General features: G+C 47.3%; 2 protein-coding genes and 1 long non-coding RNA gene across 3 annotated transcripts; 1 reads left to right on the forward strand and 2 right to left on the reverse strand.

The window, feature by feature from the left end:
• Positions 1-18,830: 18,830 nt before the first annotated feature.
• On the forward strand, positions 18,831-219,567 carry LOC126540824 (2-Hydroxyacid oxidase 1-like). The gene is made up of 9 exons (XM_055075969.2): positions 18,831-19,091; positions 47,272-47,437; positions 64,926-65,077; positions 113,605-113,860; positions 149,782-149,957; positions 157,161-157,252; positions 185,312-185,470; positions 187,249-187,318; positions 219,427-219,567. The coding sequence occupies exons 1-9, from the start codon at positions 19,019-19,021 to the stop codon at positions 219,492-219,494; spliced, it is 1,212 nt and encodes a 403-aa protein (XP_054931944.2). The 5' UTR covers positions 18,831-19,018; the 3' UTR covers positions 219,495-219,567.
• LOC129387214 (uncharacterized) lies at positions 20,724-22,293 on the reverse strand. Its single transcript, XR_011892614.1, has 2 exons — positions 21,851-22,293; positions 20,724-20,897 (listed from the first exon to the last, which is right to left on the reverse strand). It is a non-coding gene; the product is annotated as an uncharacterized lncRNA (long non-coding RNA).
• On the reverse strand, positions 40,424-42,574 carry LOC129387211 (uncharacterized). Its single transcript, XM_055075971.2, has 2 exons — positions 42,340-42,574; positions 40,424-42,161 (listed from the first exon to the last, which is right to left on the reverse strand). Exons 1-2 carry the CDS (start codon positions 42,490-42,492, stop codon positions 41,367-41,369), a joined length of 948 nt encoding a protein of 315 aa, XP_054931946.2. The 5' UTR covers positions 42,493-42,574; the 3' UTR covers positions 40,424-41,366.
• Positions 219,568-233,798: the final 14,231 nt, after the last annotated feature.

Genomic DNA, 233,798 nt, shown 5'->3' on the forward strand with positions numbered 1-233,798 from the left:
ATGGCTAGCATGACACTTGTTTTAAAATGACAATAAGCAGCCTAACTGTCTAGTAATTCTCAACATGGGTAGCTAGTGCTAGGTTCCCCGTGCGTACATATAAGAAAAGCCTCAGATATATCTCCAGCGCTTTTGTCTTTATATTTTGCCACAATCAAGCAGCTTTCTAACAGGTGCATGTGCAGCGAGAGCAGTGCACTACCACTGCTAACTGACACAAGCATCGAGTTTGCTTGGTCACGCTGCCTGTCATTTACACATCGGCCGGTGTAGCCGATGTAGCATCTACTGCACGAAATTGTATGTGATAGACACTGCACCTGTGTACTATACGTGCTTGTTTGCATGCTTTTTTTTTCGCAGATAATGATGCAGGCCTTTTAATTATTTGCATGCCTACACAACAAACCAAGCGTTATCTGTGCTCAGAAAGAATTGTAGGAAAAGCCAGCATGAGGCAACTTTTCTCAGCACGAAACAATCTTGATTTGTTGGTTTTCGTTCATCGGTGCGATGGGTTTTGGAGCCCATGCGGCTTCCTTGTTCACACTAAGGCAGACAAGCGTGTAGGCTGTGATTCTGCAGTTTGTGCAGCACACTGACAGCACTGGTGTGGGCCTTATCTGTGGGCTGACTGACGGCACCTTCCACGGCGCAGGTGACTTATGTTGGGCGAGGCACCACTGTTGATGTTTGTTCCCTTGTGCAAAAGAGCAGCCTTAGGTTTAGAGTAGTTGTAGGAAGACAAGGTAAAGAGAACTTCCATGGCTTGAGTGAGCTCATTTCTCTTGAGGCATCTAGCATTTTTTTCTTGAAACTGTCCAGAGGTGCTTCCCTAGAGTCGGCGTGAAAATGGCAAAGAATTGTGCATTCGGGAGCTTCTGAACATTGATCTGCTGTAGTTAGTGCTTTGCGAAGAATGCACCGTCTACCAATTGGTAGAAGGTGCATTCTTCAGCCAGTGATTTTCTGTTGGCATGCTTGTACTCATGCTGTCAGTAATTTCTTGGCTTGCCAAATTATCTTGAGGCCCCACGCTGATGCTACCGATGTCTTCATGTGCAGACTTTTCAGGGTGAGGTTTTTTGCTTTGCAAGTGTTGTTGAAGGGTAGGTGGCGCTTACAGGTAGCTATTCTAGATACTAGTGAAACGAACTGGCCCATCTCGTTTACGTCTTATCCATAGTTTTGTGGGAGTTAGTCAAAGATTTAGAAAATTGATCTCACTGGTAACATGATAGTCGCTTGGTCAATGACCACAACCTTATCATCATGTTACTAGACTAGATGAATTTTAGTCAAACTTTGACAAAATCTCCTAAGAACTTATAGATAAGACGTGTCGAGCGAGGCCGACTGGTTTGTCTTAGTGGCGCCTAGAATATCCACGTGTATGTTCCACCTTTTCTTCAACCAGAGTAGCAAAGCAAAAAACTTTGGACCGAGAAGTCTAAGCTTGAAGACGTTGGTAGTGTCAGTCTGGGGCCTAAAGATAATTCGGCCAGTCAGGAAGAAATTAGTTGATTCAGGAGTTCAAGGATTCGAACAGAATCAAGGGCTTGAAAACTGTGGCATTCTTAACACGGCGCCAACTAGAGCAGGCCATTGTGCACATCTTTCAAGTGATACAGCTCCATATCAACTTCACGGCAGCGCTAAGGCACCACCTGTACGAACAGTCGCAAGCAAGCTTGACGTATTAAAATCAAAAGAGCCCATTCAAACCAAGAAGTTATCTTTAGCTTGTCTTCTGCAAGCTCACTATATCTGAAACTGCCATTTTGTGCAAAGGCGTGACTTTAACACTGCAGAATGCTTCACCCGAACCTGGAAAACGTAATCTGCACCGTAGAACATGCCACCAGTCAGCTCCTTCTGAAGGAAGAAAAAAGGGCCACGAACTTATGTGCCATGGTGTAACCCAGGAATCTGTCTCTGCTCCGGAACCTGACTTTTTTCGCTTTGGGCTTAGTCAGTGGCCACAATTTCATCCTTATGAAACAATGTATTAACAGGTTCAAACTCGGGTTAATGTTTTAGTCTACATGATTTTCTGGACAAAAACTGATGAAAGGAAACCCTCAGTGACTAGTGAACCTGTACATGGGTCTGTGTCATCAAGAAGTTTGAAACCCATTTGCATAGGATTTGCATAGGCTAATGATCACAAGGCACACTTGTGCTGTTGCTTGAGACAATACCATGCACTTCTTCAGGGAATGGCATAAATATTCTTAGCTGTATTCAGCACCATGGAAATACATTGCCCTTATAATTTTGGTTAAAAGTAATGAAGGTAGGGTAGAATAGGCCATTTAAATCTAGTGCGAGTAATCTTGACATTAGTAGATCGTTGTTTAACACATCTGACAATTTCTTGTTTTGCAAAGTATGAAATTGTAAATTTAGCAGCCGTCAGCTTATTTTCTACAAGCATTTTGTCTTATGAACATAGTATTTGTATTAAAAAAATTCTATCCTTGAGTTTTACATGCTAAAGTCACAATATGATTACGAGGCATGCTGTAGCGGGGACTCTGTATTATACAATAAACACTTCTTAACTCAAACTTTGATATCTCGAAATATGAGTCAAGCCAATTTTTTTTTTTTGCTGGCTTGTTGTTAACTCTATGTATATTTCACTTCTTATCCCAAAATGCTTTGGCACTGTGCTCCCGATATCTAGAAATCTTGACTTCGAAAATGTAGGGAAAAATCATCACCCAATGGTTTCCATACTTTGTGTACAACTGTGATGCTGCCAAAAAGTGGCAAGATCGCAAGTTTGTGGAAAATTCTACTTCATTCTACGCCACCCTTGCCTACTGTTCACGTGCGGCTGCGATATCATTGATAATCTTGGCGGAGTGTTCCTTTGACCACCTAAAAAGTGCGATGAGCACAAGAAACACGTGACCTCCAAAACATGCATGCTCACATGTGCGCGGCTAGTTGCCAGCATGCTGTGCTCTGTGCGGACCGGCGCACTACGCCATGCTTCGCGCTCCGCCAAATATTTGGTATGCTATAGGTATTTTCTTTATTAACGAGTTCAGGGCTGCAGTTTCCTTACAATGCCTTTTCCGATGCCGTTTTTAATCGCACTTCGTCAGAGGTCATAGTGAACTCCACCCGCGTTATCAGTACGCGATAAGTCAGCCAAAAACAGTGGAAGAAAGAGTTGGCACATAATGAAGCGGAAGGCATGGTTACAAAATCTCGGCCCTTGGGCAGTATTGCCAGATGATAGCTTTTTTTTCATACGAGCAGTTTCGCGATATCTTGTGTGACTAGGCTTTCGACGTGTCAATACCTATGTGCAACAGTGTATGCTATGACCTGTGCAAGAATTGCTATTGCCCATAGATGCGCAATATGTCGGGTGCCAAATTGTACAATACGTTGTAAAAGTGATGTACCGAAAAATACCGCCTCTGCTATATTCAGCTTTTGCTAGAGGCTGCTGGTTCCTACCTTGAAAGGCTTTATATGGTCTTCGCATGGCCAAGGTCTTCTACTTTTGTGAGTTTGCTTATCTTCAAATTTCCCCTGGTTTTTATAACTGCAAGTTGACGGGATTCCTAGTCTTCTTTAAAGTGTACCCAATGGACCTTACATAGGGGTTTTTGCATTTACCTGTCATCGAAATGCAGCCATTGTGGCCGGGATTCGATCACATGCCCTCTGCCTGAGCAGCGTAATGCCAAAGCTAGTACACTACGGTATTTACTTTGCTGGCAGAAGGGTTTAGTTTCTGAATAATTCATAATCTCAATCTGTCGGTGTTGTTTTTAAAGGCATTTCATGCTTGTATTCTGTTGCTTCGTTACTAGTAATTGTTGTTAATCAAACAACGTATCCATCTTTTTCCTACAACACTTGTTTCAGTAGCCTGCTAATTATCACAGCTTATTCTCCCACAGTAATCCATGTTCCCTTGAAACATAGGCATTGCATGAAACCACATACTTTTCAATAAAATTTGTTCATTATCTCCTATGATAGGAATGCTGAACCTATCTTATCTGTGCGAACATAGGCACATTTGCCGCCTATGTGTTAACCTGTTGTAAGAGTGAAGATAAATTATTGGCTTTACCTTTTCAGGTGCCCTGCCCACTCTCACCCAAGCAACAGATTCCAGCGTTCTTCTATCGGCAGACTGGGTGCATCTAAGTACCATTATAAGGTCCAATAAACAGTGCTTGTGACATGTTTTACATGCTTTTGCTTAAACCGGAGGACTTCTGCTCTTAATGAAAGCTCAAGTGGGTGTACAGAAATACCTACGCAAAGTATACTTATCTTTTTCACCTACAAGTACATGCCAATACTTTCCTGACATTTTCACACCCCAAAATTGCCCTTTACTGTAGATTTGTGAACAAACCATTACAGTAAAAAGCACTGCAGTAAGACGAGCACAAGTAATCAAACATGAAATAAACTTGCAAGAATTGCATTTGCATACTTGTAGTAAATATGAAAATGATGTGCAGTCTTCTTCAGGGTTCACTTTCTTGTAGGCCATACATAGAGAACGTACTCATGGGTCATACAAAACTCGTTCGTGATGTATCACATCAGTGTTCGTAGTGCTGATAAATTTATGCCGAAAATTGTGTTCATCTTAGTATCAAGCAATGTACCAGGGAAACCTACATGTGAAAGTGGCATTCTTGTTGTAAACATAATGCAGACCTACTTGTCTTCAATGCTGATCGCAAATACAAAAGTGTACAAAATAGGTTTAAGGAGTAAATTATATTAAGCGACATCAATGAATTCTGAAAGCACCTGGTATGAATGTAGCAAAAAATAGGTCTGAACAGGGGCAAACAGGTCTGGGTTAGAGAGGGCAGGATTAAACGGGTCAGGATTAAACAGGACTAAGCAGGATATAAACGGGTCAGGATTAAACAGGATTTAAACGGGTCAGGTTTAAACAGGATTTAAACGGGTAAGGTTTCAACAGGAATAAACAGGATTTGAACAAGTCAGGACTGAACAGGATCAAACGGGGCCCCGTTCCATAACCCTATTTGATGAAACCTGTTTGAAAACAAATAGGATTTCCTCGTAGGGGATACGCTTTACAAATTAGGGAGGGTATCGCAGGAGTGAAACGGCCGATTTACTCTTCAAAGCTTTGTTTTACTCTCGTAAAATGTCGAGTGGAGTAGAATGGATTGTTCATTCCGTCACCAAGGAGAGAGTGAAATGTGCTTTTCAATCTGCCCTTCAGAGCGAGACTAGAATGCCCGTTCTACTCTTGCGGCAATAGAAAACAAAACGTAGCGTAATCTTCTGCGTCAACTGTAGGAAGCTGACCCGGAACATTGCGACGTATCACTCACGCACGTTGAGCAAAGAACACGCCGTTTTGCTTCTAAGAGAACAGGCAGCCACAGTTCAAAGAAACGCGTAGCGAGCGCTCTACCTTTTCACTCGGAGTTGCTACATCGCGTGCTCAACATCGCGGAACAGCAAAGCACCGGAGAGAGGTGATCCGTCCAGCGAGGAGCAACGATGGCCATCCAAGGCAGGGAGATCGTATGTCAGCCATCTAGCGTCGCCGAAAAACACGACAGTCGTTCGTCATTCGTTGGATATAGCCACAAATCATCCGCGGTAAGTGAATTCTAACTTAGGTGCACATACTGCGTATATGACATGCTATCGCCAGGAAGTCATCGCGACGCTTAGCCGACGCAATTGACAACGGACTGGGCAAGCGCGCTGCGTCTCTCGGATGTCAATCAAAAAAGCCAGTCATCGCGATAACTGCATCTGATTTCATCACTTGCCGCTATACGTAAGAGCTTTGAAAATCGCAAACGCTGCCAGAACCCTGGTGAGTTGAATAAGACGTGAGGCGAGAGCACGCTTAAAATGGTTTCTTCGCCAGCCCACGATTCCGAGCCCATGCGGAGCATGCTTAGCGTCCGTTTCGTGTGTTCGAATTTATGCAGTTTGGCAGTCTACTGTGTACGGAACGCTGTTGAAATAAGGAGTCACATAATAGAAGGCGTAATTTATGTGGCGGCATCCTTTCGTTATAAATAAGCCGCGCGCTTGAGGGCGTCTCGGCCATGGCTAATCTGCGACCACTGAAGATACGTGCAGCACCAGTGCCAGTTAAAAACTTTGCCGCAGGCATTCAGTTGCATGGTGCAAGAGGTCAATTTGGCGCGTTATCTTGAACTTACTGAAAACGCATGAGGAATCCATGTTTTATGCTGAATAAAGTATAAACCCCATATCAGCGATCTTGTGCGCGACAGCTACAAGCAATGCGATGGAGATGGCTGTCGCGTTCGCTCGTCGCCTAGAAGTTGTACTCCGTGCGAGCGACGATTTTGAGCGACGCCTCCTCGGTGTTGCCGGTATGAGGGCTGAAAACACGCGTCGAAATTAGCGTGACGCGTGCTTTAGTAAGTTAAGTGGATGTATTTCACTGTAACAAGCAGTATAAAATATTTACGAAGGTCTTGCTGTAGGTTCCTATTCTTGCACGTATAAATATTCAATCGTTTGCTTGTTCCACGCGACAATCGGTAGTATTTGAGCGATGTATATCCAGTTGTGGCTTCGCGCTATTGGCTAGTCGCTCATAGCATTTCCAGAAGACGAGCGACGATTTCTAGATTTCCGGAACCGAGCGATCTGTTCAAGCGACAGCCCGTTTTGTCGCTCGTCGCCGTCGCGCACTAAATCGCTCTAATAGTGTTTAGCCCTAAGACTGAACTGTTTCTGCTCATGTATTGAAATGGTTGATTGCATATCTGATTTTGTCTCCTGTTGCGGTTTTCGAGCACGCTGCGAATCTGAACGGGTGCTTTATGTCTACGAACTCAGGGAATTGTCAAGCAGCGAGTTATGCATCGGCATCAAATATAACGGCTGCTGTGGGGAATTACAATTGCAGGGGCGCTTTGCATACGCTTATTGTTTTGGACATGCTTGTGCATTTGCTAATATGAGTTGGCGTTACAGAGTTATGTCACATGAACAGCTGAATCACCTTTACTCTGGGGGTTAAAAGCGTAATGTGTGCATCTTGATGCTGCATGGCAGATCAAAATGTATTTATTGCTTTAATATTTTTTGTAGAGAAATAAAGTATAAAAATAAGACGTTGCTTTTATTCCGTGTTACCAGTCGTCTGTCGTACCTAAAACAAAGAGTTGGTCTAATGAACTAATAGCTGAGGTCTAACTGCAACTTTTACATGCCTTCAAGAATGTAAAATGCTAGATTTCAAACTGCAGCAGTAGTCGAGTCTGTCCAAAATGAACTCCATTGCGCACCTCATAAATGAATATAAGTTCGTGCCTTTTAGTAAGCTTAGATACAGGCTGCAGTGAACTTTTTTGTTATTATTGAAATGTGGGTAAGCTTACCATAATAAAGCCTTGTTGCGCTTTCTTATAGGCCCATTCAGTCATATCCATTGAACTGGAGGACCATATTTTCATCGCATGTGAACATCATGTTTGCACATCTGATCCTCAAATTATGGCTTGAGCAGTGGCACAACTAGAGATGATGCGGGGGGCACACTGGACACGTGCTTAGGATGTGTCACAAGCGCTGTTTTCGACACACCAGACTAGTGACAGACCGATGATATCTGACAATGACCAGCATTCTGTTTATTAGCAGGAGTATTTTAACAAGGGTGCCGAATGAGGATGAAATGTCGGTTATTTATTTTTTGTTTAAATCTAAAAATTGAAGTTAGTTTAGTAGTTCACTGTTGTAGTCATTTGGATGTTTCGTGCGCATTTCAATAAGAAGGCTAAGAACTAAGACTTTCTTTTAGTTCCATGACCTTGACTGTCTTGATGTTGTTTTGCACCATGTCCTCATGTTGACTTTTGCACACTATATTTTTCAGGCACCCGCTTTATATAACACAAGAAGGCAGCTGCAAGGACAGTCAGTCCAGCAGCAGTGCACTTTGGCATCGCACACTAAATCTACGTTTACTGCCAGATACGCCTACTGCCAATACATCGCTGATGCTGCCTGATACTCCGGAACTGGCATAGTGGGACGTGTTTCCTGCATCGACGACGAAAGATGCGCATCACCAGAGGGCAACGGTTCACCGCTGCTACATAAAGACGCTGCAAGAAAGTCGTCGTCCGCAGTCCGGCAGCAGTGCACTTTGGCATCGCACACTAAATATATGCCTCTATCAGGTGAGAAATTTCCAGCTGCATTTGCAGCAGTTAAACTTTGCAAGCTGTGCAGTGCTGCCGGACGTACTGTTCTTGTCTTTGATGCTTTGCTAGTGATTTCATTTGTGTTGGCTAACTATGTCTAAAATGCGCGCGATACCACCAAAACCATTGAAGACTTACGACGTGAATTGAGACAGGAACTTCGAGATATAAAAGATGCTTTGAAGGAAGTGAAAGACCTCAGAGAAGATATTGAGTCAGTAATGAGGGTAAACGAAGAGCTCAGAGCTGGAAATGATAGACTGCACCGCAGCATAGAGAAGGTTGAGCAATTTCAGCGCTCAAGCAATCTGCAAATTAATGGTGTTCCGCCTGATGTTGAACCACTTGCAGCAGTTAAGAAAATCGGTGTTCTCATTCAAGAAGACATAACTGCTGATGACGTCGATATCTGCCACAGAGTACCGACTGCTCGTCATGACCAAAGCAACATAATTGTCCGATTTGTGCGCAGGACAAAGAAGGCTGCTGTTGTAAGCAAGTCAAGGAAATTCAGAATTGATAGCAGGGACTTGGGCAGCCAGACGTCCTCTGGGGTATATGTCAATGAGCATCTGACGAACAACGACAAACAGCTTCTCTGGTCAGCTATACAGAGAAAGAAGGAAATGCGGTGGAAATTTGTTTGGACATCGGGGGGCAATGTCTTTTCACGTAGAAACGAGGGCTCGCCTGTACTGAAAATAAGAAACGCTAACGACCTCGATAAGATGACTGCAGAAGCAGGAGGAACTACTCGAGAATAAACACGGTATCTGAATACGCCCAAATTGACAGACGCTCGCAAGTTTCATGAATGCTGTTAGAGCAATGCCTAGCGATGATTATCATGACAGCCATTCCTTGAATAGTCTACTTCGGGATGCGCGCAGGCGCATCAAGGCCTTTCATCTAAACAGAAGCAGCATACGCAACAAGACAGACATGTCGTTGAGATCCTTGGCTCCTTTCCATTTAGTTTTGACTTACTATTGTTTTCTAAAACATGCCTATCTGTAGGTGAAGATCCACCATACTTTGAAAATTATATTTACAATGGCCTAGTGCTTCCTTTAGGAAGAGGAGGTGGTCTGGCTATTTACGTTAAGCAGTCATTAAAACATGAAGTTGCCTCCCAATTCCACATTATTACCAAGGTTGTAGAGTGTCTTATGATACGCGTAGAAAAAGCATTTGCTGTGGTCGTTTATCGACCGCCTTCTGGTACTAAATCTGTATTTGCTAAGTTCATGGAAGACGTGCTGGAATATTTGTGTCACACTGGCTTTTCATTTGTGGTAATGGACGACGTGATACCGTTATGTTATCTCAGGATGCATCGTCACGTCAGTTAACAGCACTAGCGAAATATTTTGCTTGAAAAACGTATGTTCTAAGGCAACTTGTCTCACTGCGCAGACTGCGGCTTTGCTTGATGTCTGCTTGACGAATATACACCCGCCGTATTGCGTCGCTGGAGTGTTGGTTGTACAAGTAAGCGATCATTTACCTATCTTTTGTACCCTTCCATCTTCCAATGATAGTCGCGAAGCTAATGAAAAAGTGCGGTCACGCCAGATCAACGCTAGGACACTAGAAATATTCCGGCATCATGTTATTCCAACCGAGTGGAATCACGTGTTCCGAGAAAAAGATCCTAACTTGGCATACAACGTATTCATGTCTAAACGGATAAAATGTTATAAGGATGCTCTCCCGGTATCTGTAAGGTAGGTAAAAAAGCAGAAAATTAGAAAAGTCTCGATAACTAATATCTTACTTTAAAAAAATACAAACGAAGATTAGCATGTACCATGAATTTGTAAAGACGCGCGACATAACTTCATTTATTCAGTTTACAGAGTACAGAAACCAACTAAATGGTGAAATAAGGTGTGCAAAGTTCAGATATTATGATAATTTATTTCGTAAAGTAAGTAAGGATCCCAGGAGAATTTGGTACGAGGTTAGAAATCTTTCCGGTCGAATGACACAAAACCACGTCCCTAGCATTCTAGCTAACTCCAGCGGTCTTGGCTACGGAGAGGTTGCTACTGAAATCAACGATTACTTCGTTACTAGTTGTGGTTACGATGAGATATGTGATGACGATGATCCATGATTATCAATAAATGGCCGTGGTTTACCTAACTCCATAGTTTTGCATTCTATTTCATCTCATGAGACTGCAGAAATAATAACCAAGATTAAAAACAACTGTGCGGCAGGATATGATGACATCAAACCTATGCCAATAAAATACGTTGCTGATGTGATATCGCCCGCGCTCTCACACGTTATTAACTTAACTTTCTCTACTGGGGTTTTTCCTGATCAAATGAAAATATCTCGTGTTTGTCCGGTCTTCAAAGGTAGTAACGACAAAGAAATTGCAAATTATCGACCAATATCGGTACTTCTGATACTGTCGAAAGTGTTTGAAAGTGTTATTAATATCATATTACAATTTTTTAATAAGTATGATATCACAAGTGAGGCCCAGTTTGTCTTACAAAAAAGCACATCCACTGAACTTGCATTACTCGATATTAAAAGCCAGATACTCAATAATTTGGAGGGAAAGCTTCACACGCTAAGACTGTTTGCAGATTTCCGTAAAGCATTCGATACCCTGTGTCATAGCGTTCTTCTACAAAAACTGAATAATTACGCCGTCCGTGCTATTGCCAATAGGTTACTACAAAATTACTTGACAGACCGTTACCAATATGAAGTTATTAATCAGGAGACATCCTCGCATGCTAAAGTCAACAAAGGTGTCGCACAAGGATTTACACTCGATCCATTCTTATTTATAATTTGCGTAAATCACCTGTGTCGCATTCCGGATTCCCCTCAAATAATTATGTATGCCGATGACACTAACTTTCTTTCTACTGGTGCTTCAATTTCTAACCTTCAAGGAAGTGTAAATAGATATCTAAGTAAGCTGTCTTGTTAGATTAAAATTAAGAAGTTACGGCTAAACGCGAGTAAAACGAAATACATATTGTTTGCACCGATTAATAAGCCACGGAAAATAAGCTTGAATGTTTCCTTTGAGAGCCAGACGCTTCAGCAAGGTTCAAAAATTTCAGGGCCTATGGTTCCAGGAAGTCCTGCCTTGGAATGAACACGTAAAGAAATTAGCATTAGAATTAAGTAAAAGTGTTGGATGTATGTACAGATTAAGTCGATTATTTCAACTTTGGCTCAAGAAAGCGCTATATCATACGCTATTCTATTTCATGCTCAATTACTGCGTGTTGATCTGGGGCAGAACGACAGCACAGAATTATACCACATTACTCACATTACAAAAAAAGTACTACGAATATTTGAGGGATATTGTGGTCACCCGCAAGGCATCAGCGCGCGTCCGCTATTTGCAAAATATTTCATATTGCAAGCTAACCAAATTTATTATCTCAAGCTCTTTTTGCATATCCAAAATAATAAGCTATACCACACGTACAATTCTTCTACATGTGTTCAATACTATTTCCGTACACAAAGTATAAGAACACCAAAAATTAGAACTACCTATGGAGCAATGTATGCTCACTGACCTGGAGAGGCAAAGCAGAAGGGTGGGTCTAAAAATTAATCTGTAGAAAACTAAAGTAATGTTTAACAGTCTCGGAAAAGAACAGATGTTTACTATAGGTAGCGAGGCAGTGGAAGTGGTAAGGGAATACATCTGCTCAGGACAGGTAGTGACCGCAGATCCGGATCATGAGACTGAAATAATCAGAAGAACAAGAATGGGCTGGAGTGCGTTTGGCAGGCATTCTCAGATCATGAACAGCAGGTTGCCATTATCCCTCAAGAGAAAAGTGTATAACAGCTGTGTCTTACCAGTACTCACGTACGGGGCAGAAACCTGGAGGCTTAAGAAAAGTGTTGTATTTAAATTGAGGACGACGCAACGAGCTATGGAAAGAAGGATGAGGGGTGTAAAGTTAAGGGATAAGAAGAGTGCAGATTGGGTGAAGGAACAAACGCGAGTAAATGATATCTTAGTTAAAATCAAGAAAGAGAAATGGGCATGGGCAGGACATGTAATGAGGAGGGAAGATAACCCGTGGTCATTAAGGATTACCGACTGGATTCCAAGGGAAGGGAAGCGTAGCAGGGTGCGGCAGAAAGTTAGGCGGGCGGATAAGATTAAGAAGTTTGCAGGGATAACATGGCCACAATTAGTACATGACCGGGGTAGTTCGAGAAGTATGGGAGAGGCCTTTGACCTGCAGTGGGCGTAACCACGCTGATGATGATGATGGTGACGATGGTCGGCAGCATATTCTGCACCAAATACCCATTCTGCTTCATAAACTTGGCAACATTTTACACCTACATAAACAAATTTCCAAAAATAGGTTTAAACAAATTCTTCTAGAAAACGGTATTGAATATGTTTAAGTACTGTTTAAGTGTTGATTACAACTTCCATGTGTATTGACTTTTTTTATCATACTTAACGTGCACTGTGTGTTTTATTTCTGAGCACACATGGTTTCTTTTGTTGCTGCTTGCCACACCATATGTATGTCGATCTGTTTGTTTTCTTTACTCTGTGATATTTCTGTGATATTTTTGTTTTTATATATCTATAGAGACAATTTAGATTGTTCAGTGATTATAATATGTTCATCATTGTATATTGTTGCTGTTTCTCTACTTGTATTATGACTGCGTGCTGAACTGTATCTCGAAGTATAAGCCTCTGTAGGGCTGTATAGCCTTTTGCTTTTGCTTAGATTTATGTTGATGTACAGAAAGAAAGAAATCAATAAACAAACAAACATACACAAGGATATCAAAGAGCCAGCCAACGAGACTTCACGTGGTGCAGAGAAGCGCACGCCAAAGAATCAAAATACATTGCCATGCCATTTGGACCAGAAAACTACAATGTAGTTATATCGGGTGTACCATTTGACTAAATGTCAACAAAATCAAAATATAGTATATCACACCAATATGAAAATTCTCACAATCTCCACACAGCCATCTTAACATGGTATACTTATGTAATGTCTCTGATGGGAAAGTAAAAATCAAGTATGCTCTCTGGAGACAAACACATAGGACGAAGTGTCATTGAAAAGTTAGAAATGTGTTTAAAGAAGCTGATCAGTTGTGGGAAATGACTGCTTTTTGTCTTGCCTATCAACGGATATATCCACGTGATAAAAAATATCGGTACAATGCAATTACATATTTGTTTAGTCACATGATACCTACTTGCGATGTGCACGGTGCCTATGTTTACTATAAAAAGCAACAGCTCATGCTTGGTTAGGTGCTTGCATACATTTAACAGCTTTAGTAGCTTACATTTAACAGCATGTGAACGCAAGGGTGCAAATACAAACCACCGTGATTCGGTATCTTAAACGCTGTCATGAAGCAGGCAGATTTTCATGTCTTCCTTTTTATCTATTTCTTACACCTAATTTTAGACTTATGGCTTCCTTTTAAGTCCCAGAAAGGGGTAGCAATGGGGGAAGGGAATGCCATGTATAAGAAGTCATTAACGTTTACGTGCATGCTCTCGAAACCAGTTCATTAGAACCGCTCATGCCTCCCCAAGCGAAAGCAAGGAGCAATTAAGGCCTTTCACTGCGCACACCGTGGTGCACACCTTACGTCTTAGAAGCCGGAGAGTCACTTGGAATTGAAAATTATTTTAAAAATGTAAAATTTTTAAAAATGTAAAATTGTGGTTTCTCCAATTTACTTGCCAACCAAGTGTGCTAATGGAGGTAGAGATGCGTTCAATGGATACACCTGAGAGCATCTGAGTAGAACACTTGTTCGTGAATTGGCGGATGTGAACATACAATTTTAAGCAAATTAAACGCCCCTTAGTGTCACGGCTTCTGTAGACATAATTCTTCTGGACTTAAGATAGAGTGCAAAGTGAGGCGATGTATCATTCTTCCTAGACACATACGTACTTGATTTGAGACGAAGATTCTGTGAAGTGCGATAATTTTTCTTTAGCGCATCTTAACCACTTCTGTAGGAAAAAAAGCTTTGGTTTCAGGTAGTTGGTTCATTGTGCAAGTATATGCATAGTTGCATGCAAAATCCACGTGCATGGAAGGGATATATGAAACAGGATGCTGCCATTCGCAGTTTGTTTTGATTCTTTGTTTGTCTTTTTCGAGCACTTCCCTGCCTGTACTTATGCTTATGTCGCATTTGATGCATCATATTCACCACATCTGAGTTTTGGGTCACATCTGAAGCCATGCTATACTTTAGTTAGATTGCACGTTCAACGAGTCACAATAATTGATCATGTAATTATGCAAGCTGCTCCTCAGAAGTATAGCATTCTTACCGTAATGGAAATGAAAAGCTACCATATATAACAAGAAATTTGATGCGCGAGACGTTAATGCCAATACTCCTTGCAGTTTTATACTCATTTGCTAAGATTAGATAGTATTGTAAGTTTAATTTTATTTATTCGTGAGAGTGTAAGGGATGAATCGCAACAGCACCAGCAAACTATTTTCGTGAGGAGGCCAACCGAATAAGAAATATAATACGCCTCTGTACTGGTTTGACACCGGGCAAGATATTGGTGCAGAACCATGACAAGACACACTTAGAAACAATGAGGTGCAGCCCATACATGAATAACTATATGTGAAATATAAGCAAAGCTAGCTAGACCTGCGGTCTCGCATATCTAAATGCCCTTTACTCAGTCAGGAACATACATACGCTGTACAGGACGTTATCAAATGAGTTGCTGTCTTAGAATATGGCACACAAAAAAGTTTCTTCCACAATTTATCTACATTACCCGCCCCATGCTTAACAGCTCATCTGGTAACCTCTGCCATATAAGTGCACGCGTTTTGTGCCAGAAATGCGTTCGCTGGACAGTAATGTGGCACATATTTCTCATCAATCATAGTGTCAATACTTTGTGACTTTGCACACGTTTGTTCTATGTTTATATTCCATTGTACACTTTGTTTTCGAAAAGAAGGAGCCCATTGAAATTCAATTGTATTTCTACACTGTAATACTGATGAAGCTTTAGAGAATATACTTATGTTTTATTACAAGATGTATTCTGAAGTTCATGGGAATCATTGTAATCTGATTTTATGTCTTTGTCAGTATGTTTCTCAATTTATTATTAAGTTTATCTTGTGACTGATCAATAAATATCTTGACCTTTTAAGAGAGACAATGTTTCATTTGAGTAACTCAGGGACTACAGATTACATCCCATTCACCAAGCATAAGCGCAGAAGCTGCTTATGAAGGAATCAAGTACTTCCGACATGTAACTATTGCGAATCCCTTCAAATTGACCATGGATCTATATCTGGCTTTCACACTATTGGGAAGAGTACTAGCAATCTGTTCTGAAGGAGTGCAAGTACTCTGGGGGAGTCGAAACACTCGGCTTGGAGGAGAGAAGCACTCGGTCTGGAGGAGTACTATTACCCCTATGGGCAGAGTATTAGCACTCTGCGGAAGAGTACTAGCAATCTGTTCTGAAGGAGTGCAAGTACTCTGGGGGAGTCGAAACACTCGGCTTGGAGGAGTAGAAGCACTCGGTCTGGAGGAGTACTATTACCCCTATGGGCAGAGTATTAGCACTCTGCGGAAGAGCACTAGCACTCCCTTCCGGTGGAGTAACAAAACTCTGACAGGAGGAGTTGACCTACTCTCTCTCAAAGAGGGTCGTTCTACTCTCGAAAAAAGTGAAATATGGGACAAGCAGATACTCCCTCAAAGAGAGTGCCCGGAACTCTCTTTGTTTTTAGTGTGTACTGGATTACGCCACAGACAAGCAAACCAATGGAAGTATTTGAATGACAACTACAGATGTTAAAATGGGCCGTGAACCATAGTCCACGGGTGGCATACTCTGTTAACATCTCAGCCAAGTTCTGCTGTCGTAGGTGATCCGTGGAGCTCGCAAGCGGAGCGCGAAGTCACCTTGCTCTCAAACGCTCTCGTTTCAAAAACCTCATGATCCTCGCTGTTTTATGTGTGCTTTATTTCGTCATAAAGAACAATCAAATACGCGGCTGCTAGCTGCTATTGGTCGCTGCGCTCGGCTACACCGCGGCTGCCGCGAGGTGCCGCCACGAGTCCAGAGGCTAAGCGCACTGCGGCTCTCTGAGGACAGCCGCGGTTGGCCAACGTTTAGCGCGGCATAGGCACCAAATCGGAAATTTGAACTGCGCGCCACGGTGACGTCTCCGCTGTAGCCTTCGCAGTGCAAGGCATTGGAGGAGGAAGGGGAGCACAGCTGATGCCCTGTTTGATTGCAGATAACTTCGCTTCTGCTGAACGCATTGAAGTACTTTTTGCGCCAAAGTGGTTCTGAAATAGCCTATCTTCACTTCAAATGCATTTCTCCACTTCGATAAAAACTGGTTCAGGGCCCCTTTAAACAAACGCGACTTCAGAAATATGATGCGTTGCTACACGCTCGAATGCTAAGCATTACTATCGACTGTCATCATGAGATGAGTTCTACAGCAACATATTTAATTAATCTTCGTTTAATAACAATTGTCGTCTCGAGTCCGCTACCTGCGGATATGGTGTACCGCAGCTATCTTGATGTTTTTCACCGTTTTAGCTCGGGGGCTCCTATCTAAATACATGCCAAATTGGCAGTAACTTTTCAGAATAACCACTGCGCCAAATCCGATCAATTATGTACAATTTAAAAGAATATGTTAAAACGTAGGGATTTGAAAAAGCGATATTTTACTTAAGCTGCCTACCTTCTTTACGTAAACTTTCAAAAAATCGCAATATCTCAAGAAACCAAACTAGAGCTGTCGAACACTACCTTAGCAAATAAAACGATATAGGAATTCTGCAACCTGCGCTTAATAATGTATCTAAAGCGCGCGGCAATGATGTATCATACGCCACCCTGAAATGTACCACAAATTAATTTGTGAATGTTCCATTAGCAACACTGTTCCCAAGATTGTACCGAATTCACATAAGTTGTAAATTAGCGCATAGAATTTGCTCGCTTTTCATGCTCCAACGGATGCAGTTTATAGAAATGCATATTTCGTTTGCATGGCTGAGTTGTGGATTTGTAAACTTCATGTTTCTATCCGTTTTTTAATGTTTTCCGATTTCCTGCAATTTTTTTTTGAAAATTCCATTGTCTAAATAAAACTTCTATTTGCTGCAGTCAATGCAATTTAACATTGTCTCTAAAATGCAACAAGTTTCAGTCAAATCGGTTCGGCGGTTTTCTCCAAAAAGCATTCCTGAGTTTTATTGGTATTTGAGTAGCCGGAATCGGAGATAGGCCCGAGCTAAAGCTTCTTGAACAATGGGTCACGCCGGTTCTATAGGAAGCCCATAAAACAGAAGCCTGACGCATCCGGAAGCCCGTGGCCACGGTGTTGCAGAAATAACAAAGAAACGTTCAAGAAAAACAAATTCAACGGAAGCTTCGCGGGAGCCGTCGTCTCGGCCAGACATCACTCCGGAATGCCGACGCCCTGTGTGGCCAGGTGTTTCGCAAGATCGCCGATTCATTGTTAGTAGAACAAGCAGATGGCCGTCTTCGAAATAACACTGATACATAAGTGCGCCCGTTTCCATGTACCGAGGGGAAGCGACAGTTTCAGGGTGCGCTTATTTTTATTGTGTTTTCTTTAGTTGTGCGTCATGGCATACGTCATGGCGCGATTTTCGAAATCTTTAAGGCCGATACGCCACTAGGTGACGAATAAAGGAAACTGAACGAAATGTCCCTGATTACTGAGTATGTTTTGCGGCTTTTCCCTTCTGCGCCTGGACAAATGCGAAACCGTCGCACGTGAAGTTGTGTCGATTCAGCGTCTGTTCCGAGCAATCAAAAGCACTGTCAAACGCTAGTAGACTACTTCGCGCCGGAACACGTGTGCAGCAGCCTCGCGCCTGTACCTTTCCCTTCATGGCCACAGAGAGTTGTCCGCGAGTACAGGCCAGGCCTGGCCGCCGTCTCCAATACCTCAGCCTAGCTCCGGCCGCTGCACGTCGACAGGGTGTCCGGCCGCCTCTGTCATAGGCAAGGATCGGCGTAGGGAGGCTACATGCAAGCCCAGGAAACAGATCTTGCATAGAGGGTCCCTAGATCGACGCTGTGCCGATCTCCACCCACCGGGCGTGCTCCACTCTCTTTCTTCGCGTTGCCACCTGCGAACGCTGTTTGTGTGCCTTGAACACTTGCATGGACTACTTGCGATTTCTTATTTGTGAGTGTTTTTTGTTTGCTGCCCTGTGTCCTTTAAATATAGCTTGTTTGTTGTACGCATTTACAAGCATCTTCGTCGCTTCCAATGACTTTCATCATCGTAATTTCATTTATCTAAAGAACCTGAACCCGAAGCAAAACAGCTGCGTGACAAACGTATATCGCTATAAATTGTGCTCCTACATGTACAAAGACAAAATGTAAAAAAATACGTGGCAGCAACACAACTGCGCGAAAGACGCGAGACGAATCACGGAATTTAGTGATGGAAAGGTTAGTTCTGTAGGCATGTCAGACTGACCTGTGACATTCGTCGTTCATTATTTATATCTTGAATGTGTTCACATACGAAAGTAAACAGTTTGCAAGAAGAAAAGAATACCACCTTTCCCATTCGACCTATACTTAACAGAGCGAGCCAAGGGTGTCTCACACACGCTTCCGCTCATTGAAGCGTCATTATTTTGTTGTGCTAGGAGAGAATACTGGCCCGTGTCCCTTTAAGTCAGTAGCTTATAACTACTCCAAAATGAATCTAGCACTTTGGCATTTCGCTGCCCTTTGGATTTTCGTATTGACAGCTCCTTCGTTGCCGCTTGAAGGTGAGTTGCAACCTCCTACTTGGTCATGATTTCAGAAAGCATGTACGTATTTCAGGAAAATGTGGTGTCAAGCCTAAGCTGAAGTGCGTCTTGCGAGTAATACTCGGCAATTCGACTGCAAATTTTTATAAGGTGCAGCAAACACTGATGTAAAACACAGTACTTGAAGCTTTCATAGGTCTGCGTGTGATAAATAGTAAACTGTATATCAACAAAGGAATATACAATATTCACGCTAAATGAGGTGTGATAGGTGGCGTTTCGTATTGTAGAAAGTCTTACCAACCACAAATCAGCAGTTTATTATAAGTTTTGAAGCAAGCTTTCTTTACAGAAATGTTGGTGTTTTTCAGTATGCGTGCAATACGTCATTACGAAGAACCATTAACGCATTGATGAGACATCCACCCGAACGTAATGGGGGAACTTTTAGCAAGCGATGTTGAATGTGGGGCAGAGTCGTGCTTGAATTAGGGTTGTTTGGCCTAATTTTTCCTAGTCATAACCGGAAAGTATTCAATTTTCCGGGGAGGGGGTGCTGGCACTCGACCAGCTTTTGAAGTGTCCCCTCCCCCAGACACCCACAAAGATATATAATGTAACGAAGAAGAAGAAGACGAAGAAGAAGAGGAAGACGACGAGCTGAGTAGCCGACAAGGCACCATTTCGGGGCCGACATCGTACCGACCTTTCATCCAGCTCGGTCTTCTTCTCTAAATAAACATTGATCATCTGTAGCAGTTTTCGGTGGAAAGTGCTGGCTACCCCCGACCACCACGGAACACGGACCACGCGGTTCTTCAACCTCCTGATCTGCATCGAAGGCTCCGGGTCGCTGGATTACCCCCATTACTTCCGGAATTTGAGATGTTCCACAGCGAATCCTGACAGGACGCCGTTAGAATCTGCACCTGGCAACGTTTAACGCTAGAACGTTACCTAGTGAGGCGAGTCTAGTAGTACTGTTGGAGTAATTCGAGGGCAGTAAATGGGATATAATAGGGCTCAGTGAAGTTAGGAGGACAAAAGAAGCATATACAGTGCTAAAAAGCGGGCACATCCTGTGCTACCGGGGCTTAGCGGAGAGACGAGAACTAGGAGTCGGATTTCTGATTATTAAGAATATAGCTGGTAACATACAGGAATTGTATAGCATTAACGAGAGGGTGGCAGGTCTTGCTGTGAAACTTAATAAGCGGTACAAATTAAAGGTCGTACAGGTCTACGCCCCTACATCCCGTCATGATGACCAGGAAGTCGAAAGCTTCTATGAAGACGTGGAATCGGCAATGGTTAATATAGGGGCGCGAATTGCGTCCGCTATACACCAGAACACCGTGAATTCAAAGCGCGCCGCCATATTGATGAGCGCCGGTCGCGCCATCTATCCCAAGCGCCGCGAAGTAGCAGGCCTGGGCTGCCACGCCGGGAGATGCGACCCGGCGCGAAAGCGAAACTTGGGCTTTTTAGCTGGGCGGAAGGCGTGTTTCGCGTTTTTTCTAGCCTGTCATTTTCGCTGTCTCGATTCAATCAAACTTCAAGACCTCATGCAAGTCCGCAATGGCCACACTGAGTGATGTGCAGACTGCAGAAGCGAATACATCGGGTAACCACGTAAGCACGTAACCTGTGAAGGATTTTACAGCACTGTGTTGGTGCCACATTTTATTAAAGCACGCAGAACATTGTCCTCTGCACTTTCAGTTTGGTCTTGTTTGTCATGGTCATTACTGGGTTGGCCGCGTTTGGCAACCAACTGGCGAGGTCGTTTGACTGCCTGATTAGCAGACGCCTGCCCTTCACCACCTGCACATTGAAAACAATATATATGTTATAGTAAGAAGGGCTGTAGTTCTTTCCCATGCCATCACTGTTGCGAAGACATAAAGTCCTCTCAAAATGAAATAGAAAATGCACCAGGCCAATTGTATCGTGCAACCCCTTAAGAGTACAACATTAAGAACACAAGCCTACAGTACTCGAACAAGTAGCATGTGATGCTAAACCTGCACTCATTGGAAAATGAGGAACTACAGTAGTTATAATGTTCAACTACATGGGCAGTCAAAGCCCATATAACAGGGCGAGCATGACGGATGCAGGTTTTGTACAGTTGCACAAACCATGACAGGGCACATAAAATTACCATCCCTACCTAAAGCTGCATCATCAGGAAGCCTTTGGTACAAGACAACAACCGCACCTGCATTCCAAAAAATTAGCCCCACCAACTGCAGCTACCTTGTATCAGACCTGTTTCGCTTGTGCGAGGCCATATCGGATTGTTAGCGCTCCCTTAGAAAACAGTAAAAGAAACTGGTGAGAACGAGCAAAATTTTGTTACAAAATACAACAATAATTAAGCACCTTATTTTCCTCGCCTTATGAACGGAAAAATTTTGCGCTTTGCCCTGCATAACACCCCGCACGCAGTTTAGAGCTCAGGATGCTCAAATGAATTCGTTACGAATGACACCTGCAACACCAGCTCGTAAAGACAGGCGCGCTGCAAGAACGCCTTCGGCGACGAGCAGTCGTTGTTTACGTTTTTGTCGACGCATGCTACGTGACGAGCAGACTTCGTTTTACTTTCATTAGCAATAACGCTCACCAGCAGGGCAACATACTATCGTTTACAACTTGTCGTTCACGCTTAATGGTCATGCCGTGCAGCAGCTGCAAGTATCGCTAACCGCAAACTCAACTGTTCCGCTTAACCGTCGGGAGCTCTGCCTGAATGAAAACACGAAAAGGCTTGCCTTCTTGTTATAGCCAAGGCGAAGCACCGGCGCGGGATTCTGCTCTGTGGGCTTGTCCAGAAAGTGCTCGGAGCAAACCTGCGTGTTACACATATTACGTTCGTAGGGCGCAAAGTTGAACGTGGCACCAAAATATACACAGATCGAATACTCACTCGTGCATTTTCACTGGGTTGGTAGTTCTTCCTATTCACTGCAGCTATCCACCGGTGGCGCAGCTTGTCATTCATCGTTGCGGATGGAAATCGGTGCAGGCTGAAAACACCGCACCGGCACGATTCCCTACGTGTATTGTGCTCTTCGCAAACAGCGCTAAGCAACCTGCTCCTTTTCCGCTGGTTATTTTGGCATCCAAACACGACGCAACGATGCCCAGATGACTTCTTGTACTTTGGATTCGCGTGAACGGGCACATTTCCGCACTTTGGAGTCCTAGAGCTAGCGCTAGCAATGTCTGCTGGTCGCCGGCGAACACGCTTTGGCAGCCCAGAACAATATGACGCTGGTCGATCGGGCAATCCGGGTGCGAGAGTATGCGTTCGATTAGCCTGGGTGCGAGGCTAGCGTGTTCTGGTCTATAGACAGACGCGCGCAGAGAGAAGAGAACGAACTTTGAGAGCAACCGGCGAGCAGCCGAGCGGCGGTGAAACTGAGACTTTATTGTACGTACGTGCCTTCCACGCCGAGGAGGCCGGCGCCGCGAACATAAACATCCGCTCGTTGTGCAGACGCTCACGGCGGCGGCGGCGGAATCGGATCCACTACAGGTAAAGTCAAAACAAAATACATTATACTGATGGGCGACTTCAATGCCAAGGTAGGGAAGAAGCAGGCTGGAGACAAGTCAGTGGCAGAATATGGCCTAGGCACTAGGAATACCAGGGGAGAGTTATTAGTAGACATTGCAGAACACAATAACATGCGGATAATGAATACTTTCTTCTGCATGCGCGATAGCCAAACGTGGACGTGGAGGAGCCCGAAAGACGAGACTAGAAATGAAATAGACTTTATACTCTGCGCTAACCCTGGCATCATACAAGATGTGGACGTGCTCGGCAAGGTGCGCTGCAGTAACCATAGGATGGTAAGAACTCGAATTAGCTTAAACTTGAGGAGGGAACGCAAGAAACTGGTACATAATAAGCCGATCAATGATTTAGCGGTCAGAGGGAAAATAGAGAAATTCCGGATAAAGCTACAGAACAGGTATTCGGCTTTAACTCAGGGAGAGGACCTTAGTGTTGAAACAATGAATGAAAATCTTACGGGCATCATTAAAGAGTGTGCAATAGAAGTCGGTGGTAACTCCGTTAGACAGGATACCAGTAAGCTATCGCAGGAGACAAAAGATCTCATCAAGAAACGGCAATGTATGAAAGCTTCTAAGCCTACAGCTAGAATAGAACTGGCAGAATTTTCGAAGTTAATCAACAAGCGTAAGACAGCTGACATAAGGAAGTAAAATATGGATAGCATTGAACACACTCTGAGGAACGGAGGAAGCCTTAAAGCAGTGAAGAAGAAACTAGGAATTGGCAAGAATCAGATGTATGCGTTAAGAGACAAAGCCGGCAATATCATAACTAATAGGGATGAGATAGTTCATGTGGCTGAAGAGTTCAATAGAGATTTGTACAGTACCTGTGGCACCCACGACTATTACGGAAGAGAGAATAGTCTAGAGGAATTTGAAATCCCACAAGTAACGCCGGAAGAAGTTCAGAAAGCCTTGGGAGCTATGCAAAGGAGGAAGGCAGCTGGAGAGGATCAGGTAACAGCAGATTTGTTGAAGGGTGGTGGGCAGATTGTTCTAAAAAAATTGGCCACCCTGTATACGCAATGCCTCATGACCTCAAGCGTACCGTAATCTTGGAAGAACGCTAACATAATCCTAATCCATAAGAAAGCGAACGCCAATGACTTGAAATATTATTGACCGATCAGTTTACTGCCCGTTGCCTACAAAGTATTTACTAAGGTAATCGCCAATAGAATCAGGAACACCTTAAACTTCTGTCAACCAAAGGACCAGGCAGGATTCCGTAAAGGCTGCTCAACAGTAGACCATATTCACACGGTCAATCAGGTGATAGAGAAATGTGCGCAATATAACCAACCATTATATATAGCTTTCATTGATTACGAGAAAGCATTTTATTCAGTCGAAACCTCAGCAGTCATGGAGGCATAACGGAATCAGGGTGTAGACGAGCCGTATATAACAATACTGAAAGATATATATAGCGGCTCCACAGCCACCGGAATAGGCATTTGCCCTGCAGTGGGCGTAGCCCTTCATAAAGAAACCAACAAAATCGCAATAAACGGAGGAGTCAGGCAGGGAGATAGGATCTCTCCAATGCTATTCACAGCGTGTTTCAGGAGGTATTCAGAAACCTGGATTGGGAAGAATTGGGGATAAACGTTAATGGAGAATACCTTAGTAACTTGCGATTCGCTGATGATATCGCCTTGCTTAGTAACTCAGGGGACCAATTCCAATGCATGCTCACTGATCTGGAGAGGCAAAGCAGAAGGGTGGGTCTAAAAATTAATCTTCAGAAAACTAATGTTTAACGGTCTCGGTAGAGAACAGCAGTTTACGATAGGTAGCGAGGCACTGGAAGTGGTAAGGGAATACATCTACTTAGGGCTGGTAGTGACCGCGGATCCGGATCATGAGACTAAAATAATCAGAAGAATAAGGATAGGCTGGGGTGCGTTTGTCAGGCATTCTCAGATCATGAACAGCCAATTGCCATTATCCCTCAAGAGAAAAGTGTATAACAGCTGCGTCTTACCAGTACTCACTTACGGGGCAGAAACCTGGAGGCTTACGACAAGGGTTGTACTTAAATTGAGGACGACGCAACGAGCTATGGAAAGAAGAATGATGGGTGTAACGTTAAGCGATAAGAAAAGAGCAGATTGGGTGAGGGAACAAACGGGAGTTAATGGCATCTTAGTTGAAATCAAGAAAATAAATGGGCACGGGCCGGACATGTAATGAGAAGGGAAGATAACCGATGGTCATTAAGGGTTACCGACTGTATTCCAAGGGAAGGGAAGCGTAGCAGGGGGCGGCAGAAAGTTAGATAGGCGGATGAGATTAAGAAGTTTGCAGAGACGACATGGCCACAATTAGTACATGACCGGGGTAGTTGGAGAAGTATGGCAGAGGCCTTTGCCCTGCAGTGGGCGGAACGAGGCTGCTGCTGCTGATGATGATGATGTTGACAGCGAATCAACACTCGCACCCAACCAGCGGCATCTTCGACCCAAACGATGGCTAGTCCGTGACAGCGTCAACACCTGGTGAAGCCTCGCACATTCGTAGGGAAGCCCGGCGAGGACGTCGAATAATGAATGGGTTAGCCACTACGAGCGGTTGAGCAAGCACTATTGTTGGGACAGCATAACGCAACTCTCAAACGTAGCCTTCTTTCTGATGGACAAGGTGCTCGTCTGGTTCGATAACCACGAGGAAACTCTGACAACATGGGATCATTTCACGTCCGAAATCAAGGAGCGTTTCGGTGATTTTGTCGCGAAGAATCAGGCAGAGCAAACGCTCCTCGAAAGAGCTCAAGTTCCGGGCGAGACGTGTACGACCTACATCGAAAACGTACTGAAGCTATGCAGGACGGCCAATCCTCGTATGTCAGAGGAGGACAAAGTTGGCCATTTGTTGAAACGAATCGAGGAGGATGTTTACGACTTCCTCATTGGTATAGAGCACCTTAGCTCACTCGCCGACGTAATACGTCATTGCCGTACCTCTGAGGCTCTCAAACTGCGCCGCACAACCCCGAAGTTTGGCCCGCTAGCAAGCGTAACAACTGTTGCAAGCATTGAAGACGACATCCCATCAGTCGATCTCGCGACGAGCATCAGACAGATTGTTAGAGAGGAGCTATGTCGTTGCACGTAATTGAACACTGAGTTCCGTGATGGTCAACATCCGTACAATCGTCCACCAGCTGCCCTTACCCTCGCTGCAACGACTGTCAAGGAATACCGCTTGAGAAGGCCAATGAGAACGCAACAGAACTACCACCAGGAAACCGGGAACGAGCTTGCTGAGGGACATGCCCGTTGTTCAGCAACGACCTACTCGGAGCCACGGACATACCCATCTTACCCGAACGTTAGCCGTGAGCCTCCCATGTGTTATAGCTGCGGTGTCACAGGACACATCTCTCGATTCTGTCGGCAACGTCGTTGGGCACCGAGGTGGTATGAGTCACAGCCAACGTCCTATGGCACTGAACGTAATAATTTCGACCTGGCCTCCACGCTCCTTTCCTTCATCGATGACCTTCCCCATCAACAGTCCACGACAGAATCACGGCAGCGACTCCCCTGTCTCAGACCGCAGTCTCAATCTGCCGCCTTCTCGTCAACGTCCCTTTCCTTCACTGAGCCGACGTTCATTCTCACCACCACTGCCGGGAAACCAGACTGCGCGGCCGATGGAGGTGAGGTCGCCAGGCTCGACACGACACAGATACCTCTTCCGGTTACAATGCTGAGAAGCAAAGTGGAAGTGATAATTGATGGTATATGTACGTTGGCCTAGGTGGACACCGGGGCGATCAGATCAGTTATGAGCCTCTCTTTCGAAGACCGTCTTCGGCGCGATGTTTTCTCTCTACACGCATGCTAAATTCCGTGAAGAGGTGAAATATTGCGTTCCCTTCATGTTTGTGTTGTGAATGTGTTATTGGCGGACAAATGTTATTTAACCGAGTTTGGGATTTTAGAACTCTGTACTCAGGATGTTGTAGTATGGATGGACTTTTTACAGAACTGCGGTGCTTCAGTGAATTGTGGTGCCCGTGATCTTTCGATAAATAGTGAAAACATTAGAGTCGATGGCTGTCAGGATACCTTATTACCAGAACTCGTGGATGAGCGACCCTCTGGACAAAAGACAGTTGCCGTTGCTTAGCGAGTGACTATGCCTCGTGGTCTTTAGCACCGGTATCCGTCATCGCATCTTGTACAGACGCTTCATTTGACGCCGTGGTGCAACCCTTTCGCGATTTTTGTGGGAAGAAAAACCTACTTGTACCTAATAGTATCGTATCTGTAAACTATGCTAGCACGTTTTTGTGGGCGTTAAATTGTTCTGCTGTCGCGCTGCGTGTTCCCGAATACATGAAGATTGCTGTCTTCGACGACATCATATGCAGTTCATCGATGGTTGCACGGGGCGAGGATTCCAATCACGGACTAGCCGCCTGCCTTTACGAGCAGAAAATTCGACGCATGGTCAGCAAGTCTTTCTCTTCACATGAACCGGAGAACTTAGTGCAACTGCTATGCCAGTATGCTTCTGCGTTCGACTTCTCTCAAGATGAGCACCGTACAACTATTCCATTCTCGCGTGTGCGCGTCATCGCATTGACACAGGATCAGCACATCCTCTTTGGCAGAAGCCTTACTGAGTGATTTCATCAGAGCGCAAGATTTTTGCGGACAAGTTACAAGAGATGCTGAGGAAAATGTCATTCAATAATCATCAAACCCGTGGGTCGCACCTGTCATCCTGGTGAAGAAAAAAGATGGCTCGTGGAGATATTGTGTTAAATATAGGTGACTAAATGCGATTACCAAGAAGGATGTGTACTCGCACGCAACTTGACCACGTAACAGACTGCCTACATTCTGCCTCCTACTTTTCGTCCCTCGATCTACGTTGAGGCTGTCGATCACGTCGATAAAGAGAAACCCGCCTTTGTTACACCGGACGGTTTATCCGAATTTAACGTTATGCTGTTCGAACTCTGTAATGCCCCCGCCATGTTCGAGAGATTCATGGACACAATTCTCCGCGGACTAAAGTGGGAAATACATCTTTGCTACCTGGATTATGATGTTCTTTTCGGCCGCACTATTGAAGAGCATAACGAGCGCCTTAGCCTATTGCTGAGATGCTTGGAGACCGCAGATTTGATTCTCAATTCTGGAAAGTGTAGGTTTGGGGAGCGACACACGATGGTCCTTGGTCATCTAATCGACAAAGATGGAGTCAGACCTTACCCCCGCAAGATTGAAGCGGTCACTGCCTTCAAGCATCCGCAGTCAGCGCGGGAAATGCGCAGTTTCCTGGGACTCTGTTCTTATTTCCGTTGTTTTGTCCCGAAATTCGCCCACTTTGTGCACCCGTTGATAAGTCTGTGGCAAAATGATGTATCGTTCGACTGGACACCACAATGTGAGTCGTCGTTCCGTCAACTTACGTTCTTACTGACGTCAGACCCCATCCTACGTCGCTTCGATCCGTGTTCCCCTACCGAAATTCGTACTGACGCCAGCAGAATAGGTATCGGAGCAGTGCTTGTTCAACAGCGAAACGATGCCGAACACCTTGTTGCCTATGCCAGTCGTTGCTTAGGCAATGCTAAGCGAAACTCCACAGTCACTGAGCAGGAATGCCTTGTGGCTGTTTTTGCTGCTCAGAAATTTGGCTCTTACATCTATGGTCGCCCAGTCAGCATAGTCACTGCTTACCATTCGTTATGCTGGCTGGTCAGCCTTCGGGATCCGTCTGGTCGTGTAGCGCGGTGGGCCTTGAGACTGCAAGAGTATGACTTTGCAGTAAAATACAGAAGCGGCAGCCGTCATGCTCAGGCAGATTGTCCTTCCCGCTTACCACTGCCAACCGCAAATTCTGAAGAAAACACTGTCGATGACTGTCTGGCCGCTATTGCACCTGAGTTCCTGGACGCGACCATCTTCCAGGTAGATCAACGCAACGACGTCAGTCTAACCCTCTTTTCGTTATGGTCCTGAATCCGAAAGCCAGTGGTGGTTTTTCTATACGTGACAAATTGTATAAAACCACCCACTCTGCCAGTGGCGCACGTTTCCTTCTTGTCGTCGCGAAGAGTTTCCATAGTGCTGTGCTGCATGCCATGCATGATGATCCATCATCAGGTCATCTTGTACTGGCCCGTACGCTACAACGTGTGCAAGAGCGCTTTTACTGGTATCACATGCGTCAAACAACAAAGCAATAATATGTGGCTAGTTGTGACCAACCCGAACGGTGGAAAGGACCTTCAACCGTCCAACTAGGTCTTCTGCAGCCATTGATTCCCTCTCACGCACCTTTTGGGCAAGTTGGCATAGACTTCCTGGGCCCATTACCACTGTCATCGAATAACAATCGATGGAACGTCGCTTGTGTAGACCATCTTAAACGCTACACAGAGACTGCGGCAGTACCGTCATCTATCGCCGTTTGCGTCACAGCTTTCTTGTTGCGTTATGTCGTCCTGCGCCATGGCCCACGTCGCGGGATCGTAAGTGATCGCGGTCGTTAATTCGTGGCCGACGTTGTTGAAGGGCTGCTTCGGCTATGTGGAACACAATTTCGTCACTCAATGCCGTACCGTCCGCAAACCAATGGTCTTGTTGTTCGCACGAATCGAACCTTGACGAACATGCTATCCATGTGTGTCCTCTAACCACAAAAACTGAAACGATGTGTTGCCATTCATAACTTACGCCTACAACACTGCGAAGCAGGAGACCACGAATTACACCCCTTTCTATCTGCTTTATGCTCGATCGCCGCGGAGCTTCCTCGACACGATTCTTCCGTTTTCTCTGGACACTGAGGACTCCGTCGCCAAGACACTTTGCCTCGCCGAGGAAGCCTCCTGAAATGCGCGCGTCCGCATATTGGCATCGCAAAACCACTCGAAGGATCGGTGCGATAGTTGCCATCAAGCCATTTATTCTGAAAAAGGTGACATAGTGCAGCTATGGACCCCACAACGCAAGCATTGCTTGTGCAGCAACGTCTTCTCACATTATGTGGGCCCATTCGTTGTTATATATCGCCTGAGCGACCTAACTTACGTGGTTGCACGGGTTTTGTTGACAGATATGCGTTCCAAGAACACCCAGCTTGCTCATGCTGCACGTCTTAAGAGCTACTACCCCGCCAAAGAGCAGTGACTCTCCCAGTGGGCTTCGCCTGAGAAAGGGGGTTTGTGACGCGGCGAAGAGGAGTAGATAGAAGAGGAGGACGACGAACTGAGTAGCAGACAAGGCAACATTTCGGTGGCGCCATCGTGGTGACCTCTCATCTAGTCCGGTCTTCATCTGTAAATAAACATCAATCATCCATAACAATATTGTGATAGGAGGTTCGTGGGCCTAGAGGCTCAACACAGTGAGCAAGACGTGGCGAAGAGACGTGGCCTTTATCCACCTTATATCAGAGCGCGCATAGCATTTGTAAACTCACAATAAAATGGCACGACAAACACTTGAACAAGCCTAGAGCCGGCTTTGCGGTTCTAGGCTTGAACGCAATTGATTAGAAATGTCTAGTAATGAGTAGTAATTACTAATAACCGAAATTACTTGAAATGACTAGTAATGCCTATGAAATGACAAATATGTCTAACAACTTGTAACAACTACAATTGATTAGAAATGACCAAAGATGCTTAGTGATGACCAGTAATCACTAATAATGACTGAAAAGACATGTAATGACTACAAATGACTTTGAAAGGACAAATATGTCGAACGACAACTTGTAACGACTACAATTGATTAGAAATGACTAAAAATGCCTAGTAATAACTAGCAATAACTGAAATGACTCTTTAGCAGTAATGACTGATAATGACAGGAATGACTTGTAATGACTAGTAATGACTATAAAATGTCCAATATGTCTAACGACAACTTGTAACGATACAATTCATGAGTAATGACTAAAAATGCTTAGGAATATCCAGTAATGACTAATAATGAGTGAAATGATTTGTATTGACTATTATTGACTATAGTATGACCAACATGTCTAACGATGCTATCAAATGACCACAGTTGATCACAAATGACTAAACATGCTTAGTAGTGCGCAGTAATGACTAAAAGAAAGAAGCGAAAGAGAAGAGGCAGAGAGGAAGAGGCGGATGATAAGAAAAGGAAGAGTAGGCTTTCGCCGTTCACTTCTTAAGAGGGATCATAAGAGACCCTGTAATTTTGCTTGGTTTTCCCGCAAATCACGTTATTTACCCAGCAACTTTACCAAAATATCCGCAAGTCGCGTTTTACGAAAAACATGATGGCTTGATTCTTGATGTACAGTGCACGTAACTCTTTTGCATAGAGCGCGTGAACGACGGCCACCGGGGCGCTCCGGAGGCAGCCAGCGACGTCTAACCGTAGCTGCTGGGCTCGAGATAAGGGGTCTTTAGGCACGCAGCGGCCGCTGCAACTAATCTCGGGCCCAGTCACTACCGTTTTATGCCGCTGGCTGTCTCCGGAGCGCCCCGGCAGCCGTCGTTCACGCTCTCTATACACAAGAGTTACGTGCACTGTACAAGCTCCTCGAAGCACAGTAGTCTCGACTGTCGATCAAAATGAAATATTCTGCTCCACTATCACCAAGCATCGGCAAGTTATGGGCTAGCATCAGGAGTGGAAAAAGCAGTGCCGGAAATCCGATGTTCCGCCTGCTGTCTGAGCTTGCTTCGTTCCTACTTGCGCTGCCTCTTTCGAACGCAGCTGTCGAAAGCGTGTTGTTCTGCCAGGTTTCGTTGAAAAAGAATGATCTGAGAACCCGCATTTCGAATGAGACACTGCGTTAAGTTTGGTCCGGCAGAGCGTAGGGACTGCTGAAAGGATTTTGAGCCAGATCAACATAGAACACTAGTTCTATGTGGTCCGAGTTGCAGAGGGGAGTTAACTCAAATGGGGTTAGATTGTACAGCTAATCCATTTGTGTAAATCCCCAACGTGAGAAGTATCAGCTGGGACTATGCGCAATGTTTTTTTTTTTTCATTCTTTGTTTCACTCAAGCACCTTTGTATTACGTGAAAGTTCCGATTGTGTCATGGTACTTTTTGAACGTTGCGTATTATTACAATTATAAGCTCTGCATTAATATGAAAAGAATGTTCCTCCACAGCCACGATGGCAAGGCAATTGGGCAACAAAGATCCGTGAGTGATTGCTTTGCCAACGTCAGGATGATAACTCGTCGATTTTTATACCGTACTCGTGCGCCAATTGCTTTCTTGAAATTGCGCCCGTACGAGTAATTGCAATTACAGCTAACTTTTATACGCACGTACTTTATGACCTCTGTACTTCCTCTTTGTTTGTCTTACTATTGATTAATTACATTGTACTTTGCTCACGCGTATTTTCGAGCTATGATGAAAAAAAAAAAGAAGTACGTTCGATATGCATAATATGGGTTTGTGGTACTGTTACGTCCATATTTTTTTGCCACATCGCAGTGGTGATTGGGCGAACAGATATTGCCAGTTTGGATAGATATATATAGTGTTCTACCAACTTCTTATTCTGGTGCATAGTGCTTTAATTTGTCAGGCAAAGGGGTTTAAGATGTACTTAACTTTATGACAGCCCTGCGCGACTCTTCGAATTTATTTTCCGTGTTTCCAAGTGGAACTACATTTCTTTATTTTCTGAAACCACACTCAAAGTAAAGCACACAGCCCCCTTCGAAAATTTGGCAGCACACGCATTCGTGTCTGCATTCACAGAATCTTACGTACACGCTTTCAGATTGCTCGAATCTTGCCAGTGAATCCTAGTTTAAATATTGCGCAGTTCAACTCCTTTAGATACTAATACCACCTGGATGATTGCCAGCGCCGTTATCCAGGTGGCAATTAAAACCATAAACTTTAGTTCACCTATTCTGTTGTGGGCGAACAGGTCGCTCTGTTTGTTCCCACTCCAAGGTGAATTGCAGTCACAACTGCTGCTTCTTCGCGCGAGGAAAATGCGAGAAGGTTTAAAGTTTTTGCCAGAGTCTAGTGTGCCTCTAAGCAGCAGCGTTTGCTAACTCAGCGTTGAGCTGCTTTCAAGCGAATTGAAAGAGAAAGACAGAGAGAGAGAGCAATAACATGTTTATTTTATAAATCAAGCCTATAGGAAAGGCATCCCTATTTTAATGCCCTGAGTTGGGGCCGCCTCTTGGGCACTCGATCGTGACGAGACGAATCTGATCCTCGAATTCGGAGCTGACAATATTTTGTCCAACTCTTATAGAAAATTCTTCGGGTAAAGCGAGGCGTGAACTAAAGTTAGAACGTGGCTCAGTAAATACAGATAATGTCATGAGAAAATAAGAAAATAAATTTTTCGGTTCATTGTAACAATAAGTGGTGCCTTAGTCCACGTCTGAGTGGCAGCTCTCACTTCACTAGAATTTTTTGCAAAGATCTTGAGGCCAGTGTTGTACTGCTTGCATGCGGCGGAAGTAATATTATAGCTGAAAAACTATGCGGCCATATTGAGAAACCATCTACGCCATCTTCAAAACACCTGCAGAACATCATAAAGCGTTTTGGTTATGTCTTTGGCTACTTTTCACTCTCGGAAAATTTTGGTCTGGCTATTTTAGGGCTACATTTTGAGATCATTTGGCTATTTTCTGTTGGGACCACCTGGCAACCCTGTGCGCCATTCGCCAGAGATGCCACCGAAGCGAGCGAGGCCGTCTGCGCATGTGAATCTCGCCTGCTCGGCGACCCGTCTCATTTGGATGTAGCGTGTTTGTTGGGCGCCCGGCGTATCCTTGCGTTTCTTCTGCACTTCGACACGGCCGCAATGCATTGGACTATGGCAAGGTGAGATATTTTGTTTCACAGTCTGCGACTCATTTCAAGCAGTTTTGGCTTTTACGGCACGGAACTTAGACTTGTCACGCAGTTAGCGAAAAACAGCTCGGCCGCCCTGGCGTAGTTAATCTCAGTTAATGACTCATACTGGGAGATGTTCCTATGAGTACAAACATTATTATAACTTATTTAGGCAGCTTTTGGGCACGCTCGCCACGCCCGGCGTTGTCACGCAGTTAGGGAAAAGTAGCTCGGCTGTGTGCCGCAGTTAGTTTCGCGTGTACTGAATCATACTGGGACAAGTTCGTCACGCATTCTCTAATCCCCAAATTTATTGTATTTGGTTACATATTGGGATACCTTTGGGGCACGCTCTCCGCGCCTGTGGTTGTGACACAGCAAAAAACAAGCGGGCCGAGGTAACAGTTACTTTGGCGTGTACCGAATCTTAGTGAGACAAGTTCGTGAGGCTTTCTATGGCCCCGCAACATATACCTTCTTTTAATATTCACGCTCGTTGAAGATGCGACGAGCGATTCCCAAGAGTGGTAACACTGGAGCGTGTTGCTCGCGAAGGCAAACGCGCAAAAGTTAACGCCGAGGAGCTCAAAAACCAAGAACTCGAAAATTATCTCCTGAACGACTAAAAACGGGCTTTGCACCCGCGCATTTATCTTGAGTGCGAGTAGAAGGCATTCTGCGAGCGTCTAGCATAGTCTGACTGAGAGCCTCTGTTATGGCCACCTATGGGTATGTAGCGTACTATCGCGTCGGCTGAGGACAAGTTGTTTAAGAAACGCGCAGTCGCGCATGCAATTGTGCTGTTAAAGTGTAGGAAATTATGTCCGGGCATGGGGGAATGCTTGGAGGTGTTGCGTACTCCAGGGCAGCGTATCGTACTGCTCCCGAGTTGTAGCGACGCCTGCCTATTGAAGCTCGACCGACGTTACTTATTGGGTTGCGTGGCGTTGTCGGAAGGCTGCAGGCATCCGGTAGACCATGGCGACCAAGGAAGGGCGAGACGATTTCTAGTGCGAAACTTGCGCGGTTTATTCAAACGTAGATGAACGAAAATGAGAAAAGCATCAAGTGTCCAAAAGTACATTTCGGAGCCCCTTAAATAGGCTCTCTACAATCGTGGGCGGGATCTTGCTTCCGTTGACGTCACGTGATCGGCACAGAAAGAGGGCCCTCCTCCTCTGGTTATACCGAGCCTGCTGCAAAGTGGAGGTCGTCGCGCCTCCTGGAATTGTAGACGCCTGTCCGTCTCTTCTGCGCGTTGCGGGTTCGTGGAAGTTGTCCTCTAGGTCCAATTCGAGGAAAGGACCTATCTAAACTCGCACACACACACACACACACACACACACATACAAAAGAGGCATGTACACTGCGGGGCTTCCGGCAGACAGGCAGACACTCGAAATAGTCATGGCGAATTAGGAAATCACGCTTCGTTTCGACGAGGCCTGGTGGAAGAAGGTCTGGTGAGAGAAAGTTCTTTGTGCACGAGGTGCGGGATGCCAACAATAGCAGGCGAAGTCACGCCTCATTTCGACGATGCAGGGTGAGAGATGGTCGGCTGAAATTCCCTTCAACACCTGGTGCCAGACGCCAACCCTAACATAGGTCAGATGTTTATAATTTGTAGTACTGCTCGGAATAAGCCGGGTATTTTTGACGCCATGTATGTGAATGCGAATTGCTTTTGTTTGTAGTGTCAGCCATTCACCACTTTCGCAAGTTTCCCTTCTACACACAGTATTTCTAAAGGGCTAAATACCAAAATGACACATGCATTTAATTTACTTTTTTTAAGGTGATGCCGTCCTGTGGAGCTTCGTACGGGAACTACTGCTGCGCACATGGTGCCACAACGTTGGATGATCACACAAAAAGCCCGGAACGAGCAATTATATTGAGCGAAATAAACATTACCTCATTTAGAAGGCATTTTGCGTCTACTTTATGAAATAGCACGTGGCACAGATTCTATGGAGGCCTGAAAAGATCGTTCGCAATCATTTGAATAAACGAAACCGCGCGCGATTGAGCCGATTGAGCAGCAGCAGAAGAAAAGGCACCGAGTAGCGCAGCGCGTGCCAGCTAGCGTTCAAAACCCCCGCGCGCAAAACCGAAACCGGAAGGAGTTAACCCCATCCGCTTGGTGCCCTACAGTCAATTCGGCCGCTGGGCTCTACTTGATTGTCCGCTCTTGTTGAATGTCTTTTTCTATGAGGGGAAGCTGCCGCGCCCCAGCACCGGCGGTGTTCAAGAAGTTCGCCACTCGGGCTCGTGAGCGATAAAGAGGACGATCACGAACACGACGATCACGACGCAGCGGAGCGAGGCTAACGTTCCGCTATACTGGTTGCATCGACGATATTTTCTTAATAATAAGCACGGTCTCATTTAACCTTACATCTCGGCCCTTTTCATTTTTGGTGGAGGTGTTGTGTTCTGCACAAGACGGAACTCCGAAGGCGGCGTGTCGTCAGCTTTTCTACCATGCTGACAGACGACCAGGATTATGCGTCAAGCATGGCGTCCGCACCTGCGCCGTCAGCATCCGCTTTCGCCGCAACAGTCAGTCGTACTCACCCAACCGCACCACTCTTGTACCCTCTCTGGTATGGTATGGTTCTACCTCCAGGGAACAGCACGCGTCTGGTATGAGGCAGATGAAGAGCTGACCAGCTCATACTTATATAAGCAAAAAGTACGAGGCCTCTTTGAAAGCTCACTGGTCGCAAGTGCACCGCTGCGAAGGACCCATCTTGTCGGGCTCAGACAGTTACAGAGCCGTATGTTGCGTACTTCCTAGATGTCCTAGCTGTTTGCCTACGCGTCGATTCCAGTATGCCCGAAGCTGACAAAGTGAGGCGCGTTCTGAAACGGATCGCCAAATATACGCTTAACTTGCTCGTTTTATAGAATGCTCGACGGTTGACAAAAATTATCCATGAGTGCAGGCGTTTGTTTCGATGACGCAAAGAGTCATCGCATCGCCCGACACTTCGTGTGGCTTTCCAGCACCGGCGCGACGTCGCCGTGCGAAGATGGTCATTCGTCCCTTCAGTCATCGAATATGAATAACATTGTCAGAAATGTGCGGCGTGAGATCGACGCTGCGTCGCCAGCTTCTTTCGTACGCCTTTAGGAGGATATGCAGTCGGCGATTTGCCTCATCCAGGCAGTTGTCCCTGAAGAACTGGTAAACGGAGGCATTCGATCCGTTTGCTCCATAACCCGCTCTTCGATTAGATCTACTGGTCCTCTTATTCGACCTCCGCACACCTTTCGACGATATGGAGATCTGGGCCAATGGCGAACATCTGACGACAAGCCCATGTGCTTCCACTGAAGCGGCGTGGGGCACATTTCCTGTTATTGCCGTTATCGACAACCCTTGTTTTCCCGCTCCGCGTTTTACTACCGCCACAATCCCAACCAAGGCCCACTATTTCATGCTCCACATGACCCAACATACCATAACCACAGCCCTTCTGCGTCCACCAGATGCTCGATCTGTCCGCCATCACCAAACAATTGCCGATCCTGGTCGTCTCTGCCCCATCGTTTTTCGTTGCTGCAGCCTTTTGTACGCTCACTCCTGGATAACTAAAGAATGAAGCGCCCGGAGGCGACGCTGCATTGGATCTCCGACCTGAAAATCCTCTCCTTATCTTGCGGTCAGATCAGAACATAATCCCTGTGGAAGTTGAAGGCCTACCATTAACCACCCTCGTCGACACCGGTGCACCCATCTCAGTTATGCGCCTTGACCTCCGGAAGCGACTCAAAAAATTGGCGGACGCTTAAGCTTCGCCTTCAAGAGTGGAACGCGACAGCGTTCCCGTCGACCCGCCAAGGGGTGTAAGACATTACGCTACGGCGCAGCGATCACTTATGAGGCGCCCTGCATCGGACTTTGCACTCACCAATCACGCGGTGAGCGCCGAGCAACGCAGCGTTCGGCACCGCAACGAAACGTGCGCCTGAGTAAGCGGAACGAACCAAAGAACCCGGTGTGTCGGAGGGAGAAATTATCTACGCGAGCCAAACGTCGTGATCAGCACGGAAAGCCGGGCTGACGCCTCGATGGGATCGTCCTCTATCTCGCTTGGGAGCACCACGCAGACGCATGACTCCTCAGAAGTATATCGGCACACATCGCAGGGGACGCTTTCCCACCAGACGCGCTACGGCGCAGCGATCAGGTCAGAGGCGTCGCGCATCGGACGCTGCACCTAGGAATCGCGCTGTGAGCGCAAAGAGGAGCCACGTCGCCAGAACGCGAGGGTGCGAGTGAAGTTGGAAGGGGAGAGAGCGAGAAAACATTACGCGCAAGGGTAGTGGGGCATCCTCCCACCGGTCACCGCACGGCCCGAAGGGGAGAAGTGGGCGAGTGGCGCTACACGTGTCGGGGCAGCGCCACAAATTGCGAGGAGGGGGTCTTCTGTGTTTGCCGCAGAAGAAATGTAGCGGAAACGTACTTCACTGCTCGCGTAACTACAACTTCTGTAAGTTACATGCTCACAAATACCGGTATACACCGCAGCATAACTTTCTACGGCACGTTTCTAAGGCAACACCGCATTTACTAGAGGAGCATTTGTACCGCTTTGAAGCATCGAACTCGTGGCTGAGTGGTAGCGTCTCCGTCTCACACTCCGGAGACCCTGGTTCGATTCCCACCCAGCCCATCTCGCAAGTTCTTTTATGCGAAGCATACTAGCCGCACAACCACGCTCTTCCTTGCTGCGCCGCGCGCGGCCGCGTAGCTACCATATGACGTCATAACAGCTGCCGTCATAACAGGCTCAACTCGTGCGCTCGCTTGCGGCCGCGTAGCTACATAGCGGGGTCTCAGCTCGTGCGCTCGCCTGCGGTCGCACAGATTGTACTGCGGCCTAACTCCCGCTCCTCCCGCTAGGGCACATGACGTCACAACAGCTGCAAGCCGGGCTCAACCAAAGCCACCCAGAAAAAAATGTAAGGCCTCCGCACGCCGGTGTGACGTCACGCTAGTCGGATGGGCCGGACAGTCGACGCCGTCGGCGTCTACGCGCCTAGGTTCGTTGTGCTTGCAGTGTGTCTCTTTGCGCGTCGCGGATACTATGGCATGAGAAAATTAGTGCTGTCCTTAAAGTGACAGCAACCTATAAATCCAGATGCTTCGTTTCCAAAGCAAGACACGTATAGCTGACGCAAAAAATAAGGGGGAGCCGCTGGTTCACTGCAGTCAACACCACCATAGAAAGCAACATTATTTCATACCTTCCTTAGACTGCTTGAATGGCGACATTTTTTTTTTGCGTCTATCGCAACACGACCGGCCTTATTGTGCTTGGGATGTTTGGTCGGGACTAAGACAAGCAAACTGCATGCTGCTTAGTCACTTTAACCTTAGACGGAAAGAAAGAAAGAGGAAAACTGCATATTGAAGACACAGAATATACTTTATTCACAAATGATAAGCACTGCATTCAGAAACAAACATTTTAAATCTTCCATATACAATTATCATTCTCACTCTTGCATTGCGTAAAACAGTCCTCGCTGGACACACGAATATCGAGGTTCATTTTATTGTTAAAATTTTATTATTATAGGGTCACGCACAACTAATTCTCAAATAGAATAAGCTTGCGTCTTTGTTGTACCATTTCTTGTGGTTATGTTATTTCCACCCGTCTTGTTTGCAGGCCTTATTGGTCTTCATAAAATACTGAGATAATGGGGAAAAGTAAGTAAAAAACGAGAGGCCTACTCTCAGTCCTAAAGGAAAACATGCAATTAATGGATTGCGGTAGCATGGAGAGTTCGAATCATAAACAGGTAGCACACTGCACTCAAATAACATTTGAATTGGCCAAAATGCAGGGTTTAAATTTTGATAATGTAGGCAAATAAGTCCTAGCTACGCCACAGGTTTCTTTTTACAAGGGTTCTGTCAACACAAACATACGTATATGTACAACAAAACAGAGCTTCATGAATAAAAAATAAATAATGAGAAACATCTCAGGCCTTCAAGGTCTGCAATTTTCGGTCGTTCTTGGTGTTGCGTAATTTGTCGTTTTCAGTGCGGCACTAGTTGTTCAGCAGTGTATTCGCTGCAGCACTTACAACATGCCCCATTGCCTCCTGTGCAGGATGACCGAAATCACACACATCGACATCAATCAAAGTCATGAAGGGTAGCGAACACAAGGCCGACAAGAGTATCTTTCTGCCTAGGAAGGCTGAAAAATCGTACGGCATATTCTGGTGTCCAGAGCTTGTCCAATATAATTTCAGTAAAGTGTACAGCATTAACTACAACTGCTCGTGGAAACTTCAGGCCACCCCTTGTCATCTTCGTGATTAATGCATTCTCAGGGTCATCTAGATCGACGTCTTGCATCACAAGGCTTTCACTGCAAGATGCGCATGTCAGCTAGAGCTGCATGGGCACAATAGCCGGCAACATAGGTTAGTACCGGTAGCCTTGACGTTTTTTTCTGAATATCGGAGTCGGTCACAGTGACTTGAAACTGGCCGTTTCCTGAATGTACACTTGTCTCCAACGTGTTCGCGCTCGGTGGTAGTAGAATGTCCAAATCTGGCAGGTCCAGAACCTTCTGCAAACGCAATTTGTTTTCGGATTCATATATCTGCCTTATAGACACGTGGTAATTGGCACCAGACAATTGCCGGTACTTTCCAAAGCGATCCTCTAAGCTATCAGTTTGAAATTTGCCCAAAAGAGCATACTCGAAATGAAGTTCTTTGAGACAGTATATGGCAAGTTCGTGCAAGGCATGAGTAGTGTGGCTGAAAGCTAGCTATGTGCGTTTCACGTGTCAAGCGGCCATTGTCATGTTCGAGGCTTCTCCAGTGATCAAGCCATTGAACCATTCTCTCTAAGAATTCTAGTTGAGGACATGACGATGAGACTATTGGACCTTGCAATTGATCTCGCAACCGCTGTCCTTTTCTTGGCGTCTTGACGTTAACAATGTTCCACCAAGTCAAAATGGTGTCGACATATTGAGAGGTTTCCTTTGCATGCTGGAACGTTGCAACACTGAGAGCAGCAACAGTAGATGAGTTAAAAATCTGTAAGGCCAGTTTAACGTTCTGCCGTTCCATGTTTGAGGGGTTCAGTGCCTTCAAAGTGAGCGTTGGTGCTAGCTTCAAGAGCTCATGCTTTTCAGCTTCGTGCAGCTGGCATAACACCTTGAAAGATGCTGTAAGTATCTTTGGTTCAGCCTCATCACTCTTCGGTTCAGGAAAGTACATGCATTTGCCAATGTTTCTTTGATTCAGCCAGTTATTTCTTATACACTTTAGTATGTGAACTGGGTCCACCACAAAAAACAGAGGTCGTGATGGGTCAGCAGGATGCTGGTAAACAATGCTGACACTTGCCGGCTTAGCGAAGTAGGACATGGCTTTTCTGTTTATGGAGTTATCGTTCGAGATCACTGCGATTATTCTAAAACCAGATGCCTCTAGATCAAGAACAATCTTCCGAAGGAAGTCGTGCAGCGCCTTAGCATCGATTTGTGCCAAAGGAAGGATGTGTACAACATCCTTGTTTGAAGCAAGCAGGCTCTGTATCATAAATACGTGGGCAGTTTTTGCTGCAGTCGATGAATTTACCGCAGCACCAGTAACCAACCCAGCCTTGTAATCAAAAAATGATTGAAGGTGAATCTCATCAATCATTAACGTTACAGTCTTTTCATGCTCTTTATATGTGCTTACAATACGCTTTGCATAGGAAAGAAAGCTAGATTCTTGCTGCTCCGTTTCAGGGCGTACATCGTACGATGAACACAGTCTTCTGATCGTATCAGGATGCGGCATCTTAAGCTTCATCGAACTTCTCAGGAATCTATATGCATGAGGTGAAATTGTGAACCTCATGCATGCTAGCAAAAACCAATAAATCGGGCGGATATCGGCCAGCATCATTCAAAACAAGATCAACTTGACTCTTCAAGAATTTAAGCACTTCCAAATGCCATTCTTGCAACTCGCATGCGAAATGTTTTCCACTTACTTGCTCTAGCAATGTCGAAACGAATGTCAGTAGATGACGGGACTTTTCAGAACGCTCAGTGCTGATATCCTTACGTGTCAGTTCGATCATGTGTAACACACTTTTCAAATCTCTCAAGTCGCACAGCTTTTCAGGAACTAAAACATCACCACACTTCCTCACACCCGTTTCACCAAAAAATACTTCGACGCGCAGGTCTGTGGACACGATCACCGAAGTGCGGACTGCAGGAGCAGATTGAAGTGACAAGTCCAAAAAGAAAACCTTGGAGCCCTTGTTCAAAACTGTCCAGAAGTCCGAACACTGAAAGCTTGGCAAGGCCTTGAGCAAGTCCGCAAAGCTACCAACCAGATTTTTGGCGTCCTCTTCTGCTTGGGTTTGCTGAGAAAGCATTATTGCTTTTTGCAAATATGTGGCTTCCAAGCGCGCTCTTTTGGCAGCCGGCGCTTCTCGAACGCACACTTGCGGACGCGATAAATAGGCAGGGCAATTGGGAAACAAGCTCGGAACTGCAATTTTCTTCAGACGGATGTTTTTCATGGCAACTTCGACCACTTTTCCTGTCTGGACGTCCGTGTAAGATGTCGTCTTCAAGTAATCCGATGGCAAAAAATGCTTTTCACAGAGCTGAAATAAAAAAAAAAACAAGCCGTTACAGGTATGAAGCTCGACGAAAATGTTGAATTTACAAGCGCGTCGACAGGTGCAGAGACCCATCTATTGTGCACGAATGCATTGCGCACTATGCTGACGAAACCTATTCGTCTGGAAACCCAGAATAACAATTGAGAGAAGAAATACTTACCACTGTGTACTTCGTTGGCGAGAAGTCCTTCCGAGGAACTGCTCTCGTCCATGCTTCCCGAGCGGCTCGGTCAGATGGGAACTTGTGCACTCGGACACTTTGTCCTCCGTCATAATTGGACTTGCAGTTTGGTGCGCAACAACAGCCAGGCATCGTTGCGCTTCCGTGTACGACGAACTACGCACAATCGAAGAAAAGCAATCGCGTTTACGGTGCAGCATGCCCCACCAAAGCCACCAAGGAAATGCTCCACGCGTTGCCGCTCTAGCGTTGTAGCCACGGAGAAAATTTGTTTTCAGAACGCGCGCCGCGTTCTAGAAACGCAGCGCTCCCCCATCCACCGCTACCATCCGACTCTCGTGACGTATTGACAGGGGAGAGGAGGTGATGCGGAGGCCTTACATATTTTTCTAGGTGGCTTTGGCTCAACTCTTGCAAGATTCTTGCAAGACGGGCTGGGTGGGAATCGAACCAGGGTCTCCGGAGTGTGAGACGGAGACGCTACCACTGAGCCACGAGTACTTTTTCTTTTTCTTTATTGCCTGGCTTTGGTACATAGTTTCACAAGAGGCAACGCTCACCAAAACAAATACAAAAGTAGAATATACATTTTCTCTATGTGGACATATTACAAAGCATTGTGCTGGCTCGGACTAATCAAAATTCGCGCAATGCTACCAACGGTTCTACTCTTGGGAGCCACTCCGGTGGCTCCGCTGCCGCTTTATGGATAGCGACAAACCAGTGCATGTTTTCCCTGAAATACATACGTGCAGGCTGCGCATCTTTATCGACATGGTATCCTGCCATTCTCGCGCGCCAAATACAATGGAGGCCCAAGAGCATAATTAAATCAAAAGGCACCCCATCCTCATTATCTATGCTTAAGTAGCGGATGCCATATGGGTCCAATGGAAATTCTTTCTTTAGTGTCCTCTGCAAAACATCCCAGAAGAACACGCCTTCCAACAGTTTAAGAAAACATGATCTATTGTCTCTGGCTGCTTGCAAATTAAACAGTGCGTTCCCCACGGTAAATATACCCCTTTTCTCTCCAAAAACTTCTTAACTGGTAACGTTCCCGTGTGTAATTTGAAAAAGAAGGTTTTGGTTCCTGGCGGGACCTGCATTTTCTTTACTCTCTTTAAAACATCGCTGCTTGGGCCTCCACCGTACAAGGACCTGTACAATGGCACTGGGAAAAGAACGTCGCACAAAGCACAATACAGTTTCTTTTTGTTCACACCGGACAGGTAATCATTCGAGAAGCGCACTGAAAGAAATCGGACACTCGATACCACTTCTTTGTAAAACCCTCGAATGCCTCCCGAAAACTCTTTGGTTGAAACCACATACTCTGGCAGCCGTCTACTCAGCCTCATTTGACATACCGTGCGCAAGAAAGGGTCGGTTGCGTCCCTAAAGAACAAGAACCGGTTTACCAACTGCCGTACAAAGAGATGGCCCAATCCCAGCCCCCCGTCTTTTACCCGCCGGAACAAGTTGGTCCGGCTGCAGCGCTCCCATTCCGACGCCCAAACAAAGACGGCGAAAATCCTGTGTAGCTTCTGAACATTTGACCGTGAACAGTGCAATACTTGCATTACGTACCAAAGCTTGCTGATAAAGAAAAGGTTACAAACGGTCGCTCTGGCGAAAATAGAGAGATTAGTGCCTTTCCACTTCTCAGCACTCTCCCGTGTGTCTTTGACCTGCCCTTTCCAGTACTGCTCGCTATCGCGATAGGCATCTAGCGGGACGCCCAAGTACTTGCCTGGGGTCGTCACCCAATGCACGTTGGCAAAATGATCTGGCTTCGTTGGCCACGATCCATGCCAGAGCCCGAGGCACTTCGACCAGTTAACTCCACTACCAGTGACATGGCTAAATTTACGGACACATTTGACAGCGTCAATTATGCTCACCTGATCCTCCGCAAAAACAGCGACATCATCTGCATAAGCCAGCAGCTTCACTTCAACTGCTTGAAGCTTAAATCCTGTAATTCTATTGTTTTCAATCAATCTCATACACAGGGTTTCAATGTAGATACAAAACAACAGAGGGCTGAGGGGGCAGCCCTGACGCACAGAACGCTGCAGCCTAATGGGAGCCCCCAAACTCTTATTCACGATCAATCTGGTCGTGCAGTTATGGTACGCCAGGGCGACCCCCTCGCATATTACAGATCCTAGATTGGCATAGTCTAAAACGGCAAACAAGATTTCATGAGCGACGCAATCAAAAGCCTTCTCGAGGTCAATCTGTAAGATGGCAATCCGACTATTACAATCATCACAGCACTCAAGTACACTGCGCGCTTTGTGAATATTAGTAACAATAGTCCGGCCTTTAATCCCACATGTCTGGTGAGGCCCCCACGATGTCCTGTATCACTGACTGCAATCTTCGTGCCAATATCTTCATAAAGATTTTATACTCGATATTGGTGAGTGCTATGGGACGATACGCCGTAACAGATCTTAATTTCACTGCATCATCAGTTTTAGGAATGAGTACTGTGTGTGACAACCCATAAGAAGGAGGCAATGTTTTCCATTTGTACGCTTCGTTAAAGATTACATTCAATACAGGGCTAATTTCGTGCTTAAATTCTTTATAAAAACCGGCGCTAAAGCCGTCTGGCCCAGGCGATTTTCCGGGGTTTAAGTTGTCTATGGCCTGTTCAACTTCGGATTCTGTTATCTCTAGTTCCAATCTTTGTTTTCTTTCGTCGTCCAGTCGGGGTATAGCACGCAAGAACTCATTCCCAAATGTGGTAGCGTCTACTTTGTGGTGCGAGAATAGCGCCTGGTAATGCTCATGAAAAGCTGCTTTGATTTCGTCTGTGTCTGTTGATAAGATCCCGCGCCATTCTATTCCGTCTATGTGGTTCCTTTCAGCGCGTGCTTTTTCTAACCCTAGCGCTCGTTTCGAAGGCGCTTCACCTGCAGCTGTGTCTTCAGCCCTTGCCCTCACCAGGGCTCCCATATAGCGTTGCTCTTCAAGTTGCTCTTTTGGTTTAGAGACAAAAGAGCCACGAGTACGATGCTTCAAAGCGGTACAAAAGCGCCTCTAGTGAATGCGGTGTTGCCTTAGAAACGAGCTGTTTCTAAGGCTCAGGCGTGCGTCGCTTGCTCGGGCGCACATTTCGTTGCCGCGCCGAACGCTGCGTTGCTCGACGCTCACCGCGTCCAATGCGGGGCGCGTAGTCGCTGCGCCGTAGCCTATTGTCTTACACCCCTTGGCGGGTCGACGGGAACGCTGTCGCGTTCCACTATTGCAGGCGAAGCAGAGTAACGCATGAGTTGTTTCTTCGTCTAGCCGAACCAAATATAGCCAAGCAACAGCAGTTCACCAGGCTAAACAGTGGTTCAACAACTGAAATAAAGACTAGTATGCTTCGCATCCTTGGCTCAGCCACAGCCATTTTTTTTATTCATGAAGTGCCACCCGGGCTTTATCGCTCACGGCCAACGCCGCCGACGCCGACGACACCGGCTTTTCTGCAACACGAGCTCCTTAACGCTATCGCGTCAAAAAGTGCTCGCACCTACCGAGACCCGCGCGCGTGGTAGGACTCGTTGATGAGAGAATCCCGCTGTAATCGGAATGTGCGCCCTTCGTGTCGGCGTCCGTGGTTGGTAAAGATCTGTTTTAACGCGACAGCGTTAAGGAGCTCGTGTCGCAGAAAAGCCGGTGTCGGCGGCGTTGGCCATGAGCGATAAATCCCAGAAGGCACTTCATAAATAGAAAACATCTTGCAAGATGGTGGGAATCGAACCAGGGTCTCCGGAGTGTGAGACGGAGACGCTACCACACAGCCACGAGTTCGTTCCTTCAAAACGGGACAAAATCGCCTCTAGTGAATGCGGTGTTGCCTTAGAAACGTGCCGTAGAAAGTTGTACTGCGGTGTATATCGGTAATTATGACCATGTAACTTACAGAAGTCGCAGTTTCACGAGTTGCGAAGTACGTTTCCGCTAAATTTCTTCTACGCTCTGCGCACACGCAGAGCCATCTTGCGGCAAACACAGAAGACCCCCTCCTCGCAATGTACGGCGCTGCCCCGACACGTGGCGCGCCACTCGCCCCATGACCGCGTCGGCCTTCATGGCGCGTCGGGGCCCGGCTATGTCTGCCGATCGCGACGTTTGGCTGGCGTAGCGCGTTTGAGTAGGCGGTGCGAACGGGGTGCGATAATGCTGTCGCGGACTTTGCAATTTGCAGCTTATCAACCTTGCTGTGCAAAGCATTGCGTTCCTTTTCCTCGGTAACATGAAAATGCTATGCTTAAATTTAGTATTATTCGTGGCCCAGAATTGCACATAGGCAATGACATCTCAGATGTTGTACCGTACATCCAGCTGACACTGTCTGGCATAGTGATTAATACAATGTGAAATATTGTAACGTAGTTCTCCTTTCCAGCACAGAAGATCGCTGCAACATAATACCCATCACTGAAATGAAAGCGCGTTTTCCTAGTGTAGTCGGTTATCGCTATTCCATGAAACCTTAATATCGTCAAAATATATTGCTCAAGAAACAGCAGAAATCATCCACGCATGCCACATGTGTCAGCCAGTCTTACAGCTGCAACTCGAAGCCCATTGCAGAAGGTGGTAGGGTTTATATTACGCAGGAAAATGCTTTTTATAGCTTATTTGTCGCGATAAGCAATGTTCTAAAGCATTTTTAAAATAAAGCTTAATTGTGAGTGCACCCACACATTACGGTACTTCGTTGCCTCATCTGTGTGTTTTGTTTTCTATGGAGGGCTATTTATATTCCTGCTCTCACCTTTCTGCTCCCTCCCCCACGTACGACGAAATTAATTTCGCGTTGGCAACAGCGGCACTCAGCCTTTGTCATCTATGTTTGTAAGGAATTTGCTCCAAGATAAAGCAGCTATTTACTTTTTCTTACAGACCAATGTGCTGCAGGCGATGCAAAATGCGATAACGAGACCATAATCACTGTGGATGACCTGAGACGCTTTGGTCTGCCCAAGCTCAACAAGACGGTGCGTGACTACTACGAGAGTGGTGCTGACCAGGAGCAGACACTGCGAGAAAACGTAGAAGCCTTCAAGAGGTCAGTTTCAAAGTAGTTGTGTTGGCCGAATATTGACTCTTACTTACAACTAACGTTACCATGCAGTATCTGCACGGTACCTTTCGCTACCAGACAAAAGCTTTAATAACGTCCTTCGGTACTGCACTGGCAGCCAATTTCTTCCGAAAATGCCACGTGTCAGCCTATGGCACAATATCGCCCACACTTTCCCGGTGATTTATAGCGTCTTGGGAAATTTCCTTCAATATCCTTTTCTTTGTGCCCATTAAGTAGCTATGGCGCCTAATTGGCTTGGTCTTGTTCTCGTAGTTGGTAGCAACTATTGTATGGTAGGCACTTCAGGAAAGTAATAGATAAGTAAGTAGCTATAGCTAAGAATTGCAGACTCATTTTTGCACTTTAGACACACTTGCGATCTGCGGAAGAGGATAATAGCACCGATAGGCTACATGTCACCAACTTTCTATTTTAAGCCTATATACTCAGGGAGTCAGGTCATGAGTCATGACTGCGGAAAATATCTTGCACGCGCAAACTAAGAATTCCGGAATTTGTAACACAATTCCGAGATTTGTTACCGGGATTTTGTAACACATCCCGAGTTACACAGGCAACAAACTACTTCGCCTGCTCTTTCCCGTATGTGATCTTTTTTCCTAATCTCCTGCGAGGGCGCACAATTTGGAGTGCGTGCAAGGCGACATAAACAGGAGGGCCATTCAACGTTTGCGCCCAGTCCTATAGAAGTTGTGTCAGGGTGTGCGAAAATTCGAAATTTTCGATTTAACGAGTCGAATAGTGTCCTATTCGATTTGATCTACGAATCGAATAGTCGGTATTCGTAAATGCGAATATTTTTGGAATAGTTTTCAAATATTTAGTAACGTCAACTGCGCCCGCTCATACATGAAATTGGAGCAAAAGTACGGTAAATTTTAAACCGCCACGAACGCAGTATAGACATAAAACGTGAGAACTTGTGTTGTGGGACAGGCTACGTCGCTTAAGCAGCCATGCCTTGAAGTCTATTCAGCCATAATTCGCACTCTTTGAAGAGATATATGCATGTGAAGAAACTACTTATTTGCTCCTAATGCTTGATTTATCCTTCAATGCCTAAGTATTCTCTGGCGATTACTCCAATAAATCTGTGTCACGCGAGAAGTGTAAGCGTTGTCCCTGAGTATCTGTTTCTTTCTGCGTCCTCGTTCAGTCGCGCTTATACACTCTATCACGGATTCTAACCAACTAGCCCGCTAACGCGTTTTAGCCAAAAATGTAATGCCTTGTATTTGCCAAAAATGCGTGATTCGCGAAGTTAATCCTTAAAACATTGTAAATGTCTATGATTGGTAGCTTTATAAGCGACAAGGAACAATTGAAACCGAAAAATTGGTGAGAGAGAATTTTAACAAAAATGTGCCCGTAACGCGACAAGCCTAACACTAGCTATAGCGATACACATGGCTCCACAGAAAATACATGGGGAAACCTATAGTAGGGGTAGGCCAACTGAAATTTGGAGGTAGCACAAACTCAAATTTCAGGGTGGGCCAGCGTGAAATTTAGGGATGGACCATCCTGAAATTTAAGACTGGCCAATTTGGGAGTGGGCCACAGAAATTAGGCGGTGGCTTGAATTTAAATTAGGGGATGGGCCAATTTATATTTGGCCGTGGCCCAACTTCAAATTTTGGGGATGGCCACATTAAGTTCGAAGGTGGGCCAGCCTAAACTTTCGGAGTGGACCAACTTGAAATTTGGGCGTGAGGCAACATAAATTTCGGAAGGACCCATCTTGAAATTTGGGTGTGGGCCAACTTACATTTGGGAGTTGGCCAAATTGAAATTTGTGGTTGGCCCAACTGGAAACTTATGGCACAATATTATAAAGTAACAGCCGAGCCAAAAAATGCTGACGCATTTGACGACAATTCTCAAATTTTTTTTATAGCTTTTAAAAAAAAAGGCTTCATAACGGACTAAGCAGTGAGACGAACTTGCTAACTTTCAGAATACTAGGATGTGAACAACCTTTTATAATTACTGTGATAACAGCTGCTCATTATTTGAAAACTATTCGAATCTGTTCGTTTCTGGAAGTAGTCGATTCACGACCGATTCACTCTCGAACATTACTATCCGCACATCTTGTAGGTTGTGAGATCTGGCGTGAATATAAGGGACCAGCACAGAATTACTTCGTCAGTCAGTGCCACTCTTGTTTTCTTTTTTTCGGTGCTCACGAGAATTTCGACGGGAATTCAGGGCGCTGGCTCCTTTCTCAAGCGTATCACCCCTGAAGAAAGCCGAACCGCCAGGCCGGGGAACGCTTGTGCCCATATGAGAACCAGTGGGTGCCCGGCGGCGGTAGGGATCGATCCCACAGGCTCCCGCAGCCGATGCAGAAGCTCTGCAAGAAGGCCACGGAATTTTTTTTTTTATTTTTTTGCACAATAGGCGCGCTGGTTTCCTTATTGAGCTCTTTAAGCAAGGAACAACCCACAGCTACGAGAACACCGGAGTGCAAACCCGACCTTGTGAGGTACAGAACCTCATGTTGAAAGCTGCAGCCAACCTTGTGCATACAATGATTTCGCAAGGCTGATTTGAGGTATGAATTGGGCAAAGTAAGAAGTGATTGAAGAGAGCAGCTTGAGCTTCGAGCTCTCTGTGTTTTCTATTTTCCCCGACTTAGCAATCAATGACAAGAATGGGGGACGTCGTCCCCTGTAACGGGGGATGCAAACTCCAACCTGCAATTAGGTCCTGAATGACCACTCTGTTATGCATCCGAGGTGAGTGACCGCTTCGATCCCAGCGTGGTCCTGATTGAGACATCTGATGACTCCTCAACTGAAGATATGGGCTTGGAGAGCGATATTAGTTTGGTGTCAAGGCGCCGTCTGAAGAGAAAGATGAGGACATCACCGGTGGGTCATCCGGCGCAGGAAAAGGCGAGTACCAAGCTGTCATACACTATCGCATACGTACTGACAACGACAACAGACAACCTTAACTTACCAAATAGGCAGAGCTTGTCGAAATATTTCAAACGAACTGCCCCTGGTCAACTTGACGAAGTACGTATAAACACCCGAAAGAACATCCTTTATGCGGAAGTCAATTCAGAGAATATACTGAAAACACTGAAAGCAATTAGTCAGTTGGGAAGCAGCCCTGTTCGCGAATACTCCACGTAGGGCAAGGAAGGGACAGCAGGCGTCATCTACAACGTGAACATCCAGATTACAGACACTGACCTCCGGAAACTGCTGTCATAGTCAGCTCCTGTACAAAGCTTTCACCCCCTTAGACGGTCCGAACGTGTGAAAGTAGTGTTTTAGTCGGAAACTTTGCCAACACACGTCAACGTTGACTAAGTGAGGAATTCGGTACGTGCTTACATGCCGAGGTTTTTACAACCTCATAGGTTTATTAAACTTAGGGAACAGTGCAGTTTGCAAGGGTGCAAAATTATCCAAACGATGTGATAGATCTCATGGAGATAACATTTGCAAAGCTGCTGCCAACTGTCCAGATTGCTCTGGTTCCCACGACGCAACGTCATAATAATGTCCAAAGATGAGGAATAAAATTGGTATTCAGAAAAAGATGGTCAGACAATTTCACACTCAAGGAAACGGCAAGGGCTATTCTCCGCCACAGACCCCGTTCACGACACTGGCGCCAAGAAAATCGCAGCGCTCCTCGCCTAGAAGGATGGACGGATGCAGTCCAGCCTCCCCCAATTCCTCGTCTGAAGAACGAAGAAACACGTGCATGAAAGCCTTTATATTCTACGAAAGTGCAAGGCGACTCGACATCGGCCCCGAACACATCGGAGGCTCAGTGGCCCTCGTTACCATCAAGGCCTCCGGGAATTTGCTTATGTGCGGCTTCTACACGTAATGAATAGAATGAAAGTACGAAAGTATTGACGTCAACGCTATGCTGAAAAACTTGATGGGCTCAGTGCGCAAGATTCTTCCCGGCAGAAATACCCCGCTTGCTAAGGCTGCTGTGAAGCTACTTGAAGTACTTGCACCACTTCTAGTGGTTTTTCACTGAGCAAGTATGGCGATGTTTGAAGAACGGATGCATCAATCGATTATTATACAAAGGAATGCTCGAGGTCTGCGTCGTCGTTTGTCCGATTTCCCAAAGCGGGTATTTGAGTAACAATTACCCGTTATTGTGATATTTGATCCTAATATCGATTAGTCTATCCTTATTTCTAAATATTTCCAGATACAGTCTCTTAACTACCACACATCAAGCAAAGTATGAATTTGTATGCGTAAAGATCTGTCATACTTAAGACACGACGTCACATCGCATACTAGTAGTCATTACCTATGTCTTACCATAAAAAAATGGCAGTTAGCCAGGATATATGTATCGATAGCTAAGACATAGCGTGGTTAGCCTTGGTTAATCTTGATTGCAAGTCTAGGTTAGTCTGGTTGTCTAGCTATGTTGCGGCGTTTAGCCAGTTGTTCGGCGCGCTGTTCGTCTGTTTCCTGGGCGATTTGTTTCCTCTTCATCTCGTTCCGATGTCGATTAATTCCAGGCCTCCTTCTGCTTATCAGAATTGTGACCGTCCATAGGGCCGCCTCAACTGTGGTTGCGGCGCACGCGAGCTCTCCTTTTCAATCCTCCGACAAGTTATCATGCATGCGACGCAGCTGGCGAAGCGAGCGGAGGCGAGCGCAAGGACGAGGAACGCGGTGTAACGTCATACCAAACGGCGGCGGCGGAAAGGCGCGGCGCTGCGCAGCGGCAGAACACCTGTAACTTAGTGCTGCTAGTGGCGCATGCGCAGTTGTAACTAGGGAGCCAGAGCGATATAAATATCCACGGTTAGGCGCGCGTTGTGACGTCATGTGCCTCCTCGGAGCACCGCCACGGCGAAATCGCAAGTTCGCGGCCAGTAAAGCTTTAGCTTTAAAACACAAATGGCGCACGTTCTTAGTAATCGAAGGATTCATCCATCCAAGAGCGAGTATCGATTCCTCGCACCTGATGTCTGTGCTGCAAGCATCGCAAGGTCCGCATATTGTGATTGGTAACTTTAACAAACACCATCCTCTGGGTTAGCACTGTGATGAATTTTCGTGGCAGAAATTTGCCCAACTGTATGTGTAGTCAGGGATTAAATCTCCTCAATCAGTGGTCTCGCACATTTATTGGTGCCACGTCCTACAGCAGTTGTCTTGAACTAACGTTACCCGCCGTGGTGTCTCAGTGGCTATGGTGTTGAGCTGCTGAGCACGAGGTCGCGGGATCGAATCCCGGCCACGGCAGCCGCATTTCGATGGGGGCGAAATGCGAAAACACCCGTGTACTTAGATTTATGTGCACGTTAAAGAACCCCAGGTGGTCGAAATTTCCGGAGTCCCCCACTACGGCGTGCCTCTAATCAGAAAATGGTTTTGGCACGTAAAACCCCGTAATTTTTTTTAAAGAAACGTTTGGGTCAAGGAACCCTCTGTCTTCAGCGTATTCGTCGAGGCATATAGAGCATCATGGCAGGGACCACTTCTCAGCTTACGTTCAGTTTAGCTTGTTCTGTCGCTCAGCCTCACGTTGCATTCGTCTAGATTTTATAGACATCTGTTGAAACCGCCTGTTAGCGCAAGACATCTCCATGCGAAATAGCGGACATCATTTCTTATACCCTGTGCGAAAAAATCAGGGAAGGTAACGTACTGAGGTGCCGATCACTGGTCGACAAACAATACAAGACGCTTCGTGCAATCCGTTGCCATTCCAACGACGATAAAGAAGAACGAAGTCACCGTCAGACATTTCCAACAGTTGCCGAGCTCAACGACATGTTCGTCGACATCACTACCAGCTTCACAAGCAGCATTCGCGAACATTCTGTGGATCCCGAGACCTAAGACAGTCTCCATTTAACATCTGGCGGGTCATGCGAAGTCTCCAGGCAACTCCACAACAGGCACCTCTTCCGTGCCGTTATTATATATCAACGCCGCACCGAACTGGAGTTAGCAGAGGACTACTGTAAACTTATTGTGGAAAAGTCTAATGCAGCGACTGCTTTGCTGGTCACTATCGCGCCCCCGTCACCTGATTGACTCGACGTAGCTTTACGATGCAAGAGCTTGACGTTGCAATTTCTGTTGTCCGACGCTCATCAGCACTAGGACTTGACGGAATCACGTACACTGTACTCTGCCAACCTGGTACTAAAACCCGACTTATCCTTTTATCTTTTTGCAATAGCACGTGGGAATAAGGAAATGTTCCAGTCATCCGGAAATGCAATTGCGTTATAGTGTTGCTTAAACCGGGGAAGCCTTCTAGCGAGCAGGGCTCCTTAAGACCGATCACCTCAGCCAGCTGCGGCGGCGAAGTAATGGAAAGAATGGTGTTAAGGATGGAGTGGCACCTAGCGACCAATAACTGTTTTCCTGATTTTATGAACGGATTCGCCAGAGGCAGTTTTTGCAGTGACGGTGTTGTCGACTTCGTCTCCACTGTTGAACAGCAAAGTAGTGGCCGCCGGTTAGTTGGAGTTGTCTTCCTGGATGTTAAGAGTGCATACGACAGTGTACTCCATTAGGCAATCATTGATGCACTTGAAGATTTAGACGCCGATGTCCGATTATATGCATTTATTGTAGCTATCTCAGTGGCAGCGCCGCGCATATGTTGACACGTGATGGCAACATCGGCCACTGCAATACCCGCCAAGCTGTTTCACAAGGGCGAGTTGTGATTTCAACTCTCTGCAATGTTACATTCATTCGGGGCCTTCCATCTGAACTTCCTAACCCTTTGAACATTAGCGCATCTGCGGACGACGTATGCATATGGGCGTCTGGAGCCACCGACCCCGTATGCGTGCTAGCTAACTATGTGCGGCATCATGGTCTCCAGATCTCAACCAGAAAATGTTCTGTCATTGGTTTCACGCGAAAACGAATGACCGGGTAAACCATTATCGTTTACAGAGTATGTAAACGTGTAACACACACCTGTAATAACAAAAACCTGTGTAACACAAACCTGTAATAACACATCACAGATTCCTTGGCATCGTCATAGACTGGGGCTATCTTAGTGAAGGCACGTCATCGCACGGAAGTCAAAGTTACGAAGTTTCACGTCCATCACGTCGTTCACGTCGTTGCAGCACTGTTCGTAGGGTATAAGTGGTACAGCATGGCGGTGCTCTCAAGCAAGGGACTTAGCTCTGTGCGTACGCTGGAAAGCATTCAAACTCAAGTATTGCGCACAATGTTCGGGCTTACCACGATGCACGTCAACCGGTGGAGCAATAGCGCAATCTAGTGCTTGTCTTATTAGTGTATACTTACCCTGCAAGACTCTTCGAATGTATCTTCGCGTCTTGACCCTACACGAGCGCCATCCTTTATCACCATTCCCTGCCATCCAACCAGGTTGCGGTTCTTCAATGCATATATTGCGCCATAAAATATTCTAACATCCAGATTTTCTCCTGCCTGCATTCCGATAATACCTCCGTGGGTCCTGCCTAAACATTTCATTACGCTGTACATCCCGGGAATTAAAACAAAGTAATCCGTTCCATGCATTAGCCTCAAGTATAGTAGGCTGTTTCATTTTTGTGCAGTGTACAGAGATGCTGTGCACGTGTATACCGATAGATCTGTCACATCAAATGCCTCCACGGCTGCGTTCCTTATCCTATATATGATCGTCGCTCGGTGGTTTAACCTAGACCATAGGTCAACATCAACTGCCGCAGAACTTGTTGCTATCCGGGAGGCACTTAGATTTCTCTCCGATGAGCGCCTCCTCGCGCGTGGACGTCATTATGTTAATACAAGCTAGCTCTGCAAACCCTTGAATATGTCCTCAGATGGGGCCCTTATCATTAAATAGCTCTAGAAATTGCAGACTATCGCGACCATGCAAATAGAAATGGCCCCAATATCACCTTTCATTGGATACCTTGACACTGTGGCGTGAAAGGGAGTGAACAGGCCGACACTGAAGCGAAAGCTGCTTTAAATATTTCTTCGGAAGTACGCATTGCCGTCTTACGAACAGATACAGCTGCCCTACTTCGTTGCGTAATACACAACTCTACGTCGGAGCACTGGGCCCAGCGAGATCAACGACACAAACTAGTTCATAAATGGGACTCAGATATGAAATTCCTTATGCTTCACAAGCTCAAAAAAAGCCAGACAAGCATGTTTAACCGGATTCGCCTTGGTGTCCCATTCACCAAGCGTTATAAACTTTCCATAGGTTGCAGTGACACTTCACCAAATTCCCAATACTGCAGGTAGCAGAAACACTTGGTTACGTATTTTGCGTTTGTCCCGCGTACGCGCAAGAATGACTGCAACTGGTCTCATTCATTGCAAACGTCCATAAGAGGCCACTGTCAGACGAGTTTCTTATGTTTCCTTTGCCTATTGCAAAGAGAGCAGCCTCGATGAGAATTACCGCTATAGCCTTTCTTCAAGCCACTGGGCCAGACGCACGGCTTTATAGATGTCATAACGCTGTGAGCTTGTATATGCGGACTTTCTCCTCACACAATCACCATCATTGATCAGCCCTTGTCCTCACTCTCTCTTTCCTGCGGTGCCGAGTAGCAGGCCAGAGAAAGCTATAGCTCAGGCCAACCTCTCTGCATTTCTGTAAATAAATTTCTCTCTCTGTCTTTCCCTTTAGGTACAAATTCGTGGTCCGTAGTTTAGCCATTATTGTATGGAAAGAGTCTTATGGCTGGGTGCCTTTTTTGGCCACGGCGTATACTCACAGCAATTGTCGTCCTGATTAAAAAATGAAGCTTAGTCCAAGAACCGAAGACATTCGTTCTTCGGAAGTTCAAGGGCAAAAGACAGCAAGTGTAAAAGCTGTTAACACATTGTAAGATTGTGTTATGTACAAATCATGTGTTTTTCGGATGCCAGCTTAAAAATATAGGAAAGTCATGCACGCGTCTCACTGTTTTAGGAGCACATGCTCTACCAAGTTCAACCACAAGCCGGCAGTCCAAAACCTGCTAAAAATTTTCGCACAAGACAGGAGCGTCATAAGGCTCTATACAAACTACTTTCCTTTAAGAAAGGTCTGGCCTTCAAAACTGACAATAGCAGAGCACAGGTAGCACTTCAATAACTGCATGAAACACAGGCATTCACCAACAAATGTTCTGATAGCCGACGGCTTCATAATAGTCGATGAAATCGCGTACAGCAGCAAACAGCGAATTGTGAGGAACTGAATAAAATCTTGAATTTCCACGGACAGACAGTAGTTGGCTCCGGGGACGCCTTCCAGTAGTATCTGCACAAGACATCCCGAGGTAATGACCTTGAAAGGGCCTTCGGGCGCAAGCTTCTTCAGCAGTTGTAGGAAGAAGCTAAAATTATATTGCCAACTGCCTCGCTCGGTCACTATTGCAAGAAGAGGGCGAAGTTCTTAGCGTGTGTTTGCAGCAAGGAACACATACAGGCAAGGCGTCAGCCTTGCTGGACTTCCTCGCAAATAGTTCCCAGCTTCAGTTCAGCGAGGAGAGTGGTAGCCGCCGACTTGATCTTGGTGAGACCTGCTTTGACTGATTTGATGTTCTCGGTGGCCGAAGCAGCCTTCACGTTGAACAGTTCCTTAGGAAGAACAGCGAAGCCTCCCTTCTTGTCAAAAGTCATGAAAGCCAGGCCTGAGTTTTCGAAGAACTCCGCAGCTTTTCACAACCCCCCACACTTGACTGGTCTACGCGGGATGACGTAGATGACTGGCTCCAGAATTACGACCTCGTAAGCGACTTCAACAAGTGGGACAGTTGACATAAGTTACGGAGCGTCCCGTTCTACCTCTCCGATGTCGCGAAAACCCGGTTTTGGAACCATGAGCCAGATCTTCCTGACTGGGCGACGTTCACGCTACAGCTTCGGTAGATTTTCGGTTCCCAGCTGTTCGCGCTGAGGCCGCGAAGAAGAAGCTCGGTGAGCGCATGCAATTCGCTGGGGGATCGTACACCTCAGACATTGAGGATGTGCTTGCATTGTGCAAGCGTCTGAAGGCCACCATGTCTTAGAGTGACCGAATACGCCACATTATTAAAGGCATAAACACCGTTGTCTTCAACGCCTTTGTCACGCAAAATCCTACTACCAACCAGGATGTGATAAATTTTTGCCAGCGCCTTGAGGAGCTCCCGTCCCTTCGGCTATGCATCGATGCCTCCGACATTCGTCTCCCTTCGACTATGTACTTGTGCACGCTTATCCGCGACAACGCGTCCGTAAAGAGCTTCATGGGCGGCTCGACATCATTCGCCAAGAGATCACGTCCGCATCACGTCTACCGCGCTCCGACGGCCTCTGCCTACAGCAGGGGACCACCCTCCAGTGGCTTCTTTGTCACCGCCAGTGCGTGTACAGCGCCACTATTGCGCTGCGTGTCCTGCAAGACCCATTTGCTACTACTGTGGCTACTGAGGGCGCATGTCCCGAGTTTTTCGACGGCGTCAACAGGATGAGCAACGTGGCTACGCTCCTGAAGAACATACAAGCGTGCATCCAGCATTGGGCTATCAGCGCACGTCTTACCGCTCCTCTTATCACCAGTTACATTCTCCTTCCTACCCTACTGATAGGCCTATGAATTCTCGTAAATCTCGCCGCACGTCGCCGCCTCCACGTCGTCGTTCGGTGTTGCCTCTCCGACCGGCTTCTCATCTCACGAAAGCCTCCTCGGAAAACTCCCCCATGCAGTTTCAGAAGGATAAACTGCATCCATTGCACAGCCTACAATTCCTGTGAAGCGACCGTCCAACTTTTCAGTGTTTGTAGAAGGCGTCGACGTCAAAGCTCTCGTTGATAGAGGCGCTGCATTTCGATTATTCTTGCTGACTTTTGTTCCCGCCTCCGAAAAGTGACCACGCCTTACTCCAGCTGTTCTCTTCGTGCAGCGACCAACGCTATTACTCGTCCAATCGCGCAGCGTACTGTTCGTGTGTCCATAGACGGTATTATTCCCCACTTTGCTTTTTGCGGTATTTCTTGAGTGTACCTACGAACTCATCTTAGGGTGGGAGTTCTTATCCTCTGCGTCCACTTCTGTCTCTTGTCGCAAGCGCCTCATGCAACTGGATGCCACTGGCGATCCTCTTCCTAACCACGAAGAACGGATTCGTCTCGTCACCTCTTCCAAATGCGTTCTTTGGCGATCTAGAGAAGGGATTATTAGTGTCAACTCCTGCATCACTGTGGATGGCGACGTACTCAGTCTACCCTACGGCCGTACCCTTTCTCGAGGGATTCTGATTACCTCTGGCCTTATTCGCTTCTCGCATGGGTCTGCATTGCTTACCGCCTTAAGCCAAACTTCCGAACCCCAACTGTTGCCTCGTGGATCAACTGTCCCTTGCGCTGTCGACACTCATCCCGCTGCATTGTCACACTTTCGACAGTGCCACGTGCGTAAAGATCGCTGCCAATTAATGCCTCCTCCACACCATTGTTGAAAATCATGAGGCTTGATTTAACGGCTGCCCAGAGTTAAGATATCCTCGCACTATCGAACAAACACCCTTCCTTGTTCGACGTCAATTCGTCCGTCCTCGGTACGACTACTGCCGCGACTCACCGCTTACAGACTTATGGCTCCCACATTGTTCAGCGGCGCCCACATCGCGTGTCCATTACAGAGCGCAAGGTCATCGCGGAAACGTGTCAGACATGCTTAGACGAAAAATCACATGTCCTTCCTCGAGCCCCTGGTCCTCCCCTGCTGTTCTAGTGCAGACGAATGGCTACTCAGTGCATTCTTGCGTCGATTACCGGGTGCTGAACAAAATCACGAGCAAAGATGTTTACCCCCTGCCACGGATCGACGATGCAATAGATTCGCTCCACAGTGCCGCATATTTTTCCAGCCTTGACGTTAGAACAGGTTACTGGCAAATGCCGATGTCCGAATCCGACAAAGAAAAAACGGCTTTGCTACCCCTGATAGGCTCTACGAGTTCAACATGATGCCTTTTCGACTCTGCAATGCGCCTGTAACCTTCAAACGCATGATCGACAGTGATTTGCGTGGTTTGAAATGGAAAACATGTGTGTGCTATCTCGGCGACATTGTAGTGTTTTCAACGACGTTCTCACAACATTTCCAACGTCTTGATGAAGTCCTTGCCTGTCTTAAAAACGCTGGCCTGCAGCTCAACATACAAAGAAAATGCAGTTTCGCCAGCAGCAGCATCAAAATTTTCAGGCACTTAATGAGCAATGAAGGTATTCGACCGGACCCTGAGAAGCTTCCTGCCGTCCTCGACTTGGGCCGCCTGCTGCGTTCAAAAGACCTACCCAGTTTTCTTGGACTTCCTGCTTACTTACGGCGCTTCCTACCCAACTGCGCTGCGCTTGTGTCACCGCTCCATCAACTCCTCGTCAGTAATGCTACCTTCGTTTGGTCCGCCTAATGTGAAAGTGCTTTCCTGGCTTTGAAAGATTCCCTGACGTCGGACTCAGTACTGTGCCACTTCGACCCGACCACGGTCGCCATCCTTCACACTGACGCTAGCAGTCATGGTCTCGGTGCCATTCTACTTCAACGTGACACCTTCCGCGCACCAGTAATTGCTTACGCTAGTAGTTCACTAACCACTGCGGAGAAGAATTACACCATAGCCGAGCAGGAGTGCCTTGCTGTTGTTTGGACAGTGCAAAAATTTAGCCTGTATCTTCACGGCCGCCATGTTACAGTCGTAACCGACCATACTACACTGGGCTGGGTTTCATCGCTAAACATTTATCAGGTCGCCTTGGTCGCTGGGTGCTCCGCCTACGGGAGTACACTTTCGATTTCACCTACAGGGGTGGAAAGAAGCATCAAGATGCCGATGCTCTATCTCGCTACCCTTGGGCGAACTATTAAAATTCACCATCACCTCTCCATACTAGCGTACGTTCCGAGTCCTTTTCATCGGCTTTTCCCACCGCAACCCTCGATTGGCTAAGACCTGACAGCCCATCCATCCTTGCGTCCCACCAAGTATCGACTCATACTGCCGAACTATTCTCCAAGACAGGGAACATTCTTCGTCACCTCCGAACGCCCGACTTCGTCGACAACTTGATCAATTCAAGCTGCACAATGAACTTTACATCGCTACATTTGTCACGTCGATGGCAACAAATGTGTTCCGGTCCCATGTTCTCTGCCACGTGAGGTGCTCGAAGCCCTTCGCGATTATCCGACGGCCGGTCATCTAGGCGAACACAAAACTTACGATCGAATACGAAGTCGCTGCTCCTGGCCTGTCTTCAGCCGTTGCGAAGTAGGTTGGATCCTGCGTTCGTTGTCAAAGCCGCAAGTGACCCACAACAGCCCCTTCTGGCTCTTTACAACTTCTGCCTTGTCCCGCTTCGCCTTTCGAAATAGTTGGAATAGACATGTATGGTCCTCTTGTCACGACCTCACATGGCAATCGTTGGATTGTAAAGGCCGTAGACCATCTAACACGCTACGGCGAGACAGCATCTCTACCATCGAATCCTGGTGCTGAAGTCGCCGATTTCTTCTACACAACATTTTCTTACGCCATGGCGCTCCGCGCGCTCTCCTAATCTGCTGCGGCAAAGCCTTCCGCTCTTCTATCCTTACCAAAGCTCTGCGCGCCTCAAACACAATTCAGAAGACGACTTCCAGTTACCATCCGCAGACCAACGGCTTGACGGAGCGTTTTCATCGTGCCCTCTCCGACATGATTGTATGTACATCCGCCCAGACCCCACGAACTGGTGTGCAATCCTGCCGTCCGTGACATTCGCCTATACACGGCTGCGCATCGTACCACCAGCTTTTCACCTTTTGTCCTCCTGTATGACCGTTCACCAAGTTCACCAGCAGCTCCATTCTGGGAACAGTTTCTGTCTCGCCTCGCGGACTATGGTCACTTCGCCCGCTTTAATAGTGGCATCTCCCAGGACACTCGCAAGTTTCCTTACAACTCGACCCACCATGCTGTGACTTTTTCTGCTGGTGACGAAGTTCTTGTTTTGAATCATGTGCGCGTTCCCGGCTTAAACATAACATTTCTCATGCGTTTTATTGGACCTTACATGGTCATTGAGCAGAAATCACCTGTCAATTACCGTGTCTCGCCTCTTAGAACACCGTCCGGGCACCGTTGCCGTGGGACAGAGATAGTGCATGTCTCTCGCTTAAAGCCATATATTCGACGCATTTCATAATACCTCCGCGCGGCCAGGCGGCCGCTTCGACAGCGGCAGAGAATTAGTTTGAGCGCCTGACTTTCAACTTCATCATCTCCACATATCATCATCCATTGTACATCTGCTACATGTTTATGTAGCATCACCAGCAGCACAGCTTAATCCTCGTGGTAGTATCATTAACTTGGCTGAAACAAAGCGGCTCCTTACAGTGTATATATATATATAGTTATGGCTGAGGAAATCACGCTGGCCACGGTAGTAAAATGAAGAAAAAGAGCACGACGTAAGTCGAATAAGTACAGTACATTTGACTGACGTTTCGGTTGGTGCCGGACCAGCCGAAACGTCAGTCAAATATGCTGTGCTTATTCAACGTACGTCGTACTTCGTTTCCTTCGTATATATATATATATATATATATATATATATATTGTCACGAGCTCTGTCATGAACCACGGCTGCCGCGCAGACAACGAGAGGAAAGAAAGAGGAGAACGACGTTAGCCAAGCTGCCGTGGGACCGCATAACGTCCCTGTTCGTCATGCCGCTGGAGTTCCTCGCGGACTATCTGGCGGGGGTGGCGGACAAAACGTCTGGGAGCAGAGGAGTCGTATGAACGATTGCTACGGTCGTTACATTGGCCAGCCGTCCAAACTTAGGTGTAATTCAGCGAGTCTTCAGCGCCTCTAACGTACGGCAGTGCCGTATCAGTTCTGATACAGTGTTCAATTTCTCAATACCCATGAGGAAGGTGTACACGTCTTCCGCTATTCCTTTTACGACGTGCCGCACTTTATCTTTCTCTGTCATTTGAGGGTTGACGGTTGGGCACAGCTTCAAAATTTCTTCGATATAGGTAGTGCAAGTCTCGCCGGGTACCTGAGCTCTCTGGGCTAATGTGAATTCCGCACGTTTCCCCTTTGTGTCCGAGTCACCGAAACACTTCGTGATCTCCTCAACGAAGCGTGTCCATGTAGTTAGCACGTCCGCGTGGTTGTCAAACCATTCCAACGCCGTGCCGGCCAAGAAGAAAACAACGTTCCTAAGCTGACTGGCAGCGTTCCAGTTATTGTATTGGCTTACCGTTTCGTAATGGGTTAGCCACTCATCCACATCTTCCTCTGCCTCCGCCGAGAGCGTGCGTGGCTTTCAGTAGTGCCGAATAGGGACTGGGCTCGCCAAGGCATTGCTGGTGAGGGTATTTTGTTCTGTGGCCATGGATGGATGGATGGATAAAACTTTATTGGTTCTATTTGAATGTGGTTGGGCTCCTAGACGTCCGGGAGCCCCCTGGCCGACATCTCTAGGCAAGCATGGTCCACCAGCCAGAGCTGGTCATCCGAGCAAGTGGCCCGAAGAGCGGCCTCCCACGAGGAAAAGGAAGGGTTGGGAATAGGCTCTACTGCCATGGGTGTGGGGCAGCTCCACAGACAGTGGAAAAGATCTGCCCGGGGCGCTCGGCAGGTGGTACATTGTGGATTATGGAGACCAGGGTGAAATAAATGTGCCAGATATGGAGAAATAAATGCTTTTGTCTGGATCTGGCGCCAATTGAACTCTGATGGGCGGTAAGGGAATGGTGAGGGGGAAATAAATCTCGTCTGCCATCCCTGTAATACGCGGTAATCTGGTGGTAGGTGCAGATCCCCTCTCCTGGCTTTTCCATGGGGTTGGGTGAGTGGTCGTCCAGGGTCCGGAGGGAAAGACCTCGGAAATGCGCATTAACGCGCTCGTTCCCGGGGACACACTCATGCCCAGGTACCCACGTGATAGTCACCTGGTGAGGAAGCGAAGGAATGTTTGATTGCGCGCGACGGCGAAAGTCCGGCGAGGCGACAGCTTCGGCGTAGTTGTGCTGATGGCTCCGTTGTAGGTCGTGGGAGTTACCCGGCACAGATCGACCAAATGTTACACACGAGGTGTTTAATACAGGACCAGATGAATCTGGTTGATAGGCGCTGTTTGGAGGGCGGTCCCACGGCAGCTTGGCGAACGTCGTTCTCCTCTTTCTTCCCTCTGGTTGTCTGCGCGGCAGCCGTGGCTCGTGACAGAGCTCGTGACAATATATATATCTATCTATCTATCTATCTATCTATCTATCTATCTATCTATCTATCTATCTATCTATCTATCTATCTATCTATCTATCTATCTATCTATCTATCTGTCTGTCTGTCTGTCTATCTATCTATCTATCTATCTATCTATCTATCTATCTATCTATCTATCTATCTATCTATAGATAGATATATAGATAGATAGATAGATAGATAGATAGATAGATAGATAGATAGATAGACAGACAGACAGATAGATAGATAGATAGATAGATAGATAGATAGATAGATAGATAGATAGATAGATAGATAGATAGATAGATAGATAGATAGATAGATAGATAGATAGATAGATAGATAGATGTGTGTGTGTGTGCGCGCGTGTGTGTGTGTGTGTGTGTGTGTGCGTGTGTGTGTGCGTGTGTGTGTGTGTGTGTGTGTGTGTGTGTGTGTGTGTGTGTGTGTGTGTGTGTGTGTGTGTGTGTGTGTGTGTGTGTGTGTGTGTGTGTGTGTGTGTGTGTGTGTGTGTGTGTGTGTGTGTGTGTGTGTGTGTGTGTGTGTGTGTGTGTGTGTGTGTGAAGCGACGCACGAGAGAGAAAGCGAAAGGGATTCCTATCTGCTGTTCGGAACGCGGCAGTGATCTTGTTATTTACTCCCCGGGCACAAGTTAGCCCGCAATAAATGGTTGTGTCTGAACACCTTGAACTTTTTGTCACAATATATATATATATATATATATATATATAAATACGTGTGTGTGTGTGCGTGTGTGCGCAAGTGTCTGTGATTTAGTTATACTGATGTTTTATTGGGCGGCTTATGCCAGTGATATTTTTATAGGATACAGGATCTCAGCGTATATCGTAATTATGATATATCTAACATTGAATGGTGGACTAGGCGGTATCTCGGCCAAGTTTGCTATCCTAAATAGAATAACATTTGATGCTCTCGGCGTCGCGCTGTTCGATCCCCAGTTTTTGCAAGCTGTGTAGGGAGAGCGTCGAAATTAATTTTTTGATGTCCTGGTGTTCCTTAATGTGCAGGGATGCTTTATAATGCATAAAGCTTCGCACACAATTCCTGCTGCAGCGCAGCCAACATGATCGAAATTTGAACCCGCTATCTAATATTGCGACGTCTAGGGAATGTATTGTTGTCAACAGGGTCACTGGCCATATTTCAACAAGCGATTTCCACATGTCTGTTTCTTTCCTCTGCGCAAATAGGTGGCGGTTGCTGTACCGCGTCCTCGTGAACGTGTCCAAAAGGCAGCTGAACACAACTCTCCTGGGAAAATCGGTGAGCATGCCCTTCGGCATTGCGCCATCGGCCATGCAGAAGATGGCACACCCTGACGGGGAGAATGGCACTGCTGCGGGTGAGTATGTTGGTATGTGCCCGGTTTTGCGAGCGCAGGAAACAGTAGGTTCGCGAACAAGTTCCCGTGATTACAGACAAGTTTTGAATAAGGTTTTAGAATATATTATTTAATAAAATGGCATCGCCGACTTCTTCTTTAATAAAATAGAAATTGAAAGAACAAAGAGCACAGAGGGGGGGGGGGGGGGGGGGGGCGACCCAGAGTGTGACCTATATGAAAATGAACACCTGAAAAAATTCTGTCACGCAAGTCCAGCAAGGATACGAGTAAGGTGTTTTTTTTTCAGCATTAATTGTCTATGAACGCTGCCTTCCGTGTTTACCTCGCAGTATCGTGTTTTCGTCACCCAAGAAGAGAGGGACGCCCATGCTTGTCTGCGGTCCGCGAGCACACCGCAAAGCCGTTTTCGCACTAGATCCTAAACAACAGGTGTGGCGTATATTCTATGACCAGTCGCTGAAGATGCACCAAAATATCAAAGTTTTGTTGAAACACACAACTTTCTCATCCGCGCGAAATAGCACGAAGCCGGGCAAAAATCAAAAGGATTGCTTAGTGAGCCTCTAGTATCCGTGAAAGAGTACGTTTATCTAATTCAGTTATTCACAAGGGGCACTGATCTTCAGAAGAAAATTTGCGGAGGAATAAAATGAATTGGAGCGCATACGACACACCTTACCATACCATCGCCGGCAGCGCACCGTTGTCCTCGAAAATGAAACTGTACAATGATTACATTCTACTGGCACTAACATATGGGGCAAACACATAGAATTAACAAAAAGCTTGAATTAAGTATCGCACAGCGAGCGACGCAACGAAAACTACTAAGCGTAACATTTGGAAACAGGAAGATGGTCTGGATAAAGAGTAAAGGGGGATATCCAATATTCTAGTTGACATTAAGAGGAGCAAATGGAGCTGGGTGGTCCATGTAATACTCAGGGCGCCAATTAGAGTCACACACTCGGTAGCAAGGGAACGTAAGCGCACTCCAGGACACCGAGAATCAGGTGTTGTGATGAAGTGAGTAAATTTACAGGCATAATATGGAAAGAGCTAGCACATGACTGGGGTAAATGGAGATCGCTGGATGAGGCATTTGTCTTACAGTGGACATAAAAATAGACTGATGATAATCAAGGCTTTCGCAAAAAGCTTCACAGTTGCAGACAAATAATCCTGGTGCAGGAGTTGAATCCTGGACTAACGCGTTTACCCGGCGGTCACAAAGAGGCGCATATCCGATTGGCCATATCAAGTGCTCCAGCGCTTCGACTTCAGGATCACGTAGACATGACTCTGAGATCTGCCATCCTCCTGGTATGGTGATGCGGTTGACTACGAAGAATAGGTGGCTTGCGCGTGGGTCGATGCCGCATGCCGCCACTAGCGACTGCCGGTGCGTTTCCCGTCCACGAATAGGGCTGGGTACAGCGACTTCCTTGTTAGCGAAAGCGATGGTGGTACCAGAGGAATTGCCACGGCGAGTTTCTACGTGTGCTGCAAGCTTGCGAAGGCGAACTGTTGTGCCAAAGTTGCCCTCCAGTGTCGCCACCCGTCGTCAGCTTCACCAGTGCACTGGTAAGGCCCTCGACAGTTTCCTCCAGGCGCAAGAGCCAGTCTCCTGGCTCTGAGGTTCTCGCAGCGGCGCTGATTAGCTCTGCCGCAGATGAGTAGTCGCATATGCGATCAGCAAATGCGGCTAGCCGATCGAGACTAATCTCGTCGGAACGCACCCGCACCATGCGTTCGGACTGCGGCAGGCGTTACAAGATCAGCTTCCGCATAATTTCAAGCTGGCTCTCGTTTGTGGAGTGCCCGCCCAGTAACTAAGGGAACCGGTACAGGAATTGTTTAAGGTCGTTGGTCGCCGAGTTCCTCGGAGAGGAGCTGTACGATCATACTGCGGTTCGATGTCTCGAGGCACTGCAGCACCGTGCGCTTCGGTTCGTCGTATGCGGTGGCCGAAGGTGGCCACTAGCAAGTCATCGATAGCATCGGCGATGTCGGAGGTTAGCGCGGCGACGACGTGCATGTACCTTGCTGTCTGTGAAGGGATGCGCCGGAGTGGAAAACGGGCCTCTACTTGTACAAACCAGACTAGCGGATTCTTGGGCCAAAAGCTAGGAAGCTGAAGCTCTCCGGCGGTGACAGGAGACGTAATCGTGGAGTCGTCTCTGTAAGCAGAAGTAGGAGCAGCGTTGTGCATGGCTAGTGTTCGAAAAAAAGAATGTCCCGGGTCGCCACTCGTTTTTTCAGAACACATTGTAACCCTTAATGTCCTTCTTACCCAACTGTTTTATAATCGACCCACAGTAAAAGAACCCTTCTCACTTCGTGTTAGGGAGCTCAATGAAGAAATGGGTGCGCCTCTTCGGGAACATCGTCTAATGCCTCCAGCAAAGCGCTTGCGGCAGCAGCAGTAGCATCTGTTTGATTGTGACACATCTTTTACTCAAGTCACTAAGCACGCTCCAAAGGCACTCATCAATACGCACATTCTAAAACTCCAGGCGAAATACTCACATCTGAATTATTACACTGACCCATCAAGGTCACATTCTGGCGTGTCTTATGTAGCACACGAACCCTCTCATTGAATCCGATTTTCTGCACACTGGAACGTGTATCTTTACGGCGCAAGTTTACGCAGTATTGTCTGCAGTTAAACATATTGAGAAAAAGAAAATACGAAACGCCACTATATACACTGACTCTTGGTGTCGTAAGGTGCCTAAGTTTGACTCATAAAACTAAAAATCCGGTACTGAACGAACTTTACGCACTCCTGTGTACAGCACACATGTCTAACCAGCATGTCACAATATGTTGGGTTCCTGGGCACAGAGGCATCGAGGGCAATGTGCTTGCTAACGAAACCGCTACATGAATAGCAACAAAGGTATGATTTCTCTATAGCTGTTCCTGCCACAGACTTGAAGTCTTTCTGATTGAAAAATTTTAGAATCTTTTGGCAATGTTTATGGGACACTGAAACAGCTAATAAGCTGCATGTCATTAAACAGCAGTTTGGAACTTGACCAGCCACAACAAAAATACGATGAACTGAGGTAGTCACTTGCCGACTTAGAATAAGCCACGCATGTGGCACACGCTCTGATCTGTTGACTCGTGATGAGTCACCTATATGTGATAAATGTGGCGAGATGTTGAATGTCCTCCACGTGTTGCCGGAGTGTCTTGAATTGAAAATTCACAGGAAAAAGCAGCCTCCTCCGCCATACCGTCAACAAATTCCACACAACTCAGCGATGTTCCTTATCAATAGCACACTTTTTGACAGCAAATCGACATTAACTTTCTTAAATTGTGTTGATTTACTGCATGTTATACATTCAAGAGATCCGCAACGCAGCCTGTTATCGTAGGCTTTTACTGCGATTGTAGCATTTAGAATACGTGCTTTCCTGACCTTGCGTATAAGGGCGCGGGTGAGTTGTTAGAGCTAGTGAAAAATGTTTGTATATTTTTATTTTCCAATCATCTCGCAACGTACATTATACGTTCCTAGCAGGCCTCACGTGTCGTTATCATATCCTCAGTCCATATACAGTACATCTTGCTTACTTTACAGTGAATATTTTAGGCCATTATACCGCCGTGTTACATCCACCATTTCTCATTGACTACGCCTTGTACTTAACGATATATTTTCTTGGCAAGCTTTGGCCATCATTAGGCCTTGCGCCACACAACACCATGCGTCACCATAAACAACCAGTATGCAAAGAGGAGAAAGAGACCACTGTGATAGTCTCTTCTTCGTCGTCTTTGTCTGGTTGTTGCCCTCACATATCATCATCTTGAAACACTTAGAGAAATCAGTTTTCATAAGCCTTTGCAAGTCTATGCACAAACATCATTCATCATTGTTTTAAATATGTGGTTCACCTACTGACTAATGCTAAGCGTTCTTGAGCTAGGCAAGATAGGGAGCACGAGCTGCGTGACGTTTCTTTTTTTTTTAAAGAAAACGTGCAATGATTCTATAATCATACAACGAACATTTGTGTTCAAGTATTCTTAAAGGGCCCCTGAAACGGTTCGGTCAAATTTTGTAGACGCGTAGGATACAGGTAAAGTTAATCATTCACAGCACAATTTGTGTAAGGCATCTCATATTAAGAGAGTTACGGGCGATTACAAGTTACCCTCCTCCATAGTCATGCGTTTCCTCCTCAACTCGTTCGCCGAGTGGTCGGGGCTAAGCTCCGCCTTCACTGGCTCTGCGTCATGATGGCACGTCGTGTCGCCTACTTTCGGTTCTCTAGGAGCGAGTGCGCGAAGCCTCTCAAACCTCTCCGCCAGCTGCTTGGCAGTCGACCCCAAGCGAGGTCTATTAAAGTAGCGTGCGTTGCGAGCATTCTGTCGCAGTGCTGAACGTGTCTGGTATTCCGGTAACCACAGGCGAGCTGGGCATTTCGATGGAACGGTGGAGGCATAAATTCTAACTGATGAAAGAACTTTAGCGTAGACGTACGTGAGCGGTCTGATCGGTCTGCATGGTCCAGCCACCTTGTGGCGCAGAGGTTAACCAGCCAAACAAAGAGCTAATATTGGGCACGACGCTGCTGCAAGACTGCCACGCTCATCATTTCGATTTTTCCAGGCCGCGCTCCCCTGGGGCTGCGTCACCTGGCTCCCCACTTGGTGGCTTCCCCATTCCCGAGCATTGCCATCGGAATTCATCGTCACTGTCTACCGCCTGGCCATGTTTGGGGTCAACCGGATTAATCTTCTGGCAACCCGAGTCATCGCAGAATGATACGGCTATCTTCCTGCGATACCGCCTCACAAGCGAGATACCGCCTTACAAGTGGTCTATTTGAACGCCCACCGGTGGACTTTGCCTTCGGGCACGACGGTGCTGCAAGAATGCCACGCTCATCTTTCGCTCTTTCCAGGCCGCGCTCCTCTGGGGTTGCGTCACCTGGCTGCCCACTTTGTGGCCTCCCGTTCCCGAGGGTTTGCGTCGGAATTCGTCTTCACTGTCTACCGCCTGGCCATGTTTGGGGTCAACTGGATTAATTATCTGGCAACCCGGGTCATCGCAGGAAGATACGGCTATCTGCCTCACAAGCGGCCTATTTAAACGCCCACCGGTGGACTTCGCATTCGGGCACGACCCTGCTGCGAGAAGGCCACGATCATCATTTCGCGTTTTGCTGTTTAGTTACCTGAGCCATGCTTCCTGCGTAAAGAGCAGTAACTACTGTTTATTTGCAGTGTCGTGCCTCTTAGAAATGTACGTTATAGCCAAGCGGTTTTTGTTGCAGTCACCATGTGTGTGTGTGTTCGGTTATTCAAACTGCTGTTGTTACTTTCCATTGCTGTGGAAGAGAATCCGGGCCCTGAGAAGGAAATTATGACTTAATATCTAAAATCCATGTGTAGACTTGAGATAGGGCAGGCGACGATTTTTAGCGAATTGAAAGGAGTGAAGGAAAAGGAGCAAGCAGCTGACCGCAAAATTGAAGGCCTACCTACGACGGTTGTAAAGTTAGAAAGAACCATTGCATCGCTCAGTGGCGCCGAACCTTCGGGAACTTCTACGTCAGTGAATGCTGTTCGAGATGTGGAGGGTAAATTGCGGAATATATCGGCCAGATGCGAAGATACAGAAAACAGGCTTAGGCGGTCAAATCTTTTATTCTTTGGCTTAGAGGACGATGAAAGGGAAGATTGGGCTGTGTCCAAGCAAAAGGTAATTGGCTTCTGCTCTGAGCACCTCGAAGTATCACTTACTAGTGATAGGTTCGAGCGTGTGCATCGTCTCGGTAGGTTCTCGGATAACAAAACCAGACCGATAATAGCGAAACTGGCTGCATTCAAAGACAAACAGTTAATTTTGTCCTTTGCACATAAGCTAAAAGATACGAGATACTCAATTGGGGAAGATTTTTCGCTGCGTACGCGGAAAGCACGGAAGGAGCTGTTAGACTTCGCGCGACCGCTCAAAAAGCCATTCAAACTTTCTGCCGATAAGTTGCACATGGGGAAAACAACCTATATTTATGACCATGTTACGGATTCTGTCGTAGAGTATAAACGATAGCCACAAACGAAGTATCTGCAAGATCACGCTCAACCCTCCCCCACTACATCAGTTTCACGCCTCTCAATAATTCCATCTAACATCCGTAGTTTGATGCCAAAACGGAAACACCTTTGCTCTTTTCTTGAATACAATTACTCAGATGTCATTTTGACAGAAACCTGGCTACACCCGGACACGCTCGATAAGGAAATTTTTACAGAGTACAACTTCAACGTCTATCGGCAAGATCGTGTGGCACTATGGGGGAGGTGGTGTGCTGATAGGCATTAAGAAATCTCTTACTTCGTTTTCCATCCCTACAAACTCATCTCTTCAGATAGTCTGGGCAGCATGCTTGATTCCAACAAAGAAAATATTGATTGGTGCTTGCTACCGCCCACCGGTGACCGATCAAAATGTTTCAGACAACCTTCGTGACAGTATTCACAAAGCTATGCACATCTTCGCTTCTGATCACGTATACCTTCTCGGTGATTTTAACTTTCCGCAAATAGACTGGCTTTCCTTGTCTTCATCATGCCACCACTCAACAGATTTTCTCAACCTTACTTTAGATTTCAATTTGTTCGAGGTTGTAAGCGAGCACACTCGAGAATCAAATATACTTGATATTGTATTAACCAGTACCCCCGAAAACGTAGAAGCAATATCCTACCTAAATGGCTTCAGTGATCACAAATTGCTTCAGATAACACTTAACGTCCCACTAGCCCATACAGCATCAATCACCAAAAACATCCGTGACTTCAGCAGCGCTAATTACGTTGATATGAATTCTGATCTGGAACACTTTTTTTAATGAGACACTTTTACTTAACTTTACTGATCGCACAACCGAAGAAAACTGGGCACTGTATAGGAACCAAATGTCAGCTATGATTCATCTCTACGTTCCATTAATAACGACTATTAACGACAGGACAAATCCTTGGCTCAATCGATCGCTACGTAGACTACGAAACACAAAAAAGCGCTTGTACCGCGCCACAAAACATGGGTGTGATCCTTCAATATTCAAACAATACAAACAATTCCGTAAAACATATACTAAAGCAATATGCGATGCTAAAAAAAGTATTACGGCAACGACCTGCCCTCTCTCCTTCAACACAATCCTGAAAAGTTCTGGCGAACTGTGTCCCACACCACAACTCCGATCATATTTCATTGCATGGTGCTAACCAAACACCAGTATCGGGCAGCGAATTCCCACTCATATTTAAAAATGTTTCTCTTCAGTGCTTGCATGGGAAGATCATTCCGACATATCATTTGTACGTGAATATGACTGGCGCTTTATGGAACCCATTACCATTACTTCTGGTGGCATTTCACGCCTCATTGCTAACCTAAAGGTATCTACATCGGCCGGTATAGATAATATCAATTCTAAACTATTACAAAATACCTCGTCAATTTCTAGTCAGATATTATCCTGTTTATTCAACCAATCCTTAGCGTCAGGAAAGCTACCAGCTGACTGGAAGGTTTCGAAAATTGTCCCCGTGTTCAAAAGCGGTAACAGCCATTCATCCGATAATTATCGTCCGATCGCGCTCACATGTATTCGTTGCAAGCTAGTGGAACATATTATCGCATCTCATGTTTTAAGTCACCTAGAATCAAACAATTTTTTCTTGTCTAATCAACACGGATTCAGCAAATATTTTTCTTGCGACACGCAATTATTGGAATTTACCACCGACTTACATTTCAGCATGGATGCCAATAAATAAACTGATTGCATGTTCCTTGATTTTTCTAAAGCTTTTGATCGCGTAGCTCATGGTCGACTAATATCCATATTATCAGCCCTTAGACTAGACTCACATTAACTTGGATCCGGAATGTCCTTTTTCGCCGTCAACAGTTCACAGTGGTTAATAACTTCTCCTCCTCCCGTTGCCATGTATCTTCCGGTGTTCCTCGGAGATGTGTTCTAGGGCCCCTTTTATTTTTGATCTATATTAATGACCCACCGCTTAACATGTCATCATGCATGTGCTTATTTGCGGATGATTGTATCATATATCGTACAATTACGGATGTCGAAGACCAGGTCGCTCTGCAAAATTATTTTAGCATTATTTCCCATTGGTGCAAAATCTGGCTTATGTCTCTAACCTATCCAAATGCGGGCTCATAACCTTCAGTCGCAAACGCAATAATTCTAACTTTACATATGTCTTAGATACTACACCTGTATCCCAAGTTCCATCATATAAGTACCTAGGCGTGCATCTAACGCATGAACTTTCCTGGGCCATGCACATCACCACCATTTGCGCCAAGGCTTCCAGAAATTTGGGTTACTTACGTCGTGATTTACGAAACTGCCCGACCAATGTCCGTAAACTTGCCTACCTAACATACGTCCGTCCTCAGCTAAAGTTCGCATCATCAATCTGGTCTCCTCATCAAAAATATCTAATTTCCATGACCGAAGAGATACAGAACCGTGCTGCTCGTTTCATCTCTCAAAAATACAGCCCTCAACTCAGCATAACTCAAATAAAAACTGATAATACTCTCGAATCCTCAGACACCCGTCGTTCTGTCGCTATCGTTTGTTTGCTAGACAAGTATATAAACTGCCCTTATCTTTCACCTCTACCCCTAGAATCCCCCATGCGCATGTCCAATCGATTAAACGACCATCGCTTTTTCAAACGCATCTACGGCCACACGTAGAGCATTTAGCTCATCGACGCTGCCCATCGCAATAACATTATGGAATGATCTTCCCAGCGAAATCGTTCAGTAACCAATCACGCCTCTTTCCGAAACAAGTGTATCAACTTTATACATCTTAAATACTGTAAATATGTTTCGTTGTGATTACGTAGGTGTGTATTGCCGCCATATTTTTTTCTTTTGCGTACAAGTTGTTGCGGTGCGTTTATTGCCTGCCCATTGAACAGGCTGTCTCCACCCCTTGTGTATCTTACATTCTTGCGTTATCGCGCCTTTGCAAACAATAACCTTTTTGCAACTATAGTGTACTTGTGTCATGTTAACCTCTTTTTATTTATTTGTACTATGTAACCACACTGTATTGTTTGATACTGCGTTGCTTCTGTCAAACTTGTGTTTGATTCAATCGCCCCCCTTACTCAATGTTCCTGACGGAACCTGTAAGAAAACCTGAATAAAAAAATAAATATTGCTCGAACCAAGTGTAAAACGTTTTAAACATTTAGGAAAACAACGTGTTATCGATTACGATCCTGCTAAATATTTACACCAGCAGCAAAGAAGAATACACTTCCTTACTGCTACTGTCTTTGGTTGAGCACTGTGCCACCATGTGGCTGCACCATGCAGACCATTCACGTTTGCGCTTCTGCTCATCCCGTGAAATGGCATGGTCGAACGGCCAGGCTATGTCCCCTTGCACTTGCGTTTTACCCGAATACCGGACTAGCGAAACGCCATTGTGGTAGTAATCCTCCAGTGTAAAGTGACGGCCGCAAACGCGCAAATCCTGGCGCCGATCGGATAGCAACAGTCCGATGCGCTGGAGCCGCTCCACTCGTCTGCTGCCTTGCAGGGAGACACGGTGTCGCAGTTTGACATATTGCCAGTCGCTATGTTTGCAGCCCACGGCGCAACAAAATCGAATCGTGATGCTCGCGAAAAGACTGAGACCGACGCTGACCGCGGAGCTCTCGTCAAAACGAAGTACGTTGTAACACGAGCAGACAACACTTGCTGTATGCCGGAAGTGTTTGCTTAAGTGCAGTGCGAAATTGTTCTTGTGCATTCTCTTTCTGTTACTTTCTTTTTATAGAACGACGGGTTTGTGCGACCATCTGTGACTTTTAACGCGACAGCGTTAAGGAGCTCGTGTCGCAGAAAAGCCGGTGTCGTCGGCGTCGGTGTCGGCGTTGGCCGTGAGCGATAAATCCCAGCAGGCACTTCATGAATAAAAAACAACTTGCAAGATGGGGTGGGTGGGAATCGAACCAGGGTCTCCGGAGTGTGAGACGGAGACGTTAGCACTGAGCCACGAGTTTTTTTTTTTCTTTATTATGAGCCACGAGTTCGATGCTTCAAAGCGGTACAAAAGCGCCTCTAGTGAACGCGGTGTTGCCTTAGAAACGAGCTGTTTCTAAGGCTCAGGCGTGCGTCGCTTGCTCAGGCGCACATTTCGTTGTCGCGCCGAACGCTGCGTTGTTCGACGCTCACCGCGTCCGATGCGGGGCGCGTAGTCGCTGCGCCGTAGCGCGTCTTACACCCCTTGGCGGGTCGACGGGAACGCTGTCGCGTTCCACTCTTGAAGGCGAAGCTTAAGCGTCCTCCAATTTTTAATGCAACTTCTGTAAGACCACACGCGTCAGCGAACTAGCCGCAATTTCCTTCTTTCCCTCCCTCCTCTCTCTCTCCCTGTGATCTTTGTTTTCCCCTTTCCCATTCCCCCGGTGTAGGGTAGCCAACCGGACGTTATTCTGGTTAACCTCCCTGCCTTCTACTTTTCTCTTCCCTCCCTTCTTTTTATAGGAACAAATTAACTCACATTCCGACTATTACGAACAACATTTGTTCACCACAAAGCTGGAAAAATTATCCATGACGCGCCCTGGGCAGCCAGTCGGTTAGCTCGCCCTACTGATGTCAATTGGGAGAATGATGTCAAATCGGTAGGGGTGGCTGAAAATTAAGCCGAGCAGTATGCTGCGATTGGCAGGGATGTGCATTTTTAAGACATTAAAATAAATTACAGCTTTACGCGGAGCACTCAGATGCGTCAATTAATGATCAGAAATACCTACTCTAACGACTCAGTACGCTTGTAGAAATGCGTCAAAATCGTTTCAGGGTCCCTTGAAAATGCGTGGACGTGCTGAAACGTGTGACATTTGTGTACTGCTGCGAGAGGGGGCTTCAAGACATGGTATTTCATGCGCTATGGATGAGCAGAGGGCGCAGGCCTTTTTAATTCAAAATTTTTACAACGCATATTTTTACATTTTTACAAAGAATACATTGGAATCAGGTGAAGTTAGTTCTGAACAGTTCAAGCTCAAGTTGTCGCTTTCAACAAAGCGACCTTCCTGTCCTAAGTCATGTCTATCCTCCCGGTGACGTAACCTTGGGGTAATCAGATGCTATGAAGATAGGTCATGTCATTTTCACTCAGTCAGATGCTAGGGAGAACTGAAGTACTCCCCCTCCGAGGAGAGAAGGTTAGCGCCAACCACACGCAACATTACTCAACATGAAAGCCGAGGGAAAAAGCGAGTAAACAAACCACAGTGTCCCAGCGATGACCGGAGAAACTGGAGTAGCGGGGCCGACGCACGATCCCGCCAATACAAAGCCATTGAAATCGGTTGCACAGAACGTCGCGCTTATCTTTCTGAGGCAGACCGGCACAAACATGTCTTCGTTTGCAAGATCTGCACTTGCCGAAAAACGAATGCCACTCAGCACAGCGGGAATCTTGTAAGCGTGCTTCATATCACAAGCAAATTAAGAGTACTTGTTTTCGTTTCACACATTTCTAGGCAGGGTGGCATACAGCTTGCAAGGGGAGTCATAGACGCAGCTTCTCACCTTGATGATTCACCAATATGGCGCCTAGGATGACGTCGGCCTGTCACATTCACTGCCGTCGATAACCTGTTCCAATGGAGGAAGTAAAGCTTATACTCCGTCTCGCAATACGTTTGCAGTGATTTTAAAGCTGCAGTGCGAATCGGCCAATGAGTAGTCTGATGATGCGAAAGCGCTGTTTTCTTCCGCCACGAAGAAAACATTTGCGTTCTATAGCCTCTGATATCTAGCAACGACCGTAGCTTGCCGTTCGCCAAGCCACAATATCTCGGAGGCCATGCACAGCCAGCGCCGAGTCATTGATTAAGTCTAACAAAATTACCGACGATTGCGTTACTTCCTAATGCGAAATTTGAGCGCAGCTCTTCAGCTGTTTCGGCTTTTCGATACATTGAAGCAAATAAGTTGTGCAAGACATGTCTGTACAGGTACAGAGAACTTTTTATTCCTCACACGTAATCCTTCTTCATAAAATACTCCAATCCCGATTCTTGGTTGTAATGAAGGAAGCTTTGTGATAGCAGAAACGAGTGTATATATGCTCGACTTACCGTATCAATGCCTGGTTCAGCGTAGCGCACCTCTGGATTCTGGCGGCGACGGCGCTTGGCCTCTGCTCGGGCAGCTCGTTAAGCAGCAGCGGTAGGCGAAGGACTTCCACCGGTTGCCTCGCTCATGGCTCAGAATAAACTACTTATATTGGCAGACGGATTATATTATAATATTAACCGTCTGTGAGCCTCGGACAATCCGTCTCGTGCGGAACATTTCGCACTAGCTGCCGCAAATGGAGCGTAGCTTGGGGCATCTACCTCGCTTATCGGGAGGTCGCGGGAGGCAGCACGTAAGCGCATAGGAACGTTGCGCGACGACGAGATGTCAGCGACTGACTGACGCCGCCGACGCTGCTAGCGAGTAAACTGAAGGTGGCTCTGCGTTTCGGCTTAACAAGCGCGCACCGTGATTCGCTGATACGGAGCTGGCGCTTCCGCAACCGGAGAACAAACACCGCGCGCTCTCGCGCGGTCGCCGCCACGGAGGAGGGGGGGGGAGTAGTACACGCAGTGGCGAATGGCAGCGGCTATGCGTTTCGGCTTGGGCAGCAGCACATCATCGAGATCAGCCACCACCGAGCCGGCGAAGAGAGCAAGGCTCGCGCCAAAGAGCAAGACAGCAAGAGAGCGAAGAGAGCAAGGCTTGCACCATGAGCGAGAGATGGCGCCAGGAGCGCGCGCAGCTAGTGCAGGGCGCTGGCCACGGCTACGGAGCTGGTTACGGCGAGGGACGACGGCGCCGTGAAACGTAGGAACGGGCGCCAGAGCTGCGCTCTAAAACTAGAAACGGGGATCGGCTATCAGAAACAGTGTAGAATTACGAGACGTTCATTTGAGGGATCGCCAGCCCTTTCTGCGCAGGCGCGTGTGAGAGCGGGTACAAGAGAGAAAATCTAGGGGCTTTTGCTCCTTGAATATACGCCCCTGCCTAAGCACTACGGAGGAGGTTTCTTGGCGCGTGTTGTATGCGTTTGCCCCCTAGGCGCGCCAGCATTGCGGAGAGAGGTCGGGTTTGTTTATGCTCCGACGCTAGCTGCCCGCCGGTGAGCCAGTGGGCACGGATGCCCCATTTGGGGATCGTTGAGTCTGAAGGTACGTCGTACAGACTTTCTCGCCCTGCGGCGCTGGTGCTGACTCAGTCATGCCGGATTAAACCTTCCTTGCATTATACGGCGTTCAACCTTAAAAAAAAAAGACATAACTGATTTTTTTAGGGGGCGCAGTAGGGCCGGTAGTAGAGGCCTGCCTGCTCTCCTGGTGCAGTATCTTCTCCCTTGGAGAGCTTTTCGTATGCTGCTGTCCGCGACTTTTCAGGGGCATTCTTGAGTGGTGGCCTTTGAGTAAAATAATCGCACAGAGCCTTAGCAACCGTGGGTAAACGCCACATCCTGAAGTCACGCCGTGAGGATTATTGCCTTTCCGTCTCGCCTACGTTAGCTTAGGTTTAGCTCACCTTAGGTTAGGTTACGCTAGCGTAAAAGGCGTTAGGGTGGCGCGGCGTATTCGCACAGTGGTTATGCCATACAGATTGTCTTTTCGTCTCGGCCACGTTTGGTCAGGTTACTGTTAGGTTAGGTTAACGTAAGGTTAGGTTAGCGTAAGAGGCCGTTAGGGTAGCGCGACGTATTCTCATAGCGGTTCCAGGGGCCTCGATAGTCGCTGGCAGCCATTCAGCCACTTGCGCTCAAATGCAGTTTCTAAGGCGGTCTGACATCTAGATTTTCAATACATGCGGCCCGGCACTCTACTACGTTCCCCACTGCTCCTACGTAAACATATGTGATGTTATTACCAACATACATCGCCGTAAGGCAGGAGAAAGCTGTATTCCGGCACGGCTCACTTAGCACGAGCGCCGCAGGTGGCAGACAGTCTGGCTGACGCAGCGGTCGGCAAATGGGGCGTCAGTGCCCGCTGCTTCATTTCTTTCACTCCACCGGTACCCAGCGTCCGAGCGTAAACAAACTCGACGCCATTCCGCAATGCCGGCACGCCTAGGGACAAACGCATACAACGCGCGCTAACGAACCTCCTCCGAAGTGCCTAGGCAGTGTCATACATTCAACGAGCAAAAGCAGCTAGATTGTCTTTCTCGCACCTGTGCACAAACGCCGGGCAATCCATCAAATGAATGTCTCGTCGCAGAATGTTCGCGAATTGCTTGCTTTTGCAGCGTCTAGGCACAAATTTAGAACATGAAAAGCATTAGTTTCGAATCACTTGGAAATAGTACACGACAGCCCTAGGACTCTGTTTTAGTGCTCAGCCCCGAACAGTGTGCTGAGGCCCGTATATTTCGCTACACTTATAACATGTTGTGAGACACACCCCAGCTCTACCGGATGTGTTGGAGCAGCGCGAGACACAAAGGGACGCATCTGGTCACTGCTCTGGCCCCCCAACATGCCATCTAAAGCAGTGTCAGTGCAAGTCGTCTATACTTCAAGCTCTACGTTCTAGGATATCTTGCCTCTGGTGTGCAAAACATACTTGGCGTTTGTAATTGCGTATTAACCCCACATTTTCTTTGACGGCACAGCAGACGCTCGCCTGTTTTTGTGTACCCTCCACGAAAAAGCTATTCTGCGCTCGACAGTTCCTGAACAACGGCACTGTGGTCGATACACTGTTGTTTCCCAATTAGTCGTATGCACTGTCGTTCAGCATAGGCCACAAGCGCACACAGCCACAAAATAAAGAAACCGCGGACGGTGCAAATTCGGAGGCGAATTTTTCCAATAAAGGAACGCTTTTAGAAAAGCGCAGAAGCGCTGCATGACCGAGGTTGCCCAGGCTATAGGCCTCGTGCTCTACACCATTAAAGGCACCTCAATAGCAAGGTATCCGTTCATGCTAAAGACAGTCTCCACCGGCGTTATATTGGTTCAATAGCGCGGCAGCCTTTCATGCTGGAGACAGTCTCCACCGCTGTTATATTGGCTCGCATCTCGGTAGTTGCGCTTCCGAGCGTGTACGAAAGCCTTTGTGATTTTCCACAAATCATCCGCTTTTGTTCGGCAAAATACAGTTCAAATGAAAAGTTTCTAAAAGGAACTGTTAGTTTTCGTAATATATGCGAGATAAAGTGGTAAACACAAGGTTAAATATTTAAGAGGAAGGTTGATTCTGGAATTTCTATCCTAATACAGGTTGTTTCGGAAGGATCAGAGAGGCCGCAGAACCGATACATCTTCGGTTTATTCGGAAAAATCGCAAGAAAAATAATGAGAGCGCACCCCTGATAACATATCCATCTTTCGCAGCCTCTCAGCTTCATCTTCACTCAGTTTTCTACATCTTCCCGCCCGACAGAGCGAGCATAAAAGTTGAATCGGTCTCTTGACCAGTTTTTCTTTAGGTGTACGAAGCTGGCATGCCCTTACACGGACATACTTGCGTAGCGAAATCTTTTTGGCATTGCAGAGCTTCCACCGCATTCTTTTACGTGCTTCGCTAAGTAAATGCACACCTCCTTCTTGTATATTTGTGTTACCAGCCGTATTTTTACAAGCATGTTTTAGTTCCTTCAGGCACTCTTGTTTTCATCTTGCAAAGCATGTTATCGTTGCATCTTTTCTCTTTATCCAGTAATTCAACAAACTGTGTTCACTAGGTTTGCTGCCTTCGCGTTTGTTAATTATTTGCTTGCCTCCTATAACGTTCGCAGGTGTTATACGTTGTGGCTCGTCGGGATTGCTGTACACGTAAGAGGCCGGTTGTTAATCAGTCCTTCTTCCTCAACAATGACACTTCGTAGTTCTTCATACACTCCTATTATTCTAGCTCCTATAGCTTTGCTCACTGCCGTCTAAAACTTCTGATGAGTCTTTCACAAAATCCTCCCCACCATGGAGCCAACTGCAATAAACTTCTATTTTACTTGCATGTTGCTGGTGTATTCCACCGGTTCGTCTTCTATCCTTAGGATTTTGTTTATTATTTTTCTTTTAATTCTTGACTGCTCTAGCGTTGTCACTATAAATTGTCGTACATAATCCTGTTCTGGCTACAAATCTTCGGAAATCTTGTATGGATGCTACAGATGACATCCTCTTGACAATCTCCACGGTACAGCTCTTATTGCTGCACAAGTAAATATCTGAACGTAAAACTTCGTAGGCTTGCTTTCGTTCTCTTCTCGAGAATTCAACGGTCCAGCCAAGTGAATATGAGTGATGTCGAATGGCCTTGTGTTTTTTTTATTCTATCAGTAAGGAATGGTGTCATCTTTTGTGCCATTGGTCGGAAATGATATCTTCTACATGCGATGCATTTCTTATACTGCATCTCACTAAATTGCAGCCACTCCCTATCCACAACTTTGACCTTTTGTGCATCAAATTTAAAGAAACTGCTCCGTGCATGGTTATTTGATGGGTATGCAGAACTAAGATTTCTGACATTCGGCTCGGTCTCGGCAGTACAGTAGGATGCTTCTTGTCAAAGCTGAAATCGCCGCATTGAAGCCTCTTGCACTCTTCCGACGGCCTGATCGCCTCTGAAGATGTGGGTGCCGTACAGGTTAATTTTGCCATTTATTTTTCTTGCTGTCTTGTCTAACGTTTTCTGCTCTAATTTAACGAGCCCAAACTCTGCCATGTCCAACCTTGCCGCTATTATCGAACCTGTTTTCGCTTCACTTCTGAGGTTTCCGACGTAACGTGTCACCCACGCTGCCACTCGCAGTGCCCTTCTGTACCATCCGAATCTGCTAAGGTCGACTACCTTTCCCGATTCATTGTGGTAGTCATGCTTTCCACCATTTCTTCTTTGGCTTCACCGTCCAATTCAAGTTTATTTTATTAATCAGGCCTTTGTTTCTTGTTCCCGATCCATGTGGCTCCCTTCCACAACAAGTCAGTGTTCAAGATATCCTTCATTTTAATTACGCTTGCGTTAAAAATCCGCAAGATTTCCTTCACTTTAAGCATAACCCCATTGACTCTCCTTGGGCTTGCTCTTGATTTGTTCTGTGCGATTGCGAACAAATAGTTATTTCGTCTTGGTTTAGTTGATCCAGCAGAGCGCAACTTGTGCGTGGGCCATGAATTTCACAGTGTTCGCGTTCCTAAAAAAAACTATCAGTTATGTAACTAGCGAAGCCGACCGATACTGTGGCAGCCAATAACTCGAGCTTTACCAGGGTGATTTCTCTTATTGGAGCGACTCTACCTTTGGCGATGAGTAAAGTCACTCCTTTGCTTCCATCTGAGTATTCTTTTTCTATGTATGCTGCTGCTGCGTATTGCATCAGAGAAAACATGCATATTTGATCCTTTCAATTCAGCTTACCTGTTGCAATCATAGTATCTATATACAGTGAAATTAATCACTTGCTGAAGCTCGTCTGCCCACCCTTTCCACGCTAATCTTTGCTGGTTTGGTAGGGGAGCGTGACATTTTAGTTTTTCTATCCAAATCTTCTGTAGCTATAACTTGGCTCTAACAAAAAATGGTTTCAAAAAGCATAAAGAATCGTATAGCCTCCCTGTAGCTCACAGAACCTCTGGTTTCAAAAGTTGTCTTATATCAGTGTACTTTTACCAAGTATTCTCAGGAAAACTCAGCACGTATTCGACGAAGTTACATTTCAGTCTCAAAACCTTGATTCGTTCCTCTTTTCTGATTTTCTGAAAACATCTTTTCCGAAAGTGGTTTCACGGCACACCACAAGTTAGCCTCACTATGTACCGAAAAGGGGCAATGTAGTACAAGCAAGCTGACTTGTACAACTAACGACAACAACCAGTAGTAGGTTGCACAGAAAGGGCTGTATATGAGGCTACCCATGACTGCGCGAAAACGTACATTGGGCAGACGGTCTGATGCCTGAGAAATACCCCGCAGGGGCGTATGCGTCAGCAGGCGTTTGGTGTGTTGCTACAGCACGTACCCGAGCACATGAGGGTTGGACCTTCCCGCGTGTAGCCGTGCGCGGCTTAGCCGTGTCGGGGGAAAGGGGGATCCTGGGGGTTGAGCCGATGCCGGGTGTTCGGACCCTTAAGGCCCCCCTGCGGAGGCAACACACCTCTTTGGCCTCTGCTTCACGTAGACGGCACCCCCGGACTGACCCACATGGGGCAAATCGGCAGTCGCCTCTTCCTGTCTCTCTCTCCTCAAACCTTCGTCTTTATCTCTCACTTCTTGATCTTTCCTGTCTTCTTCCCTCTTCCATTTACCTCCTTTCTCCACGGCGGCAAGGGTTAACCTTGTGTGTCTATCCTACCTTCGGTACACCATATTTGGTTATAGTGACGGCGTACGGCTGGCGTCGTGCAGGCTTGAACACAAGCTCTGCCGCGTCCCCTCGTTGGGCTCCGTGGTGGGCGAACATACATATTTTCCTATGGCAGCGCAAGCCTCTGTTGTTTATGATCGGCGTCTGAAGAGATGCCGCACCGAAGTACCATTCCAATTTTCTTTTCGGAGCAACGCTCCGTCTTTCCCCAAGTACTATGTAGTTCACAGTGAAAACAGCAAACCTGTTAGAAAGCTCTCTCCATTCCTGGTAGCCAAATGCCTTAACGATAAAATCGGACCGGCATACAAAGCCTCCATAATGTCTAGCGAGGACCTCCTCCTAGAAGTGAATAATAAAGATCAAGCAGATAAGCTCTCTGAACTTACCAGCATTGGCGATGCGACAGTGACAGTTTCAGCTCACAGAACACTTAATACAAGCAGGGGAGTAATATCTGAAGAAGACTTTATTGGCTTATGCGATGAGGAACTGCTGGAAAGTTTCCAGGAACAAAATGTTACTAAGGTACAAAGAATAATAATCCGCAGAAACGATCAAGAAATCCCCACTAAACATGTTATACTCACCTTTGGAACAAGCGTAATGCCTACTTCACTCGATGCAGGTTATGTTAAAGTCAATGTAGGGCCATATATCCCGAACCCCAGACGATGTTTCAAGTGCCAAAGATTTGGACATGCTTCACATACATGCCGAGGACAAACGACTTGTGCTAAATGCAGCTCCAACGATCACCAATCTGAGAATTGCACCTCTTCACCACATTGTGTTAACTGCAAAGGAGATCATCCCGTTTACTCGCGGTCTTGCCCTTGCTGGAAAAAAGAAAAATAAGTAATTGCACTAACTGGTAAAGAAAAAATCTCGTTCTTCGAAGCCAGAAAGCGACTGTCGTACCTTTCGCGACGCAGTTATGCCGATGTGATGAAGGTGGAGGCACCGTCACAGAGGCCTGAGGATTCCTGCGAGCTCATGCACAGTGGTCCCGTAGTGACGCCTCCCGCCCCCGTGGTGGAAGCAGCCAGTGCTGTTCCACCATCTTTGCAGTTCCTGCAGACACCAGTCCCGCAGGGCCCTAAAATCAAACGAACCCCAAGGCCCGAGACACGTGTCTCGGCGCCAAACTCTCGGTCCTCCAGCGCCTCAGAGCGAGCGATGGAGGTCGACACTAAAACCCCGGTGTCATTGACACGGAAGGACACGCGCTCTTTCGAGCGCCGACATAGGGACAAAATCCCAATAACCACTCAAAAAAAAGAAAGCGATAACCTAAAGGTGATCGCGCATTTCTATTAGCCTTTTGAATCCATGTCACCTAAGGCCTCACCTCTTAATTTTTTCGTAGTGCCATTTCTCATCTTTCAATTTTAAGATGACTTTTATTATCCATTGGAATTGTAGAGGGCTTTTACACAACTTAGGTGACATCAAAGAGATGGTATGTAACTTTTCTCCTGTGGCCCTGCGCTTACAGGAAACTAACCTAGGCGAAAAACACAAAAACATTTTAAAAGGTTTCACTGTTGTACGGCGCGACCGTACTCAGGCGAACCGGCTGTCAGGTGGTGTAGCCATTGTTCGGCCAGGTGGTATAGCAGCCAGAGAAGTTCCCATTAATATTCACATAGAAGCCGTTGCTGTCACCGTTTTAGCTCACAAAACCATCACCATTTGTTCAGTATACATTCCGCCGCATTCACGTTTTACCGTAAAAGATCTAGAGTTAATTTTAAACCAGTTACCTGAATCATTCTTAAGAAGCGGTGATTTTAATTCACATAACACGTTATGGGGTAGTAAAACTACTGACATCAGGGGTCAAGCGCTTGAAGATTTTATCCTAACAAATGACATATGCCTTTTAAACACCGGTGCGGCAACTTACTACTCCCCAAGCACAGGAGCTATGAGCTACTTAGATCTGGCACTGTGCTCTCCATCTCTCTTTGGCGATTTTCAATGGAGTGTTATTGACAACCCCTATGGTAGTGACCATATGTCTGCTATTATTAAAAGAACATCTCCTTTTCCTACCATACCATTAAGACCACCCCGTTGGAAACTCCACCTAGCAGACTGGCCTCTCTTTACTGAAAAGGCCACTCTGGATAACATATCAGATGAGCTAACAATAGACAAAATGAATGAGAAGATTACTGCCTGCATACTCGCTGCAGCAGAACAGACGATCCCAAAATCCTCTGGCTTCTTAAGAAAAAACCTGAAACCCTGGTGGATGAAGCAATGTACACAAACAAAAAAAACTACAAAACAAAGCGTGGGGTATCTTTCGGTGATACCCAACACAAGAAAATCTACTCTCTTTCCAGAAATCAAAAGCGAAAGCCAGGTATACACGCAGACAAGCCGAAAGACAGTCCTGGGAAAATTATGTCTCGTCTATAAATAGCTCTATAACATACAAACGAATGTGGGACCAGGTTCGTAAGTTTAGAGGCGACTACGCATCTTACGCTATCCACATACTATCACCTCCAGGCACGCAAACAAATATAAAGGAACAAGCAGACATCTTAAGGCAACATTTCCGTGATATATCAAGCTCAGAGAACTATTCTGCTGCATTCCTAAAAAATGAGCAATTAGCAGAAAAACTAAAGCTTCCGGCCACAGGAAGCTCAGAAACAATGTATAATGCCGCGTTAACGCTACCGGAAATCAACAGAGCACTTACTACTGGCAAAAAAAAAAACAGCACCCGGTCCGGGCAGGGTACATTACGCAATGCTAGCTCACCTATCCCCTAAAGCAGTTGAGATCTTGCTTCATTTCTTCAACATAATCTGGGAAACGGGAAAAATGCCCAAAGAAGGAGGAAAGCCATTATAATCCCATTCTTCAAAGCTGGAGAAACTCCCACAACAGCAACCAGTTATAGACCCATAGCACTGACAAGTTGCCTTGCAAAGTCGTATGAAGCCATCATCAATGTAAGATTGACATACGTCCTTGAAACAGACAACCTGCTAGATAACCATCACTGTGGGTACAAGAAAGGTTGTTCTACACCAGATCATCTAGTTAGGCTAGAACACGAGATACGTGCCGCCTTTCTACAAAAACAATATTGTCTCACTGTTTTCTTTGATTTAGAAAAGGCGTGCGACACAACATGGAGGTTTGGTATTTCAAGGGACTTAGCGGATTTAGAGATCCGCGGTAGATTGCTTAAATGTCTCGCTGATTTCATGTCCGATCGAACATTCCAAGTGCATTTAGGAACGGTGCTGTCCCGTGTATTTATTCAAGACAACGGTGTACCTCAGGGATGCGTATTAAGCACAACATTGTTTGTTGTGAAAATGAACTCGCTCAATAATGTAATTCCATCCTCTGTAATGCATTCACTATATGTGGATGATCTACAAATTGCATGTCGTGCATCGAACATGGCAACCTGCGAACGGCAAATTCAAATTACGTTGAACAAACTCACACAGTGGGCATCTGAAAACGGTTTTCGCTTTTCAACTGAAAAAACCATTAGTGTTGTCTTTTCACAAAAAAGAGGCCTACAACCAGATCCCATGCTTAAGCTACAAGAAGCCACATTACCGGTAAAGCAAGAACACAAGTTTGTGGGCGTTCTATTTGATAAAAAGTTAAACTTCCTGGCACACATAAATAGCCTTAAAATTAAAGCGAACAAAGCTCTTAACATCCTCAAAGTCCTGTCGCGGAAGCGGTGGGGCTCTGACCGTAAATGCCTGCTACGCATCTACCGCAATTTGTTGCGTAGCATATTAGACTACGGTAGCATCATATATGACTCAGCCAGACTATCTTACGTCCGACGACTTGACCCAGTTCATAACCTTGGACTACGACTGGCAAGTGGTGCTTACAAAACATCGCCTGTCCAGAGCTTATATGTTGACTGTAAGGAACCTCCTTTACAGCAGCGCAGAGTGCTACTAACGTTCTCTTATGTACTCAGAATTCTGTCCTCACCACAACACATATGTTCCAACATAGTCGCACAGTGAAACTCATGCTTACACTATACAAACAAACCAAACATGATTAAGCCGCTAATCCTGCAATATGAGGAATATGTTCGGGATTATGACATTCCTCGCGAAGTCCTCCAGGTTGCCAGAATGCCACAGCGTTTGGCCCCGTGGTACGATTTTGAACCGTTATGTGACTGGACATTGACACACTTAAAGAAAAAAGCCACCCCACACGAACACATTATACAAGAATTCCGCGCTCTTCAGGAACAATACCGAAATTACATGGAATTTTACACCGATGGCTCTAAAGCAAAAAAATACGTGGGTGTGGGGGCCGTAACCTAACACTGGGAAATAAGTATTCGATTACCACAACATGCTGCTGTCTACACAGCCGAAGTGTATGCAATATGGACTGTAGTTAAAAAGAGCATAGCTGACAAAGACGATAACAAAGTAATATACACTGATTCATTAAGCACACTGAAGGCTCTACACGCGAAATCCGAATGTGAACCCCTGATAGGGGATATATTGAACATGCAACATCAAACAAATGCGGCCAGTCAATTAGGTTTTGCTGGGTACCAAGCCATGTCGGTATACCCGGAAATGAAGCAGTGGATAGGTATGCATCAATGGCAGCGCGCAAATACATAACAAACACGGCGCTTCCATATCGGGATAGTATCACGGCGATTAGGAAGGCCTTGACGGCGAAATGGCAATAGACATGGGATAGTTGCTTAAGCAACAAGCTACTTCTTACTAAACCCGTAATTGGTGAGTGGAAGTCGTGCACTCACCAGCAACAGTTCTATGAGGTGATCCTGTGTCGACTTCGGATTGGGCACACACATTTTACACACAACTTTCTCCTCCGAAAGGAAAACCCGCCGACTTGCGAAACATGCAATGAACCACTTACAGTAATACATATCCTTATAACATGTCAACAGTTTGAAACCCAGTGACGGAAGCTTTTACACAACCTATATAATTTAAACATACCTTTACACCCTGCCCTATTACTGGCAGATGACCCGCTAGTGCCATTTACTAACCTGTTCCACTTTTTACAGACAACTGGTTATTTACACGAACTATAACGCAATGAAGGTTTGCCTCCTCCAACGTTGCGTTTCCTTTCGTCTTGTGACTGGCGCAGCATGGCCTTAGTTGCCTTTGTGCCATTAAACCCCAACTAACCAACCAACCAACCAACCAGCCTGAGGGATAGCCTTCAGGAACATAACAATAACAGTGCCAGTCCAACTGGGTTTATGCGGTCAGAAGTGCGGTTATAAGCCATTGTTCGGTGACTGCAAGCTTGTAGCAATGCACAATAATCAGAGGATAGGTGAGATAATTGAAGCGGCGAAAATTCATTGCGTTGGGGAAAATTGCGTCAGTGTCGCTTCAATGGGACTATCACAAGAATAAATCAGTTATATTAACGCTGCTCGAGTTTGCTAAAGCGGAGCGATACTTACGTAGGCAAGAGACTTGTATGCACTGCGTACTACAGCTACTTTTATTAAGAACTGCTCTTGCTATTGCGAATGCACGTTTGCAAGTCTGTTGTTGATTTCAGAGGAACATTTTATGATGTCTTTCATGGTATATCACATTCCTATATATATATAGATATATATATATATATATATATATATATATATATATATATATATATATATATATATATATATATATATAACCCACTTCAATTCCTACTATTAAAACCAGTTGGAAATTTGCGCTTGTGTCTCTCGTCCCTCAGTCCTCGTTCCAAGTGGTGCGCAAATAACACTGATCATGAATTGTAACCAACTAGCCCAAAACAGTGCCCTTTTTCGATCCAAGGCTTTTCCTTTTTCATCAAATAGATTTCGTAGCTTAGCGTTATGTGAAGTCAATTTTCCAAAATACACCGCTGCTTTAGGAAAAATACATCTTGCTTCCTGACGCAGTTGAGCAGCTTGCGAACATTTGCGTTGGTCATCCGCCATGTGTTTATCTCCGGGCGTCGTGTAGCTTGGCTGAGTATTTCTTCCCACCACAAAAAGCGCATTGCGTCTCAGTCATGTTAGTGTATCGCTATCTGCTGAAGTGCGTTATCCACGTCCGCCGACATTGTAATACTCTGTCGTGCAAAGTTCATCAGCAAACTTGTGATGTCGGAGTTCAGGTTGGGTCCATATGCTAAGTTGTCATTGAAGGATTTTCCTGAGTTATGCCTTGACGATGAGTGAAAGACGATGCGTATCTTTGATGTGGCTCATTCTCTCTTGATCACCTCCCCCTCTGTCTGGTGTGGCATATAATAAGTTTATTCTGTGTGTCTGATCCTGCAGTTTCTCCAGCGTTTTCTGCTTACTTCTGTCTCGAATTACTCACGGATAGCGGAGAGGCCTGCAAGTCATCCCGTTCCTTGCATAACTTTTTAATCACCAGCGTATAAGCCTCTGCTCTGCAGTTGGCTTATTGTCATCCACTGTTACGTCATCCTTCCATGGTAGCCACACTTGATATGTTCCTGCGTTGAACACCACAGTTTCTCTGACGGATTGTATCACACGGCCACCGCTTGGTTTTTTTTGTTGGTTTTTGCACGATACCAATGCTTTCGAAATCCCAGAACGTCTGCAGGTCATCGAAGATCGTATCAGAGTTGCCAGTGACCTTGAGGACCATAACTGCCGAAGATTTCAGTGGAGTAGAACGAATATCTAGAGGTCCTTGAACCGACCAACGCAAAGTCGTTTCTATAAACATTATTTTTCGCTGAAGCGAGCGCGTCCAGTGACTGGTGTCATGTAATAATTGGCTTCATTTAATATTGATATCTCGAGAGCTGCAATGCTATGGCCCATCTTCGTAGTGTCATCAGCCAAAGAAAGGCTTATTCATTTTACAACTGCTTATATTGCACTGGTAGCCATGGTAGGGCGCCGCAGGATATTACTACCGTCTCGTGGGCCTCTATAGGGATTTGTTCCGGTGTAGGCTCCTTCTTTATTTTGACTTGCATGACTTTCATGCTGAGTTCAGTCTCTCCTCGTCTAAAGGATTCCACGGAGATATTTCTTTCTTTCAGATCTTTTAACTTGGCACACTATATTTCACGATTATCTCTTAAGAATGAATGTGCTCTGGCTCTCATTGTCCAGCATAATCCGTGCGTAGCACCATTTATCATCTCCTTCCATTAATAAAATAACTGTATGCAGCAGTGCGCACTCGCACTCGCCGGATTGCTGTACATACATATTGCATGACTTGACGTCTAACTGCTCAACCCCATTGTTTGTATATAGGCGTCCACTACCGTTGCTTGGCTGTTGAGTCGATGGCCCAGTAGCGCGTGGTCGACACATGGTCGTTGCGTTTCTTCAACAAACGTTTCCGCGGCATCTCACTTAGTGACTGCTTTTCTGGGGTAAGCCAGTTAGACAGAAAACCAACGATCTATCACAAACAACAAGTGCCTTCGCAATGAAACGACACAGCATAAGTGCTTTCGAAGCTAGAGGCAAGCTTGAAATCGCCGTATTGTCCAAACTAGTGAACGAGACAAAAATAGGCCACATACAAAATTATAACATTGAAAAGATTCAAGAAACAGTACTTGTGATTCTTTGTTGCTAATTAAATCAAGGCATTAAAAATTAGGGCAAGCAAGAGTCGGCTATCCTAATTATTCAAAATAAGATCCGGTGACTAAAGAATGTAAAAAATATATATACGAACAGCAAAGAAACAAAGGCAGTAAGCGAGAATAGTTTTTTTATGTATTTAATATACCTCACAGGGTCCAGATGGAGAATTGCGTGTGGCGGGTGGTACAGATAACAATTGTGGTGCGAAAACATGTTTTTTTCTTACATAAATAAGAAAAGAACGCGAATAAATAATAAACATAGAACGCGAATTAAATAAAGATAATAAGAAAGTAAGGTAAAATAACAGTTGTTAGCCTTCCCGTATGCAGTAAAGCAAACAATTTTAGCACAAATGCTTACATAAATACACATCAATGAAGTTGAGAAAAATAAAACTAAGAAAGATACATGTTTTTAGCTAAGTACTAGCCAAATATTGCACATTTTTTTGTCTGAAGGTTAATGGGTCGTTAATGTCACCGATGTTATCAGACCATTCCAAAGCGTGATCGCACATGACAAAGCTCAGCAGTTGAATGTATTTGTGTGACCGAAGATGCGCTGGAAACTGAGATGATTATGCAGACGTGTAGATGTGCGGGAGGGACGAACGAGGGGTAAAGTAGATGGGCGTACATTATGCATGATTTTGTGCAGAAGACAAAGCAACGCTATATTCCTGTGTGATTCCAAAGATGAAAGAGACAACGACGATAAAGCATGAAAGAGCTCCAGGCATATACCGTAATTCTATAGGCATAAGGTATGCATACTATGTGCATATCTTATGCACTGTATTTTCATATACAAACATATACTTTTGCAAAAGAAGCAGTAAAGAAATATGAAATAGGGAAATCAGCTAAAAGAAAACGGGGAGTAGTAGCAGTATTAAAAGTTATTACACCACTAAGAGATAAGGACTCGTGAGGAGAAAAGAGCATAAAAGAGCGCAAAATGTTAAATTAATTAAATAATAGGGTTTTACGTGCCAAAACCACTTTCTGATTATGAGGCACGCCGTAGTGGAGGACTCCGGAAATTTTGACCACCTGGTGTTCTTTAACGTGCACCTAAATCTAAGTACACGGGTGTTTTCACATTACGCCCCCATCCAAATGCGGCCGCCGGGGCCGGGATTCGATCCCGCGACCTCGTGCTCCGCAGGCTAACACCAAAAGCAACATGTTCACCGTTAACATAAGCAAAACAGTCTCATCAGCAATTTCGTTAATAGAATAAGAGCACTAAAAGAAAATCAATACTCAACTATACAGTACCCAGAAGAGCCATGTAATTGCGGTCAGACGTAGGTGCATAGAAATAGGAGTCAATGTGTAAGCAGCGATGAAGTGGGAAGGCCATTGTAAGGTATCACGAAGGGAAAGTGTTTGAAGATAGAGTAACCGTCCATCTCTATACCCAAACCTCGATTTAAAGTGTCTGAGACTTAAAAGGATGCGAAAGGGATACTTACACCTCAGAAAATTGACTTAGATAATTCAATAACTATTAGCCTGCTTTCGGCGTTGTAACAAATATTTACTAAGGTGGATATCCAGTCGAATGTGGCTAACTCCTGACTTCAACCAAAGATAAGAAATTACGGTTTACAGAAAGGGCTGTTCAACAACGCATAAAGATTATCGCCGCCTCATCCGTGTGTTATAAGTGTGTTATTTAAGCTGGAACCGTTTCCTTGCGTCGTTCAATATTTTTTTTTTTTTTTACGGTGTTTTACGTGCCAAAACCATTTGCTGATTATGAGGCACGCCGTAGTGGAGGACTCCGGAAATTTTGACCACCTGGGGTTCTTTAACGTGCACCTAAATCTAAGTACACGGGTGTTTTCGCATTTCGCCGCCATCGAAATGCGGCCGCCCAGGCCGGGATTCGATCCCGCGACCTCGTGCTCAGCAGCTTAACACCATAAAAACTGAGCTACCACGGCGGGTTGCGTCGTTCAATGTTTACACACTGTTCACATTTACACGGACTCCGAAAGGTTGTGAGAAAGGTCTGAAATTTTGACACACAGCTGGCTTCTATCCAGCAGAGTAGCAGTGGGTTGACCTCCCAGAAATGTGCCGTAAACAATTCTTGGGTACACGAATGAGGTGAATTATTGATGCAATATTTATTTCTTTGTTAATGTTTACGTGCTGCCTTGTTCGTTTGCTTGTAAGGTCACTATGCAACAACCTTTGGACAGGAGGGAGAGGAATAAGCCAAGGTTTTTAACTTACTCGTGAAAGTCATGTTGAGAGGACTATATAGATATAGTTCAAAGGAGAAAAATATAATTCTGATACGCAGAAACTCAACCACAAACCCAGTTTGACGCGATAGTGTTTCCCAGCTGCCTTTTGCGGTCTGTCTTAGTAGGGGCGTCGAAGGACCATTGTAGGAGCGTTGCCGTCCCCTCGGCTCCTTGCGCACCATAGAACAAAGAACCACAAGCTCGCCTACGGGAATTGCGTTGCCCGCCAGCACATCCCGGTAAACATTGCGGTTACATAAGCTGCAGTTGTCGGGAAGCGTGAGAAGCACTCGGCGATCTTTGAATGCTCTCGCGTTCCGCTCTTAAAGTCGAATCTTAAGCGTTCACAAAATTTTTTTTTAAAGCGACACCTTCTTTGCGAACCTTCCCGGCATTTCCTGACCATGGCTGCTACGTGATGCTCCGGTCTTGCGAATATCTGCCGCTAAGAACAAATTGAATTATGTGTTTCATGACGAGATTAAACATCGGTCCCCCAGCACAGCCAGACCATAGTCGCACATATGCTTCCATCGTGCCACCACCAACTATCATTTTGAGATGATGGCCGAGCGTGTGTCATCGCGTAGCACGTCTGCGTTAGACCACATGAGCGGAAGTGCCAGTTTGATTTGCGCCAAGGCTTTGGAATGAAACGGTCAAATACGTTGCATTTGATTAAGTGTTCACGAAAGCTTCCCTTCACACAGATTCCAAGATGTGCGTTGGGTCTGCTTATTTTTAACCGTATACTACTTAATCTATTAAAAAGTCTGGCGCTGCGATCAGTCTACATAGCTTTGTAATCACGGTTCACACATGTATTTGTCTGATATTCATGCCTGTTGCCTGAAACGTTCTAGTGGCTTTATTCGCTACCACGTGTCAACCTTTGTTTGCGTGCATATTGAAGCAATACCATTTTTTAACGCAAACTTCTCCGCGCATGGATAGCGATTGCAAACTGTTGCATTTATAAAGCGATATTTTGATGAAAATTATCACTTTGCGAGTCGGAAAGCCGCTTGAAGCCGGAAGGATGAAGTTTTCGGAAATCCATGTACTATAACCATCATCCCTACTCGGCTGAACTACCATGATCTTGTATATGCTACAGGAACTCGCGCCCGGGTTCTCTCTAGCGATTTTTGTAGGAGACTGTACATTTTTTACAATGTCCTGCTCAATGGAGAACGTACCGATTTTTCACGGTAGTGCTGTGCTGACTTGTTCAGTTATTAAATCACTGCTTTGTTTGAGCTATCGATACTTATCGCGGCGAAGCGCTATCAGGAGAACCACTTTGCTACTGTATTTTGTGAACCTAGTTCGACGATTGGCACTGCACTGTCGTGGATGGAATTTCTCGATCCTGTGACTGCACAACTTGGATAGCTTACAAGAGTCTGAGAAAAGCAAACTGACGGTACCTTAGTTGACACGCGTTTTATGTGTTTTCCGGTTCGTTGACGTTATTTTTTAATTGAGTTCGTGGATGTGTTTTCATGACATGCTCAACAACAGCTTAAGCACTTTCACTAACTAGACCAGTGGACTCACGTTCAACTTAAAACTGCCGATAAAAATAGCATTCCAATTTGGGATATAGTAGCTATTTGGTCGGAAGCGCATGGGTATTGGGCATATCAACCCAGATCCAACACAGGCTAATTGTCGTATGACATCACGCACTCGTTGATTAAAAGGATCATGCAATCACACGTATAAAGGTTCCATTAATGAAGTTATGCCAGCACGAGATTAATTAGAGTTTATCCGAACTGACGATGGGGCTAAGGGAAGCGGGGTATCTTTATTGTGTGATCACTCCAGTTTGTGAAAACATGCTGCAGAAAGTAAATCAAACCAACTGACATCCTATCACAGCTTAATGAAATAGATGAATACCTGTTCAGGTGTTTTCGGTATATGCAGTGGTTGTCGCCCAACCTTAAAGGGCATCTTACCACGCCACATGGGAAACTTATGCTCTCTCCACTTATCCCGTGTATCCTCCTCAAGCGAAATTCCTTCCCTGCGTTCTGCCGTACCTGTGCTCGAGGATCGCATACGCATTCGTCACGGGCCCCGCCTTCATTTTTTTCGCTCGCTTTTTGGTCCGCGGCGACATTTTTACGACGGCACAGCAGGCGCTCGCCGGTTTTGTGTTCCCTCCACAAAAAAGGTATTCCACGCTGGACAGTTTCCGCAAAACGGCACTGTAGTCTATACATTACTGTTCCCAACTAGTCGTATGAACTGCCGTTTAACTTAAGCCATGACTGCACAAATTTATATCCCAATACACATTGTGTCGGAAGGATCAGAGTGACCGCAGAACATACACATCGTCGATTTATACGGAACCATCACCAGAAAAAGAATGAGAGCGTGCCCACGAAAACCTCTCCATCTTTCGCGGCCACTCATCTTCATCTTCAATCTGTTTTCTACATCTTCCCATCGGCCAGATTCAAGCGGCATACCCTTCGAGCGAGCATAACAGCTGAATCGCTCTCTTGACCTGTTTTCTTTCAGTTGCACGGAGCTAGCATGCCCTTACAAGGACATCCTTGCGTAGCAAAAACTTTTCGGAATTGCAGAACTTGCACCACATTCTTTTACGTGCTATTCTAAGTGAATGCACACCTCCTTCTTGTACATTTGTGTTACCAGGCGTATTTTTTTTACAAGCACGTTTGAGTTCCTTTAGGCACTCTTGTTTTCATCTTGCACAGCATGTTATCATTGCCCGCCGTGGTTGCTCAGTGGCTATGGTGTTGGGCTGCTGAGCACGAGGTCGAGGGATCCGAATCCCGGCCATGGCGGCCGCATTTTGATGGAGGCGAAATTCGAAAACACCCGTGTACTTAGATTTAGGTTCACGTTAAGGAACCCCAGCTGGTCAAAATTTCCGGAGTCCTCCACTACGGCGTGCCTCATAAACAGAAAGTGGTTTTGCCACGTAAAACCCCATAATTTTTTTTCATGTTCTCGTTGCCTCTTTTCACTTTCTCCAGTAATTTAACAAACTGGTTTGACTAGGTTTGCTGCCTTCGTGTTTGTTAATTATTTGCTTGCCTCCTATAACGTCCGCAGGTGTTATACGTTGTGGCTCATTGGGATTGTTATACAAGTAAGAGGCCGGTTTTAATCAGCCCTTCTTCCTCAACAACCACAGTTCGTAGTTCTTCATACACTCCTATTATTCTAACTTCTATAGCTTTGCTCGCGGCCGTCTAAAACTTCTGATGAGACTTTCACAAAATAATCCCCATCATGGAGCTAACTCTGAAATAAAGTTGCGTTTGACTTGGATGTTGCTGGTGTATTCTTGCACCGGTTCGTCTTCCATCCTTAGGATTTCCTTTATTTTTTTTTTCTTGACTGCTCTGGTGTTGTCCCTACAAATTGTCGTACAAAGTCCTCTTCTGGCTACAAATTTTCGGAAAGCTTGTATGAATGCTTCAGATGACATCCTCTTGACTACCTCGATCTGTTCAGCTCTTATTACTGCACAAGTAAATATCAGAACGTAAAACTTCATAGCCTTACTGTGCTTGTCCCGAATTCAGCGGTCCATCGAAGTTGATATGAGTGAAGTCGAACGGCCTTGTGTTTTTATTCTATCGGCCCGCAGTGGCGCCATCTTTTGGCCCATTGGTAGGAAATTTTATCTTCTACATGGGATGCATTTCTTTACACTGCATCCCACTAAATTTCAGCCGCTACCAATCCACAACTTTGACCTTAGCTGCGTCAATTTTAGATAAACTACTCCTTGCATGGTTATTTGATGCGCACGAAGCACTAAAATTTGTGACCTTCGACTCGGTCTTCGCAATATAGTAGGATGCTCGCCGTGAAACCTGGAATCGCTGCATTGAAGCCGCTTGCACTCTTACGACGCCCTGATCGCCTCTGGATATGTCCGCTTCGTACGGGTTCATCTTGTCATTTATTTTTCTTACTGTCTTTTCTAACGTTTTCTGCTCTTATTTTATGAGCACCAACTCTGCCATGTCCAACTTTTCGGCTATTATCGAACCTGTTCTCGCTTCTGTTCTGAGATTTCCGACTTAACGCATCACCTGCGCTGCAACTCGCAGCACCCTTATGTACCACCCGAATCTCCTAAGGTCGAATACCTTTCGTGATTCATTATGCTAGTCATGCTTTCCACAACCTCTTCTTCGCCTTCGCTGTCCAAATCAAATTTAATTTATAATCAGGCCTTTGTTTCCCGCTCTTCATCCATGTGGGTCCCTTACACCAGAAATCACTGTTCAACATATCCTTCATTTGAATTCCCTTTGCCTTAAAATCCGCAGCATTTTCTTCGCTTTTAGCATCACCACATTGACTCTCGTTGGGCTTGCTCTTGATTTGTTCTGTGTGATTGCAAACAAATAGTTAATTCGTCTTGATTTACTTGATGCAACTGAACGCAACTTGTGTTTCAGTCAAGAATTTCACTTTCCTGATAAATTTATAAGTTATGCAACTTCCAAAGCCGGCGGATACTGTGGCAGCCAATAACTCGGGCCTTGCCAACGTGATTTCTCTAATTGGAGCGACTGTACCTTTGGCGATGAGTAAATGCACTCCTTTGCTTCCATCTGACTATTCTGGTTCTATGTATGCTGCTGCTACGTATGCGATCGGACTTGCATCAGAGAAAACATGCATGGTTTACCTTTTCAATTCATCTTACCTGTTGCAGACATAGCACCTATTTAGAGTGAAATTAACCAACCTGCTGAAGCTCCTCTGCCCACTCCACGCTAATCGGTGCTGGCTTGGTACTTATAATCGTGCCATTTTAGTTTTTCTATGCAAACCTTTTGTGTGTAGTAACTTGGCTCTAACCAAAAATGGTTTCACAGAACCTAAACAGTCGTAGAGCGTCGCTGTAGCTCGCAGAACCTGTCGTTTTGAAAATTGTCTCATATCAATATACTTTTGCCAAGTAGTGTCTAGAAAGCTCAGCACGCTTACGACAAAGTTCCATATCAGTCTCAAAACCTTGATTTATTCCACTTTTCTGATTTTCTGAAAACCTTTGTTTGCAAAGTGGTTTCACGGTGCCCCACATGTCAGCGTCGCTATGTAACGAAAAGGGGGAAAGCAGTACAAGCAAGATGACATGTAAAAATAACGACAGCAACCAGTACGTAGATTGCGCAGAAAAAGTGGTATACGAGGCCGTGCTTCACTGCGGGAACAAGTACATTGGCCAGACGGGCAGATGCCTGAAGGATAGCCTTCGGGAACATAACAATAATTTACACAGGACAGTGCGAGGGCACGTGGGTTTGCACTGGCAGGATTGCGGTTATAAGCCATTGTTCAGTGACTGCAAGGTTGTAGCAACACAAAATAATCAGACGATGGGTAAGATAATTGAAACGGCAAAAATTCGTTGCCTTGAGAAAACTGCAACAGTGTGGCTTAAATGAGACTATCACAAAGAGAAATTAGTAATATTAACGGGACCGGGAGTTTGCGAAAGCGTAGCAATAGGTACGTAAGCCATCGACATTTGTGCCTTGCCTACAACGCTTATTATTATATAGAATTGATCTTGCTATTGCGAATGCACGTTTGCAAGTCTTTGTTGTTGATTGCACATGATTATTTTATGTCTTTAATGGTATATCACATTTATGTATATACATATAAACCCCTTGACTTCCTAGCAGTAAAACCATTTGAAAGTTTCCGCTTGTGTCTGTCGTCCCCAAGTCCTCGTTCCAAGTGGTGTGCAAATGGCACTGATCATGAATTGTAACCAACTAGCCCAATACAGTGCCCTTTTTCGATCCAAGGCTTTTCCTTTTTCATCAAATAGATTTCGTAGCTTAGCGTCATGTGAAGTCAATTTTCCAAAATTCATCCCTGCTTTAGGAAAAATACATCTTGCTTCCTGACGCAGTTGAGCAGCTTGCGAACATTTGCGCTGGTCATCCGCCATGTGTTTATCTCCGGGCGTCGTGTAGCTTGGCTGAGTATTTCTTCCCACCACAAAAAGCGCATTGCGTCTCAGTCATGTTAGTGCATCGCTATCTGCTGAAGTGCGTTTTCCACGTCCGCCGACATTGTAATGCTCTGTCATGCAAAGTTCATCAGCAAACTTGTGATGTCGGAGTTCAGGTTGGGTCCATATGCTAAGTTGTCATTGAAGGATTTTCCTGAGTTATGCCTTGACAATGAGTGAAAGACGATGCGTATCTTTGATGTGGCTCTTTCTCTCTTGATCACCTGCTGGGTGTGGCATATAATATGTTTATTCTGTACGTCTGATCCTGCAGTTTCATCAAAGTTTTCTGCTACTTCTGTCTCGAATAACTCACAGATAGCTTTGTCGTAGGCCTACAAGTCATCGCGTTCCTTGCATAACTTGTTAATCACCAGCGTATAAGCCTCTGCTCTGCAGTGGCTTATTGTCATCCACTGTTACGTCATCCTTCCATGGTAACCACACTTGATATCTTCCTGCGTTGAACACCACAGTTTCTCTGGCGTATTGTATCACACGGCCCCCGCTTGGTTTTGTTGTTGGTTTTTCCATGATTACAATGCTTTAAAAATCCGAGAACTTCTGCAGGTCATCGAAGATAGTATCAGAGTTGCCAGTGACCTTGAGGACCATAACTGCCGAAGATTTCAGTGGAGTAGAACGAATATCTAGAGGTCCTTGAACCGACCAACGCAAAGTCGTTTCTATAAACAATATTTCCGCTGAAGCGAACGCGTCCAGTGACTGGTGTCATGTAATAATTAGCTTCATTTCATATTGATATCTCGAGAGCTGCAGTGCTATGGCCCATCTTCGTAGTGTCATCAGCCAAAGAAAGACTTATTGATTTTGCACTTTCTTATATTGCAATGGTAGCGATGGTAGGACGCCGCACGATATTACTACCATCTCGAGCTTCTCTATAGGGATTTGTTCCAATGTAGCGTTCTTTTTTATTTTGACTTCGATGAATTTCATGCTGACTTCAGTCATTCCTCCTCTAAGCGATCCAACGGTGATTTTTTTTTTTCAGATCTTCTCACTTTGCACACTACATTTCTCGAATATCTCTTAAGGATGAATGTGCTCTGGCTCCCATTGTCGAGCATAATCCGTGCGTAGCATCCTATATCATCTGCTTCCATTCATTAAAAAACTGTATTCAGCAGTACGCACTCGGACTCGCCGCACAGCTGTCCATACATGCTTCTTGACTTGACGTCTAACTGCTCAACCTAAGTGCTCTTATATAGGCGTCCACCACCGTGGCTTGGCTGTTGAGTCGATGGCCCAGGTTCACGTGGTCGACACATGATGGTTGCGTTTCTTCCTTTGCATGCCTTGTAATAAACGTTGGCACGGCACCTCTTCTTAGTGACGGCTTGTCTGAGATATGCCAATTAGAGAGGAAACTAGCGAGCCATTACAAACAGCAGGTGCCTTCGCAATGAAACGACACAGTATGAGTGCTTTCGAAGCTAAAGACAAACTTGTAATGGCTGCATAGTCCAAACTGGTGATCGAGACAAAAATAGACCACTTACAATATTATAAAACTGAAAAGATTGAGGAAACAGTATTTGTGATTTTTGTTGCTAATTAAATCAAGTTATTCGAAAAGTAGGCCACCCAAGAGTCGGCTATCCCAAGTATTCAAAATAAGCTCCAGCGACCAACGAGCGTAAAAACATAAGTCCGAACAACAAAGAAAGAAAAGCAGGGAGCAAGAATAGCTAAACAATAAATAATGATATAGCTCGAGGCATATACAGTAATTCTATACGCATAAAGTATGTATACTATGTGCATATCTTGTGCACTGTATTTCCATATACGTCCATATACTTTTACATAGGAAGCCGTAGAGAAATTTGAAATGTGGAAATCAGCAAGATGAAAACGTGGAGTAGTTGTAGTAATACACGTTATTACACCATTAAGAGTTATGGACTCAGGTGGAGAAAGATGAATAAAAGAGAGCAAAATGTTCACCGTTAAAATAGCAGACCAGTGTCATCAGCAATTTAGTTAATAGAGTAAGGGCACTGAAAGAAAATCTATTCTCAACAGCTCAGTACCCAGAAGAGCCACGTAACTACGATCAGACGGAAGTGCATAGAAATGGGAGTCACTGTCTAAGCAGCGACGAAACGTGAAGGCCATTGTAAGGTACCACGAGGGGAAAGTGTTTCGAGAAGATGGAGTAACCGTCTATCTCTATACCCATGTCACATGATATAAAGTACCTATAAACTTTAAAGGATGCGAACCTGACACTTACACCTAAAAAAAGACTTAGAGAAATTCAATAACTGTTAGCGTGCTTTCGGCGTCGTTACAAATATTCACTAAGGTGATTTCAAGTTCAGTGAGGCTAACTCCTGACTTCAATCAAAGAGAAGAAATTACGGTGTTCAAAAAGGGCTAACCAACAACGCATAAAAATTATCACGCCGCATCTGTGTGTTATAAACGTGTTATTTAAACTGAACCTTTTTCCTTACCTCGTTCAATGCTTCGGTACTGTCCGTATTTACACGGACTTCGAAAGGTTGTGACAAAGGTCTCAAATATTGAAACTCAGCTGGATTCTATCGAGCGGAGTCGCTGTGGGTTGACCTTCCAGAAATTTGCCCTTAAACACTTCTTCGGTAGACAAATGAACTGAATTGTTGATGCAATATTTCATTTTTTTGTAACATCTTGTTTCATAGTTGCTTTGTTCGTTTGCTTGAAATATCTTGCAACAGCAGTTAGACCAGAGGGAGGGAAATAGGACAAGCTTTCAACCTTGCTCGCGAAAGTCAAGTTGAAATGAATATATTGTTACAAGCACGGGGAAAAGGGGTTTATTTAGGCGTGCGAGAGCAGGAATGGCAGGCTACGAAGAACAGGAATGGCCGCTGCACAGTCTTCGTTCTCCTCTTCCCCTCTCTTCTTGATCCCCGCGTCCCTTTGACGCGTTTGGACGTAACATACCTCCCCTCGCAGACAAAGCCCCCTGGGCGAGTCAACTAGCTTGTCGTGGCGTGCATGATTTCAACCGTGCGACATGCGCGACTTGTGTCCTAGCAGAACGTCTACCAGTAGTGTTCGTGAGGCGCGCGAGAGTATAGTTCACTTCGCTGACTTTGTCGATGACAACATACGGTCCATCGTAGTTTGCGAGCAGCTTTTGACACAAACCGCGCTTCCTTGTGGGAGTCCAAAGCCAAACGAGATCACCAGGGTGATATGTAACAGGCCGATGTCGTGCGTCGTAGCGGGCTTTGGAGTTTTCTTGTGATGCCAAAGTCCGAAGATGCGCAAGTCGCCGAGCCTCTTCAGCGAGGCATAGCGTATCGGCGACCGTAGGATTGTCGTGGTGATAAAAAGGGAGGACAGTGTCGAGCGTATACCGGGGCGGCCGAGCATATAGAAGGAAGAAGGGGCTGTAGCCGGTTGTCTCGTGCTTGGCGGTGTTGTAGGCGTAAGTAATAAACGGTAGAACTTCATCCCAATTCTTGTGATCGGACGCAACATACATGGAAAGCATATTGGTGATTGTTCGATTAGTGCGCTCAGTGAGGCCGTTCGTTTGCGGATGATATGGCGTCGAGTGCCGGAGGTGCGAGTTACATAAACGCACAAGCTCTTCCACGATATCCGCCGTGAATTGACGTCCCCGGTCACTTATGATAACACCAGGTGGTCCATGTCGTAGAACAATAGCGTGAAGTAAGAAAAGCGACACTTCGATGGCAGTTGCTGATGGTATAGCCGCCGTCTCGCAATAGCGTGTGAAATAGTCGGCGCAGACAATTATCCAGCGGTTCCCCTTAGATGACTTTGGAAAAGGGCCTAGCAGATCAATTCCAACTTGCCGAAAGGGTGAGCTGGAAGGCGGCACAGGTTGAAGGAGACCAGATGGGGCAGTGGTTGGGCGTTTCCGACGTTGGCACTGTATGCAGCTGGCGACATAAAACTCAACCGAATGTCGCATCCGGGGCCAGTAAAAGCGTTCTTGAATGCGATAAAGTGTGCGCGCAGTGCCTAAGTGACCGGAGGTAGGGTCATCGTGCATAGCCTGAAGGATTGCTGGCCGGAGACGCTCCGGCACCACTAGAAGGAAGCGTGCACCCGTGCTTGAGTAGTTCCTTTTGTACAGGAGCCCGTCACGTAGACAGTAGCTGCTTGTTGCACTTGAATGGGCAGAAGTGAAGAGTGGCTCCAATTTGGTGTCTGTCCGTTGTTCTGCTTTGAACGCATCGATATCTGGAAAAGCGGGTGTCACAGAAGCGACGAGATGATCAAAATCGTCTGCGTCGCAGTCCGTCGTGGCAAGCGGCATACGGGAAAGGCAGTCTGCGTCAGCGTGTTTTCGGCCACTCTTGTAGGAAACAGTGAAGTTAAATTCCTGCAACCTTAAAGCCCAGCGCGCAAGGCGACCACAAGGGTCGCGAAGGTTCACGAGCCAGCACAGGGAATGGTGGTCTGTGACGACTTGGAATGGGCGTCCGTACAAGTACGAGCGAAATCGCTGAACCGCAAAGATTACAGCGAGGCATTCTTGCTCTGTCACCGTGTAATTCCGTTCAGGTTTGCTTAATGAGCGGCTTGCATAAGCAATCACGTGCTGACGGTCGTCATAGCGTTGTACCAATACGGCACCCAGACCAACGCCACTAGCATCTGTGTGGATTTCTGTCGGCGCAGTAGGATTGAAGTGGCGAAGGATAGGTCGGGAGGTTAACAGGAACTTCAGCTGACGAAATGCAGAATCGCACTTGGGTGTCCACTCAAACCGTGCGTCTTTATGTAGCAGATTTGTCAGAGGATAAGCGACGTCAGCAAAACCAGGAATAAATCGGCGAAAGTAAGAGCAAAGACCCAGAAAACTACGAAGTTGCTTCACTGACTGCGGTGCACTGAATGCCTCGACAGCTGCCGTCTTGAGGGGATCAGGCCGGATACCGTCTTTGTCAACAAGATGACCCAGCACAAGGGTTTGACGGTCACCAAAGTTACATTTCTTGGAGTTCAGAACCAGGCCAGCGTTTTTGATGCAGTCGAGGACAATATCCAGGCGCGTATTGTGCTCATTGAATGTGCGCCCGAATATTACAACGTCGTCAAGATAGCACATACAGATGTTCCACTTTAACCCACGCAGAATGGTGTCCATGAACCTTTCAAAGGTTGCTGGAGCGTTGCACAACCCAAATGGCATCGCATTGAATTCGAATAATCCATCTGGGGTTATGAAGGCTGTTTTCTCCTTGGCTGCCGGGTGTATCGGGATTTGCCAATATCCTGAGCGCAGGTCCACTGAAGAAAAATAAGAGGCCGAATGCAGGCAATCAATTGCATCATCAATCCGGGGCAGGGGGTAGACATCTTTCTTAGTCACGGCGTTTAATCTTCGATAATCGACGCAGAATCTCCAGTTACCGTCTTTCTTTCTGACAAGTATGACCGGAGCTGCCCAAGGACTCGAGGACTCTTGTATTATTCCATTTTTCATCATGTCACTCACTTGTTCCCCGATTATCTTCCGCTCGTTAGGCGACACGCGATAAGGCTTTTGCCTGATCGGGCGCGCAGATCCTGTATCGATAGTATGGCGTGTTCGTGACTCGGGAATCGAGAACGCTTTGTCCGGCTGCGCAAAGTCAAACACTGACAGATGCTTAGAAAGCGTATCCACCAAGGTATGGCGCTCCCTTGTGCTGAGTGACTTGTTTATCATAGACAGAAGCTTTTTGTCGGAGACGTGGCGAAGGTCAGCAGGCTCACACGGCGGATCTGTTAGTACGGCAACGGACGAAGACGTGTATTCTGTAAAGTAGGCGAGTTTCAAGCCGTCTGGAAGCAGGACGGGTTCTGCCGAGCAGTTGGCCGTCCACAAGCCAACACGCCCGTTGCCGATGGATACCACACAATGAGGGACAAAAATGTTCTTTTTCATACAATTTAGATGCATTGGCTCTACGGAGGCATCGAAACTGTCTGGAACTTCACCGCGACACACAACCGGCACGCACACAGAGGTGGACGCAGGCACAACAGTATCTGCAGATACACAAAGTTCACCTTGACTGCAAGTCTCCTCTAAGAGCCCGGACGAAACATGGCCATCGACGCAAACTTCCCCCGTGCGACAATCGACGGTCGCACCACACTGTCGCAAAAAGTCGATGCCCAAAATCACTTCGTGTGTCGATCGGGGAATAACTACAAACTCCGTCACGAAAACTCCACCAGCCAAGGATACGTCAGCAGTGCACACACAAACAGGGCGCAACGACTCGCCGCTCACTCCACAAAACGTTGCAGCCTGGTCCCACCGAAATACAACTTTACGCCCCAACCGACCTTTAAAACTGAGACTCATTACGGATACAGTTGCTCCGGTATCCACTAAAGCCATTGTAGGAACACCATCAACAAGCACATGCACTTTGTTCTTAATCATAGCAACTGCAGGGGGCATTTCTGTCGATAGCACGTGTCGAGCGACCTCACCCCCATCGGCCGCGCTAGCTAGTTTTCCGGTTGTGAAGGCGAGGCGGAGCGGCGCACTGGCGATGGAGATTGACGTAAACGCGGTGCACGAGAAGTCGGTGGTGGCGTCAAACTCCTGTCAGATGCCGGCGAGCGGCTCCGGAAGCTTCTCTGCCAGTAATCGTTGCCAGAAGGGACGCCAGCTGACCAAGAGGTGGTGTACGGCTGTTGAGTTGTCCTCGTAGGAGGTGTGGGCCTTGTTGAAGATCCGGATCGACCATTCCACGTTGTTGGGCGACGATTGCAAAACCTCGCTATGTGGCCCGCGACACCGCATTGGAAACACACCGGCAGATGCCTCAAATTGCGATGTTCTTCCATGTAGTCGCGCATGTTGCTGTCGACTGCATAGACAGTAGGTGGGTGACATTCATCATGGCTAGGCATCGGCCGTTGGGAGGCGTGCGTGCGGCGTGGGCGTTGGTCGTAGTCATGACCTTGATAGCTCATGGTCCCTCTCGTTTGTGGGGTAGACCTATACTCGATGGTCGCTGAGTTCACCGTGGGTTGCCATGATGTCGAAACGGCCGTGTTTCTAATCTCGTGTGGTGAGTATGCGCCAGTGATGCCGGGTGTGCAACGGTACATCTCTTCCTGATGGAGCAACTCTTCGCGAACGATCTGCCGTATAGTGGATGGAAGGTCAACACACGAGCTCGGGTCTACACTTGCCACCGTCGTGACATTAGCCAGGCGACCAAACTTCGGTATTATCCGTCGCATCTTCAGCGTCTCAAAGGTCCTGCAGTGGCGAATGACGTCAGACACGGAATCCAAGCTGTCCTTGCCGATCAAAAAATTGTAGACGTCTTCGGCTATTCCTTTCAACAAATGTCCAACTTTGTCATCTTCAGACATTTGAGAGTTGACTATCTTACACAGTTTCAGCACTTCTTCAATATAAGTCGTACAGGTCTCGCCGGGAATCTGAGCTCTTTGCGAAAGCGTCTGTTCAGCGCGTTTCTTTTTTGCGCTAGAGTCTCCGAAACACGCTCTGAGCTCCTGGACGAAAAGCTCCCATGAAGTGAGCGTGTCTTCGTGATTCTCATACCAGACGAGCGCTGTGTCGGTGAGGGAAAACACAACATTGGACAATTGTGCGGTCGAGTTCCAACCGTTAGACCGGCTCACCCTGCGGTAGTTCGTGAGCCACTCGTCGACATCTTCTCCGGCTTTTCCTCCGAAAGTGAGTGGCACCCGGTAGTATTGCCACGGAACACCAGGTGTTGGCCTTGAAGCCGCGTCAGATCCTTCGGGAATCTGGCAGGCGTATTCAGGCATGGCAGGGGAGGGTGGCGGAAGTCCGGCAAGTCGACGGCTTCGGCGAAGTTGTAGCAGCGTAGGCTCCGTGGTTACGAGGTGTACCCCGCACCGTTCACCAATTTGTTACAAGCACGGGGAAAAGGGGTTTATTTAGGCGTGCGAGAGCAGGAATGGCAGGCTACGAAGAACAGGAATGGCCGCTGCACAGTCTTCGTTCTCCTCTTCCCCTCTCTTCTTGATCCCCGCGTCCCTTTGACGCGTTTGGACGTAACAATATAATTATAGTTAAAAGGAGAAAAATATAATTCTGTTACGCGGAAGCTCAACCACAAACCCCTTGTAACGCTATGGCGTTCTTCAGCTGCCTTTTGAGGCCTGTCTTAGTACGGGCATTGAAGGACCCTTGTAGAAGCGTTGAGGTCCCCTCGGTTCCTTGGACACCATCCAAAAAAGAACCATAAACCTCGCCTTCGTGCATAGCGTTCCCTGTAAGCACTTCCCGGTAAACATTGCGGTTACATAAGCTGCAGATGCTAGGAGGTCAGAGAAGCACTCAGAGATATTTGAATGCTATCGCGTTCCACTCTTCTTGGCAAACCTTAAGCGTTCTCCAAATTTTTTTGAAAGCGACACCTGCTTTACGAACCTTCCCGGGATTTCCTGACCATGGCTGCTGGGTGATGCTCCTGTTTTGAGAATATCTCCCACTAAAAGCAAATTGAATTAAGTGTTCAATGTTGAGATCAAACATGGGTCCCCCAGCACAGCCAGGCCTTAGTCGCACGTTTGCTTCTATCCTGCAACCGCCAACTATCAGATTGAAATGATGGCCGACCGTGTGTCATCGCGTAGCACGTGTGCGCAAGAGCGCATGCGCGCAAGCACCAGTTTCATATGCACCATGGCCTTGCAATGAAATGCTGAAATGCGTTGCATTTGATTAAGCGTTTACTAAAGCTTCGCTTTACACACTTTCCAAGATGTGCGTTGGGTCTGCTTATCTTTCAACGCGATAGCGTTAAGCAACTGGTGTCGCAGAAAAGCCGGTGTCGCCGGCGTCGGCTGTGTTGGGAGAGAGCGAAAAATGGCGGAAGGCAATTCATAAATAAAAAAACTTGCAAGATGGGCTGGGTGGGAATCGAACCAGGGTCTCCGGAGTGTGAGACGGAGACGCTACCACTCAGCCATGAGTTTGTTTTATTGTCTGTTTTGAACTTCTATATCAAACAACAAATGACATTTGAGAAAACAAGTTAAATTAGCATGTTTTCAGCACCAAGTGTCAGCCTTACAGGGCCGACTATTTTAGAATTCTTTGAGCGCGGTCAAGGGCTCCACCCTTGACAGCCATGCAGGTACACAATCTTGTGCCTTCTGAATTTACACAAATCTCGACATGCATTCTCGGAGAAGCATTCGTGCAGGCCGAGCATCCGGATCGCAGTGATACCTTGCCATAGACAGTGAAGGCCAACTAGCATAATATGGTCAAACGGCAGTTCATCATCGTTTTCTATAGATAAATATCTAATACCCCGTGGATCTAAAGGAAAATCCTGTTTGATAGACCTCTGAAGTACATCCCAAAAGAAGATACCCGCCCAACAATCTAGAAATACATGATGTATAGTTTCTGGTTTCTTAGAGATCGGGGTAAGAAAAACCCATGATCTTCTAAAAAGGTTCTGACATTCAACGTGCCCGTGTGATGCTTAAAAAAGAAAGACTTGGTCTCTGGCGTTACTTGCATTCTTTTCACCCGCTTAAGCACGTCTTGCCCCTGGCCTCCACTATATATGGCCCTGTACATTGGCACAGGGAGAACTACATCGCATACATCTTTGTACAATGTCTTACGTTTCACTGAAAAAAGGTACTCATTTGAAAATCTAACGGACAAAACCGTACACTTAAAATTACTTGTTTAAGAAATCCACAATCAGGACCGCTCATATTGTCTGTACAGACTACACAGCCAGGTAACGCGCTCCTCAGCCTCACTTGGCACACCGTGCGCAAGAAAGGATCGCTTAAGTCGCGGAAAAATAAAAACCGGTTTACGACCTGTCGTATAAAAAGGTGCGTCATTCCCAAACCTCCCTCTTTAACTCGCCTGAACAAATTCATTCGACTGCATCGTTCCCAATTCGAAGCCCACACAAATACTGCGAATACTCGGTGCAACTTGTGTATATTTACCCTTGAACAATGCAATACCTGCATTACATACGATATTTTTGTGACAGAAAATAGATTGCAAACTGTAGCTCTTGCAAACATTGACAGATGTCCACCTTTCCACTTGTTCGCTTTTATCTGTGTTTCTCTTGTTTGATCTTGCCAATACTCATCGTTATTTTTGTGATATTCCAGCGGGACGCCTAGGTATTTAACGGGTGTTGTCAGCCACTTGACGTTGGGGAAAGTGACTGGGGTGGAAGGCCATTCTCCGTGCCAGAAGCCAAGGCACTTTGCCCAGTTTACCGCGCTTCCAGTTACCTTGCCGAAACCCTTCACTACAGCAATAGCTGCAGCTACACTCTCTTTATCTGTACAACAAACTGCAACGTCATCCGCATACGCCAGAATTTTAACTTCCGATGCATTTAATCTGAAACCGTGAATGTTGCTGCTTTCAATGATCGCTAGGCCCGTTGTTTCTATGTATATACTGAACAGAAGGGGACTCAGGGGGCAACCCTGGCGTACAGAACGCTTTAGGTTAATGGGGGCCCCCACTGACTTGTTTACAATGAATCGCGTAGTGCAGTTCCGGTACGCCAAAGCTACCCCATCTCTAATGATGGATCCGACATTAATGTGGTCTAGGATGTCAAGCGAAATCCATGAGGTACACAGTCAAACGCTTTCTCAAGATCGAGCTGTAGAATTGCTACCCCTGCTTCCATAACGTCGCAGCACTCCATCACGCACCGCATCTTATGTATATTAGTCACAATCGAACGCCCCATAATGAGTTCGATGCTTCAAAGCGGGAAGAAAGCGCCTCTAGTGAATGCGCTGCTGCCTTAGAAACGTGCCGTAGAAAGGTATACTGTGGTGTATATCGGTAATTATGAGCATGTAAATTACAGAAGTCGCAGTTAAACGCATAGCGAAGTGCGTTTCCGCTACATTTCTTCTGCACTTGGCGCGCACGCAGAGCCATCTTGCGGCAAACACAGAAGACCCCCTCCTCGCAATGTACGGCGCTGCCCCGACAGGTGGCGCGCCACTCGCCCGCGCGACGCGGCTCCTCTTTCCGCTCACAGCGCGATTCCTACGTGCAGCGTCCGATGCGGGACGCCTCTGACGTGATCGCTGCGCTGTAGGGCGTCTGGTGGGAAAGGTCCCCTGCGATGTGTGCCGGGCTGCTGGCGAGGAGTGATGCGTGTGCGTGGTGCACCCAAGCGAGATAGAGGACGATCCCATCGAGGCGTCAGCCCCATGATCGCGTCCGCCTTCATGGGGCGTCGCGGCCCAGCTGTCCGTGCCGATCACGACGTTTGGCTCGCGTAGATCGTTTCTCCCTCCGAGACACCGAGATCTTTGTTTCGTTCCGCTTGCTCAGGCGCACGTTTCGTCTTGGTGTGACTCAAGAGCATGCCGAGTGAATGAGTGGCCGGTGCGAACGGGGTGCGATAACACTATCGTGTTCCACTCTTGAAGGCGAACCTTAAGCGTCCTCCAATTTTTTACCGTAAAATTTCGCCCTAAAACTATCAGAAAGCGTGGCGCTGCGATCGGTCTACCTAGCTTGGTAATCACAGTTCACACTTGTATTTGTCTGATCTTCATGCTTGTTGCCTGAGGCGTTCTTGTGGCTTTATTCGCTACAATGTATTCCACCTTTATTTGCGTGCATTTTGAAGCAATACTATATTTTAAAACGCAGAACGCGAAATGGTCTCTCCCCCATGCATAGCGATTGCGAACGGTTGCATTTATAAAGCGATATTTTGTTGAAAATGATCACGTTGCAGAGTCGCAAAGCCGTGTAAAGCCACAAAGATGAAGCTTTCGCAAATCCATGTACTATAACCATCATCCCTACTTGGCTCAACCACCATGATTTTGTATGTCCCACAGGAACTCGCACCCGGGTTCTCTCTAGCGATTTTTGTAGAAGATTTTTGTTTTTTACAATGTCCTGCTAAATAGAGAACGTACCGTTTAATCACACTAGTGCTGTGCTGAACTGTTCAGTTAATAAATCACTCCTTTGTTTGAGCTATATATACTTTACCGCGGCGTAGGCGGTATCAGGTGAACCACTTTGCTCGTGCACTCTGTGAACTTAGTTTCATGATTTGCACTGCACTGTCGCGGATGGAGTTTCGAGATCCTGTGGCTGCACAACTTGGATAGGTTACAAGAGCCTGAGAAAACCAAATTGGCAGTACCTTTGTTGAAACGTATTTCATGTGCTTTCCGGTTCGCTGACGTCATTTTTTGATTGAGTTCATGTATGTGTTTTCATGACATGGTCAAGAATAGCGGAAGCACTTAAATTTCGCTAACTAGTCCGGTGGACTGAACTTCACCTTGAAACTGCCGATAAAATATAGCATTCCATGTTGTGATATTGTCGTTCATTCCTCGGACGTGCATGGACATTGGACATGTCAACCCAGATGAAAGACAGGCGAGTTGTCGTATGATATCACGCACTCATTGATTAATAGGGTCATGCAGTCACAAGTATAAAGGTTGAATTAATGAAGTGATGCCAGCAAATAACTATAGCTTTTCCGAACAGACGACCTGCTTAAGGGAAGCGGGGTATGCTCATTGTGTGATCAAACCAAAGGACTACCTACCATAGGGTAATGAAATGGATAAATACGTGTTCGGGTGGTTTCCATATAACAGAGTTTGCCGTCCAATCTTAAAGGGCCCCTCACCACGCTGCAAAGGAAATTTTGTTTATTTGATGGAAGTTGTTACGTGCCCTCTAGGGAGCGTTCTGCCGGTAGAATATTTCGAATTGGTTGAATTATAGCCGAGATAAAAACATTTTATTGCCGTGAACCCATGAGTTCAGGAGGCGAGGGCCACTGCCAAAAGAGACGCTCTCTCCGCTTACCCCGTCCATGCTCCATAGTCGAAATTCTTTCCCTGCGTTAGCCCATACCGGAGCTCGATGATGGTATGATGCATACGTTACGGGCCCCACCTTCATTTTCTTTCTCGCTTTTTTGCTGCGCGGAGCACTTCCACAGACGGCGTCGCGCGCGAGCTGTTCAGTTTTACTCGTTTTGCGCAGCATACGATTTTGCGCGCTGTGCACACGAACACCTGACTAGCGGTATAAGTTGCTTCTACGCGAATATTCAGGCAGATACAAGGATTTCATAGAGCATGATTGCGCACTGGTACATGGAACACTGGAACACGGGAAATTACATATTTGCGTTGTTTGCGTGCGCGACTGCACAACCTTGAAAAAAACGGAAGTACAGTGCTGCAGTGCAAAGTAAAACAAGAACACGCAGACATTTGGTTTGTGTGTTTTAATATTTTTCTCATCTTTATTTCGTCTATTGAAGCAACAAATTACACAAATAGCAGATAGTGCCTTGAATAATTCGCGAAGTCAAGTGTCGCTACGAGCGACGTCACAGCAGTACGATGTACGTAGGCGCACTTATTCGATATACATCGACTTCTCGGCTTGGAGCGCGGCGGCCGCGAGGAAGAGGCCGAACTGTGTTCGGTTTGAAGGTTCAGCTCCTTGCACGTCACGCAAGGATGTAATCCTTAACAGACACGATCGTTAGTGCGCATAGTATCACGGCGCTTGTCTGCTCAAAATGGCCAGACCTGGTGAGGAGCCCTTTAAGAACGTTGCCAACCAACATGATTCTAATTTGCTTTTCCCTGCCCTTTGTAAGTTATCCAGCGGGTGGAATCGTTTGAAAAAGCTTATGGTGCTTCAAAGGATTGATATTGTGTTTAAATAATGTAAAAATTTAACAGGTAATCCGAGTTGTGTTCGAGAAACCCTTCCTTCAATATGTGTCGGTTGTGAAGTCGCCACAACGTATGGATGCGAATTTCTTTTGTGATCTCACGTTCTTTGCAACAAACTACTGTATTTGCGTTCAATAACAATTACTTTACACCCTCGGTTGCCTATTATATCATCTTCTTCAAGTCCAGTCGCCGAATTCCCCGGCGATGGCCCCACGATAGCACTGAGCGCCATTTTAAACAGCCAGTTATACCAGAGGAACAACTGCCTTACTAGCACATTTACATTCGAGCGCGAACGTGTGAAGATGTGTGTTATCAGCTTCCTCGATTAACAATTACTGTCTGACGTAATGTGTTGTATCAAACGCAGCCTCCCAAGCAGCCGGTACTGTGATGATCTTGAGCACCCTGAGCTCCACATCCCTAGAACAAGTCAGATCAGCCGCGCCAAACGCCACGCTCTGGTTGCAGCTGTACGTCTTCAAGAACCGGACCGTCACGCTGGAACTCTTACGCCGAGCTCAGGCCGCAAACTTCTCGGCAGTCGTGTTAACGGTGGACGCCCCGACATGGGGACAAAGGATCGTAGACGTCCGCAACGCCTTTATGATACCCGAAGGGATCACGTAAGTCTTCGCATATTTTCTACGACGAGAACACTGCGAATTGTGTTCTGTTCGGTGTTATTATCCGTTCGTTTCAGTCACCTATGCACGAACAAAAGTAAAGACGTATTTGAAAGATTCGTTAGGCAATAAGGAATACTGGCACTAATAAAAAAATATTTGTAAAATGCTTTTTTATGAGGGCACAGGCACTGGCAGCCGTGGTTTCACAGGTGTACTGACGCCCAGAGAACGACAACTGAACACACAGGAGCGCTTTTTACTTATAAAGGAAGAACAACCAGTATGCTAGAAGTGCCACGATCGCTTAACAATGATGCACCTTTCAACCACGTGTACGCAGATTAAAACATTGAGACGGAAACCTTTGCACAAGTTAAATCAAGCAAACATAGCCTTATACCCCTCTTTAATTTTAGCAGACGATCGACTAGTGTCACTGACTGACTTGGTTTAGCTCTTCTGGAAGAAACAGGCTTTTTGATTTTGATCAGCAATGCAACTTTTGTCGCTTTTACAACTGATTTTATTACACCTTGCGGCTGACGCAACATAGCCTAAGTCGCTTTCGTGCCAGTAAACCCGTTTTAACGAACGAAAACCCAGCGACATTGGTCTATAGTCCACAACTAATGCAAAGGAAAAGGCAACATCCACACGGCGCATATATTACAACGAATTAATTTAACTATTGAAGCAAGCGCTTCGCTATTACCTTATCCCAAGTTAAATTCCGTAGAATTTTCGTGGTTCAATCTGGCATAATTTACCAGGCAAACACCATCACATATCACAAAATCAGGATCTGGACGCAAGTACATTAGCAGAAGTATGCGTTTGGCGACAATAAGGCAGTAGGCTTTAAATTACGGGATTTTCCGTACCGAAACCACGATCTCATTATGAAGCACACCGTAGTAGGGGATCTGGAATTAATTTTGACCATCTGGGGCTCTTTATCATCATCATCATCATCATCATCATCATCGTCCTAAATACGCCCACTGCAGGGCAAATGCCTCTCCCTTACTTCTCCAACAACCCTGGCACGGAGGAAGGAAACTCAGGAGAGGCCCTGACGTGACTCTTTGTGAAGCTAAAGTGAAGCCGGAAGTTGGCGTTTCTCAGGGCGTTGCTCCGCCTATCGGGCCAGCTCTCCTCTCTTGTTTACATTTCTCGCGAAACCACGCCGCGCTGCGCGCAACCGTGGTGCTCGGACGCGCGCGCTCCACAGCAATACTAAACAATCGTTAGCACGTTAGCATGATTCCGCCAAAGAGAGCAATATTTCCCGCGGATATCCCTTCGTCCGTTGCCATTGCCGTGGTGCGGTACATTGCGTACAGCGTTGCATGCGCGTTCATTTCACGAACTTTAGTCCCTCGTGTCCCACCTGGCCACAGCAAAATCCCGGAGAACACGGTCCAGCTAACGCAGCGCAACAAAACACGGAGACCAACGCGAACCTGCCCGCACGGCGCCTTTGCCACGGTACGAAACCTACGGAGCAACACGTGTGAGCGCACAGAACCAAAACAAAGTCACCATTGTGGCCCGAAAGGCGTGGCCGCCACGGGAAAGAAATAAAAAATTCAGCAATAAAGAGGAGAACCTACTACGTCACTTCCTCCACACTTTTCTCCTAGCGCGCGGAGGGGGTAGGGCCTCTCCTCAGTTTCCTTCCTCCATGAGCCCCGGTCATGTACTAATTGTAGCCATGTTGTCCCTGCAAACGTCTTAATCTCATCCGGCCACCTAACTTTCTGCCGCCCCCTGCTACGCTTCCCTTCCCTTCGAATCCAGTCCGTAACCCTTAATGACCATCGGGTACCTTCGCTCCTCACTAGATGTCCTGCCCATGCCCATTTTATTTTCTTGATTTCAACTAAGATGTCACTAACTCGCGTTTGTTCTCTCACCCAATCTGCTCTTTCCTTATCCTTAACGTTACACCCATCAGTCTACTTTCTATAACTCGTTGCGTCGTCCTAAATTTAATTAGAACCCTTTTAGTAAGCCTCCAGGTTTCTGCCACGTAGGTGAGTACTGGTAAGACACAGCTATTATGCACTTTTCTCTTGAGGGATAATGGCAACCTGCTGTTCATGATCTGAGAATGCCTGCCAAACGCACCCCAGCCCATTCTTCTGAATACTTCCGTCTCGTGATCCGGATCCGCCGTCACTACCTGCCCTAAGCAGATGTATTTCCTTACCACTTCCAGTGCCTCACTACCTATTGTAAACTGCTGTTCCCTTCCGAGACTGTTAAACATTACTTTAGTTTTCTGCAGATTAATTTTTAGACACACTCTTCTGCTTTGCCTCTCCAGTTCAGTGAGCATGCATTGCAGCTGGTCCCCTGAGTTACTAAGCAAGGCAATATCATCAGCGAATCGCAAGTTACTAAGGTATTCTCCATTAACTCTTATCCTCAATTCACCCCAATCCAGGTCTCTGAATACCACCTGTAAACACGTTGTGAATAGCATTGGAGACATCGTACCTCCCTGCCTGACGCCTTTCTTTATTGGGATTTTGTTGCTTTTTTATGGAGGACTACGGTGGCTCTGCAGCCACTATATATATCTTTCAGTATTTTTACATACGGCTCGTCTACACTCTGATTCCGTAATGCCTCCATGACTGCTGAGGTTTCGATTGAATCAAGTTCTTTCTCGTAATCAATGAAAGCTATATATAAGGGTTGGTTATATACCGCACATTTCTCTATCAGCTGATTGATAGTGTGAATATGGTCTATTCTTGAGTAGCCTTTACGGAATCCTGCCAGGTCCTTTGGTTGACGGAAGTCTAAGGTGTTGCAGATTCTATTTGCAATTACCTTAGTAAATACTTTGTAGGCAACGGACAGTGCACTGATCGGTCTATAATTTTTCAAGTCTTTGGCGTCCCCTTTCTTGTGGATTAGGATTATGTTTGCGTTTTACCAAGATTCCGGTACGCTAGAAGTCATGAGGCATTGCGTATACAGGGTGGCCAGATTTTCTAGAACAATCTGCCCAGCATCCTTCAACAAATCTGCTGTTACCTGATCCTCCCCAGCTGCCTTCTCCCTTTGCATAGCTCCCAAGGCTTTCTTTACTTCTTCCGGCGTTACTTGTGGGATTTCAAATTCCTCCAGATTATTCTCTCTTCCATTATCGTCGGCGGTGCCACTGGTACTGCATAAATCTCTATAAAACTCCTCAGCCACTTGAACGATCTCATCCATATTAGTAATGATATTGCCGGCTTTGTCTCTTAACGCATACATCTGATTGTTGCCTATTCCTAGTTCCTTCTTCACTGCTTTTAGGCTTCCTCCGTTCCTGAGAGCATGTTCAATTCTATCCATATTATACTTCCTTATGTCAACTGTCTTACGCTTGTTGATTAACTTCGAAAGTTCTGCCAGTTCTATTCTAGCTGTAGGGTTAGAGGCTTTCATACATTGGCGTTTCTTGATCAGATCTTTCGTCTCCTGCGATAGCTTACTGGTATCCTGTCTAACGGAGTTACCACCGACTTCTTTTGCACACTCCTTAATGATGCCCACAAGAATGTCGCTCATTGCTTCAACACTAAGGTCCTCTTCCTGAGTCAAAGCCGAATACCTGTTCTGTAGCTTGATCTGGAATTCCTCTATTTTCCCTCTTACCGCTAACTCATGGATCGGCTTCTTACGTACCAGTTTCTTCTGTTCCCTCTTCAAGTCTAGGCTAATTCGAGTTCTTACCATCCTATGGTCACTGCAGCGCACCTTGCCGCGCAGCGTATTTGGAATATCCAGAAAGTACAACGCATGGCAACCGCAGCACCACGCTATTGGCTTACGAGCCTGCGGGACGCCGCGATGTCACTCCTAGCAACGCCGCCAAGCGATAACTCTCGTTCCCGGTGCTCCCCTGCTGACTAGACCTGACTAGACTACACCGCGTTCCAGGCGTGCGTCTATTTGTCGTACAAAAATCCCTCACGTGACCTGATCCTAGGTGCCTAGGGACAGCATCGTTTAGGGATTTTTGAGAAGGCGCGATGCTGGAGCCGAGCGACACCGTGGCGTGTTCGTCATCGGCGTGATCGTTCTCTGGACCGCGCGTTGTTCAACATTGCTCATGTGATTTTACGAGTGTTGCTTGTGTGTTGGTTGTAGGTTCTGTGTTACTTGGCGGAAAGCCGTGAGTAGTGGCGGTGCGGCAGTGCGGCTTTGGCCTCGGTGAGCTCTGGTAGTACAGAATCTGCGTTGTGACCCGTGCTTTCTTGAGAACCCGGCGGTGGTGACAATTGAAATATCGAAGTGGCCTAGCGCCTCGGCAGCGAAGTTCTGCGAACCGCGATGTGGCGTCGCCGTGGCCGACTTTGCTTAACGGACATCGAGGGATGTGCTGCTCGCTGCAAGTCATGTAAATGCAACTCTGTCGACCGCCCACTGTTCAGCGCTGAGTGCGTGTTTGGTGTGCTGTGCTTGAAACGAGTGGTGCAGCCGTGCAGAGGGGGTGGCGAAGGAACAGAGTGGCTTAAGGACTCCGTTTGCGTGTTCACAGACATGTGCTCCCGTCTTGGTCTCATTAGCGGCTGTCGCGGGATTGCGGTGTGCTAGCTCCTTGCCTAGTATGAAGTTCACGACGCTAACACACAGCATGTTCACATTTTTCCGCGCTGTATGTCAGTTGCATGACGGCCGAGTTGAAAACGAGACGTATGTCTGTGTTCTTTGCGTTTGTGTGTTGTAAATTACTTTCTATTGTGGAAGTTCTGGGAGTCTTATTACGGAAGGAGTGCGAACGTAAACATATAAACATATTTCTGTGTGTCTGAAATTTTGAATTTCCAATAATAGCCTTTACGACTGATAAGCGGGCTACACAGCCTGTGTGAATCAGCTACCTTTTGTTGCGACCCTCTTCCATGTGGTAGACTGATGCATGGTGCGCGTTTATTTCTGTACTGTTGTAAAAACCATTTGTTTATTCACCCAATACAAATGTACTGCTTCTTCGCCGCAGTACATTTTAGTTACGCGCTGAAGGATACTAAAAGTGGGAGGGCACCGCTATCACCCAGCATAGTATGTCCACTCAGGCGACCTGAGAGGCGGCGGTTGCGCGAGTGTATAATTAAAGAACTCTCTTTATGTCCAGTGACAGTGGCCCCTTTCCACTTTTAGTATGCTTCACCGCAGTACATTGGTGTGTTGCGAAAAAGGTAATCTTAAAAAGCTCAATTATGCAACGTTTCTTTCGTAGCTTGCTACACCGCAATACAGGGGTGTAGCATCGTGCAGTAAAACATACTAAGAGTGGAAAGGGCACATAGGTTTACTCATTATTTTCAATTGTGATATCATTTGCAAGTGCATCTGTGCTCTTGGTAAGCCTTATTGACAATTCTTTGTACATTACAAATTCATATCGCCGGGAAGCTTACTAAGGCACATTCGCCATTTTGTAATGCATAATTCATCTTCAATGCAGGAGCACAATGTGGATTCATGCCTATGGTTCTGGCTGGACTGCACGTGCTCTTTGAGAATTGATTCGTTGTTCATAAGTGCACTGGTACTTACTCTAAACTGGAGGGCTGAAGTTGATACGGAAGCACAATTTTTATTAAGGGGACAAGATGTTGCCAAGGTGGTTGTAGCACAGTTTTTTTTCTTCCAGGTACCTTTTCTACTAGAAGCTTCCATTGCAGTGTTTTGAGCCTCTTTGAGCCAGCACATAGTGTATATAAAAATCGGACACTGATTGGGAACATCACCTATGCTCTCTGCAGTAAGCTGCGCACAGGATAAGTTCATGCCTATCTATAGAAAAAAATGTAGCATGACCAGACTAAATAAAAGGGGGTGGGCTGCAGCAATACTAAGTGTTAAATGGTGCCTTATCCTTTCCGTTGAGTTTTCTGTTTTGTGCTTTTTATTATGGATCCTCCACAGTAACCATTAGAGTGCCGAACGTGAGCTTGTTGGTCTCACATCTCATGGTTGTTACTAACAAAACAGTGTGATAAACAAACAAGGGCTTGGAGGCATCCAGTCACCTTGCTTATCTCATAGTGTTGCTTCATGAGCACCGTGAGCCTCCAGACCAACTAGGAAGGGAAATGTGTTGCAATCACTTCAGAACTATATTGCAAGCAAACGAACAGTGCTCTCAATGACAACTTTTGGACAGTAGAATGCTTGCACCCAGCAAAGTCTAAGAAGGAAGCATTCAGGATGTGCAAGTGGGCCTTTTGAAGCTGGCATCATTGCTGAAGGGGATTTGCGTGCTGCCCTCTTTATGGATACACAAAGATGATTTCCTCTTTGAGAGGGATTGTTTCAGATGTCGTTACATGGCAACAATGCTGGGTGTATAGTAGCAGAGAAGCTTGTCTTTGCCCACTGTCAATAATATGTTACTTTTCCAGTGCCCGTGTGGAAGTGCCTAAGTTTTGGACACAAAGTACTCTCCATGCATGTATGCATTTTTAGCTTGTAAAGATAGATGTCTATTACCCTTTGCCTCAAGCTGGTCCTTGTTGATGTCACCCAAGAAGGCATTGCGGAGTATGGAGATGAGGACTTAGAAATCAGTGTTGCTGCCAGTGAAACCAGATTAATGGAGCTGCCGTTTATTTCTGTCCACTCCATCTTCATCCAGTTACAATGAGCAGTTCTTTGTCCAAACAGAAGGCATATGTAGTTGGTCATGCATAGCCTGCGCACTAAGACTTGTTGGCGTGCCTGAGAACCTTAGCAGTGTCTATATGCAAAAACATTCTGATGTGTTGATGACTTCCTTCTCTTTATCACACTTTGCCTGATGAAGCCAGCAACTTGGTCAATTAGATGTTCAACAGGCTTCCCATTAATTTTCCCAGCGTCTCCTTTACCAGGGTGCTGCTCATAGATATCTGTTTTCTTGACCTTGCACTGCACTTAAACCATGGCCACACCTGCTGAACCTATAGTATGCGATCAGAAAAGTGCTATACATCACGTTGCTCCAAACTCATGACATGTGCTACAAGGCCTTGAGGAACACCCTCATTAATTTCCGCCCTCATAATACTGTATGAGGCTTCGCATGACAATTGCGACAATTAACATCTGCTGGTTTTTCAGTGCTATTCCTGTCCAGCTTGCTGAAAGCTATCCCAAGTGTTTCAAAAGCAGGACTGCTGCCGGGCAAGAAGTGCATAAAGCAAGGGTAGCTATAACCATATATGTCACACAAAATGAAGAAGGCCACTGAGTGTACAGGCGCTTTAATTCTTATCCAACAAGCTAGGTTCTCCCTTTTCAAGTGAGTAAACCCAACCTGCCCCAAAGACATGGCCTGTGACAAACTGTGTGCCAGATGCTGTGTCCCCTGCAAAGCCGAAGATGTGTACAACATCCTGACACCCGCAGTGGCTTCTACACTGGGCAAACAGGCTACTATAAGAAAGACCGCCTCTACTAATATGCTAATAACATGAAAACGTGCAGAAATTTGGCTATTCATTGGGTCCAACTGCAGGTGCAAGCCACTCTTCCACCAGATGTGTGTTGTTCACAGGAATTGGAGCTATACAAATGCAGACAAAAACAATGATGTTTGAAAGTAATAGAGTTGAACTATATTCTGCGCAAACAGTGCTACTTGCAGCGCTGGTACCTTGTAGCTACAATTCATGGCTGTCCCACCATGCAAAGGCACTATTCTTGAATTATTAACTTCTATTTATATTTATGGTCACCATATATTGCAAGTACATATCCACATTGTGTGCAATATGGTTAAATGATGTCAACTATGATAGCCATTCCTAATCTGAGATGCAACAAAAGAACTAATATAGGCAACAAATTGTAATTCAATAAGACAACCCGTGCACAGGATAAGTGACAGACTTCCTTTTATTCAACAAAAGTCACATGTGTCACACGTCACCAGCAGTGGGTAGCAAACTTGCAAGCTTCGGTGACAGAGGCAAAACTTAGGAAAATGCTACACTCATACTCAAATGTAAAACGGTCTATGACACAAAAAACAACCTCATATTGTGTTGAATGAAAGGGCAAGACTCCATCCAAGAACACATTATGGCACCACATAAATGACATGGTGTAAAAGATGTTAACAAGCCCTCCCCATAAAAAAAGAAACATTGAAAACATGCCTTAAAAGGCAATGTGCAGCGTCTGAAAGCAAGAAAAAAACAACCCAAAAAAGGTTTCGCTAAGTCTTTCAACGATTAAAATTGTCAAACTGTCTTGTCACTTCTTAATGGATCTGCATTGTGTATTAGGGTGTACTGATAAGGCAGTTTCAGCAAGTGTATTGGAAAGCAGTGTTCCCAGTCTGTGTCCAATACTTCGAATTTAAAGAGGGTCAGGCTGCCTTTCAAAGATGTACATTTTAGTTTATAAAACAGAAAAAGGCAAGCAAAATTGCTGTGCTTTAGAAATTCACATAAAGCAGTGTTCTTAAATTAAAGTATTAGCTTGCGCAATGCCATTATAACAGCTTTCCACCTCTTAACATTTTTTATCCCAGTTGTAAAAAGATGGGAATTTCTATTTAAACAGACCTTTTTAAACTATATTTAACAGGCGAACCAAATACATCATAAAAGTGGCATTTCGCATCTGCAACAACTTCAATGTACCTGAAATTCAGCATATGGGGACACGGAGGAAGCCATAGAAATGCAATAACGGCCCGAGAGAGTTCTCTGCAATTAGGTGAAGAAATTGGCACATACCTGCAACATTTATTAATATCTAGACTGCACTTTACCATCCAACACAATATAGGCTCTTTCGGGACTGTTTATAACGTTTTGTGCCAGCGCACATACGTTAAAACACTATTCAGTGCTTTCACTCCGTGTCGATGTATGCCGACTTGCATTAACAGGACGTGAGCAGCACAATAATCGCAAGGACGTTTTGTTTCCTCTTGAGGGCATCGCGCTGCGTGTCATTAGTAGTAGTGGTGGAATACGACTCCATCTCACAGGTTCCGATCTTGTCGGCATGGGTTTCGCCCAGCGATCCTCGCAGCGTAAACTGTCGCACCGGCGTAGATCCCGATTCCTATCAATCGGCAGGGCGGAGAGGGCGCTTCGATGGATGGGACGGAAAGCCGCGTCACCCTCGGCTCGCGACCGCGCCAGCACACAGTTACGCCAGTTTCACGTAGCCGCGTCTGCGTGCCAGCCACGACAAAACGTTGGCCACGGCGTTGGCCACGACCCACAACCACAGAACACCTATACAAACTTAGAGATGGGAAACTGTACCTTCCACAGTGCAACGGAAATAAGCGTAGCGGTGGCGTCGTGAACTAAAGTATGCGACCACAGGTGGCGCTGTACAACAGGAAACGGAAACGGGATTTTGCAGAGTATGGCCGCAGGTGTTCTGTGGCTTTACTGGGTTTCTGGCTGATGCGCTTCGATCGTGCTCCCGCCCGTTTGGTTGCTGTGTGGCAAACGTAGCGCCTACATATATAAATATATGTAGCGCTGAGTCATATCGAGTTAAGGCACACTCTGAACTGGCTTTTAAGGGCATCCCGAGCGGTTTTTCGTTTATTACGCCGCCGTTACCCCGAGTTGTGCCGCCGCGCTCCAGCTGTTGCATTTCGTGTAGGGCTACTGACAGAATGCGGTTTCCAGGCGGCACAATGGCCTCGACTGGAATAAACGCACACGACACCAAAGATTGAGTAAGCCTCAAAATATTTTATTTGCATTTTACAAGCACAACAAAAAGCACACGTCTACGCATCCACACAAACGCGGTTACATAGTCAAGAAATGGCTCATTAATAAGGGTAGCACAAACGCACAAGAAAGAAGACCTAAGCTACAAAACGTACGGTCGGCTGCTAAGTATAATAATTTCCCTGTCACAGCGTGTCACTTTTATACAGCATCTTTACAGCACTACCAGGCGGAGTAGTTTGGCGGAAAGAACGCAACAGCTTACGGCCGTCAGCTGCCTCTTCTTTACGGGTGTCATAATTATCCTAATCTCCGCATCAACGTCGTGCAAGTCCGCATGCAGGTCTCTGTATCTGAACCATATGTGCCAGCTTAACACATGTGTAGTGAAATTATGATAACCACTGCGTCTTATCAAACATGTATTGGTTTTGCAAATGCGCATTACAGCTGACGGAGCGACATACTGTAAGTGAAGCACAAGAGAACAACGGCAAAAGGAGGATACAACACTTGAAGAAGAAATGAAGGATTAGTAGGCGTACAGCAAACAAGCGATGACGGAGAACACACAATGATGCATCGGGTGTTCTGTGACATCGGTTTGCGTACTGACGGTGTTATGCAGATCAACGGCATAAAAACGTACCTTCAAGCGTACTCCCTCAACCTCCGCCGCATTCATTATGATAATCAACGCCTAAACAATATGAGGCACTATTTTTTGCCAAGAGTAGACCTCTTTACAGCAAGTCTATGTAATGACTCGCAGACGAAACCAGCATGCTTTTTGAAAATGTTTTACCGCCGTAGTATTCGAACGCCAACGGCCAGGAAACACATCGATACCGATAGGCTGTCGGTTAATCAAGTACAAAAACCTTGACGCTATGACTAAAAAGCAGCTTCAACAATCCAATTTAAAAAAAAATCAACTGTCTATTTGCCCGAGGTAAAAAACATCCTTAGACACCTCGATTCTTTATGTCAATGGTTTGTGTAAAGTAAAAAATTCAGCATGTTCAGCGCCCCTAGCCGAGAAAGCACAAATTGAAGTATGCGACCAAATTACAGTAGCTCCACTTGCGCGCTTACGCTGAAACGCGCCTCGATTGATTTTTCGCCCTCTGTGGCCATTTGTTGAACTTGAGAGTGTGCGGGGCCTGCCACAACAAGCTACGCGAAACCGCTGGTGATGAGAGTACGTTGTTAGGCATGACGCCACAGCGCGTCCCCGCAGCCGGCAGCCAATAGCGTGGCGCTGCGGTTGCCATGCGTTGTCCCTTCTGGATGTTCCAAATACGCTGCCGCGCACGTCCACATCTTGTATGATGCCAGGGTTAGCGCAGAGTATAAGGTCTATTTCATTTTACTCTCGTCATTCGGGCTGCTCCACGTCCACTTTCGGCTATCCCGCTTGCGGAAGAAGGTATTCATTATGCGCATCTTATTCTGTTCTGCAAAGTCTACTAATAACTGTCCCCTGCTATTCCTAGTGCCTATGCCATATTCCCCCACTGCCTTGTCTCCAGCCTGCTTCTTGCCTACCTTGGCATAGAAGTCGCCCATCATTATAGTGTATCTTGTTTTGACCTTACCAATCGCCGATTCCACGTTTTTATAGTAGCTTTCGACTTCCTGGTCATCATGACTGGATGTAGGGGCGTACACCTGTACGACCTTCAATTTGTACCTCTTAATAAGGTTCACAACAAGACCTAACACCCTCTCCTTAATGCTATAGAATTCCTGTACGTTACCAGCTATATCCTTATTAATCAGGAATCCGACTCCTAGTTCTCGCCTCTCCGCTAAGCCCCGGTAGCACAGGACGTGCACGCTTTTTAGCACTGTATATGCTTCATTTGTCCGCCTAACTTCACTGAGCCCTATTATATCCCGTTAACTGTCCTGTAATTCCTCCAATAGCACCCCGAGACTCGCCTCACTAGAAACGTTCTAGCGTTAAACGTTGCCAGGTTCAATCCAGTGATTCTTAGCATCCCCTGCTGCGTCGCAGGTCTGACCGCCTCCGCCGTGGTCAGTTGCTTCGCAGCTGCTGGGGGCTGAGGGCGGGGGGTTTGATTGTTGTGTTCATATGGGAGGTTGTGGCCAAGTACTGCACCAGGGTGGCCAATCCTGCTCTGGTAAGGGAGTGCGTTACCGGTTCTGGTCACCGGGATCAGGCTGGACTCCAGGCCTGTTTGTGCAATTTTATCAACATGCGGATTTTTCTTTTTGATGGGGTGGAAAATTGCGCGGCACCGGGATTCGAACCACGGTCCTCTTGCACGCGAGGCGGATGCTCTTTCTCTACGCCACCGCTGCACCCACGGTGGGTTCCGTTCAGCTTAATTCTGAAACGTATATTTGAAGTGTTCTCCTCTGTAAATACAGAGCTGAAGAATGAATTAATGACCTCCGAACATTCGCTGTATTGAATAGGAATATTGCTGCTGTTTTGTAATGACAATTCATCGGATTCGTTGTCAGGCTTTGTTATTTTCCAAACCTTAGCAGGATTGTTCATAAGCAGCTCAGGAAGATCATTAGAAAAATAGTTATATTTAGCTTCACCTAAAGCTGAGCAGTACGATTTAAGGCACGGTTTGTAATTCTGCCACGCTGCTGATGTGCGAACTCGCTTAGCGATATGATACAAGCGTTTTTTTTCTTGTTCCTCATGCACTGAAGCTTATTAGTAAACCAAGGGTGCAACTTATCGTTCGTTATATTAACGAGCGGAACATACCTGTCTACTACGGTGCACAGTGTATTTTTTAACATGAGCCAGTTTTCTTTAACGGATCTATCGTAAAATAATGGCCACGTTGTGTTTTCGAAGAAAGTTTCAAATTCTGAGATTATTGTTTTATAATTTCCCATATTGTAATCACGAATTTGCTTTCTCGTTTTACCTGTAACCTGTGGCGTTGTGTTTATTGTTATTTGGAGCAAATGGTGGTCGCTGGAACCATCCAAGTATTCTATGTGACCTATTGTTTCTGGTGCAGTACTAAGAATGACACCTAGACCATTGGCACCACGTGTGGGTTTCGTGACAGATTGAATGAGATTCAAATCTAAAGACAAGCTCATGAATTCAGACGATATATGACAAGGAGATGATAAATTCGTCCAATCGATTAGCGGATAATTGAAATCCCCAAGATAAATCAGCCAGGAAGATTTCCATGGCTTTGTTGATTGTGTCGAGCAGAGCATTGAGAAAAGAATTGTTAGAATGTGGTGCACGGTAACAATTACCTATCAGTATCCCATAAGATGAGATCGTGCAGGCCACCTAAACAATCTCGAGCTCAGAATTAGAGTTGGCCAAAAATGACGTAATGGTTTTCTTTACACCAATCTAGACACCGCCCCCTCTTTTATGAGAGCGGTCACACCTATATATATCATATTGACACATTGATATGGGGCTCCCGCACCGCGGGACGGCGCGCTCAAAGGTCAGCGCCATTAAAGACGATGAAGCGCGCGAGCTGCATTTTCTTCTCCTGGCCCGCCATTAAACAGAAGCGTCTATTTTGTAAGACTTCTTCAATCTACGTTACATTTTTCTGGTGGAGGTGCTGGGTACATGCTACCACTCCCAGATCGAACACCGCCTACAAGCCCAGTACGAAGTCCGGTCGAGCTGACTCCAGTTCACGTACGCACAAGCCGTAGGCTTCAAGGACTGCCACCTGAGCACGAGCCTCTACCCAATCCACTCATAAGGATGAGTACCTCAGTTCCGTCTTCTTCCTCAACCGCACCGACCGAGGTCGTCCTTAACCAGCCGCGAATCCCCACATCCTTCCGTGGGGACACCTTCGAAGATGTTGAGGACTGTCTGGATCACTTTGAGCGTGTCGCAGAATTCAACGGCTGGAATTCAGAGTGCCAGCTACGCAACGCCTACTTTGCCCTCGAGGACTATGCGCGGACATGGATTGAGAACCCTGAGGCGGCCCTATCGACATGGGACGAATTCCGACGGCAGCTAATCAGCACATACGCCAGCCTCGATCGCAGGGAGCGAGCTGAAGCTGCAATTCAGGCGAGAGTGCAGCGGCCGAACGAAAGCGTCGCAATGTTTGTGGAAGATATGTGCCGACTTTTCCGACGCGTGGATTCATCCATGCCGGAAGAAAAGAAGCTCAGGAACTTGATGCGCGGCGTCAAGCAAGAGTTATTCGGTGGACTAATACGCAAACCACCAAAGACCGTTGCAGAGTTTCTCGCGGAAGCCATATCAATGGAAAAGGCACTGCAGCAGCGAACAAGGCAGTACAACGGCGACGTGTCGACCCTATCGCGTCACCCTCTTGCTATACCCTTGGACAATACCGACGCTTTGCGGGAGCTCATTAGGCTTGTTGTCCGAGAAGAGCTTCAAAAGTTTCAGGTGGCCCCAGTATCGGTACCGCGACTCGCTCTGGCTGAGGTCGTCCGGGAGGAAATCAGGCAGGAAGTACAAGTGCCGGAGCGAAGCGAGACACCACAGCACGAGGTACGGGAGCCACAACCTCGCATGTCGTATGCGGAAGCTGCGAGAAGTTCGTTGTCCCCCACTTACGATGTCCGCGACGTCCCGGACTTTGATGGTGTGCGCGCCGTTGAACAAGTAACTGGCGACTTCAGGACTCGCCACACGCCATTCGTGTCTGAAACACGACCACCCCGCAAGAGCGAGCAAGAGCACTGTAGACCGGAGGCCCTTGTGTTTTCATTGCGGTGAAGCCGATCACCTCTACAGATAGTGTCCTTACCGCCGAGCTGGGCTCCGTGGATTTTCACTGAATGCGCCTTGCCCGGTGAACGCCCCCTGGAGATTGAAGCCTACCTCGCAGACGCCAGGACCTCGTTTGCCCCCACGATTCCGTGTCCCCCGGTCACCGTCACCCGCCCGAAACAGGTCTTCCAGCCCCATCTTCATGCCGAGCGCAACAAGGCGTCGCTCACCCAGCCCTGCCTCCCGGGAAAACTGAGTCCAGCGACCTGGGGAGGTGAGGTCGCTGACGTTGGGAACGCTGAAGATCCTCCACTAAGACGACCGCGAGATGACGTAATTGAGACGCAGAGAAAGCAGTGTAGTTCGGTGTCAGTATCTTGTGACGTACCAGTTACCGTAGATGACCACCATGTCACGACGTTAATCGACACGGGTGCGGACACGTCTGCTATGAGCCAGAATCTCGCGCGTAGCCTCAACAAAGTTTCGACGCAATGGACCGGGACTCAGATTGGTACTGCAGGAGGGCACCTCATAACTCCAATGGGCCCGTGCACGGCACGAGTCAACATTCGGGGCTTCACGTACATCGGCGACTTCGTCATTCTTCCTGAATGTTCGAAGCACCTTATACTCGGCATGGATTTTCTTCAGGCGAACGGTGCCATCATCGACTTGCAAGAGTCTAGAGTCAGCTTCACTACTATGCAAGCCATAGCGAACAGCAATGGCAACGACCGTGACATCGCGCTTCGCGTAGCTGACGATCACGTCACGTTACCACCCAAGACCACGTGCTTACCCTTGTCCGATGCGCCATGGAGGACGACGCCGAAAGAATTGCGGAGGCAAACATCCCTCTGCTTCTTGAGCGCCACATTTGCATAGCCAGAGGGCTTCTTCAGGTGCGCAACAAATGTTCAGTCGTCTTGCTCACAAACTTTAGCAACTAATATCGGCATGTACTGCGAGGAACGACAATCGAAATGCTTCGCGAAATCATTGATGTTACTGACATTGCCACATTGTAAATCGCATCGTCTCAGCAATCTGAGTTACCCAGCCTAAAAGAACGGATTCACGTTAACGCTGCTCTGCCAGACCATCAGAAAGACCGTCTACTGAGTCTCGTGAATAAATTTGCGGACTGTTTTTCAACGTCGTCCAAAGTACGGCGCACGTCCATCACAAACACCGCATTATAACGGACGAGTCCGCACGTTCTGTTCGTCAGCATCCTTACAGAAAGGGAGGCGATCCAGTATCAGGTGAAAGAGACTCCAAGACGACGTGATCCAGCCGTTCACAAGCCCGTGGGCCTCCCCTGTAGTGTTAGTCAGAAAGACAACACACTATGCTTCTGCGTACATTATAGAATGTTGAACCGTGTCACCTTGCGCGATGTTCATCCATTACCACGCAACGACGACGCATTGGATCGTCTACAACATGCCACTTTCTTTTCTTCGTTGGATCTTAAATCAGGGTATTGGTAAATCGAAGTCGATGAACAGGATCGTGAAAAAACAGCGTTTGTGACACCTGACGGGCTTTATGAGTTCAAAGTTCTCCCCTTCGGTATCTGTTCCGCACCTGCCACCTTTCAGCAGATGATGGATACCGTGCTTGCTGAACGCAAATGGCAAACCTGCCTCGTATACTTGGACGACGTCGTCGTGTTCTCGAGCACGTTTGACGAACATCTCGCACGACTCAAGAGTGTCCTCGCGGCGATCCGTACTGCCGGCCTCACCATCAAGCCTGAAAAATGCTACTTCGGGTTCCAAGAGCTGAAATTTCTTGGCCATGTTGTTGGTCCTAAAGGCGTCCGACCAGACCCCGACAAATTAGCTGCCGTAGCCGAGTTTTCGCCACCCACAGACAAGAAGGCTGTCCAACGCTTCCTTGGTTGGTGCGCATATTATAGGCGCTTCGTCAAGGGATTCTCGAGATTTGCTGAACCTCTGACACGGCTCACTCGCGACGATGTGCCTTTCATTTGGTCGGACGAGCAGCAGCAGTCGTTCAATGAATTGCGCAAGCGCTAGCAAGCGGCCCCAATACTTGCTCATTTCGACGAAGACGCTGGCACTGAAATTCATACTGACGCCAGCAATACGGTTCTCGGCGCAGTTCTTGTGCAGTGGCAAGCTGGTGCGGAACGCCCCATTGCTTATGCAAGCCGCAGTCTCGCCAAGGCTGAGAAAAACTACTCAACCACTGAAAAAGAATGCGTAGCGGTTGTGTGAGCAATTGGTAAATTCCGACCCTACTTGTACAGTAGACCCTTTAAGGCTGTCAGCGATCAACCATGGCCCTGTGCTGGCTTGCCAGCCTCAAAGATCCTTCAGGCAGACTAGCCCGTTGGAGCCTGCGCTTACAAGAGTACGACATTACAGTTGTCTTCCGATCTAGAAAAAAGCACAGCGACGCCGACTGTTTGTCACGCGCACCACTCCCTATGACGTCCTCGGACCCTGACCATGACTTGCCATTTGTCGGCGTTATTGACTCCATAAAGATGGCTGAGCACCAGTGCGCTGACCCTGAGCTACTGCCGCTGATCGAGCACCTTCAAGGAGCTGAAGGTGTCTTACCTCGGTCGCTCGTGCCCGGCTTATCATCATACTCTTTGCAGAACAACGTCCTCAGGAAAAACTGTGTAAGTGTTCCAAATACGTACCTCCTTGTCGTGCCGTCGGCGCTACGCCAAGACCTTTTGCAAGCCTGCCATGATGAGCCATGTGCGGGACACCTGGGATTCACTAAGACATTAGCAAGGATACGCCAGAAGTATTACTGGCCCCGGTTTTTTTCTTCTGTGCAACGGTACGTCAAGACGTGCCGTGATTGTCAGCGCTGCAAGAAACCACCAGTTAAACCAGCTGGCTTGCTCCACCCTGTGGACCCCCCACAAGCACCGTTCCGACAAATAGGAATGGATCTACTTAGACCATTCCCAGTGACCTCTTCGCGCAACAAATGGATAGTCGTCGCTACCGACTACTTAAACCGGTACGCCGGAACCGAAGCTATTGCCCAAGCAAACTCGTATGATGTGGCCAATTACTTTGTACGCCACGTCGTCCTACGACATGGTGCACCATCTGTTCTCATCACTGACCGCGGTGCAGCATTTACAGCCGAACTTATGGAGGACGTTCTCCAGCTGACGCATCACTCTCACCGCAAGAGCACTGCGTATCACCCTCAAACCAATGGATTAACTGAACGTCTGAATAGAACGCTGGCTGATATGCTCTCCATGTATATCGACGTAGAGCACAAGACATGGGATGAGATTTTACCCTATGAAACCTTCGCGTATAACACTGCTCTACAGGAGACTACACAGTGTACGCCGTTCGAAGCTGTATACGGGCGCCACGTCACATCACCACTTGACGCCATGCTACCTCTGGTTGATAATAGCCCACCCAGCGAAGACGCGGAAGAATTCGTACAAAGAGCCGAAGAAGCACGCCAGCTTGTTCGGCATCGTATCCGGAGCCAACATACCGACACCCTTCGCTCGCTACAACCAGGGTCGACGCGACGTCCATTACAATACCGGCGCCTTCGTGTGGGTCTGGACGCCCATCCGTCACCGTGGACTCTCGGAAAAGTTGCTCCGCCGGTATTTTGGTCCCTACAAGGTTACACGCCGCCTCAGTGACGTGACCTACGAAGTCGTCCATTGCAGTTCTGACCCCGGTTCGCTCCGTCGTCGTCCTCGCGCGGAAGTTGTTCATGTAGTGCGCATGAAACCCTACTATGCGCGTACGTGAACTCCGAGATGCACCTGAGGAGCTCCATTTCTTGTCTCGCCGAAAGAACTTTTTGATGCGACCGAGACGGTCGCTTTTCGCATGGGGGGGAGGGGGGCAATTGACACAATGATGTGATGCTCACGCACCGCGGGACGGCGCGCGCAAAGGTCGGCGTCATGAAAGACGATGAAGCGCGTGAGCTGCACGTTCTTCTCCTGGCCCGCCATCAAACAGAAGCGTCTATTTTGTAAGACTTCTTCAATCTACGTTACAATATATGTTTGAAGATAAAAATATTTCATCATTCTTTATTGCAGAATGCAGCCATGTCTGCGTGAAAGCGATAATGTCGGATACGCTGTCTTCCGAGAAGGAAGAAATGAGATCGCGCTTTGATAATATGCTTCGTATGTTGGCATACGACAGTGATAGCGTGGGGAAGTCGGGATTAGTTTCAGTACTTGGTGACTCTATGCGCATGCTCCCAACCGTAGCTATCTATTCAGTGGGACAACTGCACTTGCAGAACCATCGTAGACATAAATTCTTGAAGAAATACGCAGCTTGTCCACTGAAAGCCTAAAAGCTTTATTCTGGGTTTTCGCAAATTCAGTTAGCTTTTGTCTAGCACGCCGAGTTACCGGTGAAAAATTTTCGCAAATCGAATATGACGTTCCCTTCAGTTTGTGTGCCGAAGAGATAATGCGATCTTTGTCCTTGAAGACGGTCAGCTTGGGTATGATGGGCCTTCGTTTGTCCTCGCTATATCTTCCCAACCGATGCACCCGTTCAAATTGTTGTTTATTTATTTTGATGCCAAGCTTATCCGCACAGAATCAAATATACTCTGTAAATATAGTATGTAAATAGTCTCCAGTGCTTAATGCTTCGTTCACGTAACATTTTCGTGGAGGTGCGGGGTAATGAGTTGTAACCTCCGTCGTCGACTGAGCAAGGTTCTCACGCCTGCTACTGCACGAGCGGTACGCGTGGCCGATGGCAGCATTGTTGACATCGCGGGAATGTGTACTTCCCGTATAAGTATCGCCGACCGCCACATTCCCGTTCTTTTTGCAGTGCTCACCAATTGTCTGCATGATCTAATCCTCGAACTCTACTTTCTTACGGCGCATTCAGCTTTGATCTATTGTTCTGCTAGTACCCTTTGCCTCGAACATCCTCTACTCGCGCATATTCGTCCCGAACTGCCGAACAAATTTAGTACGACCGCCTTCGTCCGGCTGCCGCCTAAAGCCTTGACTTTCGTCGATTTTCTGTCATCTTTTCTTGCGCCCGGTGGTTATTACGCTACCACGCCTGTTCCTGATGTCCTTTTTATGCGTAATGTCACTGTGCCCCACTCCGTCGTCACCGTCGCCGATAACCAGACATGCCTCCCCGTCGTGAATTTTGACCTGACAAAGGAAGTTCTACCCAAGGCATATCCGTTGCAACGCTGCGTGCTTAGAAGATGACCACGTCAAGACGTTTTCATTAGACGTCTGCTCACCATGTCCACAGGATGCCGTTTGCACTGACGCAACATTTCGTCCCATGATTGCGGCGGAGCTATTAACTAAACAAGCAGCCGCTCTATGTCGCCTTTTGGTTTCCTACCATGACATCTTCGACCACAACAATCGCCAATTTCAATTGTTATGCATCACATAAATACTGGTGATGCCAGTCCTATTAATCGCCGGCCATATCGAGTTTTTCTTCAGAGCGTAAGGTTGTTCAAGATGAAGTGAACCAGATGCTTGCCAAAGGCATTGTTGAACCTTCGTCGAGCCCTTGAGCATCGCCCGTGGCGCTTGTTAAAAATAAAAATGGCACATGGCGTTTCTGCGCAGATTATCGTCATCTAAACCGCATTACGAAGAAAGGCATCTAGCTCTTCCCTCGCATTGACGACACCCTCGATTGTCTCCACGGTGCCACCTATTTTTCATCAATAGACCTTCGGTCTGGTTATTGGAAAATTTCTGTGGATGAAAAAGACCAAGAGATGACCGCGTTCGTCACCCGTGATGGTGTCTATCAATTCAAAGTTATGCCGTTGGGTCTATGCAACGCCCCAGCAACGTCCCAACGTATGATAAACTCTTTGCTTCAAGGCTTCAAATGGTCAACATGCCTTTGCTACCTAAACGATGTTCTCGTATTTTCGCGTACATTTGATACACACCTTGAGCACTTATCAGCTGTTCTTCACGTCTTCCGTGGAGCTGGGCTCCAACTAAATTCATCGAAGTGTCACATCGGTCGTGGGCAGATTACAGTTCTGGGCCACCTCGTCGACACTACCGGTATTCAACCAGACCCGGAGAAAATTCGTGCTGTCACGTCTTTTCCTGTACCTCAGTCTGTGAAAGACGTCCGAAGTTTTGTAGGACTCTGCTGCTACTTCGGACGCTTCGTTAGACTTCGCAGCGATTGCCTGACCACTTACTGATGTTCTGAAGAAGGACGTGCCCTTTACGTGGGGCCCCACTAAACTGCCGCGTTTGCCCACCTCACCAACACTCTCACCACGCCACCTATACTGGCACACTTTGACCCATCCTCTCCAACAGAGGAGCGTACCGATGCCAGTGGTCACGGTATCGGAGCCGTCTAAGCCCAGCGCGAACAAGGTCAAGATCGTGTTATTGCCTACGCTAGCCGCCTCCTCAGAGCAGCAAAGCTCAACTATTTGGTTACAGATCGTGAATGCCTAGCTCTCATCTGCGCACCCGCCGTGGTTGCTCAGTGGCTATGGAGTTGGGCTGCTGAGCACGAGGTCGCGGGATTGAATCCCGGCCACGGCGGCCGCATTTAGGTGGGGGCGAAATGCGAAAACACCCGTGTTCTTAGATTTAGGTGCACGTTAAAGAACCCCAGGTGGTCAAAATTTCTGGAGTCCTCCACTACGGCGTGCCTCATAATCAGAAAGTGGTTTTGGCACATAAAACCCCATAATTTATTTATTATTATCATCTGGGCGGTTTACAAATACTGACCGTGCTTGTATCGCACGCACTTCTCTGTGATCACTGACCACCACGCGCTCTGCTGGCTTTCCTCCCTCAAGGATCCTACCGGCCAGCTTAGTCACTGGGCTCTGCGGCTGCAAGAATATTGCTGTGCACTAGTGTACAAGTCGGGCAATCATATGAAGACGCAGACTGTTTATCACGCTATCCAGTGGATGAACCGCCCGCCGACCCTGACCCCGATGCCGACGCTTGCGTTTTCTCCGTCTCTCAGCTGCTACACGTTGCCGATGAGCAACGCCATCATTCATGGCTTGGAATCTTCGCCTTCTGATTCGTCCCTTCACCTGTTTGTTCTCCGGGTGGTGTATTATACCGCCACAATGTCCTGCACCACTCCTCGTCATTCCTAAGCACCTCCGGTCAGCTGTTCTCGAAGAACTTCACGATTTACCAACGGCATATCACCTTGCCGTCTCCCGCACCTACGACCAGATTCGCCGACGCTTCTTTTGGCCAGGCCTTGCCCGCTCCGTCCGGAAATGCGTTGCGGCGTGTGAAAAATGCAAGCGCCGATAAACATCATCGACGCTCCCTGCCGGGTGCTTTCAACCGCTCGACATTCCATCGGAGCCGTTCTTTCGCGTTGGCTTGGACTTACTTTGCCCTTTCCCCCTATCCACGTCTGGCAACAAGTGAGTCGCTGTGGCGACATATTACGCCACGCGCTACTCCATCACCAGAACGCTTCAACAAGCTGCGCCACAGATGTCGCCGATTTTCTTTTACGCGACGTGATTCTGCAGCATGGTGCTCCACACCAACTGCTCACTGACCGTGGTCGGACATTTCTTTCTAAAGTCATCGCCGACATCTTGCAGTCCTGCTCAACCAAGCACAAATCGACTACGTCTTACCATCCACAGAGTAATGGTCTCACGGAGCGTCTGAATCGCACCCTAACCGACACGCTTGCAAAGTTTGTCTTGTCCGACCATATCGTCACGTGGTAGTGACTGTGAAGAAAGCAGCCAAACTGACAAAGACGAAACTAGCGTTTTATTGGGCGAACTTGTGCCCTCCAAAACAGGCTACACTTAAAGAACGGCGACAGCAGCGAACACAGTCGGCGATCGTCGAAAATCTGATCAGCGGGTCAAGCGCGTCGGCTTTTATACATCAGTCGTCGAACGTTCCAGAGTAATCGCTGGGACCCGCGTGCCTTCCGCAAAGTTCTACATTATTCGCGTCGCGCACATATGCGATCGGATTACGCAAGGTTCGGTCACAGACAGCGGATGAAAGCATCGATAACATTCCAGAAACTTCCGATACATGCAGGCGCGTCATGCGCTGTGCGATAAAATTTGTAAGGCGGTGAAACGTGTCGCCCGATAAAGACAAACAAGTACACGTGTCAATACCCCCCTCTCAAAAAGCATCGACCCGATGCTGCAAACGAAAGTATTAAATGAAAACACCCGTAGCAAAGAGAACAACAACATAAGGAAGTTCGTCAGCGTCCGTAAAATGGTTTAAGACGCACCACGTGGACCACTTCAGATCGAGCGTGGCGCCGCTGTGAATGCAAAATGCCGTCTGGCACGACCTCATAGTCCAGTGCGCCAATACGTCGAATGACCTTGTAGGGTCAGAAATAGCGTCGCATTAGTTTTACACTCAGTCCTCGTCGGCGGATCGGGGTCCAAACACAAACATGGTCGCCGGGCTGATACTCAACGAAGCGTCGTCGGAGGTTGTAGTGTCGGTTGTCGGTACGCTGCTGGTTCTTGATCCGTAGGCGGGCGAGCTATCGGGCTTCTTCGGCGCGCTGGAGGTAGGTAGCGACGTCAAGATTCTTGTCGTCAATGACGTGCGCCAGCATGGCGTCGAGCGTCGTCATCGGGTTCCTGCCGTAAACCAGCTTAAACGGCGTGATCTGTGTTGTTTCTTGCACCGCCGTATTGTAAGCGAATGTTACGTACGGCAGGACGGCATCCCAGGTCTTGTGTTCGACGTCGACGTACACTGCTAGCATGTCGGCGAGGGTCTTATTCAGGCGCTCCGTAAGACCATTTGTCTGTGGGTGGTAGGCAGTTGTCCTCCTATGCCTTGTCTGACTGTACTGCAAAATGGCGTGGGTGAGCTCCGCTGTAAAGGCCGTTCCTCTGTCGGTGATGAGGACTTATGGGGCGCCATGTCGCAGCAGGATGTTCTCGACAAAGAATTTCGCCACTTCGGCTGCGCTACTTTCCACAGCGCTTTCGTTTCAGCGAAGCGGGTGAGGTAGTCCGTCGCCACGACGATCCACTTATTTCCGGTTGTTGACGTCGAAAGGGTCCCAACAAGTCCATCCCGATCTGCTGAAACGGTCCGCAAGGAGGCTCGATTGGCTGTAGTAATCCCGCTGGCCTTGTCGGTGGTGTGTTGCGTCGCTGACAGTCTCGGCATGTTTTTACATAACGGACGACGTTGGCGGTCAGGCACGGCCAATAATACCTTTCCTGTATCCTCGACAGTGTTCGGGAGAGTCCGAGCTGGCCAGCGGTCGGATCGTCATGTGGGGCGTGCAATACTTCTGGACGCACCCCTGAGGGAACAACAAGAAGGTAGTTGGCACGGACTGGTGAGAAGTTCTTCTTTACGAGTAGGTTGTTTTGAAGTGAGAACGAAGACAATCCTCGCCTAAATGCCTTAGGGACAACGTCGGTGTGCCCTTCCAATCACTCGACAAGGTTTTTCAGCTCCGGGTCTGCTCGTTGCTGTTCAGCGAAGTCTTCCGCGCTTAATATGCCAAGGAAGGCGTCGTCATCCTCGTCATCTTGCGGCGGCGAGTCAATGGGGGCGCGTGATAGACAATCGGCATCAGAGTGTTTTCGTCCTGACTTGTAGGTTACAGTGATATCATAGTCTTGCAGTCTTAGGCTCCACCGCGCCAGCCATCTTGAATGGTTCCTTAAATTCGCTTGCCAACACAAGGCGTGATGGTCGCTGAGGAATTGGAATGGCCTGCCATATATGTAAGGGCGAAATTTCGCTGTAGCCCAAATGATGGCGAGGCATTCCTTTTCAGTTGTAGAATAATTGCCTTCCGCTTTTGACAACGACCGGCTAGCGTAAGCTATCACGCGTTCAAGTCCGTCTTTTCTCTGGACTAGGACGGCACCGAGGCCTAGGCTACTCGCGTCAGTGTGGATTTCGGTACCGGCGTCCTCGTCGAAGATCGCAAGTACTGGGGGCGACTGCATGCGTCGTTTGAGTTCTTCAAATGCGTCGGCCTGCGGCGTTTCCCACTTAAACTCGACATCACATTTAGTTAAATGTGTCAGCGGCTATTTGTCAAAGGTCCTTGACAAATAGCCTGTAGTAGGCACACATGCCAAGGAATCGACGCACTGCCTTCTCGTCGATGGGCTGTGGGAACTTTGCGATGGCAGCAGTCTTCCGCGGGTCGGGGCGGAGTCCAGACTTGCTGATGACGTGGCCTAGGAACAGAAGCTCATCGTAAGCGAAGCGGCACTTCTCTGGCTTCAGAGTGAGCTCTGATGACTTGATGGCCTCTAGTACTGTCTCAAGCCGCCTAAGGTGATCGTCGAAATTTCCGGCGAAGACGACAACGTCATCCAAGTAAACAAGACAGGTCTACCACTTCAATCCTGCTAACACCGAGTCCATGACACGCCGGAATATTGCAGGCACCAACCACAGTCCGAATGGCACGACCTTGAACTCGTACAGGCCGTCTGGCGTAATGAAGGCGGTTTTTTCGCGATCTCTCTCGTCGACTTCTATTTGCCAGTAGCCAGACTTGAGATCCATCGACGTGAAGTATTTTGCGTTGCTGAGCCGATCTAATGCGTCGCCTATCCGTGGAAGGGGGTATACGTCCTTCTTCGTGATCTTGTTAAGTCGACGATAATAGACGCAGAAACGTAGGGTTCCGTCCTTGTTCTTCACCAAGACGACAGGAGATGCGCACGGCCTTTTCGACGGCTGGATGATGTCGCGCAGCATTTCGTCGACTTGTTCTCTTATAGCTTCATGTTCTCGCGTCGAAACTCGGTAAGGGCTCTGGCGGAGTGGTCGAGCGCACACTTCGGTAATTATGCGATGCTTTGCGACTGGTGTTTGTCGAATCCTCGATGACGTCAAAAAGCAGCCTTTGTATCGTCGGAACAGACTTCTTAGCTGTTGCTGCTTAATCATCGGGAGACTTCGATTTATGCCGAAATCTGGTTCGGAAACTATGGTCGTCGGGTAGATGCAGCAGAATCCAATAGGACAAACGCATTACTGGTTCCCAGAATTTCCTCGATGTACCCGATCGTAGGGCCCTTGTTGATGTGTTATAACTCCTGGCTGAAGTTTGTCAGCAACACTTTAGCTTTTCCTCCGTGCAGTCGTGCGATCCCTCTTGCGAGGCAAATGTCACGGTCTAGCAATAGACGTTGGTCACCCTCGATGACGCCTTCTACGTCGCCAGGTGTTTTGGCGCCGACGAAAATGACAATGCTGGAGCGGGGCGGGATGCTGACTTGACTTTCAATCACACTTAAGGCGTGGTTTCTACGAAAGCTCTCCGGTGGTATCGCACGATCTTCCGACAGCGTTATCGACTTCGAATGCAGTTCGATGATTGCGCCGTGTTGGTTCAGGAAGTCCACGCCAAGAATAACGTCTCGTGAACACTGTAGCATTATAACGAAGGTGGCAGGTTAAGTCCGGTCATTATCGGAAATTCTTGCCGTGCGGATTATGGTCGCCGTGATGACGTGTCCTCCAGCGGTACGAATTTGAGGGCTTTCCAGTGCTGTCTTAATTTTATTCAACTGGGTGGCGATGGGTCTAGTAATGACGGAGTAATCGGCTCCTGTGTCTACTAAGGCGGTGACTGCGTGGCCGTTGAGAAGCACGTCAAGGTCGGTGGTTATTTGTCTTGCGTTACAGTTAGGTCTTGGCGTCGGATCACGGCTGTGTCTCGTTGACCTGTGGCTGGTACGTGGAGTCGTCACGTCATCTTTCGTCCGCGTATTCTTTGTTTCGCGGCTTCGTCGGGACGGCAGCGTGTCGTTATGTTATCGAGGTAGTTTCTTCAGCGTCTTCGTCGGTGGCGGAGGGTCTTCATCAGTTCGACGAACAGCAACCGCACCTCCATCGGTTGCTCCTTTTAGTTTTCCGGATATGAGCTCGCAGACCGGCCCCGGGCTGGGCCCGTGTATGGTCGGCGCGGCTGCGACAAGTAGCGGCCGGGTGACGGTGAACGGGACGGTCATCGAGGGCTCCGCTGAGTGGTGGCGAGGTAGTCGGCGATATCGCGAGGTCGTTCGCCAATCTATCGTCGCGGAGCGTTAACAGCGAAACCTCGCAGTCCCATATCCCGGTATAGGCATCGGCAGTACACATGGCCGGCTTCTCCGCAGTGATAGCAGAGCGGGCGGTGGTCGGGGGCTCGCCGAATGTCCGTTTTCCTCGCGTAGGTGAGCTGGGCGACGGGTGGGCATGCCGGCGGCGGCGGCGGCGGCGGCGGACGACGGAATCGCGGCGTTGCAGGGCCCTGGCGCGGTCGCGGAGGGGGACTTTGACGGCGTGCGACGGCGGCGTGTGTTTTCGCTTCTGACTGGGGCTGCCGTAATTGTGGTTGCACCTCAGGAACTCCAAGCGATCGGTGCACCTCTTGTTTCACGATGTCGGCGATCGAGGCCACTTGACGCTGCGACGAAGGCAAGACCTTGCGCAGTTCTTCGCGCACAATGGCCCTGATGCTCTCGCGCAGATCATCCGTGGGCAGTGATTGAATTCCTACGTAGTTGGTAGAGTTCGTACGGCGGTTGAATTGCCGGTTCCGCATTTCGAGTGGCTTGTCGACGCTGGTGGCTTCGCAAAGGAGCTCTTTTACGGTCTTAGGTGGGCTTCGTATCATTGCGCCGAAAAGTTCTTCCGTCACACCACGCATGAGTAGGCAGACTTTCTACTCCTCGGGCATATCCGGGTCAGCGTCTCGCAACACACGGGTCATTTCTTCCATAAATATGGCAACGTTTAAGTAGCTGCACTCGTGCGTCCAGCATAGCTTCGGCCCTTTCCTTGCGCACGACGCTCGTAAAGGTGCGCAGGAAGTCGCTACGGAACAGGTACCATGTTGTCATGGTTGACTCCCGGTTCTCAAACCACGTTCTGGCGGCGTCTTCTAAGGCGAAATATGCTACTGGCAGATTTCCGTGGACGATCTCGACCGCGAGAAGACTGCTTTTGTAACACCCGACGGTCTTTATCAATTCAAAGTGATGCCGTTCGGTCTATGTAATGCTCCTGTCACTTTCGAACGCATGATGGACTCCCTTCTTCACGGTTTCAAAAGCTCCACGTGCCTGTGCTACTTGAACGACATTATAGTATTCTCCCCAACGTTCGCTACGCACCTCTAGCGCCTCTCAGCAGTCCTGGACGTTTTTCGTCGAGCCGGTCTGCAACTCAACGCATCGAAGTGCCGATTCGGCCGTCGCCAGATTACCGTCCTTCGTCATCTCGTTGACGCAAACGGAGTGCAACCGGACCCAGGCAAGATCCATGATGTTACGCACTTCCCTGCTCCAAAGTGTGTCAAGGATGTGCGCAGCTTCAACGGCCTTTGTTCGGACTTCCGCCGTTTCGTGAAAAATTTCGCGGGCAAAGCACGACCACTAACCAAGCTTTTGAAAAAAGACGCCCCTTTGCAGTGGGGCGATAACGAGGCCTCTGCATTCTCGCTTCTAATCGACCTTCTCACAACACCTCCAGTTCTGGTCCATTTCGATCCTTCTGCGCCTACCGAAGTCCGAACTGATGCCAGCGGTCACGGAATTGGCGCAGTACTGGCACAACGCCAGCGCGGCCACGACCGTGTTATCGCTTACGCCAGCACGCTCCTCTCAACCGCGGAGCGCAACTATTCCATCACTGAGCGTGACTGTCTGGCCCTAGTTTGGGCGGTTGCGAAATTCCGCCCATACTTATATGGCCGACCCTTTTACGTTGTCACAGACCATCACGCGCTTTGCTGGTTATGCTCACTGAAAGATCCCACAGGAAGACTTGGTCGCTGGACCTTACGTCTCCAAGAATATGCGTACGCTGTCACCTACAAATCTGGCCGACTACACAAGGACGCTGACTGCCTGTCTCGCTACCCGGTAGTCGAGCCTGACGACGCCGACAGTAGTACCGCCAACGGCATTTTCTCTGTGTCTGCCTTCGCTAACATCGCCGATGAGCAGCACCGAGACCTATCGCTGCGAGCACTCATCGAGCGTCTGCGCTCTACACCTACCGACGCATCCGTTCGCCGATATGTCCTCCAGGGCGGCATTCTGTACCGAAGGAACTTCCTCCCTGACGGATCTGATCTTCTTTGTGTCGTGCCAAAACATCTACGACACACTGTGCTCTTTGAGAAGCATGACGCACCCACTGCAGGACATCTTGGGTAAACCCGCACGTTCGACTGCGTCCGCCGCCGCTTCTATTGGCCTGGTATCGCTCGCTCCGTCCGACGCTATGCTGCTGCCTGTGATCTCTGCCAGCGTCGGAAAACACCTCAGGTGCTACCTGCCGGTCATCTCCAGCCGATCACCGTCCCCGTGGAACCATTCTTTCGTGTTGGATTAGACCTCCTCGGTCCCTTCCCACGTCATCCTCTGGGAACAAATGGGTAGCCGTCGCAATTGATTTAAGCCACCCGATACGCTACCACGCGGGCTCTCCCTACACTGAGGTCGCGGACTTTCTTTTGCGTGGCATTATCTTGCTTCATGGCGCCCCGCGACAGCTGCTTACTGACCGTGGTCGTAACTTCCTCTCGAAAGTTATCGCTGACATTGTGCGTTCCTCCTCTATTCAACATAAGCTGAGTACCTCATACCATCCTCAATCCAATGGCCTGACAGAGCGGTTAAACCGTACTCTTAGTTATGCTGTCCAAGTACGTTTCCAACGACCACCCCTACTGGGACATTGCCCTTCGTTACGTCACGTTTGCATATAAATCTTCCCGGCATGACACCGTCGGATTTTCTCCATTTGATTTACTGTACAGTCGCGAACCGACATTGCTCCTTGATACTGCACTTCCTCCTGCTGCGATCTCAGCAAGCGAGTATGCGCGCGACGCTATCGCCCTCGCCGACCATGCACGCCAGCTTGCACGTACTCGCCTTATGGCCTCGCAAACCACTCAGCAGTGTCAGTACAACGCCCGCCACAGTGACGTACAGTTTTCACCTGGTGCGCTCGTGCTCCTGTGGTCGCCCTCTCGTCACGTCGGACTTTCAGAGAAGCTCCTTTCGCGATACACAGGGCCCTACCGCGTGCTGCGCCAGGAGACGCCTATGACGTACGAAATTGCTCCTGTGCGTTCAACCTCGTCCTCTAGTCTGGCATCTAGTGATGTTGTGCACGTAAGTAGGCCCAAGGCCTACTGCACTGCTTCCGAGTCCGGCGTTTAGTCGCTCCTGGATGGCGCTTTTGCCGCCGGGGGTAGTGCTACGGAACAGTATTTGCGATCAAAAGAGGCGAGCAGGGTGAAGACGACGACGACGATTAGAGGCTGGCGCGAGCTGTTGCCTCTTATCCAAGAGCGGCGTATTTCCTTGTAAATATACTTGTATATAGCTTTTCGTCTGCGTCTTCCTACATAACAATATGACGCGAGTTAAATTGCGCCCTGCGTCACAGAAATTTGAAGAAGAAGAAAATAAACTTTATTAAAAAGAATGGTCTGGCAGTTTGGGTTATGGTGGCCTGAAGTGAGGGCTCGAAGTCCTTGGACTCGGGCGGCATCTTCGGCTTCCCGGACGGCCCAGTGCTGGTGTTCCAGCTCCGAACTTTTGAGAGCCGCCTCCTAATGGCGGCGACGCCGACGGAGAACGTCCCCGGCGGCCCCCACAGCCGGTGCGGCGTCGGGAAGGAGTGGGCTCGAAGCTTCCCGTACGCTGGTAACAGCCGCGGTTATGGACGCGTTTATTTTATGGCATTCAAGTGAAGAACATTAAAATAGCATATACCCAGTGACCAAAGTTGGCATCGAAAGGTTTCATTGAACAGCGAAACACACGCAATGGCACATACCCAGTGACCCTAATATGGCGTGAATGAGATTCATTGAAGAGCGGCACATACCGGTTCAGTGGGACGTAAAGAGCGACACAAGTAGGCGTGAAAGGAAACCGGTTAAGTACCGGAATGGGCAGAGGCACCGGAACGTGCGTCAAACATTCCCAGAACGCAAATCGCATTAACATCTGTTCAGACACGTTTCATGGCGAAATCAATTATGCCAACTCTCGAATAACGTTCGAGTCGTCGGTATCAACGCTCGTACCACCGCCGTCATGCTGTCCTCCTATGAACGGCGCATGCGTTGCCTGCGCATAGATTGTTAGAAGGCCACCAGAGACGCGCAGTGCGTTCGGCTGCAAAAACGAGCTAGCCATGTGAACGCACCGTCGTGCTCTGCTCAATCGTCTCTGCCTCTCTGCAGCGGAGCCGGGTCAGGCGTTCTGCATACCGCTGCTGTCATGAGCGTTCCTGTTAAGGAGCTGCGTGCATAACACGGATGTGCGGTGAATGCTTGTTTGAGCGGAACACACTGTCACCGTCAAGCTAAATCTATATAACCCTCTCACTGGGAACCGACAGACGCCAACGGTTTTCCGTGGCCCTCATGCACCATCGAGGTGCGCCGCACTTAGCGCCGCATCAAGCGTTCCTCGTCACGGCCGCGTTGTGACGCGCCTCTTATCTGCACTGTTCCTGCTGCGCAGGAGCAGTTCTATGCTCTCTCGCGTGCTGCGTTGTGCGATGTCATCTCCTTCTGCACTCCGTTTCATACATAGCAGACAACGCTGTGGAGGCTACAGACATCTTGCAGTGGCATCGCTCGCATTTGGATATAGTTCGATGTCATTAAGAGGAATCTTTAGCTCGGGCCCAACTCCGACGTGGCCTATTAAAATACATGTAAAACACAAAAACATTTTCTGAGATAACCCCAGGACCGATTTTAATGAAATTTCCTGCATTTGGGAGAGAAAGTTAAATTCTAGTGACTGCTGGAAGCGGCATTTCGATTTAGGGTTTTAATTTTGTTTAAAAGATTTTCAAATATTCGACAGTTAGCAAAAAATAGAAGCACGAAGTTTACGAATTCATAGCTCTGCATCAAGAATAGATATCGCGGTTCTGTAAAAGGCATCCATTAGATCATTCAAAACGGACAAATTCCATATGCCATTTTACATCTTACGTGAATTTTCTACGTTGTTTACAAGGGTTTTGCCAAAGCTGTATTTCCATATTACTAATTTTTTTCATATTCATGTCTAAGATACCAATTTTGTCCGATTTAGATGTACTATTAGATGCAGTTCACAGAAGTGCATTATCATTTTTAGTTGTTGAGTTACAGAGTTCTAAACTTGATTGTTCCATTTTTGAAAAGTTTAAATTTTTGCCAATTTTTAATAAAAATTTGACGACATAACTCAGAAATTCGAAACCAACAGTCACTAGATTTTAATTTTTTCTTCTAAATGCAACAAACTTCGTCAAATTTCGTGCTGTGGTTACCGAGAAAAACGAATTCTCCTTTTGCATCTATTCGCATAGGGGCACCCGAGCTAAAGCTTCCTCTTAAGCGCAAGAGTAATTGGCCAGCTCTTCAAATCGGCGGTGTTCGCGTCTTAGGCCGGGAAGCATTCCATACGGTACTATCGCAGCCGAAACTTTGACTTGCACAATTTACGAAGTTATTCCGTGGAATTTTAAGAATGTTAGCCCTCAAACAAATGTCATGAAACGAAACACCGAGAGCGCATGCCTGTTACGTGAAATCTTCTCAGACTGAAGTATTCAAAGTGCTAAATAACAAAACATCGACCTATACAAGAGGCCGTGTTTCTACCAGAAAGCTCGCCTTTGCGCATAGCGTTTTCCTCACACGCTGTGGTGCTCGCTGTGCCGTCCTCGGCGTCTCTCCTTTCCATGTGTAGCAATGGCGCGTTACCTGTTGCACAACAGCCGTTGCACCATCAAGATCAATGTAGCGACAGCGTTGGCCTGTGCTTCGGTGCTGTGGTGCTCACTGTCCGTGTTAGCCACGTTTCTTTGCATGCCTAGCACTTAGCCTTTCCCTCTGGCATCACAACCCTTGCACTGTAGAGATCAATGCAGTGTCCGCGACCGCGTTTGCGTCCTTTCAATTTGTGCTTTGACGTCGTTGTACTCGATGTGCATGTTCCCGGCGGCCATACGCTTGAGCGAAGCCCGCGTTCACGAAGTGAAACGTCACTGTCATTTTTATTGTTGCGATAGCAATTATATGGACACTCCAGGCGCATTTCTGTCGTCGGCGTCGCCGTACCCGTGAGGTTCCTTGTGAGTGAAAGCGTGTGAGGATGGACTGCCGAATGCGGTTCAATCTAGCGTGCGCGAGCGAGGAACGCGGCCCGGATGCGTGCCCTCTCCTGTGGCGCGTGAGGCAAGGGAGGAGGGGCATTGTTCTCCGGCTGCTGCGACGGCGCCTCGATGGCCTCCTCGCCCGCCGCTGCGTACAGAGTGGAGACAATCGCGGCACCTACTACTGCGTTGGCTACGCGAATCGCGGACGCCGTAGTAGACGCCTTTGGCGGACGCCGTAGGAACGCGGTTGCCGGCGCTCGTCTGTTTTGAAAGGGGTCTGCGACGTCGCTAAACTGTGTGCCTGCGCGGGCCTCATATTCAAAGCGATCCGCAATGTTTGAGTAGTGGGGGTAGCTTCGTATGCCCTGTGCTTTAGACGTTCCGTACGCGTTCGAAAGACAGATGCACGGAGGTCAATCGGCTCGCAGGTGCTCCGCCATTCCTAACTCCAGTGTTTTCAGAGACAGTTTCCGCTGTGATCTAGCGATGTGTGTTCATGTTAACCTGTGCGCGCGTGACACCCTGCTGGTTAATTTAGTTAAGCAACTTTGACGGGCTAGTTGGTTTGAATCCGCGATATAATGTCTAAGCGCTACTGAACAAGGACGTAGAAAGAAGCAGACAAACAAAGACAGCACTGCCTTCCTGTGCCTGTTTCTACGTCCTCGTTGAGCCAAACTTACGCATTGTATCATTGTTAGTTTACTTAGTAAGCGAATCTTTACAAGTATATACAGCCGATAAAACTACTGCCTTTACCTCGTAAAGCTGGCTATTAATTTGCTAACGCAATCGCTACTTCGTCTTGCCGGCGAAACGGCGAGTTTTGGGATAGCAATTACACGGACACTCCAGAGGAATTTCTGCTGTCGGCGTCACCGTGAGGTTCTGCACCGAAAGCGGAGTGTCTAAACGGCCAAGCGGATTTTCAACGCGGCGAGGCGGTGAGCGCGCCCACCTTCTCAGACCAGACGGCTTGCCTGACGGCCCGCGCCGCCGAGGAGTCGGAGCATCGAGCGTTATCGTGGCGAACATGTCGCCATCTCGTGGCACCGGTCGTCCGTCCTGATCTCGTCGTCCCCCCGCCACCATTGTCTGGCGTTTTGATTGGCCGCGGGAAAGCGGAGAGCTCCGGCAGGCGGGGAAAAATCGGTCCGCGAGCGATCGGGCTCGCCGCCTCGTTTTCCGCCCGCTTTTGCCCGCCTGGCGAGGAGGTTTGCCCGCTTTCCGCTTGCCCGCTTTGGCCGCTCCGCCTTCGGTGTGAACGTGCCTTAAGAGTGCAAGCTTGTGAGGTTGAGCCGGAGAATGAGTTCAATCTCGCGTGCGCGAGTGAGCAACGCGGCCCGGATGCGTGCCCTCTGCTGTCGCGCGCGAGGCAGGCGAGTCAGGAGAGGAAGTAGGGGTGTTCTCCGTCGGCTGCTAGGGTGCCTCGCCCTCCGCTCCATACCGAGTGGATACAAGCGCGGCGTCGCCTACGGCGTTGGCCGCGGCGCGAATCGCGGACGCCGTAGTAGACGGCTTTGGCGGACACCATAGGGAGGCGTTGGAGACGTGTGTCTTGAAAGCGATCTGCAACGTGACTAAAGTGCGCGCCCGCGCGGACCTCCTCTTCAAAGTGATCTGCGATGTTTGCAGAGCGCGCGTAGTGCCAGTAGCTTCGAATTTTTTTTTTCGACGTTTCGTTCGCGTTGATGCGAGGAATCGCTCCCGTTGATGCGAGGAATGCATGAAGGTCAATTCGCTTGCTGCTGCCTCGATTCCCCATTCCAGAATTTTGACAGCAAATTTCCACGCTCATCGATTGAGATGTGTTGAAGTTTACCTGTGCCGCTTAATTTAGTTAAAAGACGATGGCGGGCTAGTTGGTTTGAATCCGTGATAGAATGTGTAAGCGCGATTGAGCAAGGACATAGAAAGAAGCAGACACAGAAAGACAGCGCTGTCTCTGTGTGTCTGCTTGTTTCTACGTCCTCGTTGAGCCACGCTTACATATTCTATCATAGTTAATTGCAAGCGAATGTTAACAAATTTATACGACCTTTAAAACTCCTATCCTTACTTCATACGGCTATCTACTAATCTGCTCTCACAATCGGTGATTGCCCTTTCGGGCGGAACTGCAAATTTTTGGACCGCAATTGGACCCAGCTGCTTTTGAACCATTATTGAATGAAACAAGTTTTAAACCATAGAAACAAGCACAATGTGCTATACGGCTACTAATGCGTTGTTTTAGATTATTTTTATTTTTTGTTGTTCTTTCGGGTTGTTTCTTGACAACCCGTCGCGAGGAGCCTCACGTGCATAGTCGCGCTAATGAACGGTGTTGGCGCGCAGCGAAGCATGGACGAAACGCCCAGCGGACCATAAACAGACCGCGCGGAGTGAGAACGTTTCCTGACAACTTCTTCCGTAGCTTCCACAGCACTGACTGGCATGTATGGAACGGAGTATGGTGTTAGCACACGGTATGCTACGGTCGCTAAATAAAAAGAAAAGGGTGCAGCCAGCCGTGTGCTTCGAAAACGGTGTCGTCCGCCGTGGCACCATTACTCGGGGACTGCTGTCTGGGATCGGCTTAGAAAATCGTAACGGAAACGCGCTTCGAACGCCGTCGCCGGTGGAAACTGACGCGTATCGTCCCCGACCGCTAGCGCCGTTCGGCCCAGCCAAGCGGCCGAGAATGGAACTGCCGCTGAGACATTCGCTCCCGTTGCAGCCCGGCTGACGTGGCAGACCACACCTTTTTTTTTTTTTTTTAAGTCCAGTGGCCGTGTCCAGCACAAGGCAGGAACACGGCCTTGTGCTGAAATCCGGCACAAGGCCTGTTCACTCCGATCCATGACGTCATGCTACTCGCCGGGAATTTCCATTGCCAAGGTTGACGTGAGGAAAGCAGTGACTTCAACATTACCGCGGCTTACTTAGGAGCATCCTGATTAGATTCAATGGCAGTCGGGCCAGTGCATGACGTCATGGAGGGGCGCGAACAGGCCTTGTGGTATCTAGGTGGTGTTGGCTAAAATTGCGATCAGTTTCAATGTCTTGCGTTCCTGTGAGACTGCCTATTTTCCTATTTGTTATTGCAGTGATCATTCGCAATAGTAATACGTCGACGGTAGCTGTCGCAGCATCTGAAAAAAAAAGGGAAGTGTCGGCGTATTTGTTTCCGTTATAGCAATGGGCAAAGAGAAGCACACACACAAAAAAAACTGCTTCCAAGATTTTGTTTATACAGCAAAACTGACGCAGCAATTTCGAGTTTTCTTGTTCAGTCGCATTTGTAATTTTTTTGCTTCAGGTTAGGTAATTTCGACCAGTCCGTTTACGCCAACTTCAATATGACGAATGCCACCAGCGGCTCCGGTCTCACCAAGTACACGAACGACTTCTTCGACCAGTCACTTACGTGGGAGGATGTTTGTTGGCTCAAGAATGCCACGTCACTACCCATAGTGCTCAAAGGAATCATAACCGGTAAGACACGATTGTTCAAGTCTGTAAATACTAAGCAGAGAGCGCACGGATGGTCAAGGAGGATGTAGTACAGGCAAATGAAATGGATACCTTATACACTGATGATTGCAAAATGCACACATTCGTATACATTGCAACAAATTTATTATTTAAAAAAAAATTTGTGATGGAACAATCGACGATAATTATCAATGTCCTTGAATAGCCGAAATCTTTATTGAAGAAATCGTGCGCTTGACGACATATTGACGCGTGTACTTATCTTTATCGGGCGACCACGTTTCGCCGCCTAACAAATGTTATCGCACGGCGCGGGACGCGCCTGCATGTATCCGAAGTTTCTGGAAAGTTATCGATGCTTCTATCCGCTGTCTGTTGTCGCCGAACTTTCTGTTATCTGATTTCATCGCCTGACGCGAATGGTGCAGAACTTTGTGGAAGGCACGCGGGTCCCAACGATTAGTCTGCAACACTCGACGACTGCTGTAAAAAAGCTGACGCGCTTGACCCGCTGATCAGATTTTCGACGATCGCCGAGTGTGTTCGGCGCTACCGTTCTTCTTTGAGTGTAGCCTGTTTTGAGGGCACAAGTTCGCCCAATAAAACACTCGTTTCGTTAATCACAGTTTTGCTGCCTTCTTAACCGTCACTACCACGTGACAATATATTTGTTGCAGCGAAGATATTTACTAGCGTATTTTTTTTTTTCTTCATTGCGTGATTCCGCATAAAACGAAACCGTTATCCAGCACATTTATAACGGTTATATGAGCAGAGAACACGTCCGTTTCTAAAAATCTGTAGACCTTTTGTGTATTAGCCACAACCCTGTGCGCATATTGTTTTCCCGCCGCCATCACAAAGGATACACATAGGAGCGAGCGCACGACGTGCATGGAAAGTTTGTGGACCACGCACACTCTGCTACAGGTCTTATTTAGATTACGTGGTGTTCTGACATATAAACGCACAGAGAGACTCTATTTCTCTCGATCTCGCGAGCACACACACGGCATATTCGCCACATACGGTCGTCTTGCGATCGTAAATTTCGGTAAGGGCAACACGACAGTCCAAAATTGCGTTTAGAAGAGCGGCGAGTTGAGCAAATTGGTTAACGTTCATGATTAGCCGCAGCGCAAAGGCCAAGGTCGAAGCGAGACGTGTTTATGAGCGCTGTGTTGTCGTCTCACTTCGTCCTTGTCCTGCCGCTAATCACGAGCAATAACTTGACGCCTTTTCGCTCCGAAGGCATCGTTGCCTGCTGCCAAGTGAAAGCGCTGAAGTAGAGAGGCTCTGACTGTGGGAGATACAACTTTTGTCGAGAGTTATGCGATTTTGACTTACGTCAGAGAAAGCTGCGCGAAAGAAATTGCAAGGCATATTGCACTCCTGTAACACGTGAAGGCGAAAGCCTCCTGCACACTTGATAATGCATTAAGTTATACGATCGGAGGGGTCAGCCTTCTTGCAAAACATAACGAGCCACTGTGTCAAGTGCACGTGTGGCGCTTTAGGTCGGCCTCCTCAACGATACATGCGAGCACATAATGCACTACCTAAAGCTGCGGCACGCTTGCTGCCAGTAGGTGTTACAAATATGTAATACAAGCCGAACACAATTACGTTGCATCTTTTCAGCAGGGTAAAACAGCACTCGCGGTCCAATGGCTTTTTCCCATAGCTTCGCGCGTCGCACCTGGTTTCTCGCTTGGCAAGCATCCTCGGCCGTAGCATACTTCCGAGGCCTTCCAGGCAATGCCCTAGGCCCCTGGCGGGCGTCCTTCACCGCAGTCTCTCACGCTTCGCAGTCGACTGTCCCACAACCGCCGCCGCCGCCGGCGCGTGACGTCAGCGATGCAGCAGCTGTTTTTCCGTCTGCGCGCGCCACTCGTTCTCCTCTAGACCCGCCCTTCACTCGGAGAAGGGCACGTTCGTTTTTTTTTTTTTTTTTTAGTACTTGACTAGACGTAACGTTTTTTCAAAGCCATCGCGCAATGAGCCACTTAAGGCTTTCGCCCTTTTATTCAAATGAATACGCGTGGCCTGTTGCAGTACCGTGTGCACTGGTATATCGCAATGTCATGCGATCATAATCTAGCACGCTCGAAGTGACCTCGTCAACGCAAGGTTATTCGGCCATATCACCAGGTATTCTTGTAGCCGTCGCCGTTGCCCGGCATATCATCCTTGGCTCAAGAAACGCGTCTGCTGTCGTGCACAGGGTTTTATAGGCGGGTAACGCAGCTCCTCACGACGGTGCGCTGTATAGCGGAAGTGTGAATAACGCAGTACTCGTTCTTCTAAATATACTTTATGACTACTGAACCAACGCTGCTGGACTTCACTGTTACAATTAGTCTGAAATACGGACGAACCGTTCGCACGGACGTCGGCACATTGGACACCATACTGAATTTTGGAACGCCGAGCAAAACGAGAACAAGGTAAAAGCGGGAGCCAACGCTTCGACAAGTGTAGTTGTCTTTTTCAAGGCGACATGTCTGAATTTTGCGCACTGATGCATACTTCACGGGCGTAATTGCACGCAGACAAACTGCTTGCATAGCGGCGCTTAGCTGTCCAAGTCGGCCTTTCGAATTTAGGTGAGGGAACGCTACATAAACCGCATAAAACACGTGCACACGGTGGGGCAGGTAAGCCGCTACTGGAGCCCGCTGTGGCTATCAATCGCAATGGAGGCCGAGAACAAGCGGCGCCTGACTGCATTGATAGGCATTACGCAAGTCCGCTATAATAGTTGCTATTCGGCAACGATTGCTAGCACGAGCGCCCTTTTCTGTCAGTGCGTATTTTCCAACCTACAACCAGCGAACTCCGACCACGAGTCGCCGACCACGAAGATGGGCGAAAGAGCCAAGGCAAGCTATTCATTCGCTTTAATTGTCGGGTTCTCTAGAATGGTTCAATCGGTGATCTTCTCCTTTTCGCGAAATAAAATTACTATTTTCGACTTCACTGCAATAACCTGCGCTCAAAGGGTTACAGGCTACAGCCGTACGTTATCGCGCTTGTGTGCGGTCCATTTTCGTAACTACATCGGTGCACCCAGTGTCACTTGGCTGCTGTCCAAGAAGTTGCTGCAATACTTCGACGTTATAGATATACCGTACTTACAGTAAACAAACTTTTCGGAGACGCCACTACGAACACCACAATGCTGTCGGAGCTATTCAATGGGCCCGTTAGAGGATGCCATAAGGCACGAAAGCAATGTTAGTCAAAGCGCTTAGGTCTAGGTTTAGCTCACGGTTATTCTCTTTACCGTTACGGCGCCGGCCTCGGCCACTTGATAGATTTACATGCCTTAGCTAAATCGTCTCTCGCGTGTACCAAGCCTTTATTTCTAAAACATTCAAAAAGCTGGAAGGTGGCAGTGATGGCAGCGATAACGGCGGAGCGATAGCGCAGCGCGAAAGCTTTCCATGGTACATGTAAACAGGTAGCGAAGCTTCCATAGAAGCCGACATCTCAAGAAAATGGAGGCTCGTTGCAACCGTCGCCATCTACGTATCCGGAGGGAAACTAACAGCAAGCAAAAAATAAAAGTGACGTCTCAAACGGAAATGGCAGTGACGTCAAAATATTATGCTGCTTGGCGCGAGATCTTGAATTTCTTTAGAGTCTGGCATTTCGACCGCTAAGCCAGCAGCTATTTTTTTCGTTTGAGGCTGAGGCGAGCTAGCGACTCATCTAAGCTGAAGTGCCAAAGTGCGATTAAACTATTGGAGAGTTGTATGTCTTAATGTGAACATAATTAGGCTTTTAATGACGGCAACAGTGCCAGTAGATAGTAGATTCCTTAGGAAGGTGAGCGTATAGGATGGATATAAATGACAATGCCACGGAGGTTTCAAACGTACCTTCAGTTTTATTGATCTAGAATAATCCAACCAATATAACAGACCAAACAAAACATGTTTCAATGGATGAAAAGCACTATGGCCAGTGCACAGTCGTAATGTATAGCGACATATGGGGAACCTTTTGACAGAATCATTTGTAATTCCGTGCGACACCATATATTCATATCTAACAGTTATCAGACAAGACGAGATTGCCCCACGTTATAATTTAGACAACATTGGACTTACTAATTTTGCTGCTTGTCGGAAACTGAGAGCATGTGTTAAGGAGAGTGAACAAACATAGCGCGACGTTTCTTCGCGGAGCGTTCCGCATTTATCGTCACGATGAGAGACAGCGCGTTGGATGCCGCAGCTTGAACTTGCATGATAACAAAACGCCCCCATTCACAGATTTCGGCGGTGAATGCCGTGCGCTAGGTCACACAAGATTTCAAGTGAACAGCACGCCATACTTTGAACAAACACGCAAGGAAACAAAAGCTTTAAGCGAATAATGGGACTGTGCGTGCCGCAACCACAATCAGGCCCAGCGTAGTGGCGGAACCGTCGATCTCGAGCAACGCTATAGCCGCGATGCAACCGCGGCATTCACATCAGCGTCGATTGGACGTGCTGCCGCGTTCGTAGTGTCGCTTATACGTTCCTGTGCTTTAATGCGGTCAGCTTGACAGTGTTGCGCGGTTTTTATATCCCAGAATCAACAGGAACGCATCGCACCTTGAACTTCAATTTATTCCGTTGTGCGCTACGGCTATCGTGTCCATTAGAAGAGTTTTCTTGTTTTCTTACATCGCCTTTTCCCTCTCCGCCATCCCTCCATGTATGGCAGCGGCCAGAATGTTAGTCACTTGTTTGTGGCTGCGACGGTTCTAACCATTCTCTGCCTCCTCTCCCTCCCTCCTCTCTGTCATTCTATTTTCCTCCTCCCTAGACTGCGGCACGTTAGTACAAAGATAATTTTTTTTTGTTTAAAGTGCCAAAACTACTTTCTGAGTATGAGGCACGCCGTAGTGGGGGACTCCCGAAATTTCGACCACCTGGGGTTCTTTTCCGTGCACCTAAATCTAAGTACACGGGTGTTTTCGCATTTCGCCCCCCATCGAAATGAGGCCGCCGCGGCCGGGATTCGATCCCGCGACCTCGTGCTCAGCAGCCCAACACCATAGCCACTGAGCAACCACGGCCGGTAGTACAATGGTAAGCGCTGCAGTTTCTGCAGTGTTCTTGCGGGTGGTCACGAATAACTACAGCCGTCAAGAGGCTATTGCGGCGACGCCCAGTGAGCTGTAGAGGGCATTGTGGCACACGCGATGGAAAGGCACAAACGAGTTTCTCACGTCACCTTTCTTCTCTGCCATATTCGTCGAGGGGTGCAAGACGACGACGATGGCGGCAGCGGCGGCGGCGGCGGCGGCAGCAGCAGCGGCGGCGGTAGCGGCAGCAACGGCGGCAGCAGCAGCAGCGGCAGCAGCAGCAGCAGCAGCGGCGGCGGCAGCGGCGGCGGCGGCACAGAGTCAGCCACAGAGGAATGTCTCCTGTCACAAGCACTCGTGCAGTTCAGTAGACTTCGAGAAGTGCAGAAGGGCTTTTGTCGCCTTTCGCATGCAAGAATGCATAGGCCATCCATGGCCACAGGATGTTTTCCTCTGAGAGCACTCTATTATCTATTAAGCTGAGTTTAGCTTGTAGAGTACGTCGTTGAGCGTCAAAGCATCGGCAATGACACGGAAAGTGCTCTAGAGTCTCATCGCACCCGTACAAGTTGCACGCCTCACTGTTGGTCATTCCTATCAGTAAAGAATAGGAATTTGCAAATGCGACGCCCAACCACACGCGACACAGTAAAGTTTTTTTCTCTGTGAGAGAGTCCAAGTGGCAGGAGAAGTCGGAAGTCAAGGTCGAGAGAGTGCAAGCTTTAGTTAGTGAAACCCCATGAATTCTATCTTAGAAGTGGGATGTGGAGAGCAAGTGATTGAATTTGCCGCGTAGCATCCGTTCTTGAGAGGGGTATAACAAGCATCGCACAAGTAAACTGACGCATGTAACTTTTGTCTTAGGTAATGGCATGACTGCAAGCTACTTTTATTCGCTCACCCCTAAACGTTACCGTACTCTGCGTTCGATTAACTGCTCGTTGCCTACACTTGTGTATTACAGGAATACAGTAACAGTTAGACTCTTTAAATCCACAACATTCAATGTGGCCTACGTTTAATACAGCTTCAAAATCAAGGAGACACCTCCGTGGCGACATGGAGTCTGGCGAAACGTATGAGTGTGGTGGAAATGCATCGAGTTGGTATTCTCAGGGGTGTTAACCTCAGTAGTTTGATGTGCGCTTCGTTGCGGCGATATACAGAAGACGTCGCACGATCCTGTGTGGAGAACGCGCCAAGAAAGAAGTGCTGACGTTTGGCAGTTTGGGAAGTGTCAGTGGCGGTATTTCGAAAAAAAAAGTCATAACTCTGACATTCTTAACAATCATTGCACAACTAAACTTACGCAATGACCCATTATTTGATTTTGATGCATGTAACGTTTGGCTTACGTAATGGTATGAATACAAGCTACATTTATTCGCTAAGCCTTAAGCGTTACCACTCTTTGCGTTTGATTAACTGCTCGTTGCATACCCTTGCATATTATAGAATTACGGTACTCGTGAGTTTCTTTAAATTAGCAACTTTCAACGCGACCTACCTTTAGTACAGCGTCACCATTGACTACACACCTCCATGTTTTTTTTTTCATTGCTCAGCAATTTTAAAACTCCAATTAAACTCTAATGCTTTATGCACCGATACTATGATCGCTTCATAAGTGAGGCGAGCGGAGGAAAGGGGGAGAGGGGGGACTCCAGAATAATTGGAACCAATTGGGGTTCTCTAATTTGCAGTTAAACCTAAGTGCAGGAGTGCTTTTGCACTTCGCCCACATCGTAATAGTGCCGCCACGGCAGCGATAGATCTAAATTATTTCTTACTGATATCACTACAAACATTGCTTCATTCAACCGGTGCTCAAAGGAGTTCTCTCAGATTCAATTGTAGTTGACTGCAATTTCTCATTTCCACAGCTGAGAATATTTCCCGACAGGGGATATTTATACTTTAAGCAATGGTTGTCACGGTACTGGTTTCGACTGTAGTACCAATTGTTTAGTATATCACACTAAGTGAGTATGAGCGCGGAATTTGAGCAGTGCATACATTGGGGAAGCGCTAATATAATATATGGTATAAGACGAGTGTTATCCTTCGGCCTTACTCTGACTCAGCAAATGCTGACATGGTTGTTTCCGGGGAATTCGCAGCAGAGGACGCCAATCGTGCGGCGATGTCTGGCGTCGGTGCCATTCTTGTGTCCAACCATGGAGGTCGACAGCTGGACGGAGCACCGGCCACTGTGAGCATACATACGCCACGCATCATACATGCGTGACGATTCAAATTCTCTTAATTTTAGCGAGCCGAACTAACAACACTAACAAACATTAGTTAAACGGAATTAGGACTGTTTTACAGGTAAGGTACGAGGTTACTAATTACAACCACTGCGTTGTATGCTATTCGTTACTTTGACCATTCCGGGGCAAGATTCAGATGAAAGGCTCGTCGAATAATTGTCCGCAACTGAATCTCTCATGCACATCGCTTTTCTGGATTAGGATTGCCTTGTTGGTGGCGGATGATAACGTTGTTTCTGCAATAAAATTACATAAGTGACCACAATGCTTGCGAATAATTCTCTGCAAAACATAAAGACCCCGCTTTCTGTTATGGGAGCGGTGCTCGGCTCTTGGTGGACTAAGAGGATAGGACAATAACTCGTCTGTTAGCTATCCCTACAGAGTACCCTATGGTTCTGGAGGTAATCGTACTAGTGCGTCACGTGCGGCCATGATCCTGCGATCTAAAATTGGTACAAAAATGAAGTAAGAAATTAAATCCTGGGATCTAAAGTTGTTTAAAAATTGCAGTAACAATTTAAACAGTGAACTCGGAAGTTCCAGGCCAGCATGCCGAAGGCCCTTAGTTGACAACCATAAAACTTGTCCAACATTTCTTGTGCGGGGGGGGGGGGGGGGGGGCTCTTAAGTGACCTATTTATTGTGAAAGTGAATAGCTCCTACTTAAAGGAACTTGCCATCGACGGCTCACGGACATGACGTTCAAAAATTTCATTCTTTTTGTACAAGCTTTAATCTGTTACGTTTCGCCTACGACGCGCGGTATAGCCGGCGCGGATGCAACGGACGCCGGGGCTTCCTTCAAAGCGGCGGACATTTTGGCCCGTTCGGAGCTGCCGCAAAGCCTCTCCGCCAAGCGCGTCCAGGCGTGTTTCAGTGCCACGTGTCTTCGTGTGTGCGTGTGTGTGTGTGTGCCCACGCTTGTCAAAGCGCGGCAGCCGGGGAGAGGAGCTCCCCAAGTGTGAAGCGAGGAGGTCTGATCGGCGCCTGCTCGGCGGCTGAGTCACTACACTCGTCTCAACATGCCTCTCAGCTCGTCCGTGCTCCGCCGTCACGTGGTCTCATCCCGTGACCTTCCTTCTTGCCCGCGACGCCGAGAGTATAAGAGCAGCTGCCCCCGGGCGCCAGGAGAGAGGCTCCGATTTCTTCTGCTGAGTTACGTGCTCTCCCGTCTCTCCACTTCGGTCGACCTGACCGGCCGCTCTTTTGCGATGCTTGAATAAACAAGTTGTTCTGTTACCAGTCGACTCATGCTTTGCCGGGACCTTCGGATGCTTCCAGTTGTGCCCCAGGCCGCCAGGCCAACGCTACCCTTGGGGCTTGCGACCCATTTGCAACAACGGGCGTCAGCACTGAGATTCCAACAGCTGGTTGCCAGCGGTGAGATCGCGACAACGGAGGCCAGCAGCGAAGATATGCGGTTGACTGTATGCTGAGCAGCACAACGACCATCCGGGAGCAGTGCAACGAGCCCTGTGTGATGACTGGTTGCCTGCAGCGGAACGACTGCGCTGAATTCTTGGCTGCGAGGTTTGGTGAGTGCGGGACTTTCTTCTTCTGAGTTTTGCCAGGCTTTTGTTAGTGTCAGAAACAGAGCTGGTAATTGTGGTTGTCGTTGCTGCCGGGTTAGTTTGCGGCAAGACAATAGTAGGCAGTAGAGATAGCAGCATTCAGAGCAGCCATGGATTTGAAGTCGTTGCGCAAACCGAAATTGCTAGAGCTTGCAAGAGAATTGGGTCTGGATGTCTCAGACAAACTCAGAAAACCAGGACTGCTAGGGGCTATTCTTGAGTTAGAAGCTGAGGATGACGAGCTGTCGGAATGCCTTGAGACCATTGAGGAGAGGGAGACGGCAAAAAGACAGGAGCGCGAACTTAAAGAACAGAAAGAGAGACAGGAGCGTGAACTTAAAGAACAGAAAGAGAAAGATGAGCGTGAACGAAAAGAACAGAAAGAAAAAGAAGAGCGCGAACACGCTTTGGAAATGAAGCGTCTCGAGGTAGAGATGGAACGCGCTCGTAATGGAAGTCAGGCACACGGTGCAGGAGAACGAGTATCGTTCAAAATGACTGACCTGATGCGGCCGTTTAAGCTTGGAGAGGACATTGGTTTGTTCCTGGTTAACTTTGAGCGAACGTGCGAGAAGCAGGGGTTCTCTCGGGAAACGTGGCCACAGCGCTTGCTCACTTTGTTACCCGGCGAGGCGGCCGACGTAGTCGCTCGCTTGAAAAGAGAGGAGGCAGAGGATTTCGACCAACTGAAATCGAGTCTGCTAAAAAAGTACAGGCTGTCCGCGGAGGCGTTCCGTCGGAAGTTTCGGGAAAATGAGAAAGGCAAAAGTGAGTCATATACAGAGTTTGCCTACAGGCTTATGTCAAACATGCAGGAGTGGCTCAAAGAAGAGAAAGCGTTTGGTGACCACGAGAAAGTTCTGCAGTGTTTCGGGCTAGAACAGTTTTATAGTCGGTTACCTGAGAACGTGCGGTACTGGGTCTTGGATAGGCCAGACGTTAGTACAGTGGCTAGAGCCGCTGAGCTAGCCGAAGAGTTTGTGACGCGTCGGGCTCGCGGAGCTAAGGATGGTCAAAAGGGTGAATTTGGCTCCAAGTTTGAGAGGCCGAAGTTCACACCCATGAGAAAGCGGTTCGAGACGAGGCAAGCGCGCGTGTGTTATACGTGCCAGAATCCGGGTCACTTTTCGGCGCAGTGTCCGGAAACAAAAACAAAAGTCGTGTTTTTGTCATTATGCAGCACTGACGAGAACATGAAGCTTCTCGAGCCTTACATGCGAGAGCTCCTCGTGAACGGGAAAGAGTGCCGAGTGCTTCGCGATTCCGCAGCTACGATGGATGTAGTTCACCCCTCTTACGTAGAACCCGATATGTTCACCGGCGAGTGCGCATGGATCAAGCAAGCCGTGGAAGCTCATAGCGTGTGTCTGCCCGTAGCAAAAGTGCTTATTGAAGGACCTTTCGGAGCGCTTGAGACGGAGGCCGCAGTGTCATCTATGCTGCCTCCCCAGTACCCGTACCTATTTTCGAACAGGTCCGATCACCTCCTGCGCGAGAAGGGGCTTTTGTTTGGTGAGGCTAGCGTTCAGGCCTTAACCAGATCGAAGGTTCGGGAGCTCGCTGCAAAGGCAGTAGTTGCGGGGCCGACGTTGTCGAACAATGAGAAAGAGTCAGAAGCGCAGCAAGCTGATATTCAGAGCACGCCCGAACTGAATAAAATTGAGCCTGTAGCGTTAAAAGCACCAGATACTGGAGAGGAAATGCCCGATGCGGGAAAGTTAGAAGAGCTATCTGCAGATTTGCTCATCGCGCCTACGTCAGATGGACTTAACAGGTTGCTAAAAGTCAGCCGGTCGGCTTTGATAGCCGAGCAAAAGAAGGATGGCAGCCTAGAAAACATACGCTGCATTGTCAAGGAAGGTATCGCCAAGAAAAATGCTCGCTTTGTGGAAAGAGGTGGGGTCCTGTACCGGAAGTATCTAGACCGCAGAGGAGTGGAGTTCGATCAGCTGATCGTGCCTCAGTGCTACCGTCAGGATCTGTTGCGCTTGTCGCATGGGGGTTCGTGGTCCGGACACCTAGGAGTTAAGAAAACTAAGGACCGTCTCTTGCAGGAGTACTATTGGCCAGGGTGTTTTAGGGACGCAGACCACTTTGTGAAGACATGTGACACCTGTCAGCGGGTGGGCAAACCAGGGGACAAATCGAGGGCGCCGTTGAAGTTGGTACCTATCATTTCGGAGCCTTTTAGACGGCTCGTTATTGATACAGTGGGACCTCTGCCGGTAACAACCACGGGGTACAGACACATTTTGACTGTGATCTGCCCAGCGACAAAGTTCCCTGAAGCAGTACCGCTTAAGGAACTCAGCTCAGTTGAGATAGTCAATGCACTACTGTCCATATTTGCGCGAGTAGGTTTTCCTGCGGAAATCCAGTCAGATCAGGGCACGGTGTTTACGAGAGCTTTGACGACAGCCTTTCTCGAAAGGTGCGGGGTAAAGCTGTTACACAGCTCAGTGTACCACCCACAGTCGAATTCCGTTGAAAAGCTCCACTCCGTCATGAAGCGCGTGTTGAGAGCATTGTGTTTTGAACATCAAACTGACTGGGAGCTGTGTCTGCCTGGGGTGAAGTTTTCATTAAGGACCGCGCCGCATGCGGCTACGGGGTTTTCGCCAGCTGAGCTAGTGTACGGTCGCTCGCTGCGATCTCCGCTTCGCATGCTTCGAGACGGATCACTGCCCTCTCCAATGGCTGCAGACTATCTCTTCCACAAATGACCGCCTCCTGCGCTGGAGCCTCGCTTTGCAACAATATTCCTTTGAGGTGTGTTACAAAAAGGGGAGTCTCAACGGTAACGCCGATGGCTTAAGTCGAAGCCCCTAACGTGGGAATCAGCCTCAAAATTGTTTGTTACTGATGTTTTTCTTCCTGAGGCAGGATTTTTAACATATTGCTTTTGTGTAGTGTTTCAAAGTGATGATGTGCTTTCTAGTGCAATTTTCTGATTTGTGGACGCGTTCTGAGTGCTGCTAAACTACTGTAAGGAACTAGGCAGTAGTATAAAAGGGGAAAGAGCCTGGCAGGGCTTAGTGAGGGTTGTGCCGTGCTGGCTGACTGAGCGGTTGAGTTTCGGCGTAGTTCTAACGCTTGCCGGGAACGAGAACAAAAATGTCAACTCTCCCGAAGTCACTTTGCAGTGTCCTCTGTGAACCTGAACGAGAGAACGAGGCCTTCTCCGTGCGCTGCGCTCAAGAAACGCCGATGGACGCCCGACTTCGGTTATGTGCATCATCGAGCGACATCCCTCCGGACAGCGGATGCAGTCCCCTGACCATCGGGATCTCCTTCCCCCGGCGGGGCGGTCTGTTACGTTTCGCCTACGACGCGCGGTATAGCCGGCGCGGATGCAACGGACGCCGGGGCTTCCTTCAAAGCGGCGGACATTTTGGCCCGTTCGGAGCTGCCGCAAAGCCTCTCCGCCAAGCGCGTCCAGGCGTGTTTCAGTGCCACGTGTCTTTGTGTGTGCGTGTGTGTGCCCACGCTTGTCAAAGCGCGGCAGCCGGGGAGAGGAGCTCCCCAAGTGTGAAGCGAGGAGGTCTGATCGGCGCCTGCTCGGCGGCTGAGTCACTACACTCGTCTCAACATACCTCTCAGCTCGTCCGTGCTCCGCCGTCACGTGGTCTCATCCCGTGACCTTCCTTCTTGCCCGCGACGCCGAGAGTATAAGAGCAGCTGCCCCCGGGCGCCAGGAGAGAGGCTCCGATTTCTTCTGCTGAGTTACGTGCTCTCCCGTCTCTCCACTTCGGTCGACCTGACCGGCCGCTCTTTTGCGATGCTTGAATAAACAAGTTGTTCTGTTACCAGTCGACTCATGCTTTGCCGGGACCTTCGGATGCTTCCAGTTGTGCCCCAGGCCGCCAGGCCAACGCTACCCTTGGGGCTTGCGACCCATTTGCAACAACGGGCGTCAGCACTGAGATTCCAACAAATCCCAGAGACAGCTCTTCGCTTTATCACTAACGCTAAACTTCATGTCGATACGTTCTCAAGGCTACAACGGTTTCAATATAAAACCGATAAAGTTTGAAGTGGACAATATTGTGCTGGTACTTGGCGGACATGTGAAATTTATCAATGTCGTCTTGAGTATTCCCTACCAAAAAGAAAACCAGAGAGTATATCTGTTCTACAAGGGCGCAAATAAGAATGACTGAAGCAATTACCGCCCTATCTCAATTCTCCCGATTTTTCTAAGACACTTAAAAAAATATTTCTTTAAAAAAATTCAAAGCTTTTTTAAAGGGGCCCTGAACCACCCCTCGGGCTTGGTGAAAAAACATGGCCCGCGCATAGCATACGCTGTTGGGAATATCTCAGCCAAGTTGTGCAGTTGTGCGCGGTGCATGGAGCTCATTAGCGGAGGGCGAAGTCACCTTTCTCTCAAACGCTTTCATTTCAACGCAAGCCTGCTGCTCGCTCTCTTCTGGACGCTTAATTTCGCCATATATCTGATTCTCACAAGCGGCTGCTATTGGTCAATAGCTGACGTCAATCAAAACGGATGTTGGTTCAGTGCGCGTCTTCGTACTGCTACTGTGTACATTTATTGGCGAAGTTCACTAAACAGGTTGAAGTAAGGGAAAATGTGCTGTCAAATTTCTATAATAATTACGTACTTCCGGAACAAACTTACTATCGTCTGCTCGCACTGGGCCGCGGCAACCCACGTAGGAAACAAACTTAGGCCACCCTGCATATCGATGTCGTAGCCGTCGGGTCTCACCAATTTCCTACTAGTTTTGAGCGCTCAACGAGCATCAATCTACGCGAAACTTAAGGTCAACCCACGCTCATGCTTGCCAGCGCGCGCTCACTCCTGGCCACTCCGGGTAGACGCCTTTGCAGAATAATTGATACTGCTTCAACAATGCACAAGTTGAATGCGGCTACTATCTGTAGGTCAAGCAGGTGACCGACAAAGGCGGTCCGCACCACGTAGCATGGTGAGGCTGCTGCATACAAGCGCGAGCAAGCACACAAGCCCTGTCGTGCACAAAGCAAACGAGGCGCATACGCACTACGCTTGCATGTAGCTGCGGTCCTCTACGTAGCGCAGATACCGCGGCCGCCGCCAGCCCCGCAACGAGTCCCCTGGCTAAGCGCACTCCGCGCTTCGCTCAGGACAACCGCGTTTAGTTTACGTTTGGCGGGTCGTAGGCGACGACGCGCCAAACGAAACGATGCTTGGTGAGTAAGAAAAAGCGTAAGAACGAAAGATGAGTGACGACGCCTCCTTTAAGTTTCCACCCCAGTACGTCGTGACGTCATGGATTTTGATGGCATTTCCTACGGCTTACTTTAGTGTTTTTCGGTACATGTTGATTACTTTCTGTTCTACAGGAACCAATATTAAACGGGGCAAGTTTCGGGAACATTTAGAGCCAACGTGGTCCATATACGAAAAAAAGAACACTTTGGAATCCCTGCCGTCACACTGACATACAGTCGTCGGGGCTTTGGGACGAATTTCAAATACTGATATATTGTTCTTCAGTTTTTCATGTAATAATTGGCCTCTCATTTTGAAATGACCACCGGCATTGTTCGCAAACAGCGCTTAATCGTTTAGCGTTTTGTTTTAAAAATTAAATTACGGGGCTTTACGTGCCAAAATCACAATATGATTACGAGACGTGCCGTAGTAGGGGACTAGGGGACTCTGGAAAATTTTGACCACCTGGTTCTTTAACGTGCACCTAAATCTAAGTATCCACAGGTGTTGTCGCATTTCACCCCCATCGAAATGCGGCCGCCGTGGCCGGGATTCGATCCCGCGAATTCGTGCTCAGCACCCGAACACCGTAGCCACTAAGCAACAACGGCGGGTAATGTTTTGCTTTAGTGCCCCTTTAACATCCAAAACCATATTTGAACTGCGCGATGCGGTGACATTTAGAAGGCGAACCGTTGCGGGCACGCCCCGCTCCGACGAAGCATTCACGGTGCAAGACATTGAAGGAGGAGTGGAAGAACCGCGGAGGCCGTGTTTGCCGTGAAGAACCGCGGAGGCTGAACGCATTGAGGTGCTGTTTGCGCCTAAGCATTTCTGAAATAGTCTATTTTCGCTTCAAATGCCTTTCTCCACTTCGACGAAAACTGATTGAGGACCCTCTTAACAAACATTAACTGACTGTTATTTCGGCTTTCCAATAGCCCAATCAACAGCATGCTCTGTGCTTGTTCAGAATTAAGGAACTCATTTTAAGCAACATTGAAGAAAAAAAGCTACCACTCGTCATTTTTGTTGCTTCAGCAACCTTTTTAAGCACGACAACTTGCTCCACAAGAAAATTACGGCGGAACTCATTTCAGCATGCCTATAGATGGTTAAAAATTTAATTGTGGGGTTTTACGTGCCAAAACCACTTTCTGATTATGAGGCACGCCGTAGTGGAGGACTCCGGAAATTTCGACCACCTGGGGTTCTTTAACGTGGACCTAAATCTAAGTACACGGGTGTTTTCGCATTTCGCCCCCATCGAAATGCGGCCGCCGGTGCCGGGATTCGATCCCGCGACCTCGTGCTCAGCAGCCCTACACCATTGCCACTGAGCAACCACGGCGAGTGTCTATAGAGGGTAACGCGATGGTTAGCATTCGAGCAATGTACCAACACACCACATTGCCTGTCAAGTTTATTTGCCATCTGTAGTTGTCATTCTGCCGCACCCGTTGCTTTGGTTATATGTGACATAATCCGGTCTTCACCTCTGTTGCAAGGGCTCTTGTTGGATAAGGCTAACCATGAGCCTGGAGCCATGAGAATGTTGGAATAAAAGAGAAGGAATGACGTCAGTGAAACGACAAAGGCGATATGACGACAACGGGGTGACGATAATGAGATGACGGTTGTTAAATTATGACGATGGTATAACCACGACAGCGTGAAAATGAATGATGTCAATAATAATAATTAATAATTTTAATTATGGGGTTTTACGTGCCAAAACCACTTTCTGATTATGAGGCACGCCGTAGTGGAGGACTCCGGAAATTTCGACCACCTGGGGTTCTTTAACGTGGACCTAAATCTAAGTACACGGGTGTTTTCGCATTTCGCCCCCATCGAAATGCGGCCGCCGTGGCCGGGATTCGATCCCGCGACCTCGTGCTCAGCAGCCCAACACCATAGCCACTGAGCAACCACGGCGGGTGAATGATGTCAATGGTATAACCACAGAGTGTACGACGACGACAGTGCGGCGACAACTGGATGACGAAGCTGGAATGACGACGGTGACACAACCGCGACGCCATAACAATGAGAGTATGACAGCGGATGCATAACAGCGGATGCATAACAGCGAATGTATAACGATGATGAAATGACGACGATAAAATATCATCATCATCATCATCATCATCATCACCAGCCTATTCATGTCCACTGCAGGACGAAGGCCTCTGCCTGTGATCTCCAATTACCCCTGTCCTGTGCCAACCGATTTCATCTAGCACCCGCAAATTTCCTAATTTCGTCGCACCATCTAGTCTTCTGCCGTCCTCTACTGCGCTTCCCTTCTCTTGGTATCCATTCTGTCACCTTAATGGTCCAACGGTTATCTAGTCTGCGCATTACATGACCTGCCCAGCGCCACCTTTTCCCCTTAATATCTATTAGAATATCGTCTATACTCGTTTGCTCTCTGACCCAAACCGCTCTCCTTCTGTCTCTTAAAATTATGCCTAGCATTCTTCGTTCCATCGCTCTTTGCTCGGTCCTTAACTTGTACTCAAGCTACTTTGTCAGCCTCCAAGTTTCTGCGCCGTATGTCAGCACCGGTAAAATTCAATGACTCTATACTTTCCTTTTCAATGATAACGGTAAGCTCCCAGTCAGGAGCTCACGATGTCTGCCGTATGCGATCCAACCCATTTTTATTCTTCTGTGAATTTCCTTCTCATTGTCAGGGCTCCCTGTGATTAGTTGACTTAAGTAAATGTACTCCTCCACAGACGCTATAGGCTGACTTGCGATCTTGAACTCTTGTTCCCTTGCCAGGTTATTTATCATTATCTTTGTCTTCTGCGTATTAATCTTCAGCCGCGCTCTTACACTCTGTTAAGGTCCCCAGTCATTTGTTGTAACTCGTCTGCATGGTTGCTGAATAGAACAATGTCATCGGCAAACGGAAGGTTGTTGAGGTATACGCCGTCGATCTTTACTCCTAAGCCTTCCAAGTTTAATAGCTTGAATACTTCTCTAAGCATGCAGTGAATAGCATTGCAGAGATTGTGTCTCCTAGTCTGACCCCTTTCTTTATAAGTATCTTCCTACTTGTGTAGAATTAAGGTGGCTGTGGAATCGCATTAGATATTTTCCATGGTATTTACGTAAGCGGTCTGTACTCCTTGAGTCGGTCTGCACTTCCGACTATCGCAACCGAGCATAAGACATAGCTCAGTAAGATAATCCCCCAGGTGGCTAGGCTAACTTGTCGCCGATAAGTGCGGCCCAGAGGGCCCTACATGCGTAAGAGATCCGCTAATTTGTCCGCCTTTTGCGGGTTTTTGCTGATCGGCATAGGTTGCACGACATAGTTTGAATCCTCGGTTGCCCTAGCCGGTTTGCCGCATCTTACGCATGCACGCGGTCTTGAGCGCGCCTAGGTACGCGATATATTTTTGCTGAATTTGAACAGCGCTTAACACTTGTGCGTAGAAATAAAAAAGGGAAAAGTTTCTCAGCGCTTACCGAGAGGCCTCGAGTGTCATATGATCCGCTTGTCGCGTCTGCTTGTCTTTTGTCGTCCGAAAACTCGCCTTCCCGGGTGGCTATTCAGAATGTTCAGTCGCACCACCATCTCACTACCGCGCTGAGATTCGCACAAAGCAGGCGACCTCGACGGCTCTCAGTGGTGTCTTCATCCTTTCTACAGCTTTGGACAGTGATTTTTGGACAGCACTACAGCTTGACAGGTTTGGACAGCACTACAGCTACAGCTTTGGACAGCACTACAGCTTGACAGTGATGACAGGGGGGGGGGGGGGGGAGGTAACTGACCTGGTAGTTTTTCTGGGAATGCCGCGAACCTAAGCACTAGGGAGACAGGAGTTGTATGCCTTATTTAACCTACAGTGGTGTCTTCTTCGATCAGTCAGACATGGTTTGAACAATTCGCGCTTGTAAGAAATTGGCGGCTCTGCTACCGCCACGGTCGCAATACAATTCTCGGGAATGAAAACTAAAGTAAGCACGAAAGAATAACTACAGATGTAGACGAAAGGGATGGACGCATATACGATCGTTCTGACGGGCTAAAAATCTGTGTGTTAACTTTACAGCTAGGTGTTGTTGTTGCTTGCTTTCCCAAGTGTTTCAAGGAAAATTGGAAACAAGTGCTTCAAGGAAAATTGCAAGAGGGTTCTCGTGCGGACGGTCGTGGCGAAGATATGTAATTCCCTATCATAACGACAGACTAAAAAAGAAGGAAAGGAAAGAAAGGAAGAAAATTCGGGATTCGAACTCGTCAACCCATGATGTTCGCCTGGAAGATGACTCAGTGGGTTGGTCTGCAAGGCCCCAGAGCATTTGGTAGCGGCATAGCTCCTGTGCAGAGCTTCGTACCGAGCCGACCCTCGAAGAGAGCGAGCTCGAGCGTCTCTAAAGGCTATGTCAAGCTTAACTATACGCGTGGCGAGCCCCGTCCGTTTAGCGTCTTAGCGTGAGAAACTCGTCCGCGTTATTGTTCGAAGGAATCCTGCTCGCGAGAGACCTTTGTTTAATTATTATTATTACCTTGATATGTTTATTTTTAAGAAGAAACCGCCCAGCGGGCTGTACTAATAGTGCTATGACTGATTATTTAATTTAACGGATCGACTGCGCGAAAGACTGACTTCAGTAGAATTTTAAGTTTGAAAAACAGACATGTTGAAGAGCACTCGAAGACGACAAGAGAAGTTGCTGAGCCTTATTACTAGAAAAATGGAAATTCGCTTATGTTAAGTAAAACTTAGGAGAGAAATGACTCTAATAGAAAATTTGACAAGAAACAGTCGCCACGCTCACCAAGAGGGTAGCGTCCGCACGGCACGACACCAGGCAGCTTACTAACGCATGGATATCCGCGTTCAGCACAGGGCCCTTCGTTCAGCCGGCCCGATGCAGTACCATATGCGTTGCACTCTCCCCAGGCTGCGTGGGGACTGCTAATTCGTATCAAGCGAACTTGAGCGTCTCTAAAGGCTATGTCAAGCTTAACTATATGCGTGACGAGCCCCGTCCGCTTAGCGTCTTAGCGTGGGAAACTCGTCCGCGTTATTCTTCGAAGTAATGCTGTTTGCGAGAGCTAGAGACCTTTGTTTAATTATTATTATTACCTTGATATGTTTATTTTTAAGAAGACCGCCCAAAGGGCTGTACTAATAGTGCTATGACTGATCATTTTTTTTAACGGATCGACTGCGAGCGCTGTTCACCTGTCTCTGCGTTTCGAAGTACGGTGAGTAAGCTTAAAAAAAAGTAAAGAAATGACATAACGGACGGCACAGTTACGATTGAGTGACGACAGCCTAATTACGATTGAATGACGAAGAAGCAATAACAGCGGTCTGCCGACGAAAGCGGTATGACGGCGACGGAATGACAACAATGAGATGACATTGCTGGAGTGATCACTATGCGAAAGCCACAGCGTGGCGACGACGACATGACAATGGTATGACGAGGACTGTGTCACTAAAATGGCATGACCACTGCATTATGAGAGTCGGATCTTGAAGTTAGAACGAGGACGATGGAAAGACCACGCAAGTATAACGACGATGGTACGACAATGAAGACATGACGACGACTGTGTGCCAACGAAACAATGATGACGATGACATGACAACGGTATGAGTACAATGGCATGACAACGAGTGTATGATACAAGGGCGTGACGACGACTATATCACGAATACCCTGGGATAACGATGGTGGGGCGACGGTGGTGTATTAGGAGTAGGATAGCAAAATTAAAATGACGGCAATTGAACGACCACGACGGCATGATGACGGCGGCGTGTCAATGGATGCGTGATAGCGACTATGAGATGATGACACAATGACGACGATAGCATAATCAAGGCGGTTACAATGGATGGACGAGGAAGCTTTGATGTCTAGGAAATGACGAAGGTGGCATGACGACGACTGTGTGACGACGACGGCATGACGAGAGTCGGATGACGAAGTAAGAGTGACCACGACGGCATCACGACGGCAGTATGACAGCAAATCAATGATGACAATTCTATGACGATGAAACAATGACGACGATGGCATGACAATGGTATGAGGACAATCGGATTTCCACAAGTGTATGACGACAATAGTGTAAGAACGACTGAATCAGAAATCCGGTATGACGGCGATGGATTGACGCCGAAGGCATGACGAGCGGTTATTGACAAAGCTGGTATGGTGAGGATACAACGACCACGACGGCATCACGACCACAGACACACACCTTGTGGCCCAAGATATTAGTAAACTTGGCCCACCGGGTGGGCGTAGGAGGAGTGATTATGACGGCATGACAAGTCAGATTACAAAGATGCAATCACGATGATGGAACAACCATGGCAGCATCACGAGCAAATACCCAGTAGCCGAAGCTGGTAAGCAATCAGGCCACTGGATGGACGGACGGACGGACGGACGGACGGATGGATGGATGGATGGATGGATGGATGGATGGATGGATGGATGGATGGATGGATGGATGGATGGATGGACGGACGGACGGACGGACGGACGGACGGACGGACGGATGGACGGACGGACGGAAGGACGGACGGACGGAAGGACGGACGGACGGACGGACGGACGGATCACAGCAAACACCGGAATTTATCCCCGCAATACAACTTTAAACGTTTACTTATGAGTGCCGTTTACATTATTACCTCAAAATTTCACACAATAGGCTTGTAATTTTGTTAAGACAATCGCCAAGCTAAAACCTAACAAGAAGGGTGTCGCAGCACGCCGTACTGAAGACTGACTAGTTCTTAGCACAAGGACTAATTATGAGAAGCAATGCTTACAGTTTGTTGGGCTACTAAGCAGGATCGAATCTTGGCCACGGCGGCTGCATTTCGATGAGGGCGATATGCGAAAACACCCGTGTACTTAGATTTAGGTGCACCTTAGAGAACGCCTGGTGTACCAAATTATTCCAGAGTTCCCCACTACGGTATGCGTCATATTGAAATCGTGGTTTTGGCACGTAAATACCATAGCTTAATTTTTAAAGCTTAGTTTATTGTCTCAAGGCATTGATTAAGCCGAATACATTTAATATGAACGTTCTCGTATTGCACCAAAAGCACTATAACTTTCTTCACAGTTCAGTACGACTTGTGGTATGCAGTTCGACTTTGCATACTATTATTTTCTTAGTGGTAGCAATGTGACTTGGTAGCTGAATGCTGTACAATTTACTGACAGTTAACTTTCATACTTGTCTTCTTTGGCTGTGCAGGCTGTATGCGTATTGTTTAATGGTCTTGCCTGTTTTCTTTGAGAGTGATGTTCTACTCGTGCTGTGCTGTCATTTGCTGTGTGTATTCAGTTTCAGCTTATTCAACAAACATGACTAGGTACAGGTAATATTCCGACGGAAGTTCCAAAGTCAACAACTGCAACAGGACCCTCTTTCGGGCCGCGAACATTCGCGGGCCGCAAATATCTTAAGTCGTGTTCTGTGGGTTTACGTTTTGAGATCACTTTCCATGTAGTGCCACGAGAATAAGTAACCTTCAATAAATAATTCATTTGTTAAGGAATAATAGTTATAATGTGGGAGCATGAAAGCGTTGGCCTAGTCTTGTTGTTCCGGCTCGATACGCTATTAGGTATCAGAGACCTACTGAGCACTCCTTGCACTTGATTCAAGCGTCATATTTACTGATGTTGCCACAGAGATGAAAAGGTCGCTCTTCGGAAGACAGTCATTTCATTTAATCTTGTTTCACTGCGTAGCTGAAAGCTCGTCAACAACTTTCTGTGCTTCCGACATCGTGGTTAAATGCCAAAGCAAGTAAATATAAACTAAACGAACATACGTACTCATTTCCTTGGTCAACTGGAGAAAGTAATTTGATGAGTGAAGCTAGAAACAACGGAACGAAATGTCTTGCTAGAAAAATAATTAATAACGCAAATCGCACCTTCGGCCTTCACGTTACCGCGTAGTTTTTCGTAATTTACGTTATTTTAAGTAATCATAAGGAGACAAGTGGCTGTGAGAAATTTCACTCATGTTTGTCTTTGTGCGTTGAGGTCACTATACAATAACGAAGACTGCGCTTTTAATACAGCAGATAGTGTCGACCATGCGCTAGTCGATGAATCGTACATTATATTTCACCTTTACAAGCACCATCGTATACAGCATATGTCGGCACTACAAGGGGTAGGCTAAAGGCTAACATCTTGACGAGGCCTGCCTCCTAGTGACAAGCTGTGCATTTGACCCATCGGCATAAATACGTTGTAACGTTTGAAGAGAATATAAGTTCTCATGATTGTTTTAAATCTGAAACAATTATTGCTGATGATTCCTAACTGTGTGTCACCGCGTATTTACCACAGGCACAAAGTTGGTGTCCTGAAATCAATGAGTAACCTGTATCCTGGGGCCCTATAACATAAAACTATTCCAACATGTTTTTATTCCGATTGCCTGACGTCAAATTTGCGTAACCACCAACGCAATAATCTGACGGTAACATGCAACGGTGTTTGAAGAGCCCAATCAAACGCGCTTCTCGTTTATAGGATGTCACTTTCTTTTGCTTTCAAAGCGAATAGCATTGCCTACATTGAGCCCTCTTTCTTATCTAATTGGCTGAGAAGAAGTGAGAAACACGCTCGAATGGAGAGAGTTTCGATGGGGCCGAGCCAGCGCAGGGAAAGAAGATAGTCGAAGGAGCGGGGTGGTGCCGGAATCTGTGATTGGTACGCTTCCTTACCTAGCTTGCACTGGCTGGACGAAAATCGCGGCGGCGTGCAACAGTAGGGTAAAAATGCCATTAAAACGGATCCTCAGCAAAATAGAGTTAGCAGAGCAATGCCGTATATATGCCGAAAGGCCTCGATAACGTTATACTGCCACGCGAAATCTTATACGTAAATAAATCCATGCTCCCCGGCAGCTCAATAGCCAGTGTCACAGCGATTGGCGGCAGCCCTCTTCTGTTTCTTTTGGAACGGGAAATTCTCCAATATTTAGAAAATCTTTAAGTTTTGTACGGCATATTAATGCGCCTTTAAGGCGCATACGTCACTTTGACGTGGAGAGTTTTCGTGGTTTTGTGACGTCGCGCAACAGACATGTAAAGTGGGCGTAGCCCAATAACGTTTGACCAATAGCAATTGGTCAAACGACGCCTTTTTCGCTAATGGCGATAAAGGCGTCGAATCAGAAAGTATTGTTTTTGTTTCGTTCGGTCTAATCATGCATAATCAGTGTGCACATATCGTACCAGATGGGGCGTTTTCGTGGTTTTCGTGACGTGGCGTGACAGAGAGGCGCAGCGGGTGGTGGATCGAAATTTTTTTAACAAATCGCGGAGGGCTGAGTGCACAATTAGAATAGAAAAGTTTGGAATAGTTCTACGTTATAGCGCCCCTGAATTGTTCAGTTCCTGTACTAACAAGGATTGTAATCACCTTCCCGCCTCGACGCAAGATGCCACAATGTTCACGTTGCCATCATTTATACTATACTTGCTGATATTCTTTTCAACATATGTATACTTTTTATCGTCATCCACTGCTTTCTATTACCGTTGAACTACCCTGAAAGTAAATAAAGGAAATGAAATCTCCAATTAAAGACCGACATAACAAACCAACAACATAAATAAGCTCATCAATGGAAATACAGTGGCTGCAATGTCGTAAAAAAGCAGGATGATCCATGTTTTGTGCATGAATAAGATGAACTGACCACGGCGGCGGTCAGACCTGCGACGCTGCAGAGGGTGTTAAGAATCCCTGGCTCCGGACAGGCCGCCATTCGAATATGAACCTGGCAACGTTTAACGCTAGAACGTTATCTAGTGAGGCGAGTCTAGCAGTGCTATTGGAGGAATTGGAGGGCAGTAAATGGGATATAATAGGGCTCAGTGAAGTTAGGAGGCCAAAAGAAGCATATACAGTGCTAAAAAGCGGGCACGTCCTGTGCTACCGGGGCTTAGCAGAGAGACGAGAACTAGGAGTCGGATTCCTGATTAATAAGAACATAGCTGGTAACATACAGGAATTCTATAGCATTAACCAGAGGGTGGCATGTCTTGTTGTGAAACTTAATAAGAGGTACAGAATGAAGGTTGTACAGGTCTACGCTCCTACATCCAGTCATGATGACCAGGAAGTCGAAAGCTTCTATGAAGACGCGGAATCGGCGATGGGTAGAGTGAAAACAAAATACACTATACTGATGGGCGATTTCAATGCCAAGGTAGGCAAGAAGCAGGCCGGAGAAAAGGCAGTGGGGGAATACGGCATAGCCACTAGGAATAGCAGGGGAGAGTTATTAGTAGAGTTTGCGGAACAGAATAACATGCGGATAATGAATACCTTCTTCCGCAAGCGGGATAGCCGAAAGTGGACGTGGAGGAGCCCGAATGGTGAGACTAGAAATGAAATCGACTTCATACTCTGCGCGAACCCTGGCATCATACAAGATGTAGACGTGCTGGGCAAGGTGCGCTGCAGACCATAGGATGGTAAGAACTCGAATTAGCCTTGACTTGAGGAGGGAACGGAAGAAACTGGTACATAAGAAGCCAATCAATGAGTTAGCGGTAAGAGGGAAACTAGAGGAATTCCGGATCAAGCTACAGAACAGGTATTCGGCTTTAACACAGGAAGAGGACCATAGTGTTCAAGCAATGAACGACAATCTTATGGGCATCATTAAGGAGTGCGCAATAAAAGTCGGCGGTAACGCCGTTAAACAGGAAACCAGTAAGCTATCGCAGGAGACGAAATATCTGATCAAGAAACGCCAATGTATGAAAGCCTCTAACCCTACAGCTAGAATAGAACTGGCAGAACTTTCTAAGTTAATCAACAAGCGTAAGACAGCTGACATAAGGAACTATAATATGGATAGAATTGAACAGGCTCTCAGGAACGGAGGAAGCCTAAAAGCAGTGAAGAAGAAACTAGGAATAGGCAAGAATCGGATTTATGCGTTAAGAGACAAAGCCGGCAATATCGTTACTAATATGGATGAGATAGTTCAAGTGGCTGAAGAGTTTTATTGAGATTTATACAGTACCAGTAACACCCACGACGATAAGGTGAGAGAAAATAGGCTAGAGGAACTTGAAATCCCACAAGTAACACCGGAAGAGGTAAAGAACGCCTTGGGAGCTATGCAAAGGGGGAAGGCAGCTGGGGAGGATCAGGTAACAGCAGATTTGTTGAAGGATGGTGGGAACACTGTCCTAGAAAGATTGGCCGCCCTATATACACAATGCCTCATGACCTCGAACGTACCGGAATCTTGGAAGAACGCTAACATAATCCTAATCCATAAGAAAGGGGACGCCAAAGACTTCAAAAATTATAGACCGATCAGCTTACTGTCCGTTGCCTACAAAGTATTTACTAAGGTAATCGCAAATAGAATCAGGAATACCTTAGATTTCTGTCAACCAAAGGACCAGGCAGGATTCCGTAAAGGCTACTCAACAATAGACCATATTTACACTATCAATCAGGTGATAGAGAAATGTGCGGAATATAACCAACCCTTATATATAGCCTTCATTGATTACGAAAAAGCATTTGATTCAGTCGAAACCTCAGCAGTCATGAAGGCACTACGGAATCAAGGTGTAGATGAGCCATATGTAAATATACTGAAAGATATCTATAGCGGTTCCACAGCCACCGTAATCCTCCACAAAGAAAGCAACAAAATCCCAATAAAGAAAGGCGCCAGACAGGGAGATACGATATCTCCAATGCTATTTACAGCATGTTTACAGGAGGTATTCACAGACCTGGAGTGGGAAGAATTGGGGATAAAAGTTGATGGAGAATACCTTAGCAACTTGCGATTCGCTGATGATATTGCCTTGCTTAGTAACTCAACTCAGGAGACCAATTGCAATGCATGCTGACTAACCTGGAGAGGCAAAGCAGAAAGGTGGGTCTGAAAATTAATCTACAGAAAACTAAAGTAATGTTTAACAGTCTCGGAAGAGAACAGCAGTTTACGATAGGTAGCGAGGCACTGGAAGTGGTAAGGGAATACATCTACTTAGGGCAGGTAGTGACCACGGATCCGGATCATGAGACTGAAATAACCAGAAGAATAAGAATGGGCTGCGGTGCGTTTGGCAGGCATTCTCAAATCATGAACAGCAGGTTGCCACTATCCCTCAAGAGGAAAGTGTATAACAGCTGTGTCTTACCAGTACTCACCTACGGGGCATAAGCCTGGAGGCTTACGAAAAGGGTTCTGCTGAAATTGAGGACGACGCAACGAGCTATGGAAAGAAGAATGATAGGTGTAACGTTAAGGGATAAGAAAAGAGCAGATTGGGTGAGGGAACAAACACGGGTAAATGACATCTTAGTTGAAATCAAGAAAAAGAAATGGGCATGGGCCGGACATGTAATGAGGAGGGAAGATAACCGATGGTCATTAAGGGTTACGGACTGGATTCCAAGGGAAGGGAAGCGTAGTAGGGGGCGGCAGAAAGTTAGGTGGGCGGATAACCTTAAGACGTTTGCAGGAACAACATGGCCACAATTAGTACATGACCGGGGTAGTTGGAGAAGTATGGGAGAGGCCTTTGCCCTGCAGTGGGCGTAACTAGGCTGATGATGATGAAGATCATATAATAAACTTTTACAATAACAAACCAGCAAACACACGACAAAAACAATTACCTTCGTTGGAATGAAATGAGTCCTAACGTTATATATATAAATACTAGCACAATACTTTTATTACGATGTTTTATTCAAGAACTCTTGCAATTATTTTTCAATTTCTATTTCTTTTTCGGGGTGGGGGTGGGGGGTGGAATGACGTTATAGTACGTTGAAAAGTCTGGAGTCCATAGTTGGTTCTTATCCTAGGTGTTCTACGAGAAGCACTTCGTGTATCATATTCAACGTCTGGTAGTGAAAGAACACAAAGACTAAGGTTAGGTTTCTTGTGGATCAAACAAGCTGAGGATATGTTGCCTCTCGGACAGTAATCCATTTATATAATGTGCACATGACTGGATGATGAAAAAATACAATTGGTATTCTAAGCAAATCGGTAGCCCAAACCTTAGTTTATTGATAAGCGCCCATTAAGCATAATATTTTAGATTGCAATTCATTGGGCATGGTCAGTCGAAGTTATTTGTTTAATAAAGAATACACCAAGAAAACGTATCGCATCCACAGATTCTACTGTTCCAGTTCGAAAGTTGAGGGCGGGTTCGTCGGTTATAATTTTTTCAATGCAATAAATTGGGCGTTATGCACATTAGCGGAGCCTTTGAACCATTTTGGTAGGTCCGATAAAAGATAGTTTCAACTCTGCGCAGGGTCTGGAAGGTCACTTACATTCCCATTCTAAGAAAGTGCCATCCCATGTTTTGCTTTTAAAATTTCTCGCTGTGAGACCAGAACAGCTTCCTAAATGATGTCGGAACTAACAAACGTCTACATACTATATATTGTCCCACTTCGGCAAACGGTTCAGAGCAAACAAGACGTGCATCACTGTAACTAGCTATGAGGGACTAACTAAAGAAATCTCTCCACCAATTTAACAATTTGGCAGCGGCAACAGCAGCACTTATGCAAATGCAAAACCCCGAAAAAATGCAGCCAGCTGCGAACAGGCGAACTTCCGGTCAAACGATGCGTATACCCATGGGGCGTCGCACCATTGCCGTAGGCAAACAGAACTTCGTAGCACGGACTGATAGAGACCACCAAAGTCAATTCAGCGGTGTTTGACCTCAACTATCTCCACCAGTTTCCGTCAGCAGAGTTTGAACAGCCCATGTGCAGCCTTCCGGCGATGACAGGTTGGCGCAGCGGTTCTTGAGATTAGAATCCGCGCATATCTGTAGTACAGAACATTGAACAGTAAGTTCGAAACCCATCTAAAAAATCCGAGGACACCTAAGGACTTCTTATGAGTTGTGAATTCGAAAGCATTTACGTCCAATTGAAGGCCATTGAGCGATCTGTCGAGTCATAAACTCGTCGTGGACAAGCGAGCGCGTTGAGACGCTTCGCCAACGCCTCCTATATAACACAAGGCCACTGCACATGAATCAGTGACGTCATGCTACCTTCACCGACTGGTATAAAATCTAATGGGGACGCTCCTGAGCAAGCTGTGTTGGCTCGGGTTCACCCCTTTCAGCACGTCGTGCTTCGCAATGAAATTTCGGCCTAGGTACCATTATGTCATAAAGCAGAGTACACAGGTCTGCCATTTAGGGGGCGCTAGTTTAGCCCAGTGGATAAGACACTACGCCTCTGAGTGGGGTGTCGTCGCTCGAAACACACTGCCGCCATAATTCATTTCGAATTTATTCCGTTTTTTATAGGCCAATTTCTTTATACAGATTACCGAGGCGAACTTCGAACGCAGGTGAGATCTTGCGTGGAGAAAGGAACGCGCGGATAACACAGGCCTGCGAGAGCGACATTGACGTGGAAGCACGGCGATTCCCCCTCCCCTCACGCAAGCAGATGCTTCCTTTCTCCCGCTGTGCTCCGTCGAGGCGCACACGTGACGTGGCATCGCAGCCAATGTGAATTTATGTGACGTTTCGCTGCTAGAGGGGTCGGCTTTTTCGCTGACAGGGACATTTGATGATTCTGCATCAACAAGTGAAATCATTTCCGTCGTAGAGCAGAATCCGCACTGTGATCCCTGTGAAAACCGCCAACCTACAAGCGGGAGAAATACCTGTGAGAGGATGCACAGCCAAGGGGCCTCATACCGCAGCCGCTGCTAAATGCAACTGCGTAGCACCGGCTTGCACCATCTTTAACGGCTTCCCCGCTAGCCGCCGAATGGAATTGAGCAATGTCTGACGACAGCTCTCGCCACTAGTCTTAGTTAGCAAACGTCGAACAGCCTATGCGCAGCCGTGCGGTGATTTAGGTTCGCGCTGTGGTTCTTGAGATGGACTGCGTCCGTCGCTACAAACAGGCGTAATGCAGGTGAAACGATGCCGGCCCAAGTGGAGTCGTACTGCTGACTCTGCCAAATGCCGTAGGACCCGGGGCTGGCCACACAGTATGGACTGACCAACGGACCACAGCTTAAATTGGCCTCTGTCATTTCCACTGCTTCTGCCCACCCTGGCGACCAAGTGCCAGCAAAGTGGGCCCATCCTACATTACTTCAGTGCTAATTGCATTACCACCCGTCGTAATCGTGAGGTGGGTCCTGCCGGAGTAACTTATTTTTATAAAAATGGACTCCCCGTCTGTTTTTTACACCGTTGGGATATCCAATGCACAGTTCCCCTTGAGGTGCATTTGGTTCGGAATGAAGTCACAGGCCTGCGCGGCGCACGCAGCACAGGAAGATGGAGGAGCAGCTTCATAGCAGCGCCATATTCGGAGCCATGCACTACAGGGTCTTTGCGGCAAAGTCTCTTCGCGTCGTTTCCACGAGAACTATCTGAACTGTCCACCCTGCGTTGGCGGCGACCTGCGGCTTGTCCTGCTCTCCGCACACCGTTCTGCTGTGCCTGATGTCTCCTTGTTACAGCCGTGCGTGTAGCTCTACGAATCACTTCTTCAGGTACGTACCTCGCGAGGAAGCGCCATAACATGTACCAAAGAGTAAACCTGGGTATGCAGACTACGAGTCAGACATTTCACATCCCTTGACCCATGACACAGCGCGTTCCTGTTGGTGATGATGATGGTTTATTGGCATCCCCTTCAAAACGGGATGATAACAAATATTCACGTAGCCTGCTTAAGTTAAGCAGATGCAGCTACATGCAGCATGCAACTGCTATGTGCAGCTGCTACGTGTCCGCACATCGAGTGGAAAATACCGGAACCGCGATGCCAAGTTTGTACGTATAGACGCTACGCGGCGTGCATGTAAAATGGCACGGTACGATGGTGGCGAGCACCTCTCGCCAGATAATAGGACTGCTGCGACGTATTACTGGCTGCAAGTTTGCACTCCAAGAGGAAGAGGCATGCAGGCTAATCCAGGCTTACTTCGTCTGCAGGGTAGCATGCACATGCCCTTTCCTTCAACTACGAAAGATGGACATCGCAAATATCGACACTTTACTGCGTTCAGTCTACAGAGTAGCCGCCGGACTTCCTACATGGGCAAAGAACGAAAGACTGTTGCAATTAGGACTCCATAACACCGTCACCGAAATCGCAGAAGCGCCGAGAGCGGCGCAGTGGTGGAGGCTGTCATGCACGCAGAGAGGGAACGAGATCCTACAACTCCTTCATCTCCCCCCCCCCCCCCACACACACACAGGAACCACCAAGAGGGTGGAAATCCCGAGAGAAATTAGGAACAAACTGGTCATTCCACCACTCCCGAAGAAAAATGTGTTCCTCCCGCGTTCAAAATGTGTTCTGCTGGAAACAGCTCATTGGAGCTAGGCCGAAGGTATGTTGCAACGTCTACCGTTATCGGTAATTACAGTATCGCCCTTCCTCATTCGCCACCGGAAAATCGTCCTCAACTCCCTGTTTCTACTCGCGGACCTCGTTGGTCGGCCGTACCACGCCTCGGATTTTCGTGATGCCCTGCTCTCAGTGCTGGATACCAAGGGCATTCTGGGGGCAGGCCAGTATCAAATGAGCCGTTTGGGGCTCGTCACCTATGCAAGCAGCCTCTCCAAGCAGAAGTTCGTTGATAACGGTGACTCCTAGTCAAAGGACTGAAGTGCCTTGTCATCGATTCAGGAAGCCGGAACTTAAAAATGAAGCTTTTTGGCTTGCTCCTCACCCAGAACAGAAACGTACTGTTGAGGCATCGAAACCGTATGGCATGGTACAGTTCATAACCACAGAAATGTGGCGATGTGAAGGCAATACCGTTGTAGACTTCACGCTCAAAGAAGGCATCTCTACCAGTTCCCTTCCTGACCTTCCGACGATATTCGGGCATCAATGCCTATGATTCCCGGACGACCTCCCTTGTGTCTTCAATGCAACAGGGTAGGCCACATAAGATGAGAGAGCAAGAGGCCGCGATGTGCGAAGTGTCATTGTTACGCTTTGTGGTAGTCGGTCATTCGACGATGACACTATCGTTAATAACCTCACGAATGTGAGGCGAAGCGTCTGCTGAAGACCACCGGGCTGAGGAGGTGCAAGTATCGCCAGCTTAGGGCACAGCTACAGCAAAGACGGTTGATGGACATACAGTGACCAACTGTGAAAAGGATCCTTGTCACCACCTTTTCAGGGCCCACTTAATTCTGCGGAGGATACTAAAATGACTGAGGCGTCCAAGAAGCGTCCAGCACCTGTGGAGGATTTGAAATGCTCTGCGAAATTGCACAGGGTCGTGGCGGCGAAGGCGAGGAAACCCCTTCATGGAGCCCCTGTGAGTGTGGTTGCCGCTGCAGTTCATTTAGTTCCTGCAGCTGCGACTCCTCAAAGGGGCATGACAAGAAAAACAAAGGCAGCAGCGCTGCGTGTAGGCGCTGTGCCTTAGTAGTGAAAAAATGGCGGCCTTCCTTCACTTACGTTTTACTTTCACTTACGTTTCACCTTCACTTCACTTCACGTTCGGAACACTGAACGTCATGCGGCGTCAGGGTCAATTGTCACACGTGTTGCGCAGCCGAGCGTTAGATATTATTGCAATTCAGGAAACAAAAATTGAACCCGATCACGACACAGCGGCCGCTGCAGCTCTTTTTCTTTCGGAATATGAAGTATGTATCAGTCACGCGATTGGTGTCTCTGCAGGATGTATGCTATTTATGAGGAAAACGCAGCAATGCAAAGCGTTGGAATTGGGCACTGATAGGAAAGGGTGCCTTGTATGGTGTGGTGTCATTACAGAAAGTCAAGTTTAGAGGTTTCTTTGCTTGTACGCGGCAGGCAAAGCACACTAAAAGGAGGACCATTTTCTCTCGTTGACTCAGCACTTACGCAGTGACCGTGTATTGATGGTCTTAGCTGACTTTGTGTGTATGGTGGTCGTCTACAAGGCAGCGCCACGATACCAGTGTTGACATTTTGAATATCATGGTATGTGACTACCAGCGTGTTGATGTTAGGGAACAGGAAAAAGTCCCATTTCGCTACAGACACTTTCAACGTACATCTCATGCAAGGTTCGATTGGATTTATGTATCATTGTCTATCCTGCCCAAACTGTACGGCTACAATGTGCACCTTATGTTCTTCAGTGATCATTGTTTGGTGTCGGTTTGTTTTGGCAACCAGAAATTTCAAATTTCGCAGATGAGCTTGGATGTGCGGAAAATTAATGATATCTTACTGTCGCATCAGCCTTTTCTAAAGCGCGTCCCAGAAATTCTTATTGAAGTATCAAGTCGTAGTTCTTTATTTCTCCTTCGGCAGTGGGAGATGTTCAATCAAGAAGATAAAATGATAGCCATTGAAGCTTCCATATTGCTTTCTCAGGAAAATGAAAAATAAAAAAAGTTGTGCAAGTTGGTAGACCAGCTACACGAACTTGAATGCTTGTATCATGGCAAGTATATTGAAGACACAGCATTAATGCACAAATGCAAACAATGGACACTGAGACATACAGAGGGGGACTAGTCCAAGCGCGTACTCGCCGGTATTTGGAGCAATAGCCCTGTAGTTGGTCGCTTGGTGATGAGCGTCGGCATGCTCTGTAGAAGGAAGGGCTCGAAATAGAGGATGCCGGAGCGATTGTTAGTAACCCGGCTAGAATAATGAAAACGTTCAGGGATCATTAAGAAAATATTTTTCAGTCTCTTAAAGTATTAATAGCGAAGCACTAACGGAAAAAAATTGTTTGGTTGCCGACACAGCGCAGTCGAGAAGAATGTGATCACGATGATAGACATATATGAATCATAGAAGTTGAAGCAGCCATTGCTTCGCTACCTAAAGTAAAAACTCCTGGGCCTGTTTGCTTGAATGCGGAGTATCATCAGTGTTTTTGCTTTATATTAGCTCCCTTTCTGCTTAAAGTGTATGAAGCAGCTTACTGGATTGGATACTTACCCGCCACGCTCTATCAAGGGCACACTTATCCCAAAAAGCAGTGATACAACTAAATTGCAGAAAGTCGAGGGACATCGCCCCATATAACTTTGCAACGTGGTTTATAAAATATTTGCCAAGATATTAGGTAGTCGCTTTCAAGACGCAATTCAATCACTTGCGGGAGACCATCAAACATGTGGCATTAGGGCAAGATGAATCCAGACAAATATCCACGTTGCGTGGTGTGTGTTCGACTATGTAATAGAAAGTGCAGGTCAGGTCGCTATAATTCAAGTTGATTTTGCAAAAGCATTCGATCAAGTTAATCACTACTTTTTGTTTCATGCGTTAGAGCACATAAACATCGGGTCTCTTCTTTTTAAAGCCAATACTATATGTTATGCTAATGGCACAGCAAGGCGAATAGTTAATGGTTGTCTCTCCAAATTTATCGACCTGAAGGCATCGGTAAGGCAAGGTTGTCCCTTCTATTATTCGCCTTGTATTTAGAACCGCTTTGCGCACGAATTTTGAAGGATCATCCTTTTCAGCAGTTCAAATTGTTATCCAGTGAGATCTGCCTATGCAGATGACAGCCTTATTTGTGTTGACAAAAAATGTATAGAATACCCTTGCCATAACGCAACAGGTTTGCTCAGCTTCTGGTGCAGCAGTAAAGTTTAAGAAGAGTTCTAGGTTTTGGTTTGTTCTATGGTATACGTTGCCAACCCACTTCACAGGTATTCAGTGGAGGCAACACGATATTGAGTGAGGTGTACCCCTCTCTCAATATCGGAATAGTAATCCACACTGGTCAGCGGAAGTTACAGAAGTACAACGTAAGGTTAACAACTGGCAGGGACGGAAGTTGTCCATATTTAGCCGAGCTAAAGCTAGCAATGTGTTCATAGCAGCTCGACTTATGTATGTCCTGCAGGTATTACACTGCTCGCGGCTTACGTAGCAAGCTTTCCATCGTGTATTTGTTACCTACGTATGGAGCTCACTTGTTGAAGCCATGCTACGTGATCACCTTTTTTTTTCTCTTGAGAGCGAGCGTCTTGTCCTAATTCACCTTTTTCTTAGACAGCTTGTCTCCTGCTTATTCTTCTTTCGTGATGTAAACAGTCCATTTCTAAGAGAGATGTCACAACTTCGATTAAATAATTACCTTCCAGAAATAATTGTGTCGTCATCTGTCAAAGATGCACCACGGGCTCTGTGGCGCTTCTTGAAGGAGGTTGTCGATGGATGTCGCTTTCTTAAGGCTCGCTTAAATATGGAATATATTTCCACTGGTTTCCGCAAAGAAATTACCGCTGCACACAAGACACATTGTTTCATGTTCCCCATTATCGTGCGCCTTATTTGCAATGCCATTAGCTAGACATACTTAAACCAATCCGTTGAATGATCATTCCTCCAAGCATGCGAACTTTTTTCTTGAAGTTACATTCCGCCACTCTTTCTGTCAGATCCTGGTTAGAAAAAAGGGGCTGTTTCGTGCCCTGGTCGACAAACTGCCGCTTGTGTCTACATGCTGAAATGGTTTATCACTGCTTTGTAGATTGTAGGAATGCCGTGTTCTTCTGGGACATTCTCCAAAGAACACTTGAAAATAGTTTCGAGGTCACACCATACACAATCCGTTTCCTACCTCTTAGTGATCCCTGTGGCCCACCATATGACATGTTCATGGTGCTTCGCCTACATAGCCTTTCGCGCCGTACAATGTCTGCCAGGCACGCTGAACCACTGCATAGCACTCGGTCGTTTTTTTCAGGAATCTGTTGCCTACGTTCGTAGTGTGTATGCTGCACAGGAAACATCGCCAGACTGGATGCCTTTATTGGATGCTTGCACGTGTTCGCCTGACTTTTGAACGTGTTTTCAGTCGCCTTACATTTCTGTAGCGCGTTGTTTTCTTATTTTGTTGAATGGTCTGGCCCACGTAATAAAAAAAAAAAGCACTGCCGTGGTTCAGTGGTAGAGTAGCTGACTTCCACGCAGCGGTCCAGGCTTGATCGCGTCGGGAACTTTTTTTTTTTTCTCATTCCCGGCGAGAACTGCTCCGGACAGCGGTGGTGGAGGCGGCGGCGGGAGCGGCGGCGGCGGACACCATCGCCACCCGAAACGGCTGTTGGAATGGGTCCATAATAGCTTACGTCGTAAAATGAAAACAGTCCGGTATCGCAAGTCCTTATCATAGCCACCTTCGTCACACGCAGATCGAGGCATTGTCAGCGATCATGACAGCCGTAGGGAACAAAACGGAGGTCTACCTGGACAGCGGTGTGCGGACCGGAACTGACGTCCTCAAGGCGCTTGCCCTCGGTGCCAGAGCTGTATTCGTCGGCAGGCCTGCGCTCTGGGGACTTGCCTACAACGTAAGAGCGTACTTACTGAAAACTGTTACTCCCTTGACGGTGCTGGTTTTTGCTGTAGCTAATATCCTTACCCTTAAGGTGACAAAGATATTATTGCGCACGGCAGCGAACTAGAACTACACCTACTCCGACAGAAGCTGTGGTTCAAAACTGTAATTATTCCGCCCACCTGTGGCTGCAGTCACAAAAATATCTTATGCTAGAATTGTTCTTGAGAGAAAATTTCAGCCAATCCTGACTCTGGACATATTGTTAGCGAACACGGACTGCCATTGGTAAGCACCACTTACGAACAAAAAGCTTTGTGATTTGAGCCCCTCGTACGTACCGAATAGCTGAGACGACCCTTTGATAGAGCTTGAAGTAGTGCAGTTTATTTCATCCATGTTGAGGATTGTCTCTCGCAACTGTTATAATGCTTACTCGCCAAAAAAGGAAAGCTTTATTTGTCCAAAACATTGATTCGATCTAATTCCTTAACCACTTCAGGCACTGTCTTTGTGTTGTGCAAAGCAGATATTGCTTGAAAAGCACAACCACCGAAGAAAGTAATGATATTTAAAATCGCAAACATCTTGCAACACTTCTGATCTTACTTGTGCTGCAAAACTTGAATATGTGTGTTTTAGCAAAACGAGTTTAAATGTAGACATCTGTGTGTTCTCTCTCGATATCAATATGTCATAGCGTCGCGGCTTCATTTCTTTCATTGTTTTTCATTGTTTTGCACGCAGTTGATGTTTCAACTGGCTGGATGGGTGTTTCCTATGTACACTAGACATGACATTGTTGTTTTTCTCATATCTGACCATTCTGTAGAGAGTTATCGCGTAGACACCACATTTCATTAATTTGACAAAACTCGCTGAAGAATTCAAAACTCTTAAGCCATTCAGCAGCAGTACGCGTTCATGATTCTCAAAATGCGAAAAAATATATTGAAGTAAAACTTTCTATGGGCAGAATTATTTGGCGTATTTAAGGGTTTAATGTAAAGGGAAGCATCAGGCGACCGAACGCGGCTAAGGTGAGGAAATAGCAAGAAGCGGGGTCTTGAAATGTTTATTGGGCAAATTACGAGGATAGAAGACGAGTGTTGGATGCCGCTTATTTATGCTTGTCTTACATTACGATTAGCGAACTAACAAGCGAGGTGAAAGGGAACCGGCAGTCTGCATGTCGCCTACTCCCAAAACGCAGTGGGCATTTCTGGGCGACGTGATCTTTCTGAAAAGAACAACTCTAAAGCTCTTTTAGGGATAAATTACGTTCCTAAAAAGCGGAAAGCCGTTCCTTTATGCAACACCTGTTCCTGCTTCTCCGGCAGCCTTTCCTTAAATGGAAGATTCACACTTTTACCGAGCCCCTACATAAACAATGAGAAGACGATACATATGTATGTTCTCTGATCATGTAGACAGGCCTCCTTGTCGAAACAATGGCTCCAGCGACATTCCTTGTTCGGCCAGTATTGATCACTAGACGATGAAAACGTGAAACTGAGTCTATTTCTACTAGCCACTGCTCTCTAAAATAAACTCGCTTTGCCCTGTTCGAAATTGTAAAACACCAAATCGATAACCACAAACCACAGATCGTGCCGCAGGAGATGACCGTACGGTCCGGCGCTAAACCAAAGTATATGCTTTTAGTGAAAATCCTCGGACGTTATCTACACTAGAAGTCGTGCTTGGTTCCGTGCAGACAGGAACTGCAACATTTTGTTCAATATTTACCGAAACCACCAAGCTTACGCTGAACGCAACTTCTTATTTTAGGGAACCGTTGGTGTCAAGAAAATGCTGGACATCTTCAGGACGGAACTTGACAGGGCTCTCGCATTAATGGGTGAGCATGACAGAACATACTTCCGCAACCTGTACGCAACATGAGCTTGTGTTAATAAGAGGAGGTGAGTGAGTGAGTGAGTGAGTGAGTGAGTGAGTGAGTGAGTGAGTGAGTGAGTGAGTGAGTGAGTGAGTGAGTGAGTGAACAAACTTTGTTATGAACGCCAGCAGAACGGTTAACCTTCTCTTGTTAGGGAGGCGTCACCGTGACGCGGCCATGACGTCTTCGCGGCGTGTGGCGCCTCTACTTCGGCCGCGGCCACACTACTCCCTTTGGTCAACCGCGCCTGCCCCTCTTTTGGGGTGGCAGCCATCCTCCGGTTTCGCTCGGTCGTTGCCTTTCGAGGGCCGCCGAGATCTGCTGGACGGCCTGGCCTTGGACATCTTGTTCATAGCACCTCGTTGCGGCCTCGAGCCGCAGCGGGATCATTGTTATCGTTGCAGCTTCGTGCGGTTTCTTAGCACAGTCCCAAAGGATGTGAGCTGCAGTGGCTCTTTTCTTTTGGCACACACAACACAGGTCACTTACATAAACACATGGACACATGTGCCTCATCAGTACCGGGGTGAATAATGACCCCGTTTGAAGTTGTCGATATAGAACCCCTTCCGTACGGGTCAAGCCCGGATGAGGTGGCGGCATAGTCCTTCGCTCTAGTCTGTACCACTTCACTATTTCGTTGTAGGAAGTCATTTTGTCCTTGGTTTCCCACCACCACGACGGGTCGACCGCAGTAGCAGCGGCACGGTTGGTTAGTCCTCGCGCCACCGCGTTCACTGTCTCGTTGTGTATTGCGTTGCCGCGACCCGACACATCACTGCCCATGTGGGCAGGAAACCACTTTATCACTACACATCGATTTTCACTCACGAGATCGACCGCACGCAACACACGCGCGGCTTCACCACACACCCTTGCTGTGGCGTAATTTCGCACTGCCGTCCTAGAATCACAGAGCATAGTCGTGCACTCTGGGTCGGTGATGGCCAGGGCAATGGCCACCTCCTCGGCTGGAAGCGCCACTCGAGTCCGCACACTCGCGGCTGTTCTCGTTGCACCGGTCGATGCCCCGACGACTGCAACGGCGAATGCCTTTCTGTCATGTGGATACTCTGCCGTGTCCACAAACACGCCACCCCTGTCTTTGGCATGGAGATCGATAAGTGCCTTGGCCCTCGCCGCCCGCCGCTCTTTGTGGAACTCAGGGTTCATGTTTCTTTGTACCGGACATACCCGTAGCCGTCTGCTCATTGCGTCCGGTACAGTCACTTCTGTATTTTCGGGTCCCCTTTCCTTTGGCCCCTGGCCTAGGTCACGCAGCACTTGTCTGCCCGTTCTTGTTTCCGATAGCCGCGCGAGCTGAGGGGTCCTCTGCGCCTCGGCGATTTCGTCCAGGGTGTTATGCACTCCCAGGGCCAGGAACTTCTCGGTGCTTGTGCAGTCGAGAAGTCCGAGTGCAGCTTTGTACGCTTTGCGTATGAGCGCATTGATCTTATTTCGCTCGCACTGCCTCCAGTTGTGGAAAGCAGCAACGTACGTAATGTGGCTTATAGCGAAGGATTCCACTAGCCCGGTGAGGCTTTCTTCCTTCATGCCTGCTGTTCTGTGTGACACCCTCTTGATGAGGCGGATGGCCGTGGTGACTTTCGCCGTGAGACGGTTGACCGTCTCACCGTTGACTCGCTTGCACTCAATCAGCATCCCCAGCACTTGGATCTTATCGACAACCGGGATCGTGTGACCGCCGCTCGTCTTGATCTTTATTGTCGCTTGCTCTCTCGCAGGTTCGTTGCCATTCGTCTTCCTAGCTGCTCTTTTCGGGGGAATTAACAACAGCTGAGACTTGCTTGGGGAGCAGACGAGCCCAGACCCCTCCAGCTGCTCCTCGATAGCGTCAACCGCCTCTTGCAATGTACTCTCGATGTGTCCGTCGCTTCCTCCTGGGACCCAGAGCGTTATGTCGTCGGTATAGATGGTGTGTCGGACCCGCGCGACTCGCGAGAGGCGCTCGGCCACCCCTATCATTACAAGGTTGAAAAGTAATGGCGAGATGACCGAGCCCTGGGGGGTCCCTATAATGCCGACCTTGGAGCCGCGAGTCACCGGCGATGATTTCGGTAGTCCGCTCCGTCCAAAAATCCTTGATGTACGCATATGTTCTCTTGCCCATGTATAGCCGTGACACCTGGGCCAGGATCGCAGAGTGTCGCACTTTGTCAAAAGCGCTCTGCAGGTCCAAACCCAAGATGGCTCGCTTGTCTTTCGTGTTGGTAGTGTCATCGAGGATTTCATTTTTCAGTTGTCTCATGGCGTCCTGAGTTCCGAGCTTGTTTCGGAACCCGATGACGGTGTTTGGGTAGAACCCTGAATCTTCAAGGTACCTCTGCCACCTGTTCATGAGTACATGCTCCAACGCTTTGCACACACAGGACGTAAGCGAGATCGGCCGGAGGTTCACAATGTTGGGTGGCTCACCCGACTTAGGAATCAAGATGGTCTTGGCTGCTTTCCACTGCCGGGGTAGTGACCCGGCTCGACAGCAAGTGTTGAAGTATGCGGTAAGGTTCTCGATGGCCGCTTCGTTAAGATTTTTAGCGCTCTGTTCGTAACGCGGTCGGGACCAGCGGCGGAGTTGCTGTTGAGATCGTGCAGGGCAATCCTTACTTCCCATACTTCAATGTCTCGATCTAGCCACTCGTTTGATTCGCCTAGATACTCCGGGTGCGTTTCTGTGGGAGTGACCGGCAGGTACTTGTCGAGGCGTTTTTTCACTTCGTCTTCCCCGTGCTCGGTCAGCGCCCTGTGGATGATCTTGGCCAGGTTGTGGTGCTGGTGAGACTTGGTCGTGGTCGCATCCAAAAGAAGCCTCAGCATACTCCACGCCTTGCCGCAGTGCATCTGGCCGTCCGCTGCGTTAGAAACCTCATTCCATTGCTGAGTGCATAGCACTCTGCTGGGGGACTTGATCTCGCGGTTCACTTCGGCGACCTTCTTTCGTAGCTTTATGTTTGTCCGCTGCGTCTTCCAACTTGACAGGATGGACTGCTTGGCTGCGATGAGGTGGGCCAGGCGGCTGTCAACCCTGTGGACACGCTCGTCCGTCTCGACTTCCTTGGTGGCTTTTTCTACCTTAACAATCTCCGTGGACCACTCCTCATTGTCTGTAATTTCGGTCTGCTCCTCGGGTAACAATCCTCAAAACGCGTCCCAATCAGTAAATCTATGTTTCCGAAAGCTTCTGCCAACTTAGTCGTTACCACCGAGCGGGACAGCGACCTCCACAATGTAATGGTCACTGCCCAAATCGTGGCCCGTGTTTCGCCATTCAAAGTCCGCTATACCGCCGTCGTTACCCCTGACGAAAGTGAGATCGGGCGTTGTGTCTCGGGTGATCGAGTTGCCGATTCTTGTAGGGTGTGCTGTGTCGGTGATTAGATTTAGTCCCAAGTCGGTAGCATCTTGCATTAAGTCCCTGCCCTTTGCCAATGTTTTGGGGTAACTCCAGGCTTGATTCGGCGCGTTAAAGTCCCCGCAGATTACCAGCCTGTTGTCGGGCCCCGCGACGTTGCACGCTTTGTGTAACAGTGCTTTGAATTTCTGCTTTCCGTGTGACGGGCTACTGTACACGTTTATCAGAAAAGTGCTTTCCTTCTGCTTTTTCCCGGTAACTACCTCTACCATGGTGTGCTCCATTGAGCTTTTGGTCAACAACTCGCGCTCGACGTATGTGATGCCTTTTCTCACCAAGGTGCAAATTCCCCTGCCGTTACTGCCGGCCGCGGCCCGGAGGCTTGGCGGGCTGCCGTGGGAACGGGAACCTGAGAGCTTGACTTCCTCAATGAGGGTCTCTTGCAACATGATGATATTTGCCTTTCTTGATACTTGTTCTAAGTGTTGCTGAAGTACAGCCTTTTTCCCATCAAAACCGGTGCAATTCCAATGCCAGATCAGGAGACCTTTCACTGCTGTTGTGGTTGCGGTGGTTGATGTCCTATCCATGTTTGCTGAAACTTAGCAATTTGCGTCGCCAAATTCTGTACTGTCGTAATTAATTGCTGGCACGTCTGTTCAATTGCTATGAAACGGTCGGTGATTGTCTTGGTGAATGTCGTGCGAATATACTCTTCAAAGTGGTTGAGCCTATCTCCAAGGTTGTCTACCCCATCGCTGAGTCTCCGCTCTTTAAGATTTTCAATTGCTCTTCTCTTGGGTGCCGGACCCGCCGCGGCCGCGTTCTCTGTCCTCGGCTTCACCGCTACTTCTGGTTCATCCTCGGTCATTGCCATCTGCTGTGGCGGTGGCGATGACTGCCGTGCCTGCTGCTGCTGCTGCAGCTGGACCGTCATCATTCTCTTGATATCGGCCATTTCCTTACTGATCTTATTGACTGCCGCCTCTAGTTCAGTGTTCTTCTTCCTCAACGCCTCGTTTGCTTCTGTTAGAGCCTTCATTGCCTCACTTTCGTCTTGAAATTTCCCTCCACCATTTTGCAATGGCGGTGACTGCTGCTGCTGTTGCTGCTGCTGCTGCTGCTGTTGCTGCTGCTCTTTCTTGGCTACCCCCGACTTTACTGCGTCTGCCCAGGCGAATCTGTCTTTGGATTGGGATCGGCGGTGGCGGCTCATGCTTCTGTTTCGACTTGCGCTGTTGTTCCCGCGCGAGCGTGACTCATGGCGACCAGCTGTGCCGTTCGCTCCTGCTGACATCAGCAACGGTGGAAACTCCCCGGGTGCTAGTTGTTGCTGTACGCGCGGTTCCGCCATCTTGCGCTCCCACTGCCTTCTCGTTACTACGTAGGGAGTTTTGTATTTGTTCTTGCATTCTCCATCGGCTGTTGGGTGTTGTCCCCCACATGGCTTGCATTTAGGGTTGCACTCGTGGCCATCGACAGGGTTATTGGCCCCACAATCGAAGCACACTTTCATATTGGGGTTAGGACAAACGTCTCTTCTGTGGCCTACTTTGCCGCACTGTTTGCAGACACCGAAATGCTTGCGGTACACACTGCACCTCGTTAACACGGGGCCATAACATACATAATTCAGAACCTTTTGGCTTTCAAAAGCTACAATTACGGTAGTCGTATTGCCAATTCTTTGCGCCCCTCTTGCTAATGGATTTCTTGAGTTAACAACGTTCCGGTCAATCTCCGCCGGAGTATCTTCGATGGGAATGCCTCGAATGATGCCCTTGACTGTACCAGGTAACATTAAAGCAGGTAAAGAATTATCTGCAGCGTCGCGTGTGGTGTTCGGAATTTGACAGTCTGAACGTAGCCTGACACAGCCGCAATCGGGAGTCAACGAAATATAAAAGCAGGGCATATGTGCAAAAGTTTGTTACTGTCCGACAGAAACAAAGCCAAATACAAATGCACTTTCAACGTACCATTAAAAAGGATTGAACGCTCAGTGTTGTGCAGCGCCTGAAAAGTAACGAACCAGAGATACAGCTTCGTTACCTCCAAAATAGTGAATCCAAATTAAATAGTAGCTATTCGCCCTGCACCCGAATACAAAAAACCTGAAGTCCAGTTTCGGTTCTTTGAATGTGAAGTGTTTTCCAGGCTGTTTTTCATGCGCGCTATGCAGAAATTTCTGGCTATTATTGTTCCTATGCGTGTATAGTCCTGCGACGATACTTGGTGGTTTAGTGGGCGGCAGGTAATACAGTGACTGTTGGCGCAGCAATCTAGTTCCGTGCCAAAGGAACCAAAGCGGCGCCTTAAATAGGCTCCACCTCACAACGTCAGCGCCCACTGAGGGCGAGTCAGTTATGATTTCAAAACCGAAACGGCCGATATAACGTCATTCCCCGTCTTGTTGAAGTTATTCTGAGAAGAAACCGTGTCAATATGCTATAGCAATTTCCAGAAGGCGTATGACACGAAAGGCGAGGAAGCATCATTATACATTTGTGAATTACATACATTACTCTGGCTCTCCACTTTCTCCTCCCTGACGAACAAAAAGCGGGAAAATAAAGCACTCGTTTATTTTTCAATGAAAATATAAATTACAACATATAAACACACAACAAAGATGGACATGTAACTCAATGAACTGCACAGCAACCAAATATCTAGGCAGTTGCCCAGGTTTGTTGCATAAAATACAAGTAATGACATGAAATACGAACACATAAAACATCATGGAACAAAATCATTTAGGTGGCGCGGTTTCTGGGGCCGCCTTTTTGCCCGCTGAAGCAATTGTGGTACATGAACACTGACGCGCTCCTCAGGCACAGCTGGGAGCAAAGACTTATGAAGGACTGCATGTGAGCACGAAGGCTCACAGACATGAACGTTGGGTGTTTCAAAGGAACATTTGGACTGGCAACATCAGTAATTCATTGTGAAGGTGTCTGCATTGAACAACTAGGTTCAGTTACACGCCTATCAGTCGAAAGAACATGTTGGCGAGGCACTACAGGCGGATGTAAAACTGGTGCCTGAAAAAAATCCTCAGATCCTGTGAAACGCTCAGCAGTCAACGGTGCGAGCGGAGCATTTTGATTGGGCAACTCAGTCAGCAAAAGTAATCGTGCCCGACTCTCTTGGCGTATGGCTGAACATGAAACACTCATTCGAGTTACTTTATGAGCTGTATAAGGACGCACTCGCGCATGAGAATTGCACTGAAATGCGGAATTCACCAAAAGCATATCTTAAGCAACTGTTGCACCTGAGTGTTTTAGAAAAGAATTTGCAAGAGGGGCATAGTCGCACGCATTCCTTCGCATGCGTGCGACTATAAGGAAACCTGGCAGAAATGCGCTCAATATGCAAACTGACCGGTGATGTACTGTCCACCTGGGTTTTCCGTGGAGCTTGCCGCCGCGATGCTTTAACTGGAGTAGACTCTTCCAACACTCTACACTGGTTCACTCTCGCTGGTGGTGAAGTCGAACAGGCGTTGGCCTGCGGTACACTGTCAAAGTCAGCTGCACCGTATAAGTTCAGTGAAGTCGGATGATATACCGTCCAGCGGGAACCAATCTTGAAGTCTGGTGGTGAATATGAGGCTTGGACACAAGACAGTCGCTCCGTCGATCACTACCTTCAATGCCTTAATAGCGTCGAGTCCCAGAAATGGTGAACCACGTTCAGTGACATAGAAGTTCATATCAGCAGACTTTCTCGGAGCTTGACGATTGTGGAGAAATAGCCCAAATATTTCACTACTCGCTTCGAGTAGTTCTGGATGATTAAATGGCATTGAAACAAGCGGATATATGAAAAGTGCCTGTTCTAGTCCTGAAGATTCCTCAGCGACACAACCGCTCCGGTGTCAACCAGCAACTATAGAGTCACGTTGTTCACCTGTACGGGAACACGCATAAGCGATAAAGCGCCGACAACGTTTTCAAAGTGTAGAATGGTCTCTGTCTTTAGAGTAGTATTATCTTGCGTTTGCACCTCGTCGACTGGTCCCGATGCATTTTCCGATGAACGACACATTTGGAAGAAAGGTGCCTTCTTTCCACGTGTCTGGCAGAATTTGTGGCGGGCAGGACAACCCGAAAATTCGCCCAGTGCTGCGGCGAGCCGCGGTGGAAACAGCCGCCGGGCCGAGCCGACGGCACGGAGGCTGACGAGGCGCCCGGTTGTCTCCATCCCTGATGGGGAGGCCCACCTCCTCGCTTTCAGCATCCGCCATATCGGCGCGGTCGTGGGGTAGCGTCGGTCCATTGGCCGCCATGTTGAAGTGAACCCGGGCAGTGGGGGTAACCGCCATCTTGGACTGGAACAGGGCGGGGAAGACCGTCATCTTGAAATGCAGTCGGGCGGGGAAGGTAATCGCCATATTAAGGTCACGAGGAAGACGAGAGTGGTCGCGGCCGCCATATTGTGGCTGACAACGCTGTGAAACGGCGTCTACTTGTAGAACGCCGAGTTTCTCCATTATTTTATCGGTGCGTTCATCTTCCTGCGCAATTTCCAATGCTTTTTTGACAGTAAAGTACTCGCCGAGTGGAATGAACCGGCGGCGAAGTTTATGTGACTGCAAGCCGCAAAGGATCTGATCTTGGATCATGAGGTCGGTAGCGGTGCCAAATGTGCAGGATTTCGCGAGCCGTTGAACATCTTGGATAAATTCTGCAGTGGGTTCCGCCAGACTTTGTAATCTCCGTTTGAAATGGACGCGCCTGCAAAATTCATCTTCTGCATCAATGTGGCTGACGAGCACTTGTAGCGCTGCGTTATAAGCGTCAACTGTCCTCGAGTACCCTGTCCCATCGTAGGCCTTAGTCTGCGTCTCGATGATGATGTAGTAGACGCGGACGCCTTCCACCCCCAGCGCGTTGAGGAGGAGGGCTTTTTGTGTGTTCCGGCGTAGCGGTCTTGGCGGCGGCGTCAATGTATGCCTGCAACACACGTCACCATGTTGGCCAAGGGATGACCGGTACGCCGGGGCATGACGAGAAGGGAAGGGGTGATTTCCGTGTTCATGCCGAGCAGTAGCAGGTAGGGGAAAGGGTGAGGACAGATGGAAGGACGACGCCGCAGTAGCGTCCGAGGTGAGACAGATGACGTCGACGACGCGTTAAAATGCAGAAAGTGCAGAGATATTGCTAGCAAGGAGGGCAGCAGAAGTGGACGATGGGGTGACAGAAGTAGCAAGGAAGAATCAGGCGGTCGTAGAAATTGCAGAAATACTGCGTGAAGCAACGGCAGGAAAAGTGAAAAATGCCGTGAAGAAAGCAGTTGGCAGGCGCAACTTACAGGTAGGCGCGATGTACTTGGATCATTCTCGTCGCCAAAATGTTGTTGAAATGGCGACGGAACGCGCTGCTCAGCAGGACATGGCGCAGGTGCCAACGCTAATAGAGTCTGAAGGCATCGTAGTACGTACAGAAGACTTTATCCTGGTCACCAAAATGTTATGTCGATGTGGCGGCCATGAACGGCGGCCATGGACTCGGCGGCCATGGCGGCCATGGACTCTGTCTCAGACCCCATCAGGGTCCGAGACAGAGTCCGTTTATTGCAAGTGCGGCGCCTTAAATAGGCTCCGCGTCACTACGTCAGCGCCCCATAAGGGCGAGTCAATTATGGTTTCGAAACCGAAACCGCCGATATAACATAGGCGACCACATCATTGCCAGAGTTCCAGGCGAAAAGCGCACGTCTCTGTGTTGTCGATCGGAAAAACGCTGTTGATTCTCTTGGGAGGTCAGGACACGAGCTTGGGTTATTTCTCGTGCTTGCGTTGCCATGGTGATCACGTATAGTCCATATTCGCTGGCCTCTATGGCGGCGGATGGAAAGGGTGTGTCCAGTGGCAAAGTTGATTCACTGCCGACCAACAGGAAAAACGGGAAATAATTGGCAGAGTCGTGGCGCGAAGACTTACGTGCAACTGTGACATGGGTGGAGCAAGGTCCCAGTCAGTATGGCCGGACGAGGCATGTTGCAAGCAGATCCCTCAGAGTTCGATTGAGGCCCTCCGTGAGACCATTAGCACGGCCACTGGATTGCCATTAGTTTGCGGATGGTAAGACGTAGTCAGCTTGTGCCTGGTTGAGCAGGACTGCTCTATGTCGGCGATGAGGCGATGACTTTTGAAATGAATGCCCGGCCACGGTCAGTAAGCAGCCGGCCTGGAGCTCCGTAAGGTAAAATCACGTCTTGTGAGAGAAATAAAGTTCACGAGGGTTGCAATGTTGGCTTGTTAGTAATGCATCTTCGAGGGGTGTACGGTAGCGCGATTAAAAGACGGGACGAAAGAAGACACACAGGGACGCGCACAAGTTAGCGCTGTGTCTCCCTGTGTGCCTTCTTTTGTCCCATATTTTAATTGCGCTACCGTACACCCTTTGTGAGAGAAAATCAGCGGCATCTGTGGTGCAGTTTGTTGGAAGTGCTCGGGTGACTGCGCAACGCGTGGCGCAATCTGCCGCCACGGCGACCCACTTATTGCCAGACGTTGACAGAGGGAAAGGGGCAAGTAAGTCGAAGCCAACGCGTAAGAACGACTCCGACGGGACGTCAAGCGGTTGAAGGCAACTGGCAGGGAACGTCGATGGTGTTTTTTCGCGCTAGCATTTCTCACAAGCCACAACGTATTTCCGGACGGAGCGCGCAAGCCCTGGCTAAAAGAAGCGTCGGAGAACAAGGTCGTAAGCGCGAGAGACGCCGAGGTGACCATCAGTTGCTAAGTCTTGAAATTTATGGACAAGTCCTTACTGGAGGTGCTTAGGAATAACGAGGAATAGGGCACAGGGGCGTAAAAGGAGTAGGGCACAGGGGCATAGGGCTTCAGCCCCTCCCCCCGAAATTTTTTCGTGCTGTCCATGCACGGCCGACCAAAGCAACCTCCGCTGCCGGAAATCATTCTCGATTTCGTCTAGAATGTCCTTTTCACGCTGAAAAGACATTTCACCGCGAACATTGCGAACTCGGGCTGGATTTCGAGTCAACATCCATGCACCGGTAGTCACATAACGAAAGCAGCCCCATCCGAGCACCAAGTTTCAAGGGCGTTTTGATGGCGAACGGGCTTGCCGCGGTGTCTCGTGGAGGCTCCGGAATCTAAGGAGCGCATGGATGTCAATTCTGAAACTTTACGGGTATAAAGTTCTCATAAACTTTTGATGCGAAAGGTACATGTACATTTCCAAAGTTGTGCTTTAGATTTTCAATTGCGGAACTTTGTGGGATTAATGTTATTATAAACATTAGATGCCAAAGGTGCGTTGACTTTTCTAAAGTCTTACATCCGAACATACGATGAGACAAGCCTAATCAACACACTATCAGACAAGTTGACAAAGCACGCAGCGAGGTCCGATGAGACGAAGCGTTGTGGTGGTTCATTCGTGCCATCATATCACACAAAAAATATCAACATTTTTTTAACCTACGCCAAATCATCCATGTCAAGACACTAAAGCCAGCTAAAGTAACTACGTTCTTATTTATTTTTTGTACTTTGACTTTTATTCGCAAGGACAGATTGAGCCTCTTCAATTTTTTGTTCTCGCTACCCTACCTGCGGGCTGCCAGAGCCAGCCAGACCGCATGCGTTTTTCTCTTGTTGCCCCACCATCGCGCAGCGCACTTCGGTGCGCGTTCGGTTTTCTCTGGCCGAGTGAATTTTCGCCTGGCAGAGTTTTGGAAGCTTTGTGGCTAGCAGACGAGAAAAGGAAACAATGTTCGCTCGCCTCCATCACTGTGGGGACTCGACGGATTGCACCGCGTTTCCTTGAGCACAACCTCTCCGGAATCTCTTGTCTCGCTGGTGTGCGATACCGAGCAGTAAGCGTATGGTTCTCGGTGGTCCAAGCGTCTCACGTTTTCTTCGATATTCCTTCGGTAGCCAGATTAGGTGCCCAAAGTAGGCGTTCGATTGTGGCCAACATGCTTTCCTTTGCGTTTTTTTCATTTCGGTGCCCCGCCTCACAAACGAGAAAAAATGCATTGTTGCGACGCAGCGAATTGTGATATGGTGAAAGTTCGATTTCGTTACTTCTTATTTTGCGGAAAGTAATGAGCCACGGGACGCTTCATTTGCCGGATACTCTTATTATATTATTGCGATAGCAATTATATGGACACTCCAGGCGCATTCCTGCCGTCACCGTCACCCTCATGTTGTGTATAAAGTCCAAGGGCGGTATGGGTGAGCCGACGATGGTCGCTCAGTCTTGTGTGCGCCAAGGAGAAAAGCGGGGAACAAGCGCCGCCTTCCGTCGCGCGCGATACATCGGGGGGAGTGGATGGAATGGGGGCGGAATCTACGATTCCGTGAATCTCTGATTGCGCAACATGTTTATTTGCCTTGTTTGATGCATTATGTACAGTGACTTTTTCTTAGATACGTAGCTTTATTGGAGACTTATACGTATATTTAAATGTCTTGTTGCGAGGTTTTGTGTATACGTGCAGCGAATTTTGTTTCTAGTGACACTTTTTTCCCCTTTATCAAGCTTGATAAGCATCGATGAACTGGCAGAGCGTGTGGACATCAGTCACGGTTCGGTTCACGCCATAATTCATGAACATCTCGATTATCAGCTCTTGTGTCTGCAGTGGATGCCCAAGATTTTGAACCGCCGCGAGAAGACTGAGAAGTTCGGCGGTGCCTTGACTCATCTGATCCGGTACCATAATGAGGGTGACGACTTCTTGTCTGCAATTGTGATCGGGGATGAACCATGGGGCCACTACTACGAGCCTGAAACACGGCGGCAAAGCTTAGAGTGGAAATATTCGAATTCAGCGCCCCCAAAGAAAGCAAAGGCCGTCATTTCCGCCGGAAAGGTGTTGAGTTCTTTTTTTTTTTTCGATCGTCGGGGGGCCATTACTGATAGAATTTGTTAAATCTAGAGAACCTATCAATTATTTCCGATATTGTGAAACGCCGGATTGGTTGGGGTCGCAACCAAGAACAAACGACGTGGAAAATTGACGAATGGGGTCATGTTGTTCCACGACGATGCCCGTCCTCACGTCGCTGATGTGGTTAATACAAAACTGGAAAAGTTCAAGTGGGAAATGCTGCAACATCCGCCACACAGGTCAGACCTGTCGCCTTGCGACTTCCAAATTTTGGGGCAACTGAAAAAACAGCTCAAAGGAACTAGATTCGTGTCGGATGATGACGTGAAAGAGTCAGTTGCAGGCTTTTTGAAGCAGCAACCCTATGAGACGGACATCACGCGACTCGTTAGTCAAAGAGACAAATGTCTAAATGCTCATGGAGACTACTCCTAAATAAAGCACCCCGTTTGTCATATATTCGCATTGGCTCACTTTCATTTGACTCGCCCTCGTATATTTTGCAGAACTCCTGATTTTTTACGTGCTCTCTGTTGCGACTATAATTTCGGCGCAATTGCTCATGATACACGACCGGTGACAGCTGCTTCTGCGTAATACATTTGAACAAATGACAGCGTCATTGCGATTTTTCTCTGGCCGTTGCATATGTACAAGAATGTGAACAAGGTTCTTGAATGACAGTTTCATTAGCACATTTTTCCTTAACTTGTTCATTTCATGGCCTTCAAATTTTTGATATCAGTGGTATGCACTGCTTTGCTGGTTTCGAACTGATCTAGTTCTAAAGTTCGTGTGATATTTTCTTTACTTATTAGATAGACAAAAAACATGGAAGCATTGATATCAGGCATTCTGGGCACAATCTTTGGCACCATACGAGTATATTCTTTTATGAAAAAATACATATTTTGCTTGATTTGACAGTGTGTAGCGTTCAGGAATTCGTTTCCAGCATCTTTGGCAATGGCAATGCAGTTATTATTCGTATATTTCATCCCTCGACTGATTGTTTAAGAGGAAGCTTTAGCTCGCGCCCAACTCCGACTCGGCCAATTGAAGTACATGTAAAACGCAGAAAAGCTTTTCTGAGATAAGCCCTCGATCGCTTTCATTGAAATTTGTTGCACTTGAGAGGGAAAGTTAAATTCCAGTGTCTGCTGCAAGTGGAATTACGATTTAGGGTCTGAAATTTGTTTAAGTATTCTGAAAAAATCGAAACTTCGGAAAAAAAGCACGATGTTTAAGAACTAATAGCTCTGCATCAAGAACAGATATCGCGGTTCTGTAAACGGCATCTATTCTAACAGTCAAAGCGGACAAAGTAGGTATGTCAATTTGCATCTTACGTAAATTGCTTACGTTGTGTACAATGGTTCTGCAAAAGCCCTATTTCCATAATACTAAAGTTCTTGAGATTCATGGGTAACACATCAATTTTGTCCGCTGTAGATATGCTATTAGATGCAATTCACAGAATTGCGATATTATATTTCATTGTTGAGTTACAGTTTCGAAACTCGAAACCAAAAGTCAGTAGAATTTAAGTTTTTATAATCAATACAACAAACCGCGTCAAATTTCGTGCAGTGGTTGCCGAGAAAAACGAATTCTCCTTCAACATGTATTTACATAGGAGCACCCGAGCTAAAGCTTTCTCTTGAGGAGGAGGCCGAGCTACAATGTGAGCCCCCCCCCCCAAACAAAATTTCTGGCTACGCCACTGGTAGGGCAGGACCGTCGGGACGAACGTTCTGGCGGTATAATACACCATCCCGGAGCACAAACAAGCAAATGGGTGAATCGAAATGCCAAGATTCCAAGCGATCAATGATGGCGTGCAAAGTGGCATCATTGCTTGTCGGTGACATGGAGCAGTTGAGAAACAGAGAAAATGCAAGCGTCGGTATCGGTGTCAATGGTGGCAGGTGGTTCGTCCACCGCATAACGTGATAAACAGTCGGCGTCTTCATGAAGGCGGCTGCACTTGTGCACTAGTATGTACGAATATTATTCTTGTAGCCGCAGAGCTCAGCGGGCAAACCTATCCGTAGGATCCTTAAGTGAGGAAAGCCAGCATGGCGTGCCATGGTCCGTGATTACCGACAAGTGCGTGCCTTACAGATACGAGTGGAAATTAGAAAACACCCAGCCGAGAGAGAGACATTCGCGCCCTATAATTGAATAGCTTCACTCCTCCGCTGTGAGGAGGCGGCTAGCGTAGGCGTTTAAACAAGCTTGTCTCTGTTGTCCTTGGGCTAAGATGGCTCCGATCCCGTGACCACTGGCGTCGGTACGGACCTCCATAAAGTAGGAAGAGTCAAGGGGGCCAGTATAGGTGGCGTGGTAAGAATGGTGGTGAAATATCTCGGGTAAGAGAATATAGATCCCTTAGTATATGGAGAAACGAAGGCAATAGATATATGGAAACACAAGAAAAGACAATAACAGTAAAGGGGAAGAGAAATGCAGCCATAATGAAGCACAGAGCGCTATGGGGATACAATAGGTACAAGGTGCTCCGGGGTATGTGGAAAGGTGTAATGGTTCCAGAAGTTACATTTGGAAATGCGGTTGTTTGTTTGAAATCAGGGGTACAATCAGGACTCGATGGGAACCAAAGGTCAGTGGGTCGCCTCGCATTGGGCGCTCACGGGAAGACTACAAATGAAGCTGTGCAGGGTGATATGGACTGGACTAGTTATGAAGTGAGGGAAGCTCACAGTGAAATTGATTATGAAGAACGACTGAGGAATATAGAAGAAAGTAAATGGGCTGGGAGAGTGTTTAGGTATCTGTACAGGAAAAACACTGATTCACAGTGTAGAAAAATAACTAGGAAGCTTACTAGCAAGTATGCGGCCGGTCTGGTGGGCAACACAGCAACAAAGAACGTCAAGTGGAAAGTCAGACAGGCTGAAATAATCTCATGTGTGGCGGCAACGGAAAAGAAACCTGCCATGAGTAACTACTTAAGATGAAAAAACGAAATCAGGAAAGAAACAATTTATGGTAACTCAAAAGGAAGCTCAATACTTTTCGAAGCGAGATCAGGATGCCTTAGAACACGCGCCTATAAGGCGAGATATAAAAAGGAAGAAGAAGCATGTGCTTGCTGCGGTAAAGCTAGGGAAACGATGGAGAATGTTTTATTAGAATGTTAAGACATTCTAATAAAACATTGGGTTCAGCGAGAGCAGGCGAAAAGTTAACATGTCTGCTATAGAGATTAATAAGGGGCGATTGGAAGATTGGTGGAAGAAAAGTAGGGAAACGACTGAGAACGGAGATGTACAAAAGCAAAGTTCGCAATAGGTGGTCAGAAAATTTCATTGTGGGAGTTTATATTGCTTTTTTCTTTATTTCTTCTTTAGCCTAGGTAGGTCATAAGACAGTATAATAGCAAGAGCTTGGTAGCGCAACCCACCGCCCCGTTCCAAAGGAGACGCTCATAACATCCATCCATCCATCTATTCATGAGATGGGCAGGAGCGGCAGCTTCAGCGGTACCCCCCGTAAACGGCACTTCCCTTTTCAAAAGGCCAGTAAGTTGTCGGACAATTCTTGCGAAATCTTTAATGAACAGTCAGAAGTAGGAGCATAGCCTTACAAAACTTCGGACATTTTTCACCGGCTTGTGTGCAGGAAATGACGTGACGGCACGAATTTTCTCCGGGTCTGGTTGAATACCAGAAGCGTCGACTAGGTGACCTAGCACTTTAATCTACCGGCGACTGAAGTAATACTTCAATGAATTCAGTTAGAGCGCAGACTTCCGATATACTTGAATAACCCTCGAAGCAAAGAACCCATCATATGTTAGAACATTGTTAGGGCCTTGCATAGACCGAAAAACATAACTTTAAATTGATATAGACTGTCAGGGGTGACAAATGCGGTCTTCTCATGCGCCTATTTATCCACAGAAATCTGTCAGTAACCAGACCGAAGGTCTCGCTATTAAAAGTAATTCACACCGTGGAGACAATCCAACGCATCATCATTTCGAAGCAAGGAGTAAACGTCCTTTTTGGCAATTCGGTTGCTATGACGATAATATAAGCAAAAACGCCACGTGCCATCTTTCTTTTTCACAAGCACAATGGGTGACGCCCTAGGGCTTAAGGAACGGGTAAAAATGCATTTGGCAAGCATCTTGTTCACTTCATCTTGAATAACCTTACGCTCTGGTGCAGAAACTCGATATGGCCTGCGATGAATGGGGCTAGCGTCACTAGTATTAAGCGATGCTTAGCAAGTGAAGTCTGACCTAAGATTTCGTGGTAGCAATCCAAAACGCGGCGTAGGGTTGCTGCTGCTTGTTCAGACAATAGGTACGCAGCAATCATGGGACGACCAAATGTGGTGTCGAGGCAAATTGCATCATGTGGACATGCTGAACAATCGGAGCAGATATCTACTGAAAAAGCCGTGACGTGTTCATCCGCAGTAGCACGCAGCGTCGCAACCGATATGCCTTGGGGCAGAGCGGAAAACAGGGCCAAACGACACGAAGAAGCGGGTACAGACCTCAGGCCAAAATTGACGACGGGGAGGCATGTCCTGTTATCGGCAACGGTTACGATGGAGTGGGCTGCAGTGATATTGCGCATCAAAAGCGCATATGGAAATGGTGTGACAACGTAACTACCATCGCGCGCAGGAAAATACTATCAAGTCTACACGGCACATGGACGAACGTGGTCGTACTAAAGTTTTTCGGGAGTTTGGTACGAGCTTTCAGGAGCACAGGAAGTTCGCGGCAAGGGGTAACGGCAGAACAGTCTATCAGCGCGGAATGCGCCGTAACAAAATCCAGTCTGAGGATGAGGTCGTCGGGCCAATCGATCAGCACTGTAATGACAACTGGAACATGGCGGCCGGCGACGATTACACAGTCAGTACACATTCCAGTGACGCGAACAGTGCTGCCATCAGCGACGCGTACGGCTTGTGTAGTAGCAGGCGTAAGGACCTTCTTTAATCGACTACGGCAGTTAGCACTCATTACGGGCACCTGGGCTTCAATATCAATTAAGGCCGTCGAATAGAGACCGTGGCCATAAACGTCAAGCGATTTCTGGTTAGTTGGGAGCGTCAATGGCGGATTTCGGCACGATGAAAAATAATGCAGCGCTACCCCCAGGGGCTGCACGGTCTAATTTTTCGCTCGGGAGGGTCCATGATTGGTCGGCGCTGACTAGCGGCGTGGTTGGGGCGACGGGGGCCGAAGGCGCTGAGCTGACGGTGAGAGAGTGGCACGACTGTCATCTACAGGAACGGCAGAGGTAGGACACGTACGGCGAGGCGAGTAGCTGTGAGGATCGGCATATGGTCGATGAGAGGGGGAAATGTAACTCCGATACGAGGACTGCCAGGAGGTGTGGCAGTGGCGAGCTACATGGCCAATTCGGTGTCAACGGAAACAGATCGGCTTGTCGTCCGGAGTTCTCCACTCAATAGGGTTGCGGAATCTGAGGGAATACAGGTCGCTGCGAGGCACAGCTGACGGCACCGCGCTGGCGTCAGGTGGGGAGAAAGAGCAAGCAGCAGGAAAACCAAGGTTGGGAAATTCTTGCCACGCAACTGCTTAAATGAGGCAGATCGCACGTGCTGATTGGTCAGTGGTGTGGTCTAATAGCCGTGAATGGAATGGGGCTTGACTTGCAGGCTCGAGCCCACGGCGAACTATACGCGTCACATTCTCATTGAGGGGGGTGCAGTGCAGTGCTAAGGTAGACGCAGGATGAAGTCGCAACCATGCTTCGGAGACGGCAGAACTGTGGAATGACGCGGCGGCTTTTCGCCAACTCGAAGCGGCGGCATTCCATGACAGACGTCGATGGTGGAAACATTGCTGTAGATCAACAAGCTGAACGCGTCGCCCGCGATCCCTTTGAGGACGTGGCCTACTTTGCCAACTGTTATGTACTGGGAATTACTTTATTCCGCACATAGTACAGTCAAAGAACGTAGTCTTGTCGGAGAGATGGCGACCACACTACATCACTTGGCGCGAACACACTGTCCACGTGATTGTCCCACACCAGGGCTTGCCAGGGATGTGGCTCCACCCATCGGCACAGTGGGGAATGTTCACACACAGTTCCGGACACTCCCACTACGCGGCTGCACCCGTCCGCGTCCGAGGACCGAAACCCGAACTAATCACGGACACAACACTTTTCCCCCTTAGAAGGATGCCTTGTACCAAGTAGGCTGCCGTCTGATCCGTGCTGGTTGTTTCGGTATGCTCGATTCGGATTCGAGTGGACGTGAAGATGGCATAGCTGGTGTGCTTTCCGCTGGATTACTGTCCATGCCTCACGTGAGCGTTGCTGAGGCTTGTCTGTCCAGCTTAACTTCGCCGGTGCGCTTCCTGAGCTGGTTTAGATGGCGTCTCACAATTCTTCCTGCGCATTTCACAAGCCAGGATCTGTGGCCCATCCTTTTAACGAGAGTTCCTTCTGTCCAGTCTGGCCCCTTGCCGAATTGTTTTACCCATACGGCTTCTCCTTGCATGAGTTGACGACTCTTGGGTAGGTCAGGTTGTGCAGCCTCCTGTCCTTCCGATGCAATGATGAGGTCCAACTGGTTTGGCAGCTCCCGCCCGAACATGGCTTTAGCCGGTGTTAGCCCGGTTGACTGATGTACCGTGGTATGCTGCCGAAACAGAAAACGTGACAAGCGAACACTGAGCGAACCGGATGGTTCTCTGGCCTGTACCCTCTTCAGTTCCCCAACATGACGTTCTGCTTGCCCGTTTGTAGCAGGATGGTAAGGGGCTGACGTTACGTTTCGAATGCCAGTTCTCTGGTAGAAGTCTTGTATCTCGGAAGACACAAATGCAGCCCCATTGTCCGACACAACCTTGCGTGGTATGCCAAATGTGGCAAACAAAGAGCGCAGCTCACTAATGATTGCTCTTGATGTTGGGCTGTTCACCGGTCGCACCTCTACCCACTTGGTAAAAGCGTCGACAACAACCAAAAAGGTATGTCCTTCTACCGGACCTGCAAAGTCCACGTGCAATGTGTGCCATGGTGTCGTTGGCTGCGTCCAATTTTAAACTGGAGCCTTTTTTGGATCGCTCTGGGTGCGCTGGCACTGGTCGCATGACTTGACAGTTGTTTCGATCTCGGCGTCCAAGCCAGGCCACCAAAGATATCTGCGCGCACAAGCTTTCATGGCTACAATTCCACGATGGCCTGCGTGAAGCAATGAAATGGCCTGTTCTCGCGCTCCTGCCGGTATGACAATTCTTGAGCCCCAGCTGATGCATCCTCGATGGATAGCAAGTTCGGTGGCTCTTCTGCGGTATGGGGTGAAGCTGTCTCCCTGCAGACGCTGCACAGTGCCATTCTGTACTGCTGAAAATACCTCTGCTAGGATTGGATCCTCTTGCGTTAGTGTGGCCACAACCTCAGCTGTCAGCGGCGGTCGTGGTAACGCCTCGAACATGAGCACGTCTCCAGGTGGGTTAGGCTCTTCAATGCGGTCTGGCAGAGGCAGTCTACTCAGCGCATCTGCATTCGGATGACGACTACCGGCACGATACTCGAGGTTGTAGTTGTATGCTGACAGTTTAAGGCACCACCTTTTCATTCGGGGCGAAAGCATTTCTGGTACCGGCTTCCGTGGTGCGAGAATCCCCAGTAACGGCTGGTGGTCAGTCACGAACGTGACTTCGCGACCCACAATGTACTTGTGGAAGTGTGTGGCTGCAAAGACTACAGCAAGACCTTCACGGTCAAGTTGTGCATAGTTACGTTCAGCAGCACCCAATGTTAGGGATGCAAACGCAATCGGTGCCTCTCTGCCTTGGCTGTCCAGCTGAGCAAGCACTGCACCTACACCATAAGGTGAAGCATCACATGAAATCAAGAGGGGCTTGCTTTCGTCATAGTGTGACAAGACAGTCCTCGACAACAAGCACCGTTTCAGCTCATCAAACGCCTTTTGATGCCGTTGCTCCCACTTCCAAGTCTTGTCCTTTGCCAGAAGTTCATACAGGGTTGCTGCAACTGTAGCACGATGCTCTAGAAATCTATCATAGAAGGCCAACATGCCTAAAAATGACTGCAGTGTCTGCTTACTTGTGGGCGCTGGTGCCTTCACGATAGCTTCCACTTTTTCCTCAGATGTGTGAATCCCTGCTGCATCAATCCTGTGACCCAGGAATTTAACCTCTGCCACACCAAACTGACACTTGGATTTGCACAATCGTAGGTTTGCCTGAGCCAGCCGCTGGAGAACTGACGCTAGGCGGTCCTTGTGCTCTTTTGCGGTTGCTCCAGTCACGATGATATCGTCCAGGTAAACACAAACTCCCGGCAAGCCGCTCAAAGTGGTCTCCATAAACCGCTGGAAAATAGCTGGGGCTGCTGAAACACCAAAAGGAAGCCTGTTTACCTTGTACAGCCCTTTTGTAGTGTTTACTGTGAGAATCTGTGCTGCCGGTGGAGTCACATGAAGTTGAGTGTAAGCTTGAGCCAAGTCCAAGGTGCTAAACACCCGGCCACCTTTCAAAGTGCTAAACACTTCCTCTGTTGTGGGCAGGGGGTATGAAGCCTTTTTCGCAGCTTCATTCACTGTACAGCGGTAGTCACCGCAGGCGCGCAAGCTTCCATATTTTTTCCGCACCCATACTAGCGGTGTAGCCCAGTCTGAGTGTTGGACTGGCTCCCAAATACCGTCTTCTACGTACTTGTCAATCTGTGCCTCAGTTGATGCGCGCATGGCAAAGGGCACAGGCCGTGCCTTCAAAAACTTGGGGCTTTTCCCTTCCTTCAGTTCCAGATTCACTGGCGCACCCGTGTGTCCTGTGGTGTCTTCACGAAAAATGTCTTCATGCTTCTGTAGCAACTCGGTCAAACTGCCTTCCTCCGTTGTCTGGTGAATGCCGTGAAGCTCGATGCCCAGCTTGTCAAACCAATTGCGTCCCAACAAGCTGCATCCAGTGCCCTCGACAACGAGAAGTGGTAGCTTGCAAGCTGTGTTCTTGTGACGAACCATTACTGTTGCCGTTCCGACAACCTGCGTTCCGACAACCTGACCAGGTGCGCAGATGTATGTCGTCCTGCCTCAGAGTGGGTGGGTGTGCATGCCATACGGTTTGAAATGTGTCTCTGCTAACCATGGTACACGCTGCACCGGAGTCGACCTCAAAAGTCACAGGTCTGCCGTGCACTGTAAGCGTCAGAGTAAACTTCGGGGTGCTGAATCCGTCTGCCACTGCACAGAGGTCATGCAACGTTGAAACCTCATGTTTGGTTTCGTTAGTCACTTCCGCAGTCCGTGAAATTTCTAAGGAGATGCTACGTTGGTATGTTTTTTTCTCAGCCTTCTTCCTCGAAATACAAGCCTTGTGAATGTGCCCTTGTTTCCGGCAGTAATTGCAAATAGTTGTGCTGAACTTAGACGTCTTGGACTGTGCGAACCGTCGCAACGCCAGCAGCGTTGCGCTTGGTGAGAATGCGTCTTGGACGTCGAAGTGCTGTCGCCGGCGCGCGTAGCCGCCTTGTTGACTTCCGCATGATCCGCTTTTATCTGTCGTTGCTGCTGTACGGCGCTTTCCGCTCGAATAGCGAAATCATAAGCCTTGCAAAAACTCAGATCCTTCTCTGCAAACAGTCGCTGTTGAAGATTCTGGTCCCGGAGACCACACACGAAGCGATCGCGCTACATCACATCTAACGGCAGAAGCGTTGGATTGCAGCCCGTAGCTCCCTGCTGTGTTGCTGATGCCGTTCCCTCAGCTGGCGTCGCCGTAGCTGTTGTTGCAGTCGGCAGCGTGCCGAAATTGCAGCTCGTAGCCAACTTGCGTAGAGCGGCCACGTAGTCGTTTACCGATTCACCTGGAAGCTGATCTCGCTTTTGGAACATCGCACGACTGTAGACTTCGGACGGTCGAGGGTCGTAGTGTGCCAGAAGTGCGGCCACGATCTCGGCATAGCTCACTTGGTCGGGCGTCTTCGGTTGAAGCAGCGCACAAACCACGTCCTAAATTTGAGCACCGCACAGTGTAAGCAAGTGTGCTCGTTGCTTGACAGGGTGAGTCACATCGTTGGCCTCGAAGAAAAATTGTAGTCGGCCGAACCACGATGCACAGTTGGAGCCAGTAAACTCCTCCAAACGTGCAGAAAAATCATGCTGGCGCTCAGCCATGTCTCACTGGATGCTCCACGATGCCCTCGGGGCTTCCCTGCCACGGGTTATCCGCCTCGTCGCCAATGTTATGTACTGGGAATTGCTTTATTCCGCACATAGTACACTCAAAGAACGTAGCCTTGTCGGAGAGATGGCGACCACACCATAGAATAAAGACTAACTTTAGAGAAGGGAAACTGTACCTTCCGCAGTGGTACGAAAATAAGCAGCGGCAGCGCATGGAACTTAGCGGGGGGGACGCCAGATGGCGATGCTTAACACGGAAGCGGAAACGCAGTTTTTTTTTTTTTTTTAGAGCAATATTCAATATGGCCGCTTCTCGTCGGTAGCGTGCGCCGGTACGCGCTGCGCTTGCCCTGCTGGCTATGCAATCTATGGCGCTGCGGCATGCCTTGTTTTGGCTGCCGCGTAGCTGGTGCGCTCTAATTGCCAGGAGACCAAAGAGCCTCTACTGACGCCCATACAAACAAGACAAGTGAGTGAACTGAACGTGCGACTTTAGTGGCAGAAGAAAAGCAGTGTCCCTGTACATTCTCGTGCAACAACAACAATAAAATTTGCATGTCGAGATACGCTGGAATAATTAACGCGAGCTCCTACTTCGTTGTCGGACCTGGCGGTCTGGTAACAAGCGACAACCAGCAGTGCAAACAGGTTGGAAACAGCGTCCCACCTGTTTGAACCGACAGTTGCCGTTGAAAGTGAGCAGCTTGCATTGCGAAGTAGCGGCCAAAATCCACACAATGGCCTTGTAGTAGACAGAAGCTTCTCTTCAATGCGTGAGTGCCTTGCTTTAGACAGGCACCATCCTTTTTACTGCATGTCTGGAAAATAAATTTTGACTCAATCAGAAATTGAAAAAAAGATCAATTTTGCTATGTGAAATGCAAGAAACTGTGACACTGTAATGGTTTGTGACTGCAGAACACATGCAAATGCACACCGTCCCACGTCAAAGAAACTTAAAAAAAGAATACTTGCTAACACATATTTCTGGTCACAGAGAGTATATTAGTACGAAGAAAACAGCAAAATTACAATTCAGTAAAATGAATTAGTATGATGATTACCGAATTAGTAATTCATTTGCTGAACTATTCACAACTGAGCACTCCCTCCAGAATATCGAAAAGGCTAGTATGAGCTGTACATTGGGTTTATAGCACAAAATGAAATTTTTCAGGCATCGAATCCAGCTTATGAAAAATGATATGTTGGGCTTTGTGGGGTTAAATAAATGTTGCCACTGTTCATAACTTTGGTATCTACCTAACTACAATGTGTGTCAACAGAACATTTGTGCGCTCATTTTATACAATAGAAGAGATCACACTGCTGGTTTCACAAGCAAATGCATGAAAGACATGAAGCTATTATCAATGATGCATTCTTTTTCTGCATGAACGTGATGAACCGCTTCACTACTACAAAAATAAATGTCCTCAGGTAAACCAAACTAAACAGCAAGAACATTTCGAACCAGCAGGTACGAAATATGGGTGAATTATCGTGCGTGCAGCTGTTTGATACAATAAATTCAATACTTTAGCTTCAGTTTATCAAAGGGTTATTGGGTTCTGCGGACGAAAGAACTTGCACGCGGACTCGAAAAAAAAAATGCATTGATAAGTCTACTCTGTCACCCATGGCTACGGCTGCGAGATAAGAAATGTGACGCGCGTTCCGATATAGCTTTCTCTTTCGTGAATTCGCAACTAAAAGTTTATTTCGGATACAGCAACGGAGGGTCCTAACTGCCCATATGTAATGCAGCATCTAGTTCGTTAACTTGTCTCCGCCTGGAAATTAACGAGAGCAATATTACTTAACGATTCAGGCAGCGATATTAAACGACTCACCGGTACTGCTGTCCTCAGTCGCAGAATACGGTTCCCATTTCGATGCAGACGCATGGCTTACGACCGAAACGTAGCTTTCGGGCTTACATGTCCACTTGCAAACACGTCACTTCACCCCAAGTTAAGTAACGCGAGACATCGAATCGCAATAAACTAATTTTAGCAACAAAGAAGCAACCAGTCTAAGTGTACGAACGAATGAATCCGTGCCGTCATGCACTCGAAAAAAATTTTGAATCCAGGCGAGGGGTCACGTGGAAGATCGATGATGCTGAACGCTATTTGCGTTTATAATGACAAAAACAGTAAACTTACTCATGAAAAGTACAGTAGCTAATTAGCAAAGATAATTTTATGGCTTATATTATGTAATAAACATGCTTCGCTAACTGTAGGAGAAAGTTTGTAAAAAAAATTGCGCTTATTACGGCGCCCCTAGCGGGAGATATTGAAACGAACTCTGGAATCCCTTGAGGTGTTTTACTATGCTTGTTTAATAGCAGCGGCACGCGGTCGATTTTTTCGCCCTCTGTGGCCATTTCTTGAACTTGAGAGTGTGCGGGGCCTGACCACACTACATCACATGGCGCGAACACACTGTCCACGTGATCGTCCCACACCAGGGCTTGCCAGGGTTGTGGCTCCACCCATCGGCACAGTGGGGAATGTTCACACACAGTTCCGGACACTCCCACTACGCGGCTGCACCCGTCCGCATCCGAGGACCGAAACCCGAACTAATCACGGACACAACACCAACCTCAGCCATATTATCCTCGACTTTCCGACAAAGAGAGAGAGCACGTCTTGTATGCATGAGACATACGATTCCGTGGAAGGCGGCACTCTGATAGGAAGCTCCTTTCTTGCAGCCAGGTGGTGAGCGGTCGGATTTCCAAAGAGGTCGCGGAGCTTGTTCTTGAGGCATCCCAGCTATACAACTCGTCGTCGTTAGCCTGGAACCACACACGCTGTCTTTCGCCCAACTAGAATATGGGAGGGTCCTCAAATAAGCAAGGCAGGAGGCCACCTCATAGCCCCGACGGGACGATACACTGCTCGAGTTGTTGACGATCACGCCTACGATGTGAACTTCATCACACGACGTGACACTCAACGTGACATTCGTGATGTACTTCCTGTACGAAAACGGTGCGGTGATGAACCTACAGACGAAAACCATAAGGCTCACGACAAAGCAGTCAGAAACAGTACACATAAATCATTATCACCGCACCGTGTTCACTATGCCCCACGATCAAGGGAGCATGCCGCCAAATGCGATCGTTATGGCACTTGTCGAAACCTATCCGTTCTCAAGTAGCGATGCGATCGTCGAAGCGAAGCTGGAGCTGCTTCTCGATCGCCAAAATTGCGTCACACGTGCTGTCGTCACCTGCGTGAAGGCAGAGGGGCTGTGCTAATAACCAATTTCAGCACGGAACACGGGCAACTCAACAGGGGTACGACGGTCCCTCTCTTGAAAGAATTCGCCGAAATAAGCGACGCCTTAGCGCCCTCTGAGTCATCGCATGCGGCGTTGTCGAAGGTGACTGATTAGGTGAACTTGGACATTAACCCCACCCTGGCTCAACAAAAGCAAGAAAAGCTACATCGCCTTCTTCTGCGATATGCCGAATGTTTTTCAAAATCGTCGAGTACCCGGCAAACGACGATAACCAAGCATCGCATTTTCACTGATGAATCGGCTCCTCCCCTCCACCGAAGTTCCTCCCGCCTTTCAGCGCGAGAACGTGAAAAAATCAAGACACAACTTGAAGAAATGCTTCGCGACAACGTCATTCAGCCCTCCGAGAGCCCGTAATCATCACCCGTGGTGCTCGTAAAGAAAGACGATACCCTACAATTTTGCGTCGATTATCGGCGTGGCATCAGCGTCACGAAAAAGTCGTCTACCCGCTTCTGAGAATCGACGCCACGTTAGATCGACTGTACGGTGCCACGTATTTTTCGTCGATGAATCTCCGGAGTGGCTACTCGCAGATTTATGTCGACGAGAAGGACCGTGTGAAGATTGCCTTTATCACGCCGGACGGACTTTACGAGTTTAAAGTTATGCCGTTCAGACTATGCTGACCGCCAGCCACATTTCAGCGTGTCATGGACACCGCGTTTTCGGGGTTGCAATGGCAGACATGCCTCGTATATCTTGACGACGTGGTCGCATTCGCATCCACCTTCGACGAACACCTTAACAGGCTGCAGACCGTGCTAGAGGTGATTAAGGCGACGGGACTCACTCCGAAGACAGAGAAATGTCGTTTTAACTACGAAGAGCTCGTGTTTCTCGGCCACGTAGTTAATCCCGAAGGCGCGCTCTTTGACCCCAAAAAGATGGCACCCATCGAAAATTTGCCGACGTCCGGTCACAAGAAAGCTGTCCGTAGCTTCTTAGGGCTCTGTGCGTATTACAGGCGCTTTGTGCTAGATTTCTCACGAATCGCCGAGCCTCTCGACTTAATCTAAGACCCACCATACACACAACCTCACGAAGTTCATATAGATATTTGAGGGCTCCCCGCAGGAACTCGTCGAGACACTTCGTGATCTGTACTTCCCCGCATATCCGCCCGGAGACCACCCCTACTATACAGGCTTCCCCAAAGACCTCCTCGACCAACCCATCAAAGAGGCAGAAGTCAGGGCAGAACTCGAGCGCCTCAATACGTCCTCAGCTCCCGGTCCCGACGGAGTGAACGAGGCACTCCGCAACCTTGATTCCCCGTCCATCACAGCCCTAACCGACTATTTCAATGAATGCTGGCTGCGCGGTGCCCTCCCACCTCAGTTGAAAGATGATAAGGTAGTCTTCATTCCCAAATCAGGAGAACCACTTCACACCGGTAATCTCTGTTCCATTTCCATTGCGTCCTCTGTGGGCAAACTCATAGAACACGTTCTCTCAGCTGGTATCTGGAGAACAACCACCTCTTGCATTTGTGCATGTTTGGTTTCTGCTCGGGCTTGTCCACCCAGGACGCATTTCTACAACTCAAACACCGCATCCTCGACTCCCCTACGGGTGACACCAAGGATATCCTCGCTGTAGGCCTAACGAAAGATTTCGACAACGTTACCCACGCAGCCGTTCTAGAAGACCTCCACGCCCTAGGCGTAGGACCGCGGATGTACAATTACGTTCGTGACTTCCTCTCCCAGCGCATAGCCACACTCATTCTGGGCAACCACCGGCTCCCCGGTGTCTCATTGGGAGCGCGGTGGACGCCTCAGGATGCTGTAATGTCACCTATCCTCTTCAACATAGCCCATCTCGAACTCCTCCACCACCTAGCCCAAGTCCCTGACATACATTTCAGCTTCTATGCTGACGACATCACTGTCTGTGCCAACCGAGGCAGTGATGCCGACATGGAGCACAACGTAGTACAGTCGGCCCTCAGCATCAACGGCTCGTACATTCGCGCACGCGGTCTAGCGTGCTCCCCTTCCAAATCATAACTGTTCCTCTACTGCCACAGGCCGCACGACCCGGCCAACCCTCCCATCTCACTCATGCTAGGGAACCACTCCTTTCCTCTAGTCTCTAAGATTCGCATCCTGTGCCTCGTCCTTCACTTCTAAGGCGCATACGGCGACACCATCCAAGCTCTCCAGACCCAAACCCAACAAGCCAACTGTCTCATTCGGCGCGTGGCGCCCCGGCGCGCGAGTTTGCGAGAGCTGAGCGCTCTCCGCCTCACCTAAGCCTACATCACGAGCCGCACGGCGTATGCACTCCCATACTTCCCCCTAACGCAGGAGGAGCGGGACCACGCCAACGCGCTCCACAGTAGCAGTAAGCACGAAGGTCGCCCTCCACCTACCACCCAGTACTTCTACTGCCCGGCTTCTCAACCTGGGTGCCCACAACACGTTTGAAGAGCTGGCAAAAGCAACTCTAACAGCACATCTGACTCGCTTTTCGGGTCCGTGGCAGGTCGCACTCTACTCTCTCAGCTAGGCACTGCCCCGATCCCTCATCCTACCGAGGCCTTCCCCCTACCTCTAGACCTACATTTCTAGCTTATCATTCCGGCCTTCCCCAAAAATATACACCCCGAGCATGACGGGAAACGCAGGGCCGCCCGCGCCAAAGCCTTACACAAGCAGTACGGCGACAGTTCTCAGGTAGTCTACGTGGAGGTGGCAGTGGAATCGGCGGGCTCCCGCATCGTCCTCGCCGTCGCTAACAATCGGGTCCGATAACTCGCATCAGGATCCATTAGGACAGGCGCATCAGGGACTACAGAGGAGGCAGCCATTGCGCTCGCCCTCATCTCCACCTCTGCCACTAAAGTCCTTTCCCATTCAAAATCCGCCCAGCCGAATTTCACCGAAGGCCTGGTATCCCGCACCACGACCCGATTTCTTCTTTTCTGGCGCCCCACCCGCCCCATAACCCTCATCTGGACCCCCGCACGTGCAGGCCTGCCGGGTCGTTCGCTTGCTTCAGGGTCCAAGTTCGCCCAATAAACTCTCTTAAGTTTACCGCTGACGCAGTGTCCCTTTCTGTCTGCCTGCGTGTCAGCCAGTTCGCCGTCACCTACGTGACAATATCCACTTCTACACTCTCCCAATCATCCTCTACATCTCTCACGTGACTGGCTTCACACACTCACTTTTTTCCCATTTTGACACTCCGAATGATAACGCATTAAACACGAGCGAAATAACCACGTAGATACGCAGCGCTGCATAACTGACTTGCAATGTAGGAGTTCTACATATTCCTTTTATGCGTTCGTTATAGATTGCACCTGCTTAATTTCTACAAAGACTGATTATTGCGTACGAGAAGAGGCGTGGTGCCAGTTACAGAGAGAGAAAAAATGATTTACAGAAAGGCAGAGGTCGGCCTGAGCTATAGCTTGCTTTGGCAAGCTGCTCTACACAGGGGAAAACGGACGGGCAGGAAAGCAGCTGTTGAATAATGATGATGATGATGATGATGATGATGATACCGGGAGGATGTGTGTATATAGACAAGTTCACAACGTTGTTGCATTCCTAAAGCCGGTTATGTGTCTGAAAGGACCCGTAGGGAATTTCCGTCGCAAACAAACGTCTATCCGGCGTCGCACCGAACAATTGACTTTCAAATTGCGTTGCGGGTTCAGTATCGCGGAACTATCGTTGAAAATTGTCATGGCTCTAGATGGAGAGGGTTATTTCGCGCCGAACTAACACACTGAAAGTGTGTAACTGAATTAAGAGGGTGGTAGCGGCGTTTGGCGATTGGTCCGCCTCCGCTTGCTCCACTTGCTCAGCTTGCAGTGACTGGGCAAAAATTGTGGCGGCGTGCGACCAAAATGTTAAAAATGCCACTAAAGCTGATCGACAGCGAAAAAGAGTTGGCAGAGCGATGTCGTATACGTGATTAAAGGCCTCAGGAACGTTATAGTGACATGTAAAGTGTTTATTATAAATACGCAAATAAACTGGTTCTCACAGGAAATCCTGCGTAGCCAATGCCACAGCGATGGCTACACTCTTACACTCTAAGAAATGTTTACACCATTTGAGTCATATCTTGCCACACAACGATAAACGTCATCTGTCTTGTCCGCATTTCTTTTCTTTAACGCTGCGAGCCCGGTACTTCCCAGTAACGAACGGCATATGCGTTATCAGCGTGACATAGCATTGCTGACAGGAAATTAGCGGGCGCAGCGTTTTCAAGAAAGGAAACGCAAGCGAGGCAAACTACGATTATCGTTGTGTGGCAGATGTACACCCCAAAGGGCGTAAACCTTTTTAGAGTGTGGTAGATATAAACCGCGAACGGTGTAAACTTTTTTAGAGTGCACTCTTAGGCAAAATTTACACCCTTTGAGTCATATCATGCCACACAACGATAATCGTCATCTGCCTTGCTTGCGTTTCCTTTCTTGAAAACGCCGCGCCCGCTACATTCTTGTCGGGAATGCTATGTCATGCTGATAACGCGCATGCCGTTCGTTACTGGGAAATACCGGGCTCCGGCATTAAAGAAAGGAAAGGCGCACAAAAGAGATGACGATTTTGGTTGAGTGGCAAAAGGGTGTAATTTTGCTTAAGAGTGTGTAAGCAAAGTTACAGCCTTTGGGTCGTATCCTGCCACGCTACAATAATCATCATCTCTCTTGTCCGCATTTCCTTTCTTTAATGTTGCCAGGACGGTACTTCCAAGTCACGAACGGCACGCGCTTTATCAGCATGACAGAGCATTCTCGAGAGGAAAGTAGCGAACGCAAGTTAGATGACGGTTATTGTTGGGTGGCAAATATACATCCTATAGGGTATACATTTGTTTAAGAATGTAAGGAGACATCTTCCTTTCATTCCAGCTATTTCGAAAAAAGTTCGCTGTTGTTCTCACAAACCCATTAATACATGTTTAATGCGTAAATGTCACCTTCACATCGTGAGCTTTCGTGGTTTTATGATGTCATGTGGCCGAAAGGCGAAGTGGACACAGCCAGTAAACATTTTCCCAATAACAGTGTGATGATGGGGAAACATGTGTGCCATTGTAAATGATTACTTTTCTTTGTTTGATATATTCGTGCATAATCAGTGTGAACATCATATCAGATAGGGGAGTTCTAGCTGTTTTCGTGACGCTAGTCACAGACAGGTAAAGGGGGTGGGCGTGCCCGGAAATACAGTTCACCAATCATAAAGGGCTGATTGCAGAATTAGGATAGAGGCATTTCGAAATAGCTTTATATTATAGCGCCTCAGACCCCAATAGCAGTGCTGAGGAGGACGTACAGAAGGAAGTGAAACTTTAGCTTTTACTACCATCTAAAGATGACACCCAATCAGAAGCGGCACCTTAGGCTTGCCTAACAACAGAAAAGAGAACATTCTAAGGCTGTATATATGGTCCAGAAAAGTGCAAATGACAGTTGATGGATTTTGCTGAATTGCACTTCACTGCATTTTATTTTTAGCACCGGGATGGACAGAGTTTAGCTTAAGGTCTGCGGTTGCGACGGGATCACCGAAAGTATCCTTGGCCACTCCCCTACTTTTCACGCACATAGGCCTACTTGACGACAAAGAGATCGCAGAACAGAAGTTATGGAGAAGCTGGTCTCGATAGAGATGGAGAGAATTTAATGTAAGCTGAGCATGCCAGCTCTGCTATATGCAGGGCTTCGTGAGATGAGATCTTTGAAGACACACGAAGCGGAAAAGAATACAGCAAGACGAGTGTTCTAGAAAACCACCCTCAGAGAAAGCTATAGAGTCCTCCTATGGCAGTCAAACTTTGAAACGCCTTTTTGCGTACACCGTGAACGCCTGTCGTCTGTGCATATATGTGCATATACATTGCTCTCCAACACATGCTTTCCTTTTTTTAAGTACCCTTTCGTACTGCCCCATTTTAGGCTAGAAAATCAGCAGCAGTTTGCATACTTCTGAGCTTTTCCTCTTATTGCTGATTTTGAATTCGAGTGTGTATGACGGATGGAGGAACCGTAAAATGATACCTGGGCTAAGCCTGAGTGGATATATAAGAAAATCGAACGGGAACATGATGTCATATTTAATACTATGAAGTCATAAACGGCACGCACTACTCTAAATTTTATTCACTGCCCCCGGTAACTAACTCAGCTTTGACATGTCAACTCTCGTTACTACTGGTTCCTGTCATTCTTGTGGCGCTGAAAAATCTTGTCATTCCCACCAGCTGCGTAAGCGTGTAATGTTTATTGTTTTGTGTTCTGCAACAGCAATGAGTGTTTAATGATGCGCCCTCACTTCTTATTTTGTCGTTGCAGGCCACTCGTCCGTGCACACCCTTCGGCCACAAAACTTGATTCGCCAGGAGCACTATGGCCTTCTATAGAACAGGCTGCTGGGAGTGTGAACTCTCCTAGGAGATGTAATAGTTTACGCAATAAACATTAAATACTGCACAATATTAGCGCAAAAGGAAACTAAAGGCATGACAAAACACATCGTCCTGTCGCTATGCCCTCTACCTCCATTTAGATTTAGCGCGGTATTCGAACGTATCAGCTAAAGCGGATCACAGTCCGCCAAACGGTATCCCTTGTAATAATTTATTGCGATGCGCAATAAATTTATTCCAGCTAATACATTTTCTGCGCGACGTTATTGGGCTGCGCTGTATTAATTTGCGCGTTTTGGCCATGACGTACACTTGGCACTTTGCAGAAATTCCCACTCCTGAAGTTGCATACATCTCACTCGCATACAGAAATCTTAATTACCGCTAAGAAGACAAATATTCTCAGACATGATAACAACTGGGCCTATTATCTGGCCTTCTCAAGTTAGCGCTACCGCGGATCCCAGCCTGGAAGACCAACTAGCGCCATTTACTGCCTTGACCTCACAGATCATTTATTGCTACACGAACAGTGTTTTTATAGCGCACCACTTAGGTGCCCGTCCCTGCGGCAAGCGTCGGCGTCGTACCTCGTAACCCAGCCAACGAGCACAACGTAGGATGCGAGCAAAGGCAGAGCGCCGCGGAAGATGTAAGACGGCGATAGCGAAGAGAGCGCCAAGAGGAAAGTGGAGTAGGAGGGTATGTAAAGCGTGAAAAGAAAAGCGTAGTGCCGCACAAGACGGACTCTGGCGACGATGGCTACAGATGTCGCGATTGCGCCAGAGTAGCGCGCGTCGTCTGTTCACCAAAGAACTGCATGAGCGGAGGTCTGTCGGCGGCGGCAGCTGTGAATCGCGCCCACGCGTCGCCTCTCGCGATCTTTGGCAGCAGCAGTAGCCGCGATGACATCTGTTTAATCTGCATCCTGTGCTGTTGCAGAATTCCGAAAGACGCGAGCTACAACGACGAGCTGAAGAAAAGGAAAAGAGCCAATGCAGTGCACGTGCCCTTACCAGGGGCGTAGCCAGGGGGGGGGGGGGGGGGCTTATGGGCCTTCAGCCCCCCCCCCCCGAAATTTTTTCGTGCTGTCCATGCACCGCCGACAAAAGCAACCCCCGGCGCCGGAAATCATTCTGGATTTTGTCTAGAGCGTCTTTTTCACGCTCGAAGAGCCATTTCACCGCGAAAATTGCGAACTCAGGCTGAATTTTGCGGCAACGCCCATGCACTGGGAGTCACATAGCGCAAGCAACCCCATCCGAGCACAAAGTTTCAAGGGTGTTTTCATGGCGAACGGGCTCGCCGCGGCATTTCGCGGAGGCCGCGGAATCTGCACTCTATCATGGAATTTATGGAGCGCGTGGATATCAGTTCTGAAACTTTATGGGTATAAAGTTCTCATAAACATCTGATGTGAAAGGTACATTGACATTTCCAAACGTGTGCTTTAGATTTTCAATTGCGGAACTTGGTAAGTTTAATGCTCCCATAAATATTTGACGTCAAAGGAGCATTGACTTTTCCCAAGTCGCACATCCGGCCATACAACGACACAAGCCAAATCAACACGCTATCAGACAAGTTGACAAAGCCCGTAGCGAGGCCCGATGAGACGAAGCGTTGTGGTGGTTCATTCGTGCCATCATGTCACATAAAAAATCTTTTTTTTTCACCTGCCCCAAAGCATCCAGTGAAGACACTAAAGCCAGCCAAGGCAACTACGTTCTTATTTAGTTTTTTCTACTTTGACTTTTAATCGCGAAGACACATTGAGCCTCTTCATTTTATTTTTTGTTCTCGCTCCCCTACCCGCGCGCTGCCAGAGCCAGCCAGAGCGCACGCGTTTTTCTCGTGTTGCCCCGACCAGCGCGCGGCGCACTTCGCTGCGCGTTCGGTTTTCTCTGGCCGAGAGTATTTTCGCCTGGCAGAGCTTTGGACGCTTTATAGCTAGCAGACGAGAAAAAGAAACAATGGTCGCTAGCCGCCATCACTGTGGGGACTCGACGGATTGCACCGCGTTCGCTTGAGCGCAACCTCTCCAGAAAGTCTTGTCTCGCCGGTGTAGGATGCCGAGCAGTATGCGCCTGGTTCTTGGTGGACCAAGCGTCTCGTGTTTTCTTCGATATTCCTTTAATAGCCATATCAGTTGCCCAAAGTAGGCATTCTATTGTGACCAACATACTTTCGTTTTTTTTTTCATTACGGTGCCCCCGCACCACAAAACGAAAAAAGAAGCGTTGTTGCGGTGCAGCGAATTGTCGTATGGTGAAAGTGCTATTTTGTTATTTCCTTTGCGGAAATTAATGGGCCATGGGACGCTTAAGCTGCCGGATACTCTTATTATATTATTGCGATAGCAATTATATGGACACTCTAGGCGCATTCCTGCCGTCGCCGTCGTCATCATGTTCCGCATAATGTCTAAGTGCGATAACATCGTAACCCCGCGCCGCAAGCTGTATGTGCGAGTGAAAGCGGGTGGGGGGTGGGGGGAAATCGGTGAGCCGACGATAGTGGCTCAGTCTTGTGGGCGCAAGGGAGAAAAGTGAGGAGCAAGCGCGCCGCCTTCCGTCGCGCGCGATACATCGGGGGGAGTGGATGGTATGGGGGCAGGATCTAGGATTGTGTGAATCTGTGATTGCGCAACATGTTCATTTGCCTTATTTGACGCAATATATACCGTGACTTTTTCTTAGATACGTAGATTTATTGGAGGCTTACTTATACGTATGTTTAAATATCTTGTTGCGAGGTTTTGTGTATACGTGCAGTGAACTTCGTTTCCAGTGGCACTTTTTGCCCTTTATCAAGCTGTATCTTCGTATTTGTATATTCCATTGCTTCTTCGCATTTCTAACGTACCAGGGCGAGTCAAATGAAAGTGAGCCTACCCACCCTGCGCAATTATGGTTCTGTTCATTATCTGCAAGGCCTGCGCGTAGCACACAGGCATTTCTCATTTACAAAAGTGACACGCAGGTGTGAGGATAAATGTTGTTTAATACTCTCATACACTGGGTTGAACATGGTTGCGTGCCGTAATGGACTCTCCAGAAGTTGAGCAGCATGGTGCCTTCAGGTTTTGACAGCTGAAGGTGTTTCCCAAAAAGAAATTAGTCACCGTATGGCTGCCGTGTACATGGAACATTGCATTTCATTGGCCACTGTGAAGCGTTGGAACAAACGGTTCAAAGAAGGACGTGAAATTTGTAAAGACGACCCCAGACCGGGCCAAAGCCATCGTGCAATCACCCCTAACAGAATTGCAAAAGTTGATGAACTGATGAGACAAGAGCGGAGGATAAGCATCGATGAACTGGCAGAGCGTGTGGACATCAGTCACGGTTTGGTTCACGCCATAATTCATGAACATCTCGGTTATCGGTTCTGTGTGCGCAATGGATGCACAAGATTTTGAACCACCGCCAGAATACGGAGAAGATCAGTGCTGTGTTTAATCTTCTGATCCGGTATCACAATAAAGGTGACGATTTCTGGTCTGCAATTGTGATCGGAGACGAACCATCATGCCACTACTAAGAGCCTGAAACACGACAGCAAAGCTTACAATGGAAACATTCAAATTCACCTTCCCCAAAGAAAGCAAAGGCCGTCATTTCCACCAGTAAGGTGTTGTTGACTTTTATTTTTCAATAGTCGGGGGCCATTACTGATAGTATTTGCTAAATGTTGAGAGACTATCAATTGTTTCCGATATTGTGAAACGCCGGATCGGCTGTGTCTCGCAATCAAGAACAAACTAACGTGGAAAATTGACAAATGGGGTCATCTTGTTCCACGACAATGCCCGTTCCCACGCCGCTGATGTGTTTAATACAAAACTGGCAAAGTTCAAGCGGGAAACGCTGCAACATCCGCCACACAGCTCAGACCTGTCGCCTTGCGACTTCCACATTTTGGGGCAACCGAAAAAACAGCTCAAGGGAACCATATTCGTCTCGGACGATGTCGTGAAAGTCAGTTGCAGACGTTTTGAAGGAGCGACCCAAGGAGCTTTATGAGACGGGAATTGCGCAACTCTTTAGTCATCGGGACAAATGTCTAAATGCTCAAGGGGGCTACTTTTAATTAAAGTACCCCGTTTGTTATATATTCGCATTAGCTCACTTTCATTTGACTCGCCCTCGTATATTCTGCAGAACTCATGCTTTTTATACGTGGTCTCTGTTGCGACTATAATTTCGGTGCAATTACTCACGATACACGACCGGTGACAGCTGCTGCTGCGTAATACACTGGAACAAATGGAAGCGTCATTGAGATTTTTCACTGGCTGTTGCATATGTACAAGAATGTAAACAAGGATCTTGAATGACAAAGTGTCATTAACATATTTGTCATCAACTTGCTCATTTTATGGCCTTTACATTTTTCATATCAGCGGCACGCACTGCTTTGCTGGCTTCGAACTGATGTAGTTCTAAAGTTCGTGTGATATTATCTTTACCTATTAAATAGACAAGATACATGGAAGCATTGACATCAGTTATGTTGGGCACAATTTTTGGCACATACGAGTATATTCTTTTATGAAAAAATACATATTTTACTTGTATTGGCAGTGCGTAGCGTTCAACAATTCGTTTGCAGCATCTTTGGCAATGACAATGCAGTTATTATTCGTGTATTTGATCCCTAGGCAAATTGTTTAAGAGAAAGCTTTAGCTCGGGCCCAACTCCGACGTGGCCTATTCAGATACATGTAAAACGCAGAAACGGTTGTCTGAGATAACTCCTAAATCGCTTTTAATGAAATTTGTTGCATTTGAGAGAGTATGTTAAGTTCTAGTGTCTGTTGGAAGCGGAATTTTGATTTAGGGCCTGAACTCTGTTTAAAATATTTAGAAAAATTCGAAAGTGCGGAAAAAATAGAAGCACGAAGTTTAAATAATAATAGCTATGCATCAAGAACAGATATCGCGTTTCTGTAAACGGCATCCATCACACCATTCAAAGCGGACAAATTCGATATGTAAATGTGTATCTTACGTGAATTGCTTATGTTATGTATACCATTCAAAGCGGACAAATTCGATATGTCAATGTGTATCTTACGTGAATTGGTTATGTTATGTACAAGGGTTCTGCAAAAGCCATATTTGAGACTCATGTGTAACATATCAATTTTGTCCGCTGTAGATGTACTATTATGTGCAATTCACAGAATTGTGATATCAATTATCATTGCTGATTTACAGAGTTGTATACTTGTTTCGTTTTCTGAAAATGTTCGATTTTTGCCACTTTTCAATAAAATATTGACGACCTAAATCGAAAATTCGAAACAAGCAGTCACTAGAATTTAAGTTTTTCTTTTAAATGCAACAAACGTCGTCAAATTCGGAGCAGTGGTTGCCGAGAAAAACGAATTCTCCTCATACATGTAATTAGATAGGAGCATCCGACCTAATGTTTCCTCTTAAGGAGGAGGTCCACCTGCAACGTGAGCCCCCCCCCCCCCGAACGAAATTTCTGGCTACGCCACTGGCCCTTACGGCACGATTTCCTGGTCATAGCAGCTTGGAATCAATGACTCGTCGGTCGGCGCCACCATCGACAGACTCAGCATAAAAAGCGGTCCGGAGGCACCAAGGAAAACACTTTGGAAGCAGCAGTGGCCACGACATCTGTTTGATCTGTATCCTGTGCTGTTGCAGGCTGGTGTACTGTCCTTTTTTTCGTAGGAATAAGATTAGTCAATTGTCTGACTGCTGCTGCTGCCAAGTGTCCTGCAATTTACAATGGTGATGAATGTCGGGAGTGTAGATGAGTGGTGGAAGGTCCCTATGACCTGTCCTGCAGTGTATGCCACACCGTGTTCCATGTAGGCAAATGCGCTCGCGTGTCAGAAACTACGCCGAAATTTAAAGAACACTAGAAAACCTTGGAGGTCCAATAAATCTAGCGCACTAAAATCTCTGACTCAGCAGCCTGAGAAATCAGAAACAGGGCCAAACATGCACAACATGTGGCATATGCTGCTAGCTATTCGAGAAATCTGTACAATTCTTGTCTGATCAACTGGCTAATTTGCTCGAGCGTGTGCAGAAAAAAGAGCTTGCAATCAAAGAAATCACGAAGAGGGTTGAAAAACTTGAAGAAAATGAATGTACCGAATCCCTCGTAAGTCAGCTCGATGAAATATAATGGCGGAGTAGACGTGCGAGCCTACAGTTGCATAGTATCCCTGAAACCGAAAAAGAAGATATCTTGGCAAAACTTAATGCTATCTCTACTAAGATTTAGCTCCCGCAGCTATCTGGTAATGACGTAGACGTCATACACCGGCTGCCATTACGGCAGGATAAGATTCCTGCTGTTATCTGCCGCTTCGCAAAGCAAGAAACCCGAGATCTGTTGTGGGCAAATAGAAAAAAGATAGCGACTGAAGATGGAAACATGCACGTGCTAGGGAATCTGACCAAAGGGAAATGGGAACTGCTGAAAAAAAACAAAGGATTGGGCAAAAGCACACGGCTACCAATACGTCTGGTAATGTAACGGGAAGGTACTGGTCAGGAAATCTGATGGCATGTCGGCGACAGTCGTATCAAAAGCATGTGAACTGGATCAACTACCTTAGGGGTCCGGCTTTGCTTAGTATTTTACGTTTTCGCTCCCGTAATGGACCCACTTCTTTTTACCAGACAATGTGTCAATAATTCCTGCCGTCTGATTTATCCGCTGTGTCTACTCAGAAAACGAAAATGACGTCCTTCCTATAGATAAACGCCCGAAGAGGAGGAAGATGACTGCCGGTGGACATGCTCCATGGCCTGCGTGGACTGCGGCCAACTCGTTCGAAGCACCTCGTTCTCCGCCCCGCTGTGCCCAAGCTGGAACTTGCTTGGTGGTTGGGCTGTGTTTTGGGTGGAGTTGACCTAGTAGTCTTACTTATCTCATTTTTCTAGGACTCATCTAGTGATTGAAGCAGCGCTGATGTCTAAAAACTCCCCTGGGCAAGGACCCAGCCCTTGGTCAGCCTCCCTTTCTCCTGATGATTTGCCTTTGCAATCTTTCTGCCACAGCGGTATCAGGACATCTCTGTCGCGCTGGTGCCCTCGAGCGGTGAGTTCATCCTGCTGAACAACCCACATGCTGTTCAGGCCGAACTCCAAGCCATGACGCGTCACTTCTAGATGATAAGAAATGTCTGACAATTCGGAAGAGGTGGGATAGTTTGTAGGTCATTAAATTCGACCTGTGTTAAAGACCTCATAGAGTGTAAGACTTTCGCATCTGTCCCGGCGAGTGCCTTTATTTCTCCTCATGTAGCATGCAATAAATGCATAGTCCGAGCCGTAGACTGAGATTGAGCCCAACTGAGACTGTGGAGAAACTGTCTGACGCTGGCATCATAGCTGTATACCGATGTAACCGACCCATAAACGGGGGAAAAGTGGCCACTGAGTCGGTTATTACTACGTTTTCTGGCATGTCCTGCCCATCAGAACTAAAAGTGCGGCCACTTATTTTTAGACTGGAACCTCTCGCTTCCCGTCCACTTCAGTGTCGGAACTATAGGCGTTCTGGCCATAGTGCAAGAGGCTGCAAATAAAATACACGCTGTCGCGTCTGTGGTGAGGATCATCCCCCTAATGAGTGCACAGCTGAAGCCGAAATGTGCTGCCTGTGTTGAGGAAACCATGCGGTTGACTATGGAAACTGCTCTGTAAAAACTAATGAAATACAGGTACTCGAGATAAAAGACAGGCGACGATGTTCGCGGTGAGAAGCTATTGCAGTCATCAAGGAAAGAGCCTTTGGATACGCTGGCGTCACTTCGAGGCAGTCTAATTAATATGAAGACTACTTGTTTAAACTCATTCAGTCAGCAGTAAAAAAAGCAATGACAAACGCTATGCAACATATCGGCACATGTGTTACCGAATGTATTTCCCAAGTATTTACTGTACAGATGACACAGCTGCAACACTAATCACGAAATAGATTGCTTGTGCTGCAGAACAGGTACTCACTTCAGTCCTAGCGCCGAGTACCAGATCGGACCCAACATTTCTTGGATCCGATCCTTGTCCTTGCGTCAGTCAGACTCATAGGTTCACATAACAACAAGTTGTGATACCAGGCCGCAAAAGCTAACTGGGTCTCCGCTGTGTCTTGTCCATAAACCAAAAACAAAAACGATAACCCTATTTCTCATTCGGGCATCCAAGAAAGTACATTGCGACGGTAGTCACTGAAGTAAGTAGATCAAATAGATCACCACCATAGCTTTTTACAAGTGCTACAGTGGAACTGTCGCTCCTTGATAACTGATTCATCATCATCATCAGCAGCAGCAGCCTGACTACTCCCACTCGAGGGCAAAGGCCTCTCCCATACTTCTCCAACTACCCTGGTCTTGTGCTAATTGTGGCCATATTGCCAATGCAAACTTCTTAATCTCCTCCGCCCACCTAACTATCTGCCGCCCTATTCTACGCTTCCCTTCCCCTGAAATCTAGTCCGTAATCCCTAATGACCATCAGTTATCTTCCCTCCTGATTACATACCCTGCCTATGCACATTCCTTTTTCTTGATTTCAACTAAGACGTCACTAACTCGCGTTTATTCCCTCACCCAATCTGCTGTCTTCTTATCCCTTAACGTAACACCCATCATTCTTCTTTCCATACCTCATTGCGTCGTCCTCAATTCAAGTAGAACCCTTTTCGTAAACCTCCAGGTTTCTGCCCCGCAGGTGAGTGCTCGTAAGACACAGCTGTTATACACTTTTCACTTGAGGGATAATGGCAACCTGCTGTTCATGATCTGAGAATGCCTGCCACGCACACCCCAGCTCATTCGTATTCTTTTGATTGTTTCAGTCTTATGATCCGAGTCCACGGTCACTACCTGCCCTAAGTAGATGTATTCCCTTACCACTTCCAGCACCTCGCTACCTATCGTAAGCTGCTGTTCTCTTCCGAGACTGTTAAATATTACTTGAGTTTTCTGCAGATTAATTTTTAGACCCATCCTAGTGCTTTGCCTCTCCAGGCCAGTGAGCATGCATTGCAATTGGTCCCCTGAGTTACTAAGCTGTGAATAGCATTGGAGAGATCGTATCTCCCTGTCTGACGCCATTGTTCATTTTGATGCTTTCTTTATGGAGGACTACGGTCGCTGTGGAGCCGTTATGGATATCTTTCAGTATTTTTACATGCGACTCGTCTACACCCTGATTCCATAATGCCTGCATGACTGCTGAGGTTTCGACTGAATAAAGCGCTTTCTCGTCATCAATGAAAGCTATATATGAAGGTTGGTTATATTCCGCACATTTCTCTATCACCTGACAGATAGTGTGAATATGGCCTATTGTTGAGTAGCCTTTACGAAATTCTGCCTGGTCCTTTGGTTGAGAGAAGTCTAAGGTGTTCCTGATTCTATTTGCGATTACCTTAGAAAATATTTTGTAGGCAACGGACAGTAAGCTGATCGGTCTATAATTTTTCAACTCTTTGGCGTTCCCTTTCTTATGGATTAAGATAATGTTGGCTGGCGTTCTTCCAAGATTCCGGTACGCTCGAGGTCATGATGTATTGCATATACAGGGTGGCCAGTTTTTCTAGAACAATCTGCCCGCCATCCTTCAACAAATCTGCTGTTAACTGATCCTCTCTAGCTGCCTTCCTACTTTGAATAGCTCCCAAGGCTTTCTTTAGTTTTCCGGCGTTAATTAGGGGATGTCAAATTTATCTGCACTATTCCCTCTTTGACTATCGTCGTGGGTCCCACTGGTACTGTATAAATCTCTATAGAACCCCTCAGCCACTTGAACTAGCTTATCCATATTAGTAATAATATTGCCGGCTTTGCCTCTTAACGAATACATCTGATTCTTTCCTATTCCTAGTTTCTTCTTCACTGCTTTTAGGCTTCCTCCGTTCCTGAGAGCATGCTCAATTTTATCCATATTATACTTCCTTATGTCAGCTGTCTTACGCTTGTTGATTAACTTGGAAAGATCTGCCAGCTCTATTCTATCTGTAGTGTTAGAGGCTTTCATACATTGGCGTTTTTAATTAGATCTTTCGTCTCCTGGGATACGTTACCGGCCCTCAGTCTCCAGCAGCTGCGAAGCAACTGACCGCGGAGGCGGTCAGACCTGTGACGCAGCAGAGGCTGCTAAGAATCTCTGGATCCGGACAGGCCGCCATTGGAATCTGAACCTGGCAAAGTTTAACGCTAGAACGTTATATAGTGAGGCGAGTCTAGCAGTGCTATTGGAGGAATTAGCGGGCATTAAATGAGATACATTAAGGCTCAGTGAGGAGTCGGATTTCTGATTTCGGATTTCTGAGAACTAGGAGTCGGATTTCTGATTAATAAGGATATAGCTGGTAACATACAGGAATTCTATAGCATTAACGAGAGGGTGGCAGGTCTTGTTATGAAGCTTAATTAGAGAGAGCGAGAGAAATGTATTTACAGAAAGGCAGAGAGGTCGGCCTGAGCTATAAAACTTAATAAGAGGTGCAAATAGGAGGTCGTACAAGCCTACGCGCCTGCATCCAGTCATGATGACCAGGAAGTCGAAAGCTTGTATTATGACATGGAATCGGCGATCGGTAAAGTCAAAACAAAATACGCTATACTGATGGATGACTTCAATGCCAGTGTAGGCAAGAAGCAGGCTGGAGGCAAATCATTGGGGGAATATGGCATAGGTTATAGGAATAGCAGGGGAGAGTTATTAGCAGAGTTTGCAGAACGGAATAATTTGCGGATAATGAATACCTTCTTCCGCAAGCGGGATAACGGAAAGTGGACGTGGAGCCCGAATGGCTAGACTAGGAATGAAATAGACTTCGTACCCTGCGCTAACCCTGGCATCATACAATATGTGGACGTGCTCGGCAAGGTGTGCTGCAGTGACCATAGGATGGTAAGATCTCGAATTAGCCTAGACTTGAGGTGGGAACAAACGAAACTGGTACATAAGAAGCTGATCAATGAGTTAGGGGTAAGAGGGAAAATAAAAGAATTCCGGATCAAGCTACAGAACAGGTATTCGTATTTAGCTCTGGAAGAGGACCTTAGTATTGAAGCAATGGACGACAATCTTACGGGCATCATTAAGGAGTGTGCACTAGAAGTCGGTGGTAACTTCGGTATCTGATTCAACAGACAGAAATTGCTTTAAAACTCATCTTAATACTGGCGTCGTAATCTTACAAGAAACCTGACTTACTCCTGAGAAAAAGTTTCATTTTAAAAATTTTCGATGTTGTCGATTAAATCGCCTTTCACTAGGAGATGGTTTAAGTACTTTGTTGTCATCTAACTTCTGTCATAAGGCAGGAATAGCTTTCAAGTTAATGTCTCCTGAATGTGACATGTTGTCAGTGCACCTTAGCATCCCATACGACCACCTATTTTCCATTGTAGATGCTTATTTCCCTACGGGCGTACACAGTTCATACCAATTGTATAGTGCGCTTGCCAGCTGCAACAATGAAATCATCCTTCAACAAATCTGGTGACTTCAACTCTCATCATGTGTCATGGGGTTACTGAAAAGATGCATGTGGGACACGTCTATGGGACTGGATCATAGATAAAACTCTCACATGCCTTAATATCAGACGACCTACATTTATCTGTGGGCAATCTCGCTGAGTGTTAGATTTGACATTTTCTAGCCCGAGTATCGCCGTGACATCTTGGCCTACGATTGATTTCTGTACAAACAGTCATCATCCCCCGTATACGTTGAAATTGCATGCCCTTTAACATCAGTTGGAGGACAAGGCAGAATTGTGAATTTCAACAAATTTAAAAACTGATTACGATCCACCATTGCGTCAATAACTAGTACTAATGACGAAGAAATTCCCTTGAATATGTGTTCAGCGTTACAGATGTCCCGACAAAAGTCTGAATTTGTAATTCAGACAGCTAAGCGTACCTCATCTAGTCCCTGGTGGAACAGTGAGTGCAAACGAGTATATCAAAGAAGGAAAGCTGCTCGGAAAAAACTTCTACATAATCAGAGCCCACAAAATTGGAAAAATTATCAATTTATTTCGGCATCCTTCAAACGTACTGTTAAACATTCAAAACATGAATATGAGAAAAAAACATTTGAAATATCTATCTAAATCCAAAAACAAACATGCTTTATTTAATACCTTCGTTTTAGAAACATACTCCCGATGAGCGTTCATGTAGACACACTCGTCTAACCTCCCAGGAAATGCAGGAGTCCTTAGAGCTGTTGGCTAAAGGATTGGAGGGCCGGTTCACAACGCGCCTTCAAACTTCTGTTTTTACTCCTACATTCTCGGACTACAAAGAGATATCCTATTCGGAAGTAGTACAGGTCATGTTACGGTTGCCAACTACAGCGCCTGGCCCGACAAAATAATAAATGCAATGTTAAAAATTTTCTTTTGAAAAGCTCCAAGTGAGCTTCTGAAGTTGCTGAACTACTGTATTAGTAATGCATGGATTCCACAAGAATTGAAGTTTGCCAAAGTTATTCAGTTACTTAAAAAGCAAGGGGGAGGGTATACTATCGGCAACATCAGACCAATTGCGTTGACCTCAAACAGAGTGAAACTTATTGAAAGAGCGCTTCACGGGCATATAACAGAGTTTATTGAAGAAAATAAATTGTTGAGTCCTTGTCAAATTGGATTTAAATCTGGCTATTCAACATGGCACGCGCATGTAGACCTTGAAAGTCGCATGAACGTTGACAGACAGAAAAAAGCAATATGCGGCTTTAGTTACCTTAGATATGTGTAAAGCCTACGACAGCATTGAACATACAATTTTAACAAATCGATTACAGGGCCATTGCTTCCTAGGCTATATTGTAGCATGGGTGCATGAATATTTAAAAGACAAGGAATTGTGTTCGAAGCCGCTATTCTTCCAGTAAACACAAGCGAACAAGAGGTGTGCCTCAGGGATGGGTAATTTCAGTAGTATTATTTATATTTTACTGGGTAGAATCCCCGTTCACCCAGGTGTCAGTACCTACGTTTATGCTGATGACATTGGCTTTTTTGGTATCGCTAGTGACATATACTCTCCTAACAAATTTTTTTAATCGTATCTGAAGGAGCTGAAAGGCTGCCTGGACAGCTTACACTTAAAACTGAATGCTAATAAGTGAGCTGTCCTCGTTTTTCCCGTTAAAGACCCAGTATATATATCGCTTTACTATCATCTCGAAGATATCCCACAAGTAGAGTCGCTCAAGTACCCTGTAGTTATTTACAACGGGAATCTTAACTGGCCGCCGCCTATTGAATATATTGCAAAAGAAGGAGCTCGTACAATGGGCATTTTGCGCAAGTTGAGCAACCGAAGAACAGGTATGCGAAGAGAATCCCTCTTGATGGTATATAATATGTACGTTCGTCCGGTTTTAGAATTTGGATGTGTTTTATTCTCAGGTGTTCTATCATACAAGCTCCGGCCGCTACTTTTGTTAGAACGAGAGGGGCTACGTCTGTGCTTAGGTCTTCCAAGATACGTTGCAAATGCCGTATTATACCTGGAAGCAAGAATCCCACCCATTTTATGGCGATTTCACCTTCTGACCGTTCAGACTTCCTTAAGACTATATGAATCACCATTTAACCGTCCTCAAATAATTTTCAACTCCGATCCAGAATTATTTTCTCCTGTTCATTCGCCTAAGTTTCATACACCACAAATTATATATGTGCAAACATTACTTGAACCACTAAATGAGCAAATTCGCGATGTGCTTCCTAATAAAACCAATTCAAATTACCAGGAGATCAGGTTCAATTACATTTTCCCAAACCACACGAAACTGCTACCTTACGGCCTCTTAAACGTCATGTTACAAGACCGCCTAAGCACCCTAGGAACAAACATTATCACTGCAACAGATCACACTGCGAGGAAGAGACTGGCATTGGAATATTTTGTCCTGTACTCGGCTGGTCTTTTTCTTTGTGATTGCCGGATGTCGTGCCTATTTGTCTGGTGGAGTTTTAGCAGTAATCCTATTTTCACGTAGATTAGACCAAATGATTATGACTCACTTTCTTTATGCTGATCCCTTACCGGTACTAATGATTCACCGATGCTAAATCTCTTCCGCTAGCTAGTTCATGCCCATGTGGAATGTGTTCATTTGATTTGGGTGCATGGTCATAAAGATTTTTTAATGAAACTTCTTATTCACTGGCAAAGACATCACTTTCCGGCCCTGTCCTTCCTATTCTACCGATGACAGCATAGATCACGGCGGCTAGATTTGGAATGCGATCAATCCGAAT

The sequence above is a fragment of the Dermacentor andersoni genome, chromosome 2 (assembly GCF_023375885.2).
Source record: "Dermacentor andersoni chromosome 2, qqDerAnde1_hic_scaffold, whole genome shotgun sequence".
Lineage (NCBI taxonomy): Eukaryota > Metazoa > Arthropoda > Arachnida > Ixodida > Ixodidae > Dermacentor > Dermacentor andersoni.

Bases quoted from the DNA above. Each gene is read 5' to 3' on its own strand.
- LOC126540824 (XM_055075969.2), top strand. From the start codon at position 19,019: ATGAATCTAGCACTTTGGCATTTCGCTGCCCTTTGGATTTTCGTATTG. The intron at 19,092-47,271 runs GTGAGTTGCAAC...TTTTTCTTACAG, and splicing joins TCCTTCGTTGCCGCTTGAAG to ACCAATGTGCTGCAGGCGAT. The intron at 65,078-113,604 runs GTGAGTATGTTG...TATCAAACGCAG, and splicing joins GGAGAATGGCACTGCTGCGG to CCTCCCAAGCAGCCGGTACT.
- LOC129387211 (XM_055075971.2), bottom strand. From the start codon at position 42,492: ATGCCTGGCTGTTGTTGCGCACCAAACTGCAAGTCCAATTATGACGGA. The intron at 42,162-42,339 runs GTAAGTATTTCT...TTTTTATTTCAG, and splicing joins CGCCAACGAAGTACACAGTG to CTCTGTGAAAAGCATTTTTT.